Raw genomic sequence first — 213,197 nt, 5'->3', positions numbered from 1 at the left:
GGTTCTACAGCCTTATAAGTCCTAAGGAGATCATATCATGGGTATCCCATATCTGTTTGGCCTCCATATCTTAAAATAGATATAAAAAAGCTAAGGGTGATTGTTGGTTTTATATTAGCCTTCCAGTTTCTTACAACTCACTCAGAACTAGCTTCTATTGGGGTTTCGGAGGCACGAGTAAATGCTTCCCGTCTGGTCTGATCACTGCAGAAAAATTCCTTAGTTGCAAGCCATAAAACTGTGATGGCACTAAAGAGATAAGTTATCAATGTAGGCTACTGTTGAGACGTGTTATTTTACTGTTGACCTCAGTTATTACTAACTAGGTCTCATTGCATAAAATGGGACCTATGGTAAAATAGCATATCTTAATGGTAGCCAATGTTGATAACCATGCCCCTAAAAGTTGGCTGGAGCTCTCTTCTGAACACTACCCATGCAGCACTACCAGACTCAGCCAGCCTTGGGAATTGACTCTGAAGGTCCTGGAGAGAGAATTAATGTCATCTTTTTGGATACAATATGGAATCTATTGCCAAGTGAGCCTTACATAATACACCACTGGACATATTTAACAGAAATTCTGGGTACTATCATGAGTAGAGTTGTATTAAACAACCAGAAGGCTTAAACATAAGCCGTTTTTAGTCTAAAGCCCATATCTGTCCGTGTACTTCCGCATCCTGTTCGCTTGCTTCTTCAAAACATGATAGCATGGATATTTTAAACAGTGATTATATTATTTACTGTTATTTGGCTATTTCTTCTTTTAAATTTGTCTTAATAAACCTTTCAGCTTCTAGACATAGGCTTTGTAGTTTGGAATGTGACAGGGATCAGCATTAGTTTGTGTCTCTCGTTTCCTTTCCCCAGGTCTAGAGTTAAGGACTACACAAACGCTCTTCAAAATATTGACATTCTGGACAGCTGACGTGAAGGAACTTAGCTGTGTTTCTCCCCCCTCGGCCAGCACTAATCCCACTGCCAAGGAGGAGCTTCAGCGGTACCAGTGTCACACACATAGTCCATCCTGAATTCAACATTACTAAGGTCCTTCAATGAACTCCTGCACAGAGAATCTTGCAGAGAGAGGAGAGAAAATTTTCTTCCTGTCTGCCCTTGTGTTTATCTCATCTCTATATAGACAAAAGCGTTTAGTCTCTCTGTACATAGTCTGCACTAGGATTCCTACAGATTCCAATTGTGTGTACACATAAATACATATCATATCTGTATATATTGTAAATATATATCTATATACACACACACATTAAGATACTTGCACTCACAAACTAAACATATGTAAATATATACAAAGATATTGACAGATTTATAAATACAGAGGTGAAACAGATGGTAATAAAGGGATGTAGGGGCTACCTGCAGCTGAACTGCTCCTTCCCACATACTTCTTTAGAGATTGTTACCAGCAGAAATCTTTGTGATAACACAGTAAATGACAGCAGATAAAGACCAACAGACCCATCTAATCTTCCCAGATGTTCTAGTCTACACTGAAAGGATCTAATCCCAGCCGTAGAATTCTTTATCCAAGTCAGGATGTTCTCTTCCTCACTGTTTTTCTTTTTTTTTACGTCCAAATACATACTTCCACCTCTACCAAACCTCCCAAGTCTTTCCACCAAGCTCTGTAATAATCTAAATGGCTATCGAAAATAGTGAGATTTCTGTCTGAACATCCATCTACCTATCTCCCCATGGCCATGCTGGATGGTACCCAACCACCAGCTTATGGTCTCGCCATTAAAATAAAATCTCCTATAGTGGCTAAAAGTTATTATGTCTCTGGGGTTCTACTATTGACAAATAATGGAACCCCTCATTTACCTACTATACTTGCTTTTGGAGATGAAGTTTCCCTTCTTAAGGCTTGGTAGAAAGTGATTTATCAGTGTACCAAATGAAGAGGACATTTTAAAAAATGCTAAGTGAGGAGTTCTTATCTACATGTTGCTCCTCTCTTGCCAGGATTCTTTCCTCACATATAGTATTTTACCTACTTGAGATCCAAGAGAAAAGGGCACAAGTTCCAGAGGAAAGATGGAGCAAGGGGAACTCAAAAACCATACAAGGCAGAGTCATCTCTGTGGTTTCCTTGTGGCAGGACGCTAACCAATAAACAGCAAATGCGGAGGGAAAATGATGGAAGATGCTTTGGAATCTGACACTGAGGAAATAGCAGACTCACATATTCAACCTAGAGAGGAGAAGTGATCACAAGACAACCGAGGGAAGTCTTAGGCAAAGCCCATTTCAATGTGTGTGTATATGGCAAGACACCACAGAAGAATGGTCACGGCCAACATCTTTGTGCATCACGTCACCAATCAAAGCAAACTGCAACTAATCCAACTTCATCACCATTAGCAGTGTGTGTAAACTTCCTCTTCATGTCCAGACACTGAAGGATTCAACAGAGAGTTACTGCAGGGTCAAGGACAAGAAAATGATTACTGGTATGTTGAGATCATTACTCTTTGATGCTGCCCTAATGCTGTATGCTGGGTCTGCATCGCACAAAGCACATTTCTACATAGTAGGGAGGCACTGTTTCAATGGACAGACTTTCTGAGCTTCTTAACTGCTAATGTCCTGTACACCCACTTTTGCTCAGTTCTATGCACTCATGCAACACACTCATACACACATGTGGAATCTCAAATGAAAATCAGAGCCCTGTCTGCCTCACTGCAGCTGTAATGCAACTTCTTTCGGTCACAGTAAACTATGGTGACCCTCACACCTTCTACAAGCAAGAGTTTCCAATCATCCTGCATTCCAGGGCGCCTCACAGGGAGAGGCTGTGTGCCAGAAACTTTGCTCTGTCACTAGATGAAATATAAAACGTATCCCCGAGGTTCCTGTATTCACTTCAGAATGAAAACAGAAAAATAAAAGCATGAAGGTTACAAAGATAAACATTTCCATTTAAATTAGAACACAGGCAAGCCTTGAAAAACGCAGCAAGCACCTGGTAATGTGTTTGTGCGACATTCTTCTTATCCTGTTGTGGCAGAACCCTGCCTCTGGTTGACCCATGGAGGAGATACATGCCCCAGCAGGTGTGCAAATATCTATCATCCCCCCCCCCCCCCACACACCTTAGTTTCAGAGGATTGTAAAGCGCTTGCCAGTGTTGGTAAGTCAGAGTCCATCACTGCCTCCACACAGCAGCAGTTTTTGCAGGTGGAACAGGGCACAGAACATTGATGTCAAAATTCAAAGCTCCCTGTCCCTCATCACACATTCCTCCTGAAATGTCTCAGATAAGGCTTTTATTGCTATACAGAAAGTGCTGCAAATACGGACCGGCTCCAGAAGCAGCTTCCTCAGGAAACTCTGGCCGCAGGACAGCAGGTATTTAAGAGGATGCATTTCCTGTGCACAATCCAAATTCCTCCCATTAGATCTGCTACTGATGTGTGAAGAGAAAAGCCAAATACTGTGTACAAAAGAAACACACTCAGGACGAATGAACCAAGGGGGCAAAGACTAGAATAGTAAAACATTTAAAAAGGAGGCAAATTCTTTCTTGGTAGCGTGTTCAAAGGAAACAATCAACTTCTGTGAAAGGCAGACAGGGTCATTGCTACATTTCCTTTCTTAGCTTCAATGCTGTTTCAGAGCTGGTTTAAAATAGAAATTAAAAGTTGATTTGTCTGTGCGAATGTTTGCTTCATTTCCTAAGTGGTCCAGCCTGCCAGCTCTCTCAAGAATGCAGCATTTGTTTTAAAAAACAAAACAAAAAAAACCCCAAAACAAATAGAAACAGGAGACAGATTGCATCACCAGGTAGTTTTCTCAAGTAAATGGAAGCAGTTCGGCTTGGATTCAACATGTCCCAGGCATCAGCAGGGTCTTGTCAACATCACGCAGGGCCGTTTAATGTGGTCTCCAAGCATGTCACTGCCTCTTCTTTACTGAAAAAGAGACAATCTATGAGATACTGGCAGCGTCAGTCCCAAAGGGGGTTTGACAAGAGAACAGATTACACCCATGTAAGCCCCTTCGGGTCTTTGCAAGAGTGAGGGGATGAGTCATGGCAGGTAGTTTGATGTGGTATCTTCAATAGGGCACCCTGAGATAACAGCCTAGACAAAACAGCCTTGTAAAAAAAATAGCCCATAGTAAAAACTCCGTCTCCCTCCCTCTCACTGGGGGTCTAGCATCTCTTCTCCCCCACTCCCTCATCTGAGCTCTCTCTTCCTTCCTTCCTCTCCCCACCCCCATGTTCTGTCATCTCTGTCCTTCTATCCTCTTTCCTGCATTCTGGCATCTCCCTCCCTTCCTATGGTCTGGAAACACATCTCTTACCTTTCCTTCCTTCCCACCCACCTCCCAACATAGTCCAGCATGTCTCCCTCTTCCTCCTGCTGACCCTCCATGGTCTGGTATCTCTTGCCCTTTACCACCCCCCCCCCCCCCCAATGTTCCTGTGGGCCACTGGCAGCGTCAACAAGCTGCTTTGGCTGGCCTGGAAGCATTCTCTCTGTTGTGTCCTGCCTATGTGGACATAGGAAGTTGTGTCAGACAAGGAAGGACACAACAGATGGAACGCTTCCGGGGCTGGCCAAAACAGCTTCTTTTCCTTGTTGACGCTGCTGGTGGCCCACAGCAACACTGGAGGTTCGCTTGGGGGAGAGGGGGGGGGGGGGGGAAGAATTCCAGACAGTGAACACTAAAACTGGGGTGGCAGATATACCTTGGCTCAAAGTAGCAGCGAGACTCAGAAAGACACTGCAGCAGCAGAACAGGTAAAATACTCAGGGACGGGGGGGGGGGGGGGGGGGGTGGGTGTAATCTGTCAGGGACTGATTTGCCAGGGGTTATTTTGCCTGGGGGGTTTTTTTTGTCAAAGTTATTTTGTGTTTGGCCTTTTTGTTTGGGGCTTTTTTGATCAGGTACCCTTCAATAGAGATAGAACGTCACATGCACTATAGAGAAATGAGAAGGCTTAAGCATTTTGATAGTAGACTGGTAAAGTGGGATATAAGATTGGTGTGCTGACGAGCGATAGCCTGCAGGGTAAATGGGGTTAGGGTATGCTGCAATGGCAATGATGGGTAGGAGAGAGAAGCACACCAGTTAGTTCTAATAGTTGAAGAGAACATGGTATTGAAAGCATCTCTAAATAGTGGCTCAACATCAATGTTAAGTCTTTCCAAAGGTGATGGGGCACAAGCAGTGGCGTACCAAGGGGGGGGGGCGGTCCACCCCAGGTGCACGCTGCTGGGGGGTGCCGCGGCGCGCGCCTGCTGCGAGAGTTCACTAACTTCTCTTGTTCGCTGCAGCTCCCTCTGCCCCGGAACAGGTTACTTCCTGTTCCAGGGCAGAGGGAGCTGCAGCGAACGAGCAAAGTTAGTAAACTCGCAGCAGGCGCGCGCTGCGGCACCCCCCCCCCCCCAGTGGCATGCACCCGGGGGGGGGAGGGGGACTCTGCACCCGGGGGCGGGGCGCCGCCCCGGATGTCCGCCCCCCTAAGAACGCCACTGGGCACAAGATGTGAATGCTCTTTAAACACAGTGCCTTGAAGATAGCATAGTAATGGTCATAGGAGGCACTGTTACAGCAGGACTCTCAGCTTTGGGCCAAGGGCTGCACACAACCCACGTGTATACACTTGGACAAAGAACTGGGGTGGTTTGAATACTTTTGTTATTCTGAAAAAATCAGACCCACTTGTAGCCTTCAAAGACTAGAAGCTGAGAACTCACAACTTAGAGCATGACATGATCACTAGGCACACTTGCTAATATATGGCATGGCATCTGACACACTGCTTGAAGCAGTAATCCATGCAGAACTGTGGTTCTTAATCCAGTCCTTGAGACACATCCAACCAGACAGGTTTTCAGCATATCCACACCAAATATGAAATAGATCTGCATGCAAATAAATGCAACTCTATTTATTTATGTACATCTGATATACCGCCAAAGGCCTATTGGCCTGGTGTAGCCCAAGGAATGGGTTGAGAGAAAACACAGTTGCTTACCTGTAATAGGTGCTCTCTTGTAGATAGCAGGATTATTTAGGAACACATGAACGACATCATTGCATGGCACCATGACAGAATGAATCTTTCAGAAGTCGGAACTACTGTAGAGTTCTGAGCATGAGCAGCTCTTCCTATGCCCAATGGTCTCCTTAGTCCAGTCAGTTCCACAGCTGAAGAAGTAAGGTAAACCTTGGGGGGGGGGGGGGGGGGGGGGGGAATTATGTACACACTGTATCCTGCTGCCTATGAACATCTGTTTCAGATGAGCAACTCTGCTTTCCCCATCAACAAGCAGAATGTAAATCACTCACAATTCCCAAGCTCAGGGCTGCTCATTTATATAATGACCATAGTTAAGGAGAGGCCCAATCAGATGACAAAGCGAGAGCAGCATAGGTTACAAAGACCAATTGATCACCCATATGTACTGTCTCCAGTTGAAGACTGATCCAGACAGTCTTGTCCGCTCCACATGTAACTGACAGTATTTAGGTGCAAAAATTAAGAAAAGAGAAAAAAAAAGTACCTGTATATTAAATATAAAGCACAGAAAGGTGGTATATCAAGTCCATCTCCCTTATTTATTTATTGCATTTGTATCCCACATTTTCCGACCCACTGGTAGGTTCAATGTGGCTTACACGTTACAAGTGGGGCAGTTACAGAATTCAATTCTAGTGACATAAAGGCATAAATGCCTGTGCCTAAAGTTAGGTGCTTGCTGTATTTTCATGCATATAATGAGTGCATTATGCACATTTTTACAAACTGTGCACATCCTCTACACCAGTGGCTCCCAAACCTGGTCCTGGAGGGTGGCACCCCAGCCAGTCAAGTTTTCAGGATATCCACAATAAGTATTCATGAGAGAGATTTGCAAGCAGTAGAGGAAGTGCATGCAAATCTCTCATGAATATCCTGAAAACCTGACTGGCTGGGGTGCTGCTTTTAACTCCTAACCCTTATTCACAATCCTTATTTTATCATCCTCACTTTAATATTCCCTTATCTCTTGTTTGTCCTGTTTGTCCTAATTAGATTGTAAGCTCTGTTGAGCAGGGACTGTCTCTTCATGTTCAGATGTACAGCGCTGCGTACGTTTAGTAGCGCTATAGAAATGATAAGTAGTAGTAGTAAGTTTGGGAACCACTGCTCTATACATTATACGTGTAGGGGTGATATACTGGTGTATTTTTACTAAGACATGCTAATTGCAAAATTAGCACATTTGTTTTTAAGGCTCTTTTTTAGCAGGTTTCATGCAATAATAATGCCTACAAAAACCTAAAAAGAAAAGCCCTTAAAAACAAATGCATTAGTTTGGCAATTAGCATATCTTAGAAAAATAAACTGGAATAGTGCACATTATACGCATAAAAATACAGGTAAATACTGACTTAGGTTAGTATTCTAGAATGACTTCAGGACCCAACTTTGTCATTACAGACCATTTTCTAAGCAGTCAATTTTTTTGCACCTAACGTTTGGTGCTCTTTCTTGAATCTAACCCATAGTGGAATCAGAAAAGGTACAAAAAAAGGGCAACCAAAATGAGGAAAGGCCAGTGGCGTACCAAGAGGGTGGGGGGCGGTCCGCCCCGGATGCACGCCGCTGGGGGGGGGGGGGGGGGTGCCGCAGTGCGCGCCTGCTCCAAGTTCGCTAAACTTCGTTGCTCGTTCGCTGCAGCTCCCTCTGCCCCGGAACAGGTTACTTCCTGTTCCGGGGCAGAGGGAGCTGCAGCGAAGCGAAGTTCAGTGAACTCGGAGCAGGCGCACGCCGCAGCACCCCCCCCCCCCCCAGCGGCGTGCACCCGGGGGGGTGTCATTTCGCCGGAGGGGGGGAAGGTGTCATTTAGTGGGGGGGGGGGGACGACACGTGCTGCACCCCGGGGGGGGGGGGGGGCGCATCAGCGCTCCGCCCCGGGTGCCATCCAGGCCAGGAACGCCACTGGGAAAGGCTGAAGAGGTTAGGGTTTTTCAGCTTGAAAAAGCAATGGCCAAGTGGAGCTATGACAGAGTGGAGTGGAGTGAAACAAAACGGGTAAAAATGAATCAATTGTTTACTTTTTCAAAAAGTACAAAGACTAGGGGACACATCATGAAGTTTCAAAGTAGTACGTTTAAAACAAATGGGACAAAAGTGAAACTCTGGAACTCATTTGCTGGATGATGTGGTAAAAGCAGCTGAGTTTTAAAAAGGTTTGGACACACTCTTGGAGGAAAAGTTCAAAAACTGTTAGTACGGTAGACTTGGAGAAAGGCACTGTTTATCCTTGGGTGTGAGTAACACAGAAACTATCTACTTTTTAAAATGTCTGTTTATATTTATTAGCATCTTGATATACTGCCTTTCTGTGGTACAGCCAACGCAATTTCCATATGACATGTAGGTACCTTCTCTGGATACTGGGCTGAATGGAGGCACTGGTGTGACCTTCCATGGCAATTCTTATCGGTGCCCAAAACAGACAAGAGACCTGTAGTAGGTTCAAAGTTCTGGATCTTTCTATGACACTGTTGAAAAAGTGTGTGTGTAAGCTGATCTATCCCAGTGCCATGTGATAATGTTACATACCTGTGCCTGACCACATCCTGCTGGTTGATGGATAGCCACTTATACAGAACAATGCCTACACCAGTTTTCAGGATATCCGTAATAAAAGCGAATGAGATAAATCTGCATGCAATAGAAGCAGTGTATTCACATCCATCTCATTCACATTAACTGTGGATTATCCTGAAAATCTGAATGGATGATTTCTCCAGGACGGATTTCAAAACCTGTAGTACTGTCCCATGGAAACACACTCTACAGCATGGTGTGGCGAAAGTCTCCAGAAACATAATGGGAGGACATGATGCCAGGAACCTATGACATTAACTCTGGTGGCAGATATACAGACAGAATAGGGAAGAAGTAAAATGTCAGGTAACAGAAGATTAGTCAAATGTCTTCGACATCTCTTACCTCTTGCCTTTCACAGTGCTGTCTGTTGCAGTAGTATCTCTGACTGCTGTGCACTGAGACTCCTCTAAATTGTTCAGACTCTTGGATTCTTTTGCCGCTGTCGTGTCTGTGATGGTTAGCTTGTCGATAACTAGGCAGTCTACATCACTGTGGAAGAGCAGAAACTAATATAAAACTCATTCCAAAACGGCAGAGGAGTGAGAAGGTCTAAAATGAAAAAGGAACTCCATGCCAACCATTATTTTCCAAACACAGAAATACTGCAGAATTCTGTCAAACTGGATCCTCCAGGCTAATAAAGGAATGCAAATATACTGAGAAAAAAAAAACCTTCAGAAGCAGCACCAAAGACAATGTGCACTGGTTACCACAGGAAATAACTCTGTGAGATCCAACGGAGACTACCAGAAATCTGCACTGGATACAGTGGAGAATACTGTCTCCTATTTAACTGAACACCAGGCAAATCACTGGGTAGTACTAGCCAGAGAGTGGCAAGAAGAGATGAGAATAGGGTCCTATCCAGGAGCCAGATGAGTACAAGGAAAAGAGGCCTTTAAGGTCATTTTACCCATCTGAGGAGGACACTTTCTGCAGAACAATTCACCTGTGGCAGATTACACCACCATTTGCAGGACACATGACACTAAAATGGAAGAAACACCAAACCACACATGCCTCATGTGGGCTGATCCCTCCCAGGATGCTGACAGATATTATCCAGATGACCACAGACAAACACAAGCAGTAACGTAATGAGAGCCATGCATAATGCTTTCTGCTCATTGGGTCAGCAAAATGATTTGTATTAGGAACTGTATGAGTACAAAAAATGGTCTAGAATGAAAATACCATCATAGTTTGCATGATTCACCACTAAAAAAGAAGTGTTCTCTACCTTAACATATAAGAAATTGATTACCTGTCTCAGTCAACCAGCTGCACCTCTGAACAGGCTTAGTTAGCCTTCTCAAACCCATAATAGAAGAAATCAATTTAAAAGGTATTATTTTCTGAATAAGTGATATCTCATGGGTAACAGGAATGTCTACCATAGCTTTCAACCTCTGCCAGATACTGCCAACTTTGTCTCAGGACAAAAGACTCCTGGACATGAGCAATTTTATAATACGAGGAACATGAACACTGGTTTAATTTCCATCATCCTCTGCAGGTCCATATTCAGAACATCTCACTACCCTTAGTTGCAGGTGATGACCAAAAAAGTAGCTGAGAGTAGACTAGAGGAAATGGGGTGAGTTTTGCGTTTTTCTTTCTTTTCCCTTTTGTAGCCCTCATCTCTTCCCCAAGCTGCATAACCACGCCAACTGAAAGAATCCTTACGCAATGGAAGGCTGGAGGGCCACCTCCTCCACAGCACATTTTCAGCACTGCTGCTTATGACTTGGCTAGATAAATACCCTGAGCACAAGAACATCTTATTATGGGTTAGATTCATAGATGATGTTCTTATGTTACGGGAAGGTGATCAATCATCTCTGTTGGAGTTTGTGAAATGGCTCAACAATCGCAATGTAGCAATTCAGTTCTCCAATGAACAGTCAAGCACAGAGATCCATTTCTTGGATGTAAAGATACAGAAAGAACACAGACCCACAGATCGAAATACTCTTCTTCAATATTGGAGTTGTCACCCTAGATTCTTAAAAAACAGTTTACCATACTCTCAGTTTTTAAGGTTTAAAATGATTTGCACTAAGTTGATTTCAAGCATTCAGCAAAAAAGTTAGTGGTTGATTTACATAGACATGGATATTCGTCACCCATAGTCAAAGAAGCATATACACCAGAGCAAAGTTTAATAACAGAGAACTGTTATTAAAAGATAAAAGGGCAAGTGTTGATACAACTGAAGAAGATGACATGATGGAAACTTTTGTGTTACAATTTTCTACGGGAGCGGAAATGGTGGGTAATATCATTAAGAGAAACTGGGACATTGTTAAAACCCATCCTTTGTATTGCATTCTCGAGAGGACGGAACTTAAAGGAGATTTTAAGCCCACCTTACTTAAAGGACTATTCTGAAGAGATAGTCTATGGGCATTTAAAATGTGGCAAATGTAGTACTTGCATGATAACAATTGAAGGCAAGGAATTCATAAATCCCATTGACCAACGGAAGTACTATATTAAGTCTAATACAGATTGCACTTCTAGTTTTGTTGTATACATTTTGCAGTGTCCCTGCAATAAGATTTATGTGGGGAAAACCACCAGAAAGCTATACACGAGATTGTTGGAACATAAATCATGTATAAAAACATCTAAAATAGGGTCTCCATTAGTAGCACATTGCAATTTAACTAAAAATGAATTTATACACTTCCAGTGTCTTGTCATCGATCAAGTAAACAAACACATAAGAGGAGGGGACCGAGCAAGACGTCTTCTTCAACTCGATCAGCGCTGGATCTTTAAGTTACAATCTTTGCAGCCAAAAGGCTTAAACACGATGATTCAATGGGCAGCATTTCTTTAAATGTTAAAGGGACAAATGACGTCACTGAATTAATGAGCGTCTGCTTTAAAAGACAGGTGCCATTTTGGCTGGATGAGACAGCAGATTGCAAAAGAAGAATCTATAACACAAGTAACGCACATCTAATGGGTTAAGATCTACAGCAAAATATTAGATTGTATCGATATTGAATTGGTGTCATATTACTGTGTACGGAGTGATGTTGTGGAATTGATGAGAACCTCTGGTTTTACAGATAACATTGGAAGTATAGCTTGGAAAATACTCAAGTGGATGACTGAGAGCGACAAGAAAGCATTAACAACAGAAAGATTTCCCTGACGAAGCCCGATTAAATTGAAGGGCGAAACGGGACCCGTTGGTTGAAACCATTGAGAGACAAAGATTTCAAGATAAGTGGATTGCTTATGCTTGGGTTGAAACCATTGAGAAATTCTGAAATAAGCGTACTGTTATGCTTTGATTAGAAGCTCATAGAATTTATTGTTTCAGCTATACTCACTGCTAAAAAACGTGTAAAGAAAAAGAAATATTAAGAGAGAGAGATACAAGAAAATAGAGGGTTTTTTGCCAATGAAGAGTGGCTGTTCAGCAAATCTGTCAATACAAAAAGTTTCGGACCACTGACTTACAGAAACATTTTCCCTCTTTCAAATCTCATTTGTTAACAACATAAACAAAATTTATTTTTTAGAATGACAAAGATAATAATAATTTTTAAAAAATTAAAAATTTAAATACATAAAAAACAAAAACGAATTGAATTGTTGGAGTCGCACAGTATCATTAGGTAGCCACTATAGACTGGGATTAATGAACATTAATGGCCACAGGGGTGGGTCTTCTCCAGAAATTCTGTAGGAACTATTTATTGGTTCTAATACCTCACATTATCCAGAAACAATTTCAGTTCAATGTGGCTTACATACATTACAAAAGTTGAACTACAATGAATGAGATTTGAAGATTACAAAATGTGAGAACAATTTTACAACTAGTGCAGTGTTATTATGATGGTCAATGGAAATACCGAAATTAATTAGTATCTTCAGATAAAAACTTTATAAAAAGTAAAGTTTTTAGGGATTTGCAGAAGGACAGGTAGTTATGATTACTACTTAGGGCCCTGTCCTTAGGGGCTTGGGGGGAGTTCCTAGAAGTACAGCCTAATGGTTAGAGCAGTTGGCTGAGAACCTAGTGATTTGGGTTTGATTCCTACTGTGGCTCTTTGTGATCCTGGGCAAGTCACTTAACCCTCCATTGTTCCAGGTACAAAAACTCAGATTATGAGTCCACTAGAGTCAGAGAAAGATATAATAAATGTAAATCGCTTCTGGTTGTACCACAGAAAGGTGGTATATCAAATCCATGATCCTTAACCCTTGGCTATGTCACAGCACAGTAAGAGCTGTTTCCCATCTCACTCTCAGAGCAGTCCAGCTCTGTTAGTGAGCGACTGATCACTCAGACAGAAGTGATTTTGGAAAAAGTTTTTTTTTTTTTTTTAAAGAAATTGTTTCTTCTTTGGGGAGGAGGGTGATTTCCCCAATTTTTCTGTCTTCAAGATATTTATAGTGAGGTGATTTTTGTCACCAACACTCTGACACTGAAAGAACTTGTGGTTAGATCCCCAGAGATACTGTAACTTTGTGGATGCAGGAGGACTGTTTTTTTGTGAAAGTATTTTACAGAATTGCATGGAGGAGTCAGACCCCCAAAGAACTAAAGAAGAGGGGATGTCTACCCAGATCCCCAGAAGAGGAGTTATCTAAAGGAACTCGCTCAGTGCTAAGACTGGGGATAAGGAATTATTTTTTTCAGTCTTTGCTCACTGATTTTTACCCTTTTACTTTGGTTTTATTTTTGCTCTGTATATATCTTATTTTGGGGATATACTAATTAAGGTGTTTTACATAGAAAGATACCCCTGAGGACTTGTAACATTCCTTGGTGCATTCCATCTACCTCATCCGCCAGTTTCCTATCCCTCTGGATCTACCTTCACCCCCTAGCGATAGGCCGGCTATAGTAACAATCAAACCATTTGATTGCCTGTACCTGTCTGCTCCACTCCATGGTCTGCAGATAGTATTTTATCTGTTATTGATGAACATTACAATTTTACATAAATGGGATGATTGGAGAATATGCTATAGAGCAGCCACATAGAGGCAACCCAAAAGGGTTCATGTTTGTATACAGGTGTTACAGAGAGACAGTAAAGGATACAAAACAAAGCAGTAAGCAGGGGTTTATCTGGCTTGTTCCTTGTTCTCAATAAGGACTTCTTGTAATGAAGACACATGTCTGACATTTGCATAAAAACATTTCCCTTGCACCCACTGCTGATGTGAAGAGTGCAGCTAAGACTGAGCAAGAGATCAGCTTCTATCCATGCTTGATTCACATGCTGGGAGTGAAAAGGTGAAAGAACTCACAGTTCATGCAGATGGACAAGCAGCACAGACAAGACACTATTCCACCCAACGACAGTCCCAAATATCCACTGACAGCGTAATACCACCACCTACAAAGACTATCGCTACCACAGGGGGAAAAAATAAGCAAGAATGAGCCTCAGCACAGAATACTCTTGAGTGCTATGAATCAGATCATGCGAGTTTGTCTTGCAGCATCAGGTGCATGTGTGTGATATTACGGCACACTCTCTCTGCTGGGACTGGGCACGCAGCAGTGCACAGATGATATGCGTGTGCACATGTTTGTGTGTGGAGCAGTATACGCTCCAAATACACCTCTGTTAAGGGACCTCCCTGGCGAACTCTGCGCCTTTTTTTTTTTCTGGGATGAGAGAGTTTTAAGTTCAAGCTGTAATTTTCCCTGTTCCTATACAGGATGACAATGGGCAGGTCCTAGGCTACCAACCTTGGAAGCAAGAATCATCTGCAGCCAGGTCGCGCTGACAATAACCTTATTACTGAGCAGGAACAGGGGAACAATAATGCAGTACTAAGAGGAACAGAACGTATCATTCTCAAAGAGTAATGTGGGACAAGTATTTTATACTTGTACGCACACAGCACTGCAATGCAGAGCTCACAGCCATCAGCAATCTAAGGCCTGGGGCTGGCAAGGTAGCAGAATTTTAAACCATAAAGCAAGATGCTTAGTGGACAATATACTGAACTATCAGTTTACAGTTCTCAATTGACTTCACAGGCAAATACTTTGAATTCATTTTTCCGAAAGTCTCAATTTGTTGCTCCACTTTCATAACTTTGGTTAATGTATTTTTAACAGTAGCTGCAAGAATACAAGGGAAGTAATTGGAAGGGGAACACTGTCAGGTGGATGTTTGAGAAGGTTTGAAATCTGTAATCGTTACATACAGTACATACCCTCTGACTGCAGGTCTAAATATTCTGAACAGTACCCACAGCAAGAGAGACAGAGGAAGGAAGACCAAAGGACAAAGACAGAAAAAGAAAACAGTAAAGACTGCTGTAAAAACAGACATAAAAATTCACATTCCGCAATGCATTACAACCCCTGTATCCAGGCAAGAGGTTTCTCAAGCATGTGTAGTGTGCTGCTATGCCTGCTACTGTGTATGATGAGACTACCACAGACCGACTGGTGAGGGCCTTCACCAAATACAGGAACTGAAAAGTAAAGACCATATCACATGAACACTTGAAGCAGGGGAGATTTTAATCACCTGCAATGTAAGGAGAAGCAGTTCTCTGACGGGGCCAAAAGACACCAAAGGGGGTCGAACAGTGGTCAAGTGACTAGTTGGTTTGGAGAAGCCAGAAACAAGACAACAGAGAAGACATCAGTATGTCAAAGGAGATTTATTCAATCACTGACCAAACCCAATGGCAAAAGCCCGCATCAGGGGTGCACATCTAATTAGTTTAAAAGCACAACTTATTTATTTGCATGTGACAATATTTAATGTTTTTAAACTAGTTTATTTAAAATATCCACTGTTTTTAATGGTGTTGTGTCACCAGTACGGTTTCATGTTTGATTTATTTTCATTTATTAGTTTTATGATTTTTTTTCCATTGTATTTACAAAACCGTTGAAGCAGACATTCATTAAAAGGTGGCCACATCTGGCTTAGTCAATGAATAAATTTCCTCTGCTGCAATACTGATGTCTTCTGTCGTCTATCTTTCTGAAATGTCTAGAGCAGGTTGTCCTTTGACAGTAGTTTATAATAACTGTCATTGTATCAGTAAACTGGGAAGCTGGACACTATAGTTCAATTCTAAAGAGTTGACAGGAAGTCAAAACAAGATATACAACCATACTACCGTGAGGGCGTGGTACCCGCAGTTAGATACTACAGCAAAAATAAAAATGTAGATCTGGTTCCCCCCTGCTTGTTGGTGTACATTGCAACCTAATTGTCTGTTTGAATGAGTAAAATTTAGTGAGCCACCCAATCTCTTAATGGTCACAGTCATTTCCTTTACAAAAGATAAAAAAGAAAGGCTCTCTGGAGGAGACTTTCTCCTTTCAAGGGGAGGGTTGAGAGGATGCCATAGGACCTATCCAAGGAGAAGGATCCTCCTCTGATTCCCATGAGCATTCCTCATCAGTGTTGAACAAAACCTCCCCATGGGAGTGTCGAGACCGAGCCTGCCTTGACGTAGAGGAACCATGTCTGAGAGAGGGGTGTTGAGGAGTCAGCTCCTGCCTCAACTCCGGCGAAGCTTCCTCCACCAACGCCGAGAGGGTACTGGGCCTGGGTGGCGTCGACAACAGTACCACATGCAACACTGACACTGCAAGCTGCACCGCAGGTTGAGGGTCAAGCGGGTCCGCAACGGGAAATACGGCAGGCACAAGCACTCCCAGTATCAACGCACACTGTTGCATGAGGCCATCCAACAGTTCAGGTAACAAGACCCGGATACATTCATCAAGGGCAAACAACGGGAAAGGCTGGGGTGCCAGCTCAGAGACAGGTTGCAGAACCGCTGGAGACGGGAGATGGGTCCTGGCTGCTCGGAGACTGGTGCATCAGCACTTAAATGGAGGGGGAGCGATCCTCCCAGCGCCGATGCTTCACGGGTCCCAATTCTCTTGATGACATGAAGCTCCCAGCACCATGCTTCAAGGAGGACAGGTGCCAATGGTTCTTAGCCTTCACCCGAAGCTTGGCACCGAGAATCCTCAAGTCGCCTAAGGGGTTGGGTCCACCACTGGCCAGTCCCGGGGGCCCTGTCCATGAATGGGTGTTGAAACAGGTGGAGACCCACTCGACACACTACTGTGCTCCCTGAAACCATTGGTCTTGAAGCAGCCATACCTGGGACTGATGCCAATGCAGTCTTTGACATCAATGTCAACGATGCTGACCCCGATGTCGATGTAAGCTTTGAGGACATGAACATGGATCCAAAAATCTTTTTCCGTTGAGCCTCTCTGGACAGCTGAGTTCTCTTATGCATACGCAATCAGAGGACACAGCAAGGCTATGGTTGGGCCCTATGCAGTGAAGACACCAAGAATGGATGTCTGCGCCAGAGATGGTCCAATTGTATTGGGTACAGCACTTAAGGGAAAGGGAAGGAAAATGGGACTTGATATACCGCCTTTCTGAGGTTTTTGCAACTACATTCAAAGCGGTTTACATATATTCAGGTACTTATTTTGCACCAGGGGCAATGGAGGGTAAAGTGACTTGCCCAGAGTCACAAGGAGCAGCAGTGGGAATCGAACTCGGTTACCCAGGATCAAAGTCCACTGCACAAACTTTAGATGGATGGAAAAACTTCTGCAGCGAAATCAAATGACTCAATGGTGCCAGAAAAAGGGGAAAGGCACCAAGAAAAAGAGACGGGAAAAAAAAACAGTCAGAGTCAAGGCCTAAATGCGGCCCACTGACCAGAAAATAAAGGAAACTTTAAAAAAGCAGAATAACTAAAAAATACTAAGGGAAGAAAGGAAAAGGGGACCCGAAGATGGATAGAAGAAAAAAAAATCTTCCTGAAAATAGCCGAAAGGCACCAAAAAAGCTCTTTGATCGGGTATGTGAAGATACACTAAGAAAATACAGCCTCTCTTTACCACGGTAAAAAAAGAACTATGGGAACCACGCCCTTGTAGAGGGCAGGAAGGCAATAGTGCATATGTGGTAGAGCATGTCTTGTGCTCCACAAAGCTCTGTTTTGAGCTTGCTAGTAGCTCCAGAACAGGCACCGCATTACCCACGTGAGAATAAATAGGCCCGCTTGTCCTCTGAGAATACCATTTACACATGTATGCAATCTACATAGCGAAGATACTTACCTGTAGCAGGTATTCTCCGAGGACAGCAGGCTGATTGTTCTCACATGTGGGTCGATGTCCGCGTCGGCCCAGGAATCGGCATTTTGCAAGCAAAATATAAAAAAAGTTTTGTCAGAATCTTCTGGCACGTGTGCAGCACGCATGCACGGACAGATTTCCCGCCCATCGCGTGAGCGCGTTCCCTCAGTTAAATCAAAAAGCATAAAAAGAAGCAAATAACTCCAAAGGGGAGGTGGGCAGGTTTGTGAGAACAATCAGCATATTGTCCTCGGAGAATACCTGCTACAGGTAAGTATCTTCGCTTTCTCCGAGGACAAGCAGGCTGCTTGTTCTCACATGTGGGGTACCCCTAGCAACCAGGCTCACTCAAAACAACGAACATTGGTCAATTGGGCCTCACAATGGCAAGGACACAACATAGATTGACCTGAAACCATAAATAACTAACTAACTAACTAACTGAGAGTGCAGCCTGGAACAGAACAAAAATGGGTCTAGAGGGGTGAAGTTGGATTCTAAACCCTGAAAAGATTATGCAGCACTGACTGCCCAAACCGACTGTCGCATCGGGAATCCTGCTGAAGGCAGTAGTGAGATGTGAATGTGTGGACTGAAGTCCACGTTGCAGCCTTGCAAACCTCTTCAATGGAGGCTAAGTGAGCCACTGACGCAGCCATGGCTCTAACATTATGAACCGTGACATGACCCTCTAGAGTCAGCCCAGCTTGGGCATGTGAAGGAAATGCAATCTGCTAGCCAATTTGAGATTGTGCATTTTCAGATGGAGACTCCCCTCCTGTTGGGATCGAAACAAACAACTGGGCGGACTGTCTGAAAGGCTTTGTCCGCTCCACGTAAAAGGCCAATGCTCTCTTGCAGTCCAAGGTATGCAAACTGCTTTCGCCAGGGCGGGTATGAGGACGGGGAAAGAATGTTGGCAAGACAACTGCACTGTTTCAAATGGAACTCCGACACCACCTTTGGCAGGAACTTAGGGTGCGTGCGGAGGACTACTCTGTTGTGATGAAATTTGATATAACGTGCATGTACTACCAAGGCCTGAAGCTCACTGACTCTATGAGCTGAAGTAACAGCCACCAAGAAAATGACCTTCCAGGCGTGGTACTTCAGATGGCAGATATTCAGTGGCTCAAAAGGAGCTTTCATCAGCTGAGTGAGAATGACATTGAGATCCCATGACACTGGTGGAGGTTTGAAAGGGGGCTTTGACAAAAGCAAACCTCTCATGAAGCAAACTAAAGACTGTCCAGAGATAGGCTTATCCTCTACATGGCGATGAAAAGCACTAATTGTACTAAGGTGAACTCTTACGGAGTTGGTCTTGAGACCAGACTCTGACAAGTGTAGAAGGTATTCAAGCAGGGTCTGTGTAGGACAAGAAAGAGGATCTAGGGCCTTGCTGTCACACCAGACGGCAAACCTCCTCCATTTTAAAGAGTAACACCTTTTTCGTGGAATCTTTCCTGGAAGCAAGCAAGACTCAGGAGACACCTTCTGAAAGACCCAAGGAGGCGAATTCTGGGTGATGAGGGTTGGAAAACACTCCAATCTCCATGGTTCTTCAGAGGACAGCTCCAGAAGAAGAGGGAACCAGATCTGACGGGGCCAAAAAGGCGCAATCAGAATCATGGTTCCACGGTGTTGCTTGAGTTTCAGCAAAGTCTTCCCCACTAGAGGAATGGGAGGATAAGCATACAGAAGGCCTGTCCCCCAATGATGGAGAAAGGCATCTGACGTTAGTCTGTCGTTGGCCTGAAGTCTGGAACAGAATTGAGGGACTTTGTGATTGATCTGAGTGGCAAAAAGATCCACTGAGGGGGTGCCCCACTCTCAAAAGATCTTGTGGACAACGGCCATGTTTAGCGACCACTCGTGAGGTTGCATAATTCTGCTCATCCTGTCGGCCAGACTGTTGTTTATGCCTGCCAGATACATTGCTTGGAGAAACATGCCGTGATGGTGCGCCCAAAGCCACATCCTGACGGCTTCCTGACACAGAGGGTGAGATCCAGTGCCCCCCTGCTTGTTGGTGTAATTCATAGCAACCTGTCTGTCTGAATTAGAATGATTTGATGGACAGCCGATCTCTGAAAGCCTTGAGAGCATTCCAGATTGCTCATAATTCCATGAGGTTGATCTGAAGATCCTTTTCCTGAAAGGACCAAGCTCCTTGAGTGTGAAGTCTATCTACATGAGCTCCCCAAGCCAGGAGGGATGCATCCGTCGTCAGCACTGTTTGCGGCTGAGGAATTTGGAATGGACGTCCCAAGGTCAAATTGGATTGAATGGTCTACCACTGAAGGGAACCGCAAAAGTCGGTATAGAGATGGATCACATCCTCTAGATCCCCCTGTGGCCTGGCACCACTGGGAAGCTAGGGTCCATTGAGCTGATCTCATATGTAAACGTGCCATGGGAGTCACATGAACTGTGGAAGCCATGTGCCCTAAGATTCTCAACATCTGCCGAGCTGTGATCTGCTGAGACGCTCGAGCCAAGGATACTAGGGCCAGGAGATTGTCTGCCTTTGCCTGGGGAAGATAAGCTCGAGACATCCGTGTGTCCAACAGAGCTCCAATGAACTCCAATTTCTGAACCGGGACAAGGTGGGACTTGGGATAATTGATTACAAACCCCAGTAGCTCTAGTACTCGAATAGTGATCCACATCGACTGTAGAGCGCCTGCCTCCGAGGTGCTCTTCACCAGCCAATCGTCGAGGTAAGGGAAGACATGCAATCCCAGTCTGCGTAGCGATGCTGTGACAATTGCAGGCACTTTGTGAAGACCCTGGGCGCAGATGCGAGGCCAAAGGGCAGTACACAGTACTGAAAGTGCCCAGTTCCCAATCAAAATCGAAGATACTTCCTGCGAGCTGGGAGTATAGATATGTGTGTGTAGGCATCCTTCAATTCCAGAGAGCATAGCCAATCGTTTTCTTGAATCGTGGGAAGAAGGTGCCCAGGGAAACCATCCTGAACTTTTCTCAGACTAGAAATTTGTTCAGGGCCCTTAGGTCTAGGATGGGCTGCATCCCCCCTGTTTTCTTTTGCACAAGTAAGTATCTGGAATAGAAACCCAGCCCTTCTTCCCCTGGTGGAACAGGTTCGACCGCATTGGCCTTTAGAAGGGCGGAGAGTTCCTGTACAAGTACCTGCCTGTGCTGGGAGCTGAAGGATTGAGCTCCCTGTGGACAATTTGGAGGCACTGATTCCAAATTGAGAGTGTATCCTAACCGAACTATTTGAAGAACCCACCTGTCGGAGGTTATAAGAGGGCACCTTTGGTGAAAAAATATCAACCTCCCTCCGACCGGCAAGTCGTCAGGCACGGACACTTTTTCTGAGGCTATGCTGCGCTGGAGCCAGTGAAGAGCCCATCCCTTGCTTTTGCTGGGAAGCCACAGTCGATGCAGAAGGCGCAATCACCCCTAGCACCGACGCAGACTGGCGCAGCAATCCCTCCAGAAGCTCTGGAAGAAGGGCCCTGATGCGCTCGTCAAGAGCATCCATCGGGAAAGGCTGCGGAGAGCCGGTGGCAGAATCTGAGGGGCTCGAGAAGCCGGTACCAAGCTGCCAGAAGATCGACGCATCGGCACCTCTTGTATAGAGGGTGAGCGGTCCTCTCGGCACTGACGCTTCTCGAGTGCTGAATCCCTTGGCTCCCCGGAGCCCTCGGCACCGTGCATGGAAGGAGATCGATGACGGAGCTTCTTAGCCTTCGCTCGACACCCGTCATCGAGACTCCTCGGTACTGAAGAGGACGTGGAATCCTCACACCTCCTCGGGGCCGGGTCTGACAAAGGTCGGTCCCGGGGGGCCTGCATAGAAGTAGGCCTCGAGACAGGTGGAGACCCACTCGATGCCTCCATGCTCCCAGCGCGATGTGGTCGTTTGGCAGCCATTAACTGCGATCTCAAAGTTGATGCTTCCCTCGACATCAACGCTGCCGACCTCGGTACCAATGTCGATGCCGACGTCAAAGGACTGGACCAATCAGCAAAAAGTCTTTCACGTTGAGCCTCCCGTGACACTTGGGTCCATTTTTTATTAGAGAGCACAGCTTACAAGTAGCTGGCAAATGTTCAGGCCCAAGGCACTAGAGACACTACGCGTGGGGGTCGGTACCCGAGATGGTCCGGTTGTAACGAGTACAACGCTTGAAGCCGCTGGGAGTTCTGATGACATGGACGGAAATACGGCGGCTGCAAAATTAAAGGACTCGATCGTGCCAGATAAAAAGGCACAAAAAAAGGAAAAGACGACCTGGCCGAGCAGCCTAAAAGGCGGCCACGACGAAAAAGAAAGGAAACTTAAAGTGACAAAACTAAGAAATAAGGGAAAAAACTAACTTTTTTTTGTAAAAAGCTATTAAGAGAAGGAAAAAAAGGAAAGAAAGGGGGAGCGATAAATGCTAAATAACGTCTCCTGAGACGAAAAACTGAGCACAGTGAAAAATGTGTGTCACTCAATGATTGCATACAAAAAGAAACTGAGAGGGCACGCTCGCGCCGCGGGTGGGAAGCCATTCACGCATGCGCGGTTCACTCTGCCTGCGCCCCAGTGCGTTCGAGAAGTTTTTGTATTTTGCTAGGGATTTGCCGGTCTCCTGAGCCATTGCGGATGATGACCCAATCGTGAGAACAAGCAGCCTTGGAGAATTCATTCTATGCAGTTTACAATATAAAAATTAAAAATTAGTAAACCACAGAATAGGATTATACACCTTACCACTGGGGACTGAAATACATTAAGTCTTGCCACATATCTTAGTGATGTCACCTGAAGCCTGCGCACTGAAACTTCCTCTAGCTTAGAACAACTGCTAGAAGCTTTGAAACAATATGACAGTGCATACACAGAATTTCCCACACCATGCCATTGCATGGAACCTCCTCAGTCATGTAAAGGTCAATTCTATAAATTGGGCACCAACATTTATGCACTCATTGTGCGTGTAAATGTTTAGAATACTAGTGCTTATATGCATAAATATCCACATGAAAGTGCTAGCAGGACACACATGTGCTTTTCTGCAAATACCTACTTAATTTACAGAGTACGTTATTTGAAAGGAGAACACACATGAGGTAAGCAAGAATGGGTGCAATGTAAGTAGGGCTTCCACTTACATGAGGAATTTACAGAATACATGAGGAATTTACACGTGTCCCTGCTGCATTTAGGCAGTCACACTTAACATCAGCTATAGAGCTGGTGTAAGTGTGGCTACCTAAATGTTAGGCATTTCAAAACTGGGTTATGCTTGTATTCTATAATGAAACCTTGGTGCTTAGATTCTTTTAGAATAGGTACCTACCCATGAGGCCTCAGAGCACCTATCCCCTAAATAACTGAATTTGGAAAACTCTCAGGTGAGGCAAGCAGTTATGCAAAGATTTGCACCCTTGTTGTTCATTAAAAACACCTGTCCCAGAATGGCAAGTCCTCACATCCGAAACGGCCTAGCCCAGTGGTTCCCAAACCTGGTCCTGGAGGCATCCCAGCCAGTCAGGTTTCAGGATACCCACAAAGAATATTCATGAGATATTTGCATGCACTATTTCCACTGCATGCAAATCTCTCTCATGAATATTCATTGTGGATATCCAAATGCCTGACTGGCTGGGGTGCCTCCAGGATCAGGTTTGGGAACCACTGCTCTAGCCACATGTTGCCTTCAACAAAAAAAGGGGATAAAGAAAAACGCAATGGAGAGAAGCAAAACTCTTCTTATTGGCAATAGACAGTTTCTAGATTTTATAGTATTTATTCATTTTTTTTAAATGAAGATAAACTGAAATGATAAAAACAGAGGCTGTAAAGAGTATGAAATTGGATTTTAAACAAAGCGATTGCTTTGGGAATCCATTTCCGTACAGTACTGAGATGTGAATGCATGGACTGAAATACATGTAGCAGCTCTGCAAATTGTCTCCTCCACAGAGGCTGATATTAAGTGGGCTACCAACACAGTCATGGCTCAAACATCATAAACCTTGAAATGACCCTCTAAAGTCAGGCCTTCATGGGCACAAGTGAAGGAGATGCAGTATACTAGCTAACTAAATGCTTGGCATCAGCAGCCCAAGGCTTACTGAGATCAAAAGAAACAAAAAGCTGGGCAGATTTTCTAAGAGCTCTAGTCTACTTTAAGTAGAAGGCTAAGGTTTATCTGCAATCAAAAATATGTGGGCATGTGGCTTAGGGAAAAGAGTTGGTTTAATGTGGAACTCTGACCACATTAGAAACAATGGATGGGTGAACAGAACTACCTTGAATAATCCAGTCCTGTAGGAGAAGAAACCAGACTTGCCTTGGCCAAAAGGGGGGCTATAAGAATCATAGTTCTCTGACCCTGTTTGAATTTTAAGCGAGTCCTCACCAACAGAGGTATCAGAGGATATGAAAGTAGATGACTCTGCCCTGATCTAGGAGGAAACATCTGAGAATGGTTCACTATGAGTTCCTATCCTAGAGCAAAACCAAGGGACCTTTCTGTTTTGAGGAGACCTGAAGAGATCAACTGCAGCTGACCTTCTCTATCCCGAGTCCAGAGACCACTTTATTGTTGAAGTATGACCTATGAGACAGCCAGTTTAACTTCTAAAAGTTTCCCCAATACTGAAGATAAGAACCTGTCCCTCTGTGTTTTGCTGACATAGTACATGTCTACTTGGTTGCTTGGACTAGAATGATTTTGTTTGCTAATCAAACTCTGAATGCTTTTAGAGAGTTCCACACAGCCCTCACCCCACAGAAAGTTTATCTGATGGTTACTCCAAGGTACAGCAGAGGTCTTGAGTGTGAATGTCCCTCTATAAGGGCTCCCCAGCCCTTCTTGAATGCATCCATGGTTAGGCTTTCCCACTCATTTCCCTTTGACTGACATTGTATTTCTTTGGTTAATTTTTTTCAAAGAGATTATCCCCACTTTTTATATAGAGGAAACAAAGAAGTATTCTATGCTGTGTGATGGACCCTCAAACCCTACGAGAATATTGGGATACATTAAATGTATTACCAAAAATGCTTTATAAAAGAAAGAAAACAAATATCCATATAATTACACAAGTCTCTCCTGCAAATATCCAAAGATCAAATATATACAAAGATGTAAATTATTTATATGCTACTGATGAATAGGCAATAAAACTGATTTGATAATTAATATTACTTGTTTAAGAATATTTAAAAAACAATCATTTTAAGGCTATGGATTACAGCATATTATGAATTTTAATAAATACGCATAAGTTCAATTTAAAAGATTTGTATCCAAACACCCTTTCATATCTATTGTGCCACAAGAACGAGGAATTCAAGAGCAGGTGCTTGAATACAAGACTTGAATTTCAAGAGGAAGGGAAGAGAAACCAGTGGTCAAACATTATATTAAAAAAGGTCACTTCTTTAAGTAGTTGAATTTTTTTTGTGATTTTTTCATTGTTGGACTCAGAGAGGAGGTAATATTGGCCTCTATATTCTATAGAAAATGCCCTTGCAATGACTCCAGCGACCTTTTCTTGGCCACATCCAAGGGTGTTTACTCAATCCTCATCCTTCTTAACCTATCCACTGCACCTCCTTTTCATCTCAGTTCTACAAAACAGCTGTCATTTAGACAATCTTTTATTTATTCATCCTTTTGGGTTTTTTTTTTACAATCTTTTATTTAAATGATGGCTCCCTTGGCTGCAGTCAATACCAACATTAGCTGTTTTAACTTGACCCTGATGCTGTCTTATAAGGTAAGAAAGAGGGAGCAACTGGAATGATGTGAGGGGAAGGAAAGAGAGATTAAAAGTGAGGGTGATGAAAGTGAGATTAGGGTGTGTGAGGGAGGCAAAAGCAACTGAGAGGAGGATGCTTGACCAGAAGGACAGCGAGAAATGGGCAAGTGAGGGAGGTATAAGTGAACAAGAGGAAGCTACATGAGATGGAAGGAATGGTGAGATGGTAAGGAAGTATAAGGGAGTAAGAAAGGCTGCACAGGAATCATTCTTTCCCTTTCATCCCCACTTGTTTGTCTCTCTCCGTTCTCTTAGACCTCATCCCATATCATTCTTCTCTCCATGATTCCCAGGCCCCATGTATCTTCTATTTCATCAAGTCCCACTCCTGTGTCTTTCCTCTGAAACCCTGAATCCAGGCCTCTTTCAATAATGTTTTCACTTTTACTCCCACTCTTGCCCTTTGGTTTCAATTTTCAAGTTTTGTTCTACCCAAGGCTTGTGGATGATAGACATGACTGCATTTCCCAATTTCTCTTATCCCTCTCTTTATTTCTTTCGCACCTGGTAAAAACTGCTTTTTCATTCTTGGCATCCATGGTAAGTTTGATAGTTTCTTGGCCTGCGCCTGTGCTGATTGTTTCTGTAACAATATCAGTTTTCTCTCCTTCTTCCTCACTATCGGAACCACCAGAGGAGCTGCTGTCTGAAGCCACCAGAGGGGCCTTCCGTGCCACGCACACATTCCAAACACAAGGTGAAGTCGTGCTGGCTGTAGAAAGATGGGGAGGGAAGAAATCAGGTGATCAACATTTGAACTACAATGACCAGGCAGGCGTAAGGCACACTGAAAGATTAACACTTTCAGTTAACCTCAAGAGAAGGACATCCATTAGGTAAGGTGTTATTGCTACGTAAAACAGGAACATGGCCAAGAAACGGCCAACAATCTGTTTCTTCTCTGCAATGCTAAAGAGCTAGAAACAGCTATAACAACTTACAGCTCTTCTCATGAATTTGTTTGGAAGGTCCCTCAGAGTCACAGCTTTCTGTATCCACAGGAGAACTGCATCTAGGACCAGACTCTGAGCTGAAAAAAACACAATACATCTGATCACACTCAAAAATATAAACAAGAACATACTGAGTATGTGGATCTATACATGTAAAACACTCCGCAGAACATTTTTAAGAATGCTGAGGCATTTTATTTCTGGGATAATGGAAATTAAGAGCCATACTGATAATACATGCTCATATTACTAGATTTCCCAGTTATTTCTGTTATTTTAATATGTATTGCATCTATTTTTTTTCTATTTTATTATGAATTTTTTCAATGGAAACTATCTAGTTATAGGTGTTCTATACATTTTTAAATAATAAGTACACATGCCATCTTGAATTCTTATTAATCTCTGTGTTAAGGTCAATATAACGCACACACTGTTGGATACGCCACTGATATGTACAATAAGCGAATGCTACATACCTGTAGAAGGTATTCTCCGAGGACAGCAGGCTGATTGTTCTCACTGATGGGTGACGTCCTCGGCAGCCCCTCCAATCGGAATCTTCCTAGCAAAGTCCTTTGCTAGCTCTCGCGCGCCCCGCGCGCACCGCGCATGCGCGGCCGTCTTCCCGCCCGAAACCGGCTCGAGCCGGCCAGTCCAGTATGTAGCAAGACAATACACTCAAGGGAAGACACAACTCCAAAGGGGAGGCGGGCGGGTTTGTGAGAACAATCAGCCTGCTGTCCTCGGAGAATACCTTCTACAGGTATGTAGCATTCGCTTTCTCCGAGGACAAGCAGGCTGCTTGTTCTCACTGATGGGGTATCCCTAGCCCCCAGGCTCACTCAAAAACAACAACCATGGTCAATTGGGCCTCGCAACGGCGAGGACATAACTGAGATTGACCTAAAAATTTACCAACTAACTGAGAGTGCAGCCTGGAACAGAACAAACAGGGCCCTCGGGGGGTGGAGTGGATCCTAAAGCCCAAACAGGTTCTGAAGAACTGACTGCCCGAACCGACTGTCGCGTCGGGTATCCTGCTGCAGGCAGTAATGAGATGTGAATGTGTGGACAGATGACCACGTCGCAGCTTTGCAAATTTCTTCAATGGAGGCTGACTTCAAGTGGGCTACCGACGCAGCCATGGCTCTAACATTATGAGCCGTGACATGACCCTCAAGAGCCAGCCCCGCCTGGGCGTAAGTGAAGGAAATGCAATCTGCTAGCCAATTGGATATGGTGCGTTTCCCTACAGCCACTCCCCTCCTATTGGGATCAAAAGAAACAACAATTGGGCGGACTGTCTGTGGGGCTGTGTCCGCTCCAGGTAGAAGGCCAATGCTCTCTTGCAGTCCAATGTGTGCAGCTGACGGTTCAGCAGGGCAGGAATGAGGACGGGGAAAGAATGTTGGCAAGACAATTGACTGGTTCAGATGGAACTCCGACACGACCTTTGGCAAGAACTTAGGGTGAGTGCGGAGGACTACTCTGTTATGATGAAATTTGGTGTAAGGAGCCTGGGCTACCAGGGCCTGAAGCTCACGACCCTACGAGCTGAAGTAACTGCCACCAAGAAAATGACCTTCCAGGTCAAGTACTTCAGATGGCAGGAATTCAGTGGCTCAAAAGGAGGTTTCATCAGCTGGGTGAGAACGACATTGAGATCCCATGACACTGTAGGAGGTTTTGATAGGGGCTTTGACAAAAGCAAACCTCTCATGAAGCGAACAACTAAAGGCTGTCCTGAGATCGGCTTACCTTCCACAAGGTAATGGTATGCACTGATTGCGCTAAGATGAACTCTTACAGAGTTGGTCTTGAGACCAGACTCAGACAAGTGCAGAAGGTATTCAAGCAGGGTCTGTGTAGGACAAGAGCGAGGAGCTAGGGCCTTGCTGTCACACCAGACGGCAAACCTCCTCCACAGAAAGAAGTAACTCCTCTTGGTGGAATCTTTCCTGGAAGCAAGCAAGACGCGGGAGACACCCTCTGACAGACCCAAAGAGGCAAAGTCTACGCTCTCAACATCCAGGCCGTGAGAGCCAGGGACCGGAGGCTGGGATGCAGAAGAGCCCCTTCGTTCTGCGTGATGAGGGTCGGGAAATACTCCAATCTCCACGGTTCTTCGGAGGATAACTCCAGAAGAAGAGGGAACCAGATCTGACGCGGCCAAAAAGGAGCAATCAGAATCATGGTGCCTCGGTCTTGTTTGAGTTTCAACAAAGTCTTCCCCACCAGAGGAATGGGAGGATAAGCATACAGCAGGCCTTCCCCCCAATCCAGGAGGAAGGCATCCGATGCCAGTCTGCCGTTGGCCTGAAGCCTGGAACAGAACTGAGGGACTTTGTGGTTCACTCGAGATGCGAAGAGATCCACAAGGGGGTGCCCCACGCTTGGAAGATCTGGCGCACCACTCGGGAGTTGAGCGACCACTCGTGAGGTTGCATAATCCTGCTCAACCTGTCGGCCAGACTGTTGTTTACCGCCTGCCAGATATGTGGCTTGGAGCACCATGCCTTGACGGCGAGCCCAGAGCCACATGCTGACGGCTTCCTGACACAGGGGGCGAGATCCCGGTGCCCCCCTGCTTGTTGACATAGTACATGGCAACCTGGTTGTCTGTCTGAATTTGGATAATTTGGTGGGACAGCCGATCTCTGAAAGCCTTCAGAGCGTTCCAGATCGCTCGCAACTCCAGGAGATGATCTGTAGACCGCATTCCTGGAGGGACCAGCTTCCTTGGGTGTGAAGCCCATCGCCATGAGCTCCCCATCCCAGGAGAGACGCATCCGTTGTCAGCACTTTTTGTGGCTGAGGAACTTGGAAAGGACGTCCCAGAGTCAAATTGGACCAGATTGTCCAACAATACAGGGATTCGAGAAAACTCGTGGACAGGTGGATCACGTCTTCTAGACCCCCAGCAGCCTGAAACCACTGGGAGGCTAGGGTCCATTGAGCAAGATCTCATGTGAAGACGGGCCATGGGAGTCACATGGACCTGTGGAGGCCATGTGGCCCAGCAATCTCAACATCTGCCGAGCTGTGATCTGCTGGGACGCTCGCACCCGCGAGACGAGGGACAACAAGTTGTTGGCCCTCGCCTCTGGGAGATAGGCGCGAGCCGTCCGAGAATCCAGCAGAGCTTCCTATGAATTCGAGCTCTGCACTGGGAGAAGATGGGACTTTGGATAATTTATCACAAACCCCAGTAGCTCCAGGAGGCGAATAGTCATCTGCATGGACTGCAGGCTCCTGCCTCGGATGTGGTTCTTCACCAGCCAATCGTCGAGATATGGGAACACATGCACCCCCAGCCTGCGAAGTGCCGCTGCTACCACAGCTAGGCACTTTGTGAACACCCTGGGCGCAGAGGCGAGCCCAAAGGGTAGCACACAGTACTGGAAGTGGCGTGTGCCCAACTGAAATCGCAGATACTGCCTGTGAGCTGGCAGTATCGGGATGTGTGTGTAGGCATCCTTCAAGTCCAGAGAGCATAGCCAATCGTTTTGCTGAATCATGGGGAGAAGGGTGCCCAGGGAAAGCATCCTGAACTTTTCTTTTACGAGATATTTGTTCAGGGCCCTTAGGTCTAGGATGGGACGCATCCCCCCTGTTTTCTTTTCCACAAGGAAGTACCTGGAATAGAATCCCAGCCCTTCTTGCCCGGATGGCACGGGCTCGACCGCATTGGCGCTGAGAAGGGCGGAGAGTTCCTCTGCAAGTACCTGCTTGTGCTGGAAGCTGTAAGGACTGAGCTCCCGGTGGACAATTTGGAGGTTTGGAGGCCAAATTGAGGGGTATCCTTGCCGGACTATTTGCAGAACCCACTGATCGGAGGTTATGAGAGGCCACCTTTGGTGAAAAGCTTTCAACCTCCCTCCGACTGGCAGGTCGCCCGACACTGACACTTGGATGTCGGCTATGCTCTGCTGGAGCCAGTCAAAAGCTCGCCCCTTGCTTTTGCTGGGGAGCCGCGGGGCCTTGCTGAGGCGCACGCTGCTGACGAGAGCGAGCGCGCTGGGGCTTAGGCCTGGGCCGCAGGCTGTCGGGAAGGAGGATTGTACCTACGCTTACCAGAAGTATAGGGAACAGTCTTCCTTCCCCCCGAAAAATCGTCTACCTGTAGAGGTAGAAGCTGAAGGCTGCCGGCGGGAGAACTTGTCGAATGCGGTGTCCCGCTGTGGAGAGACTCTACCACCTGCTCGACTTTCTCTCCAAAATGTTGTCCGCACGGCAAGGCGAGTCCGCAATCCGCTGCTGGATTCTATTCTCCAGGTCGGCGGCACGCAGCCATGAGAGCCTGCGCATCACCACACCTTGAGCAGTGGCCCTGGACGCAACATCAAAAGTGTCATAAACTCCTCTGGCCAGGAATTTTCTGCACGCCTTCAGCTGCCTGACCACCTCTTGAAAAGGCTTGGCTTGCTCAGGGGGAAGAGCATCAACCAAGCCCGCCAACTGTCGCACATTATTCCGCATGTGTATGCTCGTGTAGAGCTGGTAAGACTGAATTTTGGCCACGAGCATAGAGGAATGGTAGGCCTTCCTCCCAAAGGAGTCTAAGGTTCTAGAGTCTTTGCCCGGGGGCGCCGAAGCATGCTCCCTAGAACTCTTAGCCTTCTTTAGGGCCAGATCCACAACTCCAGAGTCATGAGGCAACTGAGTGCACATCAGCTCTGGGTCCCCATGGATCCGGTACTGGGACTCGATCTTCTTGGGGATGTGGGGATTAGTTAAAGGCTTGGTCCAGTTCGCCAGCAATGTCTTTTTGAGGACATGGTGCAGGGGAACAGTGGACGCTTCCTTAGGTGGAGAAGGATAGTCCAGGAGCTCAAACATTTCAGCCCTGGGCTCGTCCTCCACAACCACCGGGAAGGGGATGGCCGTAGACATCTCCCGGACAAAGGAAGCAAAAGACAGACTCTCGGGAGGAGAAAGCTGTCTTTCAGGAGAGGGAGTGGGATCAGAAGGTAGACCCTCAGACTCCTCGTCAGAGAAATATCTGGGGTCTTCCTCTTCCTCCCACGAGGCCTCACCCTCGGTGTCAGACACAAGTTCACGGACCTGCGTCTGCAACCGTGCCCGGCTCGACTCCGTGGAGCCACGTCCACGATGGGGGCGTCGAGAGGTAGACTCCCTCGCCCGCATCGGCGATGCTCCCTCCGCCGACGTAGTCGGGGAGCCCTCCTGGGAGGTGGCCGCAGTCGGCACCGCAACGCGGTACCGACGTCGGGGACCTCACCCCGGGCGATGGGCCAGCCGGCGCCACGCTCGACGGTACCGGAGGCGCAAGCACCGCCGGTACCGGAGGGGTAGGGCGCAACAGCTCTCCCAGAATCTCTGGGAGAACGGCCCGGAGGCTCTCGTCAGAGCGGCTGCAGAGAAAGGCATGGAGGTCGATGCAGGCGTCGACGTCAGAACCTGTTCCGGGCGTGGAGGCTGTTCCGGGCTGTCCAGAGTGGAGCGCATCGACACCTCCTGAACAGAGGGTGAGCGGTCCTCTCGGTGCCGATGCCTGCTGGGTGCCGACTCCCTCGGCGACCCAGAGCTCTCGGTGCCGACGCGGGGAGGGGACCGGTGTCGATGCTTCTTCGACTTCTTCCGAAGCATGTCACCGGAGCTCCCCGGCACCGACGAGGAGGACGTAGAATCCAGCCGTCGCTTCCTCGGGGCCGAGGCCGAAGGAGGTCGGTCTCGGGGGGGCTGTACCGCAGGAGCCCTCAGGGTAGGAGGAGACCCACCCGAGGGCTCACCGCCACCAGCAGGGGAATGGACAGCCCTCACCTGCACTCCACTAGATGCACCACCGTACGACGACATCAGGAGACGAGGTCCCGGTACCACCGACGTCGATGCAGCTATCCGATGTCTCGGCGCCGATGCAGAGGGCCGATGCCTCGATGCACTCGATGCACTGGCAGCCAAGGAAGAAGGTCTGGACGCTGATGACGTCGATGCACACGATGACCCCGGTGCCGATGCCGACGAAGAGCCCGAGAACAAACGTTCCACTGGGCCAATCTCGCTACTTGAGTCCGCCTTTGTAAGAGGGAACACAGACTACAGTTCTGGGGACGGTGCTCGGCCCCCAGACACTGAAGACACGAAGAGTGCCTATCAGTGAGCGAGATTACCCGGGCGCACTGGGTGCACTTCTTGAAGCCGCTGGAAGGCTTCGATGTCATGGGCGGAAAAATCACGCCGGCGAAGTCAAAATCCGAAATGACGAATTTGGAGCACCAAAACTTTAAGGGAGAAAAATCTCGACCGAGGCCGAAAAGAGGCCTACCCCGACAACGAAAGAAAACTTACCGGGGCAAAAACTGGAAATACGGGAAGGGGCAAACGAAACCCAAGGGGTTTCCGGAGCACTTTCCGAACGAAAAGAAACTTTTCCGAAGAAAAAACACGTCGATTAAATAACGGACGCGCGAGGTCGACTCTCCGGGGCTCAACACGGCAAAAAACACAGCCGTACCGAGTGCGGACGAAAGAAGACTGGCCGGCTCGAGCCGGTTCGGGCGGGAAGACGGCCGCGCATGCGCGGTGCGCGCGGGCGCGCGAGAGCTAGCAAAGGACTTTGCTAGGAAGATTCCGATTGGAGGGGCTGCCGAGGACGTCACCCATCAGTGAGAACAAGCAGCCTGCTTGTCCTCGGAGAAAGGTTAATACGTGTACATACTACTGGAATGTCCCAGATTAATATATGCACAGACTATTAAATTCCACATTAATGTATGTATCAAAATTAATTAGTATAAGCACACCCTTAAAAAAATTAAATTCATGGAAAGTATATACAAATATTAGTGCATATTCTAAACCATCCCCAAGTAATAGTAACCTACACCAATTTAATAAAATGCTATCCCCTCAAAGACATATCCCTCAATCAGATCTCACATGACATAGGGCAGACTTTATAACCAACGTAAGGGATAACTTATGTCCGTAACAGAAGTACAGCTTAAAGCCTTGGTGCGTTTCAATGTCATTCTCTACAAAAAAAACAGTAACATGGGTTATTGGGCAAGCTCTACAGCGAGCTCCTGTTTCACCGTTGCTTCTTCAGGAGCTGTGCTCTTAGTTTCCGTAAGTACCCTATAAAAAGTTTACAACAGAATAATCTTACTAGAAAGGAAGGAGAGATATGAAGGTCAACGGAGTAGCTTTAGTTCTTCCACTCTTACCTTGTGTTATACCCCACAGATTTCTCAGAGTAATACTGTTGCCAAGATGGCGCTCCATTTTTATAGGGTACTTACGGAAACTAAGGGCACAGCTCCTGAAGAAGCAACGGTGAAACAGGAGCTTGCTGTAGAGCTTGCCCATAGCCTATGTTACTGAATAAGATAAGTACCCCGGATTATGTATTTTGAACTTGATAAAAGAGTATTTACAACATAATCGATGGAAAAATATATATAAAGAAAATATTAGAAAATAAAAATAAAAAATTCAGAGGCTTTTTGACTTGCGAAGAAGCCCCCCCAGAAATTCGCACTATAGAAACGGATGTTCAGGGTGTGAATTCTGGATAGTGAACCTTCACAGCGATAACATCGAAAGTGAAGGCGGAGCTCTGAAGTCTTTTCCTCTGTAATTACAATGCAGTAGAATTGCAGTAAGGAGGGCTTAGCTTGCTTTTCTAGCTTGCTGAATTGTATTCTTTAGAAAGCTCCAAGTGATTATTGATATAATATAACTGTACAAGAAGCTTAGAAGCCATCTCATCTGCTTTCATTTACCAACAAACGGTTGGAAGTCTGTAAATTTGGCCCATCCTTTTTCTGCTGGTGTTGATGTCTCTGGAGCTGTGGCGTCCCACACACTTGAACCAACATCCATGGCTATGCAGGGAACTGGCGGCTTTAAATTCACTGTTTCATCAAACACAGCTGTCCAGCCAGCATCTGGAGAGAGGAAAAGATCACTTAGTGATAAACAGAGGACAGTGATGCACCAGAGAAGGGGAGCTCCAGGGTAGTGCTATTATTATGGATGCTTTGCTTCTATGAACTTTACACCTTATCATTAAATGTACATCAATCATTACATTCAGTGTGAGGCGGTAGCAAAGAAAGGGAAAGGGGACTTGATATACCGACTTTCTGAGGTTTTTGCAACTACATTCAAAGCGGATTACATATATTCAAGTACTTATTTTGTACCAGGGGCAATGGAGGGTTAAGTGACTTGCACAGAGTCACAAGGAGCTGCAGTGGGAATCGAACTCAGTTCCCCAGGATCAAAGTCCACTGCACTAACCACTAAGCTACCCCTCCACTAATAGAATGTTAGGTATTATTAGGAAAGGAATGGAATGAAAAAACAAAAACGAGGATGTTATAATGCCTTTGTATCGTTCCATGGTGCAACCACACCTTGAATACTATGTGCAATTCTGGTTGCCGCATCTCAAAAAAGATATAGTGGAATTAGAAAAGGTACAAAAAAGGACAACGAAAATGATAAAGGGGATGGGATAACTTCCCTATGAGGAAAGGCTGAAATGGCTTGGGCTCTTCAGCTTGGAGAAAAGACGGCTGAGGGGAGATATGATAGAGGTATATATAAAATACTGAGTGGAGTGGAACGGGTAGATGTGAATTGCTTGTTTACTCTTTCCAAAAATACTAGGGGGCACGCAATGAAGCTACAAAGTAGTAAATCTCTCTAGTCTGTCCCCTTCTCCTTTACTGCTAATTCCAGACTCCGTTCCTTTATGTCGCTGCACCTCACGCCTGGAATAGACTTCCCAAGCCTGTACATCTAGCCCCGTCTTTGGCAGTTTCAAATAAAGGCTAACAGCCCACCTCTTTAACGCTGCTTTTGATTCCTAACCACTACTCACTTGCCCTGTACCCTTTTATCCCCACCTCTTTAATTCCCTTACCTCTTAGTTGTTCTGTCTGTTTGCCTGACCTATTTAGACTGTGAGCTCTTCGAGCAGGGACTGTCTTTTCATGTATGGTGTACAGCGCTGCGTATGCTTTGTAGCGTTATAGAAGTGATAAGTAGTAGTAGTAGTAAATTTAAAACGAACCGGAGAAACTATTTCTTCACTCAACGTGTAATTAAACTCTGGAATTTGTTGCCAGAGAATGTGCTTAGTTAGCTTAGCGGAGTTTAAAAAAAGGTTTGGACAGCTTGGGGAAATCCACTGTGTATTTCTGGGATAAGAAGCATAAAATGTATTGTACTGTTTTGGGATCTTGCCAGGTACTTGTGACCTAATTGGCCACTATTAGAAACAGGATACTAGGCTTGATGGACCTTCAGTCTGTCCCAGTATGGCAACACTTATGTACTTATCCAAAACCAATTCCCCGCCCCCACCCCAGTTTCAGCTGCTTCCCCCACCCCGAACAAAATTGGCCCCCTCACCCGTAGGGACCGTCCCTGGACATACCTTAGAAATCTGGAGGTCTAGTGGCCTTGCCAGGGCAGGAATGATCCCCACTTGCTCCTACCTATGTTGGCTTCCGCAGTCAAAATGACTGCATGATGTCACACAACAGCCTCGCTGAGACTGGTACGGAGGGTTGCGGCAACCATTTGAGACTGGACCCAGCAATAGGCAGGAGCGATCCAAGTTTCTCTGGTCCATGCTGATCTCAAAATGGCTACCACAACCTCTTGCAGCAGTCTCACGAGACTACCACGGGAAGGTCACAGGAGCCATTTTAACTGCAAAGCCGCATGGCCAGGAGCACTGGGGATTCGGTTCCTGCCCTGACAAGGCCACTAGACTATCAGTTTTGTAAGGTTAGGCCCAGGGAGGGCCTACAGTGGTGGGAGGGGCAATTTGGTCACGGAAGGGGTCGAGTAGGGGCCCAATTTTGGTTGGGAAGGGGGGTTGGGAGTTTTGGTTCAGTTGAAAATGCACCAGAAGTTTTGGCTGAAACCAAAACAAGGCCAAATTCAAATTTTGGGTTGGTTTCAGCACTGAAACAGACTCATATGGCCTCTAATTCAGAGGTTGTGCAACAATGTCACTTAATCCTTCTACTTGTTATCCTTTCCAATCTTTTAAGGTGCCTACTCTTCAGAATCAGATTGTATTGAACCAGAAGGTATTTTTATTGATTTCATTTTGTTTGCCATTTGGAGGCAGGCAGTGTATTAAAAAAACAAAACAACAACAACCCTGAAAACACATACTTCAGCACCAGCACAAAAAAAAACCCACACTATAGTCCTCTGTCCCTATCCATGGACAGACCTACCCACTATTATCAGTGCACCCAACAGGGGAACTTGGCTCACTGCCGAGAGTATCATTGTACTCTTCAACCCTTCCCATTCATGGATGTACCAAACATTGGCTTACTTTCAGACTCTGTTTCATTCTGTTCAGACAGGGTGGTACTGGAAGGACTTCCTGCAGGTGGTGTTACTGGTTCTTCCACTTCTTCCTCCTCTTCATCTGACTCCCCACTGCCCTCTTGCTCCCCATTCTCAAGGTCACTCTTGGAGGAGCCCTCAGAGGTCTGAGACACTCCAAACCTGTAGTCAAGAGTAAGAATAAATCGGCGTTGAAATAGCAGGATGGGTGGGGACCGTGGGAAATACTGCTCATTAGCCATCTCTTCTCTACTGAAATCCAAAGAGAAGGACTTAAGAAAGATATTAGTCTCCAAAACTGGTATGTTCAAAGATTCACACTGATATCATGTGACCTGTCATGTGAAACACAGTAAATGACAGCAAAAGGCAGACAAAATAAGAACACAAGAATTTGTTTATTTTTATACAGTCATTTTACAGGCTTATAGCCATCTAACCTACATCTGGAAGTAGCCTGAGAATCCTGCATGAGTCTACCCTTACTACATGAGTCTATCCTTACTACACACGTAAAAAAAACTGTCCTAGGGATGTGAGGAGTGCAATATCTAGAGTATGTTCTAGGAAAGGTCCAAGTTCATCCCCAGGTTGAAAAATTGGAGACGATAACCATGACAGACTTACCACAAAATAACAATGAAATTCTTCATTGGGTTGATTAGTAAAACCATGTGTAGTAGCAATTCTTTGCCACGATAGATGAGTCATATTGAGGACCCTCAGCAAGAAATCACAGATACAAGTGAGGAGCGAGTGCTTGCTAGGAGAAATTTTCGTCAATAATCTGACTATAAATATGAGATTTTTTCACAAATTAAATTAGTTAAGAATGTATCTGATTGGCTGATGTCTCACTCTAACAGGAAGATGTACTTGGCATGTGCTTTTGAAGTTAAGGGGTATGCTTACTAAGGTGCGCATTTCTAACACGCCTTTAAAGTTAAGGCACGTTAAACACTAACGCACCTATACATTTCTATAGCCGTGTTAGCGTTTAACGCGCGTAAACCATTTACACGCGTTAAAAACGCTAACGCATCTATAGCGAACCTTAGTAAACATAGGCGTAAATGAACTGCAGCAATCTGAAGAAGCCCTGGGCTGGGCTTTAGCATTACCTTGTCCTGGATTTGACTTGGGTCGCATAGGTGATCTCCTTCTCTTCCCATATATCTTCCTCATCTTCATTGTCATCAAATGGCTGGATGCGCTCATTGCAACATGCTTCAAACAAGGAAGCATTAGGCTGAAAAAGTTTCCACTGAAATTAGATTCACAGGCTATAGCACTTATCTCAAAGGTGTAGAATTTAAAGTACTTATGACTCCTTAGTGATAATTTTGGCATTATGGCATCTACCTTTGGCTAACAGAACTATACGAGCAACTAACCCCGACACAGGCACTCATAATAACCATAATAACACACCCTAATTGTCAATTAAACAAGATGTACACTGGACTTTCACAATATCTAATTCTTTATTTCCTATCGCTCATACTAATTTTGAAGTTTAATATTCATGATTGTTTCAAACTAAGTTATCCTGATTTTTATTATTATAAGATGAACTTTCCTTCCTGAATACTTACTCCATTCTGTCTCCTCTACCTTAACTATGTATTTCTTTTTTTTTCCCCGGAACTGGTAATCACCATTACGGAAATACGTAAGCCACATTGAGCCTGAAAATAGGTGGGAAAATGTGGGATACAGATGTTGTAAATAAATATATAAGAAGCAGCTAGGAATTGTAGCACCACATGCTACATGTTTGCTGATGGACTTAATATGGCAATCAGTTTATCTGTTATGCCACTTCTTAATTTGTATTGTATTTGATGTGTCTTTTAATGTTTTTATTTTGTGCGTTTGATTTTTACACCGCTCTGGAGAAGGCCGATATATAAACGGTAATAAATGAAATGAAAATGAAATGTTACTCCAGAGCAAGAATACAGAAAAAGAACAAGAGCTATTACTGAAAATTCTTTAATCAGACAACAAAAACCACAGATGTATTAGGAGCATCAATATATATAAATGGCGAGTGTCGTACTCACTCGCAAATGCGCAGTAGAGATCCTCTCTGACCCGCCCCCGCGTCAATACATGATGACGGGGGCGGAACAGAGAGGGTCTCTACTGTGCATTTGCGAGGGACACCACTGTCGCTAACGCTCCCCCCACCCGGAGTCGTCGCCGCCGCCGCCACCCTCCTTCCACCTGGTCGGGCCCTCGCTCCGCTATTGAAACAGCGAGGGCACGCAGCACACAGCTCTGCTGAGCTGCCGTCAGCCTCCTTCTTCGTCTCTGCCTGTGTCCCACCCTCGACGACATTACGTCACATGAGGGCAGGACACAGCAGGCAGAGAAGGAGGAGGAAGGCCACGGCAGCTTAGCAGAGCTGTGTGCTGCATGCCCTCGCTGTTTCAATAGCAGAGCGAGGGCCCACCGGGTGGAAGGTGGGGTGCGACGGCTCGGGGGGCAACTCGGAGGGGGAGCGGCAGCGGCCAACTCGGCGGCGGGGTGGGGGGCCTTTCAACCCTCCCTTCCTATACTAGCCCATTTTTACGGGCTGAACGGCTAGTATATTCATATTTCACAGGAGCTTTGGCATGAGCCACAGCTCAGGGTCCGATTTCAGAATTCAGTCTACAAGCATCCAGGCTGCTACCATAGTCAATTTTTTCATCCTGTCCTCTAGACTAAACAGTAACTGCCTTAGACATAATCAGAGCTGAAATTAGATCAACAGACGCAATTCTTAACTGCAATTGCCTCCTCCCCTGCCTGTCTCACTATGGAGTTTGAACCAAAGTGTGGGGCACCGGGTGCTATAAGACTATAGGCCCCAAGTAATTCAAGTTTCATAATGAAGCTAGCAGAGGAGGATGCAGTCACAGGGAAAAGGCATTGCTCTCCTCCTGCTAATATTAACTGCTGAGAGAAGAAGAGACAGTTATCTTTGCCAGGTATGGACAAGCGAAGAGAGATGGTGTTCAGTGGCAACTGAAGCCTTTAATATGACCAAGTCTAATACTGACACAGGTCCTGCCTGCCTATGGAGTTCACTGTTTTATGTATGTCTGTCATCAGAAGCTGCTTGCAAAGACTTCTTTGGCAAAAGGCTATAAAATGAGGACAGGCCTGAGATGAAGAAAAACTGCTGCAATGAATATTGTTATGGTGGACTTAGGGAGAGAATCCAGTCTAGGCGAATGGAGGGGGAAGAGACAGAATGGGATCCCAGCTGTGTTAAGGAAAGACACCCTTCATGCATGGCCACACACTCAAAAAGCAGTCCTGGTCATAAAAGGAATTAACGTTGCAGTCACTTACACTGTCATCATCTGCATCAATGTTGAAATTAATCTCTGCAATCCTGTCAAAAGGTGCACTAAAAAAAAAAAGGGAACAATACATTGTTATTTTGGAAGAACAGGTGTAGTGCTAAAGAAATCATTATTCAAAGGACAATATGAAAGAATCTGGTGATAAATCACATGGCACAGATATAGTGCCATGTGAGTGGAGGAGTGGCCTAGTGGTTAGAGCACCAGTCTTGACATCCAGAGGTGGCCAGTTCAAATCCCGCTGCTGCTCCTTGTGATCTTGGGCAAGTCACTTAACCCTCCATTGCCTCACGTACAAAATTAGATTGTGAGCCCTCCAGGAACAGAGAAATATCCAGAGTACCTGAATGTAACTCACCTTGAGCTACTATTGAAAAAAGGTGTGAGCAAAATCCAAATCCAAATAAATACTTCAGAAGAAATCATTATTCAAAGGACAATATGAAAGAACCTGGTGATAAACCACACAGCTAAAAGTTTACAGGTTAACTTTCAACCAACAATGTAAACCAAAAGTGCACACTGTGTGCGACAAGAATTAAACTGCAGCATGGATCTCAGGATTAACAACTCTGTACTCTAACCACTAAGTCACACTGCCCTTCCCAAGGAAAATTAATCTCCAGAAGTAGCTTAAAAATATTTTTGGCCTGCTCAACATGCAAAGATTTATGACTCAAGTCAGGGTGGTTTCTGGGGATTTGTAGCACTGGAGCCAAGGAATCTTACTTACTTGATGTTATCATCTTGCTCTGCAAACTCCTCATCATTAAAACCAAACTGATCCACAAAATTGGCAGTCATTTGCTGGATCTGGTACTCTGAGAAAGCCTATGGGGACAAGGGCAAGAAGTGTCACAGACTGAGGGTGATCACACTGTACGTCCAAGTCCAAGTTGGTGGGGCAATCAATCACAAACCCCTCTGTTGTCAGAACCAGAAAGTGGAAAAACCCTCCAGTCAAAAACCATGGGGACTTGGAAGAAATGGGTAGAGAATGCCCCCTCCACATCCTGAATCATAACCCACGGGGAACACCCTTCCTAAATCAGTGCTCATAACAGAATATCCTCTCTCTCTCTCTAAATCAGGGAACAGGAAGAGAATAACACCACCCCAAGAGCTGAACAATCGCTATCTCCAAATCCAGATCTTGCAAACAGGCATTCTCACAGTCACAAATGTAGCATACCTTAACCAAAAAAACAAAACAAAAACAAAACCCCAGATCCCAAAATCTCTATCTTTCTGTATTTAGTTACGATTAAAGACTAGCAGTTGGCTTCTCGAGCAGCAACAGACGTGAACAGACCAACTCTCACCTGCTGCAGAGAAAGCTCATTAGGGAAAGCACCATCAATATCCTCATCCTCACTGGAAGAGTGCAGGTGATGCGTGCTCACCTAAAACAAGCCAGAGATCCACAGACTGTTAGTGCAGAGACCGCGGCATAGTTTCATGCTGTGCACTCATACGGGGTCCAAGCCAGGGAAAATGAAAGACAGAGCATTAAAAAAAAAAAGCCAAATGAGCACAGCACTGCTTAGCAATCCATCACATCCCTATTAGTACTGACAGGACGGTTACATGCTATACCTGTAAACAGGTTAAGCTCCCGATCAGGATGGAGGTTTCTCCTGTGGAATTTTGGGATCATTTATTCATTTGCTAATTGTGGGAGGTGTGGTAGCCGTGTTAGTCCACTCTGCTGCCCGTCTCATCTTCCGCCAGGGTCGCTTTACTCATACTACCCCTCTCCTCAAGACCCTTCACTGGCTCCCTATCCGTTTTCGCATCCTGTTCAAACTTCTTCTACTAACCTATAAATGTACCCACTCTGCTGCTCCCCAGTATCTCTCCACACTCGTCCTTCCCTACACCCCTTCCCGTGCACTCCGCTCCATGGATAAATCCTTCTTATCTGTTCCCTTCTCCACTACTGCCAACTCCAGACTTCGCGCCTTTTGTCTCGCTGCACCCTACACCTGGAATAAACTTCCTGAGCCCCTACGTCTTGCCCCATCCTTGGCCACCTTTAAATCTAGACTGAAAGCCCACCTCTTTAACATTGCTTTTGACTCGTAACCACTTGTAACCACTCGCCTCCACCTACCCTCCTCTCTTCCCGTTCACATTAATTGATTTGATTACTTTATTATTTTTTGTCTATTAGATTGTAAGCTCTTTGAGCAGGGACTGTCTTTCTTCTATGTTTGTGCAGCGCTGCGTATGCTTTGTAGCGCTATAGAAATGCTAAATAGTAGTAGTAGTAGTAAAGGTTATCAATAGAAATCAAACAAAATAAAACATGGAAAAGAAAATAAGATACCTTTTTTATTGGACATAACTTAATACATTTCTTGATTAGCTTTCGAAGGTTGCCCTTCTTCCTCAGATCGGAAATAAGCAAATGTGGTAGCAGATAATATATATGAGAGAAACATCAAAGCATTACTTTGACAGTCTGACAGAGTGGGAGGGTGGGGGTATGCATGGGGACATCAAAGCATTTCATTGATATTCTAACAGGATGGGTGTTGGTAGGTGAGAGGAGGGTAATAAACAGAGAAATAAGAATGATTGAATATTTTGACACCCAATAAACAGGACTTAATAAGGACCTGGGTTTTCTAACCCATTATAAACCATAAAGCTGTATTTCTCTGTTTATTACCGTCCTCTCACCTACCAACACCCATCCTGTTAGAATATCAATGAAATGCTTTGATGTCCCCATGCATACCCCCACCCTCCCACTCTGTCAGACTGTCAAAGTAATGCTTTGATGTTTCCCTTATATATACTATCTGCTACCACATTTGCTTATTTCCGATCTGAGGAAGAAGGGCAACCTTCGAAAGCTAATCAAGAAATGTATTAAGTTATGTCCAATAAAAAAAAGGTATCATCTTATTTTCTTTTCCATGTTTTATTTTGTTTGATTTCTATTGATAACCTAATTGTGGGAGACACTCCAGCTATCTTACTGCACTGGCCAACAAAAAAAGTGAAGATATGATAAAACAAATTACAAAAAAAAGAACGTATATTAACAAAACTACTTTAAAGTGTTAAACTGTGCAAACCATGACGAGGCCTATACAATAAGGTTAGCATATACAGTGAGGCCACGTTATGCAATAAGGCCTTACTGTATATTTTAAGAGAGTCTGAAAAGAGGTTAGTGGGAACACATTAAAATGAGCACCTCTGCTTGTGTAAATGAAGGGAAGTCACATGCAGGTGAGGCTTTCATGTGTGTGCAGACAATAACATGGTATGTTCTCCTCCACATGCTATTTACTGCGAATTTGGTAATGCAGAAAATGTAAGGTCTGCTTCAGAGCAGGTGTTAATATTTTACTCTGCAGGCTATTTCAACGGCTCAGCTGCCAGCAAGCAATGTGGCTGAAAGGTGAATGTCATGCGCAAGAGAGGACGTTGCAAAACGTCACTCGGAGATCCTTAAGGCTTAACACATTCCCAGATTTCTCTTGGAAAACAAAAACACAACACCTACATACATATAGTTGGAGACTTCTTACACAGGCCACATTTATTCACACCACGAAAATGTCTTCTCAAACACCTCACAGTGTTTGTAGGCATTCTGAGGCTAGAGCCAGGACTGTGGTTTCCTGAGGGTCCTTCCTCCCATGGGCTAATAATTTGCACAGGGGGGCTCACCACATGACCAAGTGACTTTGGCCAGTGGGTCCTACCCCTCACTATCTAACGCTGAACTACCAGGGATATGGGTGTCCCTTACTTCAACACAAAGTATTCTTTTAAAGTAGTCGGATAATAGAGTGCACTGAGGTTTAGAAATACAGGATGACATAGATGGTATATGGCTGATACAATAGGTGCTGTTCTAGGAGATGTAGAGTCCAAAATAGGGAGAGGAGGAAGAGAACAGAGGTGAAACACATCAACACAGCTGCACACTTCACAACTATATTCACAACTCTGGATTGATCTGATCGGACTAATGGAAAGAAAATTATCAGGTAAGGACTAATTTTACCTTCCATAGCGTCCCAAAGCAGTCCCCAAGAAGGGCGGGATCCTTAAGACAAAACCAGCCCCGAAGGCGAACCCTGGAGCTAGACTCCCGACATGGAAGCAGAAGAAAGAAGGAACCTCCTTCCATTAGTGAAGAGAAGCGGCACGAAATAGTGACATGAGAGAGGAGAAAGAGCAATCGCTAGAAAGAGGAGGAGATTGCAAATCACGGAAGAAAGCCTGGTATGCAGCGGCATACAAAATTGGTCCAGCTCACCAGGAGAAACGTGCAGCAACCAGTAACCAAGCGAATGCTGGCAGAACTCGATAGGTAGTGCCAGAACCAGACTCCCTAGCAGAAGAGATTAAACACCGCGCTACTCTGCCATAAGGCCAGGTGCTATGGCTAGAGTCCCAGAATCCACTAACTCGAACAACCAGTCTCAGCAACAAGCCATCCTGAAAGCATGAGCCAATCCTAGCCTGATCCCCGAGAGGAAATCCCGGCCTAACAAGCCAGATTGAACCACAGCAAGAGATGGAGCCCAGGAGACCTTCAGGAAAGAGTCTAGGTTCGCCCTCCAATGAAGAAACAATGCCCTACAGTAAGGGGCAGGTGCAACAGCCAAAGCTGGCTCCAGATCTAAAAGGCAAAAGGGAGTTGTGAGACCACCAGAAAAGGGGGCAGGGGAAAGGATGGTGACAACGTTCGGTGTGAATTATAGTGTCGGGACCAGACTCCCCCCCCCCCCCCAAACAGAGCAAATCCTGACTCCCAGGACAGTTAGCCAAGTGCAACCTGCCGATGTGTGACAGGTACTACCTGGACTGCTGAGCAAGGCTGAGTCAAGCCCCGTCCCCGCAAGGAGAAGAGCCACCCTCTAAGATGGAAGTATGATCATCATCCGGGGCTGCGAGCTGCTCGACCCCAGGACTACCACGATGGAATCCAACTGAACTCTGTAATCCAAGCCACCTAAAAAGACGGTGCAAAGAGCAGCAATCAAAAAGTAGGAACAGGTGAGAGGGAGGAAAGACCTGGTCCAACAGTCATAGATGGCGGAGCCTCATTGGATAAAGACCAAGACGGAGTCAACCGACCGAAAAACAGCCAGTCCAGCAGTGAAGAGTCAGCCAACCCCAGCAGCCAGACATGGGCAAAGAGCCGTCTGCTGCAAAGGACCTTGTTCCCATATCCAGCAATGGTGTGACACACTACTGCAGAAGTAGGGTGTCACCAGCTGAAACGGCACACTGCCAGAACTGAAGACAAATATGCCTCCAGGGAAGGAGTGGTAACCCGAGGCCAGGACAGGTGCCAGCACCAGGCCAAGAAAAAGGCTTGAAAGACTTAATGGCCCAAAATGCTATCTCCCTAAACAGAAGATGCCTCAAACAAGAGTCAACTGGAGCAAGGAAGTCTCATACCTATGACCATAGAAAACCTCGGTGTCCAGAGCCCACGCAAGGGTCGGTGTCCAGAGAGCTAGGAATGGTCACCACTCGGAACCCGAGCCTGGGATGACATCCAAGACCTAGGAAGGATCAACTTCGCGAGGCCAAGGAAGGATCCACTTCCAAATACCAAGGAAGGGACTACGTCTTGAGATTTGGCAAGGGTTGACCACCACAGGTGTAAGCTCAGCGACCGAGCCAGAGTCAATGGCTAGAGACCGAATATGGATCAACTCCCAGGAACTGACAAGTTCAGCTATTCAGAGACAAATGCAGGAACTACCTGAGGCTGAAGCTGGCACCAGGGTTGACTGCAAAAATGGAGGAAGGCTCAAAGGCCCGATCCAAAGCAAGGCTCGATGGCCGTAGCTGGGACAGGTCTCAACTTTCGGAAACGTAGCAATGCTCTAGGACCTGACACAGGTGCAATCTCACAGACACAGACGCACCAGGACCGACTCTGGTGCAACGTACTGTGACAGAAGAAGGCTCGACGTCCCGAGACGGAGCTAGGCTCGACGTCCTGCTCGACTAAGCCTGAAGGAACAGGCTAGGAGCCAGCAACAAACCACAGCTGCACAGGATATGTCTTTCCACCTGCTGAGATAGAGAATACAATATTGAGGTTATGATGGATGCAAAGGTCCACATATAGTAAACCTCTGAGGTTCTATTTATCTCCACCTGCTGGTAGAGCAACATAACCCACTCATCTCTGGATCGATCTGTAAAGGACATGAAATGAAGCTGCAAAGAAGGAAGCTGAAAATATCAGGAAACACTTTTTCATAGAGATGGTGGTGCCTAGAATGCTCTTTCTTGGAAGGTGGGGGGACAGAAATAGTGATAAAATTCAAAAAGGTGTGGGATAATCACAGAGGATATAAGCACACTGGAGGAGTGCAGAAGCAAAATTCTAAATACTACTGCAATTAGAGGTCAACAAAACTGGCATTCTGTTTTGACTGACGCTAAACCAGCAAATAAAATTTGCAGTTTGATTTTGGCTGGAACAGAATCCTCCCCCCCCCCCCCCCCCCCCCACCACCACCACCAAAGCACTCTCAGCGGACCTGTACGTCAACTCTGCCATCGCTCTCAGCGCCCCCCCCCCCCCCAATCCTTCCTTCTCACCACTGAAGGCCCTCCCTGGGCCTACCTTTAAACCTCCAGGTGTCCTAGTGGGTCTTCAGGGCAAGAGCGATCCTAAGTCACTCTTGCCCTCGCCAGTTCCCAGCAGCCATCTTTGGATTAGAAGCAGCAGAAGCAATCTCTAGTCGCTCCTGCTTATGCTGCTTCCAATCCAAGATGTCCACCGGGACCTCCCGTGGCAGTCTCATGAGACTGCTGTGGAACATCTTGGCAGCCATTTTGGCTGTGGAACCTACAGGGGCAAAAGTAACTGGGGATCACTTGTCTTGAAGACCCACTAAACAACCAGGTGGTTTCAAGGTAGGCCCTGGAAGGGCGTTGGGCACTGGGCAGAGAGTGATTACGAGGAGGGAAGGTGCTGGATGGTAAGTGATCACAGGGGCGGGAGGCTCTTACATCTTTGGTCAAAACCTGAATCCGGATTTTGGGTCAGTTTTGCTGCCGAAACCGAAATTTGGTTGGGCTCTAATACATCCCCACAAAAATATTTTCAAAACATATCACTTGTGTATGAGTTCATTTACTGTTCTTGGAAGGAAAAACCTCAGTCCCAGTCAATGCATAAAGAATTTTTTTGACTTCAGGGACAATTACTTCATCGGCAGAAAATATCTTAAAGTTATACTTATCTTCATTCAAATCTTGAAAAATTCTCCTGTTCCTTTCAATTTTTTTTTAAACAATTCATGGTCCACATAAATTATTAATGAACCGATCAAACAGATAAAAAGGGACAGAAGAAGTTTTCAAGATTTGAATGAAATACAATTTTAAGATATTTGTCTCTATATGCTGAATCGAAAGTACTTTTGGAAGTTTTGTTGCTGAAGTAAAAAGAAAAAAAAAAAAAGATTCTTTTATGTATTGACTCAGACTCTTGAGGCTTTTTCCGTCCAAGAATGGTAACCAAGCAGAGGATCCCTAAATGGCAAGAGGATGAAAGAAAAATATATATTATTTCCACTCAAAGCAACACATAAATGACTTGCACAAACAGACAAGCATGGAAAAGAGGGTGAATTCTGGCTATCTTTCTGGGCAGACTGGATGCACCATGTTTGTTTTTATCAGTCACATACTGTATTAATATGAAAGGAAGCTCTGGAATGAAGGGTCATAGAATGTAGCTAAAAGGGGGGTAGATTTAGGAGTAATCTAAGGAAATATTTCCTTATGGAAAGAGTGGTTGCATGAAGTATTGTCACGGTGGGGGTGGTAGAGAAGAGGATGGCATCTGAAATCAAGAAAGCGTGGGACACATACAGAGGTTCGTAGAGGGAGAAGGATTGTAGAGCTTAGTAATTGGTGTATATTGGTGGTATAGTCTTTATCTGCCGTCATTTTCTGTTTCTATGTCCAGACCCAGTGTTTGAGCAAGATTTTACTTCAGCAATGTGAAATAAGCTGGGTAGATTCAGACACCGGTCATCTTCCTGAAAAATGCATGGGTGGATATCATGATGATTCATTGCCTGGACTTTCCTATTCTACTGTTTGCCAAAGAGTACCATGAAGTGTTCTAGAACTAGATCCAGAATCATCATTTTCACACTGTGAAGAAGAACATGCACTGGCACTGTCTTACAGCAGACTCTACAGCACTTTCTATATATTTTGACTTTCATTCCCCTCATCCTCTGATGCTTGTTCTCCTTCACTGCTGCCTTTTGTGAAACCTCCAGCTCCTCCCTTTTTTTCTGGCTCCTCACAAAACGTTTTGTTGTTTGATCTTCATTTGTAGCTCACCCCCTTTCATGGTTTCTTTGAGACATCCTCCTCCTCTCAGCACCAACTGTCAGCAGCAAGTACCAGGCTAGCATTCTTTTTCATGCTCTTTTTATTAAATGCTTAGAACACAACATAGCATGGTACATATGACTCCATTATATTCATACACTTTTACAAAGTGACTCCTAACAAAAAGAATCCATATCCCTCTCCAAGCCCCCACTCTTCCCAGCCAACAATCCATCAACTCAACCTTTCTCTTACGCCCCTCCCCCCAAAATGTCCCTTTAGTTAGGCTCTTTGCATATCCTAAACAAATAAATCCTAATAATAATAATAATATCCAGCCATCTTTGATATGGCTTCTACACCTTCTCAAAAGTTTCCAAATTTCACATCCTTGGCGTTAATGTAGTCATCATAAACACACATTGTATGCATCTTTGCACCATCCTCCAAGCTCTGCCCGTTCATATTTATAAGGAACTCTTGGAGATGTCCACATTCTTATTTCTGTGCAGTTGTTGTCTCCCCCCCCCCCCCCCTCCTCCTTTTACCAATCCTCTGCCACTGATGGCCAAAGGCTGGGACGCCCTATGGATCTCTGCTTTCCATGTTTTGCCAGGGGCTGTGCATCTTGTACTCCTGCTTTGTGCAGAACATCTGCGGCTTCAGACACAGTTGAGACCCTAAACAGTTCCCCATTCACAGTGAACGCAAGTCCAAATGGGAACAGCCATTTATATTTGATGTGTTTATTCTGCAGTAATTGTGTGACCTCTCGCATACCTCTTCTTCTCCTCAGAGTTGCTCGAGATAGATCTGAATAGATCTTAATTACATGATCATTCCACTTTATGGTACTGTGCTTACGTGCTGCTGCCAGAACAGCCTCTTTGTCTCCATACTCATGAAAGCAAGCTATGATATCACGGGGTCGGTGCTGGAGCCTTGGGCCCAGTGCTCGATGTGCTCTTTCAAGCTTAATGGTAGTGGGGGCATCTGCACTTCCTCCCTCTCTAAGGATCTCTGCACATATTGCCTGTACAAGTGCTTCACAAGACATACTGTTCTCTGACTCGGGGACTCCCCGTACTCTAAGATTATTCTGTCTAGATCTATTTTCTAGATCTTCCACCTTAAGCTGAAAGTCCTCATTTGCCTTCTCAAGTTCTTTAACTTTAAGCTGTTGTTTCATTATCTCCTCACCAAAAGCTTCCATCTTGCCTTCAGCTTCTTCAGCTTGCAGGCCTATGCTATTAATATCTACCCATATTTCATCCAGCCAGTCCCGTATGTCTTTTTTTATAGTCTCAATATCATCTTTTATCTCTCTCAACCACTCTAATTCTGATCTCTGGGACAGCTGGATTGCCTCTTCAGTAATATCAGGCTTCCTTTCTTTCTTGCGTCGTCCACCTCGTCGAGCCTCACATGGCACCGGCACTATCTTAGTTAAGACAGGTTGCTCAACCTCACCACCAGTGAAGGGAAAAGCATTCAGACCAACTTTTCGATGTTTGGTGGTCATCCGGAGGTTCACCATTTCACAAAACACGGACTCCCTCTTCACCTGTGGGGTAAAGTATTCATGTGGCAAGACTTGTATATAAATTGCTAGGCAGACACAATGAAGAGGCTGATACTATAGAGATCACCAAGTGAACAAACAGAAACAGCATCAGAACAAAGTCACACAGGGTCAATTGCAAAATGTTTATTGAAAAAAAAAATCACTGAATAAAACCCCAGGTTTGGCTACATCAGGGGTTAAAAATATCAATTATAAAACAAAATGATGTATCCGACAGTGCTTGTATACTTACGCTGTCAGATGCATCATTTTGTTTTAAAACCAACAGTTTTAACCTCCAATACAACCAACTCTGGTGAAACATAGAAATGTTAGGTTTACTGGTGATTTTTCAATAAACAATTCGATGTTAATCCTTTGTGGAACTTCATTCTGGTGCTGCTTCTACTTCCTCACATTATAAATTGTCAAGGTTGCCAGGACAGCTCATGCCTCACATGTCCATCGGGAGTCCCAAAGTCACTGGAAGGCCGGCTCACTTTTAAACCATTCTGAAGATTCTTCCCCTTCGATTGTTAAAGAAAGATTTGGCTCATCTACAAAGAATGGTATTTAAATTTTGTTGGGCTGGGAAGAAAGCAAAAATGCATCAATCATGGCTAATAGGCAATTGGCAGAATGGGAGTTTGGGTTTACCAAGGCTGTATAATTATGCATGCTTAATAAGGCACTTTAACGAGTGGCTACAGAACAGCCAGGATTATACACCAACTCCTTACAAGTCAGCTTACCTAACCTCATGTCATCTTATTTTATTCTAGGCTCCTTAAACAGATTTCAGGCTCCTCAGGTAGGAGTACACTACTATCTTTGAAGGAAATGTGGAGAAATGTAGAGAATCCTTATCTTGTGATTTTTTTTTTTTTTTGGGGGGGGGGGGGGGGGGGGGAGGACCCAAATATTACAGATTGTCCTGGAATGGACAATGCTGCTTTTGAAGATCTAATGGTAGTAAAAATTAGATGGGAAATAGACCTGTAGCATAGTTTGCAGGACTGGGATATGCTGTCTGCGATAAAGGGGATTCTCCAAGTACTTTCTAATGCTTTTTTAGGGGAAAGCCATTTTCGAATACTGCACAAGGCATATTTTTTTTCCAACTCCAGCTAATTAAAGCACAGGCATTGGTTTCCCCATAGTGTATAAAATGTCAGAGCAGAGAGTTCCTTTTTTCATTCAATCTGGAGCTGTCCTAGGGTACAGCAATTTTGGAGTGCAGTGATGACCTTTTTAACTCATACACTAGGTGTTAAGAGTTCCCCTGACGTCTGAGGCTTTGGTATTGGGGAAAGTTAAGCCTTTGGAGGTGGGAGGAAAGAAAATGCATTTATTGGTTAGTAAGTTGGGTTTGGTAGGCCGTAAATGTATATTGCAAGCTTGGATTTCTCCAGAACCCCTATCACATTTGACAAAATCAGATACATTATTTACTAGTAACATGGGAGACCAGGGATGCAAGAATGTCCCCTAAACGTAGACAGAATTGTCTACAATCCACTTATAACAGAAGAATTGGATCCAATATGACCTTTATTAGTTATGTTTCGATTTGTGGTTTATTTTCTTGAATCACCAATTAAAACTGTTGTTTTTAAATAAATTCCACCTTTAAGAGGTAAGAGAATATGAGACACACAGCCTCTCGCCTGGGTTTTCTGTTAGACTATTAGAGAATTTATAACACAATGTATGATACGCCTTTGTATGACAAACCATGACTTCTTTGTTGCTGGATTTAAGGATTGTTTTGAACTGTGGTTTAATATGTTCCCTGTTCTGTTACTTTAATAAAAGAGATACGAGAGGGAATCCGAAACGTTACTTTGCCAGTTTTTCAGCAGCTCTGACCTATGCAGGTTCTTGCTCACAAAGCTATTTGTTGCACCTGAGCGGTTTTTTGGCATACTTTTAAAGTTCTGAGACCACCACCCCTGATACAAGGGGTTTGTTGACTTATACATTTGAAAACTATCCATCTTGATAGACCCCTGAAGCAGGTGTTTTCTCCAAAACACGGACTGTGTTGGGTATGATTAATAAAATTTTGAGTTGATGCCTGCACTCTAGAAGGCTCCTTGTGCTTTTGTTTCCTCTCCTGTAAACAGATTTAAGCATAAACCATTCTGAAGGAAAGCGATGGAGCCCAGCAGAAAGATGGGACCAAGCATGCTTAGTTTGTCTTTATAAAACAGTGCTTAAGTAGATGCTTGCTTACCCACTTAAATTAGGCCCCTTTTATAAAATTACCCTCTAAATGGTTTTCACTGCATAGTTTAATTTGTTTTCTTAATTTTCCTTCAATCTCAGGGGTTTAACATAAAAAAATCTTTGTAGGCAAAGTTTTCCTTATCAAGCTGTCCATATTTGGTGCTCTTTGCCCATTGAACTTAGCACCAGGCCTACCTATCTAGCTTTTTGGAAAAGCTTAAGACATTATTTCAGAAATCATACTTTTAATTTATGTTTTCTTCACTTTTGTTATCCGCTTTGAACCTAAGTTATGGGAGTTGGCAGACTAGAAGTACCATTTCATAGCCATTCTTTTTTTTTTTTTTACTGAATCACATGCTAAAAATAGTTTTTCTTTTCCTAAGTCTTATTGCTTAGGCCCTGTCTATCCTTGAAGGACCATAGTCCAAGTTAGTTGTAAAGTCTGGATTTTATGTTAGAACGATGCATCCTAGCATTAGTCTACCATACCATAAACACATAAGCCAATGCTCCTTTGGTTGCTTCTAGGCAGTGATGCTGCGAGCAACAAAGAGACCATATCTATGGATAGGAAAGGTGTAGTATTTTTAACTACAATCCCTAAATGGACTGGAAATAGAAGATTCATGTCCTGCTCACCAAATCAACAGTATTTCTGCGGTTAGTTTCTGTCAACGTCTCTTCCACAAAGCTCTCCCACCTCCCTCTGCAGTCCTCAGGTAATTCTGAAAAAGAGAAAGAATACATTTAGCACCAATCAAGCTCGAAGCCTCAGAAATAAGCATTTTCTACATCAGTGAATGCCATTTCTCATGTCCAACATAACTCACAATAGGCAGCTGGCCAACAAGAAAACTCAAGATAACTGATTATTTCTGTTGCCGAATGCGAAGAAAAATAAAAATAAAAACATGAAAAAGCTGTGTGTGTGAAATGAAGACCCACCCCACATCTTCAAGAAACCATATTCATTCAAACTATTCTGCCCTCTAACCACAACTACCAAAATTTAACTGCCACGAGGGTCGCCATCCCAAGAATCCATTTGTCTGTGGAATTTTGAAGTTTCTTTCTATGTTTAAGTATGAGACCAATACAAAGAATTACAATAATCTAAGTTAGGGAGTGTGAAGAAAGTGTGTTTTAAGCCTGTAAACTGTATAGACATTTTCCTGTTTTAATTAAGTCTTGAAGCGTATTTCTCCTATTGGGCCAGCAGGTGGTGTTTCTTTGCGGTAAAGCTGTTACAGGGAACTGAATGTTCTTTTTCTTTAACACAAGCAGGAAGCAAGCAGCAGTATACTTTTACATCTTGTTGACTGAGCTCTGATTGGCCTGGAGTTTAAAATTACCCAGCTACAGCTGCTGGCTGTTAATTCAGTCTTAGCCCAGGAGGAGAGAGAGACAGATCTCTTTGCTAAAGCTCTATAAACAGATATATGTCCTGATATTCCCAGGTACTGTTTAGGCAGTATAAAAATGTCTAGTTAGTGTTATAATTGATCCATATTTCAACTACCTGTTATTATTTACTATTTCCACTATTTTGTTCCACTGATTGATTTTTAAAAGACAATAAACAATATTTAGTTTATTGCCTCTCTGTCTGGACTGATAAAGAATCCTGGTGGTTTGTGTGTCGAGTCTGTGAGTGCTTTCTGGGACTGTGGGACCACTGGGAGTGAAGCCCCTAGTAACCCAGAATCACTGGGGATAATTTGAGAGGAGACTTGCCCAGAGGCGGTTGTGATCCAGTCGGTGGGAGGAGGGTACTAGTGTAGAGCACAAACAGTAGGTGCAGGTGGACCTGAGCTATGCTGGGGATAGACCCTCTAAATGACAGCGGGGTAACCCTAGGCAGGTGGATGGGCGTTTCGTGACAGACCCTGTCCTTCTTTCTTGGTGGCAGCATGGTGGGAACCAAGAAACAACCTCCTATGCTAGTAGAGTTTTTTTCTGCACGAGACAAGCAGAAGACTGGGTGGAAATGTTTACATAAGGAAGGGTACAAAGTATTATGATGCACCTTCTGGTCTGAAGCTGTTAGTTTTAATCACATTCCCTGGGCATCAGCAAATGACATAAATGCAATTAGAACTATTTCTAACAATGACACTTCAGAGCACCTTAATGGAGGAGTGGCCTAGTGGTTAGGGTGGTGGACTTTGGTCCTGGGGAACTGAGGAACTGAGTTCGATTCCCGGCACAGGCAGCTCCTTGTGACTCTGGGCAAGTCACTTAACCCTCCATTGCCTGCCGCATTGAGCCTGCCATGAGTGGGAAAGCGCGGGGTACAAATGTAACCAAAATAAAATAAATAAAATAAAAAAAAGAGAATATTACCAACTGTATATTTAAAAGTGACAAGTCTGAAAGAAGCTCAAAATAGCATCAAATTCAAGCCCTGGAGTTTTGACCTTTCAGAGATGTCTTGTCTTTTCTATTTTTATTTATTATTTCTATTGGGATTTATTAACCACCTTTATGAAGAGATTCGCCCAATACAAATAAGCTATGCTTTTCCTCTACCTGCTCCTCTTTAGGAGTTCCTGCTCGTCTTGTACATATGGCTGGAGACAATCTAAATGACATCTGTTACTCTGAATACTGCTGTAGTTGGAGTTGATTTCTGTTTAATTCATCAAAGCTCTACTCCCACAAACAGTACAGAATCCTGCCTACAGCAGCAGCAATCGGAAAAAAACACTTTAACTGTGTATAAATAGGAAGCAATATGGCTGAGGAGAGGGCTGTAATGATGTACTGTACCCCTAAGCAGACCTCCAGTAATTCATGACCTAAATAGCTGGACAAAGGCGGAGTTACAAAGTAAGAGTATTAAAAGTCAGAACACTCCTAGCCTGGCTTTATTAAAGGTTCCCTATATGATGTTCAAAAAGGTTTCTGTTTTATAAAGTGGAGTGGAGGAGTGGCCCAATGGTTAGTGTAGTGGGTTGTGGACCTGGGGAACTGGGTTTGATTCCCTCTGCTTCCTGATGGTCAGTAGTAGGTTGAGATCCTGGGGAACCAGGTTCAATTCCCTCTGCAGCTCCATGTGACCCTGGGCAAGTCACTTAACCCTCCATTGCCCCAGGTATAACAATAGTACAATGTACTACTTAGATTGTGAGCATCCATCATTTTATTGGTGTGCATTTATACATGTGCACATACTTTTTCATAAAAGATGTTTTTCACATGTAAAACAGGCTTTACATTTAGAAAAGCCTTTATAAAATTATCTCCATTCCTTCCCCCCCCCCCCCCCCCCATATCTAAGATTACATATTTCAAGTATTCCATTTATACCTCCATAAAGAGATTATCCTGGTCTAGAAGGAGTTTTATGTACTGCAATAAAGGAAAAAAAATCTAATTCTCAAACCTGCTCCTTGGCCCATCGGCGGCTGAGGAAAATATAGAGGCAGCATTCTTAAGATACTAAGGGAGTCTTTTACTAACTGGCGGTAAGACCAACGTGGGCTTATCACTCATTAAACAGGAAGTAACGCCGGGCTACCAAATAGGTCTGGAGATAGTTCCCACCCCCAGCGCACCATTTCCAGCGTTACAAACATTTTTTATTTTTGCAGCGCCAGTGTTTACTTGGCAGTAATCAGGCAGTGCTGCACCCTGCCCGGTTACCGCCGGGTTAGTGAAGGAGCCCTTACTGCCACTTCAATGGATGGCAGTAAGTGCTCCCCCCTGAAATGACCGTGAAGCAAGCGCTTCACTTGCCACAAGGCCATTTCTGGGGGAAAAAAACAAAACAGCCTTTTACCCGCTGCATTAAAAGGGGGCCTCAGTGCACGTCAAAGCACTTTTGCCACAGTTTAGTACAAGGACCCTGAAAGAGAAGGATCTCTAGCCATTTCTCAAGAGTGACACCTACTGGACAGCTTAAGGGCACACCTGTCAGTTTCAGGAGAGAAATGTGGTTTACCATTCTCTCTGTGATGAGAGTGGAACAGGATTAAAAATGGAGGAAAAATCCATCAGCCAGAAATGAGGGCAAAAGGTGCCTTGGATCTGTCATTATGCAATGAGCAAATAATCTAGAAACCCAAGGAGGTGGCGCAGTTGTCTGCTCTTTGCTATAGAATAGACTCTGGGAATCTTATTGTTTATTTCTGCTTTGATTCATATTATGTGATGACAGGTGGTCCCAGATGCTGCCTAGCCATGATTCAATGCAAACGATCTAAAATACCTTTAATGAAGTCACTGATTTGTGTTTTAACAGGACCCTTCTCCAAGTTTTGTACCACAGTATTAGCGATTCGAGTAAGATGGCCCATATTTCCTCGCCTCATTCCTCCTTCTGCTCTGCAAAGTGAAACAAGGCATGTTAAAGAGTATCCAGCAGCAGCATGATTTCCTAAATCACTTGTCACACTAGCACTCGTTATCGGGCAAAAATCATCATCAGCAACAAAAGAAATTAACGCAAATCATGATGCTACTTGGGAGCAAATATAAATGTCTAATATCTCCATAAAAAGGAAGTCAAATTCACTGAGCTTCATTTATTAACTTCTATATTTATAAAATCATGCGTCAGACACCAACAGTTCTTGGACCGGTTCTTTTTTAAACATTTTTATAAGTGATATTACTGATGGGTTGTCTGGTAAGGTTTGCCACTTTGCAGATGACACCAAAATCTGCACTAGGATAGAAACCCCTGATGGTGTGGACAACATGAGGAAGGACTTAGCAAAGCTAGAGGAATGGTCTGGAATTTGGCAGCTTAAATTTAATGCTAAAAAATGAGGGCCATGCATCTTGGCTGCAAAAACCCAAGGGAATTGTACAGTTTACGGGATGAAGAACTTTTGTGTATGAAAGAGGAGCAGGACTTGGGTGCAATCATATGTGATGATCTTAAAGTGGCAAACAGGTAGAAAAGGTGAAGACAAAAGCTAGAAAGATGCTTGGGTCCACAGGGAGAGTAATGACCAGTAGGAAAAAGGAGGTGATGATGCCCCTGGTGAGACCTCACTTAGAATATTGTGTACAAGTCTGGAGACTGCATCTTGATATGAATAGGATGGAGTTGGTCCAGAGGACGGCTACTAAATGATCGACGAGGACAAAGGTCTCAATATGCATACCTGGAAGAAAGGCGGGAGAGGGGAGATATGATAGAGACATTTAAATACCTATGTGGTATAAATGCACAGGAGGCAAGTTTCTATCAATTGAAAAGGAAGCTCTGGAACAAGGGGGCATAGGATGAAGGTGAAAGGGGACAGACTCAGAAGTAGCCTGAGGAAATACTTCTTCATAGGAAGGGTGGTGAATTTGTGTAACAGCCTCTTGGTGGAAGTGGTGGAGACAAAAACAGTAACTCAATTCAAGAGAGCTTGGGACAAGTACATAAGCCACATTGAGCCTGCAAATAGGTGGGAAAATGTGGGATACAAATGCAATAAATAAATAAATAAATAAATAAATAAAGATCTTTAAGGGAATAATAGGGAGAGCAGATGGCATGGATGGGCAAACTGGATAGGTCATATGGTCTTTATCTGCCTACGTTTTTCTATGACAACTCATTTTTAGTGCAAATTCTCAGAGCAGCTGCGACTACTCTTACGAATGACTGCACAACTTTTTAATGCGTTCTACTTGATGCTATTGAAGCAGGTTGAGTTCAGGGCTCTAAAGCAAATAATTCATCTTCACCGTTAGCTGGTAGTACCCTCATTTTATAGGCTGAAAGGAAAGAAATATTCTTGATAACGATGACACAGATAATATGAATGAAGAAATTATGCTGCCATCATCTAGAATCTATGCAGTCTTCTACAGTATCTCTGATCTTACAAAGGCCCTGTCTGCCTTGGAAAGATAAGTCAGAAGGGGCCAAAATGTTCATAGAATGGACACCCAAAAATAAACGTAAAAATGTGCAAACTTAAAATTTTTTTTTTTTAATTTGGCACCTGGTAGAAGCCTATTCTATAAAGATGTATAGGTGACTACTTTCTTTTAACGAAACTAGCATAACAGCAAAAATATGCGCCGATAACTTAAGCGCGAGCACTTATGCTGGCCACAGAACTGACATGAGTACTCCTAAGTTCCAATGAAATGTGCATAACTTATAACACATGCCCATTGTGCCCCCCTCCCCCATAAACACAGAAAAGGTGGCGATATGTTTTCCCAGTACCTGCGTCTACATGTATACATGCTGGAGTAGTTTGGTAAGGACTCCCCTTCCACAATCAGACTAGAATCCTCTTTCACTAAATTCAGAAAACTCATTAACTCTTGGCTCTTTGAGCAATGTTTTAGAACAAGCACCTACGAACTCTATACACCGCCTTGCATGATATTTTCTCCTAAATCTGCTTTTTTTTTTGTTTGTTTAACTTTCTTTCCTCTCTACCTTTTTGCTCAGTTTCTTTTCTCTCCTCTCTCTCTATCCTTATCTATAGCTATACATTTTTTTAAAACTCTATAGCACACTAAGCTGCATGTGATCAGCGATATATCACCACACTTAAAACTCTACCCACAGATAAAAATTATTATACCCTATGTTCTCCTGCTATTGTTCTATCGCCTTATCATTTCCCCATTGTTACATTCCATTGTTCTATTCTCCAAATGATGTTTCGACTTTGATCTTGTCCTCCCAAAACTCCTCACAATGTAACCCATAATCGCACTGTAACAAATTATATTTCCATCATTCACAATGTATTGTAAGCCACACTGAGCACGCAAATAGGTGAGAAAATGTGGGATACAAATGCAATAAATAAATAAATATATCAATTGTATATTATGATAATAATAATAATAATAATAATTATTATTATTATTATTATTATTAAAGAATGCTATTCTACACACTCAACTTGTAAAATCACTCCCATGGAAGGCCCTTTTCCTTTTTGAAGTGCTTCTGTAACATAAGCTACTTAAGTTTTACTTAACATACCTAATCTATTTCAGACTATAAAACAATATGACTAAATCATTTTCAACCTCAACCGGGACAACTGTTCTGATTTCTGACACATAACAATAACTGACGGTTCAAAAACAGTCATAAACTTTTCTAGATTGCTTGTCACTTTTAAAGGGAAAGTTCTGGAAATTCTTATTCAATACCTGTCTTCCCCAAAACATCAAATAATCCCCAACTGAAATCCTGAGAGGACCCTTAACAGATGATGCAGCAGGGCACGCCTGTTCAGCTATCCTGTAGCAAAAGACAGCATCTATATTTGCTCGTCAAAACCACAGACAGAAAACCAAGGTGTCCTAGTTAAAGGAACCTCACTAAATTACTTTTTAAGGACTCCTCTTACATGAAGTTTGTGCTGGAAACAAAACCAATTGTTTTGACCAGAAATATTTCTGTTGGCCTAACCCTACCTTATTGTCTTGTCCTTCAAAAGAATCTTTTGAGGAACGATCTGCTGGCCATTTAATCAAATACCATACCGGATTCTAACTCTGCTTGGTTTCTGGGCAGAAGCATACCATTATTACATTCTGAGCAATGTCACCCTCTGGTGCGAGCCTCATTCTTTACTGCTATTCTGCTTCTTTGCAGACTTACTCTGTAGACGTGTGTAATGAATTGAAAATTCAGTAGCAAAAACTGATAATGTAATATTTCCTTCTGTAACACAAGATGCTTCTATGATAGGAGACTATTTGATCATACCAGAAGTCCCAACCATTTTAACAGAAAGTAACTACCTCCTCCAGAGTTAACTGAGGTCAGACTTTTAGTGTGACACACTGGTGTGGAGTACACCTAAATCACTTTTTTAGCACCGAGCCAGGGACTGTGGCAGGAACAACTTTCACCAATGGCTCAAGAAACTCACATTCCAAAATGTGCAGCCATCTTAACTGGGCTGTCAGTCTACTAAGTCCTGGAAGATAGGTAGTAAGAAAAAAACATATTCCGTTTAATCTTCACTTACAGGTATCAAAGGAAATTAGCTGTTCAGCAAGCTGTCTCTGGCATTTACTTCTAGTTACCATCCTGCCTAATACAGTGTCACGTTCATTAGCTTCCTAGTGATCTGTATCCCAGTAGCTGTGAATACAACTCTTGATCTCTAATCTAAAAAGGAGTCAAGGACTCTCCTAAAAATAAAGCTGACAAAATCCCTGGTACAAACCTAAATTCAAAGAACATATGGAACATGCATCTTTATCTGCGAGAGTCCAAAGCACTGGGGACAGAAGGGATGTGGCATAGTTGAGTCATAGATTAAAACAGAAGCACAATTTCTAAGGCATAGCCTGAGGTTCACACTAAGGAAACGACATACACAAAGGGGACCCAGTTTTTTAGATGCTCTGGCAAATGGCATACCAGTATGAATAGCTATTTGAAACAGAGGAGTGCTATATGTAAAGTGAGATTCTGAATGCTCATTTGCACAATTAAATATTTTTTGAAGGGGGAGGGGAAACTCAGTACAGTGCACTCCATTTAAGTGCACGTCAGATAAGCGCATGCTCTGTTTAACTGCATGTCGTACTTCGGCCCTGTTTTTGGCACCATCAGTTTCTATGGGGACAAACTTCGGTTTAGCGCACCACCGATAAGTGCAAGGTTCACTTATATGCATGGTTCAAGACCGCTCCTCTGCAGGAAAGACTCCGCATAAGCACGCGCATGGAATATGGAAGCCGATTGGCGCGTGACAACCAACGAGATTTCAAATTTACTGCCTCTTTAACTGCCACAGGCAGAATAAGTGAAAGAATGTTGTTAGGGCGTACACCGGGGTCGTCGTCGTCGCGGCGGAACTGTAAGACTTTAACACTGGCTGAACGAATATAAGTTTTTAAAAAATTAGAAAACAAAGTCAAGGAACTATTGCTAAAGAATATGGTGTCAATCCCAGTCAAATTTACATGTCTTGAAGCAGAAAGACCAGCTTCTGGAAGACTGGCAAAACAATACAAATACACAACGGAAATGAAAACAGGCGGGAAAAGCTGAGGAGGTAGAAGATGCTCTTCTTCGGTGGTGTTCTCGAGTCAGGAGCAGACAGTTTCCTGTCAGTGGTCCACTGCTTATGGAGAAAGCTAACCAGCTAGCTGAAAGTCTTGGACTAACTGAATTCAAAGCCACTGTTGGATGGTTGGAAAGAAGGAAGGAGAGGAACAGCATAAAATTCAAGAAACAGCATGGTGAGAAACAAGACGCTGATGACTTTGGTGCTGAAAATTTGTTGTTTCAGTTCTTCCTACCATCTTGAACGAGTTTGCACCTCATGACATTTTCAATGCTGACGAAAATGGTCTCTACTGGCGAGCGATTCCTGATGGAACACTTGCATTGAAGGACCAACTGACAATCCTCCCTTGCTGCAATATGGATGGGAGTATAAAGTTGGAACCCCCCCGTCATTGGAAAGAGCAAACAGCCCCGTTGCTTCAAGAAAGTTAAGCGACTTCCTGTGTCATACGAGGCTAACGCAAATTCATGGATGACTGGGGAAATTTGGAAGCAGATTTTGCTGCTTTGTGATAATTGTGCTGCACACAGGGATGATGTCAAGCTGTCTAACGTCAACGTGGTCTTCCTGCCACCAAACACTACCTCTCTGATCCAACCTATGGATCAAGACATAATAGCCAATTTCAAACAACATTATCAGGCTCTTGTGCTACGTCGTCTGATGAGCGTTATGGATGACCAGACTGGCAAGGATAAACGTGCTGTTGAACTGACTCATAATCTATCACTGTTGGATTCCCTACATATGCAGAAATAAGCCTGGAATCATGTTACACAGGCAACCATTGTGAACTGCTACAAGTGGGCAAGTTTTGTTAAGGATGTGGAGAGGGACGAAACAGATGCAGATGTTGCAAACGTGTCAGATGAAGAGGTTATTGACATCCCAGCTGGTGTTACTGAAGAGAAGTTGCATCGCTTCGTAGCTGTTGATTACGATCTACAAGCACTGATGTCGAGATATGCGCCTACACGCAGGCAACAACGGCTGATGATGGAACAGATGAAGAAATGAGCAGCGAGGCACATGCTGACGAAATTCAACAACCTCCTCCTGTCACTTTTGCAAGAGCGCTGGAGAGTCTCAACACCATGCGGGCCTATCTGGAGGCCACTGGATGTCAGTGCTATGACAGTTTTTACCATCTGGCAGACAGTCTATGGAACTCACAGACCCAAGAGTGTACAGAGGACTATAACTGATTACTTCAAGCAAGCCTAATGTCAGTTAACTGTACGTATAATAAAAGTACTGTATATATGTTTATCAGATGTCAAGCTTCTTTTGGTCACAATGGTTAAGTGCATGCTGTGGTTAACTGAATGCATTTCTTTGGTCCCAGACCCTTGCACTGTATATGATTATGAATTTGTGGCTCTTGCTCACTAGTATGTGATTAGCCACTTGTCCGATATCCTGTTAACAGCCCAGGTTTACTGGATGCAAGTAGATAAATATTTTCATCGAACTACGTACTCTTTGCTGCTTACTCACTTTTGCTGATTATATAAGACATTTTCCAGCCTCTAATTTTTTTTTTAGAATTGCTCCGTGACCCACTGTTCTCTGAACCTCTAAATAAGTCTTGGATTCCAATTTCTCATAGCGCACTGCCACCCAACATGCTCCTTTAATGCCTGAATGTCTAGCATGTTCTGTGCTCCAACCCATTCTCAGCACTTTCCAGCATCAAATTTTCATTGCCATTTGTCTAGCTTCATTAATAAGTCATTCCTCATCAATACTGAATTGCCCAAGAGACATCAATTGTCCAAGATTCCCTTCATCAAATCACCTGTTTAAATCAATGATCATCACGCAATTTCTCAGTCATTGAAAGACCTATTATTTGATGCTCTCCAGCACTACCTATCATTCAGTACTCACTGTGACTGGTTACTCACTGTTCTCTGGCACTTAAGTGACCTATCAATCAAGTTTTCTTTAGCACCACCTGTACTCTAATTGATCAAAATGACCCATTACATAACATCTATAAGCTCCAGTAAACGCTGTTTTCCATTTCAGCCATCAAGCTTTTCCAGTAATTTGGATCACTCTTCTCCCACAGATTAAAAAAAAAATCATATAGCCTATAATGCTACATACACCATCTAATGTCCACCAAGATCACCTATTTTTGATCGTGTAATATATACTTTTTCAGTCACCTTTCTAATAGCCTACTGGAAGTACTTTCAAAAATGCTTTCCATTCCCCACTATAGCTCGTGTTTTCTTTTGTTCAACAACTCACACTAAATAACAATATTTATCCGAGGACAAGTAGGCTGCTTGTTCTCATGTGGGTTGACGTCCACGTCGGCCCAGGAATCGTCATTTTGCAAGCAAAATATAAACAAAGTTTTGCCAGAGTCTTCTGGTGCATGTGCAGCACGCACCGCGCATGCGACTTCTCACCCCTCGCGTGAGCGTGCTTCAGTTTTCTTTTCTCCGTGTTGAGGTGCGGTAGGATTTTTTTCTCTGCTCCTCTCAGGCCCAGGGAAGAGTCTTCGCGAATGATTGCTATTTTCTCCTATTTTATTTATTTATATTATCTTTAAAAAAAAAAGTTCCCGTAGTGTATTTTTAGTTTTGTCCCTTTTTAAAAGTTTTGTTTTTTTCGATGCAGCCGGCTTTAGGCCGCGTGGTCGGGTTATTCCCTCATATTTTTTTGTGCCCCTTTTCTTTAGCAGGCACAATCGCGTCTTTTGATTTCGCCAAAGCCGTTTTCCCTTCCATGTCATCGAAGACACCCAGCGGCTTCAAACATTGTACTCGGTGCAACCGGACCTCCTCAGGTATGGATACCCACGCCTGGTGTATCCAGTGCCTTGGGCCCGACCATAGCCCAGCCACTTGTAGTCTGTGTCTTCGTATGAAGAAACGGACCCAAGCGTCTCGAGAAGCCCAACGAGAGAAGTTTTTTGGGGGCTCAGTCCGGTCCTTCGATGTCGACATCGAAAGAAGCATCGACGTCGGGAAGAGAGGTAATGGCTGCTGAGAGATCAACTTGCGCTGGGAGCAGTGAGGCGTCGAGCAGGTCTCCACCTGTCTCAAGGCCTCCTGTTATGCAGGCCCCCTGGGACCGACCTTCGTCAGACCCAGCCCCCGAGAAGACATGAGGATTCCACGTCCTCCTCATCGGTATCGAGGAGTCTTGATGACGGGCGTCGAGCGAAAGCGAAGAAGCACTGTCATCGTTCTCCTTTGACACACAGTACCAGGAGCTCCGGGGCGTTGAGAGAGTCAGCACCCGAGAAGTGTCGGTGCCGAGAGGATCGCTCCCCCTCGATACAGGAGGTGCCGATGCGTCGGTCTCCTAGCGGCACTATGTAAGCCACGTTGAGCCTGCAAATAGGTGGGAAAATGTGGGATACAAATGTACAAAATAAATAAACATCTGCTGAGCCATGATCTGTTGCGACGCTCGAACTATGGACACCAGGGACAGGAGGTTGTCTGCCCTTGTCTCGGGAACTTCCGTAGGACCAAAGTTCACTGCACTAACCACTAGGCTACTCCTCCACTCTGGAGAACAGGCATCCTGTATGCATATCCTCCAATACCTCTAGTAGGGAAAACTTTGCTGAAACTCAAGCAAGACTGCAGAACCTTGATTCTGATTGCTCCCTTCTGGCCCCGTCAGATTTGGTTCCCTCTTCTTCTGGAGTTGTCCTTCGAAGAACCGTGGAGATTGGAGTGTTTTCCAACCCTCATCACCCAGAACGCGGGTTTGCTTCTGCTTCCCAACCTCCAGTCTCTGGCTTTCACGGCCTGGATGTTGAGAGCTTAGAATTTGCCTCCTTGGGTCTTTCAGAGGGTGTCTCCCGAGTCTTGCTTGCTTCTAGGAAAGATTCCATGAAGAGGTGTTACTCTTTCAAATGAAAGAGGTTTGCCGTCTGGTGTGACAGCAAGGCCGTAGATCCTCTTTCTTGTCCTATACAGACCCTGCTTGAATACCTTCTACACTTGTCAGAGTCTGGTCTCAAGACCAACTGCGTAACGGTTTACCTCAGTGCAATTAGTGCTTATCATTGACGTGTAGAGGGTAGGCCTATCTCTGGACAGCCTTTAGTTGTTCGCTTCATGAGAGGGTTGCTTTTGTGAAAGCCCCTGGTCAAGCCTCCACCAGTGTCATGGGTTCTCACTCAGCTGATGAAAGCTCCTTTTGAGCCACTGAATACCTGTCATCTAAAGTACTTGACCTGGAAGGTCATTTTTTTGGTGGCTGTTACTTCAGCTCGTAGAGTCAGTGAGCTTCAGGCCCTGGTAGTGCATGCACCTTATATGAAGTTCCATCACAACATAGTCCTCCGCATGCACCCTAAGTTCCTGCCAAAGGTGGTGTTGGAGTTCCATCTGAACCAGTCAATTATCTTGCCAACATTCTTTCCCCGTCCTCATACCTGCCCTGGTGAAAGCAGTTTACATACCTTGGACTGCAAGAGAGCATTGGCCAATTACGTGGAGTGAACGAAGCCCTTCAGACAGTCCATCCAGTTGTTTCTTTCGATCCCAACAGGAGAGGCGTCACCATCGGAAAACACACAATCTCCAATTGGCTGGCAGATTGCATTTCCTTCACTTATGCCCAAGCTGGGCTGACTCTAGAGGGTCATGTCACGGCCCATAATGTTAGAGCCATGGCTGCGTCAGTGGCTCACTTGAAGTCAGCCTCCATAGAAGAGATTTGCAAAGCTGCAACGTGGTCTTCAGTCCACACATTCACATCTCACTACTGCCTTCAGCAGGCTACCCGACACAACAGTCGGTTTGGGCAGTCAGTGCTGCAGAATCTGTTTGGGGTTTAGAATCCAACTCCACCCCCCTAGACCCATTTTTATTCTGTTCCAGGCTGCACTCTCAGTAAGTTGTTTATGGTTTCAGGCCAATCTATGTTATGTCCTCGCCGTTGCGAGGCCCAACTGACCAATGTTCATTGTTTTGAGTGAGCCTGGTTGCTAGGGATACCCCACGTAAGAACAAGCAGCCTGCTTGTCCTCGGAGAAAGTGAAGATACTTACCTGTAGCAGGTATTCTCCGAGGACAGCAGGCTGCTTGTTCTCACAAACCCACCCCCTCCCCTTCGGAGTTATTATTTGTTTTAATGCTTTTTGATTAAACTGAGGAGGCATGGTCACGCGACGGGCGGGATGTTGTTCGTGCATGCGGGGTGCACCAGAAGACTATGGCAAAACTTTGTTTATATTTTGCTTGCAAAATGCTGATTCCTGGGCCGACGTGGACGTCAACCCACATGTGAGAACAATCAGCCTGCTGTCCTCGGAGAATACATGCTACAGATAAGTATCTTCGCTTTACCACATAGCTTTCCCCACCATTCTCCTTTAATCCAGTCCCTACTGCCAAAACTCAGCACTCTTCAGAGCTATACTGTGTATCCTGTAACCTAGAACTCACAGGCTCCCCATGCTCTCTCATCTTTATAGTGTTCCAAAGAGAAAAATCTTACTGTATTTTGTCATTGGCTTCCCAGGCATCCAGTATTCTCTGGACTAGACAGCACTTCTGAAAAAGCTGTAAAGAAAGAACATGATAGTGACATTTTGGTGGAATGGAATCCTGGTATCAGGAAATAAACGGTTAATCAGTTCCAATGCCAAAGAGGCTCTCACACTCTCCAACACAGCTTATGCTACTAGGCTATAAGCACTTCAAAAAGATATTGAATACTGAAGATTCCCTTACTCAAATCACAAAATGGTATTTGCTGAGAGATCTATCACTTTTCTACAAGCAATAAAGATTGTTCTGGGTATAAGCATTTTCTTTTATACATGGTATAATTCGTTACAGAAAGAAATTCTTATCACCCAAATAAACCGATTCAGAACTTTTATTTCTGACTGAAAATCCTTCCAATCATACTGGTATCAGATGTAATAATATGCACTACAAACACTGGCTTCCAGTCAAAGCAAGAGTTCATTTTAAGTTGTTGATGTTCATCTTAAGATACTATATGGTCTTGCACCCAAGTACCTTTTGTACTCAGCCACCAGGTGAAAGCTTATTTACTTACTACTACTATTCGTTTCTATAGCGCTACTAGATGTATGCAGCATTGTACACATATATGCAGGTACTTTCTCAGTTCCTAGAGGGTTCAAAATCTAAGTTTTTGTAACTGGGACAATAGAGGGTTAAGTGACTTGTCCAAAGTCACAAGGAGCTGCAATGGGAATCAAACTCAGGTCACCAGGATCAAAGCCCTCTGCATTAACCATTAGGTTACGCCTGTACTAATATTTGACCTCTATTTGCTAAACACCAAGGGCTTCTTTTACAAAGCCGCGCTAGTGATTCCCGAACAGCAAATGAGAGGAAGCCCATAGGAACTGAATAGGTTTTCTCTCATTTGCCACACCGAAAATCGGCAGCGCAGCTTTTTAAAAGAAGCCCTTATGAAGTTGTTACGTTATGATGAATTAATCTACTGGTAATTTTGTAATTCGTGGGACTATTATCTATTGTCTTTTTATCTATCGCGATCCACTCGAAGCCATGTACAGGTTAGGCAGAATATAAATACCTAGATTAGATTAGATTCCTGACATTATTTCTCAGTCGGTCCTATGCAACTTAAACTCATGTCCTCTAGTTCTACTGCTTTTCCAGAGACTGGAAGGCGATAGAACTAGAGGACATGAGTTTAGGTTGCATGGGAGCCGACTCAGGAATAACATCATCAGGAAGTACTTTTTCATGGAGAGGGTGGTAAATACCTGGAATGCCCCTCCCGCAGGAAGTGGTGAAGATAAAATGGCAATGGAATTCAAAAACATATAGGATAATTACAAAAGAATCCTGTATGGAAAGAATGGAACCAAACAAACTTAGTGGAGCTTAGATAGCAACTCCAGTAATTTATTTGTTTCAACATTTCTATTCCACCTATAACTAAGCGGATCACAAAACAACATACATAATAAAATCCTAACAAATAAAAACTCGTCAAAACATAAATCACAGACTGAAAAAAGCTCTTCAATCACAAATCAAACAAAAGTATCAGACCCATGCTTTCACAAACAGATATGTCGTCAAATGTTTGCAAAACTGATCCATGCTACACAATCTTAGATAGCCTGGCAAATTGTTCCAAATGATTGGGAAGCAAAGCCAGTGCTGGGCAGACTTCTATGGTCTGTACCCTAATCATGGTTGGACAGATATAGAGGGGAGGAGTGGTGATTCAATAACAGCTTCTGTAGTTGGAGAACAAGGCCAGTGCCAGGCAGACTTCTATGATCTGTGCTCTGAAAATGGCAAGGACAAATCAAGACCAAGTTTACATATGTAGTATTGTATCATACTTTATGCTATGAATTTATCTTACTGGACAGACTGCAGGGCCGGTCTTTTCAAGTGCGGGGCCCTATGCAGACCAATTTGATGGGGCCCCACCCTAGCTCCACCCAAGCTCTGCCCCCACCCTAGCTCCCTGCCAGCTCCAAGGCCTCCCTCCCTCCCTGCCAGCTCCAAGGCCTCCTTGCCTCCTTCCCTGCCAGCTCCAAGGCCTCCCTGCCAGCTCCAAGGCTGGCCTCCCTACCTCCCTGCCAGCTTCAAGGCCCCCCTCCCAGCTCCAAGGCTCCCCACCTTCCGAGGCCTCCCTCCCCTCCCTCTGAATTTTAAAAGTTACCTCATCGGGTTACAGGCAGCGGCAGGAGTGAAAAGCATGCGAGCTGCTCGGCGCTTCAGGAGCCTTCCTTTCCCTCTCTCAGCTTTGGTCCCGCCCTCGTGGAAACAGGAAATGAGGGCGGGACCAGAGCTGAGAGAGGGAAAGGAAGGCTCCTGAAGCGCCGAGCAGCTCGCATGCTTTTCACTCCTGCCGCTGCCTGTAACCCGACGAGGTAACTTTTAAAATTCAGAGGGAGAGGGACTGGAACTTGGGCTGTCGGGGGCGGGGCGTAGGCGCACCGTGCGGGGCCCCCTTGAGCACGAGGCCCTATGCGGTCGCCTCACCCTAAGACCAGCCCTGACAGACTGGATGGATCTTACAAGTCTTTATCTGCCATCATCTATATTATGTTACAATGAGGAGGAAACTCAGATTAACAGAGTCTATAACAAGATTCATAAAGGTGACTGAATCAACAGATATGGTTTTGAAAATGGAAGATAGTAGGTAAAGGAGTAAAAAAATATTTGTGAATCCTAAAGGAAGAAAGGTAGAATCAAGACATCAACAAGTAGGAAATGGTTAAGAAATCTCTTTAAAATAGAAGAATTTGGCATACAAACTTAATTGGGACAGAATATAAATTAAATCAAAATCAATAAAACATCACTTCAGGATTCTCTGGCTGACTCGTTAATGGCTAATACGAAGCTTCTATATATGGGCAAAAGGACAAACAGGTAACCACTTGAAAGGGAATGGGCAGCTAGAGAAGATATTCAGAAGTACTATCTGGTTAAGTAATGCTGAATAGCCCTGGATAGCCCTGCATAAGAAATTTAAATGGCCATAAAAGGAGGGAAAGGGAAATGCGACTCGATATACCGCCTTTCTGTGGTTTTTGCAACTACATTCAAAGCAGTTTACATAGTATATAGAGGTACTTATTTGTACCTGGGGTAATAGAGGGTTACGTGATTTGGCCAGAGTCACAAGCAGCCTCTCCTGGCCATTTAAATTGCTTTGACTTATTTGAATAGTTACCATAGTATAGCACTGCATACCTTCAGTAGCTCTAGAAAAATAGTATGTATTATTATTATTAATAGTTTTGGACAAATTGGTATGGACAAAGACAGAGCTTCTCCAACCTATCCTGGGGACCCTATCAACAGTTGAGTTTACAGGGTATCTGCAATGAGAATGCATAACTTACATTTTATTCATTTATTTTATTTATGGCATTTATATCCCACATTATTCCCACCCATGGGCAGGCTCAATGTGGCGTACAATAGTCTAGTAAACAACATTAATACAAAATACAGTAATTAGTGTCAGAGAAGGGAAAGAGGAACAACAGGAGGGAGAGGGGAAGGTGACAAGCTATCGATAAGGTTGCCGTGGTTCAGAAGGATGTAACACCAGGAGGGCTCACGGCATATGCTCTACCGAAAAGGAAGGTCATTTTCATAATGAATCCCAGTATATGCAAATTTATTACATGCATATTCATTGCAGATATCTTGAAAATAATCTAAGATCTTCAGAGCAGGTTTGGGAAATCCTAAACCAAGATTTTCTTGGGGGGTTTTTTCCCCTAAAAAAATGGTCACTTACAGACAAAGGAAATAGTGTTATATATAAGATTTGCTATACTGCTATCACTATATATCACTGGTACCTAAAGAAAAGGTTGGGACACAAGAATTTGTGTGAAAATATGCAAACAGACAGAAACTGGTTAAATAAGCATAACGAGTAAGGAGTTGAGAAGGTATCTGATTGCACACATATAATGTGACCTCCATAGATGTCAGTAGTGCATCCATTACTATTTGAAATAGCCAAGTAATTAGAAAGTCACAGACCAGCTTAGACAGAAATGAATTTCATGGTTAAATGTAAGGGTGATACCTCTTTGTTACGTCAAGAAATGAGGAAAGTAAGTAGCAGCAATAGGACTGAAATAACAGAAATATAACAATTGGTTCAAACAGCAAATCGGTCCATTTTGGGATTAGAATATTTATGTTATCATGAAATGAAACAAATCAATGACCAACACAAAAAGGTAGAAGATGTATCTATCTGGAAAACATAAAATGGCTTTGTTTCAAGCTATAAAATGAGAAATATTTAATACAAAGGGCATTTTTTTTTTTTTAAATATTGGAGAAGAGCACAGTCCCATCATTTTGACACTGGAAGAATGCCTTCCATACTCTTATGATGCTAGAAGTATGAGAAGTCCCTCTGACATTACGATGAAAAAAAAAAAATCTTTGGCTAATATGGGAGATGCATATCCAGAATCTGCTCTCTAGAGCAGTAGTTCTCAATCAGTGTGTCCTCAAGAGGTGAGAGGTATGACTCAAAAAATTTGGTATAGACAGTAAGCCTGTCTCTCCTTTACAATCATCAGTGCTGCAAGCTGGGAAGACCAGCAATCTTGAGAGTCAGGTTCCTGAAATCTACGTAACTGGTTCCTAGTTCTGCTTCCCCAATACCCCCAACAACAACTGATGCCTCCAGCCTCAACTAAAAATGTTGCAGGTCTGCTATCCATAGGTTCTGTTTGCTACACAGTTTCTGAGTAGCATATTAGCAGGTTTTTGTATCTGGGAGTGGAGGGATTTTGTGTTGCTGTCACTGAGGTGGCACTAGAATTTGAATATATATTTGATGTTGTATGACAAGTGAGAAATCTGAGACTGATGTGCTGCCTAAAGCTTTTTGATATGGGACAGGCAAATTCATACTAAACTTACAGTTAAACAATGATATATGTAGGCATGCCTTGTTCAGCTGTGAATTCTAATGTTCAGCTTGTCATACACATGAATGTCGTCTGTCAGGTATGTCACAACAGAAGTAAAGTTGAGAACAACTGCTCTAGAGCATGAAGCAGAGAGCTAAATGATTTAGATTTTTACGTTTGTTCCAGTCAATCTTTGTCTACCTTTGGAGCTTTAAGGAAAATTGGTGAGAAAGGGGGCGGCTGAGGTTGGGTGCAGGTGAGGAAGGAAGAAAACAGTGGGAGATTATAAGAACAAAAACCTCTCATGAATATGGAGAATTTTGAAAAGGCTTGTTGGGTGTGGGGGGAATGGAATAAAACAAAATGACTAGAATATTGGATTGCATACTGTAAAATAAAATCTTCTGTTTTGTATTGTTTCAAACAAATGTCGCTGCTATAATTCAATCCTATACAATAATTCTCACCTCCAACAGGATGTGCTTGGGACCGTGCCTGCCGGAAGTGGTCTGCTAGGCAGGCACGCACTGACCTCAGTGACATCAGTGACAGACAATTTGGCAAAGCAAAACAATCTGAGTGCTGGCCATTAGGACACAGGGTTGATAGGAGAGTTTTAAAAGACTGAAGGAAACGAAAGTGTTAAACTGGAGAAGGGGGGGGGGGGGGGGGGGAGTTGTGAATGACTGAAAGACATGCAAATTTGGGACAGGAAAACAATCTCAATGCTGGCCATTAGCACACAGGGTACATAGGAGAGTTTTAAAAGACTGAAGGAACCAAAAGTGTTCGGGGGGGGGGGGGGGGGGGGGGGGGGGCAAGTTCTGAATGAATGAAAGAAATGAAAATTTACCAGAGGAACACAATCTGAATGCCAGGCATTTGTACACAGGGTAGATAGGACACTTTTTTTAAAAAAATGAAGGACGTGAAAGTATTACATCTTGGGGGAGGGGTGAGGAGGAAAGCGGTGGGGTATCCGGATACTGGACGTTAGGGCCACGGGGGTACATAGACTTTTGAAAGCCTTAAGGAACCCAAAGTGTGGGAAGGAGGAGGAAAAGGAGGGGAGGGAACGGGGTGAGGGGCATTAGGAACAGGGGAGGGGGCCCTGTCACACACTCTAATTCTCACACACACACTGTCACACAGACAGTCTCACTCTGTCACACACCCGCACATTCACTCTGGCTCTCTCTCAAACATACACACTCCCAGCAAAACCTTGCTAGCGCCCATTTCATTCGTTCCAGACACGGGCCTTTTTTACTAGTTAATAAAGAAATTAAACAAATGTTGGAGAGGACAATTTGGAGACTCCTCAAGAACGTGCAATCCCACAAATATGCTCATTTTCAAAGGAAAAATCCTTGTAGAGTACTAGGGTGAATTTGTGCCAGCACACTTTGGAAAATGGAAATCTCTGTGCATATTCGTACCCTGTAACCCAGATCAGTTCCTTTTATATGCAGGTAAAAATAACTGATTACTGCCCCACTAGTTTGTTACAAGGGTATATATGCTACATCACTGGACACATTTTTTTGCTTTGTATTTTTTTTTTTAAAGACACACATGATCTTACAAGGTATTGACAGATATAGTAGTATATATAATAATTTGTTCATCTGCGTCCCTGGATGGCTGGCTGGGTTCGCAACCGTATGAAAATGAGCTTATGTCAGCTCGTCTCCAGCGTTCTCCTTCCCTCTCAGTGTCCCGCCCTCGCGGAAAGACGAAATGACGTCAGAGGAGGGCGGGACACTGAGAGGCAAGGCAAGGGAAGGCTGGAGGCGACGTGAGCCCAGCCTGCAGCTGCTGCAACCTGAGGTATGGATGGGAGGGGAGAATCGCTGGACATGGAGAGGAGGGGAGAATCGAATCGCTGGACATGGATGGGATGAGAGAATCGCTGGACATGGAGGAGAGGGCATGGGAGAGAGATGAGAAAGCGCTTAGACAACAGCCTTCCTAGGGCCCGTTTCATTTGTTCCGAAACGGGCGTTTTTGCTTGTGTTAGTATAATACGTCACAAAACTGGATCAGTAGCCAAGGAGCACTATAAGGCTGCATCCTGTTGAAATAAATAGTTTTCAGTCTAAAAAAAATACCACATAAACAAATGTAACATTAGGAGAATCTGACAACTCCAGTTTTGATTACCAAATGAAAGGATAAGTAGAAGTCCATGACCCCTTTTTCTGTGAATGCACTTACATGGGTTACCATGACATTCTCTTGGCCACCTTCCAGTGCATCCGTATGCTCTGCGCTGTTCACAGTTCCATTGTGCGTCTCCTCTTTCTGGTCCTCCTCACTGGCAGTATTTCTTTCTTCATGCATTGAGTGAGAGAGGACAGCAGCTACGCACAGCTCCACTTGAAAATGCAGAAAGTTATTCCAAGTATATTTAAAGAACAAGTCCTGGAAAGAAACAAAGGCACACAGGAAATCCTATTTGATCTCAGATCTGGACTTAATTTTAAGCTTGCAACCTAATCTTCCTCTACAAACATGTGCATCTTGGAAGAGGTGCCATAGTAAAGCCCAACCACGTGACACAAGCTTTACAGAGTTCAGTATTTTATGTTTTTCCTTTCTTTAAAAAAAAAAAAAAAAATCTTCATTGAAATTTCAAAGAAAAACAATATTATATCACCTCGTATATCAGATCATACATTTAGAATGGGTCTGGTTTTTTTTTACATTCCCTCTCCCCTCCTCTGCCATAATTCCAGGTACACAAAACTCTGGAAACTGGAAGCTGTTTCCCCGCAGTTGGTTGCACCCTATCTTGTGCTTCTGTTTACTTAGTACAATTCATTTCTGACGATCCCTTTCTTTAAGAAAGATTGTTACTGTAACTTTGTTGCCTAAACAGCTAGATCCTGAGATAGCCTCTAAATATAATCCTGCTTGGACTATAGAACAATGCACCTTCTGTACACAATTAATGCGATCATGCTCCCCCCCCCCCCCCCCCCCTTCAATCTCCAAATGTGTGGTAACTGTGTTATATCTCAGTTTGCTTGAGTAATCTAGGGACTCCACTACTATTCCTTTATCCTTCTCTCTCTTATAATGGGGGTCTCCATCATGAAATAATGAAAGTTTCAATACTGTTCCCCCTTCTCCACTGGATCTTCACTATATGCTACTGAGCAATTCTGTATCATGTTACAGGGAGGGTGCATGCTAGCTACAGAACTGATATTTTGCATAGAGATTGTTCTGGGACCTGGAGAAGTGTTGCATGCACATACACCACAATATGCAAATATCAAGTTATGTATATTAGATATTAATATCTAGAATGCCAAATGATAACAATAATATGTGCAAAATATACATCAATTTCTGCAGTCAGGCACAATGCCCATCATTTTACAGCTGCAGAACCCCCTCTTAACCCTGTATTCCATCATGCAAATCACCTTAACTCCTAATACCCTGCTGCCTTTTCTCTTTTTGTTTTTTTTTTATTTTATTCACTAGATTGTCCACCCATTCCCTTCAATAAAACAAGAAAAAAAGTTAAGGGTAGCTTATGCTGGCACAGCAAAAGAAACTGCCACAAAACCCTCACTAATGCTGGTTACAGAAAAGTGAACTAACTTTTTACTCCTTCTCGAAACACATGCAAACTCATAAGAACATAAGCGCTGCCATATTGGGACAGTCTGAAGGCTCATCAAGCCCAGCATCCTGTCTCCAACAGTAGCCAATCCAGGTCACAAGTACCTGGAAAAATCCCAAGAGAATAAAACAGATTTTATGCTGTTTACTGTGAATTATTCCAAGTCCTTCATAATAATGGCTTATGGACTTTTCTTTTAGGAAATTATCCAAACCTTTTTTTTAAACCCTGCTAAGCTAAATTATTTTACCAAATTTTCTGGCAATGAATTCCAAAGTTTAATTACACGTTGCATGAGAAAATATTTTCTCTGATTTGTTTTACATTCACTACTTGGTAGCTTCATTGCATGCTCCCTAGTCCTAGTATTATTGGAAAGAGTAAACAAGCGATCCACATCTACCTGTTCCACACCACTCAGTATTTTATAGACCTCTATCACACTGAGTGAACTGGAATCCTTAGCATTAATTAAAAAAAAAAAAAAAAAGCAGACATTAAGTCTTTGGGTCTTTTGCACACTTCTTTGCATCCAGGTTTAATTGCTAATGTCGTCATTACCAATGGATTTAAATATACCTGCTTTTAAATATCAAATCTATATAAATGCTGTTGGTAGGTAAATAGCTTAAATGTCTTTCTATTTTTTAAATTTTTCTTTTAGAGTGCCAGTGGAGGCAGCTTTAAGGAAAATATTTTATCAAAACCTTCATACATTCTATTGGGTAGAATACCAAGAAAGGGAAACTGAATGGGTAACGGAAAAAGCAACTGGACAGGTCACCCAGCTGCAGAAGAGCTGCTAGAATCAGCACAACCAACTGTGTGATGAAGACTTCCTAGAAATATCTTCAGCGATTCTGAGACTGAAAGCACCAGCATGCTCTATAACTCACAAGTAATAAGTCCACGGTGCTGAGGTGGCACAGCTCCTGGTTAACACTGGCAGTGTTGGTGTGCAGAAGAGCAGCGATTAATCGGGCAACATGAAGGCGGGCGTTGCCCAGTGGTTCCTCCAGTACTCCAATTGTAGTCAGAATTGGTGTCTTCTGAAACCAAAGCAAAGGAAAAGCAGCTCATCTCAGGGAACATATTTCCTTTTTTCCATAGACATAAAAGTTAAAATAAAAATAATAATAAAAAAAATATATATATATAAGGTGACACTTTTTCATTGAACTAACAATACATTTTTTGACTAAAACACCTTTTCTCAGGTCAGAATAAAATGAACAAGAGAGAATAATATAAGAACATATAAGTGAATCATAAAAGTATTTTAATGATATTCTGAACTGGGAGAAGGGGGACTGGGGAGAGATGGATAGGTGACCAGCAGGTGGCAAAGCAATAGAAACTTATTGTTTATAAATCTTTGGTTAAGTCCTTTCTTGTTAGTTCCAAAAGTATTCAATAAGTTTAACTTTAGAATAATTACATTCCTGCAGTGTTTTAAAACGCAGAAAGGGTATCAATTGGAGAAAGGTTATATTTACTCAGATCCACATCATCTTGAGAAATTTCATTTGGAGCACAGAGTCAATTCACTGGGACAAAGGAGGAGGGCTAAATGGGTTCAGAAATGTTATGTTGTAAGGAAGTACCTTACTGGACCTTTTTCTTTAGTTATTTGGGTATTCTCTCCCCAGTGATGTGGGCTGTGAATCTAAGACATTTTGAATAGATAACATGTGTATGCTATATGTTTTCTTAATTTATTTTTGTTATTTTAAACTTTGTATTCCACACAATCTACAACCTTTCATAGCTTACAAATACAAAATATATATTACATAAAACAAAAGTTCAAACACACAACAAATAAAAGGGAACAATTATGTGACATGCTGGGAGTCACATAACTTTGTTTTCTGATATTTTCCTATCCTTTTATTTTGATATAATTGAAAAAATTCTTAATAAAAAAAAAAAGGAAAGGTATAAATCAGTAAGAAGGTGCACTTAAAAATATAAAGCACTACTGTAATTTAGAGGAGAGAGACAGTCTGGTAGGATCTGATCATCCAGTCCCAAGAGTTTTATTTATTTGGATTTTGCTCACACCTTTTACAGTAGTAGCTCAAGGTGAGTTATATTCAGGTACTCTGGGTATTTCTCTGTCCCAGGAGGGCTCACAATCTAAGTTTGTACCCGAGGCAATGGAAGTGACTTGCCCAAGATCACAAGCAGCAGCAGTGAGATTTGAACCGGCCACCTCCGGATTGCAAGACCAGTGCTCTAACCACTAGGCTACTCCTCCACTGTTTATATTTTTTAAAAAGCTAACAGACGGCATTATCCTGTTGATGCAAACCATTGTGACTTTCCTGCATTTCTCCCAAAAATAAAAGTAGCCTGCAGAGGGCACCCATAGACAAGCAGTAGAAGCTAACTCATTACTCATTTTACCAAGACATTATTATTGGCCTCAGCAATGCATAACAAAACATTTGGCCTGTGTGCTACCCCTCTATTAAAAGTATAAGTATATCAGTGACGGCCCTAACATTAGGCCAACTGATGTGGTGACCTCAGATGGCACTCTTCATGGAGCGGCATCTCATGCCTTTCCACCACCCCTCGCCACTCCGGCTGCGGTCTGGCTTCCCCTTCCCTGAGTCTACCTTTTTTTGTTTTCCAAAAGGCAGTGGCGGCAGCAATTCCCATATGCTGCCCTGACGCCAGCATTGGCTTCTTCTCTATATTACGGCCAACCTCTGTCGTAACTTCCTGTTTTCTCAGAGGTGGGCCGTCTAAGAAAAAAAAAAAGTCTTCATAACTTACATAAGTACATACATAAGCACTGCCACGCTGGGAAAAGACCAAAGGTCCATCAAGCCCAGCACTCTGTCTCCGACAGCGGCCAATCCAGGCCCCAAGAACCTGGCAAAAACCCAGAATTTAATAACGATCAATGGACTTTTCCTTCAGGAATCTGTCCAGACCCCCTTTAAACTCAGCAAGGCCAGCTGCCGTCACTACCTTCTCCGGCAATGAGTTCCAGAGTCTAACTACACGCTGAGTAAAGAAAAACTTTCTCCAATTTGTTTTAAACCTACCACATTCTAATTTCATCTTGTGTCCCCTAGTTCTATTATTGTTAGAAAGCGTAAACAAACGCTTCACATCTGTCCACTCCACCCCACTCATTACCCCACTTGAGATATCTGCAGTGTAAAAGATAGAGCAGAGTCAAGAATAACTTCCAGATATTTAAAGGAAATGACAGGGTTAATCTGTCTATCAAAGAGTATTGGTGCTAAGGAAGGTATGGGAGAAGAGCCCGTAGTCCAGCAAGCCACCATCTTCTCAGGGTTAAAAAACAGACGATGTTCTTTTAGCCAGATAGCAACCTCCCGCAAACAGTCTTGAAATGGACCTAAATTAAGAGATATGGAACTACTACTACTACTTAACATTTCTAGAGCGCTACTAGGGTTACGCAGCGCTGTACAATTTAACAAAAAAGGACGGTCCCTGCTCCAAGGAGCTTACAATCTAACGGGCGAAATGTCAAGTTGGGGCAGTCTAGATTTCCTGAAAAGAGGTATGGTGGTTAGATGCCAAAGGCGACATTGAAGAGGTGGGCTTTGAAGATGGGCAGTGAGGGGGCCTGGCGTATGGGCTCAGGGAGATTATTCCGGGCATGGGGTGAGGCGAGGAACCAAGAGGAAGTCATCAGCATATAAGTACTGATGCCGAACGTCTGAATAAGCAGTGCTAAAGGACTAACAAAGAGATTGAACAATGAAGGTGAAAGAACCGACCCTTGTGGAACCCCACACGGGAGTGCAAGAGAAATAGTAGTGAGCAAGTGTTGGACAACCGCAAAGGATCGGTGCTCTTAAAAAAAAAAAAAAAAAAAAAAAGAAGAGGTGAACCACTGAAGAGCAGTTACTGCAATTCCCAAAAAGGGTAAGTGTTGAAGTGAGTGATCAATCAGATCAAAGGCTACTGATAGATCTAAAGATACAACCAGTGCTATTCTACCTTGTTCGAGATTACAATGAAGTTCGCTCAAAAGTGCAGTAAGAACAGTTTCAGTACTGTAGCCCGATCTGAAATCTGATTGGCGAGGATGTATTTACTGATTCAACATGAGATTAAAGTTGGTGAAAAACCACAGTTTCAAGTATCTTGGACAGAAATGGAAGATAAGAGACAGGGCGGTAGCTGTTTGGTTGTAGTGGGTCAAGAATAGACTTTTTAAAGATAGGTTTAATGAGAGCATGTTTAAGTGTTGATGGAACCATTCCTGAAGTTAAACTATGAGATATTAATGAATGAAGAAATGGAGTTATTCCTAGTGAAGACTGTTTCAACCAGTTTGATGGCAATGGATCCAAGGAACAGTACCGGTAGGTCTTCAGCAACTTGATTGTTTCATTGTAAACCTCTTTGAAGAGGGTTACTGGCATACAGTGATATATCAAGTAATGTAAATTATAAGTTTAGTTATCGATGTTAAGGATAGAATATTTAATGCTGTCTATTGTGCAGTATTAACCATAGAAGAAGGTGCTAAGCATGAAGGATCAGCAATTTGAGACATCGCCAGAAATGGTGCCCGAAGTTGCTCTATCTTAGAGATGAAGTATGACCCTAGAACTTCAGATGAGCAGTGGGAGAGCAATTGGATGGAGATGAAATAAGAGTATGAAGTCAGGAACATTATAGTACGGTATTTTATTTAAATTGTTTAAGAGTGAAGTTACAGGGCTAGTTTTTTGCACTTTGAAGAGGAAGAAGGTTTTTTGCGAACACAGTCTTTTCTCCTTAGGTGGAGTTTTTCACTGTTCTGTTTTTCTCTTTCCTGTTTGAATATAAGAAACCAATGATCATACCTGGGACTTCCAAATAAAGCAGCACTATTAAGCTCTTATTGTTGATCAGCTGTTGCTGGGAACTTTGAGGTTTCATTTTGTTTAAATTTATTGGGTGTTATTATCCCAATGCATTTTCTCTTATATTTAGCAAACTTTTATTATTCAGATGCATTTATTCCTGAACCACCTTCAACTATTCCAAAAATCAGGAACATACACGCATAATGAGTTAATATAGCCAGGGCCACAATTTCTCCCAAATTTCTGCAGTAGCAATCACAGGAAACAACTCACTCCAAAAATGCTTGGAGTACAGGCTCGCTGTTGCCTCTGTTCAGCTTGATTCTTTATCTCCCCCACCCCCCCCCAATGGCCACATTTCCAGCCAGCACTGCCTAGGAGCTTTCTCACTTCTTCTCCGACCACTGCTGTTAACTTTGTCCCTCCTACAGGTGACAACCCATCCACTGCTTTCTCTTCTTTTACTCCCACCCATTACTGATATGATTTATGCGACTGCTGCCTCCTTCCCTGACATGAGTCCAGCCACTGGATCCTCCTTTCTCCCTCCCTCACTAAGGTGACTTGGGCTGCTGGCTCTCCCTCTGCACTGCCCTACTGCCATAACTCAGACCACCCCTTGCCTCTCTCCTCTGCCCACTGCTAATAATCATTTGAGCTGCCACCACCTCCTCCCCCCCCCCTTCTTGCTTGCTTCCGACAACAATCCTTTTCCTACTTCCCACTCGCACACTAAGACTACCTCTCTCTTTTCTACATGGCTCAAAATAAAAAGAACCATAATGTGTCAACAACAGAACACTTGATAGTGTCACTAAGAAGGGATGAAAGGTCCTGCATAAAAAGGTCAAAGACCAGGCACACAAAAGCAAAAAATAATTATAAAATAAAAAAAGGAGGCTAGGAAACTGGAAGGGAGAGAGGGAAAACATGGAGAAAAAACTATGAAAAGAAAGATTAACAGGGCAGACTGGGGAAATGGAGGCAGATGAGAAAAGGCACCTTTCTTAAAAGGAGAACAGCAGCTAGAAGAGTAGTGGAAAAGAGGAAAAAAAGAAAATGAAAGAGAAAGGACTGTAGAAAAATAAGAAATCTTCATACAAAGAATAGAAAACTTTTGTAAAGGGAAATATTTTTGTGCACTGTAAGTAACGTAAACTGTCACAGAATTGTCACAAATCGAGAATATTATGCTGCAGAAGTTTCTAAGCCTTAGCACAGGAAACAGAAATGTGCTTGTGTGCGCATATATAGAGAGATCTTGATTATAGTTCTTCCAAAAAAAAATAGTCAACAGCATGCACTTTAGCATGTAAGCTCAGAGAGGCTTACCTGGGGAGGGTGTAACAGGAGCTCGTGGAAGTCCTTCAGCCTTGGTTCAATCCCCTGTAAGATGCTTCTACTGACAGTGTAAGACTTTTCAAATCCCTGAGCAAACGTGTCCAGTAACGTCTCCATTCTGCAGAGGGCAGAAACACCACGAGTTTCATGTAGGGAAGGGAATTAACACACTGCACACTGAACCTGCTGGCATTAACTTTCTGCAAGTCTCTACTAGAACAACGTCCTATAGTTAACTCCTTCCATAGCCTTGCAACTGAAGAACACTAGGAAAACGCCATACTAAGTCAACCTGGACATAGTACACACACCCAGAGACTTCTCTTTCACTGTACTTTATTATACAGTTCCTTTCTCCTTCCTGGATTTTAGTCTGTACACCACTTTGATTTTTGATGGAAAGATGATGTATCATGTACCCAATGAACATAAACATACTAGTATTCTAGTTGGAGATGTTTAACGGAAGAGGGTACCTTCTTACATATCTGGTGGTCCTGTGGGAAATTACAATTGTATTGGAAAACTGTTACAACAAAAATAGCCGCCCACACGGGTAAGATGTTTTTGTGCGATCCTCAATGGTGCCTGTTGGGCTTGGGGAACAGACGAGGAGTTAAATGGCAGAGACGTTTAAAGAGGATGTGCTTGACGGCTGCAAAAAGTGTCATTGCTCGGTTTTGGAAACAACCAGAGGCACCAACGGAGCAAGACTGGCTTTTAAAACTTTCCCTCATAGGGGAGATGGAGAAATTAATGGACAAAAGAGTGGGATACTATAATATGAATGACGAACTCTGGACTCAATTAAGGGATATGACCCAAATGATTAGTAATAGATGTAATGATGGGACGGGGCAGGGAGGGGAGGGTGGGAGAAATGAAAATTGAAGTTTGTAATTGTTTCTTGGCAAATATACTGTTGTTTAATAAAAAATGTTATTAAAGTAAAAAAAAACAAAAAACCATACTAGTATTCTATAATAATTGGCACCCAGATGCCATCATAGAATAGCTGCTCCACACGCACCACTGGGGCACCTGAGGGCACTCAGCTACAGAATTGTCATCAGGCTTTAGAAAACAGGTAAAAACTTTATTCATACAAGGTTATCTGCCACCAAAATGAAGTTTTGGAAAAAAAATGCTAAATATGTTTAATAGAGAAAGGAAAAGAATTAAGGATATGGAAGAGCTATTCAAGGACGTTGTTGTTAGTAGCACTATATTAAACTCACAGCAGAGTACTGGCTTCTGTACACCATCTCCTGAACAATAGAGTACAGGGGACTGTTTTGCTAGTTTGTACAGCAGCCTTTTTTCCTCTTGTATGTCAATCAGGAGAACAGTTCTGCTGACTTAAACATCAATCTGGAACATTCCTACAGACTTGAATGTTCCTACAGTCACTTGTAAGAGAATACTTCTGAGGCAAATAAATGAGAACCAGCAATACATGGGTATTAACAAGGAAAAGGTTGCTAGCACCTTAAACACTAACTGGCTTAAGAACCAGAGTCTAATTTCATTAGACACAGATGGACATCATATTTGAGATTCTGAAATCCTCAGAATTAAGGTTCTGCAGAAGCTTATTAATGATTATACTACTACTAATAATATACATAAGTACATAAGTATTGCCATACAGGGCAAGACCAAAGGTCCATCAAGCCCAGCATCCTGTTTCCAACAGTGGCCAATCCAGGTCACAAATACCTGGCAAGATCCCAAAAAAGTACAAAACAATGTGATTTATTATTATATGAACTGAAAGGAAGTTAGATTATCTTACCCTGACCTCCTGGTCTCCAACAAGGTTAGCAAAATCTGTGTTCCATTTACTATGCAGTTTTCTGTCCTTTCTCCGTCAAACATGTTCTTCAGAAGATGCTCCACACACTCCTGCCTGTGAACCCATGACACCAAGCATGGTAATTATTATTATGCAGAGTCACTGCACAAGGAAAGATGTTGCTAAACTGCCATTTGCACTGGAAATGCATCAGACAGTTACACTTTTGCATCAGGTGATAAAGTTCTCACTTTACACACAAAAGGACAACATTTTTAATAGAGCTTACCTGAAAATGTATCAACTACTGCATTTACCTAAAGCTTGCTTCCTGGAATAACGCACTCCTCTCCCATTTCTCCAGAACTACTCTATCACCTCTATGCCAGGGTGTCAGAGGAGTGAAAGAGTAGTCTAATGGTTAGCGTAGCAAGTTGAGAACCAGGGAAGCCATGATTCATATTAGAGAGTTGCATGGGGACAGAAATCCAACCCGTCCCCGCTGGAATGTAACCCGTCCCCGTGAGGAATCTAGCCCATCCCCACCCGTCCCCGTGACAAGTAATCTCCTCCATCCCAGCTCCTGGTCTGTCAAGCCCTTGCCATGCTGCAGTCACCTTGACCCCCCTCCCCCCCCCCCAAGAAAGCCAGATTCTATAAGCAGTAAAAATATTAGTAAAATAAACATAAATCAGATTCTTTCATACTCTAAGACAACAGATGTACAGATCAGTACAGGACCCAAAGCACTCCAAATTCCGAAACAAGTAAAGTCAGAAACAACACAGTTTACACATAATTGTTCAACCACCCTTAGGATTAAAAAGCAAAACCACGTGCATGTAAGAAGTGGACAAGGACTGGATAAAGAATTAAAACAAAGTTTAAAGCAAATGCCCTTAATATGTAATACTTGGTAGCAACAGTGACGGAATATTCACATAGCAAGCAGAAAGATCCCCACACTTTCCTGCCCTCTGCTGCGGCGCTGATCCTCTCCTCTGAAGTCTCAGCAGCCATTTTAAAAGAGCAGAGAGGAGTGGATCAGCGCCACGGCAGAGAGCAGGAAAGAGTGGGAATCTCTCCTGACCGAAGAAGTCACTAGACCACCAGGATACCTCCAAGTATGTGCCAGGAGGGCACCCTGCACTCGGGGGGAGGGAAGGCACTTCTGTGGAGATCCCACAGGACCTAGGTCCATCCCCGTGGGATCCCCACTCCCGTGCAGCTCTGTAGTTCAAATCTCCCTGTGATCTTGTGTAAGTCATGTGATCTTGGGCAAGTCACTTAATCCTCTATTGCCTTAGGTTGTAAGGGCAGGGAAATATCTACTATTCCTTAACATGCCTTGAGCTATTACTGAAAAGGAGTGAGCTAAAATCCAAAATTCATGTCACACTGCCTTCAATACCTTGAAACAGTTTCAAAAGGACAAACATGGTTCCTGTACAGTATGAATTACACCTCTGTAATATTTAAACAATTTGTTATTCTTTCCCTGCTGGCCTCTGTGTTGGGATATTCTTTACTGACGGGTTAGATCTTACAAATCAGGGGCATATCCCCCATGAAATATATTATATTTCCTCTCCTGACACTAACACCGGTCTCAGTCTTGTCTTTTTTATCTCAAATAGTCACTCTCCTGCATACAAGCTTAAGCATATCATCCTTATCTCATCCCCTCCAACAAATTCTAAGCATAGTCACCTAAGAGTCTCTAATACTACAGTTTCAAACATCTCATTCTAGGTTGTTCTTGCCCACTTTGGTATTTAACCTATCTTGCATCATTTATGTATTTAATCTAATCATAATAGATAAGGAGTAGATTAAATACATAAATGATGCAAGATAGGTTAATATTAATATAATTAATATTATAATGGATTATCACTTCATCACCATACTCAATGTATTTGTTTTCGATTGTATTAAGATGGATAACCGGTTTTATTTTTTTTCATTGACTGTTTGACAACTTGAATTAAAAAAAAAAAAAAAAAAAGAACCAAAAAGTGATTTTGGATGATTTGGGACCCCTATGTTCAGGGACTCTCTCCCCGAGCTTGCAGCCTACTCATTAATGATCAGCCTTTATAACTGGTGCTTGATGGATTAACGAATAAATGTTATTTCCTCACCTTTGACTACTCAGGGTGGGAGGGAGGGGTGATGCTACGGGGAGGGGCCCCCCTTTTCCTTTTTTTTCCCCCTTTCCTTCACTTTTTGGAGTGTCGGGGTGACCATACAACCTCAGACCCTCCTTAAATAAGTGTTAAAAGATAATATAAGAGGGAGGAATTACTTGGAAGAATACATCTTGGATTATGTTATATAGGGACTAGGAGAGATCTTGGGGGGGGGGGGGGGGGGATGGAAGTTTAGGGGGAAGGAGGTGTATATATAAATGGGTGGTGGAGGAATGAAGTTAACTGTAGCTATGTTCTTTCTTGTAAGGTTTTGTTACCTGAATAGTATTTCTGATACACCACTCGTATTGATCAGGATGTTTGTTACACTTATTTTGCTTTACTAAGGGGATTTGGGAGGGGGGGGGGGAGGGAAGGAAAACAAAAATTTAAAGTATGGCGAAGGATGATTTTCTTTGTGTATATTATGCTGGTATTGAGGGTTGTCACATTGTAACATTGACATATGACAGCATGTATATTATGATTTTTCTTCATCAATAAAGAAAAAAAAAATAATATATAATATTATAATAAGAACCCCCAGAAAAAGCAGGATGTAAATTACAAATTCAATTTCTTTTACGTAACCTTCCTTGTGCCTTGCTCTTGGAGAAGGCAGAATATCAAATGAACATAAAGAAAACAAATACAGAAGTGGCATATCAGAAGGCTACCACTGCTTCTTCTCTCCTTGCCAAACATTTGCTGTTACAAATCATATACTTACGATTCCAGTGTTGTAAGGAGAGGGTCAGGCTCAGGAACTTCTTGCAGTTGGTTACTCTGGTCACGGCTCACTCTGATGACATCACACAGAGTCTGCGAAGAATTGGATTGCCTCTGTAAAATAAAAAGAAAGAACAAGACTGATTGACGAAGGTGAAATTAGGCCTTACCTGCTAATTTTCTTTCCTCTAGACCCTCCAGACCGGTCAAGACGCTTGGGTTATGCATGCCTACCAGCAGAGGGAGACTGAGAACACTAACTTCAAACTGAGTACATATAACCTGTGCTAGCCCTCTATCTCCAGTATACACTTAGCAAAGCAGAGAAACAAATCCCTGGAACAATAACTCTGAAACTAATAGAACCCCTGTACCTGGAAAACTAAAAGGTAAACACCAACAGTGTGCTTAAAACAGATGAAACGCCCAGGCGTCCCACTCTGCAGAATATTAGGGTCAAAGAAAGTTCTCCGACCATACTGAATATAAAATGAACAGTCATAGCAGAACACGGCTCAAAATACTTCTGATAATTGACACGGCTGAAAAATACTTCTGCTAAGAGACAGGGCGGGCTCTTGACCGGTCTGGAGGGTCTAGAGGAAAGAAAATTAGCAGGTAAGGCCTAATTTCACCTTCCTCAGCAACCCTCCAGACCGGTCAAGACGCTTGGGAAGTACCAAAGCAGTAGACACATTAAGGGTGGGACCCACGAAAGGCAGAAGACAACACAGCCGCTCCAAACCTAGCATCCTCTTTTGCCTGCACATCAATTCTATAATGCTTTACAAAAGAATGAATGGACGACCACGCCACCGCCTTACAAATGTCCTGCGGAGGAATAAAACTACTTTCCGCCCAAGAGGCGGCTACCCCCCGAGTAGAGTGTGCCTTTAGTACCGAGGGAACTGGCCGACGCTTCAACAAATACGCCGAGGCAATAGTCTCCTTCAACCATCTAGCCAGAGTAGCCTTGGAAGCCGCTTCACCCTTTCTGGGACCTCCAAACAAAATGAACAAACGATCCGACGCTCGGAAGTCCTGCGTTCTGCTCAAATACGACCGCAAAATGCGTCGAACATCCAACTTAGCCAAACGACGTTGAGAGAGATCACCAGACCTATCCCCCAACACTGGTAACGAAATCACCTGATTTACATGAAAGGAGGATACCACCTTAGGAACAAACGAAGGAACTGTCCGCAACGTCACTTTCTCCTTAGCCAAGGAGAGAAAAGGCTCTCTACAAGACAAAGCCTGTAGCTCCGAAATTCTACGCGCCGAAGTAATGGCCACCAGAAACACTGTCTTTAAAGTAAGATCTTTACACGAGATGGAAGTCAATGGTTCGAACGGAGGGCCTACCAGAGCCTCCAAGACCAAATTCAAATCCCAAGGCGGAACCGTCGGCCGACAAGGCGGACGAAGCAACTTGACAGCTTTCAAGAACCGCCCCACGTCCGGCGAAGCCGCCAAGGAAATCCCCTGAATCTTTCCACGGAAACAAGACAACGCTGAAACCTGCACTTTCAGGGAAGAGAGCGAGAGCCCCCTGTCAAGACCGTCCTGCAGGAACTCCAAAACTTCCGCGATCGAAACCCGTAGAGGAACATAATCCCGCTCTTGACACCAGTTCTCAAAAATGCGCCACACCCGCACATAAGCCAAAGAAGTAGACCTCTTACGAGAACGCAACATGGTATCAATTACCCTGGCTGAAAAACCTTTCTTCCTTAATCTGAGCCTCTCAAGAGCCAGGCCGTAAGCGAGAATGGAGAAGGGTCGGCCATCTCGATCGGCCCCTGAACCAATCTCACCCCAGGCCCCAACGGAATCGGAGCCTGCACTAATAACCGAACCAGGTCTCCGTACCACGGACGTCGAGGCCAATTGGGCGCAATCAGAACCACTAGACCTGCATGGCGCCCGATCCGCTGCACCACGAGGCCCACCAGCGGCCACGGCGGAAATACATAGAGCAACTGTTGAGTCGGCTACGGGAGCACTAACGCGTCGATGCCCTCGGCCCGAGGATCTCTTCGACGACTGAAGAAGCGAGCGACCTGAGCATTGTCGGCCGATGCCATGAGATCCAGCACCGGCCGACCCCATTCCAACACCAGACGATTGAACACTGAGGGATGGAGGGACCACTCCCCGGGGTCTAACGTGTGCCTGCTTAGAAAATCCGCGCTCACGTTGTCCACCCCTGCCACGTGGCCCGCCGAGAGGCCCTGAAGATGAGCCTCTGCCCACAACATTAACTCCGCCGCCTCCACAGCTAACGCTTGGCTCTTCGTTCCCCCCTGCCAATTTACATATGCGACGGCCGTGGCATTGTCGGAAAGAACCCTGACTGCCTTGCCTTCTAGCAGGCTCTGAAAGGACCGAAGAGCCAACCGAATTGCTCGAGTCTCCAGGCGATTGATGGACCAGGATGCTTCCTCCAACGTCCAACGTCCTTGAGCTACCTGACCCAGGCAATGCGCACCCCAGCCCGAGAGACTCGCATCCGTGGTCAGCACCGTCCAATTGGGAGTGTCTAGCGGCATGCCCTTCGCTAGATTCGGAGAGTGGAGCCACCAGCGAAGGCTGCGAAGGGCAACCCTCGACAGAGGGAACCTCTCCTCCAGGTCCTGAGACTGAGGAGACCAACGAGACAACAAAGCTCTCTGTAATTCTCTCATATGGGCCCTGGCCCAAGGAACCACCTCTATTGTTGCTGCCATCAGACCCAACACCTGAAGATACGCCCGAGCCGAAGGCGCTCTCTGCGCTCGGAGCTGACGGATCTGCCCCTGCAGCTTGGAAATGCGAGGAGCTGTCAAAAACACCCGGCCCTTCTTCGTGTCGAAGCGAACTCCCAGATACTCCAGGGACTGGGAAGGCACCAGGTGAGACTTTGCCAGATTGACCACCCAACCCAGCGACTGCAAGAAGGTCACCACACGGCCGGTAGCCTCCTCGCTCTCCGACCTTGATTTGGCCCGAATCAACCAGTCGTCCAGATACGGATGAACCAAAATGCCCTGCAAGCGCAGCGCCGCCGCCACCACCACCATCACCTTGGAAAAGGTGCGAGGCGCAGTCGCCAGGCCGAAGGGAAGCGCACAAAACTGAAAATGTCTCCCTAAGACCACAAAGCGAAGAAAACGCTGGTGCGCCTCTAGAATGGGAATGTGTAAGTAAGCCTCTGTCAGGTCTAGAGAGGTCAGAAACTCTCCTTCTTGCACCGCTACAATAACTGAGCGTAATGTCTCCATCCGAAAGGAGGGAACCTTTAGGGCTGCATTGACCTTCTTGAGGTCTAAAATGGGCCGGAAGGCACCCTCCTCCTTCTTGGGCACCACGAAGTAAATGGAGTAACAGCCCGTACCCCTTTCTAACATGGGAACAGGTACCACCGCCCCTAAACCGATTAGACGCGACAGAGTGGCCCGTACTGCTCTTGCCTTGCATCTTGAATGACAGGGAGACACGAGAAAGAAATCGGAGAGGGGACTGTCGAATTCTAGGGCGTACCCGTCTCGCACTATCTGCAGTACCCACTGGTCTGACGTGATCTGGACCCACCTCTGGTAAAACAAGCGTAAGCGAGCCCCCACGCGAACCAGAGGCTGGGTCCCCAAACCATCATTGCGACACACGGGACGGCCCGGACGCTCCCGAAGAAGAGCCTCGCCCCCCGCGACGGCCACCTCGAAAGGACTGGGTTCTCTGGAAAAACCGACCCCTAGTCCCCCCAGAAAACCTACCGGGCCGATACCGCCGAGCCTCCTGAAACCGCCCCCGCCCTGCAGCCCCCTTAGGCACCTTGGGACGAAGCTCAGGAAGCCGCGGGGCCTTAGCATCACCAAGACCCTTCACCAACTTATCCAATTCCTCCCCGAAAAGCAAAGAGCCTCTAAAAGGAAGGGAACAAAGTTTAGCCTTGGAGGCGGCATCGGCCACCCAGCCCCGCAACCACAGGGCCCGCCGAGCCGCCACCGCAAAGGTCATGTTCTTAGCAGACGCCCTCAACAAATCGTACAGCGCATCCGCCAAGAACGACGACCCCATTTCCAACTTGGCCAGATCTTGAACAAGAGAAGCCCTATCCGCCTGCGGGCTATCCAGGAGCCTCTCAGCCCAGCGAAAACACGCCCGAGCCACCAGACCTCCACAAACAGACGCTTGCAGCGCCAAGGCAGACAGATCAAAACTCCGCTTTAGGAAGGTCTCCAATTTCCTATCCTGAGGGTCCCGCAACGCGGCCCCCCCATCCACTGGAATAGCAGTAGCCTTAGTCACTGCCGTCACCACGGCATCCACCGTCGGGGGCCTGAGAGAATCTCTGTCCTCCTGAGGAAGAGGATAGAGCTTGGTCATAGCCCGAGCCACCTTACATTGAGCCTCCGGCGACTGCCACTCCTGCGTGATCATATCTCTCAAGTCCGCATTCATAGGGAAAGAGCGAGAGACCCGCCTGATCCCCTTAACCAGAGGATCCACCTGCTTCCCATCCCCAATGGGAGCTGCCGCAGGATCAAACCTTAAAGTGGCAGACACCTGCTCAATGAGTTCAGATAATTCCTCCCTGTGAAAAATCCGAACCACCGAGGGGTCTTCCCCTGGCAAAGGCAGGTCTCCATCCTGCCCTGCAACCGACCCCTCCTCCTCTTCCAGGGGGCTAAAATCGCCCTCAGAATCCGGAGGAGAAAAAACCTCTACATCTTCAGAGCACTCCACACGTGGTCTTTTAGCGATAGCCCCCCCCCAACCTGGGACTAAGGGACTCCGCACCCGATGGGCCCGCCTTCCAAGCCTGAAACAAACTCCACACAAACTCCGGAGGGAACCCCATGCTGCCCGAGGCCTCCCCCCCAGCGGGGCTCGAAATCGGGAGAGACTGCGGTCCCACGACCGTCTCAGCGCCCAAAAGGCCCGAATCCAAGATGGCGGCGGTTCCCGCCAAAATCGGAACCGCCGCTGAAGCGCCAAACTGAGCCGCAGCAACCTCCTGCGATCCCGCCGAAGGAACCTCCGCTGCTAACACCGGTGGCGCGAGGGATAGGGCCTTGGGCTCTCCACAAAACCAGCAGGGACCGCCAGCCGCGTCTACACCCCGACGCGCACACAGCCGGCAACGAAGCAACTTCCCCGACATACTCGCGCCTCAGAAACAGCTAATTACAACAACCGGCGAACAGCAAAGAAAAGAAAAAACACTCACCGGCGCTTAATTACTGGCTCAGCTCTCCCAGACCAGCTGAACAACTCCGGAAACACCGGAGTGCAGCTCCTGCAGCTCTCCACACGAGGTGTGCTCTTTTTTTTTTTTTTTAAACTTTATTTGAGCCCTGCTGCTATTATTTGTATGGCACTCAAGGCTGCAGGATTAACACTGCAGCCGAGGCACAACGCTGCCCAAAACGGGAGAGCCAGTCGGGGGGAGGGACCCGGCCACCCGGGTGTGACACCCCAGAGGGGACAATGGCAGGCCCCACCGGACCTACCAACCCCTTGCACACCACAGAATTCCAGGCACAGGGATTAACACTGTTCTCCAGAAAACAACTGAAAATTAAGTAATCTCACAACAAGGAACCTAAATCCTACCAGACCGGACAAGCTGCACAGGCTGCATGTCTACCCTCTGCTGAGACTGAGAAAATACTGGAGATAGAGGGCTAGCACAGGTTATATGTACTCAGTTTGAAGTTAGTGTTCTCAGTCTCCCTCTGCTGGTAGGCATGCATAACCCAAGCATCTTGACCGGTCTGGAGGGTTGCTGAGGAATTAAGAGAGATTAACAATTTATATCCCCATAAGATTCATAAAAGTAGCCATACTGTTTCAGACAGATGGTCCACCTAGCCCAGTATCATGCTTCCAACAATGTCCAGTCCAGATTACTACTACTACTACTATTTAGCATTTCTATAGCGCTACAAGGCGTACGCAGCGCTGCCCAAACATAGAAGAAAGACAATCCCTGCTCAAAGAGCTTACAATCTAATAGACAAGAAATAAAGTAAGCAAATCAAATCAATTAATGTGTACAGGAAGGAGGAGAGGAACGTAGGTGTAGGCGAGTGGTTACAAGTGGTTACGAGTCAAAAGCAATGTTAAAGATCACAAGTACCTGGCAGAATCCCAAAAAGTAGTAAGATTCGATGCTACTGATTCCCAAGGATAAGTAGTGGTTTTCCCAGTTTTATGGACTTTTCCTCCAGGAACTTCCCAAACCTTCTATAAACCCAGACACACTAACTACTGTTATTACATCCTCCAGCAATGAGTTCTAGAGCTTAACTATTCATTCAGTGAAAAAAATATTTTCGCCAATCTGTTTTAAAGGTATTACCATGTAACCTCATTTTGTTTACTCTTTCAAAAAGTGCAGTCAATTTAGGTCCATCAGTTCTACTCCAATCAGGATTGTGTAGACCTCTATCATATCCCCCCCCTTGATGGTCTCTTCTCCAAGTTGAAGAACTCCAACATCTTAAGCCTTTCATTATGAGAGGAGTTCCACTTCCATCCCCTTAATCATTTTGTTTTTATTTATTTTATTTACATATGCTCGATATACTGTTGTATGCCAAAATAAGGCTTCAAAGTGGGGTACAATAAAACTAGAAGCAGAAAGAAGCTCGAGGTGAGTAGGATAGGCTAGAGAGAAGAGATGAGCCTTAACAGGCCGATGAACAGAAGCAAACGTGAGTGTTATTTAATGGTACCCCACATTTTCCCACTACAGCAAGTGTTAAAGACTATTAGTGCCATACTAGCGCCCGAATTTGCTACTGCCCCATGATCAGGGCCCCCGAGCGTGATGAAGGCAGTGAACATGATGTGGACTGCACTAATTGGAGATATTTTAAAGAGTAAAGGGGTAAGCCCGCATACAGTGAATTGCAGTAATCCAGGTGAGTAATTACAAGTGACAAGAGACCAGCATAGATGGATTAGAGTAAGAAGAGGGAGCGAAGAGTGCTTACACAATAAAGTGAAAAAAAAAAAAACAGGCTTTCACGTTCTTACATTATATTATCTCCAATTATACAATCTAAGTTATAAGAAGGATTTTCACTGGTATTGGGAGAATTGAGAAAGTATGATGGATGCAAAAATTGATGATTGTGTTTTCTTTCCTTTTTTTTTTTAATCTTCAAAATCTTTTCACCAGGTCCTTAAGTCCTATTATGTGATTCATAAGTTTGATTTTATATAGATACTAGTAAAAAAGGCCCGTTTCCGAAACCAATGAAACAGGCGCTAGCATGTGGCTTTGTGTGTGTGTGTGTGTGTGTGTGTGTGTGTGTGTGTGTGTGTGTGTGTCACACAGTTATTGTGTGTGTGTGTGTGTTTGAGGGTGTGGTGTGTGTCTTTTTTTGTTTTGTTTTTTGCTTGGGGGTTGGGGGATGTGCTGTGCAGTCCTTGGTCGCTGTTTGCTGCTGGCTGGGTCGCGGGTAATCCTTCCAGCTGGGCCGCAGCTTGTCCTGTTCGCCCACGTCCCAGATGGTGACGGGCACGTTGTTTTCCGGTTCCTCTGACTCCATGTCAAGCGATCCCAAATATAGTCTGTGCTATAGGCTCTCTGGCAGTACTGGCATTATGCATTTAAAAATTCCCCCCTCCCCCCCCCGGTCTATTTTTGCACATACCCCCAGCAGGAATATTCTTCTCTCGTTCCAGCGGTGGTTCTGTGCTCTCCCTGCTGCACAAATAATGAGCCATTCTGCTGGGGAATGCTCCTCCCTTATTGTCACGTAGTTTCCTCTGATTGGTCCGTCTTACGTTGCCTAGTGTTGCCTGGGAACGGTGTTGTGATGGTCCTTTGTGTTTCAGAATGTTGAGGGTGTTTTTTCTGATTGGTCCGTCATGCGAGGGCGGGCAGAGAGACATGGTCAGTGTTATGGCTTCACCACCATGAATCCATGAACCCTTCAGGGAGTGACTGAGTGACTTCAGAACGTTGTCTTCAGAACGTTGAGGGTGAGTTTTATTATAGTAGATGGGGCGTGGCTGAGGGCGGGTCTATGAGTGAGGGTGACTGGTCCTAGCCTATGAACACTACAGGATTTTTGTGCTTCTCTGCCTTGGAGTGAGCTTCAGAACATTCAAGGTGGGATTTATTAATATAGATACCTATCTTGAAAATTTGGTTTGGTTTAAGTTAAATGGTTCAGAAAACATGTACATAGACAAAGCAAATTTGTATGTATTTTTTTTTTCTTTTTTAAGGGGGGAAAAAAAAGCCTTAAAAAGGGAACACAGAATAATACTCTCTGCATATGAAATCAATAGTACAGTGCTACTTTCAAATACAGAATGCTAGTGTATCAGTTTGTTACAAGTGGCTCTGGGCAGGGATACACATACATCTTTGAGGGCCAAATATGAAAAGCTATGAATTACGGCAAAGAAAAATGCCGTTGCAGAAAGTTCAGCTCAAGGGCATGAATGCTAAGCAGCACTCTGGAACAAATATTTATTAGATGCTAAAAGGGAAGCAAATCATATTACTTTTTACAGAGTTTCTGTACTTAATGGCTTTTTAGTATAAAATGGATGATACTTACATCTTCATCTTGGCTAGAATGGATCAATTCAATAAGCCTTTGAATGAGTCTCTCTTCATTAAGCCACTGAAAGGAGAAGAAAAAGCTTAATTTCACCATCTGAATACTTAAACCTTCCTCATACCTTATTCTCTAAAAGCAGCACTCCATATTAATGGATCATCCTCTGGATTCTATATAGCGCGACTTAAGTTGCGCATGCAAATCCTGTTGTATTCTGGATTTGTGAACAAGCCAATCGGCGCCGATAATTGCCAATTCAACTATTGACACTAATTGCCATTAATTTAGAATTTAACACACACACCTGTGTAAGTGTATTCTGTAATGTGATGCACGTAAATTCTAAATCGCATATTTGAAAATGGGGCATGGCCATGGGTGGGTCGTGAGCATTTCTAAAATCTACACGCGCTGTTACATAATACACCTGGTCTGCACCTAATTTAGACATCGGCATTTACACCAAGGTTTACGTGGCATAACTGCCCGCGACTAAATTTAGACATGCAGATGGGCGCTTGGTGTATTCTATAAACTGCGTGGAAATTTAGGAGTATTCTATAAATATGTGTGCTTTATAGAATACGCCTAGGCATATTTTTATCAGTACGGATGTTTTAGGTGTGATTATATAGAATTTAGTCCCATAGGCCTAAATACACACACATGAAAAACTTGTTCTAACCAAAATTCAATTACCACTATGTACTGCTTTCATTTTTGAGAGTGGTATGAAACAAGGGAAATTAATTCCAAATATGAAAATATGAGAACATTATATAACAGAATATTGCCTTTAAAACAGTAATTACAAGAAAAGTAATTACTCTCTCTCCAAAAATAATCATGTCTATTAGATTAGAATCACACTAATAAGATTACCTCTCTCTCTCTAGCAAACAAATACCTACAGGGTACAAGAAAGAACAAACACACAAATAGGGTAATTTTTCAAACAAAAACACATACACATATTTGAGGAGATAAAATGTCAAAAGCTGTCCTTATAGGGGAAGTCAAGAACAATTCCTGTAGTGCTACAAAGCCAAACCCAGAGCTCCAATGACAGCCCATGTCTAGAGATGATGGTGCTGAGCAAATGCAGTTCTCCAAATCTTTTCAATCAAACATGACCTTCTTTTCCTTGTACTCTAGCAGATTTTCCCTGGGTGTCTCACAGTCTCAATCAGCAATGGCTATATACAAACATCCATATACAAGAAACCCACAGACAAATGCAGCTACCTCCACAACTCCAGCTTCCATCCTTCACATACAAAAAAATTCATTATTCACAGCAAAGCCACAAGATACCACTGTATCTGCTCTGATCCAGGGGACAGAGATAGACACCTCAAAATTCTGACTGCATCGGAGGAAGTGACGTCACGGTGCTTGATGGCCGCTTGAATTCTTAGCTCCTCACTCTTCCCCCAGATTTTTGCTAACTTTGGCCGCTTTCCAGCGAGATAAAGTGAGTGCCCGACAGGGGAACAGCAGTGGGAGTCATGAGCAAATCGGGGGCCGCTTCCAGAAGGGACGGCGAGCGCCACTCCGCTCGACAACAGGGAAGGGACTCGCAGCGCCACGTGTCGCCGGCAGGGCCTTCAGGGTCCGATTCGGAATCGGCACTTTCTCATGCAGAACAGCGGGAGCAGAGTCCCAAACAGCGAGCTTCCCATAGCTTAGCGAAAAGTTTGGAAGCAATCCGGGCAGAAATACAATCGTCTAAGGAGGAGATCCTGGAAAGGATCGATGCCATGAATGCGGATATTCGTGAGCTTGGAGGCAGAGTAGAAGAATTGGAGGCTCGCGTCAACGACCAAGGGGAGCAGCTTAGCACTGTGGAAACAAGGCTTACCCAGGTGTTTGCAGCTTGCGACGATCTTCAGTACAAGATTGACGATCTGGAGAATCGCGGCCGCCGTAAGAATCTCCGTTTTAGAGGAGTTCCAGAGGCGCGAGATGGCGAAGACGTTCCCGCCATTGTGAGTCTTTTGTGTGGTAAGCTGATGGGAGCCGAGTTGGATCCTCGTGAAATTGCTATAGAACGTGCACATAGGGCCTTGAAAAAACAACAGGATAATCGCCCTCGTGATATAATTGCCAGATTTGCTTCATATACTTTCAAAGAAAAAGTTTTGCAAAGTGCTCGTCAGTTGGGCACAGTGGAATACAACGAGGCTCGTGTGGGGGTGTTCCAGGACCTCTCGCTATTCACGCTGGCGCAAAGAAGAGCTATGAAGCCAGCACTCGACATTCTAATTAAAGAAAAGATTTCCTATCGTTGGGCTTTCCCCTTCGCGCTCTGTTTTACTGTTAAAGGTGCAGCATGTCGGGTGAGACAGTTGGCGGAGGCTTGGAAGAAGCTACATGAAGCAGGTTTGACGCAGCATGCCTCACCTCCTGTGGAACTCGCGTCTGATACTAGGGAGAAATTGCAACGATGGAAACGTGTTTCTCGTAGGGGGAAGTGAACAGTACTATCAATCTGAAGTTCTTTATTCTGTGACTTTTCTGTTAGCAAGGCTTGTGGGTGCTCTAACACATGGACTTATCATATGTTGTTTCCCCCCTTTTCCCTCCCCCCCCCCTTTTTTTTTTTAGTTTTGCTTGATGTTTTCATAATCTGTTTTAGATAACGTGTTTGGGGTGGGGGGAAGAAGGGGTATGGGAGACTGTTTAGATAGCTTTATAGGAGGGAGGGGGCTTGTGTGGAGTGAGTGGGGGGTTTTAATACTTTGTATGATTGCTGTTATAGAGTGGGCTTGAAGTACAAGTAATGGGGAGGATGTTGAGTGAGACTTTAAGGTTGGGTTAGCTTAAATGCTAGGATTGGTGTGTGTGAGGCGGTTTAAGTGTTAAGATATGCGGGGGTGAGTGGGGGGGGGGGGTGGTTTGAGTGTGCCTTGGGGTACTGTGGCTCCTTGCTCCATTTTCCTAGGCAGGAGGACAAGTTGGGTTCTCTGCCTGGTGGTAGTGGTCAGGGGGGGGGGGGACTTGGGGGGGAGGGGAGGAGGAAGGGGGTATGGCAGAAGGCGGGGGGGGGGGATTCCTCCTCGTCGGAGGCTTTTGTTTTGGCTGGGTCCGGGGGGCTCCTACTGTTCCTGTTGCTCTCACTTTGCTAGTTCCACATGTTCTTTGCAGTTGCTTTGCTTGGCAGCGAGTAGAACATACTCATGAGAAAAGCCTTAAAGTTTTTGTCTTATAACGTCAAAGGCCTTAATTCGCCTCAAAAACGCCAAAAGGTTTTCAGGGAATTGGTGCATCTGGGATCTCATGTGGTGTTCCTCCAGGAGACTCACCTGCGAAGGGATCATGAGCGGTACCTGACCTCGCCTCATTACCCGACGGTTTTTTGCGCTTCTGCCTCTGATGGCTCTAAAAAAAGGGGAGTTGCGATATTGTTACACTCGTCTCTGCAGGTCCAAGTGGGCAGGGTGCAGAGGGATACAGAGGGGCGATTTTTGTCTGTACATCTTACAATTGATAATGAGGCTCTTAATCTGGTTTCCTTATATGCTCCGAACGAGGGACAAGTAGGATTTTTCAAGAGGATAGTGGGTCGTATCATTTCTTGTCCTTAGTTGATTGTCGGGGGGGACTTTAATGCTACTTTACATCCGGACCTTGATAGGTCGGGTCAGTCATCTGCAGTGGATAGTCAATTATCTAAAGCCTTTAATCAGTTTGTGCGAGATATTGGAGTAGTTGATGCATGGCGGGTCATACATCCACGAGTTCGGGATTACTCGTTTTTTTCCCATTCCCACGATACTTATTCGCGAATTGACTATGTGTTGCTGGACATTTCATTAACTCATGCTGGATGGGAGGCGGACATTGGTACTTGCACTCTTTCGGACCATGCTCCAGTTTGGACCTGCTTACCCTCTCTTGGGAAGGAGGATAGGGATAGGAGGTGGACCTTAAATACCACCCTATTGAGAGACGAAGAGATACTTGGGGGCTACAGACAGCTCTTCAAGGAGTATATAGAGCTTAATATTAATTCGGGCCCAGCCTTGGGAGTGGTCTGGGATGCCTTGAAGGCTGTTTCACGGGGGTATTTCTTACAGAAGGCAGGCTCTAGGGCTAGGCAACAGCGGGCTGAGGTGGCGGGGTGCTTGTCCCGTTTATCAACTCTTTCAGACCAGCACAAGACTTCACATTCGGTGGACACATTAAGAGAGATTCAGGGTCTTCGTTTAAAATTAGATCACATTTATTCCACTCAATTGCAATTTGTTAATGCCAGGTATCAGTGCTCCCAATACGTTCAGGCCAACAAACCCAGTAGGGCTTTAGCAATCAAGTTGGCACAGCGAAAAATCGATCGCACTATTTTGAAAGTTGGGGATGGCAGGGGTGGATATGTGTCTTCCTCGGGAAAGATACGTCAGCGCTTCCAGGAGTTCTACCAAGAGCTGTACTCCTCTGATATTAATCCGTCTATGGAGGAGATGAGTAACTTTCTCTTGGTCCACTCCCTTCCGCAACTATCTGTGGCTCAGCAAGAAGGTTTGGACGGTCAGGTCACTGTGGAGGAAGTATCGCGGGTTATTAAAGCTTTGCCATCTGGGAAATCACCGGGTCTCGATGGCCTGCCTAACGAATTTTACAAGACCTTCCGGGGGGAGATGGCCCCTCTGCTGACCGAGCTTATTAATACAGTTTTATCGGGAGAGGACTTTCCTTCTTCCATGCGGGAAGCTTGGATTGCGGTGCTCCCAAAGCCTGGTAAGGACAAGACGGAATGTGCATCCTACCGTCCAATTTCTATATTAAACTCTGATGTAAAGATCATAGCGAAGGTGTTAGCCAACCGACTAGCAAAGGTCTTGCCCTATTTAATACATCCAGATCAGGTAGGCTTTGTCCCTGGCAGACAAGCTATGGATAATGTTCGTCGGATGGTCCATCTGATCCATATATCAAAGAAGAATAAACTCCCGGTCTGCTTGTTGGGCCTGGATGCAGAGAAGGCCTTTGACCGTGTTCATTGGCCTTTCATGCTCCAGGTTTTAGATAGGTTTGGGGTGGGGCCGGGGTTTCGCAGGTGGGTGGAGGCTCTTTATCATCTCCCGAGCGCGTGTGTCCGTATAAACGGTGGCAATTCGCAGGGGTTTTCACTTTACCGTGGTACTCGACAGGGGTGCCCACTATCCCCGATGTTGTTTGCCTTGGTGATGGAGCCTCTGGCGGTTTCTATCCGTTTGGATCCCAACATAACAGGAATTGTGGTGGGTCATCAGGAGTATAAATTAGCCCTTTTCGCGGATGACGTCATGCTCTCTTTGATTAGGCCCTTGCTTTCCCTCCCGAACCTTATGCAGAAGTTGAGCGCTTACTCCAAGGTTTCGGGGTTTAAATTAAATTTGAGTAAAACTGAGGCCTTGGCTATGGGGATTGCGTCTCCGGTTTTGGACTCTTTAAAAGCAAATTTTTCTTTTCGTTGGGTTACAAAAGGTCTCAAATACTTGGGGGTTACCATTACGCCTGGGCTCGAGAACTTGTTCTCGGCCAATTACCCTCCTTTGTTAACATCCATCTATAAGGACCTGGATAGGTGGGAGAATATTGATTTATCCTGGTTAGGCAGGATTGCTTCGCTAAAGATGAATGTTTTGCCTAGATTATTATATATCTTTCAGGTATTACCGTTGCGGATTTCCAGGAGCTACTTATCCAAGTTGCAGGATCGGTTGATTCGGTTTGTCTGGTCCAATAAGCGTCCACGCCTGCCTCGGGCGTTTCTGTATGGGGCACGGAAGAAGGGAGGGTTGGGCGTTCCTAATATCTTGTGGTATTATAAGGCTGCTCAGGCGCGATCGGCCCTTGAGTGGTTTCAGGCTCACCCTCAAAAGTTGTGGGTACATATGGAGCAGGCCGAGATAGGGCCTCGCTCTCTTCGCTCCTTGATATGGCTTCCTAATAGGTTTAGAGGCTTGGGCGGCGATCTGAGTCCTTCCATCGGGTCCACCTTTTATTACTGGGATGGCCTTTTCACTAAGTCTGAGGGGAGGCTTTCTCGGTTCTCGCCTATAGCTAATAACCCGCTTTTTTCTCCTGGGCTTCAGCCCGGGCCTTTTACTCGCTGGGCCTCCCTGGGATTGGTGTCTTGGGGCCAGCTTTTTGAAGATGAGCGCTTGATTTCATTTGACTCACTCAGGGAACAGTTTTCGCTTTTGCCCCAAGACCAGTTTGCGTATACACAGCTACGACATTTTCTGTCTTCTCGAGAGATTCGCTCGATAGTATTGCGAGATGATTCTTTTCTTGAAGATCTTTGCGAAGATTCCCGGACTACCAGAGGTCTCATTACTTGCCTTTATTCTCACCTGAGTCAGCAACTTCGCCCCAGCTTACTTCATAGGGAGCGCTGGCACCAAGAGCTAGGGGTTACCTTTGACGAGGCTGATTGGGCGGTATGGGAGAACGGCTGGGCGAGGGTATCGATAGCTGTTCCCTTTCAGGAAAATGTGCTAAAAGTGCTTTATAGATGGTACTTGACACCTGCGAGGCTGCGCCACGTTCCCGGATGCATCTCCCTTGTGTTGGCGAGGATGCGGCCAGAGAGGAACTATGGGTCATATTTGGTGGTCTTGCCCAAAAGTTAGGGCATATTGGAAATCTATCCAATATAGATTACAACGCTGGTTCCGGAGGCCGGTTAAGTGGTCTCCGGAATATTTTCTTTTTTCTAAAAAACCACCAGGCCTTACCAAATCTCAGGGGCTATTGACCAGGCAGGCCATGTTGGCGGCGAGAGTGGTGTTGGCAACACATTGGAAGTCTCCCGAGGTCCCTTCAAAAGTGCGTTGGCTGAACAAGCTGTGGTATATTTGTGAGCGGGAGAGACTTCGCTCTGAGCAAAGTCGTACTGTGGCGAAGTGGGAGATCTTGTGGGAGCCCTTCCTGAAGAACTGTTCTTGTTAACAGGCCCGGCGGGGTGGAGGTGGGGGAATGAGGAGATGACAAGGTTAGTGGGGGTTTTGATGCTCTGAGGGGTGTGGGGGGTTGAGGGGGGGGTGGACTTTGTGGGTAAGGGTTGTGGGGATATTCCTAAAACTGTTGAAAAAGTTGAAGATACTGATTGTTTAGGGTATCTTGTTGACATTTGGTATCAAATATTTTCCTCGGGCTGAGGAGATAAGTCCTCGTTGGATCTCATGTACTGATTTTGTTCGATGGTTTTTGCTGATGTTTGTACATTTGTCAATGTTCAATAAAATCTTCCAGAAATTAAAAAAAAAATTCTGACTGCATCCTTTGAACAGAAAGGCTACATCACCAAAATCTCCAAGAATATTGCCTCCTCCATCAAAACACCCAGGGACAATCTACTACAGTACAAGGAAAAGAAAGCCACAGCAGAATCTCCAATGTAGTGACATACAACCCAGAGCTGGAAAAATTATGAAAAATCATAAAAGACCTACAGCCACTACTCCAGGAGGATTGAATTACTGAAAGAGATATTCCCATCCCCACCAGTGCTGGCCTTCAGACAGCCCCCCAACTTAAAACACAAGCTAGTGAGAAGTAGGCTCCCAACACAGACTTTAAAAGGAGAGTGGTACACGTCCTTGCAATATATCCAGCTGCAAACTATGCCAAAACATTTCACAGGACCCCACAGTCATTCATGAAGGAAAAATATTCAACACAAAGGAATCCTTCATATGCTCATCTTCCAATCTGGTATATATCATTCAGTGTAAAAAATGTGACGAAGGATGCTACTTGGAGAAACAAGTCAGATGCTAAATAAGAGATTTAATTTACATAGACATCATATGAAAAATGCCAGTACCAACCAAGATGTCACCTCTGTGGGGCAGTACTTTACAAAACCAGAACACTGTACCAATGATTTTATGGTGAGAATACTAAAAGGGAACTATAAAACAATACAGGAACGTAAGACCTTTGAAGTCAGAATGATTAAATATTTTGACATCCACCAGACAGGACTTAACAAAGATATGAGTTTTCTAGCCCATTATAAACCAAAAAATTCTACTGCTTTGTCACCCTCTTATCACCATGTATATCTCCCTGTCCCACATCCATCCTGTCCCTCACTAAACCCACCCTCATCCTGTTAGACTGTCACTGAAATGCTTTGATGTTTCACTTATATATACTGTCATCTATCAACATTTGCTTATTTCTGATCTGATGAAGAAGGGCTACCTTCTAAAGCTAATCAAAAAATGTATTGTTAGTCCAATAAAAAAGGTATCATCTTATTTTCTTTTCCATGTTTTATTTTATTTCTATTGATTACCTTTAAAAGTGGACTAACACGGATACCACATCTCTCTACTCAAGGTGACACCAAGAAATCCGAGTTCCCTTTGATGGCAAATCCCTTGCCAGCGCTTTTTCAGTCCTAGCCACACAGAGTACAATAGCATCATTCCCATGAGCCATATGCCTTGTAGCATACTCACATTTAATACTTCTTGACGCAATGGTGCTGGCTCCACACAACTGATAAGGCGAAGCAGCAGATCCATCATGGCAGATGTGTCAATGTGTTTTAGCACCAGACTTAGAAACTTGTCTTTCTTCCTCAAAAACACAATCACCTATAGGAAAACAGGGATGCCTTTGTGAATACACTTTGGAAGTGATTTTCCTCTGTCCACTAACACGCATGACTGCAGAAAGCAAAGTTTCTGTAAAGCAGATTGTGAAAAAGTATTTTTTTTTAAATTATATTCCACTCAACCTAAAATTCTTGGTGGATTACAAAACATACACAGTCATCTAAAAATATAAAAACACATAAAAAATAATAAAATACAAAGTACAAGTTGACTAAAACATTAAGAGGCCCTTTTACCAAGCTGCAGTAAAAGGGGCCCTCTGGTGGCGTCAGCAGTGGATTTGCCATGCACAGATGCCCCTTTTGCCAGAGTGGGTTCAAAAAAAAGGGGGGGGGAATGGCTGTGCAGTATGTACAAACTTGCTAAGTGACCATTTCCTGGGGGAGCCCAAAGCTAAAACTAAAAAATATTTCCAGCTGCATCGTAAATGGTGCACGGTGGGGGCAGCACTATCACCAGCTCCTGCAGTGGGCCGGTAGTAGTGCCAGACTGGTGTATGCCAAAGCTGCGGTAGCTCCACTGTGGAGCTGTAAAAACGTCCCTAAAAAAATTAACAGACTACCTATAGAAGTCTAAAAATTAAAATTGGAGAGCTAAAATGTATGGTGCCAGATGAAGACATTGACAAAATAAACCTCTCAGAGAAATGGAGTAGTCTAACAATTAGAGCAGTGGGCTGAGAACAGGGGAGCTTGTAATCTTGGGCGTCACTTAACCCTCTAATTACCTTAGACTGTGACCTCTTCAGGACAGAAAATACTTACTGTACCTGAATATCTACAGCTTCAATGGCTTCCAGATGTCATGACTGTGGTCGTGACTCCACTTTTCAGTCTCACCTTGTCTTCCGGTGGTCAGCTTCAGAGGTGGCTCTTTTGCATTGTTGCCTCTGCTACCACTTCCTGTGTGTTTCAAGCCTCACTCTAGTGTTCATTGGTGTTGGAAGCCTCTGTCGCTTACTGCTTCCACTTCCTGTGTATTCCAAGCCTCACTCTGGTGTTCAGTGTGTTTCAAGCCCCTTTCCTGTAGTCGTGACATCATCAGTGAAGGCCCTCATAAGGAAGGTGAGGACATTCATTCAGGGCCTTTGCAAAGCCGAAGGTCTCCAGGTTTGTCGTTGTGCTTGTGTAGTACTTCTGCCCTGTTTCCTAGTTGGTGTGCTTGTATAGCACTTCTGTCTTGTTTCCTAGATAGTGTGCCTGTGTGGCACTTCTGCTTTAGTTCTTCTATTTGTATGTGTGCTTGGGTTAGCACTTCTGCCTGAGTTCTTCTGTTTGTCTGTGTGCTTGTGTTGGCACTTCTCTCTTGGTTATTGCCTGTTTGTTCTGTTGTGTGTTTATGTGGCCCAGCCTAGAGCTCTGCCTACTCTGCCTCACCTAGAGCTCCGACTAGTCTCTTCTGCCTTCTGCTGTTGTGTTTGGGTTCCAGTTTGGCCTTGCAGCCTGTATGAGAGGGCTCTGTGTGCATGGGTTCCAGGTCAGCCTTGCGGCCAGTTTGAGTGTTTTCTCTTCTGGCTTTACTTGGTTCTGTCCTTGAGTTCCCTGCCTAGTCCAGTTCTAGTTTGTGTCTTGGTTCAGCCTGTATGCTCTGTGAGAGCTGCTTTTTGACAACAGTGATCAAAATGCAATCATGTCACCACTGAAATTATATGTTTCTGCAGCACTCCATGCATAAAGACTATGATAAAATAAGGAAATACGAGATGACAGAAAGGTCAGGAACATTTATAAGGGTTAAAAAAAAAAAAGTCAGCACTAGGCCTTGAACCTGTTTAAAATACCTTCTTAGAAGCTCTGAAAAATTATGTTACACAAATTTGAAAAGGATGAAGGAAGAACTAAGGCCAGTTTAGCTTTAACAGTACTGCGAAAAAAGATATTCAAATCAAACAAGCAAACTTTAAAACATAGAATTTAGGACCTGTGGAAAAAAAGAAAGGCATAAATACTGGAAGATTAGATGTAAAATGTTAATAAAAAGAATATGAGAGAACTGCCAATGAGGCAACAGCTCATAAAACCTTTTTCAATTTAATTAAAAGCAAGAAACCTGTAAGACAGTCAGTTGAGCAACAAATGACTGGAGAAAGGATTGAGGAAGAGACACTCGGGGCAATCTTTACTGTGAAGGATTCTGGGGAGATACACACATCAGAATCATTCTTTCAAGGTGAAAATTCAGAGACACAAACAAATCAGTGCAGATCTCAGAGAGGAACTAAGGAAACCCTATGTGACAGAGCAAGGACAAAGCTAAGGGAATTTGGAGGCCTTACCCAGGTTCTGGATATTAGTAGACTGGTGACTAAATCCAAAAGAGCTAATGAAGAAAGAATTACACAAGCTTAACGTGGTTAAAACCACAAATTTTACTGGCCAAGCAATGCAGGAAGGTTTTCAGCGCAGGTGTTAACTCAGGCGGAAACCGTTTGTTGACACAATTGGGTAGTAGGGTTGGGTTCTCATGATTGTGATTTATGATATAGCCATAATTTGAAACCCTGATAATGATTGTGTGTATAGACTTGCACACAAGCTAAATATAGCAAATGGCATGGTGCCACGGGTTGGCTATGAAGAAGTCTGAGGTCCCTCTCCTATACATATGTTTTCACATAGTGCAACACAGCATTTGCACACAACATAGAATTTTCCTATACTCTCTCTCGCTCTCAAGTGCTGCATTTCTGGACAATTCAAATCTGTCCTTGCTCTGTTTTCCCTCGTACAGCAGAGAGGTTTGCTGGATTTCTACATTTGCTAGAGAATTCATCTGCAAATATATTCTGTCTCTAGAAAGTATGGATGACCTACATTATTTAGAATCAAAATACTCTTCACATTTTCCTTTTTTAGTCAGTCAATATTCTGTTCTAAAAATGATTAAGATGCTAACCACATGGTAATAAAAAAATATGGAAAATCAATTTTGACAAATCTATGACAAGCATATGCATCAATCACCATGTTTCTGAAGATGAAGGGTAGTTGTTGCTGGCATACTCTCTCCTCCCAGTAATTTTTTTTTTTAACTAATTTAGGGCTTCTTTCACAAAGCTGTGCTAGTGACTCCTGCCCAGCAAATGAGAAGCCCATTCAGTTCCTATGGGCTTCCTCTCATTTGCATAATGGGAATCACTAGCACAGCTTTGTAAAAGAAGCCCTTAATTGTATTTTGTTATCAGTTTTAAAGTGTTCTTCCAGTAACAAAAAACTCTACTATAATAAAAGGCACCTTCAACGTTCTGAAGCTGACTTCGTGGCTTCACTGAAGTGAAGGGTTCGTAAGGATCGTTAGAGATGGTTACAGAGCGACAAACCTATCTGCCCCGCCCTCGCGCCTCTGATAGGTCCGCTGCCCTCGACGTCATCACGTTTTGACGTCGAGGGCGGCAGACCTATCAGAGGTGTGAGGGCGGGGCAGAGAGAAATGGTTACAGAGCGACGAACCTAATGATACTTACGAACCCTTCACTTCAGTGAAGCCACGGAGTCAGCTTCACAACGTTGCAGGTGGGTGGCTGGAGGGGAGGGGGGGAACAGAGGGGGCAACTACCCTGGAACTGGGAGGTAGGGAGAGAGGGGGGCAACAATCCTGGAACTGGGTGGGTGGGAGGGGGCCCGGACCCTGGAGGGGGGCCAGGTGGACACTGAAATTGCGGGGGGGGGGGGGGGGGGGGGGGACGACCCTGGAACTTGGAAGGGGGAGGGCGGACCCTGAAACTGGGTGGGAGGGGGCCCCTGGCACACACTCTCATTCTCACACACACACAAACTCTCGCTCTCTCTGTCACACACACTCACACACTCACTCTCTCTCTGACACACACACTCACACATTCACTCTCTATGTATCACACACTCACTCTCAAACAAACTCTGTAAAACACACACACTCCGAGGAAAACCTTGCTAGCGCCCATTTCATTTGTGTCAGAAATGTAACCAGTAACCTGAGTAGACATGATTACAAAGCACATGGCACAAAGGTGGCCAGAGTGAGTACCGCCTAGCCACTTACGTTTTCAGAACAGCCACAATGAAAATACATGAGAGATTTGCACACAAATCTCTCTCATGCATGTTCACTGCAGATAGTCTGAAAACTGACAGGGTAAGGTGTACTCAAAGACAGGGCTGAAAACGTCTGTTTAAAACTACGCATATTTAAGTTAGAAGAGAGATCATCCCATGATACCTGTTCTGTTTTTCTTGCGATAAGGTTGCCAATAGTCTTGCTGAAGAAACTGGCGAGGAGTGGATTTAAAGGTGGCTCATGCTCCAAAAAATCATAGAGAATGTTTAACAATTTCTCATCCCCTCCTAGCTTATCGTTGATTTGTGGCACATCAGAGGTCAGGAGTTCACAGGCTGTGTTAGGATATCTATGGGAAGAGACAGCAATTGAAAATGTAACAAGATCATGGTTTAATGGGTACTGTATGCTATAAGTTTGGGGATGGGGAAATTTGTTTTGTTGAGCTGTTAGGGTTCACATGTTTATGATATTTCAAGATTAGTATACTAATATCATTGTTATATTGTACTGCCTTACCCTTGAATAAATAAAATCTTGAAAAAAAAAATGTAACAAGATCAGAACTGTAATCCAACTCATCCAGATCAGAGAAGAAATCTCAGGAACCCCAAAGAGCACAAATATATATATTAAAGTTTGGTTGCACTGATTCCTTTCTACTGTATTTATTTCTTTTTCACATTCATACTCTGAAAACAAATCATAAAAGTAATCACATACCACAGACACCTAACACACACCATTCTGAGCTAAATCTGCTGTGCTAAATATACTGCATTGCCCCCATATATCCTAATATCCAAATTACTCAAACATCAGGAGAAGCACAGAGAAATAAATGTGCTTTCAAATATTTCATAAAATGGGATAAATGGGTTCAGGCCAGGGATGACTTTTATAACTTTCTAGCCAGGAATATCAATGTTTTGTCTTGCACATTGTTGTAGGGAGATATAAATTTGCATTTAGAATCACTGACTGATTCAAAAGTTGCTGAGTTAAATAATTTTTTTGGGAGATGTTCGCTTTCTACTATCCGCCAGCTGAGAAAACATGTGTAAAGGGATACCAACTTGATTTGATTGCATATTTCCAACATTTTTTTAAAATCACTTTAAATATTTTTATTAATGAAGCAACTTGCAACATTCAAGACAGTACAGGTAATGCCAAGTTGACCTAAAATATTGGACATCCATATAATATAACAGAAAAGAACAAAACAACAACCCAGTCACCCTTATGGTGAAAATTGAACTATCAACTCCCAATCACTATAAACAAGGGTCTACACCCTCAGCTCTGTCCTACTCCCTTAAATTTGTTCAAGCATATAATTGCCTCACTTATTTCCAACATTTTTTATTGATGACAGTTTAAAGTAAACACCTCCAGATAATAGGAATAGATTCAAACAGGAAAATGTACACAGCAAAGACAAAATTATACAGTCCGTCATCAAACTTTTAACAATTTTATCCCCACTCCATTCCTACCCTCTATTTTTTGTGTCAGGTTTAAACGATTTGTATTGAACAAACAATAAAGTGACAAACCCGACATCTTCCATATTTTGTTCGTTTTCCAAGATCCCATCCCCTCCCCCACCTCCCCATTCCCCCCTATCTTAAGCGAAGTCACACACATCAACTATAAGTAGCCACACCTTGGTATTATACCCATACCACTTATCACAGCAAATGGATCACGAATGACTCAACTAGGATTTGACTGCATATACAAATCATTTAGCACCTAATTTGACAAGTTGTAAAATGGTGCCCACTATTATAGTCTGATCATTATTTATTAGAATTCAATATTAGATGAAAACAATAACATTCTAATGATCACTGAGTCAAAGGAAAATCTGGAGACAAGTTAAGAATACAATATTCCACCTGGGGTAAAACTGATCAGACTCAATTTTGAAAAGTAACAAATTATCATTCCACGAATACTACAAGCTCAGATGGTATAGATAGTTGGCATTCAGTCAGTACATCAATTTTGGATTCTACTGCCCCAAAACAAGATAAATGTAAATCTAAGGGCCCCGTTTACTAAAGCGGGTTAGCATTCTTAACGTGCCTACAATTAGCGCACGCTAACAGTGTAGGCACCTATAGGGATATTGTAGGTGTGTACACGGTTAATGCACATATATGGTTAACGCGTGTTAAAAACGCTAATGTGCCTATAACGTAGCTTAGTAAACATGGCCCTAAATATATTAAGGATGGAGAAATTAGGTCTTGCCTGATAATTTTCTTTCCATTAGTCCTTCACACTATTCCAGAACCTGTGGGATAGTTATGTCTATCAACCAGCAAGCGGAGGTAAGAACTGAAAACTGAGCTGAGTCATACCTCTCTTGGCATCCAGTCCAGCTCCTCAGTATTTACGTAGACAAGTAGTAAGGAGAAACTGAAAACACCAGAACCAGGTCCACAACCAGCTGAACTAACCATTATGCCACTCCTCCACTTGTCAACTAGCCAAGCAATGATGTTCATGATTCTCTTGCCCATCAATACTGCATAGATGACACCAATACAAGAATACCTGCAACAGCCCAGCAAGCACATGCTCTACTGACAGTTTCTTCACCGGATCAGGAGAACAGTGTTCCCAATTTGATTCAAACTAGAAAAGGTACTCAAGCAAGAGTACCTGCGACACAAAAATAACAACAAACACTTTTTTGTGTCCCAAAAGAAACCCTAATTAGAGGGAAAATAAACTCTTAAATTTAGAATTTACAAACATAATTAGAGGGAAAATAAATTTAGAATTTATAAACACCTAAGAATAGAAGCCCAATCCATTTGTAATACTTTTTTAGGTCTGATGGTCACCAATATTAGATATGGTATTTCTTTACAAAGACAGAGTTTTCAAATATATGCAGTATACCTAATTCAATAAAATGGAGCTCTGATCTGTTCCACGTCATTTAACATAAAACTCAATTTCAGTATGGTGTAAAAAAAAAAAAGCATCTATGAGCAGGAGCTATGATACACATAGTCCCTTCTACATTTCCATGAATCACAGAAAAAAAAAAACATGCATACATACTTGAAGCGGATCTTCTCCTCCATGTCAAGGGGTGGCTCATGGGTAATGAGGTGAACCAGCTCCTCCATGCAATCCTGTTGACAGATAAACTCCAATAGCCTGCGGTTCTGTGCCTTGCACTCTTGTAAGATATCATCTTCATCCATCAACTCACGCAGGGTCACATCTTCTTTATCTAATAGCTTGTCCACGTGCGAGGTTGTGTTTAAATCAAACTTCCAGAACATGATGATGGACACACCTAACTACTACAGAGATGAGAGGTATGAGAGAAAGATGAAATAGCAATAAGCACTGACCTCTTGACATATCTTTTTCAACTACTTGTCAATCTCTGTAGTCACATCAGCAAATCTAGCCACACCACAGGGCAAACAAAATCTCCAAAGACCTCACTTTCCTATTTGTTAAGCCCTGGTTACTGTGCAGTCCTACACTTGGCACCATAAACATGCATCTCAGTGTTCGGAGGCTCAGTATAAAAATAAAACAAACAAACAAAAACGAATTATATAACTAAAACCCAATTAATCTGTAGATCTTGCCTCTCTATATATCTGTGTCTGTTGCTGTTGTTCACTCTAGCACTCTGATAGCAGAAGATACACATAAAGAAGATAGGAACCTCCACTCTCAAGACAAATCCCTTCTCCACCACCGCCAACTCCAGCCTCCGCCCTTTCTGCCTCGCCTCACCCCATGCTTGGAATAAACTCCCTGAGCCCATACGCCAGGCCCCCTCCCTGCCCATCTTCAAATCCTTACTCAAAGCCCACCTCTTCAATGTCGCCTTCGGCACCTAACCACCATACCTCTATTCAAGAAATCTAGACTGCCCCAACTTGACATTTCGTCCTTTAGATTGTAAGCTCCTTGAGCAGGGACTGTCCTTCTTTGTTAAACTGTACAGCGCTGCGTAATCCTAGTAGCACTCTAGAAATGTTAAGTAGTAGTAGTAGTAGTACTCATGTTTAAAGCACTTAAAAAATATATGATACTATGAAGATCCTGGGGGACAGGTGACCATGGTGCCTAAACGTGACCTCATAGCACCAAGAATTTGCTGTTACCCCCCCCCCCCTTTTTGATTTCTCCCTATTCCTAATGCCCTTACCTCAGTCTACATCCTTCTGTTGACAGGAACAGAGCAAAGCGACATACCTTCTCCTCCTGCCAATTGCTCTCTGTCATTGCTGTTCAGAGGTTTGCAGTTTGAACAGCTCATGTCCCAGAGATCAGGGCATGTGCTGTTCTGAAAGCAAAGCTCTGAACAGTGAAAGCAGAAGTGGCCAATTCAGGGAGACATGTTGTTCTGTTCTGTTTCCCTTTTGACTGTCAGAGTATGGTGGGTGAGTTTATCGAGGGTCCGCAGAGAGGGAATGGTCAAGGGGCAGGGGAGTTCATTAGGAGCAGATACCCTTGTCCCCACTCACTTCATCAGTTCCCATATACCTGTTTTTATTTTCCATAAAACAGCAGCACTGCTCACCTGGAATAGGTGTTCTGAGAAGTTAGCCAGATAAGCAACTGTACACACTGGTGCCATCTAATGGCACCAATATGGATGGCATTCCTGAAAAGCTGTGGAAAAGCCCACAAATCTTTTCAAGGCATGCACTAGATTTCTCTCTCAGAAAACTGGGTGGACCCAGTAAGGTCGGCAACCACTTCAGACAGAAGGCAAAAGTTATTTTACCATCCTAAACTGTGAACGGCTGATAAATCTCAATAAACAGGGAGGGGCCTTGGGAAAAACATTAGGATGACTGATTGCTTTTAAGATGGCAATCAGATACTACCTTGGGCAGGAACTAGGGATGAGTATGTGGATAGAATCCAATTTTGATTAAAATGGGGTGAATAGTTTAGCGACTCTGCATACAGCACCAAAATTATGACCTTGCAGGTCAGGTACTTAAGTTCACAAAAAATTAGTACTCCATGAAGGCTCATCAGCTGAATAAGCATCACACAACAGCACACTTGATGGGGGGCTTCAACTGAAGCAAGCCCCTGCATAAAGTTGACAACTAAAGGCTGCACAGAAATAGAGTTCTTTCTATCTGCAGGTGATAACACTAATTGCGCAGATTTGGTTTTTAGGACAGACTCTGAAAGCAGAAGGTGTTTAAGTACAGTAGCATGGGTGTGCAGCAAGAGAAGGGATCTAGAGATATGTTCTCACACCAGAGGGTCAACTTTCTCTGTTTAAACCCCTAAGACTTTCTGTGGATTCATTCCCAAGAGCCAGATGTTTGTTTGGCTTGTCCTACTGAACAAGCTCAGGTCAGAGACAGTGCACCTTAAAGCGAATGCTACATACCTGTAGAAGGTATTCTCCGAGGACAGCAGGCTGATTGTTCTCACTGATGGGTGACGTCCACGGCAGCCCCTCCAATCGGAAACTTCACTAGCAAAGTCCTTTGCTAGTCCTCGCGCGCCCGCGCGCACCGCGCATGCGCGGCCGTCTTCCCGCCCGAAACCGGCTCGAGCCGGCCAGTCCAGTATGTAGCAAGACAATACACTTCAAGGGAAGACACAACTCCAACGGGGAGGCGGGCGGGTTTGTGAGAACAATCAGCCTGCTGTCCTCGGAGAATACCTTCTACAGGTATGTAGCATTCGCTTTCTCCGAGGACAAGCAGGCTGCTTGTTCTCACTGATGGGGTATCCCTAGCCCCCAGGCTCACTCAAAACAACAACCATGGTCAATTGGGCCTCGCAACGGCGAGGACATAACTGAGATTGACCTAAAAAATTTACCAACTAACTGAGAGTGTAGCCTGGAACAGAACAAACAGGGCCCTCGGGGGTGGAGTTGGATCCTAAAGCCCAAACAGGTTCTGAAGAACTGACTGCCCAAACCGACTGTCGCGTCGGGTATCCTGCTGTAGGCAGTAATGAGATGTGAATGTGTGGACAGATGACCACGTCGCAGCTTTGCAAATTTCTTCAATGGAGGCTGACTTCAAGTGGGCTACCGACGCAGCCATGGCTCGAACATTATGAGCCGTGACATGACCCTCAAGAGCCAGCCCCGCCTGGGCGTAAGTGAAGGAAATGCAATCTGCTAGCCAATTGGATATGGTGCGTTTTCCTACAGCCACTCCCCTCCTATTGGGATCAAAAGAAACAAACAATTGGGCGGACTGTCTGTGGGGCTGTGTCCGCTCCAGATAGAAGGCCAATGCTCTCTTGCAGTCCAATGTGTGCAGCTGACGCTCAGCAGGGCAGGAATGAGGACGGGGAAAGAATGTTGGCAAGACAATTGACTGGTTCAGATGGAACTCCGACACGACCTTTGGCAGAAACTTAGGGTGAGTGCGGAGGACTACTCTGTTGTGATGAAATTTGGTGTAAGGGGCCTGGGCTACCAGGGCTTGAAGCTCACTGACTCTACGAGCCGAAGTAACTGCCACCAAGAAAATGACCTTCCAGGTCAAGTACTTCGGATGGCAGGAATTCAGTGGCTCAAAAGGAGGTTTCATCAGCTGGGTGAGAACGACATTGAGATCCCATGACACTGTAGGAGGCTTGACAGGGGGCTTTGACAAAAGCAAACCTCTCATGAAGCGAACAACTAAAGGCTGTCCTGAGATCGGCTTACCTTCCACACGGTAATGGTATGCACTAATCGCACTAAGGTGTACCCTTACGGAGTTGGTCTTGAGACCAGACTCAGACAAGTGCAGAAGGTAATCAAGCAGGGTCTGTGTAGGACAAGAGCGAGGATCTAAGGCCTTGCTGTCACACCAGACGGCAAACCTCCTCCAATGGAAGAAGTAACTCCTCTTAGTGGAATCTTTCCTGGAAGCAAGCAAGATGCGGGAGACACCCTCTGACAGACCCAAAGAGGCAAAGTCTACGCCCTCAACATCCAGGCCGTAAGAGCCAGCGACTGGAGGTTGGGATGCAGAAGCGCCCCTTCGTCCTGTGTGATGAGGGTCGGAAAACACTCCAATCTCCACGGTTCTTCGGAGGACAACTCCAGAAGAAGAGGGAACCAGATCTGACGCGGCCAAAAGGGAGCAATCAGAATCATGGTGCCGCGGTCTTGCTTGAGTTTCAACAAAGTCTTCCCCACCAGAGGGATGGGAGGATAAGCATACAGCAGGCCCTCCCCCCAATCCAGGAGGAAGGCATCCGATGCCAGTCTGCCGTGGGCCTGAAGCCTGGAACAGAACTGAGGGACTTTGTGGTTCACTCGAGATGCGAAGAGATCTACCAAGGGGGTGCCCCACGCTTGGAAGACCTGGCGCACCACTCGGGAGTTGAGCGACCACTCGTGAGGTTGCATAATCCTGCTCAACCTGTCGGCCAGACTGTTGTTTACGCCTGCCAGATATGTGGCTTGGAGCACCATGCCTTGACGGCGAGCCCAGAGCCACATGCTGACGGCTTCCTGACACAGGGGGCGAGATCCGGTGCCCCCCTGCTTGTTGACATAGTACATGGCAACCTGGTTGTCTGTCTGAATTTGGATAATTTGGTGGGACAGCCGATCTCTGAAAGCCTTCAGAGCGTTCCAGATCGCTCGTAACTCCAGAAGATTGATCTGCAGATCGCGTTCCTGGAGGGACCAGCTTCCTTGGGTGTGGAGCCCATCGACATGAGCTCCCCATCCCAGGAGGGACGCATCCGTGGTCAGCACTTTTTGTGGCTGAGGAATTTGGAAGGGACGTCCCAGAGTCAAATTGGAGCAAATCGTCCACCAATACAGGGAGTCGAGAAAACTCGTGGACAGGTGGATCACGTCCTCTAGACCTCCGGCGGCCTGATACCACTGAGAGGCCAGGGTCCATTGAGCAGATCTCATGTGAAGGCGGGCCATGGGAGTCACATGAACTGTGGAGGCCATGTGGCCCAACAATCTCAACATCTGCCGAGCTGTGATCTGCTGGGACGCTCGCACCCGCGAGACGAGGGACAACAAGTTGTTGGCTCTCGTCCCTGGGAGATAGGCGCGAGCCGTCCGAGAATCCAGCAGAGCTCCTATGAATTCGAGTCTCTGCGCCGGGAGAAGGTGGGACTTTGGATAATTTATCACAAACCCCAGTAGTTCCAGTAGGCGAATAGTCATCTGCATGGACTGCAGGGCTCCTGCCTCTGATGTGTTCTTTACCAGCCAATCGTCGAGATATGGGAACACGTGCACCCCCAGCCTGCGGAGTGCCGCTGCTACCACAGCTAGGCACTTTGTGAACACCCTGGGCGCAGAGGCGAGCCCAAAGGGTAGCACACAGTACTGGAAGTGGCGTGTGCCCACCTGAAATCGCAGATACTGTCTGTGAGCTGGCAGTATCGGGATGTGTGTGTAGGCATCCTTCAAGTCCAGAGAGCATAGCCAATCGTTTTGCTGAATCATGGGGAGAAGGGTGCCCAGGGAAAGCATCCTGAACTTTTCTTTTTCGAGATATTTGTTCAGGGCCCTTAGGTCTAGGATGGGACGCATCCCCCCTGTTTTCTTTTCCACAAGGAAGTACCTGGAATAGAATCCCAGCCCTTCTTGCCCGGATGGCACGGGCTCGACCGCATTGGCGCTGAGAAGGGCGAAGAGTTCCTCTGCAAGTACCTTCTTGTGTTGGAAGCTGTAAGACTGAGCTCCCAGTGGACAATTTGGAGGTTTTGATGTCAAATTGAGGGTGTACCCCTGCCGGACTATTTGCAGAACCCACTGATCGGAGGTTATGAGAGGCCACCTTTGGTGAAAAACTTTCAACCTCCCTCCGACTGGCAGGTCGCCCGGCACGGACACTTGGATGTCGGCTATGCTCTGCTGGAGCCAGTCAAAAGCTCGCCCCTTGCTTTTGCTGGGGAGCCGCGGGGCCTTGCTGAGTCGCACGCTGCTGACGAGAGCGAGCGCGCTGGGGCTTAGCCTGGGCCGCAGGCTGTCGGGAAGGAGGATTGTACCTACGCTTGCCAGAAGAGTAGGGAACAGTCTTCCTTCCCCCGAAAAATCGTCTACCTGTAGAGGTAGAGGCTGAAGGCTGCCGGCGGGCGAATTTGTCAAATGCGGTGTCCCGCTGGTGGAGAGACTCTACCCCCTGTTCAACTTTTTCGCCAAAAATATTATCCGCACGGCAAGGCGAGTCCGCAATCCGCTGCTGGAGTCTATTCTCCAGGTCGGCGGCACGCAGCCATGAGAGCCTGCGCATCACCACACCTTGAGCAGCGGCCCTGGACGCAACATCAAAAGTGTCATAAACTCCTCTGGCCAGGAATTTTCTGCACGCCTTCAGCTGCCTGACCACCTCCTGAAAAGGCTTGGCCTGCTCGGGGGGAAGAGCATCAACCAAGCCCGCCAACTGCCGCACATTGTTCCGCATGTGTATGCTCGTGTAGAGCTGGTAAGACTGAATCTTGGACACGAGCATAGAGGAATGGTAGGCCTTCCTCCCAAAGGAGTCTAAGGTTCTAGCGTCCTTGCCCGGGGGCGCCGAAGCATGTTCCCTAGAACTCTTAGCCTTCTTTAGGGCCAAATCCACAACTCCAGAGTCATGAGGCAACTGAGTGCGCATCAGCTCTGGGTCCCCATGGATCCGGTACTGGGACTCGATCTTCTTGGGAATGTGGGGATTAGTTAAGGGTTTTGTCCAGTTCGCAAGCAATGTCTTTTTTAGGACATGGTGCAAGGGAACAGTGGACGCTTCCTTAGGTGGAGAAGGATAGTCCAGGAGCTCAAACATTTCAGCCCTGGGCTCGTCCTCCACAACCACCGGGAAGGGGATGGCCGTAGACATCTCCCGGACAAAGGAAGCGAAAGACAGGCTCTCAGGAGGAGAAAGCTGCCTTTCAGGAGAGGGAGTGGGATCAGACGGAAGACCCTCAGACTCCTCGTCAGAGAAATATCTGGGGTCTTCCTCTTCCTCCCACGAGGCCTCACCCTCGGTGTCAGACACAAGTTCCCAAACCTGTGTCTGCAACCTCGCCCTGCTCGACTCAGTGGAACCACGTCCACGACGGGGGCGTCGAGAGGAAGACTCCCTCGCCTGCATCGGCGAAGCTCCCTCCGCCGACGTAGTCGGGGAGCCCTCCTGGGAGGTGGCCGCGGTCGGCACCGCACGCGGTACCGACGTCGGGGACCTCAACCTGGGCGATGGGCCAGCCGGCGCCACGCTCGACGGTACCGGAGGCGCAAGCACCGCCGGTACCGGAGGGGTAGGGCGCAACAGCTCTCCCAGAATCTCTGGGAGAACGGCCCGGAGGCTCTCGTTCAGAGTGGCTGCAGAAAAAGGCTGAGAGGTCGATGCAGGCGTCGACGTCAGAACCTGTTCCGGGCGAGGAGGCTGTTCCGGGCTGTCCAGAGTGGAGCGCATCGACACCTCTTGAACAGAGGGTGAGCGGTCCTCTCGGTGCCGATGCCTGCTGGGTGCCGAATCCCTCGGCGACCCAGAGCTCTCGGTGCCGACACGGGGGGAGACCGGTGTCGATGCTTCTTCGATTTCTTCCGAAGCATGTCACCGGAGCTCCCCGGCACCGACGAGGAGGACGTAGAATCCATCCGTCGCTTCCTCGGGGCCGAGACCGAAGAGGGTCGATCTCGGGGGGGCTGTACCGCAGGAGCCCTCAGGGTAGGAGGAGACCCACCCGAGGGCTCACCGCCACCAGCAGGGGAATGGACAGCCCTCACCTGCACTCCACTTGATGCACCACCGTCCGACGACATCAGGAGACGAGGTCCCGGTACCACCGACGTCGATGCAGCTATCCGATGTCTCGGCGCCGATGCAGAGGCCCGATGCCTCGATGCACTCGATGCAAGGGCGGCCGAGGAAGATGGTCTGGACGCTGACGACGTCGATGCACTCGAAGATCCCGGTGCCGATGCCGACGAAGAGCCCGAGAACAACACGTTCCACTGGGCTAGTCTCGCTACCTGAGTCCGCCTTTGAAGCAGGGAACACAGACTGCAGTTCTGAGGGCGGTGCTCAGCCCCCAGACACTGAAGACACGACGAGTGTCGATCAGTGAGCGAGATAACCCGGGCGCACTGGGTGCACTTCTTGAAGCCGCTGGAAGGCTTCGATGTCATGGGCGGAAAAATCACGCCGGCGAAATCAAAAGCCGAAATGGCGAAAATTGAAGCACCAAAATTTAGAGGGAGAAAAATCTCGACCGAGGCCGAAAGAGGCCTACCCCGACGACGAAAGAAAACTTATCGGGGCAAAAAGCTGGAAGTACGGGGAGGATTGACACGAAACCCGGGAAGGGTTTCCGGAGCACTTCCCGCACTAGAAGAAAGCTTTTCCGAAGAAAAAACACGCTCAAAAAACTTTGGACGCGCGGAGGTCGACTTTCCGGGGCTCGACACGGCGAAAAAACGACCGTACCGAGTGCGGACAAAAGAAGACTGGCCGGCTCGAGCCGGTTTCGGGCGGGAAGACGGCCGCGCATGCGCGGTGCGCGCGGGCGCGCGAGGACTAGCAAAGGACTTTGCTAGTGAAGTTTCCGATTGGAGGGGCTGCCGTGGACGTCACCCATCAGTGAGAACAAGCAGCCTGCTTGTCCTCGGAGAATAAAGCTAACAGTGTACAAATGTTTTAGGTGATAGGCAGCATTCAACTGTGTGTGGGGGGGGGGGGGGGGGGGGGGGGGGAGGGGAGAAATCTAGCTGGGAAATCTAAATCCCTTTGAAAATAGATGGGGAAAATATTAAGGAAGTAAAGTCGGAATGGCTCGCAAGAGGAGTCTTGAGCCAATTATTAATAAACAGTTCTAATGAACTGACATGGTTTGGTGGGTGCCTACATCAGGGGTCCATAAATTATTAAGTTGCAGGCAGTAGGAGAAATAAAAGGAGATGATTTTTTAAAGTGGGTCCACTACAGTAAGCTGTGGAAATCATAGTAACATAGTAGATGATGGCAGAAAAAGACCTGCATGGTCCATCCAGTCTGCCCAACAAGATAACTCATATGTGCTACTTTTTGTGTATACCCTACTTTGATTTGTACTTGTGCTCTTCAGGGCACAGACCGTGTAAGTCTGCCCAGCAATATCCCCGCCTCCCAACCACCAGCCCCGCTTCAGGCTCCGGCACAGACTGTATAAGTCTGCCCAGTACTATCCCTGCCTCCCACCACTGGCTCTGGCACAGACCGTATAAGTCTGCACAGCACCATCCCCGCCTCCCAACCACTAGTCCCGTTTCCCACCACTGGCTCTGGCACAGACCGTATAAGTCTGCCCAGCACTATCCCTGCCTCCCAACCACCAGCCCTGGCTCCCATCACCGGCTCTGCCACCCGATCTCGACTAAGCTTCTAAGGATCCATTCCTTCTGCACAGGATTCCTTTATGCTTATCCCACGCATGTTTGAATTTCGTTACCGTTTTCATTTCCACTACCTCCCACGGGAGGGCATTCCAAGTATCCACTACTCTCTCCGTGAAAAAATACTTCCTGACATTTTTCTTGAGTCTGCCCCCCTTCAATCTCATTTCATGTCCTCTCGTTCTACCGCCTTCGCATCTCTGGAAAATCATCAATACAAACGCACCAGCATTTTTTTCCAAAACTGTCCAATTGGTTCAATGCCTATCAGTTTCAGCAGATGAGCTGGCGAATTTGTTGATGTAGCTAGAGAAATGAATTTTTTTTTTTTTTTTTGCTCCTCTAGCTTAAGTTTGGCTTACTCCCTGTGCCCTAGCTCTGTAAAATGTTTCACAGCTCACCAAGCAAGATCTGAAGTTCAGTTTTAGTTGCAGCTATGGCTCCTTTTAAGTCTACAAACTAATGTATTTTTAGGCTTTAATACATGTTTTTATAAATTGTGACTACCCCTTGCTCGCTACATGCATGAGTGCACTATAACAGTATATTTTTAATAAGACACACTAATTGCAAAATCAACACATTTGTTTTTAAGGCCTTTTCTTTTTAGGTTTTTTTGCAGGTTTCATACACTAATAATGTCTGCAAAAAACTAAAAAGAAAAGCCCTTTAAAACAAATGTATTAATTTTGTAATTAGTGTGCTTTAGAAAAATAAACTGGTATACACTTTTTAAACTGAAGGTACACTAGTTACAGTTTTGGCAGTGTCTCCTGGACCAACCAAGGTTTCAGTCAAGCGAAGAATGCCAGACTTTGACTCTTAAGTAAGGTCCCTGGTGAAGTGAGTCTTATTCCCTAATGATAATATACTTAGAAGGCTTAATGAATTACAAAAATAACATTGAAGCATTCTAAAATCAGTGGAGGATAACCATCTAGAGCCTATTTTCATTTTTCTATGATTGGACGTCTCACATTGGGAGCAGTGACGTTTTCCAAATTGTTTGGAATATATTCTATATCTCAAGCAAACAGAACAGCATCATACCAGTTTATGTTTACACAAAAACACAATGTGCACATGTTATAGGAGTAAAAATACAGTAGGTCTCATTGAATGAAACAGCCCACTGAATATGAGAATTGTCTTAAGTCCACAGTTTTATATCATATTGCCACTCAAACTAGTGCTTTATAACAACATATAGACAAGTTCATGCGTTATCGGATGAAGAATCCTTAGATAAGACTGGGAAAAAGCCGATACTTGGCAAACCCTTAGAATTAGCAGCCATCAGGATGAATGACTTCACTTCTTACATGAAAATTTTTTTAAGGGAAAAAAACTCCTAAGATAAGTTTACATTGGCTCTCCTTGAAAAGAGCAAGGGGAAGGATTCTTACAAGCTGGAGTGGAGGAGTGGCCTAGTGGTTAGGGTGGTGGACTTTGGTCCTGGGGAACTGAGTTAGATTCCCGGCACAGGCAGCTCCTTGTGACTCTGGGCAAGTCACTTAACCCTCCATTGCCTGCCGCATAGAGCCTGCCATGAGTGGGAAAGCACGGGGTACAAATGTAACAAAAAATAATTATAATACGGCAGCTAATATGAGGTACATAGATTAGGTATACACAGAGAGGTGTTACAGGGAGTTTCATAAGCCATCTGCATTTCTTACTGTGTTCCATTTTAGGACTTCTAGACCAGTGCTTCTCAGCCCGCTCTCCTGCAGGCATACCTAGCCAGTCGATTTTCAGTATTACCATAATGAATATGCATGAGGTAAATTTGCACATATTGAAAACCTATGATATGCAAGTTTCTCTCATACATATTCATTATGACAATCCTGAAAACTCAAATAGGCTAGGTGGGCCCTTCAGAAGAGAGCTGAGAAGCATCTTTGATGGCTTCTCTCCTAAAAGCTTGTAAATGGTGGAAAAGCATGGTACAGATTTCTACCAGTATTTCACCTTTACTTTCCATTCAGGGTAATCCAGATTTTGCTCTGGTAGTGGGTAAATCTGGTTTTCAAATATGGGGCAACAAAGGCTACACGACCCTAGGTCAGCTAGTGAATGTAATAAAGGTTTATTTCCACCCTTCAAGCAGAAAAAAACAGAAATGGGAAATACCAATCAATTACTGCAATTCAGACACTATTTTGATGTCTTGAAAAGTAGGGATGTAAAGAGTTTGCAACTGTGTTAAAAGGATTTAGCTTCTTTACCTCCCAAATTCAACAAATTAGCAAGATGGTTTAATACATGTACTGAAGAAAAGGATAGGCACACTTGGTAGACCTCCACATAGGCGTATCAGGAGGTGACAGATAACTTTCTGATGAAACTATAAGGAATTTTTTTTTTAATTAAACCAGTCAAAAATGTAGATTTACAAGAAACCAATTTAGGAATCTACACAAATTTACAGCACTAAAGCAAAAGGAGGTTTGAATGAAGCCCAAAGATAATAAAAAGTATAAAAGGTAAAATACACTTGGGGACTATAAAGCATTCACTCTATTAATTGGGTGAAATGGAAGCATTGGATACTTTGAAATATCAAAGGCTAAAAAAAAATATTTAAAAAAATTATGGCCCTCCTATTAATCAAGAAAGTGATATTGAAGTTTTGGATAAAAAGTACCATTGCCTTTTCAATGAAGGGTATAGGCTATAGGTGAAATGACTCATTTCGAATTACACTCTTAAAACAAAATATAAACTATGTGGATGCTGTGTAACAGGTGTGGTTTCAATTTCTAGACGTATGTCAGTCATGAGGATACGTCTGTGACCAATGGATGATTATTCATATTTTTAATGTGTGAAATTGAAAGTTTTATTTACACTATTTATTTATTTTTGTTACATTTGTACCCGCGCTTTCCCACTCATGGCAGGCTCAATGCGGCTTACATGGGGCAATGGAGGGTTAAGTGACTTGCCCAGAGTCACAAGGAGCTGCCTGTGCCTGAAGTGGGAATCGAACTCAGTTCCTCAGGACCAAAGTCCACCACCCTAACCACTAGGCCACTCCTCCACTGTTGCTACTATTTGAGATTCTACATGGAATGTTGCTATTCCACTAGCAACATTCCATGTAGAAGTCGGCCCTTGCAGATCATCAATGTGGCCGCGCAGGCTTCTACATGGAATGTTGCTAGTGGAATAGCAACATTCCATGTAGAATCTCAAATAGTAGCAACATTCCATGTAGAATCTCCAATAGTAGCAACATTCCATGTAGAATCTCCAATAGTATCTATTTTATTTTTGTTACATTTGTACCCTGCGCTTTCCCACTCATGGCAGGCTCAATGCGGCTTACATGGGGCAATGGAGGGTTAAGTGACTTGCCCAGAGTCACAAGGAGCTGCCTGTGCCTGAAGTGGGAATCGAACTCAGTTCCTCAGTTCCCCAGGACCAAAGTCCACCACCCTAACCACTAGGCCACTCCTCCACTCCACTATGAAGCACAGCATGTAGAATGGATATTGGAGAGGGCTGGATGTAGCGAGAGAGGGGGGGCAAAAAAAAATTTAAGGCAGACAATTGCTTAAATAATGTGGAGTTCCTGTTGAGTTCTATTTATTTCTAAAAATATCACCTTTTTACTATTCCTGCAACCTGTTGAGGCAGATGTTACAAAGTATTCATGCTCATGGTTTCTTTTTCAATAAAAAGACTATTAAAAAGAAATTAAAGAATATGTACAGACCTTCTGTAGAAATCTGGCTGGTTTCAATGAAGAAATCTTTGCCACAGACACACACACATTTGGCTTCCTGAACGTAGAGTACACACAGCTTGTGAAAAACGTTCATTCAATGCAAGAGAATGTTCAACCTTTGCTTCTTTTACTGAGGAACTGCATAATGAAGCAAAAAAAGATCCAATTTTAGTGTGTCATAAACAATAAGATTTGATAAATGATGCAATTATGATGCCTGCCCATCTATCTCATGGTAACATAACCAAACTAAAACTGATATGCCAAGGAATCAGGCCATATTATGAAGAAATTCAGCAGACATGGTACCATCAAGGTAAAAGCCAGCCTCTTCCTACCATTGGAGAGTGATTATGTGCCTTTATGAAACAGCCTGTCCAAAAGCTCCTGCACAAAGTTACACCTGTTCCAAGGTAGGAGTAACTTGTGCTCGTATATACTGATTAAAAAAAAATCAGTGCTTATGCTTATATCCTATCCTATATAATAATTCTCACCTCCAACAGGATGTGCTTGGGACCGTGCCTGCCGGAAGTGGTCTGCTAGGCAGGCAAGCACTGACCTCAGTGACAGACAATTTAGCAAAGCAAAACAATCTGAGTGCTGGCCATTAGGACACAGGATTGATAGGAGAGTTTTAAAAGACTGAAGGAACCGAAAGTGTTAAATGGGGGGAGGGGGGAGTTCTGAACGACTGAAAGACATGCAAATTTGGGAAAAGAAAACAATCTCAATGCTGGCCATTAGCACACAGGGTACATAGGAGAGTTTTAAAAGATTGAAGGAACCAAAAGTGTTCAGGGGTGGGGCAAGTTCTGAATGAATGAAAGAAATGAAAATTTACGAGAGGAACACAATCTGAATGCCGGGCATTTGTACACAGGGTAGATAGGACACTTTTTTAAAAAAATGAAGGACATGAAAGTATTACATCTTGGGGGAGGGGTGAGGAGGAAAGCGGTGGGGTATCCGGATACTGGGCGTTAGGGCCACGGGGATACATAGACTTTTGAAAGCCTTAAGGAACCCAAAGTGTGGGAAGGAGGAGGAAAAGGAGGGGAGGGGGCCCTGTCACAAACTCTCATTCTCACACCATGTCACACAGACAGTCTCACTCTGTCACACACCCGCACATTCACTCTGGCGCTCTCTCTCTCTCAAACATACATACTCCCAGGAAAACCTTGCTAGCGCCCGTTTCATTTGTTCCAGAAACGGGCCTTTTTTTACTAGTATTTTATAAAACGCATGCCAAAAGTGTCAATCCCACACCTCTAATTCTCCACCTCTGGGAATGCCTACACACAGGGCACAGAAGCATAAATGCTATGTTTTCCAAGTTCTTTCTTTTACGCACGGATACCACCAGACAATTTTACAAGGGCCTACTTCAGCATGTAAAACACTGCTCCACATGCTTCTAAAAATTATCCCCTTTTTGTCTTCTCCTTTCAAATAAAAGGGAGAGGAGCAGGCAAGCACTCTGATAATGAATGAAAGCTTCCTTATGCACCAAAAGTACTTCTGCTTTTAGTGATAAAAAGGTCAGTATTGCATGGAACTTTTACAATATATTTTCATTAAACTATTTCCAAGGTCTTTAATTGACCCTAACTTACACTTTTAAAAATTACCTTAGTTTTTCCATATAGTATATACTATTCTCTTTAAAAAAATTTAACAAGAAGAATGAGAATACGGAAATACCAGGTTATAACAGGACTCAAGCAGAAGAAGGGGGGGGGGGGGGGGGGAATGTAGGGCTATTGCTTTCAGATATATTAGAATGAGAAGGGAGGGGGAGTCGTCATGCATCTGTTGCAATCTCTACACAAATATTTTTAAAAGCTGTACAAAGGGAATAAAAGTAGGGTTACCATTTTGTGTCCTCTGAAAAAGAGGACACATGTCACACCCCCTGCCCCACCCCTTTTGGATCCTCGTTCCGCCCCTATTCCCCTCCCCTGTCATAGTCCGTCACATACCCCCCCCCGCGCCCCCTGTCACATTTCCCCCCCTCACTTACTATCTAGCATCAATGGAGTCAAAGAGGTAACAGAATTTAAGCAAGCCTGAGCCAGACAAAAAGCGGTCTTAGTGGTAAAAGGAATGGGAAAGACCCACGAAGCGAAACCTGTAACAAAACAGTAATCATGTACAAATGAGAGACTAGGTGGGCCAAATGGCTCTCCCCTATCGACATCTTTCTGCCTTTCTTTGTGGAATTTTACACAACACGAGCTACAGACGAACTGCACAAAAAATGCAAAACAGCAGACACTTATGCGTGTACACAAGCCTCCCTGCCCCCCCATGCCCGCAGGTGCCGGGCTAAAGACCGTTGGTCCTGCAGTTGGTGGCTCTAGTGAGGGGGGAGTGAGCAGCGAAGTAGCGGAGCTTTTTGACTTTATGTTACCACTGCTTTACTGTACCATAGGTGGCAACTGCTCGCCATCTCCTTGAAACCTTAGCGCTCCATACCTCTATCTCAGTGGCTCCGCGCGGCACTACATGACAGCAGGTGAAAGAAAAGTAGGCAAGAAGCACTGCTTCCCTGCCACCGCCACAGGCTGCCTTGCAAACCCAAAACAAACTCACCAAGCTCTCCGTCTCTACCGGACAACAACAACGCGCTCTAGGATTGGTCCCCACGGACTTCCCTTCTTCGATCGAGTAAAGTGCTCTGCGATTGGCTCTTTCGAGAAATCCAGATGGAGCGTCTACGTTTGCGTTTCAAGCCTCCCTCGACCTCCTGTGACTGAGAGGGCTAGGAGAATAGAAACTGGTGTCGAATAGTCGCGCGCTGGTAGTAATGGTAGTTTTGGGCAGTATTTTCTCATGTTTTTTTTCTTGCCGATTACAACATTCACTCGTATTAATGTGTTAGATTACATTTGGGATGGAGTTATTTTTTTCTAGACTGTCAATTTTGTTTAGATTGGAGCAGCAGTTCTCCAAAGGGAGGGAGCCTTCCTGCCTCAGTACTAGGGTTACCATTCGTCCCGACGAAACCCGGACAAATCGGGGAAATGCGGAAATCCGCCCGGACTCCCCACGGTGCCCTCAAAAAGAGGACATGTCCGGGGAAATCCGGACGAATGGTAACCCTAAATAAAAGTGAAAAGTCATAAGTACCGCCATACTGGGAAAAGACCAAGGGTCCATCAAGCCCAGCATCCTGTCTCCGACAGCGGCCAATCCAGGCTTCAAGAACCCGGCAACCCCCCCCCCCCCCCCCCCAAAAAAAATTTAATGTTCAATGGACTTTTCCCTCAGGAATCTGTCCAAACCCCCTTTAAATTCCGTAACCCCCTTTAAATTCCATAAGGCCAGCTGCTGTCACTACATTCTCCAGCAAGTTAAGGGAGGGGATGGTGCTTGGCGCATGTGCTCAAGAGTTGTGTGTTAAGCACAGCTCTTGAGCATGCCTAGAATATCTGAGAATGGAAGGAGGAGGAAGAGATGCTGGTTCCCAGCTCCGGACTTCTGGCAGTGGCTCCCAAATGGAACTCTTTCCCAAGAGAGCATGGTGCCCCAAAAGATGAGATTGTAGTAAGTGTTTTTTTTTTTAATTAAAAAATAAGTTACAGCTTTAGCAAACTGAAGTGCTGAGCCTGGCTCCTAGTCTCAGTAGCTCCAACACCCCAGATCCACTTAGAATTTTTTTTTTTTGGGGGGGGGGGGGGGGGGGGAGGGGAGGGGGCATCATCCGATGTAGTTTGGTGCTTCAGTTCAAGCGGACATTTTATAAGGCTTAACAATTTTCCAAATCGAAACACTGATGTGGGGCTGCTTCACAACCCTTAGAGTTTGCAGTGGTATGGGCACCCTTGTGGAGTCACAAATCCCCCCCCCCCCTAAATGGGGAATATATGGATTTTGGTGGAAAAGGTACTACAAAAAAATAGCAACTTGTGTCATCTACTGACGATGGACACCTGAGACTCCAGCTCCTGATCTATCCCCACTGAGTTTAACCTACTTTTGAGTACAACCCCCCCCCCCCCCCCCCCAGTAAAACACTTAGAAACCAGTAGGCAGGGGGGGGGGGCACTCACAAATCCAACAGTATGGCCACATACAGAATCACTGCACCATAACAACCCTTCACTTTAAGCTAATTTTTCACAATGAAACTGAAGGCAAACGTATGTTTGTTTCCTGCTTAAATGGAGACTTTCCCAAATGCAAACTGTACCGTGAGCCCACACAGACCGTGGGGATCTTCAGAGAAGAGAGGAAGAATTTATCTTTCTAGAAGAAACTGAAAGGGACCCTTCCTCATTTGAGATCTTCAGCTAGTGACTAAGAAAAAAAAAACATAGCCTGAAGTCAAAATCTGGGGTAAACTGAGATGTCAGTTTCATTCACCCCTTGTTATTTTTAGCCGATATCTGCGATTGTTATCCCATGAAGGGGATTTATTTGCTCATTCCCTTGCATGGGAAGATAATATGTCAATGCAGCCTTCTATCTAAAGTGTGCTGGTCAGCAGTGCATTGTCATTTGCACATACAAAAGGAATGCAGGTTCTTTTGTATGCTCTGTCATGCATTACAAAGGGTATGCCCTGCTCCTCTCCAGAGTTAAGATGTTAACTGTTAAATTTGGTTGGCTTTTAAATTATAAATGGTTTGGTAAGGGTAAATGGCAGGGCTGCCTTAAACTGTCTGTGTCTAGTTAAACTCAAACAAGCATCTTTGGCTCTCACACATTTTTGGGGATAGATGGGGGAGGGTACAAAAAGCATTTGATCTGTACTTGGTTTAAAGATGTGGATTGGGTAATTCACGCTTGTGATTCTCTCTTATCAGAGGGAAAGCAGGAAAAACCTCTCCTTAAGTCCAAAGGGAATGCGTCCAGAAAAGCAGAGGATGACTCATGACTTATAGAGAGAGGCTGTATAGAGAGAGGTGTGACCAGCAGAAGAAAGGGGGTGTTGATGCCCCTGTATAAGTCGTTGGTGAGGCCCCACCTGGAGTATTGTGTTCAGTTTTGGAGGCCGTATCTTGTTAAAGATGTAAAAAGAATTGAAGCGGTGCAAAGAAAAGCTATGAGAATGGTATGGGATTTGCGTTACAAGACGTATGAGGAGAGACTTGCTGAACTAAACATGTATACTCTGGAGGAAAGGAGAAACAGGGGTGATATGATACAGACGTTCAAATATTTGAAAGGTATTAATCCGCAAATGAACCTTTTCCGGAGATGGGAAGATGGTAGAACGAGAGGACATGAAATGAGATTGAAGGGGGGGCAGACAAGAAAAATGTCAGGAAGTATTTTTTCACGGAGAGAGTAGTGGTTGCTTGGAATGCCCTCCTGTGGGAGGTGGTGGAAATGAAAACGGTAACGGAATTCAAACATGCGTGGGATAAGCATAAAGGAATCATGTGCTGAAAGAATGGATCCTCAGGAGCTTAGTCAAGATCGGGAGGCGGGGCTGGTGGTTGGGAGGCGGGGATAGTGCTGAGCAGACTTACAGTGGTGGAAATAAGTATTTGATCCCTTGCTGATTTTGTAAGTTTGCCCACTGACAAAGACATGAGCAGCCCATAATTGAAGGGTAGGTTATTGGTAACAGTGAGAGATAGCACATCACAAATTAAATCCGGAAAATCACATTGTGGAAAGTATATGAATTTATTTGCATTCTGCAGAGGGAAATAAGTATTTAATCCCTCTGGCAAACAAGACCTAATACTTGGTGGCAAAACCCTTGTTGGCAAGCACAGCGGTCAGACGTCTTCTGTAGTTGATGATGAGGTTTGCACACATGTCAGGAGGAATTTTGGTCCACTCCTCTTTGCAGATCATCTCTAAATCATTAAGAGTTCTGGGCTGTCGCTTGGCAACTCGCAGCTTCAGCTCCCTCCATAAGTTTTCAATGGGATTAAGGTCTGGTGACTGGCTAGGCCACTCCATGACCCTAATGTGCTTCTTCCTGAGCCACTCCTTTGTTGCCTTGGCTGTATGTTTTGGGTCATTGTCGTGCTGGAAGACCCAGCCACGACCCATTTTTAAGGCCCTGGCGGAGGGAAGGAGGTTGTCACTCAGAATTGTACGGTACATGGCCCCATCCATTCTCCCACTGATGCGGTGAAGTAGTCCTGTGCCCTTAGCAGAGAAACACCCCCAAAACATAACATTTCCACCTCCATGCTTGACAGTGGGGACGGTGTTCTTTGGGTCATAGGCAGCATTTCTCTTCCTCCAAACACGGCGAGTTGAGTTCATGCCAAAGAGCTCAATTTTTGTCTCATCTGACCACAGCACCTTCTCCCAATCACTCTCGGCATCATCCAGGTGTTCACTGGCAAACTTCAGACGGGCCGTCACATGTGCCTTCCGGAGCAGGGGGACCTTGCGGGCACTGCAGGATTGCAATCCGTTATGTCGTAATGTGTTACCAATGGTTTTCGTGGTGACAGTGGTCCCAGCTGCCTTGAGATCATTGACAAGTTCCCCCCTTGTAGTTGTAGGCTGATTTCTAACCTTCCTCATGATCAAGGATACCCCACGAGGTGAGATTTTGCGTGGAGCCCCAGATCTTTGTCGATTGACAGTCATTTTGTACTTCTTCCATTTTCTTACTATGGCACCAACAGTTGTCTCCTTCTCGCCCAGCGTCTTACTGATGGTTTTGTAGCCCATTCCAGCCTTGTGCAGGTGTATGATCTTGTCCCTGACATCCTTAGACAGCTCCTTGCTCTTGGCCATTTTGTAGAGGTTAGAGTCTGACTGATTCACTGAGTTTGTGGACAGGTGTCTTTCATACAGGTGACCATTGCCGACAGCTGTCTGTCATGCAGGTAACGAGTTGATTTGGAGCATCTACCTGGTCTGTAGGGGCCAGATCTCTTACTGGTTGGTGGGGGATCAAATACTTATTTCCCTCTGCAGAATGCAAATAAATTCATATACTTTCCACAATGTGATTTTCCGGATTTAATTTGTGATGTGCTATCTCTCACTGTTACCAATAACCTACCCTTCAATTATGGGCTGCTCATGTCTTTGTCAGTGGGCAAACTTACAAAATCAGCAAGGGATCAAATACTTATTTCCACCACTGTATACAGTCTGTGTCAGAGCCAGTGGTGGGAAGCGGGACTGGTGGTTGGAGGCGGGGATAGTGCTGGACAGACTTGTACGGTCTGTGCCAGAGCTGGTGGTTGAGAGGCAGGGCTGGTGGTTGGGAGGTGAGGATAGTGCTGGGCAGACTTATACGGTCTGTGCCAGAGCCGGTGGTTGGGAGGAGGGGCTGGTGGTTGGGAGGCAGGGATAGTGCTGGGCAGACTTATACGGTCTGTGCCCTGAAGAGCACAGGTACAAATCAAAGTAGGGTATATACAAAAAGCAGCAAATATGAGTTATCTTGTTGGGCAGACTGGATGGACCGTGCAGGTCTTTTTCTGCCGTCATCTACTATGTTACTATGTTATGACTTCCACATGTGGTTGGCGAGCAGAAGATCTTTATTGAAGCACCGAATAAAGGCCTGACCAGGGGCCATGTTTCGGCAGTCGGTCTGTCTGCATCAGGGGTCTGATATACCCACACTGGGTACTTTTCTTTTTTGTTTTCTGCTGGTTTTGTCTTTAACCGGCCAAGTTTATAGCCACTTACCAGGATAACCGACTTTGGTGACTTAAGCTGCCGGTTTTTGTTTGTTGTTTTTAAAGAGTACTTTCTTATGTAGTCACAAGCAATGGCCTTACGTCTTTTAGGAGGACTTTTTTAGGTTATATCTGTCTCCTTATATGATACATCTCCTCCCAGCATCAGAATCAACACATTATTCTCTAGAGGTGGGTAATCATTCATCACTTTGCATTACAGTCACGTGGCTGTCTCGCTAATAACCATACATTATCAATATTTACATGTATCCTTTTAAGTGCCCATGTATTTTATGTACCAGCATATAGTTCATTTCTATTTACATAATTTTTATCAGCTCTTGATTTTTATTGATGTATTTATATGAATCATTGATTTCTTCTTTGTATGGTGTTTTATTTGTATATATTAATTTTGTATTCATTTTAATTTGTACAGTGTGTGTATCAGACCCCTAATGCAGGCGGACAGACCACCAAAGCACGACCCCGTGTCGGGCCTATATTCGGTGCTTCAATAATGATCTTCTGTTCCCCAACCACGTGTGGAAGTCATGAGTCATCCTCTACTTTTCTGGATATTCCCTATGTTCTTTCTTATCAGTCAGCTGAAGTCTGGCGATGTTGGAAATGTCAAAATTGAATCAAATCAGGAGCAGGGAGTTCCTATTTGCTTGGGATATAGAATATATTCCAAACAATTTCACTGCTCACAATGCAAGATGTCCAATCATACAAAAATGAAAACAGGCTCTAAATGGTTACCCTCTATTGATTTTGGAATGCTTCAATGTTATTTTGTAATTCATTAAGCCTTCTAAGTATATTGGGGAATAAGACTCACTTCACCAGGGACCTTACTTAAGAGTCAAAGTCTGGCATTCTTTGCTTGAATGAAACCTTGGTTGGTCCAGGAGACACTGCCAAAACTGTAACTAATGTATCTTCAGTTTAAAAAGTCTTTCTGCTCACTTAATCAGGGTCATGCTTTAGATATGATCTTTGAATTACTGACCTCAATAAGGGTGGGACTCTATCTCCACAAGATTTCAGGACTGACCAAGTTATTAATATTTAAAATGAACCATCAACCCCCAGAAATGGGAATTTGCAATCTATAGATAAACACAAGAACTTTTCTAAAGTCAATTCTAAAGATAGCATGATTCTTCTAGAGTTGTTTTCCTTCAATTTAACACAGGGAGATGAAGCAATGCTGGTTGATTTATGGAGTTACATTAACAGTTGGCTTCAGTAATAACTAGGCAGGATTACACAGACACAGGAAATCTCCCGATTTGGCTCCATGAGGGGCTTAAACTAATAAAACAGCAGGGAATACAACTGGAACATTGCTGGAAAAAAAGATTCAAGTTATCTAAGGACGGATGAAAAAGGCATAAGAGATTCTATAAAAACAAAGTGAGAGAGAGGCCAAATTGATGCAGCAGAAAATAGGTACAATTTTTAAGACCCTTCAGTCTCTTGGAAGCTTCTACATCAGCTGTTCCAAGTCAAAATTTACAATTTATAGTGGAAGGATTTGGATCCTATGTTTCAAATAAAGTAGATAAAATCTGGTCATTGATTATGGTAGCTGCTGCAGATAAGATGTTGCATCCCATCTTCATATGGAATGGAATGGAAAACAAAAATGAGGATGTTATAATGCCTTTGTATCGCTCCATGGTGCGACCGCACCTCGAATATTGTGTTCAATGATCGCCGCATCTCAAAAAAGATATAGTGGAATTAAAAAAGGTCCAGAGAAGGACGTCGAAAATGATAAAGGGAATGGGACGACTTCCCTATGAGGAAAGGCTAAAGCGGCTAGGGCTCTTCAGCTTGGAGAAAAGGCGGCTGAGGGGAGATATGATAGAGGTCTATAAAATAATGAGTGGAGTTGAATGGGTAGATGTGAAGCGTCTGTTCACGCTTTCCAAAAATACTAGGACTAGTAGGCATGCAATGAAGCTACAATGTAGTAAATTTAAAACGAATTGGAGAAATTTTTTCTTCACTCAACGTGTAATTAAACTCTGGAATTCGTTGCCAGAGAATGTGGTAAAGGCAGTTAGCTTAGCAGAGTTTTAAAAAGGTTTGGACGGCTTCCTAAAGGAAAAGTCCATAGACCGTAATTAAATGGACTGGGGAAAACCCACTATTTCTGGGATAAGCAGTATAAAATGTTTTCTACATTTCTGGGATCTAGCCAGGTATTTGTGACCTGGATTGGCCACTGTTGGAAACAGGATGCTGGCCTCGATGGACCTTTGGTCTTTCTCAGTATGGCAATACTTATGTACTTATCTAACAGTTTCTTTGTTCAGGCTAGTTTAATATCAGAATTTCAGACAGCTGGAGATTCTGAGATAACAAGTTTCTTTAACTTACTATAGTCCAACTCATGCATGCTGGACATGTTTCCAATGAGGCTATTAACTCAAATGGGAGAATATATTATTCCACTGCTAGTTTTCAACTCAAGATCAGTTATCAGATTCTTTAAAACATATATTATTAATCAGACTTCTACTGAAAAAGCAGTGCCTATAGTCAATGGACTAATGAGGGCATCGCCCTTTCTCTAATCTCTCTTTTCTTAATGAAAAGGTGGCTTATAGTCAGTTATACAAAAAAAAGCACAAAGGGTCTCCAAGAATGTGCTGGCATCCAAAGCTTATTGAAGGACCCAACGTGGCCATATTTCAGTGGGACACCTGTATCAGGGATCATCAACCTAAGTTTTACAATCAGAAAATTGTCCTCAGTTCCTTCAAAAATCAGTGGACATTACCAACACAAAGTTTAAAACATAGCCAATTTGCACAATTAAGTAGAAAACAAGACTCTAGTATGTCAAGTCTTTAGTTTGTCTGATAATTTTTGAGAAAATGTGCTAGCTATGATCTACATCTGTTCTTGTTGTTTTGGTTTTTTTTTTTTTTTTTTTTTGGGGGGGGGGGGGGGGGGGGGTTGTAAATCCAGGACAAGTTTACATAAGAACTGCCATACAGTATCAGACTAAAGGTTCATGAGGGTCATGTATGAAGAGTGTCACATATGCAAGCATTGTCTGTCAGGTGTACAGTGCTGCGTGTGCCTTGTAACGCTATAGAAGTGATAAGTAGTAGTAGACTCCATTCCTTTTATCTCGCTGCACCTCACGTCTGGAATAGACTTCCCAAGTCTATGCGTCTAGCCCCGTCTTTGGCCGTTTTCAAGTGCAAACTCAAAACCCACCTCTTTACCACTGCATTTGACTCCTAACTCACTTGCCCTGTCCTTTATCCTCACCTCTTTATTCCCTACCCTTAATTGTTCTGTCTGTTTACCTGTCTTTGAGGCAGATGTACTAAACCTTAACGACCCTGTAACGACCCCCTTAACGAAGAAATTTTGAACCGTAGCATGCATTAAAGACCATTTTCCGAAGATGCTTGCAGCTAACGAAAACGGAATGCAAAAGAGTAAACTACCATTGAAATGTGGACAATTTGGAATGCACTAACCATACCGAAGATTGCAACGATTCATTTACCGTCTACAATTTTACGTGAGCTCAGACCTGTCGTTAAGGCCTGAGCTGTCATCTCTCCGCTTCCCCCTGCACCTCAAAACAAGCTGGCAAAAAAAAAAAAAAAAAGATCGGGAGGGGGCAAAGACGCTCGTCAGGAGCGTCCTTCATGGACGGCCTTGCCCCCCCCCCCCCCCCCCCACCGCCCGAGTTCGCCGCTTCTCCCTGCATCCAAACAGATAAAAATCCAAAAATCAAAACTTTTGAGGCTGGCCCGAGCACCCCTCCCTTTCTCTCTTTCCCAGCCCCGCCTGCCATCCTACCGGGACCGTGCAGCGCCTGTGAGGCAAGAAGAAAAGCAAGAACAGCAGCTCAGCTAATGCCTTCCAGTCTTTGGCGTCTCTCATTTTATCATAGTTGCCCTTTTGAAAATTAAATGCTGCTACAGTAGATTTGCTTAATGACTTCACTGGGGTAACAGAAATCACCAATTATTATTATTATACTGTTACCAATTTGCCAGCTTTTCTAATTTCTGTTAACATTTCTTCAGCTGTCAGTTCATTCTGTCCTGGCGGACGGTAGTACAGCTCTACCAGAATAGTCCTACCCTTCACACATGGAAGAACAGCAACCAAAATATAGTAACATAGTAACATAGTAGATGACGGCAGAAAGAGACCTGCACGGTCCATCCAGTCTGCCCAACAAGATAACTCATATTTGCTACTTTTTGTATATACCCTACTTTGATTTGTACCTGTGCTCTTCAGGGCACAGACTGTATAAGTCTGCCCAGCACTATCCCTGCCTCCCAACCACCAGCCCCGCCTCCCACCACCGGTTCTGACACAGACCGTATAAGTCTGCCCAGCACCATCCCCACCTCCCAACCACCAGTCCCGCCTCCCAACCACCGGCTCTGGCACAGACTGTATAAGTCTGCCCAGCACTATCCTCGCCTCCTAACCACCAGCCCTGCCTCTCAACCACCGGCTCTGGCACAGACCGTACAAGTCTGTCCAGCACTATCCCCGCCTCCCAACCACCAGTCCCGCTTCCCACCACAGGCTCTGTTTTTGTTACATTTGTACCCCACGCTTTCCCACTCATGGCAGGCTCAATGCGGCAGGCAATGGAGGGTTAAGTGACTTGCCCAGAGTCACAAGGAGCTGCCTGTGCCGGGAATCGAACTCAGTTCCTCAGTTCCCCAGGACCAAAGTCCACAACCCTAACCACTAGGCCACTCCAAAATGATAGAGGGGATGGAACTCCCATATGAGGGAAGGCTAAAGAGGTTAGAGCTCTTCAGTTTGGAAAAGAGACAGCTCAGGGGGGATATGATTGAGGTCTACAAAATTGTGAGTGGTATTGAGCGGGTAGAGGTGAATCAATTTTTTTACTTATTCAAAAAAAGTACAAGGACCAGGGGACACTCAATGAAATTGAATGGAAATACTTCTAAAACAAATAGGATAAAATATTTTTTCACTCAAAGAATAGTTAAGCTCTGGAACTCGTTACTGGAGGATGTGATAACAGTGGTTAGTGCATCTGGGTTTAAAAAAAAAAAAGGTTTGGACACGTTCATGGAGGAAAAGTCCATAGTCTGTTATTGAGACGGACATGGGAGAAACCACTGCTTGCCCTGGGATTGGTAGCATGGAATGGTGCTTCTAACTGGGTTTCTGCCAGGTACTTGTTATCTGGATTGGCCAGATACTGTGCTAGATAGACCATTGGTCTGACCCAGTACGGCTATTCATATGTTCTTATGTCTGTTCTGACTTAAATACCAACCTCTCATCCTTCTCTTTCCATCTCTCCTTAATTTTATCCCTCCTTACCCTTTCTCCCAAATTACACTATCCTATCCTGTCTACCCTCTTTTATCCTAGTCATATATTACTTATCATACACTACTAAGCCCTACTTTACATTGTTTTACTACTGTTTTATTAAAATTCTATTAACTTTGTATTTCAAATTACTATGTAAGCCGCACTAAGCCTGCATTATGTGGGAAAGCGCGGGGTACAAATGTAATAATAATAATAATGTTCTTAATTTGATCCACTCTTATCACTGTGATATAATTTGTAACCTGATAACATACTATGAATGACCAGAGCATGGGTAGGAATTAATCATTTACCTAAGCTGAAGGATCATCAAACACTAGTGCATGCCTTTCTTTTAAGAAAGCTTGATTTTTGCAAGGTACTGTACAATAGCCTAAAGGGGACATCAATCAAAAAACTGTAGCTTATAAAGCACACCATTATTAAACTGCTTTATAACAGTCAGAGGTTTAGCTAGGCCTTCCTGTTAACAACACAGCTCTGGCTACCAAATTGCTTTAGAGTTTTATATAGCAAGCTTCCTCAGTATTTTGCCAATCTTGTTAAATATCTATGCCTCCCGGATTGCTTCATTCTGCCCAAAGTAAGTCCCTTCAGGTTCCCACGAAATTTGTTTTTTTTGTCTTGCCCTTGTTTTATGGAATGTCCTCCTGCTAGAATTAAAAGAAGACCTATTACTCCAAGTATAAGATTTAACACTATGGTTTTTCTGATAGGCTTTTTCCTATTGGAGGGGTAGCGCTGAATTCTACAACAGGATAACTGTCTAATGCTATGGCAGAGCCTGACAGTTGCATTTGAACATGGGCTATGGTTGTCTTTTTTTTTTTTTTTTTCTGATGCTGAATGTTGTTTAAAGTTGGTCTTCTGAACTGTTAAAAATAGACAAGACATCCAACTTAAGATGTAGTTTTCTTTTACCTTTCCACCTTATTTGTATTTATTGCATATGTTCTTTTGTATTGTATGCTTCATCTGGTTTGTTCATATTTTAAAGTGGGGGATGGGACTTGATATACCACATATCTCTGGTTATAATCAAAGTAGTTTACATATTATAACACAGGTATTTATTTTGTACCTGAGGCAATGGAGGGTTAAGTGGCATGCCCAAAGTCACAAGGAGTTTTTGTTTTTTTTAATTTGTACCTCGCGCTTTCCCACTCATGGCAGGCTCAATGTGGCTTAGGTACTTATTTGTACCTGAGGCAATGGAGGGTTAAGTGACTTGCCCAGAGTCACAAGGAGCTGCCTGTGCCTGAAGTGGGAATCGAACTCAGTTCCTCAGGACCAAAGTCCACCACCCTAACCACTAGGCCACTCCTCCACGTTTGCTACTATTTGAGATTCTACATGGAATGTTGCTATTCCACTAGCAACATTCCATGTAGAAGTCGGCCCTTGCAGATCACCAATGTGGCCGCGCAGGCTTCTACATGGAATGTTGCTAGTGGAATAGCAACATTCCATGTAGAATCTCCAATAGTAGCAACATTCCATGTAGAATCTCCAATAGTATCTATTTTATTTTTGTTACATTTGTACCCTGCGCTTTCCCACTCATGGCAGGCTCAATGCGGCTTACATGGGGCAATGGAGGGTTAAGTGACTTGCCCAGAGTCACAAGGAGCTGCCTGTGCCTGAAATAGGAATCGAACTCAGTGCCCCAGGACCAAAGTCCACCACCCTAACCACTAGGCCACTCCTCCACTGTTGCTACTATTTGAGATTCTACATGGAGTGTTGCTATTCCACTAGCAACATTCCATGTAGAAGTTGGCCCTTGCAGATCACCAATGTGGCCGCGCAGGCTTCTGCTTCTGTGAGTCTGACGTCCTGCACATACGTGCAGGACGTCAGACTCACAGAAACAGAAGCCTGCGCAGCCTTCTACATGGAATGTTGCTAGTGGAATAGCAACATTCCATGTAGAATCTCCAATAGTAGCAACATTCCATGTAGAATCTCCAATAGTATCTATTTTATTTTTGTTACATTTGTACCCTGCGCTTTCCCACTCATGGCAGGCTGAATGCGGCTTACATGGGGTAATGGAGGGTTAAGTGACTTGCCCAGAGTCACAAGGAGCTGCCTGTGCCTGAAATGGGAATCGAACTCAGTTCCCCAGGACCAAAGTCCACCACCCTAACCAGTAGGCCACACCTCCACTGTTGCTACTATTTGAGATTCTACATGGACTGTTGCTATTCCACTAGCAACATTGCATGTAGAAGTCGGCCCTTGCAGATCACCAATGTGGCCGTGCAGGCTTCTATATGGAATGTTGCTAGTGGAATAGCAACATTCCATGTAGAATCTCCAATAGTAGCAACATTCCATGTAGAATCTCCAATAGTATCTATTTTATTTTTGTTACATTTGTACCCTGCGCTTTCCCACTCATGGCAGGCTGAATGCGGCTTACATGGGGCAATGAGGGTTAAGTGACTATGCCCAGAGTCACAAGGAGCTGCCTGTGCCTGCAGTGGGAATCGAACCCAGTTCCCCAGGACCAAAGTCCACCACTCTAACCACTAGGTCACTCTTCCACGGGGACTGAATCCAGTTTCCCTGATTATCGGGCCACTGCACCACTCGTTACTGTACACTGTTTTACCATTTCAGAAAAAAAAAAAAAAACAGTTTATCAAATTTTGTAATTAAACTTTTCACAAGAAATATAGATGTCAGTGGTTAGTCTCAGAATAAGCCTTGTATCAGCTAAGAGGCCTAGGTGGTAAAAAGGAGTCTAACAGCAACCATCTTTCACTACCTGGTTCTGCTATGTACCTAACTGGTCAATAAAGGGCAACAACTGATCCAGACCTGGGAAATACAAAGTTCTCACATAGACAATCAGAATGGCTACTTTGGAAATCGGGATATTTGCACAAAGAACTGATAAGGCCAAAAGTCTTAAGAGAGACCAAGAAAAAACATACTCCTAACATGCTGTATGAGCCTCAAGCTCTCACCTCTAAGCTACTCCTTTTAAACATATTTCCACCCCTTTTATAAATATTCCAAATGAGTCTTATTCTTAGACTCGGGCTGGCTTGCTGCACGGAATCAAGATAGGATAGCTGGAGCCTGGATCCTGTAAATATTCCCTGCTTGGCATCTTTGAAGCTACGCTGGGATCTGCCTGAAGGACAACTGAAGGCTTCCAACAGACTGCGTCTAAAAAGACTATGTAAGGCTGAAGTTGGTTTTATTTTTACTTTGGGTTAGTTAGATCCATCCAGTGTGCTTTGACATGCACAGCTGACTGTAGTGATCTACAATAGTGCCAAGTATAATCCTGAATAAGCTGATCACTGTGAGCTGTAATATGACCCCAGAAACTTTTCAAAAATCCAGACAAGGGACCACCTAGAGCTTATCTAATAGCCCAGATCAGTAATTGTGCAGGGCCTACACTCATATTTGTCTTTGCAAATTATCAAGTTTTGGATTTGTTTATGGGAAGGGGGGAGGAGCAGGAGGTGGGGCAAATAGGATGGAATAAGTATAAAAGAACAGAAGTATGTAATGACTGGTACCATGGATAAGCATGTGAAATTGACTGCAACTGGCTTCAAACCTTGAGGTAATGCAAGTAATTAAGCATGTGTAAACAAAATAAAATAGCTGTATTCACAGACCTTGATAATGTTCGACTTCACAGTAATGAAAGTAAAAATAAGGAGGTTTTTGTAGGATCTTCTGGCATAAAAACGAACAAAGCATGAGCTCCTCTTCCCTCAAAAGATAGTGGTGAGTAAAGGAACAGCTACCGCAGAAGGATCAATCATGGCAGAGCTGCAAAATTTAAAAGAAATATTTAATGCAAACTACTACACAAAACAATAAATTAAAGCTGGACTTGATGGGCTTGACATGCAACTCCTGTTTCTGAATCACATTACTGAAGTTGAAGAAGGAATCACCAATATGACAGGGTATGTGGCCTGGATACCAGTAACAATAAAACAACTCCCTTTACACTGCATGAATCACCAAAGTAATATCAGTACACCTGGCGTTCCCAATTTACTGGTATACCCTTGACCGAAGAACGGTACTTCTTCTAACGGGAGGTCATCCTCTTCTACCGAGAACCTCCAAACAAGCTCAAATTCCCAATTTACAACAAATCATTCTGAAACTGCTTAACGTCCGAGTTGAAAATTAATCTGAGATACAGTATATTCATGCTTCTTCTCACCTGTGATAGAACTATGTTTTAAGCCTGTAAAATTGCCTTTATTAATTCTTACTACGGAATTGCAAGCTGAGACTTTTCTACTCTTTGAAGGAAAAGACCTCAGAAGCTCAGCCTGTGGAGTTTATTATCTACCACAGTAGCTGGGTGAACCTCCTCATTGGTCAAATGACCTTCTTTAAATCTTATTTTTATATTTTTAAAATTTTTTGTATATACTTAAGGAACGTTTCTCCTTCCGACTTTCACTATTTTTTACGTTAGTGTTGTCATATGATTAAATCAGGCACTTAACTGAATGCATCTTTCTACTTGTCAGGTGAGCTCAACAGAGCGTTTATTAATTCTGAAATGCATTTCTCTAGTTTGGCCAGCAGGTGCTGCATGTTTATGTTAAAGCTGTTATAGAAAAGTGAATGCCCTCTCCTAGTTTCACTGTACTGTGGGCAGTTTACTTTTAAAACTTGTTGACTGGGCTCTGATTGGCTTGGAATTTGAAATTACCCAGCAATTGTTGTTGGCTGTTGCTTCAGTCTTAGCCAGGGAGAAAAGAGAGACAGATCTCTTTGCTGAGGCTCAGTGAATTATATGCCCTGATCTCCCCAGGTACCTTATAGGAAGTATGCAAGTGTTTAGTTAGTGTTATAATTGATCCATATTTTAGTTACCTGTTATTGTTTGCTATTTGCACTATTTTGTTCCACTGTTCAATATTTTTAAGAGAGTAAACATAATTGTTTGTTCACCATGCTTGTCTGGACTGATAAAGAATCCTGGTGGTGTGTTAGGTCTGTGAGTGCTTTCTGGAAACTGTGGGACCACTGGGAGTGTGGCTCCAGTAACCTAGAAATCACTGGGGATAGTCGGACAGCGGCAGACTCACCCAGAGGCAGTTGTGACCCAGTAGGTGCGAGGGTGGTGCTAGTGTAGAGCACAAGCAGCAGGTGCAGGTGGACCTGAGCTGTGCTGGGGATAGACCCTCTAAGTGGCCATGGGGTAACCCCAGGAGGGTGGCTAGGCGTTTCGTGACAACACCCCTTACTCAAGAAGAATTACTTGAAACTTACTCTGGCTAAGATTCTCTAGTACCCACAACTAACAAACACAAACTGCAATGAAAGTGAAGGTTCTGTATAAAGTGGAAGGAAGATCCAACACCAAAGTTTCTAACCATGCATCCAGTACTAAAAAGTTTACAATATTGGACAATCTCTATAACAATAGTCATTGATCCTCAGATGGCACTACAGGAGCACGCTAAGTAATCTTATCTGTGTTGGCAATACAGACTTCCTGTTCACCACTGCCTCGCTTTCCCTCTGATTGCTCTGAATGTAAGCTCTTCTGCAATGCTTCACCTTTGAACTTTTAAATTAATAAGCTCTATTTTGGATTTTACTTGCTCATTGATCTACAGCCTCTTCCATTTTTTTTTAACTTTCTCCAACTCAGGGTGCCAGGACAATTATGAATACATGTAACCTAAATAATTGTGGTTGCTTGTGATGCAATCAAATCCTTAGAGCACAAACATCCCTGGCCACAGGGTTGTATTTATTTGCTTCACTTTTTATTTTAAAGAAGAGCCTGCAATGATGTCTGGACACCTGTACCAAATGTAAACAATGAATTAAATCTATGTCTATTTTTTGTGTTTTAATTTTTTTTTCCCATTTCTTTGGTGGCTTACTCCAGCCTCTTACTTAATGAAGCGTTAATCCATATTATGTCTTTGCCCAATCTCAAATTATTCCATTAAAGTAGCATTTATATACTTTTTAAATTTCCATTAGAAGTCTCTGAAGGATGCCGGAGTTGGTGGTTGAGATTTTGGACGTCATATAATCCTTCTTTACCTAAAATTATATGTATTTGTGGAAACAGTCCAATAATTTCACATGCTCTGCTCAACTGATAGTTTCTTGCTATTACAAATGACAACCTTTCTCCTATTTCTTTTTCTCCAGAGTGACTTTGTGATATGTCAGATCTTTCTAACTGATCTTACTGTCAGGTCTCCTATCTGGAGAATTTGGTCATCTGACTTTATTAACACCTTTGACAAATTCAAAATGGAACAGAAGATACAGTAAAAAGTGGCCTTGTGCACCTTTACATGGGAAAGACCTACATAAGGGTGCGCTAAGGCCATTTTTACTCTTGGGATAAAATGGCCGAATTTCCTATTTTTTGTATTAATGGCAACATGCTAATTTTGCCATCAGCACATAGCTATTAAAATGGATTAGCATGTGGTAAAGAGCCCTAAGCTAGGGGTAGGCAACTCCGGTCCTCGAGAACCGCAGGCAGGTCAGATTTTCAGGATATCCACAATGAATATGCAGGAGATAGATTTGCATACCATGGAGGCAGTGCTTGCAGATCTATCTCCTGCATATTCATTGTGGATATCCTGAAAACCTGACCTGCCTGCGGCTCTCGAGGACCGGAGTTGCCTATCCCTGCACTAAGCACATGCTGATCGGTTAATGTACAGCAATGGAGCTGTGCTAACTGATCAGTGCAGAACACACCCACTCACAGCCTCTGTGTCAAAAAAATAAATTTTATCTAGCACACGGGTTGTGTGCACAAAAATTACCATGGGGCGCCTCAGCGTGCCCTGTGATACGCTATTTGTTTTTGCTGCAGTGATTACGCATTAGTGCTCATCACAACATTGTAAAAAGGCCCCTTACAGATTAAAGTCCCTTATGCTTAAGAAAAGCAAAGTTGATTGAATTAATAGAAAGAATTTTAAAGCAAAATAACTTCACTTTAATAAGGCATTGTGGAGACTAAGCATGACTGGAACCATGTCAACCTCATTCAGAAATGCTTTCTACTGAATTAGATTTTAATGACTCCAATTCCATTTGGACAGATACTTGGAAGATTGCTCTTTGTTGTAAACATTCTAAGTTAATAATATACCGTACTTAAAGGCATGTCCCTTTTTCACAAATTTTAATCCAGCAGCCTGCTCTGAATGTTGGAGAAAGTACGGCTATTGTGCTACATACACCTATATATAGCAAATTTATCTCAGGATTTAGAATGCTTAATATGAAGTAACCAAACATCTGCCATTTAAGATTTTTCAATTGTTCTCGCTACAGAATTATAGTTCCTGGGCTAGTGGGAGGAGCTTAGTCTCACTGCTAACATAAACCTGATTTCTCATATGCTATTAGGTCATTTTTGGATTTTTTTTTCACAATTTGTGGACTTTTTATTGGAGAGAGGCAGGGCTGGTGGTTGGGAGGTGGGCCTTGTTCTGGGCAGACTTCTACGGTCTGTGCCCTGAAAATGGCAGAAACAAATCAAGGTCATATAAACAAAGTAGCACATATGAGTTTAAATTGTTGGGCAGAATAGATGGACCGTGCAGGTCTTTTTCTGTCGTCATCTACTATGTTATTCTTTTTTTTAACTGGGCTGTTCCACACACTCATGTTAATAAAACATCTTGATATGTATTAAGGATAACTGTCTCACCTGATAATTTTCTTTTCTTTAGTCAGTGACACTGTTCTGAACAAACAGGTGCTATCTCTTCTTTAGTACTTCTGTGGCACTGTGGAGCCTTTTATAGTTTGACTTGGAGAAAAGGCGGCTGAGGGGAGATATGATAGCGGTCTATAAGATAATGAGTGGAATGGAACGGGTCGATGTGGAGCGTCTGTTTACGCTTTCCAAAAATACTAGGACAAGGGGGGCATGCGATGAAGCTGCAGTGTGGTAAATTTAAAACGAATCGGAGGAAATTTTTCTTCACTCAAAGCGTAGTTAAACTCTGGAATTCGCTGACAGAAAAGGTGGTTAAGGCGGTTAACTTAGCAGACTTCAAAAAAGGGTTGGACGGCTTCCTGGAGGAAAAAGCCATAGAATGTTATTGAATGGATGAGGGAATAATACAGTATTTCTATGATGGGCGGGACAAATTGCTTGTTCTTTTGGCAGTTGTCGGTGACGGGGTGCTGGGCTAGATGGACCCTTGGTCTGTCCCAGCATGGTGATGCTTATGTACTTATGACTTCTGTTGTCAATTATAATTGAGAAGCTGTTGATTGGAGCACTATTCAAATTAATGTTCTCTCTTACCAGATATACATGTATTCAGACCCCTAACGTATACAGTTTTCTTGCTGAAACACGGCCATGTCAGGTCATCAACATTTTGCTGGTTGGAATAAAGACTGATGGTTCCATAAAGTGTCTCAATCTCTTCTGTGTGTTTGGTGATTGCTATCTCTTCCTACCAGCATGTAGAGGTATAAAAAGACTGAATTCTATCAGTGGCATCACTGGTATAAGTCCCCTGGAAGATTCCAGTACGCACCTGCCCACATAGCAGAATGTTTCTTTATAATGCACCCATCGACCATTGCAGCCACAATGATCAGCAAGAAAGCAAACATTACACAGTGGCACTCGCTAACTTGCTTAAATCAGAATTTTTATTTATTTTTTTTTTTAAGAGGAACTGAAAGAACACAGAGCACACCCAGAACCCCAGGCCAAGAACTTCCAAAGGCAGGATTTCAGAACAGTGTCGCTAACTAAATAAAAGGAAATTATTAGGCGAGACGATTTCTCCTTTTTTAGTGTCAGCTCCACTGTTCTGAACAAACGGGATGCACCGCAGCAGATCCACTGGGCAGTGGAAGACAAGGTCCCCTGAATGACAGCTCTGCCAAAGTCCAAGCAGGCTCTGGCCAGCATGTCCAATATGTAATACTTAAAGGAATGCAGAGACAACCACGTTGCCATCTGACAAATCCTCTTCCGATGACACTGCTCTGGCCTCCGCCCACAAAGCCCTTGTAAAGTGGACCTTGAGCCCCTGAGGCACCAGTTGATTCCTGCAGATATAGGTGGACTCAATAGCCGCCTTAATCCATCAAGCAATGGACGCCTTTGAAGCTGCCCAATCTTGCCTTGTTACACTCTGTTACGCTCCTCCAGGTGTACACCCTGCTTGCGCAGGGTATGGGCATTTGAAGATGTGGCGGCCATCTTGGAGTTGGGCGGCTTCAGGAAGGAAGCCCATATTTGGGCGTAGGACATCTCCTCTGATGGAGGCAGCCATCTTGGAACAGCTGCACATGTTTGAGCCTAATTCCTGCACTATTTAAAGCCCTGCCACCATCCTTCCATGCTTCGGCTTCTATTGCTGTAGAGGTCACAGTCCTCATCTGTGTTCTACTGCCAGTTAGCTTATGATCCTGTGTTCCTGTGTTTTGACCCTTGGATTGTTTTCTGACTACTCTGCTGTATTGCTGCCTCCCTGGTTCCTGGACTGTGTCAGCTTTCCCGCCTGTCTGGTTAGTGGCCGTTCACCCCGCTGGTTCCGGGAGTCCTGGTGGCCGCCTGCACCTGGGGGCTCAACTACCGGGGAACGGCGGTCGCTTCCCAGGTGAAGCTAGGGATTGTCTGGCTGCCTGACCAAGCGTGGTGCTGCTCCATCTTTGCCGTGCTTAGTCGGGGCACAAGGGCTCACTTTCCCAGATGTAACAGTCCTTGACGGAGGTCAAGTTCAGAGGCTCAAACAAGGTCCCTGGATCACTAAATTGAGGTCCCATGAAGGAAACAAAGGATTAAGCGGAGGCTGCACACATGCCGCCCCCTTAAGAAAGCACAATTCCTCTCTATGCAAAGCCAGAGAGATCCCCTGCACCTTCCCCTGGAGCTGGACAGCACTGCCACCTGGATCCTAAGGAGCTCAAAGCCAATCCCTGATCCAGACCCCACTGCAAAAAACCCAAGATATCAGGAACCCAAGTCCTCCCCACACCAGGAATCAAATGCATGCCAGACCCTGATGTAAGTCAGGGATGCATGAGACTTCTGGGAGTGGAGCAATATAGGGATCACCATGACAGAAACCCATGTCTCTTCAAATGCCTCCTTTCAATGACCATACCATAAGCCAAACAGAATCCAGGTCTTCCATTTCCACCAGACCTTGCTGGAGCAGACACCGACCCCTGGGTCCTCCACCAGCAGATGCCAAAGGTAGCTAAGGCTAAACTAGGGCATTGATTCCCTGCGTGGCCAGATCACTCCGACAAAAGCGTTCCTGGCTCTGGTCGCCATCAAGTTGAACTGTGGGGGAGCACCCAGTAAAAGGGTCCAGAAGAACCCCCTTCAACAGATGAGCCAGACTGCCCCACCAATCCAGACTGAGTCTCGACTTGAGTGCGAGAGGAAGAGGATGTTGAACGTCCTGATTGGCTGGAACCCATCATGATAACAGAGCCCTCTGCAGAGGGCACACATGAACCCTTGTCCAAAGAACAACCTCCAGAGTCACTGCCATGGAACCTAGGAGCTCCCAACAGTCCCAGACCCTGGGCAACTGAAGGTCAAAAGCAGACACCTCTGCACCCACAGCTTCTCCACATGCTCCTCTGGAATACCATCCCCAGAACAGTGTCGAAGTGGACCCCCCAGTACTTCAACATCTGAGAGGGAATCAAATGGCACTTGGGCCTTTCTATGACCCAGCCCAGAGACTCCAGCAGGGAAATCACCTAAGCAGTGGCCTGAATGGCTTCCGCCGCTGAATCGGCTCAAATCAGCCAGTCGTCCAGGTAAGGGTGAACTTGCAACCCCTGGTGCCGCAGATGCACAACCACCATCACTATGGAAAGCATGCATGGTGTCATAGCCAGGCCAGAAGGCAAGACCTGGAACTGAAAGCGCTGCCCCTACACACAGAAGTGCAAAAATCTCCTGTGATGATCCACAATGGGGCTATGAAGATAAGCCTTCGTGAGGTCCAAGGAGGTCAAGAGCTCTCCTGGCCAGAACAACGCAATGACCATGTGCAGGGTCTAAATCCAAAAGTACTGAATCCTCAGGCATGTATTTACCCCCTTAAGGTCCAGGATGAGCCAGAAGAAGCCTATTTCTTTGGGACCACAAAATAGATGGAGTACAAACCCAGAACAACAAAACAGAGCAGAGACAGTCCAGAGAAGGAGAAATCTCAGGTTCACAGGCAAGTTTATTAGTAACTTGGCCAAGTTTCGGCACTTATGCCTTCATCAGAGGTCAAATGCACAATTCTTCATAGGCACAAAAAACAACGGTGCATACTGCCAGTGCTGATAAGGCAGCACTAAACCATGAGGTGGACAGCATACAGACTCAGACACGCTCCACCAATGGTACAGACTCCACTGCTCCAAGGGTGCACAAGTACTGAAGGGTAAAAACAACAACCTGCCACTTGAGGGCCAAGCTGCACAGGAAGGTCATGAAGACGTCGGAAACTGGATGGGCGTACCCATTCTCAACTACTTCCAGGACCCATTGATCTGAGGTGATGCAGACCTACTCATCCTGAAAGAGAGACACAGCCTGCCTCCCACCGGGATCAATGAGGGACCCGGTGCACACTCACTGGGCAGGCCTGGTGGTGTATGAAAAATTGATATAAAGTAAAAAATATATATATACAAAACTGAATAATAAAACAGAGGTTTTGAGCCGATGAAGAATTCAGTCCCTGAGAGTCACACGAGACATTGAAATAGTGACCGGGGACAAACCGAGGCTTTCCTCCTTTAATTACAATAATTAGTGAGCAACACGGTGTAACACCCACTGAGTAGGTATTTGGAATTAATTTCCTTGTTTTAGTGGTTGAGTCCATTTGATTTAAAGTGATCCTTTTAAATATGAACATCTGTCAATCAAGACAACCCACTTTCATCTGATGAACATCATTCTGTTCAGTAGTAGAAGCAAAGTGTCCCGCTGCCTGGTATACCTGAAAAGCACATATCCAGAAATATGGTATGCCTTAAAAGCCTCTTTTCCCCTTTCTCTACCATGTGCGCCTGTGCTTTGTGACCTGTCCTCTTTCGAGTATTCTTTATCTTTACTCTATGTTGCTAATATCCTTTACCTTGACTACACTCTGTATGGCAATGACCCATCAATTTTTTTATCATCTTGGAAAATAATTTACTCTGTCTTGCATTACTACACTCCTTTACCTAAACAATTTTGTATAAACTGACAGCATACTATCAATAATAAAAGCAGCAATCTATTGAACCTTGAGGATAGGCAAGAGGACAATGTCGACAGAAAGTGACCTTTTTAGAAACCAAAAATGACCACAGTGGTCCTGGGGAACTGAGGAACTGAGTTCGATTCCCACTTCAGGCACAGGCAGCTCCTCGTGACTCTGGGCAAGTCACCTAACCCTCCATTGCCCCATGTAAGCCGCATTGAGCCTGCCATGAGTGGGAAAGCGCGGGGTACAAATGTAACAAAAATAAAAAATAAGTGTTCACTGCAGAAACTTTACAGCAAACAACCAAACTCAGCAAAATTATTCTCAAAACAAAAACCCATAGTGCAAGCTTCAGCTAACTCGTGTGGGCGGCAGTAGGAATTTAAAAAGCTCTAAGAGGTTGATTACTAAGTTAATCCTAAGTAAGCAAAGTTCACTTTTAGACAAAGTCCAAATGTGCTGAAGAAAGGGAATTATGCATATTTTGGCTTTTTGCCTTTTTCATACTCTAAATATGAACTCTCTAATAAGCAACTTGTATTTCACCCCTGCTATCTGGAAGTCTCGTTTTCCTTTTCAGTTTGTTGCCATGAATTTACAAAACTGCTAGTTTCTTCAAAAAATCAATTCTGCCTTAGATACAATAGGAGGCCCTTGAAAGACAGCAAGTAAACTACCGTAGAGGTTTCTAACAACCATAGTGCAGCCTGGTGGGAAAGAACACACACCAAGTAAAAATAAAAACAAGATGACATACTAAAAAGAAAAAAAAAACACCCACAATGTATATGAAGACAAAGTTAGTAGAATCCTCATGGCAAACTGAACCAAATTCTGTATTATCAATCTTACAACCTCCTACCATATGAGGAGAGCAGTACTTTTTCCCTTTGGTTGCCTCATTCTTTTGGCTTCATTTTGGGCTTGTGAGGCAACAGGACACTACACATTCAGACATTAGATGGAAGTCAGTAACGAAGACACACAGGTAAGAAGTGTGATGTGCTATTCCCTTCCTACCAGTGAAAGGAAAAGGGGAGGGAAAATTACTGCCGAGTAAATCTGGCTGGGATACTTGCTTTCTTTACTAAGCAAGTTCATTTTGGTGAGGAAGGTGGAATAAGGGAAGTCCAGTGGACTGTCTCATTCGAAATTTTGTAGTAATATACTCTCAAACTATACTTAAAGGCACATTCTTTACCACATTTGTTACTATAAAATATATTTTGGCCAATACAAAAGCCTCAATGTTGGTGGGTTTGTCCTATATACAAGAAAATTATACTCCAGAAAAAATGAATTTAGCCAATGCAATCCAACTATTTCCAGTATGTAAATTCTATGTGAGAGTTATGTCCAAGACAGAGATTTTAAATGGGGTTTTAGAATATTAGAGAATCCTGCAGACGCCTTGAACACTTATGATTTTATATTTAAATTTTTTTTATTAAAGTATAAAAAGGAACAATATTCTGTGCAACTATTGTTTATAAATCACAAATAGAAAATAACAACAACAACAAACTATAATAACTCCCCACCCACTACCTTCTACCCTTCCAACCCCAACAACAGCTGACTTCCCCAAGGAATCCTAATCTACCCTGTTAAAATGTCCAGGGGTACAAAATACAAACAGTTCTGTATGCCCTAGCAGGGGAGAAATATGCCCTACAAAGTACTGTTGTGATTTTTTAAATCTATGGGTGAATAAGAAATCACAAACAACCTTAGGATTCAGTCTAGCTCTCCCGTCTTCTGCAGTCCTTCCAGCGATAGACGGTGTCTTCTCAGAAGATGTGCTGGTAGCAGGAATCCATAGGATCCCCCGTACAAATTTTGCCCATTGTGGCCAGCACTCTTGATTGTTTTTCCAAAAAATGGAAACATCGTCATCCACATCACTCGAATATAAGTAACTGTCCAATTCATTATCAACCTTCAAAGTAGAGAATAACATGGGAGCAAAGTCCGTCCCTGTCCCCATGTCATTCTCTATAGAACATCCAGCTTAACCCAGAAGCCAAACAGTTATGAGATTACTATATTACATATTCTAATCAGAAGACTGGAAAGAAAAGGATTTCTCTAACTTTGTTGATTAGAAAAATCTCACCTAGACATGTTGGGGGAAAAAAACAGAAAAAAATACAGAGAACAACTCCTCCCTTCAAGTTCTCCTTTCCATTTTACATTTCTTCTCTCACCTGTCATCACTCTCTCATTTACCCCTTTCCTTAACATTTATTTTTTCCTTTCATCTCTTTTCCTCCACCTCCAAATCTCTCCCTTACAGCAACACCTCTTTACTCTGTATCTGATGATGGTGATCTTATCCCTCCTTTTTCTTCCCTTTCCTTTACCATCTCTCACCCTCCAGTTCTCCCAGTCCCAACACTACCCCTCCCCCCCTAAGCTCTCATCTCCCACTGAATAACGTTTACCTCCATCTGACTACCCTCTTCCCCAACAGCCTCACCCTTCCTCACCATTTTTAATTTCATCCTACACTAACTCTCCTTTCACAAGAACTACCTTTTACAGTGGGTATGGAAATATTTGGAATAGGCTGTTTGCAATGTGGAATTTCAGTATCATAAGTGTTCATTTCATTTTCATTTAAAAAATTTGTGTTTTAGTGTGGCTTCTTGCACAATTCTGTAATTTCAGTCATATATGCATTTCACACTGTGAAACAGCTTAGAACGCAGGTTACATTTCGGTGGACTCAGCTGCTAGTTGAATGTTGTGTCCATAACATTATATAATTAAAATATTTAATTTGTTTTTAAATGTGGCAAGAAAATGGCCATTTAGTGTTCGTTAATGATGTTTCTAACAACCATCATTAGTACTTAGTAGGTCAGGTAGGATGCCACTTGGATATTTCCAGTGCCACTTCATGCCACCAAGTTCTCAACTGGAAACAGGTCTGGTGCCTGGGTTGTCCAATCAAGGGTAGAGATCTTCTTGGATTTCCTGCATACAGCAACTGCAGAGTCTCCGAATCTCTCTGTACTTCTGATCAGTACATAAATAATGGATTAGTGTCTTCTGAACTGGATCTCTACTACTACTACTATTTAGCATTTCTATAGCGCTACAAGGCGTACGCAGCGCTGCACAAACATAGAAGAAAGACAGTCCCTGCTCAAAGAGCTTACAATCTAATAGACAAAAAATAAATAAAGTAAGCAAATCAAATCAATTAATGTGAACGGGAAGGAAGAGAGGAGGGTAGGTGGAGGCGAGTGGTTACGAGTCAAAAGCAATGTTAAAGAGGTGGGCTTTCAGTCTAGATTTAAAGGTGGCCAAGGATGGGGCAAGACGTAGGGGCTCAGGAAGTTTATTCCAGGCGCAGGGTGCAGCGAGACAGAAGGCGAGAAGTCTGGAGTTGGAAGTAGTGGAGAAGGGAACAGATAAGAAGGATTTATCCATGGAGCGGAGTGCACGGGAAGGGGTGTAGGGAAGGACGAGTGTGGAGAGATACTAGGGAGCAGCAGAGTGAGTACATTTATAGGTTAGTAGAAGAAGTTTGAACAGGATGCGAAAACGGATAGGGAGCCAGTGAAGGGTCTTGAGGAGAGGGATAGTATGAGTAAAGCGACCCTGGCGGAAGACGAGACGGTCAGCAGAGTTTTGAACCGACTGGAGAGGGGAGAGGTGACTAAGTGGGAGGCCAGCAAGAAGCAGATTGCAGTAGTCTAAACGAGAGGTGACAAGGGTGTGGATGAGGGTTTTGGTAGAGTGCGCGGAAAGAAAGGGGCGGATTTTACGGATGTTGTAAAGAAAGAAATGACAGGTCTTGGCAATCTGCTGGATATGAGCAGAGAAGGAGAGAGAAGAGTCAAAGATGACCCCAAGGTTTCGAGCTGAGGAGACAGGGAGAATGAGAGAGCCATCAACAGAAATAGAAAACGGGGGGAGCGGGGAGGTGGGTTTGGGGGGGGAAATGAAGCTCGGTTTTGGTCATATTTAATTTCAGGTGGCGTTGAGACATCCAGACAGCAATGTCAGACAAGCATGCTGAAACTTTGGTTTGGATGCAAGGTGAGATATCAGGGGTAGAAAGGTAGATTTGGGAGTCATCTACTAATCTATTAAATCATGTCACCAGGGATTTGCTCATTTCTTCCAGCAGATTACAAAAATGTTCACACATACTGAGAGATCATCTCACCTCACTAAGAGATAGAAGAGTAATATGATTTTTCTTTTTTTTTTTGGGGGGGGGGCATGAGGGAGGAAGATACACCATTTGCTTGCTAGCAGATGCTGCAGAATAAGTAGCCTTCAACCATCTTACTCCCTCCACCAGGTCCAAGAGCACCACTTCTACAGTATTGCCAGAACCAACTGGTGGATACGTAGTGTAGTGGTAGGAGCAGCATATTGAGAACCAAGACGTTCAGCTTCCCTCATTAATGCTCCTTGTGGCACCGGGCCAGTCACTTTATTCTCTATTGACTTAGATAAAATAAATAAGATGTATTTATTTGAGAGAGAACATTATTTTTTCCATTGTAAGGCCTTTTGGGACAAGGAAATTCATGCTGTATCTGAATGAAACTTGCTCTGAGCTCCCAATGAAATGATGAATTCTATACAAACAGAATCCAATTCCCTGGCACCGCAGTGCTGTGTAGCTTGAGTCAAAGCAGGCTGGTATGTGTCCTTTTAAATATGAACATCTTTCAATCTAGATGCCCCACTTTCACTTTATGATCATCATTCTGCTTCAGTAGTGGAAGCAAAGTGCCCCAGTGCCTGGTATACCTGAAAGGCTCATATCCAGAAAATAAGGTATGACTTAATGCCTCTTTTCCCCTCTCTCCACCATGTGTGCCTGTGCTTTGTGAACTGTCCTCTTCTGAGTATTCTTTACCTTTACTCTGTGTCGCTATTGTCCTTTGCCTTGACTATGTTCTATATGGCAGCAACTTATTAATTTCTCCATATCTTGGAACATAATTTACTCTGTTTTGCATGCTACACTTTTTACTTACACAATTTTGAATAAAACTGACCGCATACTATCAATAATAAAGGCAGCAACTTATTGAACCTTGAGGATAGGCAAGAAGTCAGGACAATGTCAACAGAAAGTGGTGTTTAGCCCCACCTGGTGCATCCCAGAATGCACTGGGCAGGGACTAGGCATCGCCATTTTGAAAGCGGTGCCGTCAAGGCAGGAGGGAGGAGCTGTTGCTCCTGCCCAACATTTTATAAAGTACCGGGGAGGGCAGGGGGGTTGAAGGACTACCAGGGTCATTTGCTGGGGAGGGTGGTAAGATCCACTGGACCGCCATGGAATTTTGTCAGGGGGGGTGCGGGGGTGGTCAGATGCATGGGTGTCAGTGTCAGGTGCAGGTTCTTGGTCCACTGGACCACCAGGGAATTGCCTGAAAGAAGGGTTGTGGGGGGGGGGGGGGGGGGGGGGAGGTAGGAAAACAAGCATTCAACCTTTGCAGCTGCCTGCTTGTGGTTCCTTCCTCTTTCAACAGTTCCAGAGGAAGAATAGATATATTTTTTCTCTTGTATAGTTATTAACTATTGTTCTTGTCATATTTTTTGTTGTGACTGGAAATACAAAAATTCAACAAAAATAAAATAAAATAAAAAAAAGAATTAAGTAACTGATTGGCTGCAGTTCGATCCACTTTTGCTGCAGTATCTGATTCTGCTTAACTTGACTCAATACAAATGCATATCCAACATACAAAATTAGTTGCAACTGAATGAACACAAACACATAATGTATGATGTTTCGCTATAACATCTACCGTTATGTGAAAAATTGCATACTGAAGCTGCAAAGCAGCAATAAGGTAAAATTAGTCCTTACTTGATAATTTTCTTTCCAGTAGTCCCAACAGATCAGTCCAGAGATGAGTGGGTTATGTCCCTCTACCAGCAGGTGGAGATAGCGAGAATGACAGAGGTCTGCCATAAAGGATACTGTGCAGCAGCCTCATTTTCAGTAACTCACTCATCTCTGGATTGTTCTGTTGGACGCTATGGAAGAGCTGTTTATTCCAGATTTCTGCACATCACTGTACTTTTACACCCTGTCCACATCCCCTCTCAACTGTTAATTTCACTCATTGCTTTCATGTCCTTCCATTACCCTATGGTTTAACTCTCTCCCCAACTATCTTTTTTCATATTTCCCCATTTATCCTCTTATTCATTATTACCCTCCAATTAGCCCCTTATATACTCTCCCTTTCCTCCTAATGCTTGACCCATCATAACACTCTCTCTTGAAGTACTAATTTTTTTTTTAAGATTATGATTTTGAGTTCGCCACTGTTTTCATATTGAATTTTCAAGCAGCACTTGCACAATATTTACGATAGAACCATGATTATAAACTTAATTGGAAGATCAGATTGTGTGATCTCCGATAACTTGGTATTTGATGGTCCTTCATTAAAAAAAATTTTTTTGAGTCTTTATAAAACTAGCATAAAATTTTTCTGGAAATTCTTAAAAAGCAACCTATTATAAAATTACCTCATGTGTACACAGTGCTATACAGAGAAACACGTATGGTATGCACTATACAAATCAAGATAATAACTACTATTCACTTGGCTACTAACCAGAATACAGAAAATAAAACAAAACAAAACTAAGAACTATTCCAGCTGACCTTTGGACTTTTATAACAAGTGCTGTGTCAAACAAAATAAAAGCAACCGGAGAACTTCATAATACAGATTTATCTTCAGAAGCCAGCTAATCATTAGTCGTCTTTATTATATGTGCCAACTCAGACAGAAAACGAAACCCCCATGTTATGTTCATATCTCAACATGTACAAGTTTCAGCCAGTATGCAAAGCATTATTCAAGGAAACCTACACATTCTAAAAACAGAAATGCCTTTTCTTCTGTTTGTCTTCCCAGAATTATTTGCAGTCAGTAAAGCAGTGTCTTTTTCCTGATTTGATAGATTTCATGAAGGGTCCATTATGGTAGTTCAGCGACGAGTGCTTTGTGCATCAATGTGCTGATGTCAAAAAACCTGTACACACAGAGGTACAATAAGGTGGCATGGCTCATCTTCACTGCTGTATCGGAAAAACAGTGAAATTACCACCCTGAAAAAACTGCAAAAGTATGAAGTTGTGATCACCTAATACATTCCCATTCCAAACAGGAAAAAAAAATGCATAATGCTAGAACACTAAAATACTGTTATACATGAGAAAAGCACAAGAATGGCATTGCAAACAAAAGTACGTAATTATTTATTATGATTTAATAAATGCCCTTATGAAGACATTCACCAAAAGCTGTGTAAAACAGGTGCAGCTTGCCATAGACAAATTTCATTGTAGTAACAGCACAACAATAGAAAAATGACCAAATATCAGTATAATGTACAATTAAACCAGTGAGTAAACATGAAAATAGGCTAATTATATCATAATGATAGCAATAACATGGTACAGTGTCAATAATGCACACATTAAAACAGAACAACATAACAGGATCCAAGACTGTTGCATATTAGCACACTATCAAGCTTATTTTAGAAAGAGAAGAGCGCCCATCTTTCGACACAAATCGGGAGATGGGCGTCCTTCTCTCAGGGTCACCCAAATCGGCATAATTGAAAGCCGATTTTGGGCGTCCCCAACTGCTTCCCGTTGCATAGACGACCAAAGTTCCCGGGGCGTTTCAGAGGCAGGACTGGGGCGAGTCTAACGGGTGTCCTCAAGCGATAATGGAAAAAAGAAGAGCGTCCCTCATGAACACTTGGCCGACTTTACTTGGTCCTTTTTTTTTTTTTTTTAAACGACCAAGCCAAAATAATGTGCCCTAAATGACCAGATGACCACCAGAGGGAATCGGGGATGACCTCCCCTGACTCCCCCTAGACTGAAAGCCCACCTCTTTAACATTGCGTTTGACTCGTAACCACTCGCCTCCACCTACCCTCCTCTCTTCCTTCCCGTTCACATTAATTGATTTGATTTGCTTACTTTATTTATTTTTTGTCTACTAGATTGTAAGCTCTTTGAGCAGGGACTGTCTTTCTTCTATGTTTGTGCAGCGCTGCGTATGCCTTGTAGCGCTATAGAAATGCTAAATAGTAGTAGTAGTGGTCACTAACCACCTCCCACTCCGAAAAAAAAAAAAACAAGAGGCATAGCAAAGGGCGTCCTTCACCCATACTCTTAAAAAAAAAAAAAAAAAAAAAAAAAAAAGACGTCCCTGACTAGCACTTGGACGTTTTCACCTGGACTTGTGTTTTTTCTAAGGTTGTGTAGACTGCTATTATAGACGCAGCTTGTCTGCATGTATGAAGCATTCTTTGGCATGCACAGAGCAGTCACGCATAATGCTTGGCTGCTCTGCACTGGCTTCCCCTCCTTAGGAAGGAAATCATGTGCAAATTAGCTAACAGCGAGCAGCTCATTTGCATGCGATTTCCTTCATGCATGCCCATTCCTTTCCGAATCGCTAAGGGATCGGTAAGGGAAGGGCTTTTTCCGTTCAGTTAGTGGGACCAGTGCACTACGAATGCTGGCTCCTCCCACGACCAAATGGCTTGGATTTGGTTGTTTCTGAGATGGGCATCCTCACTTTCCATTATCTCCAAAAATCAGAAATGACCAAGTCCTGGGAAAGACCATCTCTAAGGTCGACCTAAATTTGCTGATTTGGGCGTCCCCGACCATATTATCGAAAGGAAAGATGGACGCCCATCTTGTTTCGATAATACGGATTTCTCGTCCCTTCGAGGAGCCGTCCTGCAAGGACGGCCCCAGGAAAACTTGGGTGCTCAGTTCTATTATGCCCCTCCACGTCTTCCTTTAGGTTTTCTGTTTGCAATTAAGTTGAAGCACAAAGTATTGCCTTCTAATTCTAAACAGACCCCATCATTTGTCTTCCTCCTTCCTTCCTTCCTTCCTTCCTTTCTTATCTAACTAAGGAGAAAGGTTCCAGGTGGTCAAGACTTGCTGCTCATCAGCACAGTCACCAGGTTTAGTTCCTACTCCCAGGCCTGAATGTGTTCAAATAGCTAATCTCTCACATAAATTGGAGATTCTGCCTTTGAGAAGTCCACTTTGGAGTTTTTGCCAGAAGCTCCAGTGTTCTGATTCTGTTGCAGGACTTGTGGCATCAATGGAGGAATCTGAGTTGAACACTGGTGTAATGGATGCACTGATGCACTCTGGACGAGGTTTTGAGTAGCCTGGTGTTATAGTATCTCTTGGCAATACTGCAATTCTATTCATTGAGGATTGCTGTTTTGGGAGTCCTCAAAGTTTGCAGCTTCTCCCTCAGTGCAAACCAGAAGAGGAGACCTTCTTTGTACTTTACAAGTTCTCAGATACATTGGGGGGTGATAGTCAGGCTCCCTCCCGTGGTCTGAATAACTCCTGTGGTCAGCCCGTATATGCAATGCTGGGCCGTTTCCAGTGGCTAGCATTGAATATCTGGTTTATTTCTGGCCGGTTTAAACTTAACCAGCTAGGTTGATATTTGGACATAGTCGGTTAGGTTTAAACTGGCCAAAGATTCCAGCAATTTAAGCAGCTCAATGTGACCGCTTATAATAGCCGGATATATCGCGCGATATAGCCAGTTATCTCCTAGCCGCTATCCCCCACTGAATATCGCCAAATACCTGGTTAAGTGCCATTTAACAGGCCAGGTGCCGTTCCTGTCCAGTTAAATGGTTTTGAATATCGTGGGATTGTTTTTTGTTCAGTATTAATGCTGATGTAACTCCTGCAAGTATTGTGCTAGAAAACACTCTAGTTTTGCATGGTTGGAAACATTGGTGATTACAAAATTGGAGCTTCAAAATGTATTAAGTTAGTCCAATTAAAAAAGGTATCATCTTAATTTCTTTTCTCCGTTTTGATTTATTTCTATTTATTACCTTTAAAAGTGGATTAACACAGCTACCACACTATTTTACATAAAATGGTGGTTAAATTTTGAAAATAGGATTAAATCTTCTGAATGTTACCAGTAGTTGCATTTATTTTAGTGTTTGTAGTTTTACTCAAAAAGTTATACACAGGCAATTTATGTGTACTTCCCTGTACTTTTACTTATGTATTAAAGCCTGCAATTTACTTTTACTTATATATTTTGAACATCATCGAACAGCAGTGGGTCCACAAACCATAACAATCTATATGAATGAAAAAATTGAAAAAAAGTGTATAGCCAATTTGCACATGCAATTTGATTAATGAGCCAGTCAGTGCCAATAACTGGCTGATAACCAATTACTGTCACTAATTGTCCCTAACTGGGAGTTACATTGCACATCATAGTCTATATGTGTTAGGCGGTGAGAGTCTGATATGCAAGGACGGGGAGAGGGATCTTGGGGTGATAGTATCTGAGGATCTGAAGGCGACGAAACAGTGTGACAAGGCGGTGGCTGTAGCTAGAAGGTTGCTAGGCTGTATAGAGAGAGGTGTGACCAGCAGAAGAAAAGAGGTTTTAATGCCCTTGTATAAGTCGTTGGTGAGGCCCCACCTTGAATATTGTGTTCTGCTTTGGAGGCCGTATCTTGCTAAGGATGTAAAAAGAATTGAAGCGGTGCAAAGAAAAGCTACAAGAATGGTATGGGATTTGAGTTACAAGACGTATAAGGAGAGACTTGCTGACCTGAATGTTTATACCCTGGAGGAAAGGAAAAACAGGGGTGATATGATACAGACGTTCAAATATTTGAAAGGTATTAATCCGCAAATGAACCTTTTCCGGAGATGGGAAGGCGGTAGAACTAGAGGATATGAAATGAGATTGAAGGGGGGCAGACTCAAGAAAAATGTCAGGAAGTATTTTTTCATGGAGAGAGAGTGGTGGATACTTGGAATGCCCTCCCGCGGGAGGTGGTGGAGATGAAAATGGTAACGGAATTCAAAAATGCGTGGGATAAACATAAAGGAATCCTGTTCAGAAGGAATGGATCCTCAGAAGCTTAGCAGAGATTGGGAGGCAGAGCTGGTGGTGGGAAGCAGGGATAGTGGTTGGGAGGCAGGGATAGTGTTGGGCAAACTTCTACGGTCTGTGACCTGGGGGTGGAAGATACGGGTTGGGGTCGGGTATACACAGAAGGTGGCACATATGAGTTTGTCTTGTTGGGCAGACTGGATGGACTGTGCAGGTCTTTCTCTGCCGTCATCTACTATGTTACTATGAGGCATATTTTCAAAGCACTTTGGGAGGCTAAGTTCCATAGGTTTCTATGGAACTTTGGGAGGCTAAGTGCTTTGAAAATATGCCTCTATGTATAACAATGTGCATGTAACTTCTCTAGCATGTAATTTCAAGGGGGTGCTTTGGGGTCGATCCTATGAATTACACGCATTTTTATAGAATACGCCCAATCCACATCTAATTTAGGCACCAGCATAAATGCAGGCGGATTGGGTGCTAGTCTATAAAGCGTGGTGGATATGCTTTATAGAATAGCGCTCGATGCATAACTTTTTCCACGCGATTTACTGAATCTAGTCCTAAATAGCGAATGCTACATACCTGTAGAAGGTATTCTCCGAGGACAGCAGGCTGATTGTTCTCACAGATGGGTGACGTCCACGGCAGCCCCTCCAATCGGAATCTTCACTAGCAAAGTCCTTTGCTAGCCCTCGCGCGCCGATGCGCACCGCGCATGCGCGGCCGTCTTCCCGCCCGAAACCGGCTTGAGCCGGCCAGTCTCATGTGTAGCAAGACAAAGACAAGGGAAGACACAACTCCAAAGGGGAGGCGGGCGGGTTTGTGAGAACAATCAGCCTGCTGTCCTCGGAGAATACCTTCTACAGGTATGTAGCATTCGCTTTCTCCGAGGACAAGCAGGCTGCTTGTTCTCACTGATGGGGTATCCCTAGCCCCCAGGCTCACTCAAAACAACAACCATGGTCAATTGGGCCTCGCAACGGCGAGGACATAACTGAGATTGACCTAAAAAAATTTACCAACTAACTGAGAGTGCAGCCTGGAACAGAACAAACAGGGCCCTCGGGGGGTGGAGTTGGATCCTAAAGCCCAAACAGGTTCTGAAGAACTGACTGCCCGAACCGACTGTCGCGTCGGGTATCCTGCTGCAGGCAGTAATGAGATGTGAATGTGTGGACAGATGACCACGTCGCAGCTTTGCAAATTTCTTCAATGGAGGCTGACTTCAAGTGGGCTACCGACGCAGCCATGGCTCTAACATTATGAGCCGTGACATGACCCTCAAGAGCCAGCCCCGCCTGGGCGTAAGTGAAGGAAATGCAATCTGCTAGCCAATTGGATATGGTGCGTTTCCCCACAGCCACTCCCCTCCTATTGGGATCAAAAGAAACAAACATTTGGGCGGACTGTCTGTTGGGCTGTGTCCGCTCCAGATAGAAGGCCAATGCTCTCTTGCAGTCCAATGTGTGCAGCTGACGTTCAGCAGGGCAGGAATGAGGACGGGGAAAGAATGTTGGCAAGACAATTGACTGGTTCAGATGGAACTCCGACACAACCTTTGGCAGGAACTTAGGGTGAGTGCGGAGGACTACTCTGTTGTGATGAAATTTGGTGTAAGGGGCCTGGGCTACCAGGGCCTGAAGCTCACTGACTCTACGAGCTGAAGTAACTGCCACCAAGAAAATGACCTTCCAAGTCAAGTACTTCAGATGGCAGGAATTCAGTGGCTCAAAAGGAGGTTTCATCAGCTGGGTGAGAACGACATTGAGATCCCATGACACTGTAGGAGGCTTGACAGGGGGCTTTGACAAAAGCAAACCTCTCATGAAGCGAACAACTAAAGGCTGTCCTGAGATCGGCTTACCTTCCACATGGTAATGGTATGCACTGATTGCACTAAGGTGAACTCTTACAGAGTTGGTCTTGAGACCAGACTCAGACAAGTGCAGAAGGTATTCAAGCAGGGTCTGTGTAGGACAAGAACGAGGATCTAGGGCCTTGCTGTCACACCAGACGGCAAACCTCCTCCATAGAAAGAAGTAACTCCTCTTAGTGGAATCTTTCCTGGAAGCAAGCAAGATACGGGAGACACCCTCTGACAGACCCAAAGAGGCAAAGTCTACGCTCTCAACATCCAGGCCGTGAGAGCCAGGGACCGGAGGTTGGGATGCAGAAGAGCCCCTTCGTCCTGCGAGATGAGAGTCGGAAAACACTCCAATCTCCACGGTTCTTCGGAGGACAACTCCAGAAGAAGAGGGAACCAGATCTGACGCGGCCAAAAAGGAGCAATCAGAATCATGGTGCCTCGGTCTTGCTTGAGTTTCAACAAAGTCTTCCCCACCAGAGGTATGGGAGGATAAGCATACAGCAAGCCCTCCCCCCAATCCAGGAGGAAGGCATCCGATGCCAGTCTGCCGTGGGCCTGAAGCCTGGAACAGAACTGAGGGACTTTGTGGTTGGCTCGAGATGCGAAGAGATCCACCAAGGGGGTGCCCCACACTTGGAAGATCTGGCGCACCACTCGGGAGTTGAGCGACCACTCGTGAGGTTGCATAATCCTGCTCAGTCTGTCGGCCAGACTGTTGTTTACGCCTGCCAGATATGTGGCTTGGAGCACCATGCCGTGACGGCGAGCCCAGAGCCACATGCTGACGGCTTCCTGACACAGGGGGTGAGATCCGGTGCCCCCCTGCTTGTTGACGTAGTACATGGCAACCTGGTTGTCTGTCTGAATTTGGATAATTTGATGGGACAGCCGATCTCTGAAAGCCTTCAGAGCGTTCCAGATCGCTCGCAACTCCAGAAGATTGATCTGTAGATCGCGTTCCTGGAGGGACCAGCTTCCTTGGGTGTGAAGCCCATCGACATGAGCTCCCCATCCCAGGAGAGACGCATCCGTGGTCAGCACTTTTTGTGGCTGAGGAATTTGGAAAGGACGTCCCAGAGTGAAATTGGACCAAATCGTCCACCAATACAGGGATTCGAGAAAACTCGTGGACAGGTGGATCACGTCTTCTAGATCCCCAGCAGCCTGAAACCACTGGGAAGCTAGGGTCCATTGAGCAGATCTCATGTGAAGGCGGGCCATGGGAGTCACATGAACTGTGGAGGCCATGTGGCCCAGCAATCTCAACATCTGCCGAGCTGTGATCTGCTGGGACGCTCGCACCCGCGAGACGAGGGACAACAAGTTGTTGGCTCTCGCCTCTGGGAGATAGGCACGAGCCGTCCGAGAATCCAGCAGAGCTATGAATTCGAGTCTCTGCGCTGGGAGAAGATGGGACTTTGGGTAATTTATCACAAACCCCAGTAGCTCCAGGAGGCGAATAGTCATCTGCATGGACTGCAGGGCTCCTGCCTCGGATGTGTTCTTCACCAGCCAATCGTCGAGATATGGGAACACGTGCACCCCCCGCCTGCGAAGTGCTGCTGCTACTACAGCCAAGCACTTTGTGAACACCCTGGGCGCAGAGGCGAGCCCAAAGGGTAGCACACAGTACTGGAAGTGACGTGTGCCCAGCTGAAATCGCAGATACTGTCTGTGAGCTGGCAGTATCGGGATGTGAGTGTAGGCATCCTTCAAGTCCAGAGAGCATAGCCAATCGTTTTCCTGAATCATGGGAAGTAGGGTGCCCAGGGAAAGCATCCTGAACTTTTCTTTGACCAGATATTTGTTCAGGGCCCTTAGGTCTAGGATGGAACGCATCCCCCCTGTTTTCTTTTCCACAAGGAAGTACCTGGAATAGAATCCCAGCCCTTCTTGCCCGGATGGCACGGGCTCGACCGCATTGGCGCTGAGAAGGGCAGAGAGTTCCTCTGCAAGTACCTGCTTGTGCTGGAAGCTGTAAGACTGAGCTCCCGGTGGACAATTTGGAGGTTTTGAGGCCAAATTGAGGGTGTATCCTTGCCGGACTATTTGGAGAACCCACTGATCGGAGGTTATGAGAGGCCACCTTTGGTGAAAAGCTTTCAACCTCCCTCCGACTGGCAGGTCGCCCGGCACGGACACTTGGATGTCGGCTATGCTCTGCTGGAGCCAGTCAAAAGCTCGCCCCTTGCTTTTGCTGGGGAGCCGAGGGGCCTTGCTGAGTCGCACGCTGCTGACGAGAGCGAGCGCGCTGGGGCTTAGCCTGGGCCGCAGGCTGTTGAGAAGGAGGATTGTACCTACGCTTGCCAGAAGAGTAGGGAACAGTCTTCCTTCCCCCGAAAAATCATCTACCTGTAGAGTTAGAAGCTGAAGGCTGCCGGCGGGAGAACTTGTCGAATGCGGTGTCCCGCTGGTGGAGCTGCTCTACCACCTGTTCGACTTTCTCTCCAAAAATGTTATCCGCACGGCAAGGCGAGTCCGCAATCCGCTGCTGGATTCTATTCTCCAGGTCGGAGGCACGCAGCCATGAGAGCCTGCGCATCACCACACCTTGAGCAGCGGCCCTGGACGCAACATCAAAGGTGTCATACACCCCTCTGGCCAGGAATTTTCTGCACGCCTTTAGCTGCCTGACCACCTCATGAAAAGGCTTGGCTTGCTCAGGGGGGAGAGCATCAACCAAGCCCGCCAACTGCCGCACATTGTTCCGCATGTGTATGCTCGTGTAGAGCTGGTAAGACTGGATTTTGGCCACGAGCATAGAAGAATGGTAGGCCTTCCTCCCAAAGGAGTCTAAGGTTCTAGAGTCCTTGCCCGGGGGCGCCGAAGCATGCTCCCTAGAACTCTTAGCCTTCTTTAGGGCCAGATCCACAACTCCAGAATCATGAGGCAACTGCGTGCGCATCAGATCTGGGTCCCCATGGATCCGGTACTGGGACTCGATCTTCTTGGGGATGTGGGGATTAGTTAAAGGTTTTGTCCAGTTCGCAAGCAATGTCTTTTTTAGGACATGGTGCAAGGGAACAGTGGACGCTTCCTTAGGTGGAGGATAGTCCAGGAGCTCAAACATTTCAGCCCTGGGCTCGTCCTCCACAACCACCGGGAAGGGGATGGCCGTAGACATCTCCCGGACAAAGGAAGCGAAAGACAGACTCTCAGGAGGAGAAAGCTGTCTTTCAGGAGAGGGAGTGGGATCGGAAGGAAGACCCTCAGACTCCTCGTCAGAGAAATATCTGGGGTCTTCTTCCTCTTCCCACGAGGCCTCACCCTCGGTGTCAGACACAAGTTCACGGACCTGTGTCTGCAACCTTGCCCGACTCGACTCCATGGAGCCACGTCCACGATGGGGGCGTCGAGAGGTAGACTCCCTCGCCCGCATCGGCGAAGCTCCCTCCGCCGACATAGTCGGGGAGCCTTCCTGGGAGGCGACGGCAGCCGGCACCGCACGCGGCACCGACGCCGGAGACCTCACCTCGGGCGATGGGCCAGCCGGCGCCACGCTCGACGGTACCGGTGGCGCAAGCACCGCCGGTACCGGAGGGGTAGGGCGCAACAGCTCCCCCAGGATCTCCGGGAGAACGGCCCGGAGGCTCTCGTTGGCTGCAGAGAAAGGCATGGAAGTCGATGCAGGTGTCGACGTCAGAACCTGTTCCGGGCGTGGAGGCTGTTCCGGGCTGTCCAGAGTGGAGCGCATCGACACCTCCTGAACAGAGGGTGAGCGGTCCTCTCGGTGCCGATGTCTGCTGGGTGCCGACTCCCTCGGCGACCCAGAGCTCTCGGTACCGACACGGGAAGGGGACCGGTGACGATGCTTCTTCGACTTCTTGGAACGAAGCATGTCACCGGAGCTTCCCGGTACCGACGAGGAGGACGTAGAATCCAGCCGTCGCTTCCTCGGGGCCGAGGCCGAAGGAGGTCGGTCTCGGGGGGGCTGTACCGCAGGAGCCCTCAGGGTAGGGGGAGACCCACCCGAAGGCTCACCGCCACCAGCAGGGGAATGGACAGCCCTCACCTGCACTCCAGACGATGCACCACCGTCCGACGACATCAGCAGACAAGGTCCCGGTACCACCGACGTCGATGCAGCTATCCGATGTCTCGGCGCCGATGCAGAGGGCCGATGCCTCGATGCACTGGCGGCAGAGGATGAAGCTCTGGACGCTGAAGACGTCGATGCACTCGATACCCCCGGTGCCGATGCCGACGAAGAGCCCGAGAACAAAACGTTCCACTGGGCCAATCTCGCTACCTGAGTCCGCAAGAGGGAACACAGACTACAGGCCTGAGGGCGGTGCTCGGCCCCCAGACACTGAAGACACGACGCGTGCCTGTCAGTGAGCGAGATTACCCGGGCGCACTGGGTGCACTTCTTGAAGCCGCTGGAAGGCTTCGATGTCATGGGCGGAAAAATCACGCCGGCGAAATCAAAAGCCGAAATGGCGAAAATGAGCACCAAAACTTTGAGGGAGAAAAATCTCGACCGAGGCCGAAAAGAGGCCTACCCTGACGACGAAAGAAAACTTACCGGGGTAAAATCTGAAAATACGGGAAGGGGCAAAACGAAACCCGAGAGGGCTTCCGGAGCACTTCCCGAACAGTTTTAAAGGATTTTCCGAAGAAAAAACACGTCGAAAAAAGGACGCGCGAGGTCGACTTTCCGGGGCTCGACACGGCGAAAACACGACCGTACCGAGTGCGGACAAAAGAAGACTGGCCGGCTCAAGCCGGTTTCGGGCGGGAAGACGGCCGCGCATGCGCGGTGCGCATCGGCGCGCGAGGGCTAGCAAAGGACCTTGCTAGTGAAGATTCCGATTGGAGGGGCTGCCGTGGACGTCACCCATCAGTGAGAACAAGCAGCCTGCTTGTCCTCGGAGAAGGGTAACTACATAGTTCTGTGAAATCAAAATAGGTTTCATTGTTCTGAGATAATTTCTGAAGCCAAGCAGCACTAGTATTATTGATATGGTAGAATAAAATCATCCCTGTTGTTATTGTAGGACAAGAAAATGAAAAGAACACCTTCAAAAGGACAGTAATACATATGTGAATCAAATCCATGGAAAACTTATGACTATATATTGCACATTTAATGGAATATAGCACCCAGATTACCGGAACATTAATATGACAGGGTGTTAATTACAAGGAAGAAACAAAATTATATTGAAGATTCCAAGAGAAACTTGCAAAATAAACACATTTCTTATTCTGGGGAAATTCTTAAACTGGCCACACTGCCTTGAGCCAACCATAGTACATGCGAGTGCTTCACTAACTTCCTCTAAAATAGGGGTCACACAAGTCTGATCTCTAGCACCAGCCAAGATTCTTCACAGCTTCTTTTCCCTACAAACGTTTGCTGTTTTTGGAAAAGGGCTGTTCATTTGCTGCTGCTGCACATTGTGTTCTACTTTTCACTTTGTCCCTTCTACTACTACTACTTAACATTTCTAGAGCGCTACAAGGGTTACGCAGCGCTGTACAAATTAACGAATAAGGACGGTCCCTGCTCAGAAGAGCTTACACTCTAAAAGACGAAATGTCAAGTTGGGGTAGTTGGTAATTCTATAGTCCGTTAGGGAATCTGTGATCAGTGAGTGTTATGCCCTTCTACAACCCAAAGGCTGTTTCCAGCCCCAACCACTACTTCATTTTCAAGTCTGGGCAGTTACTGCCGCTCTACTGTACAACTCCAGCAAGGGTCACAATTCTATTTTCCAGCCTTCTGGCCACTGCTGCATTTTGTGGCCTAAATGGCTGCTGCCACTACTCTTGGCCCTTCCTTCAAAATTCAGCAGTCAGTGCTTGTCTTTAAAGTGTGACAGCAATCTGGTGCCTGCAAGGTACAGCAAAGGTTTCCAGCACCCAAGGGACTTTTTTTTTTTTTTTTTTATTTGCTCCCTACCCAATCCTTGCTGACAGGACAGTGCGGCTGGAGACATGGAAAGCCTGGTGCTTCTCTCATCTGCCTACTTTTAGGCACCAAGAATGCGGCTATTCCATTTTGTGGCCAGTTTAAGAATTTCCCAAGAAATGTGTTTATTTTGCAAGTTTCTCTTGGAATCTTCAATATAATTTTGTTTCTTCCTTGTAATTAACACCCTGTCATATTAATGTTCCGGTAATCTGGAAAGTGGAGTCCAGAAAGCTGGAGGAGTAGCCAAGTGGTTAGTGCAGCGGACTCTGATCCTGGGGAACTGGGTTCGATTCCCACTGCAGCTCCTTGTGACTCTGAGCAAGTCACTTAACCCTCCATTGTCCCAGGTACAAATAAGTACCTGTATATAATATGTAAACCACTTTGAATGTAGTTATATACCGCCTTTCTGTGGTTTTTCCAAGTCCCATTCCCTTTCTCCTTTCTCTATTCTGTAAAGAAAAAGTATGAGCCTACTTTACTAGTGTAAGAGATCAAACACAGCACATACACCTGCCATACAGCTGATGTAAATGCTTATACCTAAATTATAAAGTACTATAGTCTGTCTGTACTTGTACAATCTATGCACATAACTGTGAACCCCAACCAAGTGAATGCCCGCCTGTAACAGTATGCACTGTTGGTGCAAACTTCCATAATAGCATATAGCCAAGAACAGCTCATTTACATGCAGATGTGTTCACATACATGCGTAAATAACTACAATATCATCATTTATGTGCATACTTTATGTCTAAATTCAGGCAGCTCCTTATAGAATTACCCTATAGTGTGGTTTAAACAGCTCTGAGTGAGGCAGGAGAGGTGGTTTAGCGTGTGCTTAGTCATACCACTAACCCTGCTGTCAACTATCAAGCTGCAGGCCACAAGCAGAAAACCAAAGAGATGGGGAAAAAAGAGAAGTGATGGGTGATCCCTACGAGCAGCCAGCACAGGAATTAGTAAGTACTTGAAAGAAAAAAATAGGATTCACAGAACCCCACTCAGGGTTTTGATTATCACAGTACTCAAAAATGATCCCATCAACACACAATTGAACTTCTAAAGGGCCACCGTACTGGGTCACAATATAAGGTCCATCAAGCCCAGTATACTGTTCATAAATCATTAACGGTAACACAGCGTCCCTCCACTGTCAGGCACACTAGGAAATAAAAAAAGTGTTGCAAATAACATACTCAAGAGTCTACAGCAAAGCAGTGTTTACTGCCAGGAATTGCACAATAACAACCCTACTTTTGAAAAGGTAGCGATGCAATTATGTCACCAAACTCTAGAACCCCAATACACCTCCTACAGGGAAAAACAGAACAAGCCACACTGCTACAGATTTGCTAACATAAAATGACATTAACAGAATACTACACCTCTGTCACAAAGAGCTCAGATTATTGAATAGGTTTTCAATTGATCTTCATTCAGAAACTGCTATTTTAGTATTTTGGTGAAAGTTTAAGTACTGGAGTTACTTAGTTTTTTACAAAGGTGTGCTAGCGGTTTTAGCGCGTGCTATAAATAAGCATGTGCGCTAAACGCTAGAGACGCCCATTTATTCCTATGGGCATCATTAGAACTCGCTAAAAATGCTAGCACACCTTTGTAAAAGATCCCCCAAGTTAATACTCATGTTTTGGACAAGCATTATGATCAATATCTTATTTAGCATACATCAAAATCTATTTGTTGAATTGTTTTATCAACGGTTTACCTGTAGAAGCAAGACAAATGATTGACCACATTTTTGTAAATATTAACTACAAGGAACATAGATTGGCTCAGTGTAAAATGGAGGCACGAGGGAAGGACAAATGCTGTATGAATGGCTATTTCAATTATGATGGATATTCAGTATGTTACAGTTTATCATAAAAATAATTGGCATTTCAAGGAACATAGCAGATCTTTGTATCGAGAACCCGTGTGAACCAAAAAAAAAAAAAAAAAAGCCCCCCCCCCCCCCCCCCCCCCCAACACACACATGGGTGCTGTCTTTTTTGCTAAATGTTTCATTACATTAATATGTTTATGCCACTAAAAGAAAAATGCATGCTTTGATTATTTTGAAAAAAAAATCAGACTATTTGTAGTACTGGAGTACCAGGAATTCTGGAACCCTGCACTCTAACATATCTCTCTGCCAATGCAACTTCCACCCCATCCAAGGAATGAGGCCACATATAAATAAAACCTTTCCAGAGCACAATACTCTTGGCCTGAAGCAACCCCTGACATTCCAGTACTCAAACACAATTCTGCTGATGCACCTCAAACCTGACTTGCACCACACCCCTTGCTAGTCATACACACAACTCTACTATTGTACCTCAGTTTCAACCTGCGGTGCATAAGCATGTGGACTACTGTGTATTCGACAAGACTTTGATATAGTATTAAAAGGTGAAGTCTTGACTTGCTTAGAATCCAATGCTAAGACCTGTAACTCTGCACTTCAGAACATAAGTGCATAAGCATTGCCATACTGGGACAGACCAAAGGTCCATCAAGCCCAGTATCTTGTTTCCAGCAGTGGTCAAGCCAGGTCGTTAAGTACCTGGCAAAATCCCAAAAGAGTAAAACAGATTTTATGCCGCTTACCCCAGGAATAAGCAGTGGATTTCCTAAGTCTATCTTAATAATGGCTTATGGGCTTTTCTTTTAGGAACGTGTCCAAACCTTTTTAAAACCCTGCTAAGCTGAGTTTACCACATTCTCTGGCAATGAATTAATTCCAGAGTTTAATTACATGTTGAGTCAAGAAATAGTTTCTCTGATTTGTTTTAAATTTACTATTTAGTAGTTTCATTGCATGCCCCCTAGTCCTTGTATTTCTGAAAAGAGTAAACAAGTGATTCACGTCTACCCATTCCACTCCACTCAGTATTTTACAGACCTCAATCATATCTCAACTGAGAATACTACAATGCCTTTGTACCGCTCCACGATGCGACCGCACCTTGAATACTGCGCGCAATTCTGGTCACTACATCTCAAAAAAAAGATATAACTGAATTTTTTAAAAAATACAGAGAAGGGTACTGAAAATAAAGGGATGGGACTACTTACTATAAACTACTATAAATCACTTCTATAGCGCTAGGAAAAGCTAAAGAGGTTAGGGCTATTCAGTTTGGAGATTACTGAACAGGTGCGACTGCACCTTGAATACTGTGTGCAATTCTGGTCACCGCATCTCAAAAAAGATATAGTGGAATTATTAAAGGTACAGAGAAGGGTGGCGAAAATGATTAAGGGGATGGGACGACTTCCCTATGAGAAAAGGCTGAAAAGGCTAGGGCTCTTCAGCTTGGAGAAAAGACGGCCGAGAAGATACATGATAGAGGTATATAAATAATGAATGGAGTGGAATGGGTAGACGTGAATCACTTGTTTACTCTTTTCAAAAACAATAGGACTAGGGGGCATGCAATGAAGTTACAAAGCAGTCAACTTAAAACAAAATCAGAGAAAATATTTCTTCACTTAACATGTAATTCGTTGTCAGAGAACGTGGTAAAAGTTAGCTTAGCAGGATTTTTAAAAGATTTAGCTATCTTCCTAAAAGAAAAGTTCATAAGCCATTATTAAGAGGACTTGGGAAAATCCACAGCTTATTTCTAGGACAAGCAGCATAAAATGTATTGTACTGTTTTGGGTTCTTGCCAGGTACTTGTGATCTGGATTGGCCATTGTTGGAAACAGGATACTGGGCTTGATGGACCTTCGGTCTGTCCCAGAATGGCAACACTTATGTTCTTATGTTAATGCTGAGGGGAGATATGATAAATGTGTTCAGTTCTACACCAATAATAAAAGCATGCTTCATTTTCACCACACTCAAAAGCTCTCACAAAATTCCTCACTTCCTTCTTGAACGTCTGCCTTTCTGCTTGACTTTTTATATAATTTTGGCCTTCAAAACTAGCCATTGTGTTTTTAAAGATCAAACTGATTTTTTAAAACAAGTCTTGATAGTTACCTCCTATATGGATTATGATAACTGGTTTGTGTTGCTACCACACAGGTAATAGCTGGCCTTACTTCATTCATAACTCTTCCCCATTCACCTCATCAATGCCTTCTCAAGTGGCATGCCCTGTTCTTTACGTATGTTCTTGCTTTATGCCCTATTCCAGAACAAATGCTCTATAAACCGAACAATATTTCCTGACTTGAACTATACTCTGTTAGACTCAACACAAAAACATCATTAGCTCCAACTGCTCCTCTCTAACACAGCCTTTAAACCTGTTAAGACTTCCAACCTTCAGTCTCTTATTTACTCACATGGCATACCTAATGCCTCAGCAAATGAGCTGATCCCTATCCTCAATAAGCATGTCCCAAAATTAATGGAATCCACACCTGCTGCCTCCAGGTATTTTGACATCATTGAAAGAATGACAGCACCTTCCCATCCACATATTTAAAAAATATTTCTTGCTCCAGTGACATGAGTAAGAGATATAGCTCCACCGCCCTAACCCAGAACAGGTTCTCCTTCCTAACCTGAACAATGCAACCTTTCTCAATGTTCTATTATCTTGGAGATGCTTCAGCTATAATTGATTGCCCTTGACCTGCACATGCTCTGCAGGTAACACTGGACTGTGTACAGTGTTTCTCACTTCTGCCATCGCTTCACTCATCCTGAAGACCACAAAGAATGTGACCAAGAAAGAAGCCTTAAGTAATCTGTCCTCACAACTGTTCCTTACTACATTTGGTAATTCTCCTGTTATCTTTTCAGGATCAAGAAACCACTATCAGACTCTAATCCTTTTTGGACCTTTTTGCTTCCCCCGTGCACCCATTACATTTTTTTGCATTAAAGAAAAAGAAAAAGGTTTTATTTATGTCCAGTAGGAATAACTTGGGACTGTGTCTAAAGTACATATTTTTCCTTTGCTCCACTGTGAACTCTACCATATTTTGCATCCGTGTGCTTTGGATCCTACCCTCTCTGATATGAATTCCCTTAGTTTTAACCAACTTTGCCTATAAAACATTTTCATATATTTACCAGTCAATACTTTAACAGATCTACTGCTTCTACTCCCATCCTCCAAAAACTGCCAGGTTCTTTTGAGGTAGCTAGTATTAGAAGCTGAGGGGGGGGGAAAAAACCCTCTTAAGACACCACAATAAATGGGAACGGATGCCAGCTCTTCACCTACATTACTGAACTTAAAATACTTTCCCAGAGATCAAACAATTCAAAATTCTAACCACAAATAACCTCCATACTGAATCAAAATGTGCAATTTTTATGGCTTAGACCAGTTTCCCAAGTCCAGTCATGGAACTACCCCTTGCCAGTCAGGTTTTCAGGATATCCACAATGAATATACATGAAAGAGATCTGCATATAATGGAGGCAGTGTATGCAAATCAAGTTCTTGCACATTCATTGTGGATATCCTGAAAAACTTGACCGACAAGGGGTACTCCAGGACTGGACTTGGGAAACATTGGCTTAGACCACTGCTATATTACTTGTCTAAAACCCACCTTCTTGTTCCTCAGATACGACATCTATGTGTATAGAATCCCTATCATAAGAAAACAGCTCCAAAAATCAGACATCCCTAGTCAAGCCTCCCAAAGCCTTTCTGTCTAACCACATCTGTAAGCAGCTATATTTCGCTGGTGCTAACATTTACTGAACTAGCCTTAGTTAATCCCTTTAATAAAGGTCCTATCTACCGACACTATCTGGCATTCAAATTTCAAGTGGCCCATGAACACCTGCAAGTGATTCCGTGTCCTCTTCCTATTTCAGATTTATTGCTCACTTTTTTCCCAATCCAAGCTCAAAGTGAGTTACATATTCAGTTCAAGAGGTAGATCAAGGAGTGGAGGAGTAGCCTAGTGGTTAGGGTGGTGAACTTTGGTCCTGGGGAACTGAGTTAAATTCCCACTTCAGGCACAGGCAGCTCCTTGTGACTCTGGGCAAGTCACTTAACCCTCCATTGCCCCATGTAAGCCGCATTGAGCCTGCCATGAGTGGGAAAGCGCGGGGTACAAATGTAACAAAAATTAAAAAAATAAAAAAATAAATAAAAATCCCTGTCCAAAGAGATCACAATCTAGTTGTACAAGAGGCAAAGGAAAGGAGAAATGATGTGCTAAAGGTCACAAAGCTTGTCAGTGGAAGAAGCAGAATTTAAATTCTGTTTTCCCTGATTTTCAACCCACTACTTTCTTGTTTTAAGATAAAGTTTAAATTTAGGTCTCAACATTTAAAGCCTTCATTGGGAAGGGCCTAATATACCTCAAAGAGAGAATAGCTAAGTGTGCTCCAGCAGATCTTTGAGATCAGTGGATGAGGCTTTGCTTTGTTTTCTACCAGCGAGGGAGACTAAACTTTTACTAGCTCTGAGACAGGAGCCAGACAGCCTCCGCTCCTGCTCTAGGCATCATGTGACTCCTCATGATATCCAGATATCTAATGAGCACACTACGCACATTGAGAAAAAAATGCAGGGTCATGCACTTGGGTCGCAAAAATCTGAGGGAACGGTACAGTATAGGGGGTGTAGTGCTTCAGTGTGCGAAGGAAGAGCGGGACTTGGGGGTGATTGTGTCGGACGATCTTAAAGCTTCAAACAGGTAGAAAAAGCAACAGCCAAAGCCAGAAGGATGCTTGGGTGCATAAAGAGAGGCATGACCAGAAGGAAAAAGGAGGTGATAGTGCCGTTGTATAAAAGTCTCTGGTGAGGCCTCATTTGGAGTACTGCGTGCAGTTCTGGAGACCACACCTACGGAAAGATATAACAGGATGGAGTTGGTCCAGAGGGCGGCTATGAAATTAGTAAGCGGTCTTGAATGCAAAAATTATAGGGACAGGCTTATGAACCTCAACATGTATACGCTGGAAGAGAGGAGACATGATGGAGACGTTTAAATATCTCAAGGGCATTTATGTACAGGAAGAGAGCCTTTTTCAAATGAAGGAGAGCTCTGGAATGAGGGGACATATGACAAAGATAAGAGGGAATAGGCTTAGGAGTAACCTAAGGAAGTATTATTTCACAAAAAGGGTGGTGGAGGCGTGGAATGGCCTCCCGGTGGCGGTGGTAGAGATAAGGACTGTTTCAGAATTTAAAAAGGCATGGGATAAACATGTGGGATCGCTTAGGAACAGGAAGAATTAGGGGTTACAGAGGATGGGCAGACTGGATGGGTCATATGGCCTTTATCTGCCGCCATGTTTCTACGTTTCTAGAAGCGTCCAGGAAACATACCAAGCCTCTTCGACATCTCTGCGAAATGACAAAAGCTCCACAGATTGGTTGAATGCTAATACCACTTTTGTAAGAAAGGAAGGAATTGTGCCCAGGGAAACACCTGCCTCCGAAAAGCAGAGAAAGGGATCTCGACAAGACAGCCTGAAACTCTGAAACCCTACATGCCGACGTTACAGCCACTAAAGAACACGGTCTTTAGCTTAAGATCTTTCAAGAAGGCCTTCTGGAGTGGCTCAAAAGGAGGCTTCTAAAGATCCAGAAGGACTTAATTAAGGTTCCACTCTAGACACAGCATACAAAAGGAGGCCGCAAGCAGCCCACTCCCAGCAAGAATTGAATGATAAAATCGGGTGAGCCACAAGATATGTATTTTGTAGTTGGCACTTGAAACAGGCCAAAGCTGCAATCTGAACTTTTAGAGAACCCAAATGCCAATCCTTTCTGAAGAGCTGCCTGGAGAAATGTTAGGACGTCCACAATCTGAGCTGAGAAGGCAGAAATCCCATGCTCAGAAAGAACACCAAACCTAGAACGTACTTCACACCCTCACATACGCCATAGGTATAGAGTGCTTATCAGCCTGAAGCAAGATAGCAATGACAGAATCAGAATAACCTTTTTGTCAATGGCCAAGTTGTAAGATCAAAGGAGCACAGATCCTCCATGAGCACTGGACCTTGCTTCAGGAGGCTGTGTACCTGGGGAAGATGGAGAGGATCCCTATTCCAGCAGGTGAATCAGGTCCACATACCACGGACTCCATGGTCAATCCAGGCTATGCGATCCTTTGAAACACACGGCCTACCATGGGCCAAGGAGGGAAGATATACAGTAGATGTGTCTCTGGCCAGGCATCAATCTCCATCGAGCCATTTTTTTCCAACAGCTAAGAACCTGGGCACTTTGGCATTCCTTTTCATCGCCATTAAGTACAGAAGTGGAGAACTCCATTGGTCTACTATCAGCTGAAAACCCTGGCTGCTGAGAAAGTTCACCTCCACAATCAAAGACCCAGTGATGTGAGCTGCCAACAAGCAGAGAAGATTTTTCTCCAATTCCGATCTGACGAAGAAGGGCAACCTTCGAAAGCTAATCAAGAAATGTATCATCTTATTTTCTTTTCCATGTTTTATTTTGTTTGATTTCTATTGATAATATTTATTTTATTAATCAAACGAAGGAACATTCAGAACAATGGAACCCGAAAAAAAACTAACCAACCGCAACAAAACCAAAGACAGTAAACCCGGGGGGGGGGGGGGGGGAGCAATCGCCCGTAACTGCAAGCGGTTGATGGACCATGACGCCTCTATCGAAGTCCAAAGGCCCTGGGCCATCTGTTGCAGGCAATGAGCCCCCCAGCCACACAATGACACATCCGTGGTCACTATCTTCCAGTCCGGGGTTGCCAGAGGAATGCCCGACACCAGATTCTTTTGAATGAACCACCAATGCATGATTGTGTGAAGACGGGCCGAACATGGCACCCGAACCTCGTAATCCTCCGAGAGTGGAGACCAACGGCTCAGAAGGTGCCACTGGAGGGAGTGCATGTGAGCTCTGGCCCACTTTACCACGTCCAAGGTGGAGGCCACGGAACCTAGAACTTGTACATAGTCCCAAGCCCGCGGGTTCAGAGTTTGAAACAGACCTCGTAACTGAGCCTGTAACCGCTGTGCTCGAGCTGAAGAGAAACTATCCCTGTTCGGGTATCGAAGCACACCCCCAAGTATTTCAGCATTTGGGAAGGCATTAGGCTGCACTTCGGGAAGTTGATCACCCAACCAAGCGACTGAAGCAACCTGACCACTTTGTCAGTTGCCCGCCGACTCTCCTCAAAAGAAGACGCCCGCACAAGCCAGTCGTCTAAATAGGGATGGACCTGAATCCCTTCCTTCCTGAGATAGGCCGCCACTACTACCAGGACCTTGGAAAAGGTTCGAGGCGCTGTGGCTAGGCCAAAGGGCATCACTTTGAATTGAAAATGACGACCGATCACTGCAAAGCGAATAAAGCGCCTGTGAGGAGGCCAGATTGGCCTGTGAGGAGGCCTCTAAGATCGAGAGAGGTCAAAAACTCCCCTGGCTGTACCGCTGCGATCACCGATCAGAGGGTTTCAATGCTGAAAAGCCGAACCCATGGGAACCTGTTGACGCACTTGAGATCTAAGACGGGTCACCAAGAACCGCCCTTTTTTGGCACCACAAAATAAATGGAGTATCAACCACACCCTCTTTCTGCTGGGGGTACAGGCTGGATGGCACCCAGCCGTTGTAAGTTGAGGAGGGTGTGTCGAACAACCCGCACCTTGGCGGGACATTTGCAAGGACATTCCAGAAAAGAGTCTACTATCGGACGAGCCAATTCTAACCTGTAGCTGTCTCTGATAACCTCTAAGACCCATTCGTCGGATGTTACCCCCTGGTCCACTCCACCAGGAATAGGGACAGTCTGCCCCCAATAACCAGCTGAATATGGACCAGGGCCCCATCACTGGGTGGACCTGGCTGTGGGCTGGTTTCTATTACCGGAAAGGAAGGCCCACCTGTCACCTCGAAAGGGCTGAGGCCTCTGAGAAGACCTTGCTCTCTGAAAAGAGGCCCCGTGACCTGGACGGTAACGCCATGTATCCCTAAACTTAGGTCTAGGTCCCGCCAGCTGTACAAACTTGGACCTGTCCTCCGGGAGGCGCTGGCCCTTAGAGCCACCGAGGACCTTCACAATCTGTTCTAAGCCTGTCCCAAACAAAAGCTTTCCCCTAAAAGGAAGACTTGCTAAACGTGATTTAGAGGCCACGTCTGCAGCCCAATACCGCAACCACAGCCAGTGACGCGTGGTGACCGCTAGGCCTTCGCGGAAGCCCTCAAAAGATCATAAAGAAGATCCGCAAGGAAGGCTAAACCGGGCTCCAAGGCCGGCAAAACAGCCACGAGATCTTCTGGAGAGGAGGCTTTCTGTACCCACGATAAGCATGCCCGCGCCGCAGGAGCCACAAACTGAGGCCTGCAGGGAAAAGGCCACTACTTCAAAGGACAGCTTCAAGCAAGTCTCCAACTTACGATCCTGAGGGTCCTTGAGTATCGTGCCCCCCTCCACAGGGAGAGTAGTTTTCTTAGTGACCACAGTGATTAAGGAATCCACTGTAGGGGCCTTCAGCAAGTCTAAGTCAGGAGCAGGTAGCGCATAAAGACGCGACATAGCTCTAAGCAACCTTAAGCCCACTGTCCGGCGTAACCCACTGCGCCGAAATAAGGATCTTTATGGCCTCATGCACATGAAAGGAACGAGGTGGGCATTTGGTGTCAGACATAATAGAGGGCACCAGACCTGTTCCCCCTGATGATTCAGGGGGGAAATGGCCAAACCCTCAAAAGCCCTCATCTGCCAAATCCAAAGATTCTGAGGGAGAGCCCAGAGACAAAACTGGGTCATCTGTGTCACCCGGGGACGTTTTGGCAGGAAAGACAGAGGCTGCAGCAACCAAAGTTTGGCACCGGCCCTGCCAGAGAACCTGAAGTCCCCAACACATTCGGATGCTGCACCAAATCCGAAAACATGCTGCCGACTGTTTCTCCCATGTCCCAAGGGATTCCTGGCTTCTGCGCACTGCCAAGTTCCGACACCGGCCAATGGGTCGTACAGTGGGAAAACACCTAACTGCCTCCACAGGAGTTGCAGTTCACCCCAACTGGCACAAGCATAGCACTACGCAGTCCCAAGTGGTAAGTCGGGATCCCTCCCCAGCACCAAGTAGAGCTTGGAACTCTCCAAGTGATTCCAAGTCAGTCTCCACAATTCTTACCTCAGATGAGAAAGAATCAGGACTGATACTCTGTCCCACACTCTCCAATAAACCTCTTTCCTTCTCCTCTCTTTTTAGTTTTAGGTTGTTGTGCTGGAAAAGGAGAGCTCCATAGGAAACAGGGGAGAGGTGAAGGGAGGGGGCACCAGAGACAGAGATCTGAAGACCTCCAGAAATTACTCTGCAGACTTGAGCCGCCTGCAAAATCGACTGGGGACCCGGTGCAAATCACTCAGAATCAGAGGCTGAAAAATGTGTCTACCCACCTGCTGGAGACAGAAAATACTGAGGAGGTGGACAGAATGCCAAGAGAAGAGATGTCTCAGCTTGGTTTTCAGGTCTTTATCTCCACCTGCTGGTTCTGGGAATAGTGGGAAGCTGTGTAATGGAAATGGCCTTAGCGCGCAGGAAAAACCCAGCCAAGGGCATGCTAAAGTCACTTTTTGCCACAGTTTAGTAGAAGGACCCCTAAGTTACCTAATAGGTTTCCCATAAAAAATATCTGTGTTTTGATATATTACAGTTGAGAAGAGCTGCTAAAAAAACGCTCTTAAGATTTTAATTCTTGGATAACACTGGCTTTCTTGAGTGTGTTTTACATTTTGACACACACTAGAATTTAACTCTCCAGCAATAGATGCCAGCTCTGTGGGTACAGTGGGTGCTTCAGCAATCCCAGTAATGAACTAACTTCTTCCCTATGTGTAGGCAGTCTAATTTGTGTGCCGAGTTTAGTCCCTCAACCTCATTTCCATTCTCTGGGAATCAAGGTGGTTATGATTTATATGAAGCCTTCTATTTTACTGTGCACTAATATCACCTCTAGTTTCTTTGCCTTATGTTGAAAAACCTCAAGGACCTAAGTAAACAGATTTAATGTATGCCTGAAAAATCCAACAGATCAAAAGTTACAACGAGAATAACTTTATAACAAGTAGTCTAGGTTAACAGGGCAAGTGGGAACCTATTTGGGACCTATTTTAAAAAGACACATAGAAGCCCACTCCCAAACATACCTACAACCAAGTCACATAAAAGCGAGTACATTCTTGTCATCATGTATATTTTTACACACGGGAGAATTTTACGCTTGTATTTGCATATACACATGAAAGAGACTGGATAATTTTATAATCTAAGAGGGTTATTTTATAGCAGGTTGCCTAGCTTCAAAAGGTAAGCAGGTGTCTATGCTGGGCCTGTTTTATAAAAGACACAGACACCAATGTGTCTATATAGAAATATCTCCTAAAAGCAGTTAAAACTATAGCTAAAATGAAATCACCAATTTCACAGATGCGCCATGCGTGCCTAAATCACAACTCAGCCCACGATCTGCCCAAAATCCCCCCCCCCTCACAATATACCCACTCACGTCACTTAAAAGTACAGGCATTCTTGTCATCTTGTATATGTTTACATAGGGGTAATTTTATAAGTGGTATTTGTTTGCCCTTATACTTGCATATAACACACGAAAACGCTGTTATGAGTTGTAGCCAACTCGATGTACAAAATGAGGAGAGAGAAACATAGTAGGTGATGGCAGAAAAAGACCTGTACGGTCCATCCAGTCTGCCCAACAAGATAAACTCATATGTGCTACTTTATATGTATACCTTGATTTGTACCTACCGTTTTCAGGGCACAAACCATAGAAGTCTGCCCAGCACTAGCCCCGCCTCCCAACCACCGGTGCTGTCACCCAATCTCCGCTAAGCTTCTGAGGATCCATTCCTTCTGAACAGGATTCCATTTATCCCACGCATTTTTGAATTCCATTACCGTTTTTACCTCCACCACCTCCCACAGGAGGGCATTCCAAGTATCCACCACTCTTCTCCGTAAAACAATACTTCCTGACATTTTTCTTGAGTCTGCCCCCTTCAACCTCATTTCATGTCCTCTAGTTCTACCGCCTTCCCGTCTCCAGAACAGGTTCATTTGCGGATTAACACCTTTCAAATATTTGAACATCTGTATCGTATCAACCCTGTTTCTCCTTTCCTCCAGGGTATACATGTTCAGGTCAGCAAGTCTCTCCTCATACGTCTTGTAACGCAAATCCCATACCATTCTTGTAGCTTTTCTTTGCACCGCTTCAATTCTTTTTACATCCTTAGCAAGATACGGCCTCCAAAACTGAACACAATATTCCAAGTGGGACCTCACCAATGACCTGTACAAGGGCATCAACACTTCCTTTCTTCTGCTGGTCACACCTCTGTCTATACAGCCTAGAAACCTGCTGGCTACGGCCACCGCCTTGTCACACTGTTTCGTCGCCTTCAGATCCTCAGATACTATCACCCCAAGATCCCTCTCCCCGTCTGTACATATCAGATTCTCACCGCCTAACACATAAGTCTCCTGTGGATTTCTACTCCCTAAGTTTCTAAAGTATTAAATTTCTTTATTAAAACAGTGAATGACCCAGTTCCATGACTTAATAGTAAAATAACCCATCTTAACAATAGCCCTAGTTGATAACTATCGCCATTTAATGGTTTAATCTGATCAAGGGGTCTGTAACAATATTTATAACTTTCAACAGTAAGAGCAGTGGCGTGGCCCAGGCCCACTTACTTTGGGCTCAGGCCCACCCAGCAGCAGCACACCTATGAAGTGTCTGGCAGGGATTCCCAAGCCCCACCAGCCAAAAATTCCTATCCTTCCTGCATACCAGCCTTCCCTCTGATGCCTATGCGGAAACAGGAAGTTGCATCAGAGGGAAAGGCTGTGGAGCCAACATGAGCAGTGTGTATTATTTGCTGCCAGTGAAAATCTGCTATTTAAAAGGTATGGGGGGGAGGGGGATGTTTGAGAGACCATATGGCATGCAGGCGAGAGAGGGAGAGACCAAATCACTTATGGGACACGGCGGAGTTCTTCTGCCCACCCATCTTGGGCCCAGGCCCACCCAAAATTGGGTGTCTGGTTACGCCCCTGAGTAAGAGTCAGGCTTGGATGCTTAAAAGACCTGAAAGCCTCCAGGGAACTGCAAGATGCAGATATTATGGCTTCATACCGGATGCTTACTCAATACCTCAGCATAGTGCTGGAAAGTACTGTATATCAGATGCAAAAAAAGCCTTTGCTGCTCTGCATAGATCTCATCCTATTATTTGGAAGAGAAGGCGTACAAGTTACACTGAGCTAACTACATTCCAGCACAAATTGGACGACACGGTACCTGTCAAAATTCTCCCTGCATGAAGATCCTGATTTATTGTATGTAGAAGAAATTAATATCCCCTTTCTAATGCCCTGGTGTCTTATTAAAATCAGAAGAAAGACTAGACAGAAATACTATGTGAATGCAGAAACAACACAAATAAGTTGGGGTGGAAAAATTTGACTCAGACCCCACGGAGAGCCAGGTAAGAGGTTTGGTGGCTCAAGTCAGGAAGAGCTTAAATAATTCAAGGTGGCCCTGGCAGTATTAAACTTTTCTTTTAAAACCAAAGAAATCATGGGAATGGCACAGATGTGATCATTTCATTGACAGATGAGAACTTCTGCAAGAGGGCATCAAAATAATGCGTCATCCGAGATGGTATCACAGCAGTTCTAGTGCAGATTACCTTTATGACTCCTTTTACTGTACGGAAACGGAAGAAATGATTGATAGCATCGATTCAGGTCATCAGATGACTTTATACAGTGACTCTAAATGGCTTAATAATCCATTTGAAATAATTCAGGCTTCTCAACAAACCACACAGTGCCCTAAAGAGACTCATTCTCCCTATTAATGGCCAAAAACAGCATTTTACAGCTGTACCTGCTGTATACCACCATGGGTGAATCGTTTTATAACGGCAATTAATAAATCCCAATAAATATTAATGAGTATATAATAGGGATGTGCATTCATCTAGTTGGAGTGAGTTTCTGTGAAAGCTCTGCCTTCTGCGTTTTCCCAAATATCTTTTTGGAGATCTGGGCCATTTTTGGGGAGGGGGAGGGAGGGTTATTCACCCCAACTAGAGAGAGAGAAACATGAAATTGATAATGTTCTATAATAGTATAGAAAGTTCAGCAAAATGATAATCAAGAATAAACTTTAAAACTATGCAAGGTATCTCCGTATATATTCACTGGGTGCTTTATATTTGTCACAGTACACTATGGACATATCCACAGATAAGGTATCGCCTTAAAATGTATAGATAAATGCAGGATCTTTCTCCTCCAGCGACTACAAGCAATAAGGTCAGTGGAAGCAAAATATAGGTGGTTTTCACTAATGAGATTTGAAATACTACACTACTTGATAATGAATCATAATAGAAATGCTATATAAAATTTAACTCATAAGCCCAAAACATTGTTATATACAAGTTCTATAAATGTACCATTATTCCTGCACCACTGGAAGTAAATGCTAACTCCCTTTATTCAAAAACTCAGCACTATACTAAGACAATTTAAACCTATTTCAATAAAATCGTCAAGAAAGGAGCAAAGAAAAATGTTCTCTGAATCAACTAGTTAGCTTAAGCAATAAGGGGACCTTTTATTAAAGCTTAGAATGCACTGTTACGTGGCCCACAGGCATTTAGCATGTGCTAATTTTGTTAGCACATGCTAAGTCTTAGTAAGAGTCTTAAATGTTTCTAAGTCCTTACACTCTCACTATCTGTAGCTCTATGGCCAGAACCAGCCACATCCTCCTCCAGCAGTCTACATCTTTCTTCTTTGTGGGTGTTACTCTGAAACCTGCAATGCCATATTTAGGTATTCCAGCTACTGCTCTTCTTGATACAACTCCAAGAGTTCAATCACTCTAGTTTTCACTTTACTACGATATCTGACTTCAGCAAGCACGTATGCACACAATGGGGAAAAAAAAAAAGTTCTCTCTAATCAGCTAAGAGGAATCAAATTCTAACCACAGAGTAACAGAAAAATTCAAAGACTGAGGGCAAACTTAACAGTCGCCACACTTAATCGTAGTCAAGTTCTCCATATTTTCCCCACACCAAAAGTCTTAGGGGCCCACAAGCAAGCAGAAACATCTGTTCCCAATATTCTTATCCTTAAAGACAATGTACGGCTGTAATATGTGCCATCCCTGTAAAATGCTTTTCATATTATTTGCAGTAGTGGAAAAAGAAACAGTGAACTAATTAACAGAAAAAGGAGAACTTCTATATACAGCCCACATACAATTATATGACTAGCCACTTTCCAAAAATATCATTCCCATACTTTTTGCCTATTTTCTAGAACCTCATATAAAAAAAAGGTGTCCATCTCAAAAACTTTTTCTCAATAAAAGATTTTCTCTAAATTCAATTTAGGTCTTATATACTGCTAATAGCCCGTTTAGAGTTCAGTGCAGTTGACATTAGTGGTTTAACAGTTACAGTTTTATAAGCATGACTGTGGGTGAATACATTCTTGTTGGTTAGGCATAATGTTAGAGAGCATTAAATGTATATTTATAGTCTGTGTTAAATTTACTACTACTACTACTTAACATTTCTAGAGCGCTACAAGGGTTACGCAGCGCTGTACAAATTAACGAATAAGGACGGTCCCTGCTCAGAAGAGCTTACACTCTAAAAGACAAAATGTCAAGTTGGGGTAGTTGGTAATTCTATAGTCCGTTAGGGAATCTGTGATCAGCGAGTGTTATGTCGCAGTCTTTGAGAAGAAGTAGGTTTTTAGCCTCTTCCACAAGCTGAGGTACTTGTATTGTTCTGATAATCGGGGGGGGGGGGGGGGGGGAGCGAGTTCCATAATGTGATCCCTGCTACTGAAAAGAGCAAGTTGAAGATCTTCTGAGATCGGATTCCAGCGTGAAATGGAGTTGCTAGGATCAGTTGTTCTTTTAGTCTGCTGGAGTGCACTAAGCAAATAGTTGAGGTGTTGATTAGGAGTGCAAAGGTAGTACCATGAAGAATCTGAAAGAGTCAGCAGGCAGCTTTGAACTTCGATCTTTCAGTTGTTGGTAGCCGGTGTAGTTTTGTAAGGTAAGGTGAGACACTAGTGTATCTATTCAGCTTGATGTTCTGTATAATTTGTAAGTTTTTTTTGGTATTTGCTCTTAATGCCCAAGAATAGGGCATTACAGTAGTCCAGGTGTGGAAAGATAAGCATTTGTACCAGTAACACAAAGGCTTTTTGATCAAAGAGTGACCTGATCAGGCAAAGTTGTCTCACATAATTTTCTTCCATAGTTGGTTGATATGGGATGTGAACGATAGGGAGGAGTCAAGGATGACTCCAAGCACTCTAGCTTCTGATTCGACTGGGAAAGGTGGTGATGTTGGATAGCGTTGGTAAGGCTGGAACCTCAATTCCTTGATTCCAGAACCAGAGAATCTTATTTTTTGGGGTGTTCAATTTCAGTTTGTTTGCTGGGGGCCAGGTCTGAATGGCATTCATCCCGATCACTGCCGCTTGGATTGGATCTTGTTGCGAGGAGGTAAGTGGTAGAAGGAGCATGATGTCATCTGCGTGTGACAGTAGTAATTTTCCTGATCCCAGATGTACGGAGCTCAGGGAGGACATGAAGAAGTTAAACAAGACAGGGGAGAGTGGAGAACCTTGGGGGACCCCACATTGCGGAATTCAGTATTTGGAAAGGTTTTTGTTTTGTTTCACAGAGTAGCTTCAGTTTAAGAGGAATTCATTGAACCATTTGAGAACTGATCCGGTTATCCCAATCTGGTTCAACCGATCCAGTAGTAGTATGTGACCCACCGCGTTGAACTCTGCTGAGATGTCGAACTGAAGTAGTAGAACCAGCTTACCCCCAGTTGAAGAATCAAGCTGTTTGCTGTATGAAGCTAATTTGATGCAAAGGTCTAAAACATGCTAAAATGGAGCTGCCAATAGAACTCAAATGAAGTTTGGAAAAGGCTATACAAAAATTCCAGTGCATTTCAATATCCCCCGGGGTACTATCAGGTCTGTCACTGTAACGCACAAACAGATGGACACTACAGCTCCAAAATCAGGAGCTTGGCTTAAGAAAATTGCTGAGGAAGGTCAATATGAGGCCTAAGATTATTTTAAAACAGGAACCACCAATTTCCAGATACCAGATCGGTACGATGCCTAGAACTTGCACCCTGATGACCAGATTTCGTGTTTCTGAATCTTTTCCTTTTGCAGAACTGCCTCAGAAATAATGCATCTCCCAGTTCCATACAACGATTCGGCTCTAAGTGTGAGCTACATACTGCGGGGAAGTTCAGGAAGTCTTGCGGGACTTGAAACCAGCACAAGTTTCCTGTACCGTACAGCTCAAGATTACAGGGAGGTGAACAGCAGTACTGAAGTGGGAGATACATTATTTCTGAGGAAATTCTCCAAACAGCAAGGCAAGAGGAATAGGCAGAAGGCTCCCAAGTACATTAGTTGCCTAGGAGTAATAGACATAACAGCAAGAGAGACTGACTAAAGGCTAGGTGGGGGTTTGAGAGAGACACACTGGTGGGGATCCAGGACACAGGGATACATGAACACAGCGTGTGTGCTTCACCTGTTAAGGGAGTCCTGTCACATAGTCTCCCTTCCCAAAGCATGCTGTCAGCTGATGGCTTCTGCCAGTAATTTGCAGAGGCACCTTAAGGAGCTGATTACGTTTCTTTGCCCACAGAGATAGAATAGGAAAAGAGCCTTAGTAAATCAGTTTCTAAAAAAGCTACTGCTGATCTGGGAGAGGAGGAGATTCTCTCCCTTCCACCCCCCCCCCCCAAAAAAAAAAAAAACTTGACTGGGGATAGTACTGGAGGGATGGCGAAAAAGAGAAACAAGAGAAGTCTCTGCTGCTGGCTCCTAGATATAATGAAAATCTGTTGAGGCCTGATTTAAAAGCACTACAGAAATAACTGCCAAGCTTAGGGAAGTGTTGACTGTTCAACAATTTCAAGATTACCTCCATAAACATGGCCCATATGGGTGGGTGGCAAGAAGGAAGCCACTGCTAAATAAAAGCTACATGATGTGTTGCATAGCATCTGCACAGAACACTTAAGGGATACTACATGGGAGAAAGTTTTGCAGTCTATGAGTCCACTAGGGACAGAGAAAATACCTTATAAAGCATATAAGTGTAAACCACTTTGATTGTACCACAGAAAAGTGGTACATCAAATCCCATTACCCTGAAAAGACCAAAGCAGAGCTTTATGGTGTAAATGCTAAGAAAAGTGTATAGCGTAAAACATAAGTACATAAGTACATAAGTAGTGCCATACTGGGAAAGACCAAAGGTCCATCTAGCCCAGCATCCTGTCACCGACAGTGGCCAATCCAGGTCAAGGGCACCTGGCACGCTCCCCAAACGTAAAAACATTCCAGACAAGTTATACCTAAAAATGCGGAATTTTTCCAAGTCCATTTAATAGCGGTCTATGGACTTGTCCTTTAGGAATCTATCTAACCCCTTTTTAAACTCCGTCAAGCTAACCGCCCGTACCACGTTCTCCGGCAACGAATTCCAGAGTCTAATTACACGTTGGGTGAAGAAAAATTTTCTCCGATTCGTTTTAAATTTACCACACTGTAGCTTCAACTCATGCCCTCTAGTCCTAGTATTTTTGGATAGCGTGAACAGTCGCTTCACATCCACCCGATCCATTCCACTCATTATTTTATACACTTCTATCATATCTCCCCTCAGCCGTCTCTTCTCCAAGCTGAAAAGCCCTAGCCTTCTCAGCCTCTCTTCATAGGAAAGTCGTCCCATCCCCACTATCATTTTCGTCGCCCTTCGCTGTACCTTTTCCAATTCTACTATATCTTTTTGAGATACGGAGACCAGTACTGAACACAATACTCCAGGTGCGGTCGCACCATGGAGCGATACAACGGCATTATAACATCCGCACACCTGGACTCCATACCCTTCCTAATAACACCCAACATTCTATTCGCTTTCCTAGCCGCAGCAGCACACTGAGCAGAAGGTTTCAGCGTATCATCGACGACGACACCCAGATCCCTTTCTTGATCCGTAACTCCTAACGCGGAACCTTGCAAGACGTAGCTATAATTCGGGTTCCTCTTACCCACATGCATCACTTTGCACTTGTCAACATTGAACTTCATCTGCCACTTGCACGCCCATTCTCCCAGTCTCGCAAGGTCCTCCTGTAATCGTTCACATTCCTCCTGCGACTTGACGACCCTGAATAATTTTGTGTCATCGGCGAATTTAATTACCTCACTAGTTATTCCCATCTCTAGGTCATTTATAAATACATTAAAAAGCAACGGACCCAGCACAGACCCCTGCGGGACCCCACTAACTACCCTCCTCCACTGAGAATACTGGCCACACAATCCTACTCTCTGCTTCCTATCTTTCAACCAGTTCTTAATCCATAATAATACCCTACCTCCGATTCCATGACTCTGCAATTTCTTCAGGAGTCTTTCGTGCGGCACTTTGTCAAACGCCTTCTGAAAATCCAGATATACAATATCAACCGGCTCCCCATTGTCCACATGTTTGCTTACCCCCTCAAAAAAATGCATTAGATTGGTGAGGCAAGACTTCCCTTCACTAAATCCGTGCTGACTTTGTCTCATCAGTCCATGTTTTTGTATATGCTCTGCAATTTTATTCTTAATAATAGCCTCCACCATCTTGCCCGGCACCGACGTCAGACTCACCGGTCTATAATTTCCCGGATCTCCTCTGGAACCCTTCTTAAAAATCGGAGTAACATTGGCTACCCTCCAGTCTTCCGGTACTACACTCGATTTTAGGGACAGATTGCATATTTCTAACAGTAGCTCCGCAAGTTCATTTTTTAGTTCTATTAATACTCTGGGATGAATACCATCAGGTCCCGGTGATTTACTACTCTTCAGCTTGCTGAACTGACCCATTACATCCTCCAAGGTTACAGAGAATTTGTTTAGTTTCTCCGACTCCCCCGCTTCAAATATTCTTTCCGGCACCGGTGTCCCCCCCAATCCTCCTCGGTGAAGACCGAAGCAAAGAATTCATTTAATTTCTCCGCTACGGCTTTGTCCTCCTTGATCGCCCCTTTAACACCATTTTCGTCCAGCGGCCCAACCGACTCTTTGGCCGGTTTCCTGCTTTTAATGTATCTAAAAAAATTTTTACTATGTATTTTTGCTTCCAACGCTAATTTCTTCTCAAAGTCCTTTTTTGCCCTCCTTATCTCCGCTTTGCATTTGGCTTGGCATTCCTTATGATCTATCCTGTTACTTTCAGTTGGTTCTCTTCTCCACATTCTGAAGGATTGTTTTTTGGCTCTAATGATTTCCTTTATCTTACTGTTTAGCCACGCCGGCTGACGTTTAGTCTTTTTTCCCTTTTTTCTAATACGTGGAATATATTTGTCCTGAACCTCCAGGATGGTGTTTTTAAACAGCATCCACGCCTGATGCAAGTTTTTTACTCTGCGAGCTGCTCCTTTCAGTCTTTTTTTCACCATTTTTCTCATTTTGTCGTAATCACCTTTTCTATAGTTAAACGCTAGCGTACTTGATTTCCTAGTTTCACTTCCTTCAATGCCAATATCAAAACCGATCATATTATGATCACTGTTATCAAGCGGCCCTCGTATCGTTACCCCCTGCACTAGATCATGAGCACCACTAAGGACTAAGTCTAGTATTTTTCCTTCTCTTGTCGGCTCCTGAACTAGCTGTTCCATGAAGCTGTCCTTGATTTCATCAAGAAATCTTATGTCCCTTGCGTGTACAGATGTTACATTAACCCAGTCTATATGCGGGTAATTGAAATCCCCCATTATTATTGTGTTGCCCAGTTTGTTTGCGTCCCTGATTTCCTTTAACATTTCCGCATCCGTCTGTTCGTCCTGGCCAGGCGGACGGTAGTACACTCCTATCACTATCCTTTTCCCCTTTGCACATGGAATTTCAATCCACAGTGATTCCAAGGAGTGTTTTGTTTCCTGCAGAATTTTCAATCTATTTGATTCAAGGCTCTCGTTAATATACAATGCTACCCCTCCACCAATCCGATTCACCCTATCACTACGATATAATCTGTACCCCGGTATGACAGTGTCCCACTGGTTATCCTCCTTCCACCAGGTCTCAGAGATGCCTATTATATCTAATTTTTCATTTAGTGCAATATATTCCAACTCCCCCATCTTATTTCTTAGGCTCCTGGCATTCGCATATAGACATTTCAAACTATGTTTGTTGTTCCTAAGTACATCATGCTTAGTACTTGACAGTATTAATTGGCAATCTTTTGTCTGATTTTTATTGTTATTTAAAGATACCCGATCTACTACAATCTCTTTTGCAACCTCACTATCAGGATACTCTATCTTCCCTGTTATGGTGATATCTTTGAAAGATACCTTATCCCGAACCATGCTCTTTTGAGCGACTGTCGGCCTTCCCCCCATTTCTAGTTTAAAAGCTGCTCTATCTCCTTCTTAAACGCCGATGCCAGCAGCCTGGTCCCACTCTGGTTAAGATGGAGCCCATCCTTTCGGAATAGGCTCCCCCTTCCCCAGAATGTTGCCCAGTTCCTAACAAATCTAAAGCCCTCCTCCCTGCACCATCGTCTCATCCACGCATTGAGACTCTGGAGCTCTGCCTGTCTCTTGGGCCCTGCGCGTGGCACAGGTAGCATTTCAGAAAATGCTACCCTGGAGGATCTGGATTTCAGCTTTCTACCTAAGAGCCTAAATTTTGCTTCCAGAACCTCTCTCCCACATTTTCCTATGTCATTAGTACCCACATGTACCAAGACAGCCGTCTCCTCCCCAGAATACCACCCTGCTATAATCTCTATTGTAAAGCATGGTAATGGCAAGCATTACGTTGGAAGGATATGACAGCAGAGGAAGGAAACTTGTGAAGATCAATGAAAAAATGGATGGTGCAAAGAACAGGCAGATCCTGGAGGACAACCTAGTCCAGTCTGCCATACACCTGGAAATAGGGGGGAGATTCATCTTAGAGCCATGACAATGTGCCATAGCACAAGGCAAAGCAATAATGGAGTGGCTCAGCAAGAGAAAATTAATATCCTTGAATAGCCTAGTCACAACCTGACCTGAAACTGACAGAATATTCGTGACAAGACTTGAAGACTGATGTTCACAGATCATCTCCAACCAACTTGAAAAAGCTTCTTGAGCTATTCTGCAAGAATGGGCAAAATTTGCATCTTCCCACTGGGCACAGTTGGTAGACACTTATCTTCAATGACTCCTGGCTGTTACTGCTGCAAAAGGGGCTTCCACCCAGGATTGCATCAAGTGGTGTAAACGCAGTCAAGACTTTTTGGTTTCTTAATATTTGAATATTTCTGAAATGTTTCTTTCATATTGAAAGTGCAGAGTGTGAAATATGTTCTCAACTCAATGCAGTTGACTTATATATTTTAGACACAATATAGGTCACCCAAAGTTGAGTGCACAAATTTGGGCATGGTTCCCAGATCCACACAAACTAATTACTGAGCAATTCATCAATAATTGATGTTAACTGGCAGTCAATAGGGTTTACGCATGATCTGTCTGCGCCCTATTCTATAAAATGCATGCTTGAATTTTATAGTGTGCAACTCAAAATGGGTTGTGGCCATGGGAGGGTCAAGGATGTTCCCAGAAATTAGGCACAAGGTTATAGAATAAGGTCATTTATGCACCAGCATTTACACCAGGTTTCAGCAGATGTAAGCACCGTGCCCAAAGTTAGGCACAAGATCCATGCTAAGCTAGTATTCTATAAAGGGCACTGTACGTAGAGAGACCTTTGCAGAATACTAGTTGAGTGCAGATCTTTCCAGCACCTAAATTTAGTGCCATTTATAGAATCCCCCTCCCCTTCCATAATATCAACAGAGTTGGAAGCCCAAAGAACACTGTTGAACCATATACATTTAAACAAAAACTCATGCCAATTTTCAAATAACCACTCAAAAATCAATCCTGGTCTCAAAGAAAATGCAAGACTGAATTAAGATACTATGTAGAAATAAAATGAAAGGAAAGCAAGATTTTTTTTTTTTTTTAAACAAGCTTTCAAAGGCACATTCTTCTTCAGGTCAGTAGACTACCACAGCAACCACACTATTTTATCCAAGACTGAATTAAAGAATTGTAAAACTCAAGAGTTCACAATTTATTATAAGTTATTTATACAACCAAATTTTGAGTAACAATGATTACAAGTGCTGCCTGATTTTAGCCTGCGATTAGCAATTTTGAGTTGCATATATATATTTTTGATTGGATCTCATCATCTTCAATCATGATCAGCAAAATCCAAAAATCAGTCCCTCTACATTTATTTAACATTCGTATGGGTCTTTACTAAAGATTGGTGCACATTATTTGCCAAAGGACCCATTTTACTCCTATGGGCTCTGTAATAACATGTGCTAACCTTTAGTAAAGAACCCTTAGTCCAAACAAGACCATAAAACCCCTAAAACAACTTTAGAAGTTTATTTTTATTTATTTTTGTTACAGTTGTACCCCGTGCTTTCCCACTCATGGCAGGCTCAATGCGGTTTACATATTGTATACAGGTACTTATTTGTACCTGGGGCAATGGGGGGTTAAGTGACTTGCCCAGAGTCACAAGGAACTGCCTGTGCCTGAAGTGGGAATCAAACTCAGTTCCTCAGGACCAAAGTCCACCACCCTAACCACTAGGCCACTCCTCCACTCCAAGTTGACATACACATTTAGATTATCTAACTACTAAGGTGGAAAGTCTAGCTATCAAATTCACAATTTCATTTATTTGCCAGTTTCCAACAGAGAAAAGGAAAAAACAGAACAGAACAATAACTTAACCAAGGGCATGCACAGTATTAAGACCTAAGTCTAGAAATGAAAAACAAGATAAGACTCTGATCAAGGCAATTCAGTTTGACAGCATGGGGAACAAAAGTAACAAATTTTTCCTCAGCCACCCAGGTCTGCAAAAGGACCTGGGCTTGATTCCTAGGCAGAGGTCCTGCTTTCTTTGGGTTGGCTGGGGTTGCAGCATTCAAGTGCATGGGAAAGAGCAGGGAAGGGGGAGTAGTGAGTCATCACCCTATAGTGAAATGGTAGACTTTAGGCTCACAAATGCATGGTTCCTAAAGCAGCCTGGTTTACAGTCCCTGGCTTAGGGCTATCACTGCAATGACTGAACTGAAAATAATTGGGAGGGGGACTGAAGACACAAAGAAAAATATCAGGATGGTTGCATGACTTGGGGCACAAATTCCAGTCCTGGCTGAGACTGAGCTAGAAGTCCACAGGAGGAGGAAGAGGAAACAATCAAGTAAAAATAAGCAAATAAAAACAAGTTCTTCAAAGTTCATTGCTCTAACCACTAGACCAATATTTTTCAAACTCATGACTTGGAACTGTTATGTGGCATGCCATAGACTAGCTGACTCCTGCATCTTACCAATTCCTCAGGTTTTGCAATAGGGTCACTAATTTATGCTGTACCCAGTGGTGTGCTGGAGCAGGCTCTCACAGGCTCTCGAGAGCCGTTTGTTAAGTTTTTAAGAATGTTGGGAGCCAGTTCTCCATGGCTACTTTAACAAATGGATCCCAAAATGTGGGCTTGGGCCCCTCCTGAATTCTCTTTTACTTTGCTGGCAAGAGAGAGCCCCTTGTTAACAATTTACCAGCACACCCCTGGCTGTACCCATAATTCAATGACCACCAAAAGGGTGAATAAACATGTAGATAAAAGGCGAGCAGGTTGATAATGTATATCTGGATTTTCAGAAGACATTTGACAAAGTATTTCATAAAGACTTCTAAGGAAATTAAAAAGTCATGGGCTATGAGGCAGTGGTTAAAAGACAGAAAGAGTAGGGTTAAATGGTCAATATTCTCAGTGGAGAAGGGTAAATAGTGGGGATCCCCATGGATCTGGGTGGGGACAACTGCTTTGTAACATATTTCTAAATGATCTGGAAACAGGAATGAAAAGTGAGGTGATCAAATTTACTGATGACAAAGCTATTTAAAGTTGTTAAATCACAAGTGGATTGTGAAAAACCTCGAGAAGCTTAGGTTACTGGGACACTCAACACTCAAATAGCAGAGGACATTTAATGGGAGCAAGTGCAAAGTGATGCATGTAGGGAAGAGGAATCTAAAAACTATAGCTATATGATGCTCAGGAAACAGATTTAGGCATCATCATTGATGATACACTTAAAGCCTCTGCTCAGTATGCAGTAATGGCTAAGAAAGTACTCCTACAAAGTAGTAAATGTAAAACAAATTGGAGAAAATATCTTCTTATGTACCATGTAATTAAGCCCTGGAATTCATTGTCAGAGAATGTAGTAAAAGTGGTTAGTTTAGCAGGGGTTTAAAAAAATGTTTTGGACACATTCCTAAAAGAAAAGCCCATAAATTAAAATCCACTGCTTATTCCTGGTATAAAATCTGTTTTACTCTTGCCAGGTACTTGTAACCTGGACTGGCTTCTGTTGGAAACAGGATACTAGGCTTGATAGACCTTTGGTCTGTCTCTGTATGGCAATGCTTATGTAGTTATGTAAAAGGTAAAAAGTATTTTAAAAACCTTTGGTGCAAGCCAAGCTTTTTTTTTTTTTTAATAGAGCAAAAAGTTAGTTTTCCTTCTTACTTTGCTCGACTCACTTTTTACAGCATTTTAGACTGTTTTTGGCTTTTTCATCTTTTGTCTATTTCAAATTTGTTTGCCCCTTTCATATTTTTTCGTTGTTGTTATTGTCTTATGTATTAGAGCTTTTTTGTATTTTTTTCTTATTTTTCTTTCCCCTTCATCTCCTCTAAGCTTGCAGGCTCAGGCCCTCCCCAACAGCAGCAGCACCTCATACTGGGTCCTCCCAGCCTGGCCCAAGGACGTACCAACCTATATATTCCTAGAAATTTTCCACCTATGATAATCACTGAAAAGTGCATAACTACTGACATTGTATGGAACCATGTCAGTGAGATGCACAAGGTTAAAGGAGTAGACAGCAAATAAGCAGTGAGGTGAGAGTATACGTATATAAAATCAATGGCTCTCAGCCCAGTCCTCGGGCACACTGAGTTTCAGGAAATTCACAATGAATATGCATACGTTTACATACACTGCCTCACTTTACAGTATTTTTTTTTATTTTTTGTCTATTAGATTGTAAGCTCTTTGAGCAGGGACTGTCTTTCTTCTATGTTTGTGTAGCGCTGCGTATGCCTTGTAGCGCTATAGAAATGCTAAATAGTAGTAGTAGTAGTACTATGTAAGCCACACTGAGCCTGCAAATAGGTGGGGAAATGTGGGGTACAAATGTAACAAATAAATAAATTAAATAATACAAATTACACCTTCCTGGCCACAAATAATTGGGGATGCTCAGCACCCACTGCTCCCACATAGCTATTTCCTACAACACTTATTCTAGCATATTAAACATTACGTCCTGAAAATTCAATAGCTGCTGCTATAAACCACTACACTGTCTCGAACGGAGTTCAATGCTAACAGTCAAGGCCTCTCTATTAATAAACGTTCACTTCCTGTAAGAAGATATGCAAAAACAATATATGGACTACTATACAACATGTAGCTCTTTACACCGGTACCTTGTCGTTGCTAATGAACTTTGCAAAGTGATTTATAAAGCAGAGCTGAATATATAAAACCGCAATAATACCTACAAAGCACCCAATGTATTCGTTCAATCAAGTAAAATTAACTCTGATGAGACGAAATTATTGTAATTCACAAAAACAAAAAAACATTCCACGATGTCAAACATGAAGCTAAACAGAAACTTCGAACCCACTCCTCTCCTTTATTTTTTTACCCGCACCAACCGAGGCATGAACGTATTCCAATGCCCTGAAATACAGATCAGTCAGACGGTTCATCCCGTGGGGGGGGGAGGGGGAAGAAGCCACCCGGGCCCGAACCCGACCAAATGTTCTGCTCCTCTCCTCTACGCTGTCCCAAAAAAGCCAATAAGCACCTACAGCACGACACAGATACCTGCGCTCGGGTGTTGAGCTTGCGAGACCAACAGCCAGATGAACGCGAGGACCCGGCAACGTTACCGAGCGAGCAGCTCCCCCACCAAATTTAGGCTCCTTTTTTTTTTTTTTTTTCCACCACACACAGCTCCCGCGATTGCCAGAAAAATGGGACTGTGGGGCGAACGCGACGCTTCCGCGCATGCGCAGCAACACGGGACGTCACGCGCCGTGGAGCGACGGCCGCTTCCGGTTCCGCAGTCACGCGGTGCTGCGCATGCGGCTTGTCCAGAAAAAGGCGCAGAGTTTGGAAAAGGCTAACGTACGTTGGTGGGTTTCCTGTTTTGGAGACGGACGAAGAGGCGTGGAACCGTGGTGGGGGGTTTGTGGGCTCTTTATTGGCGATGTAGCCTTATAGATTGATGGGTGGTTGTGCCTGTGCTTATGTGTAGAAAGCGAAGGATGCTAGTCTTTTGAGGAGAGGGAAACGGGGGAGAACAGTGTTTCTGAGGGGCGTAACCAGGCAGTCATTTTGTCCACTGTACTCTTGTCTCTTTAGCAGGGCCCAGTGGTTCTTAAGCTGGGATATGGCGGTTGGTGGTGTCGTTTTTGTAGGCTCTCTTGCTGTGTCTGAGAGGTCTTCTGATCTGCGATGTTAGGTCTTGTAACCCTGTACAAATCAAAATGCGTGCGAGAGAAAGGTGCATAGTTTATTTTATTTTTGTTACATTTGTACTCCGCGCTTTGGCAGGCTCAATGCGGCTTACATGGGGCAATGGAGGGTTAAGTGACTTGCCCAGAGTCACAAGGAGCTGCCTGTGCCTGAAGTGGGAATTGAACTCAGTTCCTCAGGACCAAAGTCCACCACCCTAACCACTAAGCCACTCCTAATTTATCCTAAGTATGTTCCTGAAACGATGCTAACAACAAATCAAGCGGAAGATATCCAGAAAGACCAGACAAGTCATAGATGTTAAAAGCCAAAATGATTTATTAGGGCCCAACATGGTCCGTGTTTCGGCTTAAAAGGCATTCCTCAGGGGTCTTCATATTGGCATATATGGATAATCCTTCTAAAAAGTTTTTATGAAATGAGACGATCTGGACAAAACACATGCGCTAGTGCTATCCAAATGCAGCCTAGTTTCTCAAGTGATTTGGACTCTCCTTGGTTTTCTTCCTGAAACGATGCTGCCTGCCTCTCTCACACCTCCACCCTGTGCATAGGAAGTGTAGTCTCTTGTAGGTTTGGGCACAGCAGTACAACAGATTTTTTGGAGACTGAAATTATATCAAAATCTGCTTTAATGGCACGTAAGGTATAAGCTATTAGTTGGCTTGCGATTCCCATGCTACCTACAGATTTGGAATTTGAGATTTGTCTCAATTGAGTTTTCAAAAACCGGATATAAGAAAACTCTACACCCACAAGGTAAGCTATAAAAATCTGGCTGTCAAGACTAGATTAAGAGTTGAATCAGAAATGGGTATTATACATGGTGTCTGGAAGAAAAAAAAAAAACAGGACCCCCAACATATTTCCATATAACCCAGACACATCCTACTGCAACAGAAACTTCTGCCTGAAATTCAAAACGTTTTCAGGTGCTTTTATTTTTTCATCATGTTGGTGCTCCAGCGCTGCTAGCTTCCAAAATAGTTGAGCTCTTAAACCCTAGAATTCATTGAACCCACAGCTTAGTGGCAGAGAAAACTTCTTGAAGGTGTTAAGGATGAAGGAGGACACTTTGAAAACAAATTATGAATTAACTAAGAAAAAAGTATATTAATGTATTTTCAAAGGTCATACTAGATGTTTAAAAGCAATTGTAAAGTATTTTGAAACTATGCAAGGGGCCTTTTTTATTTTTTTGTCAGGATAATATGCAGATCATGCATATAGAGCTATCATCATGGAACTCCAGACATTCTTAACATACTTAATGGCTATCAATAAGTCCAATTGTAGTTTCATAGCATCCATCAATTAGTCCAAATATACTTTCTTAGCGTCATCTTCCACCGTTCTGAACAAATGGGTGGTGGTTCCTTCCTACCAGCAGACGATGGTAGAGAGAACTGAATTCTACCACTGACCTCACCATATAAGCCAAGTAGATTAGATTGAGACAGGAGCACCATCAGCCTAATTAGCCCATTATGTGAGCTGAATCCAGTAGGCGGAGCTTAATGCTTTTTTTTTAGCTCACCCAAAACAATAGCAAACACTATTGAAGACAAAGATTATTAAAAATAAGACTTCCTATGTGTGGTCCATATTTTACAGCTTCCCATATCGTAGATATATATATCCTGAAATAAAATTGAATATCACTAAAATAGTTTAAAATTATTGTATCTGGTAGAAACAGCAGTAATAAACTCTGTAGTTTGTGTTCATTTTTCTGCAATGTTCTATAGAATACAACATCTTCAAGTGAGGGTATCCTGTTCATCTTAACTGTTGTAATCTGCCTTGGGAAGCCTGGTGTGTTAAAGATTGACTATATTGTAATTAAATGGAAGTAAAATTAGTCTCATTTCATTGGGATGGAATCACATCTTCACCTCATCTAAGTTTACATTTTAGATACACATGGATTCTGTTTTAAGCATGTTTCAGTGCCAAGTGGTGGTTTTATAAGTCAAAATAAAAATATTTTTAACAAATAAAGATCTTTTATTTGTTTAAAAATAACTAAATGGGCTATAAGCCCCTAATGCAGTTCATTGGTTTTCTTATATTTTGTTCTTGTGCTGACTTCTGTTCCAAAACTTAAAACCCTTATCTCTGCTATCTGGTCGATTAATAAAAGGAGCTTATTGTGAACACAGTTCACCCCAAAAGGTTGTTTTGTGGTTATACATGAGGCAGTGTGATATTGAATAAATAAGTGTATGTTTGTGTTCCTAGTTCAAAGTACTTAAACTTATAAAGTTACACAGTAACCTATGGAACTTTGTAAGTCTAAGTGCTTTGAAAACAAGTCCCATGGTATGGTTGCATTTTTCAATATGGTAATAGTAGAGCTCAGCTAAGGAACTGGTTTTGAGTTAGTCCTCACTGGATGAAACTTGCTTTCCTTGTGCCATCACCATCCAGCTGGATAGGCAGTGCCATAAACGGTGGAGGATAAAGGATTTTATTTTTTGACATTTATATCCCACATTAGCCAAAGCAATTTCAGGTTCAGTGTAGCTTACATTTGAAAATACAGTGAGACAGAATAATAGAATTCAGTAATATTGGTGCAAGTAGAAGGATATGTCTGAAACATTTAACAAAATTGAGGTTAGCATATCTACCCGACTGGCCGTTTGACTGTCCTGTAATGATGCCGCATGCTCAGAAATCATAGCCATAAGTATAGACAGTTATTCAAACGTTATCACATGCATACAGGCATCCATACACACATTCCAAAATTAAAAGACAACTTCTACAGAGTTTATCCACAAGTTTAATTTTATTTCCTCGTTTCCATCTTTCAAAATTCTAGATAGCAGATGTACCAAGATTAGTAGTACCCAAAGCAATCCAAAACACAAAATGTGAGAAACACAGTTTAAATCTAATTGTTGTCACCCTTAGGATTCGCCTTTAGGTTTAAAAAGCAATCAATACCCTGTGCATGTAAGGTCTGGATAAATTATTTAAAACCAAGTTTAAAGCAAATGCCCATAATATGTAATACTTGGCTTCCTGCTCTGTGAATATTACATCACAACGGATTTATTTTCCACTGAACATAATTAACTTTGTATGAACTTGGTTGCTGATAGTGTGCTGAACTGGACAGTGTTGGCACATCTACTGACTCTGCACAGAACTTCTGCCTGAATTAAGCTCTTCCCTCATTATTTAATACCTCTCTGTGAAATAGTAATTTAAAAAAAAAGTGCATTTGTATAATATACCACTGCATTCCACAAAACAAGTTCCCACATACCATCTTTTTCTTTTGATGTACGCACAGGAAAAAAAGATGTTAGATGCTCCCAGGTTTCAACCTAATGAATGTTTTTTTTTTTGTTTTTTCTTAATTGTACTTATAGTAACTCTGTTTGACGCCTGATTCTCGTGCCCTTTTTTTTTTAATTTATTTATTAGGATTTATTTACAGCCTTTTTGAAAGAATTCACTCAAGGTGGTGTAGAGTCAGAATAAATCAAACATAAGAAATAGACAATACAGCAGTAAAAATATTCAAATAACTGCAACACTTGGCATAGTATACTACTTACAATGTCAACACTGTATGTAATAGAACATTTTAATAGACAGCATAGGGTATAAGCAGAGAAGGAGCATACAGATAGGTAACGGAGTAAGAGGAGTGAGAAAATAAGGTAACTAATTTAAAGAAAGTTGCACATGAGGTCAGAGAGATGATGTCTGTTTTGGTGGCTCTTTACTAGGTGAAAACATCTCTGCACGAATACAGGGTCCCCGTATAACCAGCCCCTCCAAATGACAGAATGAATACGATTTAGAACTAATTACTACTCTGATGAAAATTATACTTCCTGTGTATATATCCATATGCTGCACAAGCCAGCATGTAAAAATATAAGTGAGATCAAATAAAAATGCTACCAATAATAAAGAACAATAATGTGACTGCATCACATAGATTTGTTTGCTTTGGGTGTATGGGGTAACAGCTATGCAAGGCGAGACTAACCTGCTTCGCTTCAGCTTTTTGATGTCGGGCTGTCTCCTGTCTCAATAGAAACCTCCTTGGTATCATCAGCTATTACAGGGTGTACCACAATCTAGTATATTTCTCTACCTTTGTCAGTTGTTGCTCGTGTCCTTGGCCTAACTCCAGTGTGTTTGAGCCTAACAGCCGTTCCAGGTTCACGATCTCTGTACTTGGTCAAGCATGGAGTTAAGCTCCACAGCCCTGTTTTTTCTGAATACCATGCAGATCATGCATATAGAGCTCCAGCCATACTTAACAACCATTGATAACCATTTGTTGCCAGAGAGTGTGGTAAAGGCGGTTAGCTTTGCGGAGTTTAAAAAAAGGTTTGGACGGCTTCCTAAAGGAAAAGTCCATAGACCGTTATTGACTGGACTTGGGGAAAATCCACTATTTCTGGGATAATCAGTATAAAATGTTTTGTACTTTTTTGGGATCTTGCCAGGTATATTGTGACCTGGATTGGTCACTGTTGGAAACAGGATGCGGGGCTTGATGGACCAGTATGGCAATACTTATGTACTTATAAGTCCAAATATTCATAAGTACAAAAGGTAAAAGTCCATAATTGTTCTCCATCTTAAATTTGGAAAGCATTATGCAGTACAAAAGGAAGGAATGAGAATTGAGCAGTATCTGGAGAGAAAAAAGCAACAAGTTACTAAATGAAATAAAATACTCCTCAACATCAGATTTGCAAACAAGGAAAAAAGTGGCAAATGCAGCAGGACATAAAAGGTTACTTCAGAAACTAGCAGCAGATCAGAACCTTACACAGTAATGATTAAGAAGGAGTGCGCTTCAACTTAAAGATTGATTATTGTAGCACAGGCCAGTGATTCAGAGTCCTGGATGAATTCTGTGCAGAGCAGAATCGGGCAAGTCAAATGAGCTGTCCATAAAAGGCTATCAGAATTTTATTAAATTGTCTGATGTGCAGGTAGAAAGAGGCCTTATGGTTATTCATGTGATCATAAAGAGAGAGAGAATGTATTGGCAGCAAGCAGGGGTGGGGTCAGCGTCCATGTTGGCCCATATACTGGGAAAGAGGAAGGCGGGAGTTGGTGGGTTAGTATCAGTCCATGGAAACTGAAGGAAAGGGCAATATCAGCACTATGGGCCTCAGCCCTTGCCTGAAGGAAGGAGACAAGGTTTAGAATTAAATAAGCTGAATTAAGCTTGAAAGAGTGATAGATAGTGATGAGGGTAAGGCTCGAGAAGGGGGGAACAGAAGGAAGGGTTTAAATCCAAGTGGGGGACATGGTCCAAGGCTCAAGAAGACTAGAGAGGGTCAGATTGAGGATGAGAGGTTGGCGGCAGAAACAACAAAAGCTGATGGGGGGGGGGGGGGGCAAAGAGCATATGCATGTGGTCAGGACTGAAAGGGGAAGATAGTGAAGGGAGGGGTCCAAACTTCTGAGTGGGCTAGAAAGGAGAATAGAGGGTTCAGGCCTCAGAAGAACCTAGTGAGAGAGGTGGATAGTGGCGTGAGTTAGGCCTGAGGGGGAAGAGAGTGAAGGGATCAGCCTTGTGATCTACTCTTGCAGTGTACTTCTTGGGGGATTATCTGAGTGATTTTTCTGTATTGGATTTTAAATAACTGAAAAACTGATTTATATTGTGTTGCATTGATAAATACAAAGTATGTAGGGTTTTTTTTGTGTGTGCAGAATTCCCCCAGGAGTAAACATTGAAAAAATTAAGTCAGTCATATTCTGCAAAGTTTAACTGGAAGCGGTTATGCAGCTCACAACTGATTGTGACATGCATATAGCAGAAGTCCTGAACACAGAAAGGCATAAGAAGGTTGCAATGCTAATACACTGAAAATGTAAATACTAGCATATCTTAAAAAAAAAACAAAAAACACTGGGAACACAACACTGAACTGTGAAAAAAATAAACATCCTTATCTGGGCTCTTCCCATTCCTGCTGATTAAGCTTAAAGGAAGGTACCACACGTAGTAAAGGAGAAAGGCATGAGAACTGTTGGTTCCAACTGCCTAGTCTTTCTACTGTGTGGAGAAGATCCTCAAGTACCACCAAATGCAAACACAGACCAAGGAAATATAGTAGAATACAGAAATTGCAGCACTAATTTAAGTTCACCTTGATGTGATAACCATATTGTATTTCATTTTCTGAACTCTGGAAGGAAGCTCCTTTTCACCTAGTGCAAGTGCTGTTCTTAGACTTTCTGACTTCTAATTCTCATCTCAGACGTGTTCTGACTTAGATGTATGCAAAATGAGTCCTTTTCTAGTCAATACCCCGTGTGACGTTTAGGAGTAAATATTGGACCAAATGGCTACCTTTCTTAAGTTTGGATGGGTGGACATGCTTGCATAACTTTTAAATGGGTAAGTAGTAAACCTATTGAAATTCTATCCATTCAGCAGCTGAAGTTTGCTGCTGAACAAATTTAAACAAACAAACAAAAAAAAAACTACTGCCTCTACTTATACAGCCAAATTGTGGCCATATAACCCAAGAACTAGCCAGAGTTTGACTGTAAAAGGGTGACAGATTTTCAGCCTCATTCACTTAGGTGCCATTGATCAAAACTTTGGCACTGTACGGAACAGCACAGGAAAAACAACACCCTAGTGCTCAATGCTAATGAGATGCAAATGTAGGCGTGCTCATAGCATTGAGCATTAGGAAGCTGTTTAGAACTTAAAGGGGGTATGGTGCCTGGGGCATGCGCATAAGAGCAGTGCGTAAGGGGGGGATGGGACTTATATAACACCTTTCTGTGGTTTTTCCAACTACATTCAAAGCAGTTTACATAGTATATACAGATACTTATTTGTACCTGGGACAATGGAGGGGTTAAGTGACTTGCCCAGAGTCACAAGGAGCTACAGTGTGAATTGAACCCAGTTACCCAGGATCAGAGTCCGCTGCATTAACCACTAGGGGAGCAGAAACGTGGGAAGGGGGAGGAGGAATAGCTGCGGGTTGCAGTTCACCACCCTGCCCCACAGAATGCAGAGTTTAGTTGAAATACCTCGTTTTCTGCTGCTGAAATCGGACAGCAATAATCAAGCAGGTGCGCCTTACAAAAATATTGTTTGTGAATCCTTGGATTATCTGTCTGATTTCATCGTCAAGAAACAAAAGCTGTTCTCTCTCATTTTCCGTGTAATAAGATTCCTCGGATGCGATGTTCAGCTGTCAGTAGCATTATTCCAAGGTTACCTTCTCACAAATCCTCTTGTCAACCTTTATGCCAGCTCTGAGCTGGCGTAGGGTTTGCAGCAGGAAGAGCGCCCTTGTTTGGCATGCTTTCCTCTGTGCAGTGGGGAGGAATAAGGAATGACCTCATCAGCATGCATTTGCATGTTCGCAGTGTGAGCCAACGAGCTCGGTTCATGCGCTTGTTGGCTTAAGTTCTATCTCATTTCCTATGGAATGTGCTACTGTTTGTTTTATAATGTTTACTCTTTTTCTGTGTAAACGCGTGAGTTAGGGTGAGGTGAAAATACAAATGTACATTTACTTTGGTATGTAGTAGTTCTTGGATTACTTAGTTGCAGAATAATAAACAAACTTCAATTTAAAAAAAAAAGTCTGTTCTACTGCCCGGTCAAGAGACAGAGAAAACCTGCCCATTGGTCTTGTTTTTCACTTTCTGAGTTGGTGAGTGCTGTGCTTCAATTCAACTGTAAGTACTTTGAGGAAGGTTTTCATTATATGTAATTTTGTAGTAAGACACCATAAACATACTAAATGAAAAAGCAGAATCTTAATGATTTGTATGTATGTTGAACTGCATGCTGGTATGTAATGTTGCTTTAATAAACTAATCTCTGAACACTGCGTGTAAAAATACAAAGGCACTGTAGAAGAAAGGGGTTTGCATTAGATCACACTATGCTAAACATCCAGCCCTCTGTTTTTGGCACTGAATTTTTTTTTTGAGGTTTTGGTTTGTTGCAAGGGAAGTGGATGATCATTTTTTATCTGGATATCTGCGCTTCAGTATTCTTATTCTTGGCTATGGAAGACCTAAACAAAATGCATGCAGGCGCTGTCATGGTGATATAACCAGATAAAACAGTAGTAAGGGAAAAGTGCCGATGTACACTGATCCTCAAGCTTTCTCCACTACAAATATAAGGCTGTATACTTTTTTGCTTGAAACATTCCATCATACTCATGCTTTATTAAATCCTTCTTGAACCCTCTTGAGCTCCTGAAACATCTATGCATACTGAATGGTTTCCTGCTGTCCTCTAGTTTTAACTATCAGAATTATGTAATGTAGTAGATGATGGCAGATAAAGACCTGTATGATCCATCCAGTCTGCCCAACAAGATAAACTCTCTTTTAACTAATATTGTGTATAGCATTGTATGTTTGGCATCGTCCTTATCAAAGTGGACATAATTTAAGTGCATTTTTACTAAAGCTTAGCCAGTGCTAAATACTAAAGCACGGGGGAGGGGTGTGTGTGTGTATATATATATATAATATGTATATATATGTACTACTAAAAAAGGCCCGATTCTGGCACAAATAAAATGGGCGCTAGCAAGGTTTTCCGCGGAGTGTGTATGTTTGATAGAGTGACTGTGAGAGAGTGTGTGTGTGTGACAGAGTGAGATTGGTTGCGAGTGTGTCTGTGAGAGAGAGTGTGCGAAATGAAACGGGCGCTAGCAAGGTTTTCCTCGGAGTGTATGTTTCATAAAGTGTGTGTGTGAGAGATGGTGTGTGTGTGTCAGAGAGAGACAGAGTGTATGTGTGTGTGTGTGTTTGTGTGAGAGGCATAGTGTATGTGTGTGTGAGACTGAGCGAGAGGGACAAAGAGAGACTGTGTGTGTGTGACACAGAGAGAGTGTATGTGAGAGACAGTGAGTGAGTGACAGGTCTGAGGGCCCACCCATGTCCAGTGACCCTCCTCTCCCCCTGCAGCATCCCTCCTGTCTCCCCTGCAGGCACGCATGTGCAGCAGCCCTCCTCTGTCCCCCTGCAGTGTTCCTTCTGTCTCCCCTGCCCGCCCCTGCAGCCACCCATCTGGTCTCAGGACCCCCTCCCCACCTCCCTCTTCCCTTCAGCCATCCATGTCCAGTGCCCCTCCCCTCCCCCTCTCCAGCCATCCATATCCAGCGACCCTCCCCTCCCCCTCGGGCACATCAACCCCCTTGCCACCCGCAGCCGCCAATACTAACGCTGTCAGGCCGCTGCTGCTTCTGTTGAGCAGCAGTGGCCAGTACAAAAAGACTTGGGTGATGCACCGAGGGGGGGGTAGGGGCTTGGGTGATGCGATTGGCTGTGTGTCTGTGCTCTGCCCTCAACGTAATCACGTTGTGATGCAATGGCAGGGCAGACACTCATAGAGAAAAATTGATCTACACAACTACAAATTTAGAATGGGAGATTTGAGGCTTCATTGGAACATTGGAGGTGCGTTTTATATAGAGAGATATTGTGCCAGTTTCTCTCATGTATATTCCATGTAGATATCCAGAAAACCTGACTGGCTGCGGTTCCCCCAGGACAGGTTTGAGAAGAACCCCTGTCATAGAGATAAGGAGGTGCTAGATGAGGGAAGTATGCCTTATAGACCTGCCCCAATTGGTGGTCTTTTTTGTAAATAAAAATGATTTCCAACCCCTGGATACATATGCATCTATGTTGGTTTCTAGCTGTGTATTTGTCTATTAGTATGATTTATGTGTGTGTGTATTTGCAGCTGGAGTGAGAATCTGTAACCAGAAATGGAAAGGACTAGTTTGAAAGGAACAGTTTTTCTGTGTATCGCTGTTTCAGTGTTACAGCTGCTTGATTTTGAAAATGGGCCACATCAGACTGAGAAGAATAAGTTCTGCAAAATATGACCCATTGCATTTTAATGGATGAAGCATTTCAGCTTGTTCAGTATAAACATAAATACACACCCAAAAAAAAAATACAGACAGGGACAAAGATGTGCACCTACACGCACAAACTCAATGTAAAACTAAGCTTCAAATTAATAGCTTCAGTGATTATAGAGCAAACACTATCTTTTCAAGACCTATATCATTTTCTGTACCCTTCTATGCACCCCTCTAACTATACATGCTTTCCTAATAAGAAAATGGATATAAAAAAAACAAATGACCGCACGGGTGTGGCTATGTCGAGGGATACTTAGATGGTGACTCCAGCTGTGATGACCTAGGGTCAGTATCGGGCCAACTTGTATGGTCTGTGTCCTGTGTATGGAATCCGGTTTAGGATGGACTGGAAAGGACTTAGTAACTTTAGTGGCTGGAACCTGAGGACAGTGCTAGGCAGATTTCTATGGTCTGTGTCCTGCAAATGACAAGACAGGCAGGCATGAGCTTTGACAACAACTCCAGTAGCTGGAACGTAAGGACCGGGCCAGGTGGACTTCTGTGGTCTATGATCAAGTATTTTACATCACATTCATTAATTTATCCTAATGACCCAAACTAATTCTATGAATCCTACTACCCATCACTTATACAGGAGACAACGACAATGTCCTTGGCTATCTTTCCAACCAAAATTCCATTTGCTTATCCTGTAACCATCCCTCTTCTACCCTTGCTCATACCTCTCCTACTCCACCCCTCTCCCTCTTTACCTACCTATCACTTTTGTTATTCTGTTATATTTAACTTTTATTTTCTCATCAATATCCTGTAATCCCTATTACTATGGAAGCCGCATTGAACCTGCTTTGAGTGGGAAAGCGCGGGGTACAAATGTAGTAGTAATCATAATAATAATTTATTCATTAATTCATGAGGGTGACAGTTGGGCAGACTGGATGGACTGTTCAGGTCTTTATCAGTTGTCATTATGTTACTAGGGCCTTCAGCGCTTTACAAATCATTTTCAGCAGTTTTGCCAGAGAATTGGTTTTTCTGGAACTTCTGATAATATATATGTGCTATCTGAGTTGCTTCCTATGCTAGAAGCAATTGCTGGTGCCAACAAAACAGATTAGGGCTCATTTTCAAAGCACTTAGACTTACAAAGTTTTGTAGGTTACTATGGTTTTCATTTTCAATGCACATAAATTTACAAAGTTGCAGAGCAACCTACATAACTTTGTAAGTCTTTGTGCTTTGAAAATAAGCCTCCATCTAATTTTGTAGGTCTAAGTGCTTTGAAAATATGCCTCCACACTTGCTACTAAAGATATTGTAAACATCAATGTGATGCAGAACAGATAATCTAGGTTTGGAATTATTCTACTCTCAAAGCAACATTTTAATTTCATAACATACTTTGCAACAGGAAGATGCACACATTTGCTTTTCAGTAGTTCTTAGTTTTTATAACTTGAAAAAGATGAAAACCTGAGTTGATAACATAAGGAACTGGCTCGGCAAGTCCAGGTCTACAGCTGTTATGGGTTTTAGACCAGACAACTAACATAAAAGTTGGGTCATGCCAAAGGTCTATCTACTACTACTACTATTTATCACTTCTATAGCGCTACAAGGCATACGCAGCTATAGCCCAGTATCCTGATTCCAGCAGTGGCCAACCAAGTCACAAGTATCTGGCAGAATCCCAGGCAGCAGCAAGGTTCTATGCGGTTTTACCCACAGAGGTAAAGCAGTTGTTTTCCCCAGGGTCTGCCTTAACAACAGCTTTGGAGTTTACTTCCAGGAATTTATCTAAACCTATTTTAAAGCAAGCTGCACTACTACTTTTACCATATTCTCTGGCAAAGAGTTCCAAATCTTAAATATGCATTGAGTGAAAACATGGTTTTAAAAGCATTACTATATAACTTCATGGTGTGTCCCCTACCATTTGTATTTTTTTTAAGAGTAAACAATTACATAGTAAACATAGTAACATAGTAGATGACGGCAGAAAAAGACCTGCACGGTCCATCCAGTCTGCCCAAGAAGATAAATTCATATGTGCTACTTTTTTTTATTTGTACTGTCCTCTTCAGTGCACAGACCATATAAGTCTGGCCAGCCCTATCCCCGCCTCCCAACCCCGCCTCCCATCCACCAGCTCTGGCACAGACCGTATAAGTCTGCCCAGCACTATCCCTGCCACCCATCACCGGCTCTGGCACAGACCTTATAAGTCTGCCCAGCACTATCCCCGCCTCCCAACCACCAACCCCGCCTCCCAACCACCAGCTCTGACACAGACCGTATAAGTCTGCCCAGCACTATCCCCACCTCCCAACCACCGGCTCTGGCACAGACCGTATAAGTCTGCCCAGCACTATCCCCGCCTCCCAACCACCAGCCCCGGCACAGACCGTATAAGTCTGCCCAGCACTAATCCCGCCTCCCAACCACCAGCCCCAGCACAGACCGTATATGTCTGCCCATACTAGCCCCGCCTCCCAACCACCAGCATTTATTTATTCTACTCTATTCAGGATTTTTAGATCTCATAATATCCTCCTTTAGCCGTCTCATCTCCAAATGGAAGAGCCCTAACCTCTCTAGTCTTGCCTTATATGAGTCATTCCATCCCCTTCATTATTTGGTTGCCCTTTGTACTTTTTCTGCAAACTGCTGTATTTAATTGACTTTTAAAAATTTTTTATCTTTAACAAGGAGCTTTGACACAATTAATTCAAAACTGGCAAAGTTTAAGAGTCCCTACATCTAGTCCCCTTTTTCGAGAGTACAGCATTATAAAGATAATGTATGTACTGAGCAACACTTAGATAATATTTCTGATATTCGATATATCAAATAATAAACTTGGAAAAAGATATTTTCTATAAGATTTAGGACTTTGAGTGTGTCGAGAGAGAAGTCTTCTGTTCTCTCCCTGGCAGTGTGTTTGTTAGAACCTTGGGGCTTCCAGTGCAGATCTCAAGAGTCAAACAGCCTTCAAGTTTACTGCATCTAGAAAAAAAAAAGATCCAAACTATGGAGACATTTTGTTAAAAAAATATATATTTCTACATAGCTTTAATAACTGAAACAGTCAAGAAAAGTCTCTGATAGCTTTATTTTTTAATATGCCAACAACATAGACTACCTCTAGCTTTTGTCTGAATGATCATTTGAGAGAACACATTCTTTTTTATTTAAAATGCTTCCTGCTAAACAATGCAAGTAATTCAATTGCATTCATAACCTCACAATTTTTAATTTTGTAGAAAGCTTTCATCTTTATCATAATCAAGTGCCACCTTTGATATGAAGGCTGGCAATTGCAGTATCATTTCATAATTCCTGTATTGTGCATGCTTTTTTTTCCCCATGATCTGTATGCACATTTCACTTATGCATCCTACCACTGCGATGGCTGCAATCAGTGGCTTTTTCTTTATATCTTAAGTTCCTCCTGCTTCCAGAAAATTTTTTGTTGTTGCTTTACTTTCACAATTCTTATTACTTCTGTTGCATACAGTGTCTTGTAAGTCTTCACACCCTTGTACATTTTTCACATGGCTTCTTCTAAAATACTACAATTCAAAATGCCTCTTTTTTTTGTAGCTCAATTATAATCAGGTAATATATTTGCAGAGTAAAACCACTCCAGATCAAATTAATATAAATATAAAAAATATAAGCACCTATAAGAAACAAGAATGTTATTCTGAACCTGGCAAAAATCCTCAATTTGTACAAAACCCAAGGTGCAACAGGAGCAACAAAGAAGGCATTTACTTTTCAAGCAAGAAAGCTGCTCCACCACCCTCAAAAGGCCCAAACACAATTCAAAGTGAGCATTACAGTAAAAATTAAGCTTCAGACAAGGCAGCTGTCCCTATAGCCAATCTCTTAGAGGCCAAAAAGATGATTTAGTACACTCAAAGAAAATATATTTCACAGACTGAAAATTAACTATACATTTAAAGGAAATTTGAGGAAAAAAAATGCAGCTCCTAATTGAAGCACTCCAGGCCGCAAAAAGAGAAACTGCTTCTGCTTCTTTTGTGTGTCACTAGCTATACCTGTAAACATATGAATCTGTACGTTTATAAACAATTGGTTTTGATTCCTAAAAAATAACTAAAACAATCATTCTTTATCCAAACTTAAGGGCAAAGTTACAATCAAAATGGCAGATACCACCTGTGTGCAAACTGATGTCTTCAGAAATGCAGTAGCATTCTGAGAACCATTTCAGTACCTCCTTGTTCTTGAGACTGACAATTTCTCTTTTCTGAGAGTAAATAGTAGACGTGCTGAAACCATCAGTAGGTGAGGAAAATTCAGCAACGTAAGGGACCTTTTTACAAAGCTACAGTAAGAACTAATGTATGCTTATTGCAGCAAAAAAAATGATATACTGCAGGGCATGCTGATGTGTCCTATGGCAATTTGGCCATGTGCATGTGCTATCACATGCTAAACAAAAAAAAATTGGTGCAGGGGCGTGTTCTGCTCTAATCAGTGCAGCTACATGCCCATGTACTAACCAATCAGTGCATGCTTAGCATGCTGATCTGTTTTAATGGCAAAATTAGTGTGTGGCATTAATTCCAAAGCTAGGAATTTCAGCCATTTTACCCAGTGGTAAAAATGGCTTTAGCATGTGGGAATGACCCACGTAAGGGTGTGCTAAGGCCACTTTTTACTGCTGTTTGGTAAAAGGGCCCCTAAGACTAACTCCTAGTAAAGATCAGTCTAATAGAGGAACTATCTTTTATCAACATTGGTTGAAGATCTTTAATGAAGATTAAAACTGTTCCACCACATTTAAGCAAGACTTGATCCAATTCCCCAGAATGTTGTTCCACTTTCGTTTCCATTTGTTGCATCTTCTATGACAAATCACTAACGTGGTACTAAAGTTTTACCTAAATCACTATTAATTCCAAAATCATCTCCAGTGTTATGGCAGCTGGTCAAGCTAAAAAGAAACTAAGCCAAGTGAAACCTGTAGAATCCATGGCATTTGTCCCAGTTGGAGTTCCAGGTCAGGGATCCCCTGTATGGATGCTCCCTGAGTCCACGATATTCCAAGATCCTCAGCTTCTGTAGCATCCTCTTACCACAGCACAGAGAGTACCAGAATTGGCAAGCTCTGTGTCTAGAGCAATGGAGGATGGGAGTGGGGGTGAGCGCTCTGTGATGCAGGCTGACAGTGACATCTAGCCTAAACGACACCTCTTGCACTGGGCTCTGCTCAGATCAAAGACTTTGGAGTGGTAGGATGTCCCTGGGTGGGAGGAAGCTCATGGGGAATAGTTTGAAACAAAATGCAGAAAAAAAAGTGTCCTGGTACTGAAGAGTGATGGGGGGGGGGGGGGGAGGGGAGTTACTATAGTTATGCCCTTTAGGGGGCTCTTTGGCTGCCTGCAGGTCTGAGTTACCTGCACATCCTCTGCTATTGACCTGAAGGAGAGCAGGTGGGGTCCTGGAACTGAGAGACCCATTAGATGCTGCTCTACAAAGTAACAACCAGGAGTTTGTGTGCTACTGGTGGTGGGGTAGGAAGAAGGCCCAGCCTGGCAGCAGGGGACAGGAGCTAAGGACAGCTTGTTCCAGGACCAGGGTGGATTGAGAGAGTGTTCACTACTGGTGGAGGGTCAGACTGAGGAGGGGTATGAGCCCACCTAGGTGGTTTACAACAGAGGAGAGGAATACAACCTTTGGAAATAAACTCTACAGGATAAGCATTGACAGGAGCCTTGTATATATGTACATAGCCCCAAACTTGAGTGCACTGTAAATAACCCAAGAAGGAGAGTGGTAAGGGAGTTCTCAAGCAGAGCAACAGAAGAAATTGAATTAGACTGGTTTGACGATAAACGGATGTCTCCATTTAAGTTGGATCTGCACTTGCTGCATGTTGAAGTATTTTCCAATGAAAGTTTCTATAAAGCCCTAGGAGTACTGTGTGGTTTCTGGCCTGAAGGGCTGGGTAAAAGCTGGGAACAGAATAAGATTCTCTACCAATCCCTGGATCGGGGCGGTGGTATGGGCCCCCTGCCTGACCACCACCTGACACCGCCCCTGCTGCCGCAGCTGCCACCCCCAGTGCCCCTGTCCTACCTGAGGGGTCCTGGTAGTCTGGTGGCCTCTGTGGGGAGGGGGGCATGTTCGTTCCTGCCTGCTGCGCTGCCTTTATTCCCCAACCTGCTGGTGCCATTGTTTTCAAAATGGCAGCTAAGACTTCCCGTGGTAGTCTTGCAGGTCTCGACTGTCTTGTGAGACTTCTGCAGGGTGTCTTGGCTGCCATTTTTAAAATACAGTGGTGGCGGGGGGGGGGGGGGGGGGGGGGGGGAATAGCAGTGGCCCAGGCAGAAAAGAACAAGTTCCCCCTCACCCTGCTGAGGCCAGTAGATCACCAGTGGCACACCAGGTATCTGGGCAGAGCCTCTGGGCCCCCGGGCACTTGCTGGTTGCCTGAATGGTCAGTCCGCCCCTGCCCCGGATTGCTATTCTGGACAAATGACCCACTGCCAAGCTCGACTGGAACTGATGAGTGTGATAACCGGTAAGAGTGGCCTGTGAGAAAGGAACTGAATGTGTACTTACTACTATTACTTAACATTTCTAGAGCGCTACTAGGGTTACGCAGTGCTGTACAAAATTAACAAGAAGGACGGTCCCTGCTCAAAGGAGCTTACAATGTAAAGAACGAAATGTCAAGTTGGGGCAGTCTAGATTTCCTGAGTAGAGGTGTAGTGGTTAGGTGCCGAAGGCGTCACTGAAGAGGTGGGCTTTGGAGTGTCCCGGGTTACACTAGGGACAGAGTGATATGGTATCCATGTTAGTCCACTTTTAAAGGTAATAAATAGAAATGAAACAAAGCACAGAAAATAAAATAATATACCTTCTTTTAATTGGACTAAATGAATACATTTCTGATCTGAAGAACTAGGGACAGAAAAGTACCCACATATAATATGTAAACCACTTTAGTTGTACTACAAAAATGCAGTATATCGA

The 213,197-nt window shown here is 44.1% G+C and overlaps 1 protein-coding gene across 1 annotated transcript; it reads right to left on the bottom strand.

Annotated features, from left to right (window-relative positions):
- Positions 1–1,128: 1,128 nt before the first annotated feature.
- On the bottom strand, positions 1,129–195,791 carry PPP6R2 (protein phosphatase 6 regulatory subunit 2). The gene is given in 26 exon segments (XM_030215776.1): positions 1,129–3,936; positions 8,987–9,133; positions 26,073–26,273; positions 26,276–26,280; positions 26,510–26,598; positions 34,273–34,437; positions 36,858–37,033; positions 37,993–38,120; positions 40,217–40,274; positions 40,964–41,061; positions 41,553–41,633; positions 53,015–53,100; positions 56,586–56,701; positions 66,862–66,926; positions 74,009–74,215; positions 76,325–76,477; positions 81,608–81,734; positions 83,412–83,525; positions 86,334–86,446; positions 94,900–94,965; positions 103,362–103,499; positions 107,718–107,904; positions 110,640–110,887; positions 123,638–123,787; positions 140,295–140,451; positions 195,652–195,791. Coding segments are annotated over 23 exon segments (2,814 nt in total). The 5' UTR covers positions 110,867–110,887; positions 123,638–123,787; positions 140,295–140,451; positions 195,652–195,791; the 3' UTR covers positions 1,129–3,869.
- Between the last annotated feature and the right edge of the window lie 17,406 nt (positions 195,792–213,197).

Source organism: Microcaecilia unicolor, chromosome 10, assembly GCF_901765095.1.
Source record: "Microcaecilia unicolor chromosome 10, aMicUni1.1, whole genome shotgun sequence".
Taxonomy (NCBI): domain Eukaryota; kingdom Metazoa; phylum Chordata; class Amphibia; order Gymnophiona; family Siphonopidae; genus Microcaecilia; species Microcaecilia unicolor.
The sequence above is the reverse complement of the archived record's forward strand: the minus strand, read 5'-3'. Positions and strand labels throughout refer to the sequence as shown.